Here is a 251,995-nt window from a genome sequence, read left to right on the forward strand (position 1 = left end):
TTTTTATCAACATATTTTCCTGCTCAGGCGCATTCATAGAAACAGAGACCGCTAATAACTGCTTTGGGTATGAGCAATATTGTACAGCGCTACGGAATTTGATGGTGCTATATAAATAATAATAATAATATTGCAATAACAGGGGGAGAACAAGAGGAATTCCTACAGAGCAGCGAGGCGCAATATTCCCAATACCATCTCATTCTCCCTGCGGCCAGCACAAGGCGGCAGCAGCTGGCTCCTTCTGATGATGTCAGAAGGGGCGTGACTTTGACTGCTCCCAGACTCCCCAGCGGAGCGCCCTCTTCCTGACATCACCATAACATTGTCTCTGCCCCCTCCCCCCCTTCTACAGCCGCTGTTCCCCCCCCCCATCTACAGCCCCTGTCCCCACAAAATATTCTGAGGGGAGCCACAGAAAGGGGCTGGGGAAAGAAAGAGACACACAAAGGGGCTAGGGGGAAGAAAGAGATACACAAAGGGGCTAGGGGGAAATAAAGCGACACACATAAGGGGTTGAGGGAAGTAATATACGCACAAGGGGTGTAAGACACTCTGAAGGGGCATACAAAATACACAGCTGAAGATACATTTTGTAGGGGGTGGCGGCAAAATACATTGTTGCCTGTGTAGCCAAAAATCCTTGGTTCTGGTCCTAGTCCTCCTTTGCTTGGCCGTCCTGCCAGTGGCGGATCCAGAGCCTGATCTCGGGAGGGGCACTTGTAGATTATTTAAATAAATAATCCAGACACAATAACCACTACAGCTCAGTGTAGTGGTTATTGTGCCAATAATGCCAAGACCCCCTCCCAGAGTAAGTAGTCAAACTGTTTAAGAACTGTTTGACAACTTACCTGAGGTCCTCTGGGAAATGGGGCTGTAGTAGGGCAGAGGAGCAGTGGTATGTGTGCGTGGTGCAATGTGTGAGGGGTGCAGTGTGTGTGTGTGTGTGAGGGGGACAGTGTATTAGCAGTGTGTGTGTGTGAAGGTTGCAGTGTGTAAGTGAGGGCCGCAGTATATGTCAGGGGTGCAGTGTGTGTGTGGGTCAGTATGTGTGTGACACAGTTACAGTGTATGTGTGGGGCAATGTATGTGTGTGGGGGCAATGTGTGTGTATGGCGGGCAGTGTATGTGTATATGGGGGCAATGTGTTTATGGGGGGCAGGTGCAATGTGTGTGTGTATGGGGGGCAGGGGCAATGTGTGTATATATGGGGGGCAGGGGCAATGTGTGTGTGTATATGGGGGGCAGGGGCAATGTGTGTGTGTATATGGGGGGCAGGGGCAATGTGTGTGTGTATGGGGGGCAGGGGCAATGTGTGTGTGTATGGGGGGCAGGGGCAATGTGTGTGTGTATGGGGGGCAGGGGCAATGTGTGTGTGTATGGGGGGCAGGGGCAATGTGTGTATATATGGGGGGCAGGGGCAATGTGTGTGTGTATATATGGGGGGCAGGGGCAATGTGTGTGTGTATATATGGGGGGCAGGGGCAATGTGTGTGTGTATGGGGGGCAGGGGCAATGTGTGTGTGTATGGGGGGCAGGGGCAATGTGTGTGTGTATGGTGGGCAGGGGCAATGTGTGTGTGTATGGGGGGCAGGGGCAATGTGTGTGTGTGTATGGGGGGCAGGGGCAATGTGTGTGTGTATGGGGGGCAGGGGCAATGTGTGTATATATGGGGGGCAGGGGCAATGTGTGTGTGTATGGGGGGCAGCGGCAATGTGTGTGTGTTTGGGGGGCAGCGGCAATGTGTGTGTGTATGGGGGGCAGCGGCAATGTGTGTGTGTATGGGGGCAGCGGCAATGTGTGTGTGTATGGGGGCAGCGGCAATGTGTGTGTGTATGGGGGCAGCGGCAATGTGTGTGTGTATGGGGGCAGCGGCAATATGTGTGTGTATGGGGGCAGCGGCAATGTGTGTGTGTATGGGGGGCAGGGGCAATGTGTGTGTATGGGGGCAGGGGCAATGTATGTGTATATGGGGGGCAGGGGCAATGTGTGTGTGTGTATATGGGGGACAGGGGCAATGTGTGTGTGTATGGGGGGCAGGGGCAATGTGTGTGTGTATGGGGGGCAGGGGCAATGTGTGTGTGTATGTGGGGGCAGGGGCAATGTGTGTGTGTATGGGGGGCAGGGGCAATGTGTGTGTGTATGGGGGGCAGGGGCAATGTGTGTGTGTATGGGGGGCAGGGGCAATGTGTGTGTGTATGGGGGAAGCGGCAATGTGTGTGTGTATGGGGGGCAGCGGCAAGGTGTGTGTATGAGGGGCAGGGGCAATGTGTGTGTATGGGGGGCAGGGGCAATGTGTGTGTATGGGGGGCAGGGGCAATGTGTGTGTGTGTGTATGTATGGGGGCAGGGGCATTGTGTGTGTGTGTGTATGTATGGGGGCAGGGGCATTGTGTGTGTGTGTGTGTGTATGGGGGCAGGGGCAATATGTGTGTGTGTGTATGGGGGGCAGGGGCAATGTGTGTGTGTATGGGGGGCAGGGGCAATGTGTGTGTGTATGGGGGGCAGGGGCAATGTGTGTGTGTATGGGAGGCAGGGGCAATGTGTGTGTGTATGGGGGGCAGGGGCAATGTGTGTGTGTATGGGGGCAGGGGCAATGTGTGTGTGTATGGGGGCAGGGGCAATGTGTGTGTATGGGGGGCAGGGGCAATGTGTGTGTATGGGGGGCAGGGGCAATGTGTGTGTGTATGGGGGGCAGCGGCAATGTGTGTGTGTATGGGGGAAGCGGCAATGTGTGTGTGTATGGGGGGCAGGGGCAATGTGTGTGTATGAGGGGCAGGGGCAATGTGTGTGTATGGGGGGCAGGGGCAATGTGTGTGTATGGGGGGCAGGGGCAATGTGTGTGTATGGGGGGCAGGGGCAATGTGTGTGTATGGGGGGCAGGGGCAATGTGTGTGTATGGGGGGCAGGGGCAATGTGTGTGTATGGGGGGCAGGGGCAATGTGTGTGTATGGGGGGCAGGGGCAATGTGTGTGTATGGGGGGCAGGGGCAATGTGTGTGTGTGTATGGGGGCATGGGCAATGTGTGTGTGTGTATGGGGGGCAGGGGCAATGTGTGTGTGTGTATGGGGGGCAGGGGCAATGTGTGTGTGTGTATGGGGGGCAGGGGCAATGTGTGTGTGTGTATGGGGGGCAGGGGCAATGTGTGTGTGTGTATGGGGGGCAGGGGCAATGTGTGTGTGTGTATGGGGGGCAGGGGCAATGTGTGTGTGTGTATGGGGGGCAGGGGCAATGTGTGTGTGTGTATGGGGGGCAGGGGCAATGTGTGTGTGTGTATGGGGGCAGGGGCAATGTGTGTGTGTGTATGGGGGGCAGGGGCAATGTGTGTGTGTGTATGGGGGGCAGGGGCAATGTGTGTGTGTATGGGGGCAGAGGCAATGTGTGTGTGTATGGGGGGCAGGGGCAATGTGTGTGTGTATGGGGGCAGAGGCAATGTGTGTGTGTATGGGGGGCAGGGGCAATGTGTGTGAGTATGGGGGGCAGGGGCAATGTGTGTGAGTATGGGGGCAGGGGCAGGGCCAGATTAAGAGCCCAGTGGGCCTGGTGCTGACAATTATGATGGGCCTAATTACAGAATCTTATTGACCAAAAACAGTAAAACACTCCCAAGCGTCATGTATCTGATGGAGATGGTGCTGGAGAGAAAGAAAACAGCAGCTATAAGAAAACACATACCTTAGGCTAATCTCTCACTAATTTATGTTTTCATCTTTCAAATAAATCCATAACCCCTAACAGCAGTGTCCAGTCAAGCAGGAAGTCAATGGGCACGGTAAAAGGGTGTGCCACTGACACAAATCATGTAACCTGCCAAAAGGGGCGAACATGCCCAAAAAGAGGACATGTCTGCCCAAAGAATTAGAAGGCCAGCCTGGCATGAATGCATGTCAGGCTGCCTGCCAATCATTCAGCTGGCCAATTAAGGGCATACTATGCAGACAGCACCCTGAGCTTGGCTTAAATGCGTCTAATGATGCGCTCGCTCAACGCTTTCTAAGGACTGTCCCCTAGCACTCGCTGGTCCACTTGTCTCCTTACCTTCTTACTAGCAGGCAGAAGCTCCTGGTATATAGTCTGGGACAGAGAAAAGCTGTATGTAGTGAGTGTAGAAGAAAGGGAACATGCCACAGTGTTAGAGAGACCAAAGTCAGCATTACCTTAAAGGATCACTATAGGGTCAGGAACAAAAACATGAACTCATGACCCTATAGTGTTAACACCACCATCTAGCCCCCCCTGGGCCCCTCATGCCTCCATAAATATAGCAAAATCTTACTGTATTCAAGCCTGAAGCTGTAACTCTGCATGCAGTTAGACTCAGAAAAACAAGCAGTCTGCTGACATCATTAGAAGTGGTGGCCTGATCCAATCACAGTGCTTCCCCATAGGATTGGCTGAGACTGACAAGGAGGCAGATCAGGGGCAGAGCCAGCAGGATTCAAACGCAGCCCTGGCCAATCAGCATCTCCTCATAGAGATGAACTGAATCAATGTATCTCTATGAGGAAGGTTCAGTGTCTGCATGCAAAGGGAGGAGACCCTGAATGTTTGGATGCATTTTAGGCAGCCATGACCCAGGAAGGATCTCTAACAGCCATCTAAGGAGTGGCCAGTGAAGTTATCACTAGGCTGTAATGTAAACACTGCATTTTCTCTGAAAAGACAATGTTTACAGCAAAAGCCTGCAGGTAATGATTCTACTCACCAGAACCAATTCAATAAGCTGTAGTTGTTCTGGTGAATATAGTGTCCCTTTAACTATATTCATTGTCAGCCAGTCCACACAAGTTTTGTTCCCATACATCCCTCTTAAGTTTCCATACTTAAGTAAGAGTATGTGAAAAGTAGTTAGGGTTGCAACCTTTCTTGGCAAAACACACCGGCCTTGCTAATTTGCATAATTAAATATGTATGGGTGACATCCAATGATGTAAATCACAAGGAGTGACATAAGAGAAAATGCTGTAAAATCACCAAAAAAACTACTTAGTTTGATTCTGCTGTATAGATGGATTCCTGTGTCCCCATGTGTCTGTGTCATAATGTCTCCCAATGTCCCTTAGTGTCTCAGTGTCTGTCATAATGTCTCCCAATGTCCCTTAGTGTCTCAGTGTCTGTGTCATAATGTCTCCCAATGTCCCTTAGTGTCTCAGTGTCTGCCATAATGTCTCCCAGTGTCCCTTAGTGTCTCAGTGTCTGTGTCATAATGTCTCCCAATGTCCCTTAGTGTCTCAGTGTCTGTCATAATGTCTCCCAATGTCCCTTAGTGTCTCAGTGTCTGTGTCATAATGTCTCCCAATGTCCCTTAGTGTCTCAGTGTCTGTGTCATAATGTCTCCCAATGTCCCTTAGTGTCTCAGTGTCTGTGTCATAATGTCTCCCAATGTCCCTTAGTGTCTCAGTGTCTGTCATAATGTCTCCCAATGTCCCTTAGTGTCTCAGTGTCTGTGTCATAATGTCTCCCAATGTCCCTTAGTGTCTCAGTGTCTGCCATAATGTCTCCCAATGTCCCTTAGTGTCTCAGTGTCTGCCATAATGTCTCCCAATGTCCCTTAGTGTCTCAGTGTCTGCCATAATGTCTCCCAATGTCCCTTAGTGTCTCAGTGTCTGTGTCATAATGTCTCCCAATGTCCCTTAGTGTCTCAGTGTCTGCCATAATGTCTCCCAATGTCCCTTAGTGTCTCAGTGTCTGCCATAATGTCTCCCAATGTCCCTTAGTGTCTCAGTGTCTGTCATAATGTCTCCCAATGTCCCTTAGTGTCTCAGTGTCTGTCATAATGTCTCCCAATGTCCCTTAGTGTCTCAGTGTCTGTGTCATAATGTCTCCCAATGTCCCTTAGTGTCTCAGTGTCTGCCATAATGTCTCCCAATGTCCCTTAGTGTCTCAGTGTCTGTCATAATGTCTCCCAATGTCCCTTAGTGTCTCAGTGTATGTCTCCTTGCAGCCTTGCCCCCATCCCTTACTTCCCTGAGCTGTAGGCTGTCTCTGCAGGGTGGGAGTTGCTGTCTGGACTCTCTGTAGCTGCACCCCTGCAGATCAGTGAGTATAGATAGGAAGGGAGGGATATGCTGGAACTTCCTATCCCTGCCTGTCTCCATACACAGCGACCCCTACTGGCCAGTGCTGGTATTGCATAGTATTCTCTTGTTTATACTGAGAAAAATACCAGCATTTGTATTGCCAGTATCACTGCAATATTGGCACCAGCCAGGCAGCTTCAAATACTGGCTGTGCCAATAGAATAAACGCCAGGTGGAATCCCTAAGAGTAGTGTGTGGGGGAAATTTTTTTTTTTTATTTTTTTTTTTAAATCAATGGGCCTATTCCATGGGCCTGGGCCTGGAGCTGCAGATCAGCCCCTATGTTAATCCGGCCCTGGGCAGGGGCATTGTGTGTGTGTGTGTATGTATGGGGGCAGGGGCATTGTGTGTGTGTGTGTGTATGGGGGCAGGGGCAATATGTGTGTGTGTGTGTGTGTGTGTGTATGGGGGGCAGGGGCAATGTGTGTGTGTATGGGGGTAGGGGCATTGTGTGTGTGTGTCTGTGTATAGGGGCAGGGGCAATATGTGTGTGTATGGGGGCAGGGGCAATATGTGTGTGTGTATGGGGGTAGGGGCATTGTGTGTGTGTGTCTGTGTATAGGGGCAGGGGCAATATGTGTGTGTATGGGGGCAGGGGCAATATGTGTGTGTGTATGGGGGGCAGAGGCAATGTGTGTGTGTATGGGGGGCAGAGGCAATGTGTGTGTGTATGGGGGGCAGAGGCAATGTGTGTGTGTATGGGGGCAGGGGCAATGTGTGTGTGTGTGTGTGTGTGTGTATGGGGGGCAGGGGCAATGTGTGTGTGTATGGGGGTAGGGGCATTGTGTGTGTGTGTGTGTGTGTATAGGGGCAGGGGCAATATGTGTGTGTATGGGGGCAGGGGCAATATGTGTGTGTGTATGGGGGGCAGAGGCAATGTGTGTGTGTATGGGGGGCAGAGGCAATGTGTGTGTGTATGGGGGGCAGAGGCAATGTGTGTGTGTATGGGGGGCAGAGGCAATGTGTGTGTGTATGGGGGGCAGGGGCAATGTGTGTGTGTATGGGGGGCAGGGGCAATATGTGTGTGTATGGGGGGCAGGGGCAATATGTGTGTGTGTATGGGGGGGCAGGGGCAATGTGTGTGTATGATAAGAAGGATAGGCGGGGGCTTTTTTTTTTTTAAATCTGTGTGTTTTTTTTACATTTAATTAAAATAAATATATAATTTATGTCCCCCCTCCCTTCTTACCTTTACTGGGAGGAAGGGGGACATCTTTCTTTCCCTGGTGGTCCCAGTGGGGATTCATTGGTGGTCCTAGTGGTAGGAGTGAACTCTAGCCCATGCTCCAGGGCTAGAGTTCACTCTCGCGAGATTTGGAGCGTTGCCGTGGTAACCGCGGCAACGCACCAAATCTCGCGAGAGGAGGACCTGGAGGAGCTGCTGGTAACAGCTCCCGAGTCCTCTCTCCCTCCCCTGCCGGTCGGCTGTCAGCAATGTGCCTGCGGACCGGGGAGGGAGATCACTGATCTCTAATCTCCCTTCCCGGTCTGCAGGCACAATGCAGGGCTGGCACTTGGACAATGTCAGCCCTGCATTAGCCGGCAGTGGAGAATCTCGGGGGGGAAATTGCCCCGTTGCCCCCCCCCCCCCCCCCCCCCCCGGATCCGCCACTGCGTCCTGCATGATTGGCAGGAACCTTCCAATTCTTTGGGCAATCCAGTTGGGTGCTGGTGATATGACATATGAACTCCCTCTTTTTACCTCGCCCACTGATATCCTTCTTCACAGGACCGATGATGAGGGGTATGGAATTAGTTGAAAGATCCTGTGAATTTCCCTCCAGCACCACCTCCGCCAGATACATAACGCTTGGGAGGGTATGACTGTTCTAGTGTTTTCTGTCGATAAGATTCTGTAGTTAGGTCCATTAACAGACATCCCAAGTCTCCTGGTAGTGCCGGGAAACTCCCGCATGCGGAGTACGGCTCCCTGACACCTGCAAATCATACACAATATATTTTGGAAATCACCAACACAATATGATGGGTGTGTGATTTCCATAATATTGTGTATGATTTGCACCCACTAACACCCACATACTACGCATTAAACAGGGGCCCGGTCAGGTGCTGGCCCTTTAAGAGCTGACCTGGCCACTGTGATAGCATGCAGGGAAGAAGTGACAGCTACTTCCTCCCTGCTTCACAGAGAGCTGCCTGCCCTGGAGGACTGGAGGGAGGAGGCAGCATGGAGGAGGACAGGAGAGGCTGGAGTGAGCTGCTGCTACATGCTCACTCCCATCAGCCTCAGCCAGAACTCCAAGCAAGCCACCCTCCTGGACACAAAGGTACACTAACAGGAGGGTGGGTGAGTACCAGTGTGTATCTGAGTGTATGTGCCAGTGTGTGTAGCTGAGTAACAGTGTGTGTGTGTGTGTGTGTGTGTGTCAGTGTGTATCTGAGTGTCAGTGTCTGTATATCTGAGTGTCAGTGTCTGTATCTGAGGTTGAGCACATGAGGAGAGGGGGGCATTTTTGCATGTTGGGATGTCTACATTATAATTGTCAGCACCAGGCCCAATGGGCTCTTAGTCCGGCCCTTACTGGAACACAAGCTATGTGGGTATTTATCACACTGGGCCATCTTGGTCTAAATTCTGCAAATTCACCACAGCCCGTGGGATGTCCACCTCCCTTCCAAACACCTTAATAAAGACAAACACGTTAAAGGTGACACAGAAAAGAATGTAGGAATCCAGTAAGGAAATACAGACGAGCGAGCAGACAACAGCAGGTGCCTTGTATCGGTATCATAACAACCCTGGAAGGTCACACCAGGACAACTTCTGTACGACAGACAGATCATAGGAAGACTAAACGGCTCGACTGCAGGATCGGATCAAATTACAATAAACTATTTATTTAATAAGCGCTATTTTTAGAACACGTTCTCCCAGTGTGTAAGGAGTGAACGATCAGAATAATTCCATCAAACAGGCTGAAATATAAAATGCTTCTATCAGTAATGATGGATTTTGCAAAACTCCTCTTTGCAGCCTCATAACTCATCTTTTTTAACCTCTTAAGGACCAAACTTCTGGAATAAAAGGGAATCATGACATGTCACACATGTCATGTGTCCTAAAGGGGTAAAAGGGATCCTATAGTGCCAGGAAAACAAGCCCGTTTCCTGGCACTATAGGCTCTCTGAGTTCCTTCCTTCCTCGGCACTGCAGGGGTTAAAACCCCTTCAGCCACTTACCTTAATCCAGCACCAGGCTCCCTCGGCACTGGTGACCTCTCCTCACCCGCCGAAGTCAGCTCCCGAGTGGAGCCGAAGGCGCGGTCAGAGGCGTGCGCGTATTCAAAGCCGCCCATAGGAAACCATTACTCAATGCTTTCCTATGGGGATCTTATTTGACGCTTGACTCCGTGAGGACGTCCAGCGTCAAATAAGTGAGATTTACTCAGTGTAAATCGTGGAAGCGCCTCTAGTGGCTGTCAGGGAGATAACCACTAGAGGCTGGATTAACCCTGCAGTGGAAACAAAGCAGTTTCTCTGAAAGGGTTAAAACCTGGGGGACATGGCATTGAGTTGAAGTGGTCTGGGTGCCTATAGTGGTCCTTTAAACGGTATTTAATTATTTAATAAACACTGACATTTCTCTCACTCCCTCTCATGCAACTGGGGAGCTGCAGTGAACGTGCTGCTCGGGAAGTGTGTGTTATAGGACGTGTGGGGAGCTGCAGTGAGTGTGCTGCTCAGGTAGTGTGTGTTATAGGAGGTGTGGGGAGCTGCAGTGAGTGTTCTGCTCAGGTAGTGTGTGTTATAGGAGGTGTGGGAAGCTGCAGTGAGTGCTGCTCAGGTAGTGTGGGTAATAGGAGGTGCAGGGAGCTGCAGTGAGCGTGCTGCTCAGGTAGTGTGTGTTATAGGAGGTATGGGGAGCTGCAGTGAGCGTGCTGCTCAGGTAGTGCGTGTGATAGGAGGTGTGGGGAGCTGCAGTGAGTGTGCTGCTCAGGTAGTGTGTGTTATAGGAGGTGTGGGGAGCTGCAGTGAGTGTGCTGCTCAGGTAGTGTGTGTTATAGGAGGTGTGGGAAGCTGCAGTGAGTGTGCTGCTCAGGTAGTGTGGGTTATAGGAGGTGTGGGGAGCTGCAGTGAGTGTGCTGCTCAGGTAGTGTGGGTTATAGGAGGTGTGGGGAGCTGCAGTGAGTGTGCTGCTCAGGTAGTGTGAGTTATAGGAGGTGTGGGGAGCTGCAGTGAGTGTGCTGCTCAGGTAGTGTGTGTTATAGGAGGTGTGGGGGGCTGCAGTGAGAGTGCTGCTCAGGTAGTGTGGGTTATAGGAGGTGTGGGGAGCTGCAGTGAGTGTGCTGCTCGGGTAGTGTGGGTTATAGGAGGTGTGGGGAGCTGCAGTGAGTGTGCCGTTTAGGTAGTGTGGGTTAAAAGAGGTGTGGGGAGCTGCAGTGAGTGTGCCGTTTAGGTAGTGTGGGTTATAAGAGGTGTGGGGAGCTGCAGTGAGTGTGCTGCTCAGGAAGTGTGTGTTATAGGAGGTGTGGGAAGCTGCAGTGAGTGTGCTGCTCAGGTAGTGTGGGTTATAGGAGATGTGGGGGGCTGCAGTGAGTGTGCTGCTCAGGTAGTGTGTGTTATAGGAGGTGTGGGGAGCTGCAGTGAGTGTGCCGTTTAGGTAGTGTGGGTTATAAGAGGTGTGGGGAGCTGCAGTGAGTATGCCGTTTAGGTAGTGTGGGTTATAAGAGGTGTGGGGAGCTGCAGTGAACGTGCCGTTTAGGTAGTGTGGGTTATAAGAGGTGTGGGGAGCTGCAGTGAGTGTGCCGTTTAGGTAGTGTGGGTTATAAGAGGTGTGGGGAGCTGCAGTGAGTGTGCTGCTCAGGTAGTGTGTGTTATAGGAGGTGTGGGAAGCTGCAGTTAGTGTGCTGCTCAGGTAGTGTGGGTTATAGGAGATGTGGGGGGCTGCAGTGAGTGTGCTGCTCAGGTAGTGTGTTCTAGTGTACTGCCTGTAATATTATATGTGTATTTGTGTGTTAAGTTTATCCTGGGTGATTTGTATGCAGCATTCATCTGATTGTTCGGTAGAATCACTCCATTCAGTATATTGAGTGAAACTACCGAACAACCAGACCACCCAGGAATGAGTGTGCCTCCAATTACCGTTTGCAACAATGTTGCAAACGGGTAATTGGCAATCAGTGCAGTGTGGTCTGTGTCCTCTGGGTGGCCGCCATTCGGGAGCCGAACACGTGGCGGTGGCCATCTTAAACTACCGAACAGCGGTGTTTTGCCGTCGAGTGTCTGGAACTGAAATCGGACACTCGACTAGGCAAACACCGCTGAGACCTCCAGACTTCCAGGATTTCGTGGGGAAACTACCGAACGGCCCGCCGTTCGGTAGAAAGAAACTCACGAACTAGGGGATTCATGCGAATCCCCCTTAGTCTCTATAACACCAGTAATTCGTCTGTTTCATTCCCTTTTCTGTGACCGACCGCAGGGCCAAAATGCATGGAACTGTTTTCGGATACTTTACCCATGCGGTCGGTCAAATCTTTGGAACCCCATATCTCCCGAACTGTTCATCCGAATGACTTGAATTTTGGATATGTTTCCCCCCTGGATAAGGGCTATCCAGCAATGCTGGATTTAAAGGTGTACCCCCTGTTTTTGGGGTACATCCAGAACTTGGCTGGAAAAGTGTACCGGATAATTGGGTTTAATGTTATCTGAGGGGAGGGGATGTGTGGGTTGAACCATGTATGTGATTGGTCATTTTGTGCCTCCCCCTGGGTGTGGCCTGTAAGTGTACAAGTGTAATAAAAGCCAGGCTGGATGAGCCAGTCTAGAGTTCCTGTTTTACCCTCAAAGTGAAGTGTCGTCTCATTATTGGGGGAAGGATTGATTGCATGCTGTTCCAGTTGACTGCTAGGAGTGTAAGCCTATTCGTATGGTTCCTATTCCATGGTCTACAGCATTCAGAGGCTTGAGAAGATTCATATGCTGAATCGGTTCGGTGATTGTGGTGTCTGCCAGAGTGCTTGGAGTCCTCAGGAAGCGCTAGGAGCATCCATTAACGGAGGTACCAAGTCGGGGTGCCAGGTGATCCGTTACAGGCGAGTTTGACATGTTAAGGCAGAGTAGACCCCTGCTCTCCCCACATTGCAGGTGCCTACTCTGCTCTATTTACCCGGCCGGGAGGAGAGGTTACTGGCGGCAGCGATGGAGCTCTGTCTGTTCTTCCTGCTGCCTCACGCTCGCCCTCTGTAGTGATGCCGGAATATGACGTCATTCCGGCCCGGCATCACTAAACTACGCGCGTGAGGGGGCAGTGAGGAGCAGGAAGGGAGACCCCCAGGGAGAGGCCCCACTCCAGCTCCCAAAGGTAGGAGGCAGTTAATAAAATGATTTGTGAGTGGGTGCAAGAATGTGTGTGTGTATAGAGGGGGGCTGGGATTTAGTATAGAGGGGGGACTGGGAATTAGTATATAGTGGGGGACTGGGAATTAGTATAGAGGGGGGGCTGGGATTTAGTATAGAGGGGGGGCTGGGATTTAGTATGGGGGGCTGGGGTTTAGTATGGGGGGGCTGGGATTTAGTATAGGGGGGCTGGGGTTTAGTAGAGGGGGGACTGGGAATTAGTATAGAGAGGGGACAGGGATTTAGTATAGAGGGGGGGTACTGGGATTTAGTATAGATGGGGGTACTGGGATTTAGTATAGAGGGGGGGACTGGGATTTAGTATAGAGGGGGGTACTGGGATTTAGTGTAGAGGGGGGGCTGGGATTTAGTATAGAGGGGGGACTGGGATTTAGTATAGAGGGGGGGCTGGGATTTAGCATAGGGGACAGGGATTTAGTATAGAGGGGGGTCTGGGATTTCGTATAGGGGGGACTGGGATTTAGTATAGAGGGGGGCTGGGATTTAGTATAGCGGGGGGGGACTGGGATTTAGTATAGAGGGGGGGCTGGGATTTAGTATAGAGGGGGGACTGGGATTTAGTATATAGTAGGGGACTGGGAATTAGTATAGAGGGGGGGGGCTGGGATTTAGTATAGGGGGGACTGGGATTTAGTATAGAGGGGGGTACTGGGATTTAGTATAGAGGGGGGGCTCCAATTTAGTATAGAGGGGGGGGCTGGGATTTAGTATAGAGGGGGGACTGGGATTTAGTATAGAGGGGGGACTGGGATTTAGTATAGAGGGGGGACTGGGATTTAGAATAGAGGGGGACTGGGAATTAGTATATAGTGGGGGACTGGGATTTAGTATAGAGGGGGGACTGGGATTTAGTATATAGTGGGGGACTGGGAATTAGTATAGAGGGAGTGGACTGGGATTTAGTATAGAGGGGGGACTGGGAATTAGTATATAGTGGGGGACTGGGAATTAGTATAGAGGGGGGACTGGGAATTAGTATAGAGGGGGACTGGGATTTAGTATAGAGGGGGGGCTGGGATTTAGTATAGAGGGGGGCTGGGATTTAGTATAGAGGGGGGGCAGGGATTTAGTATAGAGGGGGGGCAGGGATTTAGTATAGAGGGGGGGCTGGGAATTAGTATAGAGGGGGGGCTGGGATTTAGTATAGAGGGGGGGCTGGGATTTAGTATGGGGGGCTGGGATTTAGTATGGGGGGGCTGGGATTTAGTATAGGGGGGACTGGGAATTAGTATAGAGAGGGGACAGGGATTTAGTATAGAGGGGGTACTGGGATTTAGTATAGAGGGGGTACTGGGATTTAGTATAGAGGGGGGACTGGGATTTAGTATAGAGGGGGGTACTGGGATTTAGTGTAGAGGGGGGGCTGGGATTTAGTATAGAGGGGGGACTGGGATTTAGTATAGAGGGGGGCTGGGATTTAGTATAGGGGGACAGGGATTTAGTATAGAGGGGGGCTGGGATTTAGTATAGAGGGGGGCTGGGATTTAGTATAGCGGGGGGGACTGGGATTTAGTATAGAGGTGGGGCTGGGATTTAGTATAGAGGGGGGACTGGGATTTAGTATGGGGGGACTGGGATTTAGTATAGAGGGGGGCTGGGATGTAGTATAGAGGGGGGGACTGGGATTTAGTATAGAGGGGGGGCTGGGATTTAGTATAGAGGGGGGACTGGGATTTCGTATAGAGGGGGGATTGGGATTTCGTATAGAGGGGGAGGGACTGGGATTTAGTATAGAGGGGGGGACTGGGATTTAGTATAGAGGGGGGGACTGGGATTTATTATATAGTGGGGGACTGGGATTTAGTATAGAGGGGGGGCTGGGATTTAGTATAGAGGGGGGACTGGGGTTTAGTATAGAGGGGGGACTGGGAATTAGTATAGAGGGGGGGACTGGGATTTAGTATAGAGGGGGGACTGGGATTTAGTATAGAGGGGGACTGGGATTTAGTATAGATGGGGAGGACTGGGATTTAGTATGGGGGGGACTGGGATTTAGTATAGATGGGGGGACTGGGATTTAGTATAGATGGGGGGACTGGGATTTAGTATAGATGGGGGGACTGGGATTTCGTATAGAGGAGGGACTGGGGTTTAGTAGAGTGGGGTGCTGGGGTTTAGTAGAGGGTGATGCTGTTTTTTTATACTGTACTTTTTAAAATAAACCTACGTTTTTATGAAAATTTAAGTTTTGGGGTTTTTTTTGCGGCCCACATAAACTTAAACCTTGTTTATTTGGCCCGTGCGAGCCTTTGAGTTTGCCATGCTTGCTCTACACAAAGCAAGAGCATGTAAAGACTTAAAAAAAACAACTAATATGTATATATATTTTTTAATGTTTTATTTGTTTTTTTATTCCAGGAGCATAGGCCTGGAGCTTCAGCTTCATTATCCCCTATGTTAATCCGGACTTATCCACAGTAGTTACAGTGCAAGTGTCACGATACCTTACCTGTCATCCTCGGACCCACGCAGTACAGCATCCTCCTTCACTGAGCGGCACGGCACCTCTGACGCCGGCCGCTCACTCAGAGCGGAATTTCTAACTTCGGCGCATGCGCGCCACTGCCGTCGGCTGGAAGCCGACAGGATCATGACGCAACCACGCACCCGGACCTTTTGGGGGCGTGGTTTTAAAGCAAAACACACCACACTATAAAAGGGCTGTCTTGACTGCAGTAAGACGCCCTAGTGTGGTTCTTGCTGGTTCCCATAGTGCTCTTTATGTTTATTGATATTCTCTCCTGGTATTTGACTTCTGGCTACTCTATTTGACTATTCTACTCTCTGGTTCCCTGTACTTTGGCTTGTTAATCGTTATTCCGTCTTCTGTTATCCCTTGACCTCTGGCTATCCCATTTGACTACTCTAACGTGAGCCCGGCCATTCTAAGGTCCGGTATACGTTCTATAGTTAGGTTGCACTCTGCGTGAAGGGGTCACTGTCGTGACATTACACTAGGGCCATGGACCCTGCAGGTGTTAACCCTCTTGGGCTTGGTGCGGACAATAGGTTTGAGGAGCTGGACCATCGTATGGACCAGATCGCCCTCGCCGTACAGACCTTAATTAACCGCACTGCTTATCTCCAGCCGGAGGAGCAGACTCCTAGTCTGAGACCCCAAGAACATCCCATGGAAGTGCTACCTACAGGCACTTCCAATCAGGCTACAGCACCTCTCAGGTATGGGGGTGATCCTAACGGATGTAGGGGGTTCCTAAATCAGATAAGCATATATTTTGAACTCCATCCTAGAGCTTACCCTACCGATAGAGCTAAGATTGGGTATATTATAACCCTGTTAGTAGATAAGGCTTTAACCTGGGCTAATCCCTTGTGGGAGAATGACAACCCCATAGTCTTTAATTACACTAACTTTGTTGCAGCTTTCAGGAGAACTTTTGATACCCCAGGCAGAAAGACTAACGCTGCCAAATCCTTATTGCGTTTAAGACAAAATACCCGTTCTCTAGTAGATTATGCCTTGGAATTCCGTACTTTAGCTGCAGAAGTCAGATGGAACGAACAAGCATTCGTAGATGTGTTCCTGAATGGAGTATCTGATAGAATCCTAGATGAAGTGGCCACAAGAGATTTACCAGATACTCTAGAGGAGCTAATAACATATTTAGCTCATATTGATGAACGTCTTAGGTACAGGCAGAACACCAGAGAGAGACCTAGGAGAGTACCGGAACGTCTTGCTCTAACCTATCCCTCGTCCGAAACCCCTCCAGAACCCATGCAATTAGGGGCTACAAGATTGTCTGAGACAGAGAGACAATACCGTAGGAGGGAAGGTTTATGTTTGTATTGTGGCAGGAAGGGACATACACGAGTGAATTGTCCTAACCGGCCGGAAAACTCTCGCACCTAAGTCCACAAGGGGGACAGGCCTTGGGTGTTATGTGTATGTCCTCCTTCAATGATAAAAAAGATCTCCGGCTTCTTCTACCTATTACTTTAGAATGGGAGGGAAAGAAAATATCCACCCTTGCTTTAATTGATTCTGGGGCTGCTGAGAATTTTGTAGATTTCTCATTCGGGCAGAAAAATACCCTTCCATTCCAAAAAAGATCGGCACCCTTGGCCGTTGAGGCCATAGATGGTAGACCCTTATCGATACCTCTTATTACCCAGGAGACCATTCCTCTAGTATTATCTACAGGTCTTCTTCATAGGGAGGTTATCATTCTGCAACAGATAACATCTCCTATTTTTCCTGTAATACTTGGGTTTCCTTGGTTAGTCCAGCATAATCCGTCGATTGACTGGGAAAAGAAGGAGATCATTAAGTGGGGAGATTCTTGTCACAGTAAATGCATTACTCCGATTAAACCAGTAGGCTTAATCAATATACCTACTATGGAACCATTGACTACCCAAATACCCAACCAATATATTGACCTTAAAGATGTCTTTGAACCTAAAGAGGCAGAAAAATTACCTCCCCATCGTCCCTATGATTGTCCTATTGAATTGTTGCCTGGTACTATGCCTCCAAGAGGTACGGTTTATCCCCTGTCGATGGCCGAGAATAAAGTATTAGAGGAGTACATTGCCGAGAATTTAAAGAAAGGGTTTATCACTAAATCCTCATCGCCCGCGGGTGCGGGGTTTTTCTTTGTATCTAAGAAAGAAGGGGATTTAAGACCCTGTATTGATTACAGAGGGTTGAATAAGATTACTATCCGTAATGCTTATCCTATTCCCTTAGTGACTGAATTATTTGACAGGTTAAAAGGAGCTACTGTCTTTTCTAAACTAGATTTGCGGGGAGCATATAATTTAATCAGAATAAAAGAAGGGCATAAATGGAAGACTGCTTTTAATACTCGTTATGGTCATTATGAGTATCGAGTTATGCCCTTCGGCTTATGCAACGCCCCAGCAGTCTTTCAGGACTTCATCAATGATGTGTTGCGAGACTTTTTACAAATGTTTGTAATCGTATATTTGGATGATATCCTGATTTATTCTAAAAACATGAACGAACACTATGAACATGTCAGATTGGTTCTTTCAAGGTTATTAGAGAATGGTCTCTATTGTAAATTGGAGAAATGTTTGTTCCACAAGGAAGAAGTGCATTTCCTGGGATATATCATTTCTAGTACGGGTTTCCAAATGGAGCCGAAAAAGTTAGAAGCCATTCAGCAATGGCCCTTACCAGTTGGACTCAAAGCAATCCAACGCTTCCTGGGGTTTGCCAATTACTATAGAAAATTCATAAAAGGATTCTCTTCAATAACAGCCCCTATTACTGCTATGACTAAGAAGGGAAGAAATCACAGGGAATGGTGTACTGAAGCTAAAAGAGCTTTTGATTTATTGAAAGAAGCCTTTTCCTCAGCACCAGTATTAAGACACCCTGATCCTTCTCGTCCTTTCATACTGGAGGTAGATGCATCCGAGTCAGGGATAGGAGCAATACTATCTCAAAGACCTTCGGATGATCAACCATTGCATCCTTGTGGGTTTTTTTCAAAAAAATTAACGGAAACTGAGAAGAGATACGATATAGGGGAGAGAGAGTTGTTGGCAATTATTTCTGCCCTTAAAGAATGGCGATACTTGCTTGAAGGGTCATCCATCCCTGTTACCATTTTTACAGATCATAAAAACCTCTCTTACTTCAGTGAAGCCAAGAAAATGTCTGACAGACAAGTACGTTGGTCTTTATACCTCAATCGTTTCAATTATGTTGTTACATACAGGCCAGGGTCAAAAAATACTAAGGCGGATGCTCTATCCCGCCAATATGAACCTGTTACTTCCTCCAATGAAGTTATGTCCTCTTTAATCCCTCATAATCGTATTGTAGCAACTGTCTTTGCAAAAGTCTCATCGGGATTAATAGAGGAGATCTCTACATTCCAAGATCGTACTACCTTGACTGTTCCTCAAGGAAAACTATATGTGCCATTAACCTATCGGAATAAAGTATTATCCCTCATGCATGACTCCAAAATGGCAGGGCATCAAGGGATACATAAAACCACATCATTGCTGGCGGAACGGTTCTGGTGGCCTTCCTACAAAAAGGATGTGCGTGAGTTTGTCCTTGCTTGTAATATTTGTTCCACTACAAAATCGCCTAAGGGTCGTCCTATAGGACTCCTCATGCCCTTACCTATTCCAGAGACTCCATGGTCGAGTATTGCTATGGATTTCGTAGTAGACCTACCCCCTTCTAAGAACTACACTGTCGTATTAACGATAATTGACAGATTCTCCAAGATGTCTCATTTGATTCCTCTTTATAAATTACCTACATCATCTGAACTGGCGTATATATTTATAAAAGAAGTGGTCCGTTTACATGGGGTACCCCATGATATTGTCTCTGATAGAGGGCCTCAATTTATTTCTCGTTTCTGGAGATCATTTTGTGGACAGTTAGGTATCAACCTTAACCTTTCCTCTTCTTATCATCCCCAATCTAATGGGGTTACAGAAAGGATGAACCAATGCCTGGAACAATACATCCGTTGTTTCACTTCGGTTCATCAAGATGACTGGGCGGACCTGTTACCATGGGCAGAATTTGCTCACAATCATCATATACATGAATCCACTTTACACAGCCCGTTTTTTATTAATTATGGGTTTAATCCTACAACTTTACCGAGTTCCATTCATTCTACCGGAGTGCCGAGTGTAGATGACACCGTTAAGAACATGAGGGAGACTTGGTTAGGGGTTAAACAAATATTGACTCAAAGGGCTAGTGTGTACAAAGCCAATGCGGATAGGCATCGGAAACCCGCTCCCACGTTCATGATCGGGGATAAAGTGTGGTTAAGTACCCGTAACATTAGACTTAAGGTCCCATCTATGAAATTCGCTCCCAGATTCATTGGTCCATTTCAGGTTCTCAAGCGTATCAACCCTGTTTGTTACAGTCTTCGTTTGCCCTCTAATATGAAAATACCGAATTCGTTCCATGTCTCACTTCTCAAACCATTAATTTGTAATCGGTTTACTCGTAATACCCCTCCTCCTCTTCCTGAAGTTGTGGAGGGACAAAACGAATATGAGGTGAGGTCTATTTTGGATTCTCGTTTTTCTAGGGGTAAACTTCAATACCTTTTAGACTGGAAGGGTTATGGACCTGAGGATCGTTCGTGGGTGGACGCTTCTGATGTACACGCCCCCCGCCTGATTCGTTTATTTGAAAGGAGGCGTTCTAACCGCCCTGGGGGCGGTCCTTGTGGGGGGGGGTAATGTCACGATACCTTACCTGTCATCCTCGGACCCACGCAGTACAGCATCCTCCTTCACTGAGCGGCACGGCACCTCTGACGCCGGCCGCTCACTCAGAGCGGAATTTCTAACTTCGGCGCATGCGCGCCACTGCCGTCGGCTGGAAGCCGACAGGATCATGACGCAACCACGCACCCGGACCTTTTGGGGGCGTGGTTTTAAAGCAAAACACACCACACTATAAAAGGGCTGTCTTGACTGCAGTAAGACGCCCTAGTGTGGTTCTTGCTGGTTCCCATAGTGCTCTTTATGTTTATTGATATTCTCTCCTGGTATTTGACTTCTGGCTACTCTATTTGACTATTCTACTCTCTGGTTCCCTGTACTTTGGCTTGTTAATCGTTATTCCGTCTTCTGTTATCCCTTGACCTCTGGCTATCCCATTTGACTACTCTAACGTGAGCCCGGCCATTCTAAGGTCCGGTATACGTTCTATAGTTAGGTTGCACTCTGCGTGAAGGGGTCACTGTCGTGACAGCAAGAGGTTTCAGAAGCAAAGTGCTAAGTAAGGAAAAATCATTATGTAAACCGGCAAAACCAACAGAATCTCACAACATTTAGCAAACTACCCAATATTCATCCTTTTTTTGCCTTTGGTTACATTTGGCCATTTGAGCCTTAACCCCTTAAGGACACATGACATGTGTGACATGTCATGATTCCCTTTTATTCCAGAAGTTTGGTCCTTAAGGGGTTAAAGTGCTCACTCCCCCGATCCCAGCCAAATGGCTTGTTGCCCGTATAAATGTTATTTTAGAGCTGGTTAGTAATAGGAAGCAGTTGGGGAAAGGATTAAGCGATAACATGGTTAATAAACACCTGCCCCCTACATAGGGTGAAGGTAACGGAATGAAGCAATTTGCGGTTCCTTGAAGCTATAATCTTAATACAGTTCTAATGATTTACTTATTGAGATGTAGAATGTTTTAAGGCTTGGGATTTATATTTTCTTTCCTTTTAGCAGCTTTTAATTTGCAAACTTGTGGATGACCTGCACCTGGAACACCGAGCGTCATTCATTGATATCAATAGATGGTAAAGGAGGCTGAGAATCAAACCCCAGGAAGAATTCTCATCCTCTCACTCGATAACATGAGAAAACGAGCCGGAAACAATAAAAGCCCCATCTCTTCTTTTTATGGGTTTTAGAATACGCTGAGGATAATAAAGTCGCTCCTCTTTTCGCCGTCCCTGAGTTTATATTTCCTTACTGCTGCCAAAACCTCTGCCAGCGTCCCCTTAGGGGAGGATTCCCCCAGCTTCTGTTACATGGTCCAAGGTAGACTTTAAGTTAGCAGTCTATCCCCTCAGGTGCAGTCTCCCCCTCCCCAATCTCAGCTTTGAAGATGTCCCTTCAAAGGGCCAAAGAGGAGTCTGTGGAATGTAACAGAATTTCCTGCTCCTGTGTTTCTGTTTCAGACCGTCCTCATAACTAAGGCAGCACTTAGAGGAGTCAATAGCTGTGTTTGCTGACACTTACCTGTGAAGTTTACTAGTTTGCCAGCCATCGCAGAACTCAGGGTGTCACTTTCCAAATAACCAGCAGTAAAAAGCTGAAACGCTACCAGGCTGTGAGCACCATCGTTCGAGTCATGGTCACTGCCATTCCATGTGTCTGTCCCCAAATCTCTTGTATCACGCCGCGGAGTGCACTGCGCAACAGCTCATGTAAACTGTGTGCAAACTGCAATGTTTACTATCTACACTTCAAAAAACAACAACAAATCGATACAGCCAATATAATAGCGCTCAGTAAAAATTTAAAGTACTAATTGTTTGGCGCTCAGCACGAGCCGTAGTAATCAATCAGTGAGTTTGATCATGTTACAATACATTCTCAGTTTTTTGCTAATTTTTATTTTATTTCATATTTCCGCAGCATCAGAGCGATTATTGGGGAATCCTCATACTTTTCATTTTATTTTCACCTACAGCTGATTAGCTCGATTCCCACACTGACCGCGTCGATGCTCAATTATTAAGTGAACGTCCGGGCCGGCCTGCGCTCCTCCCACTGTCTTCTTTGATTTGCCATGACTGGGACGCGTCCTCAAACAGGAGAAATCTTGTCAGTGGCTTTATGGGCAGTGTGCGGGCGGCAGAATGGACGCCGTGTCTTCCTATACTCCCTCGCCAGCGCTTGAAGCCCTGGCTTATGAGGTTCCATAGCAACCAGAGCATGCGCTGTGGTTGCTATCTGTGGAGAGCAGAGTGACAGTCAATGCCACTGACAGCTGGGAGAAATTATTGTTTAAAATAGTTTTTTCTCCTAATCTATACATTTGCTATCAAAACAGCTAACACAATGCATAGATAGAATCGTATGCCAATCTAATAAGCATACGTTGTGTGGGACTTGCAAAGACTTCTCATAGAGCTGTATTGGGAAGTCTGTTATTGGACAGTCACAGAAAGTCTGGGAGGGGCTAGAAGGGGAGGGCTTGCATTGGCAGCAGACAAGATAACTACAAGTTTTGTAAGCTGTTTTTAGATATAACTCTATTGAATAAATGCATAATTAAATGCATACACGTTTTTTTATTTATTTTGTATTTTTGCAGCGCAGGAGTTTTCAAGCAGTGCTTGAAGTGCCCCAATGGCAATTGTACAAGCTGATCAGCAGATGTACAGTAGGACACATTAGAAAAAATGCACAATTTTGTAAATAATATGACGTTAGGATAAGATGCTAAAACATAACTCAGAATAATGGCTTAGATTCAGGATTTCAATACCATTATAATATCGTAAGGAGTGGGGCCCCCAAGCAGTGTATAAATCATGTATGAACTGGGGTCTAGGTAGGCTTTGTGAGTGAGGAGGTACAGAACTAGTTTGTGGATTAATTAGCTCTGCCTGAGACATGGGTGGTATCAGGGACATGTTCGGGTTGGCATCCGAGCGTCGCTTAGTCCAGATTTCCCTTCGGATGTGGCTCGCTCAGCCCACACCTGTAATATCTAGGCCCAGTCCACAAAGGCTTTAAGGGGGGGATCTGCGCCTCCATCAGTGTTGTAGCTTGCGGTGACACACCAGCCGCAGGCGTAGTCATGAATCTTTTACGAATATCCACCGGATTTGCCAACCTTCACCGGGTGGGAGCCGCATCGTTTCAGATGTTGTGCCCCGAAGTGTGGGCTGCGTTTAGATACACGCACCTTCTTGCTTTCCTGCCTAAGGGGGGGACATCGGAACGAAGCGCTGACCAGCGATCATGCTGTAGGTGCGCTGAATGAAGTGCCCAACATCCAGGGGTTGTTACTATTACCCAATTTAATGGTACTCATTTTATCTACCTCGGAAGGATAAAGGGCTGAATCAACCCTGCCGGGATTTGAACCTGAGACCCAAGGGTTGAACAGATTCTACGGATGATGCATTAGCCCACTGAGCTTATATATAAATATATATATATATTCTATTTTTATTTACCAACATGTTTTTTTATTTTACACATGCAGTTCAGGATGCCCCCCTTCAGGCAGCACTATGGACGCCTATTGTGGCCATGTGACCGCTTTTTCACAGCAAGCACATGGCCCGCGGGGTCCTAATTTGCAGAGGGGGGACTGTCTAGGCTGTTAGGCAGCCCCCCCAGACCCGAAGCAACACTGATCGCCGGCACGGGAAAGGCGGCGATCGGGTAAGTATTAAAGAAAACCGCGGACGTACTAGGTAGGTCCGAGGTCCTTAAGGACCGTTTTTGTCGGAGGTACCTAGTACGTCTGCGGTTGGGGAGGGGTTAAAGGGACACTATAGGCACCGTTCATCTCATTGACGTGGTCTGGTTGCAGTGTCCCTGTCCCCCTTAGTGTTGCTAGATATTGTAAGATATTTTGAGAAACTGCAATACTGTAATTACATTTCAGGACTAAGGCTGTTTCTAGTGGCTGCCAATCAACTTTGTATTGCTTACACTATAGAATCTCTTTAAACAAAGTATCTGACTGCGGTAATGTAGATCTGCCATCCAGTTAGGCGAGGGCAAGGAGTGGAAGGTATTAGTTATATAATCGCTTAGATCTTAATTAGTGACTGAGATCCTACACTTGATGTCTTGACAAATGCAATCCAAACACCAACTGCACACAATAACTGAAGAACAATGAAACTACAGATGTAAAAAATGATAACGTCAAAAATAATCAATAACAAATGTTTCCATTTGTCTATAAATCAATAGTCCAATATCTGTGCCTTCGAGGGCACCTATCTGTCATGAATTAAATCCTCTAAATAACCTATGTTTTTCAAGCTGCCTATTTGAGGTGAAAGCAAATAGTAGATGGAGATGATATTTGACATTCGAGTTTGACAGGCACATGTTATATGGGCTATACAGCACACTTCAGATTTGTCTTGAATCTCCCTTTTCATTTTGTACTAAATGGAAATTCCACTAATTCCCACCTGTATTTCTTCTCGTCTGTATGACTGGCTGTGTATCTGTATTTGTGTGTGTGTATGTGTCACTGAGTGTGCAGTTGTATATGTTTGTGTGACTGTGAGTGTGTGTATATGTTTGTGTGACTGTGAGTGTGTGTATATATGTTTGTGTGACTGTGAGTGTGTGTATATGTTTGTGTGACTGTGTCTGTATCTGTGTATTAGTGAGTGTCTTCAGGCATGACTGTGTGTGTCACTATGTCTGTCATTGTGTGAGTGGCTGGTTATGGGAGTGAGTGAATAAATGGCCAGTTTGTTTATTAGTGAAGCAATTTGGTCCATTGCTTGAAAATAAAATCTGAAGGGTACTGGTTCCTTGGGGTGGGAGTAGCATGCTCAGTGTGTGTGTGTGTGTGTGTGTATATATATAATTATATTATAAATGTAAGTGGCAAGTAAATTTCAGGCATGGCTAGTAGCCTATGACTTGACATTTTTGCACCCTGCCTACATGTATCTGTGAATGTATCTGCATGTGTGACTGAATATGTATCTGTGTAATTGTGTATGCACTGGGTATTGCTGTCTCTTTGTGAACACAATTAATTTACTTGGTTGTTATAGCGACATTGCCAGTTAAAAGTTACTGTTTCAGAAGCAATGTTTGAAAGGAGTGCGCTGTAACCAGCCTGTCAGCAGTAAACCTGTATAACACGCTTCATAACACGCTTTATAACACGCTTCATAACACGCTTTATAACACGCTTTATAACACGCTTTATAACACGCTTCATAACACGCTTTATAACACGCTTTATAACACGCTTCATAACACGCTTTATAACACGCTTTATAACACGCTTCATAACACGCTTTATAACACGCTTTATAACACGCTTCATAACACGCTTTATAACACGCTTCATAACACGCTTTATAACACGCTTTATAACACGCTTCATAACACGCTTTATAACACGCTTTATAACACGCTTTATAACACGCTTCATAACACGCTTTATAACACGCTTCATAACACGCTTCATAACACGCTTCATAACACGCTTTATAACACGCTTCATAACACGCTTTATAAAACGCTTCATAACACGCTTTATAACACGCTTCATAACACGCTTTATAACACGCTTCATAACACGCTTTATAACACGCTTCATAACACGCTTTATAACACGCTTTATAACACGCTTCATAACACGCTTTATAACACGCTTCATAACACGCTTTATAACACGCTTTATAACACGCTTCATAACACGCTTTATAACACGCTTTATAACACGCTTTATAACACGCTTCATAACACACTTCATAACACGCTTCATAACACGCTTTATAACACGCTTCATAACACGCTTCATAACACGCTTCATAACACGCTTTATAACACGCTTCATAACACGCTTTACAACACGCTTCATAACACGCTTTATAACGCTTTATAACACGCTTCATAACACGCTTTATAAAACGCTTCATAACACGCTTTATAACACGCTTCATAACACGCTTTATAACATGCTTCATAACACGCTTTATAACACGCTTCATAACACGCTTTATAACACGCTTTATAACACGCTTCATAACACGCTTTATAACACGCTTCATAACACGCTTTATAACACGCTTTATAACACGCTTCATAACACGCTTTCTAACACGCTTTATAACACGCTTCATAACACGCTTCATAACACGCTTCATAACACGCTTTATAACACGCTTCATAACACGCTTCATAACACGCTTTATAACACGCTTCATAACACGCTTTACAACACGCTTCATAACACGCTTTATAACGCTTTATAACACGCTTCATAACACGCTTTATAACACGCTTCATAACACGCTTTATAACGCTTTATAACACGCTTCATAACACGCTTTATAACATGCTTCATAACACGCTTTATAACACGCTTCATAACACGCTTTATAACACGCTTCATAACACGCTTTATAACATGCTTTATAACACGCTTTATAACACGCTTCATAACACGCTTCATAACACGCTTTATAACACGCTTCATAACACGCTTCATAACACGCTTTATAACACGCTTTACAACACGCTTCATAACACGCTTTATAACACGCTTTATAACACGCTTCATAACACGCTTTACAACACGCTTTACAACACGCTTCATAACACGCTTCATAACACGCTTTATAACACGCTTTACAACACGCTTCATAACACGCTTCATAACACGCTTTATAACACGCTTTATAACACGCTTTATAACACGCTTTATAACACGCTTCATAACACGCTTTATAACACGCTTCATAACACGCTTTATAACACGCTTTATAACAAGCTTTATAACACGCTTTATAACACGCTTTATAACACGCTTTATAACACGCTTCATAACACGCTTCATAACACGCTTTATAACACGCTTTATAACACGCTTTATAACACGCTTTATAACACGCTTCATAACACGCTTTATAACACGCTTCATAACACGCTTTATAACACGCTTTATAACACGCTTTATAACACGCTTCATAACACGCTTTATAACACGCTTTATAACACGCTTTATAACATGCTGGCTTTTTTTTTCATAATCATAAAATCTAACATTGCCCTCTCGCTCTCTTTCTTTTTTTCTTTTTTGTCTTTCGGAGTTGAGTGATGGGTTTATTTATTCTTTTGAGTAGATATTATTACATATTGCGTCGCCTAGTGATGTTCTATCCTGCAGTGCCTGAAGCTCAGGTTTAAAGGCCTCCACCCCATAGAACAAAGCTTATAATCTGCACGCTGGAATGTAATGGGAACAGGAGAGGTATCCTGCCCCCAGAACTCACAGCCAGCCATCTCATTGCAAGCTTAGATGACATTAGACAGATCTTGGCAGAGAGTACTATTTTATAAAATCATAACCCCTACATATAACAGTAATAATACTACAAGCTGAATAATACAATGAGTTATAATAATACAATAAGCTGTAATAATATTATAAACTATAATAATACAATACGCTTTAATGATACAATGAACTGTAATAATACAATGAGTTATCATAATACAATAAGCTGTAATAAGACAATGAACTGTAATAATACAATGAGTTATAATAATGCAATATACTATAATAATACAGCAAACTGTAATAATACAATGAGTTATAATAATGCAATGAGCTGTAATAATAAAACAAGCAGTAATATTACAATAAGCTTAATGCAGTTTCATTCATTAAACAGGAATTAAATTACTCCTTGTGCTCTCAGCTTTGCAGTAGCTCCCTTCAAGGTTTTCATGTTAATAAATAGCTTTCTGGAAGTGTGATATTACACGCGGTGTGTACGTGGGATGAGGTATCGGAGTCTGAGAATGGAGTAATACCGTATTATGTCAATCACTGCAGTTATAATCCAGTGCAGACTGTCAGAAAGCTCCATGGACTGCACTCTGTGTGAGCAGTGTACCTTGAGGGCAGGGTTTATGTGACGAATGGGGGGCCGGTGTTATCAGGCCAAGAACTCAGAGCTTTCTGGAGAATTGTAGTGTTGACTAAGCATTGTGAGAGTAGCAGTCCGATTCGCTTTTTGTAGCAGAGATTGCTTCTCCTTCTGTTAGTTTGGGGACAGACCCAGTTCTCACTGTCAGGATCCGGTTTATCTGAGGAGCTGGCGGTAATTCTATAACAGAACAGCTGAGACATGAATAATGTACTAGGACATACAATAGTCTTTATTTTCTCCCATCCTAATTGGCATCCATCGCATTCGCACACTGGGAACATCTGTGTGGCAGCCGTCACATACACACAGCCATGTTCCTGAGCTCATCACATGACGGTGAAAAGTGATCTGTGTCATCATGTCACCTAATCGGCAGTCCCCCCATTAATCAGGGCTCCCAATACACACCGGGCTATTACATAGAATGTGTGTGAGCCGCCGACTCTACGGCAGATATATTGTATCTCCTAAATCCATCCTAGCAGCTGGCCTGGCTCAACAGGAATCATTATTTTATTTACAGGGTTATTCATTATAGTGAGAATTCCAAGTAAAATGTCTGTTATTTCATTATGGGACATTCTTAATAAATGTTATTAATAAAAAAACGAGTCTAAATATTTTGTGGTCACGCATGAAACCACTTTGTTTTGGAAAAATCGATCAGGGAATTATAAATTTTATGCTAAAATAGCTTTTGAAAAATTTGCCAGCTCATCTCTTGTTGCAGCTTGTCTATTTTTGCCTAAACTGGCATCAGACGTGTTACCCATTAGCCCCATAACTGCCCACTGCCCGTCGTATTTAGTTAACCTATCTTACAGAAGTTACTGCTTGTACCTTGAGAGAGAGGGTAAGAGGGAAGGGACAAGGAATAAAGATTGATTGCAAGCTCTTCAGGACGGGTGGGTACTCCCCAAATAACAGTCATTACTTATTTATATGCCACAAAACTAAGAAATTAAACTACACCCTGTTCCAAATTATTATGCAAATTATATTTTTCTCATTTACCTAAATAATTGATGTAAATAACAGTCAGCATAATTCTCATGTTATCAACTATTAAGAGTACAATTCAAATTTTATTGAACAAACCTCCTAATGATAACAGTATTTTTTTATTTTTTTTTTAATTCTTTATTTTTGATGTGCAGTCGGTTACAGGGTATAGACGTACGCCACAACAGCGTGTTTCAAGAGTTACATTAGTTAGGCTGCGGCATGAAAATTCGCACATTTTTGTATATTTTTATCAAGCTTGGGTAAACACGATACTATGCACATTTTTATTATGTCAGAAAAGACTGTCGATTAGGAGTCGTTGTATAAACATGTTGCTTTCAGGTAGAGTGGGTCAGTGGCTTCAATCAGTCACCCCAGGCCAGTAGTAGCAGGAGCCCCTGCGTGTATATAAAATCAGGCATTCTGGCAGTTTGCTGTGACATGTGTCTGTACAGTGCCTCATGTAGATTTTTAATGTCACCTGTGCCCCCCAGTCTGTGTGTATTTGCGTGGACATATCTGCTACTTGAATGTATGGTAGTGGTTGTCAGTGGTGTGAGGGATTAGAGCAATAAAAATAACAATAATAACAGCCCCCAAACGTCCAGTGACACCTGCACAATGAGGAACTCACGAGCACTGTAGTTGATAAGGTATATCTAGTTTCTCTGAGCGTCTCTGAACCGGCCCAAAGCAGTTGGTGTCAGAATGTATAGCTTCACGGCCCCGGCTGGACCTGAGAGAGTCCTGCTCTGTTGTCGTAGTAGTCGGGAGTGAGGTATCAGGCATCAGGATGTGTTTTGTCCGTTTGTTCCTCCAGGTAGCCGTCCTGCTGTGGTAGGCTTGTCGCTTGAGGTCATCCGTCGGTTGGTGTTCGCCATATTGTAATGGCTGTATAATATTTGCAAGGGTCTGCCGTGGGCTGTTCTGTTGCAGGCTGTATGGTGGGCGAGCACTGGGTCGGTCCGCTACTGAGGGTGTCTCGCTGGGTAGAAGGTGCGGTCGCTCTGGGCAGGAATAGTCATTGTTTGACGTTCTGTCCCCTCACTCGCCTCTTAGAGCCGCCTGTGTCTCGTGCTGGTGGCTGGAGTGGTTGTGAAGATTGCCACGGGCTTTGTAGCTTCCCCATGTGGCGGGACTGGACACCAGGAGCCGTCTTGCTGCCAATAGACACTAGGAGGGGGGTATTCTCTGTGCCGTTCACGCACATGGCGCCCGCCATTTTGGATGCAGGGGCTCCCCGTCCTTGTTAGAAGAGTCACGTCTGCAGGGTGAGGACCGGGATCACCCCCCCGGTCCATGGGGGGGGGAACGGAGCCGGATCCGCGCCGGTCTGAATCCCCAGCCAGGATCTATGGTGCAGGATAGTGAGGCAGCGGCCGTCTGCCCCGCTCACCGCGAGAGAAGGCCCAGGTTCGGGCAACGAAATTGTCTCCCCCAGGGGACTGAAGCTCAATGAGCCAGCCTCTCCCCGGGTCCAACAGTCCACTGGTTCTGGGCATCCGTGCTGTCGGTCCGATTTCGGCTGGAAATGCTCGTTTTTGTCGGGTTTTCAGCAGCGTTTTGCTGGAGCCGCTCTGATCTGCGGCCGTCCAGCTTGGCGGTCCGGCCCCGCCCCCCAACAGTATTTTTTTTTGTAATGCACTGTTCCAAATTATTACGCACAGTAAGTTTCAAAACACTTTATAGGTTGTAAAGAACTGAAAATTGTCATTTGTTGTGTTTGCAGCATATTTACTGAAATCAAAAGCTATTTCAATCAAACTTAAAACAACATTTTAACTTTTTAAACATTTTAACAGGTCACGTTACATTTTAACATAGGACCCCTTATTTGATAGCAGCTTCACAAGTCTTGCATCCATTGAACTTGGGAGTTTTCGGACAGTTTCTGCTTGAATTTGTTTGCAAGATGTCAGAATAGCCTCCCAGAGCTGCTGTTTGGATGTAAACTGCCTCCCACCCTCATAGAGCTTTTGCTTGAGGATGCTCCAAAGCTTCTCAATAGGATTGAGGTCAGGGGAAGATGGAGGCCACACCATGACTTTCTCTCCTTTTATCCCCATAGCAGCCATTGATGCAGAGGTATTCTTTGCAGCATGAAGATGATTTTATTACGGAAAGCATAGTTCTTCCTTCTGTACCAGGGAAGAAAGTGGTCAGTCAGAAACTCCACATACTTTGCAGAGGTCATCTTTAAATGATTCCGGCCAAAAAACATGACTCCACCACCGCCTTGCTGACGTCGCAGCCTTGTTGGAACAGGGTGGCCGTCCACCAACCATCCACTACTCCATCTATCTGGACCATCCAGGGTTGCACGGCACTCATCAGTGAACAGGACTGTTTGAAAATTAGTCTTCATGTATTTTTCTGCCCAATGCAGCCGTTTCTGCTTGTGAGCATTGGTTAGTGGTGGCCGAATAGAAGATTTATGCACAGTTGCTGGAGGACTCTACACCTTGATGTCCGTGGGACTCCAAAGGCACCAGCAGCTTCAAATATCTGTTTGCTGCTATGTAATGGTATTTTAGCAGCTGCTCTCTTGATCCGATGCATGGATCTGGCAGAAATCTTCCTCAATGTGCCTTTATCTGCACGAACCCGTCTGTGCTCTGAATCAGCCACAAATCTCTTAAAAGTGCGATGATCACGCTTAAGTTTTCGTGAAATATCTAATGTTTTCATACCTCATCCAAGGCATTAAACTATTTCACTCTTTTCGGCAGCAGAGAGATCCTTTTTCTTCCCCATATTGCATGAAAATGGTGCTCTGCTTAATAATGTGGAACACCCTCCTTAGTAGTTTTTCCTTAAATTGGGCTCACCTGGCAATCTAATTATCACAGGTGTCCGAGATTGTTTTCAGTGATCAAAAGAGCCCTGAGACACAATGCCATCCATGAGTTAAACTGAAAAACAAAATATTTAATCTTTGTGACACTTAACCCTTTAAGACCAGAGGGCGTAGTATTACGCCCTATTTTAAGCGGCTCTAAACGCAGCCGGGCGTAATAGTACACCCTCCGTTTTTTTGTTACTTACTTTTTTGTTACTTACTCCCACGCCAGCGATCGCGGTTGGGGGGACTCCCAGGGAGCCCCCCGCGGCACGTCCTTCCTCCTGGGGGCCCCCCCGGCCATGTGAGAGTGAAGTCCTTGCGAGGACCTCACAATCACATGGCCGGGTAAGCTGGCTCAGGCATTGCCAGCAGGAGGACTGCCTATAATGACAGGTAGTCCCCCTGCTGGCTGGAAATAAAATAAATTAAAATAAGTGTAAAAAATGTTTATATACTTAGATCATATATATATACTATATATATATATATATATATATATATATCATCTAGGTATATATATACACATATACATACACTGTCTAGGTGTATTTTACTATTAATATATATATAATTATATATATGTATATATATATATTAATATCAAATTACACGTAGACTGATGATGATTAAATATATATATATAATTATTGTTATATATATATTTATATATAATATATAAAAAATAAATATGTAAATACGTTAAAAAATTAAATTAAAAAAATAAGTAAAAATAAATCATTAAAAAATATATAGATGTGTGTTATTTCGTTCTAACTGTATTGTGGTATTAATATATATATATTTATATCAAAATACACGTAGAACAAAATAATATATATATATCTATATACATAAATATATACGTATATATCACTATATATATACCTATATATATATATAAATAAACTGATCCTGATGAAAGCCACAATAGATGGCTGAAACGTCGATGACTTATATCATGTTTTAAAAATTTTGGAATAAAGAAGATATTTCATTATACAGACCGTGAGTGCAAGCCTTCCTTTTGTATAGTCATATATATATATATATATATATATATATATATATATATATATATATATATATATTAATTCTACACATATATTTATGTAATAATTTTACATAATTAGGTATCTTAATTAATTACAATTAGCGGGACCTGCCTGACAACCCATGCCGAAAGTATAGGGAATTTAATTTGCTAGCACTATATTTAACCCTATAACTTTCCAAGACCCCATAAAACCTGTACATGGGGGGTACTGTTCTACTCGGGAGACTTTGCCGAACACAAATATTAGTATTTAAAAACAGTAAAATGTATTACAACGATGATATCGCCAGTAAAAGTGATGTTTTTTGCATTTTTCACGCACAAACAGCACTTACACGGATGATATTATTGCTGTGATACTTTTTACTGTTTTGAAACACAAATATTTGTGTTCAGCAAAGTCTCCAGAGTACAACAGTAACCCTCATGTACAGGTTTTATGGTGTTTTCAAAAGTTACAGCGTCAAATATAAGGCTTGTGTTTCATTTTTTTCACATTAAAATTCGCCAGGTTGGTTATGTTGCCTTTGAGACCCTATGGTAGCCCAAGAATGAAAATTACCCCTATGATGGCATACCATTTGCAATAGTAGGCAACCCAAGGTATTGCAAATGGGGTATGTCCAGTCTTTTTTAGTAGCCACTTAGTCACAAACACTGGCCAAAATTGGCGTTTTTTGCATTTTTCACACACTAACAAATACTAACGCTAACTTTGGCCAGTGTTTGTGACCAAATGGCTACTAAAAAAGACTGGACATACCCCATTTGCAATACCTTGTGTTGTCTACTATTGCAAATGGTATGCCATTAGGGGTTTAAATTTTATTCCTGGGCGGGGGCGGAGCCTGGACTGCAAGCAGGCAAGACGTGCACCGCAAGTGCTCCTGCTGGCACTGCCAAACAGCCGGTGATATCCTGGGCTGGCAACCTGGTGACCTCGACCAAAGGCGATCCCCAAGCTGGGGGCACCTAACCCTGCCAATGGCTACCCGAATTGAAGCCCTGAAGCAATGAAAACCGCATCGGCAGGCTGAGGCCTACCAGACTCAGACTGGGGGAGGGACGGCCACTCTCCTCCAGACGAACAAAGCTAAAACAAGCACGACTCCACCCCCCACCCCCCCCAGACCAGCGGGGGATATCCCGGTCCCCCCTGGAGAGCAGTTAGCTACACCTGTAGCCCACAAAGCAGATCATATACACATGCAAACCCCCACAATGGCGGACACAGCCCGCGCGACAACAAGTGGCTCGGCTGCAACAGAGGAGAAACCTAACGACGCCTATACGTACACAATGAGGCGGCTGGATCAGATTTTCCAGGCTTTCTGGCTTAAATTGCAAGCACGCCTGCAAGCCACCACTATCCAAAGCTCAATGCCACGAAAGGGAGGCAGGAAAACGAGTCACCCCAGCGTGGCAAAGCCTCCTCCGAGCACTACATGTAACACACCGCTCCGGAGACCTCACACCCGCTCACCCAGGCGGCGAGCAACACGAGGCAAGCCCTCCAAGCATCACCCACGCGGGCGGAGAACCGCGCACCGACTGAAACAAATCAGCATCACCTCCACCACCCCAAAGATTGGGAAAGACTTGGTCCCTCGCAGAATCCAAGTCTGTGGTTCAAGGATGCCAGCCTCCCTGCAAACCTGGGGCCGAGGAGACAACGCGCTTCCAAGCGCCACCAACTCCAGTGATCCAGCTACCCTGCCACCTGATGGAATCGGCTAAGCTGGCTTGCGGGACTATCACCGGGCTGGACTTTTCCGCCTAATCACATGAGCGGCTGCTCTTGCCTCGACGCCATGCACCAAATCTTTTTTTTTTAAATTCTTTATTTATAACAAAATCAGATACCACAACAAGATATGCAACATGATGCAAATATTAACAGTATCACAGTCAAAAGACAACATTAGTCAAGAGCGATCAGTTTACATATCCGTACACCCAACCAAAAAACTTCGTAGCTAGGATATGCTTGTTGACTATGAGAAACCTGTTACTGCGGCATCCCACCCATTTTGAATTAAGTAATACAAAGACTCCTGACTGACTATAAAACACACGATAGTATGTCGCGTTACTAAACATCAGTGACCAATAAAATGCATTAAAATTTTTAGCTAAACTAAGTCAGCGAACTCAAACATAGTGTACAGGTTTGCCATTTGTGGAAGACCAGTTTACTGGCGAGCCATCTATAATCGCCCCCAACCCACCCTAACCAAGAAGGATCTAGTTGGCTAGGTAGTTACTGATCAGCCGTCAGTCAGATGGAAATAAAAGAGAGTTTTAATAAGATAGAAAGAGAAAAATTTAACTGGAAAATAAGTAGTATGAGAGGAGAAGAAAAGAAAAGAGAAGAAGAGAAAAGAGAAGAAGAGAAAAGAGAAGAAGAGAAAGGGAGGGGGTATGACAGTGATGGTCCGAAAATGTCGAGTATGCCGACAAGCGCAAGCGAGGGCCTCCATGCCCCCGGGGAAAAAACGTAGCCCGTGATCTTCTCCATGGGATCCCAAGGGTCCCTCTATTGAAGAAAGATGAGAGTGTGCTATCAATCTCAATGTCTGTAGAGGCGCGTCAGGGTACGCGGGGGATGAGCCCGTCCCCCCCACCCCTAATCGCCCACCCCGCTATCTATCCATGGGCCCCAAACCTTATCCAATTTCTTCATAGTACCCCGAACCCGAGCAGTCAACTCGTCCATGATGTATGTGTCCTTAATCTTTTGTATCACCACATCGATAGGGGGAGTTTCCCCCTGTAGCCATACTTGAGCCAGGGCCCTCCTGGCAGCCAAGGTCATCTTATGTAGTAAGTTTTGTTCCGATCTGGACCAGTTCTCCATGGACCTGGATAGAAGGAACACCCAAGGGTCTGGCTTGACTACCCTACCGAAGACATTCCCCAGTAATTCCGCGACCCGTTTCCAGAATTTTCGTGTTTCTGGACAGACCCACCACATGTGTATATAACAAAGAGAACGTTACCTGCGCTCTGGCCTAAATCCCCATGTGCGTTTAAACAAAATGGAGGCTCTTTAGTTGTATTGAATACAACTAAAGAGCCTCCATTTTGTTTAAACGCACATGGGGATTTAGGCCAGAGCGCAGGTAACGTTCTCTTTGTTTTTACTATGTATTTTAAGCTGTTGGATACTAAGCTACTGCTGCTGTAAGCGCGGTGCTTTATCTTTGTGTTTTGTACATGTGTATATAAGTTCCTTTCTGGCCGCAACCTCTCCAGCATAAATCTGTAGACATTTTGTTCATTCTACAAAGCTTTGCCGGTGTAGTGTACCACCTGAACATAGTCTTGTAGGCTTGTTCCTGAAATGTGACACAAATAGAGGAAGTCGCAGCGGCCTCCCAGATCTCCTGCCATTCAACGCCTTCTAATTCCTCATTCAAGTCCATTTCCCATTGGGTCGTGTAGTGAAGTTCCCCCCATTCTGATGTGGTCGTACTTAAGTGTGCGTACATATTGGTGATGAGGCCTTTTGGAAATCGCTCTTGGATGCACATTCTTTCAAAAAACGTAAGTGGGGTTAAGGCGCTTGTTTTAATCTGTGGGTTTTGGGCAAAGTCCCTTAGCTGTAGGTAACGAAAAAAGTCAGAGGGGCGTAGAGCAGCTCTGGACTGCAATTCCTCGAATGATATAAGGGAGCCACCCTCATACAGATGATATAGTCGTTGTACCCCCGTGCTCTCTATGCCCCTAAAGTTTCTAGCTTCCAATCCCGGGGTAAAGGCTCTATTCCTCAAGTAAGGGGCTAACTGGGACAGAAGGGGAGATAAACCATATTTGGTTGATGTTGCGTCCCAGATTTTCAAGGAATTTGCAATGGCTGGGCATTCGATGCGTATGGATGGTCTGTGTTCCCTAGGGACCCACATGAAGAATTGAGGGACTTCAGGTCCCATGAGGGTAGCCTCCAGGTCCACCCACCGCCTCTCGTCCGGAGGAGAATGCCAAAGTGCTATTTGAGTTAGCTGAGACGCTAAATAATAGAAACAAAGGTTTGGTAGACCCAAGCCGCCCCTCGTCTTTGCCCTGTAAAGAACGTTGCGTGAAACTCTGTTTCCTATTTTGCCAGATAAATTTTCCTATGGCCTGCTGGAGGGCCCCCAGATCAGACTTGATCAGCCTGACCGGGAAAGCCTGAAACAGGAACAAAATCCTGGGGAGAATGTTCATTTTCACCGAGTGGATCCTACCTATCCAAGAGATCGCTTTATCTATCCATTTCTCCATGTCGTCTATCAAGGTTTGGATCATGGGAACATAATTTTGCTGAAATAGGTGGGCAGGATCCGCCGTCAATCGAGCCCCCAAGTACTTTATATGGTCATTTGCTATGTGAATCCTATAGGTGTTACCTATGTGAGCTATTTCCGTGTCAATCATGCTTATGGGGAGTGCGCTTGATTTAGTTAGGTTCACTTTATATCCGGCCAGTTCACTGTAGGCCTCCAACACTTTCGCCAGTGCCTCCATAGATTTTATCGGATCTGTCAGGGTCAGCAGAATGTCATCAGCAAACCCTGACACCTCATATCGCTGATGCCGGATCACAATCCCTTGTATGTCTGGGCTATTTCTAATGGTTTGTAAGAGGGGTTCCAAAGAGAGGGCGAACAACAGCGGCGACAGCAGGCAGCCCTGCCTGGTCCCATTCCCCAAACTGAAAGGCTCCACCTTTGCTCCCGAAATCCGGATACATAAAGGGAATTTAAATACATAAAGGGAATCAACACAGTAAAGGAGGAGACTATATTTAAAAGAAGAAAAACTACCACAACAAGACGACATAGTCTAAAATTAGAGGGACAAAGGTTTAAAAATAATATCAGGAAGTATTACTTTACTGAGAGGGTAGTGGATGCATGGAATAGCCTTCCAGCTGAAGTGGTAGAGGTTAACACAGTAAAGGAGTTTAAGCATGCGTGGGGTAGGCATAAGGCTATCCTAACTATAAGATAATGCCAGGGACTAATGAAAGTATTTAGAAAACTGGGCAGACTAGATGGGCCGAATGGTTCTTATCTGCCGTCACATTCTATGTTTCTATGTTTCTAACGTCCGTATACATTGCTTTAATCGTGGTTATAAAGGGGTCTGGGATACCAAAATGTCGGAGGGTCTCTGTCAGGATCGGGACAGGGATCCAACACGCAGAGTACAAACAGTAGCCAGATACGTATACCGGACCTTAGAATGGCCGGACTAACGTAAGTAGTACAGTATAGAATGGTCAAAGACAAGCCGAGGTCGAGGGTAACAGAAGACAGGTAAGCGAGAGACAAGCCGAATCAAGGGTAACAGAGATAAGCAGAGTAAGGTAAACAAGCCGGGTCAAAACCAAAAGGGATAATAGAATACACAAGCACTGAGTGACTAGAACAAGCTAGAACCACGACAGGGCAATGAGCTAATGAAAGAAGCTCTGTTAAATACCCTGTTCAGAGCAGTAACCACGCCTCCAAGGCGTCCTGATTGGTCCTGCAGCCATTGACTGACAGGTTGTTCCGGGGGAGTGTCCTGATGACTACTTCCTGCCTAGATGCTGTAAAAGGCAGTCACTCCCTCGCGGCCGGCCTAGCATGACCGGATAGACCGCGGGGAAGGGAGCCATCAGACCGTCTGGATGGAGGAACAGCTAAGTCTCTACCTCTTTCGGAGGTAGAGACCACAGGTACCCTGACAGTCTCGAATAGATAAGGCCACTTTACCCTATCAAAAGCTTTCTCTGCGTCGAGTGACAAGATTAAAGTCGGGATCCCCCTAGTTGCTTGACGCCATATGAGGTCGATGTTGCGTCTAGTATTTTCAAATAATTGCCTGCCTGGCACGAAGCCTACTTGGTCAGGATGTATCAGTCGTGTTAACAAGGGGTTCAGTCTGCGAGCTAGGATTTTAGCTAAGATTTTGGAATCATGGTTTATTAAAGAGATCGGGCGAAAGTTGTCCGGGGTCGAGTCGTCCCTGCCGGGTTTCGGTAACAGCACAATGTCCGCTAATGACATGTCCCTATCTGGCATTCCCCCCTCCATAAGATCATTAAACCACTTTTCCAAATGGGGTATGAGTTCCTTGCGAGCCATGCACCAAATCTTGAGTCTTATATACTTTATATTTTGATTTTCATTTTTGCTGACCCTCTTCATGCTAACCTATGATGCTGCAATGTAACGTGCTACTAACAATGCGACCAGGGGCACACTTACTCTACAGCATGCCTATCTACAGTCTAGCTTAAGTTATACCAACATGCAGAGCTAGATGATATACCAATATGCATGGAAAGATGATTTGCTGATATACTATCCTGATACGCTGCACTAGTCCCTCCTGTAACATATGAGTACATATACTAAGAATAGCCGGGAATTAAGCTAAACTACTGTACCCTTAGTATGCTTAGCTTGGGCAAAGCCATTCAACCACTGCATGTCAGATAGTAGCAGGAATGAGACCTACCCTCTCTGCATCAAACGTTGCTTACCCTCACACGACAGCCAACCTGTTATTCACTACACATACAGAGTTCAGCCTCCACACGGAGATTCATTAGTTCAGATAGTTTAAGCGATATACACAATATAAAAAATGGGAAAGTTTTCTGCATGCCATGTTTATGTTTTACTCATAAAAACCACGCTTGTGAAAGCTATTGTGGCTACACAAGCACTGCTGTAATCTTATGCACAAATTTTTTTTAAAAAAATTTTTATTCCTGGGCTACTATACAGTTCCAAAGGCAACGTAACCAATCTGGCGAATTTCAATTTCAAATGTAACGTGCTATATTTGACCCTGTAACTTCCCAAAACACCATATAACCTGTACATAGCGGGTACTGTTTTACACGTGAGACTTTGCTGAATACAAATATGTGTATTTTATGCAGTAAAAGCAAACAGTATTATGACATTGACAGTTAAAATGTCATGTAGAACTAAAAAAATAACAACAATCTTATTTTCTCCCATTTTTTTCATATTAAATTATGTTTCATAGCTAAATATTTGATATTAAATGAAAGCCCTGTTTCCCCTGAATAAAATGATATATAATAAGGGGGGGTGCATTTAATATGAAAGAAGTGAATTACGGTTGGACAGACATATAGCGCAAATGCCAGGTTTTGTTTACGTTTTGTTTTGTTCACAACTTGTACATTTGGCTCAGTCCTTAAGGGGTTAAATAGAGATTGCAGAATAATTTGGAACAGGGTGTAAATAAAAAATGTTAGTGATGAAAAATCAAAGCATATTTTGTGCACTAAACTGGCTGTTATCAGAAGATTTCTGTGTTATCAGAAGATATGAATTCATTGAACCTAGATATTGGTCCATCCTGATCAGCCCAACTCAGAGGACAGCTAGCATGGAGGCAGGGAAGCAATTAGCCCCCCGGGTCGGGCCACTATAATACAGAGGATTATAAAATTCTTAGCTATTATTGTAGTCTACTTCTTGCAGTGTTAGCATAAAACATTTAATATAAAATAAAAAAGGACTAGCCTACCTCTAGGCTAACCTAAGTACTGAGTACACCTGTTAGCGCTATATAAATAAAATATACATACACTGTATACCTACTGCACTTACTGTACCTCCCTCTACTATAATGTAACCTGTAAAGTGCTGAGTACACCTGTTACCGCTATATAAATAAAATATACATAAACTGTATACCTCCTGCACTTACTGTACCTCCCTCTACTGTAATGTAACCTGTAAAGTGCTGAGTACACCTGTTAGCGTTATATAAATAAAATATACATACACTGTATACCTACTGCACTTACTGTACCTCCCTCTACTATAATGTAACCTGTAAAGTGCTGAGTACACCTGTTAGCGCTATATAAATATAATATACATACACTGTATACCTACTGCACTTACTGTACCTCCCTCTACTGTAATGTAACCTGTAAAGTGCTGAGTACACCTGTTAGCGCTATATAAATAAAATATACATACACTGTATACCTACTGCACTTACTGTACCTCCCTCTACTATAATGTAACCTGTAAAGTGCTGAGTACACCTGTTAGCGCTATATAAATATAATATACATACACTGTATACCTACTGCACTTACTGTACCTCCCTCTACTGTAATGTAACCTGTAAAGTGCTGAGTACACCTGTTAGTGCTATATAAATATAATATACATACACTGTATACCTACTGCACTTACTGTACCTCCCTCTACTGTAATGTAACCTGTAAAGTGCTGAGTACACCTGTTAGCGCTATATAAATATAATATACATACACTGTATACCTACTGCACTTACTGTACCTCCCTCTACTGTAATGTAATCTGTAAAGAGCTGAGTACACCTGTTAGCGCTATATAAATAAATTATACATACACTGTATACCTACTGCACTTACTGTACCTCCCTCTACTGTAATGTAACCTGTAAAGTGCTGAGTACACCTGTTAGTGCTATATAAATAAAATATACATACACTGTATACCTACTGCACTTACTGTACCTCCCTCTACTGTAATGTAACCTGTAAAGTGCTGAGTACACCTGTTAGCACTATATAAATATAATATACATACACTGTATACCTACTGCACTTACTGTACCTCCCTCTACTGTAATGTAACCTGTAAAGTGCTGAGTACACCTGTGAGCGCTGTATAAATAAATATACATACACTGTATACCTACTGCACTTACTGTACCTCCCTCTACTGTAATGTAACCTGTAAAGAGCTGAGTACACCTGTTAGTGCTATATAAATAAATTATACATACACTGTATACCTACTGCACTTACTGTACCTCCCTCTACTGTAATGTAACCTGTAAAGTGCTGAGTACACCTGTTAGTGCTATATAAATATAATATACATACACTGTATACCTACTGCACTTACTGTACCTCCCTCTACTGTAATGTAACCTGTAAAGTGCTGAGTACACCTGTTAGCACTATATAAATATAATATACATACACTGTATACCTACTGCACTTACTGTACCTCCCTCTACTGTAATGTAACCTGTAAAGTGCTGAGTACACCTGTGAGCGCTGTATAAATAAATATACATACACTGTATACCTACTGCACTTACTGTACCTCCCTCTACTATAATGTAACCTGTAAAGTGCTGAGTACACCTGTTAGCGCTATATAAATATAATATACATACACTGTATACCTACTGCACTTACTGTACCTCCCTCTACTGTAATGTAACCTGTAAAGTGCTGAGTACACCTGTTAGTGCTATATAAATATAATATACATACACTGTATACCTACTGCACTTACTGTACCTCCCTCTACTGTAATGTAACCTGTAAAGTGCTGAGTACACCTGTTAGCGCTATATAAATATAATATACATACACTGTATACCTACTGCACTTACTGTACCTCCCTCTACTGTAATGTAATCTGTAAAGAGCTGAGTACACCTGTTAGCGCTATATAAATAAATTATACATACACTGTATACCTACTGCACTTACTGTACCTCCCTCTACTGTAATGTAACCTGTAAAGTGCTGAGTACACCTGTTAGTGCTATATAAATAAAATATACATACACTGTATACCTACTGCACTTACTGTACCTCCCTCTACTGTAATGTAACCTGTAAAGTGCTGAGTACACCTGTTAGCACTATATAAATATAATATACATACACTGTATACCTACTGCACTTACTGTACCTCCCTCTACTGTAATGTAACCTGTAAAGTGCTGAGTACACCTGTGAGCGCTGTATAAATAAATATACATACACTGTATACCTACTGCACTTACTGTACCTCCCTCTACTGTAATGTAACCTGTAAAGAGCTGAGTACACCTGTTAGTGCTATATAAATAAATTATACATACACTGTATACCTACTGCACTTACTGTACCTCCCTCTACTGTAATGTAACCTGTAAAGTGCTGAGTACACCTGTTAGTGCTATATAAATAAAATATACATACACTGTATACCTACTGCACTTACTGTACCTCCCTCTACTGTAATGTAACCTGTAAAGTGCTGAGTACACCTGTTAGTGCTATATAAATATAATAAACATACACTGCATACCTACTGCACTTACTGTACCTCTCTCTACTGTAATGTAACCTGTAAAGTGCTGAGTACACCTGTTAGCGCTATATAAATAAAATATACATACACTGTATACCTACTGCACTTACTGTACCTCCCTCTACTGTAATGTAACCTGTAAAGTGCTGAGTACACCTGTTAGCGCTATATAAATATAATATACATACACTGTATACCTACTGCACTTACTGTACCTCCCTCTACTGTAATGTAACCTGTAAAGTGCTATGTACACCTGTTAGCGCTATATAAATAAAATATACATACACTGTATACCTACTGCACTTACTGTACCTCCCTCTACTGTAATGTAACCTGTAAAGTGCTGAGTACACCTGTTAGCGCTATATAAATAAAATATACATACACTGTATACCTACTGCACTTACTGTACCTCCCTCTACTGTAATGTAACCTGTAAAGTGCTGAGTACACCTGTTAGTGCTATATAAATAAAATATACATACACTGTATACCTACTGCACTTACTGTACCTCCCTCTACTGTAATGTAACCTGTAAAGTGCTGAGTACACCTGTTAGCGCTATATAAATAGAATATACATACACTGTATACCTACTGCACTTACTGTACCTCCCTCTACTGTAATGTAACCTGTAAAGTGCTGAGTACACCTGTTAGTGCTATATAAATATAATAAACATACACTGCATACCTACTGCACTTACTGTACCTCTCTCTACTGTAATGTAACCTGTAAAGTGCTGAGTACACCTGTTAGCGCTATATAAATAAAATATACATACACTGTATACCTACTGCACTTACTGTACCTCCCTCTACTGTAATGTAACCTGTAAAGTGCTGAGTACACCTGTTAGCGCTATATAAATATAATATACATACACTGTATACCTACTGCACTTACTGTACCTCCCTCTACTGTAATGTAACCTGTAAAGTGCTATGTACACCTGTTAGCGCTATATAAATAAAATATACATACACTGTATACCTACTGCACTTACTGTACCTCCCTCTACTGTAATGTAACCTGTAAAGTGCTGAGTACACCTGTTAGCGCTATATAAATAAAATATACATACACTGTATACCTACTGCACTTACTGTACCTCCCTCTACTGTAATGTAACCTGTAAAGTGCTGAGTACACCTGTTAGTGCTATATAAATAAAATATACATACACTGTATACCTACTGCACTTACTGTACCTCCCTCTACTGTAATGTAACCTGTAAAGTGCTGAGTACACCTGTTAGCGCTATATAAATAGAATATACATACACTGTATACCTACTGCACTTACTGTACCTCCCTCTACTGTAATGTAACCTGTAAAGTGCTGAGTACACCTGTTAGTGCTATATAAATAAAATATACATACACTGTATACCTACTGCACTTACTGTACCTCCCTCTACTGTAATGTAACCTGTAAAGTGCTGAGTACACCTGTTAGCGCTATATAAATATAATATACATACACTGTATACCTACTGCACTTACTGTACCTCCCGCTACTGTAATGTAACCTGTAAAGTGCTGAGTACACCTGTTAGCGATATATAAATAAAATATACATACACTGCATACCTACTGTGCTTACTGTACCTCCCTCTACTGTAATGTAACCTGTAAAGTGCTGAGTACACCTGTTAGTGCTATATAAATAAAATATACATACATTGTATACCTACTGCACTTACTGTACCTCCCTCTACTGTAATATAACCTGTAAAGTGCTGAGTACACCTGTTAGCGCTATATAAATATAATATACATACACTGCATACCTACTGTGCTTACTGTACCTCCCTCTACTGTAATGTAACCTGTAAAGTGCTGAGTACACCTGTTAGCGCTATATAAATAAAATATACATACACTGTATACCTACTGCACTTACTGTACCTCCCTCTACTGTAATGTAACCTGTAAAGTGCTGAGTACACCTGTTAGTGCTATATAAATAAATATACATACACTGTATACCTACTGCACTTACTGTACCTCTCTCTACTGTAATGTAACCTGTAAAGTGCTATGTACACCTGTTAGCGCTATATAAATAAAATATACATACACTGTATACCTACTGCACTTACTGTACCTCCCTCTACTGTAATGTAACCTGTAAAGTGCTGAGTACACCTGTTAGTGCTATATAAATAAATATACATACACTGTATACCTACTGCACTTACTGTACCTCTCTCTACTGTAATGTAACCTGTAAAGTGCTATGTACACCTGTTAGCGCTATATAAATAAAATATACATACACTGTATACCTACTGCACTTACTGTACCTCCCTCTACTGTAATGTAACCTGTAAAGTGCTATGTACACCTGTTAGCGCTATATAAATAAAATATACATACACTGTATACCTACTGCACTTACTGTACCTCCCTCTACTGTAATGTAACCTGTAAAGTGCTGAGTACACCTGTTAGCGCTATATAAATAAAATATACATACACTGTATACCTACTGCACTTACTGTACCTCCCTCTACTGTAATGTAACCTGTAAAGTGCTGAGTACACCTGTTAGTGCTATATAAATAAAATATACATACACTGTATACCTACTGCACTTACTGTACCTCCCTCTACTGTAATGTAACCTGTAAAGTGCTGAGTACACCTGTTAGCGCTATATAAATAGAATATACATACACTGTATACCTACTGCACTTACTGTACCTCCCTCTATTGTAATGTAACCTGTAAAGTGCTGAGTACACCTGTTAGCGCTATATAAATAAAATATACATACACTGCATACCTACTGTGCTTACTGTACCTCCCTCTACTGTAATGTAACCTGTAAAGTGCTGAGTACACCTGTTAGTGCTATATAAATAAAATATACATACATTGTATACCTACTGCACTTACTGTACCTCCCTCTACTGTAATATAACCTGTAAAGTGCTGAGTACACCTGTTAGTGCTATATAAATAAAATATATATACACTGTATACCTACTGCACTTACTGTACCTCCCTCTACTGTAATGTAATCTGTAAAGTGCTGAGTACACCTGTTAGCGCTATATAAATATAATAAACATACACTGCATACCTACTGCACTTACTGTACCTCTCTCTACTGTAATGTAACCTGTAAAGTGCTGAGTACACCTGTTAGCGCTATATAAATAGAATATACATACACTGTATACCTACTGCACTTACTGTACCTCCCTCTACTGTAATGTAACCTGTAAAGTGCTGAGTACACCTGTTAGCGCTATATAAATAAAATATACATACACTGTATACCTACTGCACTTACTGTACCTCCCTCTACTGTAATGTAACCTGTAAAGTGCTGAGTACACCTGTTAGCGTTATATAAATAAAATATACATACACTGTATACCTACTGCACTTACTGTACCTCCCTCTACTGTAATGTAACCTGTAAAGTGCTGAGTACACCTGTTAGTGCTATATAAATAAAATATACATACACTGTATACCTACTGCACTTACTGTACCTCCCTCTACTGTAATGTAACCTGTAAAGTGCTGAGTACACCTGTTAGCGCTATATAAATATAATATACATACACTGTATACCTACTGCACTTACTGTACCTCCCGCTACTGTAATGTAACCTGTAAAGTGCTGAGTACACCTGTTAGCGATATATAAATAAAATATACAAACACTGCATACCTACTGTGCTTACTGTACCTCCCTCTACTGTAATGTAACCTGTAAAGTGCTGAGTACACCTGTTAGTGCTATATAAATAAAATATACATACATTGTATACCTACTGCACTTACTGTACCTCCCTCTACTGTAATATAACCTGTAAAGTGCTGAGTACACCTGTTAGCGCTATATAAATATAATATACATACACTGCATACCTACTGTGCTTACTGTACCTCCCTCTACTGTAATGTAACCTGTAAAGTGCTGAGTACACCTGTTAGCGCTATATAAATAAAATATACATACACTGTATACCTACTGCACTTACTGTACCTCCCTCTACTGTAATGTAACCTGTAAAGTGCTGAGTACACCTGTTAGTGCTATATAAATAAATATACATACACTGTATACCTACTGCACTTACTGTACCTCTCTCTACTGTAATGTAACCTGTAAAGTGCTATGTACACCTGTTAGCGCTATATAAATAAAATATACATACACTGTATACCTACTGCACTTACTGTACCTCCCTCTACTGTAATGTAACCTGTAAAGTGCTGAGTACACCTGTTAGTGCTATATAAATAAATATACATACACTGTATACCTACTGCACTTACTGTACCTCTCTCTACTGTAATGTAACCTGTAAAGTGCTATGTACACCTGTTAGCGCTATATAAATAAAATATACATACACTGTATACCTACTGCACTTACTGTACCTCCCTCTACTGTAATGTAACCTGTAAAGTGCTATGTACACCTGTTAGCGCTATATAAATAAAATATACATACACTGTATACCTACTGCACTTACTGTACCTCCCTCTACTGTAATGTAACCTGTAAAGTGCTGAGTACACCTGTTAGCGCTATATAAATAAAATATACATACACTGTATACCTACTGCACTTACTGTACCTCCCTCTACTGTAATGTAACCTGTAAAGTGCTGAGTACACCTGTTAGTGCTATATAAATAAAATATACATACACTGTATACCTACTGCACTTACTGTACCTCCCTCTACTGTAATGTAACCTGTAAAGTGCTGAGTACACCTGTTAGCGCTATATAAATAGAATATACATACACTGTATACCTACTGCACTTACTGTACCTCCCTCTATTGTAATGTAACCTGTAAAGTGCTGAGTACACCTGTTAGCGCTATATAAATAAAATATACATACACTGCATACCTACTGTGCTTACTGTACCTCCCTCTACTGTAATGTAACCTGTAAAGTGCTGAGTACACCTGTTAGTGCTATATAAATAAAATATACATACATTGTATACCTACTGCACTTACTGTACCTCCCTCTACTGTAATATAACCTGTAAAGTGCTGAGTACACCTGTTAGTGCTATATAAATAAAATATATATACACTGTATACCTACTGCACTTACTGTACCTCCCTCTACTGTAATGTAATCTGTAAAGTGCTGAGTACACCTGTTAGCGCTATATAAATATAATAAACATACACTGCATACCTACTGCACTTACTGTACCTCTCTCTACTGTAATGTAACCTGTAAAGTGCTGAGTACACCTGTTAGCGCTATATAAATAGAATATACATACACTGTATACCTACTGCACTTACTGTACCTCCCTCTACTGTAATGTAACCTGTAAAGTGCTGAGTACACCTGTTAGCGCTATATAAATAAAATATACATACACTGTATACCTACTGCACTTACTGTACCTCCCTCTACTGTAATGTAACCTGTAAAGTGCTGAGTACACCTGTTAGCGCTATATAAATAAAATATACATACACTGTATACCTACTGCACTTACTGTACCTCCCTCTACTGTAATGTAACCTGTAAAGTGCTGAGTACACCTGTTAGCGCTATATAAATAAAATATACATACACTGTATACCTACTGCACTTACTGTACCTCCCTCTACTGTAATGTAACCTGTAAAGTGCTGGGTACACCTATTAGTGCTATATAAATAAAATATACATATACAGTATACCTACTGTAATGTAACCTGTAAAGTTCTATAGCAGACTGTTCCTCATTCACACAAAGCAATAATATGTTTTGAAACACGATCATTAACTCTTTATTTGCCATTTTGTTAAATTACCCGGTGAGATCTCTTGCCAATCATACAGAGTATATTGCACTTTTCTTACCCCGTGTTTATAAAAGGCCAGAAAGGGATTTAAAAAGAAAAACCGTGAGATAAGAATTATTCTCTATATAATGAACTATGAGCCGAGAAGGGATATTTCTAATGGTAAATAGTGAATCGGAGAATTAGCAGGTTCAGCTTTTCCGGCTAGATTTACGCCCTGATTAATTCTCCATAGAATTCTCCTTTCTCAATCTAGAACAATCTACAGAAACATGAAGTGCTAGGAAGTTCTCTCGCCTGAAATTTGAGGAGTTAAAGGTTTGTTTAGACGAATCGTTTCTTGAAGTAGTTTGGCGACGAGGAGAGAAAAGCCAAATGAGAATTTTTATTAACCGTCTCCACGCTGTGTTTAAACTAACCTTGGCGCTATTGACAATACTTCACATTACTGTAAATACCGATGGCAGCTACTCAAAGCCTCTCCGGGCAGCTGTGTGCTCAGCTGGAGAAAGACGGCCGTCCTAAAATATTACTGTTAATGGAAGGGGATTTGAAGGGGCGTCCCAGGTGCTTGTTTTACGATCATGCGAAATGCAGACAATCAAGGAAAACGCATTCATGGATGGTTCACATGTCGCTAAATGTGTAAACTTTATGTAGAGTTTCAGCTTGTTTGAGCAGCCATGACTCTCACTGTGGTTTGTTCCTGTATGTCCAAACAGTAACTTGTTTATCCAACCATTGGACTGTGTAGCGGAATATGCTGGCGTTGTAGAAATAGTAATTATAATATTAATACATTTGTTTTAAGATTAAACCTGTTACATTCAATGAGAAGTCATTGTAAAATAGTGTATCCGCAATGTACAAAATGTGATTATGAAACCCACCCACTGCGTCAAGGTATCGCCGTTTCTGAGGATCGTAACCCCTAGATCATAAAACTTGAACTCCTCGTTTTTTTAGGAAGAGAGAATAAAATATATTTATTGTTGGAATTTATTTAAACTAGACATATGGTTTTAACCCCTTAAGGACCAAACTTCTGGAATAAAAAGGAATCATGACATGTCACACATGTCATGTGTCCTTAAGGGGTTAAGCAGCTTCTGCCTGCACATCTTTCGATTTCCCATGAGCCATCACTCGAAACGGCAAAAGTCTTCATGTAAGATGAGCATACCTTGGGTATTTCTGTACACACAAAAAAAGATCTTTAGAAAATCTATCTGTCCATCTGTCGGTCAGTCCAGCCATGTATCTATGACCATAGCTGGATTACCAATTAGGTGACCATCTGATGGGAGCCTGGAGCTCTGACTCCCTACAGGCACATCTTGAGACTCTAGGGCAGGGGTTCCCAACAAAGTCCTCAAGTACCCCCTACCAGGCCAGGATTTTGGGATTGCCCTGTTGTGCTTAAGGTCGTTAGACACAACAGGGTAATCCCTAAACCCTGGACTGTTAGGGGGTACTTGAGGACTTTTTTGGGAACCCCTGCCCTAGGGAAATCAAAAAATCTCTCTGCACGGCCCCGTGCCTCCTCACTTCACCGAGGGAGCGTTGCTGCGCTCAGTCAATGACGCAGAATGCTGGCCCTCTGTGTTATCGCCATGGAAACGCAAGGGCGCTATTAACGTGGTCTGTGAATGATATTGATACAGACCTTTCAAAGCGCACACATTTGTAAATGTGTTTGATGGGGAATTCGAGATTCAGATTACAATGTGCCGCTCACCCCGTGGTAGAAAGAGGGTTAAAGTTTCCACAAACATGGATCATAGTATTGTAAGACTTATTCATTTGGCGTATTTAGTGTTGGCAGCGTTGCGCTCCCAAAGGAGTTTTATAGGAATAAGGGTCATTTCTAGAGGCTAATTCCAGAGCCCAATTCAGGACATTGTTCTGTTACTTCACACAAGCAAAATCCCAACACACATTGACTGTGCAACAGTATCTATCAATCCTTCCCAGCATTGTGCTGGCTCTGCAGTATACCCATGCTTAAATAAACAGTATATCACAGGGGACCGAGCAGCTAACTCAAGGTGACATTTCTCAGCCAAGCAAGAGACCTATCTGTTTAAAAGGGTAGTCATTCTTTATAATTACTTGGGTGAGGGTTCCTTAAAGGGAAACTTCCCAGGATTTTAAAAGAAACACTATGTTGGGATTACATTTCTAAAGCCCTGGTGTCTTGTATGATTAGGTGTCTCCCCCCCCCCCCCCCCCTCCTCACCCTTCTCCTTCAGCTGACAGGATGACAGACCAATCCAGTGCTCACCATGATGCACCTACGTTTCTGCCATAGAGGATCATTGAATTATTCTATGGCCAACCGTGATGGCTCTACGTGCGTGATGTTACGGTTTGAGAACCTGGAAGTTCTCACACCCAGAGCGCTTGGAGACGTGCTTCTAAGCCCTCTTAATAGTCAACTAGAGGGCATTGGGGGGTAGGTGAGGGGAACGGGACTGAAGGTACTATGACAAATGTTTACTTATCCCTATATTTAACAAATATGTCATCATGAGGTGTGAAAAATATAATTAAATGTAGAAATTCGCACTTCTTTATCCTGTAACTGTAAGCCTCCATCTTAGCTCCCTGTCAGTCATTGTTATAATCTCCTTCCATAACACCTGGCAGTCAGCATAGAGAAAACTACCTCCATCTTAACCCCCTGACACTCAGTATAGAGAAAGCAGCCAAACATTAGTCAACCTGGTCCCTACCGCCCACTAGTGGGCGGTTTGAAAATTTCAAGTGGGCGGTGGTGGGTTCTGCAGAAGACGCCCAGTTATCCTCGATGGCCGTAGCCCAAAATGTTACCATCAACAAAGATGCAAAAGTGGGCTGTGGGTATTAAAAGGTTGATACCCCTGGGCTAGACTTTGTCTGAACTGGATTGGGATGGATTTTCTAAATCTTTAAAGGACCACTCTAGTGCCAGGAAAACATACTCGTTTTCCTGGCACTAGAGTGCCCTGAGGGTGCCCCCACCCTCAGGGACCCCCTCCCGCCCGGCTCTGGAAAGGGGAAAGGGGTAAAAACTTACCTTTTTCCAGCGCTGGGCGGAGAGATCTCCTCCTGCTCTCCTCCTCCGATCCTCCTCTTCTCCTCCCCGTCGGCTGAATGCGCACGCGCGGCAAGAGCTGCGCGCGCATTCAGCCGGTCACATAGGAAAGCATTCATAATGCTTTCCTATGGACGCTTGCGTGCTCTCACTGTGATTTTCACAGTGAGAATCACGCAAGCGCCTCTAGCGGCTGTCAATGAGACAGCCACTAGAGGACATAGGGGGAAGGCTTAACCCATTCATAAACATAGCAGTTTCTCTGAAACTGCTATGTTTATGAAAAAATGGGTTAACCCTAGAAGGACCTGGCACCCAGACCACCTCATTAAGCTGAAGTGGTCTGGGTGCCTAGAGTGGTCCTTTAACAAAAAACGTGAAAGAAAACTGAACATCTCATTGAAAAAGTTTAACCCTAGTTATAAATTAATTTAAACGTTTTGTTTTTCCCACTGGAGTAAACGGAGGAGAATTGTCAGTTCTCCTTTAACTAAGCCTTGGTCCTTCACTATATTGGTTCTATATATTTTAACGTATGAATATACACAGCAACGATCTTTTTATTCTGTTTGTATCTATCTCCTGGTCTTCACAGACCCCCTGCTCAGGGGAGAGCGCGATGCACCATCTATGAAAATAATACATAATTGAGAGATCTGTTGTGTTGATAACATTGTGCACATTTTGTATACAAAAAAAACGTCGCTACAAACAGTCGCTGGGAGCAGTGCAGGCTGGGTAATAGAGGACAAGCTTTTGTTGCAATTAATCTGTTGGAGTTGTAAGATCTAACGATAAGTGTGGGATACAAAAAACCTGTCCAGTGTTTGTCATGATTTCTGTTTCAGGAACGTTTTTGAGCAGATCAGCCTTTATAATATGTATTTCTATTCTATATCTATATGGTTAACATTGCCACCATCTTCCCAAGATGCTCCAAGTGAGCATACACACACAAGTGTTCTTGAAAGTCTAACATTGCTGCCCTGCATCTTAATGTGCATCCCATCACTATGTGCACAGTTTCATGGACTATCACAAATTTGCATCATATGCCAGGTGGTGCCTTGACAGCCGTAAATCAGAATGAAAGCACCAAATAAATATCACACGCCCCATTGTGAATATTTATTGTATATGCGGCTGTTGAGCTGTGCAAAGATATAATGTGATGGTCCCTCTCTGGAAACGATTTACTAACAGTATTTTTCCTACATTTATGTATATTTTGTTATTTATATTTTTAAAGACAGTTACACTCCCCGATCGGCATTGCAGCTTCCAAATGTGTGAATTTTGAGAAACGCTGGAGACATTCTGGAGCCTGGAAAGATCATTGGCGACAGATGGACTGTTCTGAGACATCACACCTGGGGTGTAATGGAGCTCTGGGGGTAACAGAGCTCCTGTCTGCTCACTGCTAAATAATGCATGGACGCATGTACTGGGTCTGGAAGGATTCCAGAACTTTGTAACACTATGAGAACCAAACAGCGGATAGTGATGGCAATTAACGGGTTAATCCGGTGTCTCTCTATAGATTGATCATTATCGTTAGATTTATTCTGTTTAGTGATATTTAAGGATTTGGACAAAGCATTGAAAATCCCATGCATCGTGTTTTTCTGTCATGTGATGCGACATTTTATATTCAATGTATATTAATGATTTAACGGTGCACACCACGATGACGTTCAGATTTGGTTTATTTCTCACAAACACGTGCTAAATGTAGGGAATATTGCTGAGGACGAGATAAATCTCAATGTATCTTTCCTGGTAAGATATTGTATGAATACATGTTAACATTTCGGGGTATATCGATGGTTCCCCGTTAATACCCCAGTTACTGCAGCCGGGTCTCTATATGTTGAGTTCAGAGTAACATAGTATCTCTGCTTAATACGTCTTTATGGTAATTGTATTCTGCCCCAGAGCCTCACGGGTTAAACACAGACACCTGGCCGGCTACGTTACATTAAACGGTAATCAGACATGCCAGAGCCTAATCTGCCATTTCCTTGTTGACTTCAAGAATAAAAACAAATGTAGAAAGACTGACAGCTATTTCATGAAGCTGCCATCCAACCACGTGCCTTCTGGGAACTTGGCCATGCTCTTCTTAAAGAGATAGAACCCAATTATACAAATATTGACATGGTACAATGAGCTGCATTAATAAATTAGCTGTGATGACAGAAGGATATGTGATGATATAAGAAGCTGCAATGGTGCAAAAAGCTGCAATAGAACAATGAGCTGTAATAATACAATAAGCTCCAATGGAAAAATGTGCCATACTGATACAATTAGTTGCAATAGTACAATGAGCTGTAATAACACAATGAGTTGTCGTGCTGCAATAAGCTGTAATGATACAATGAGCTGTAATAGTACAATGAGCTGTAATAATACAATGAGTTGTCGTGATGCAATAAGCTGTAATAATACAATAAGCTGTAATGATACAATGAGCTGTAATAATACAATGAGTTGTCGTGATGCAATAAGCTGTAATAATACAATAAGCTGTAATGATACAACGAGCTGTAATAATACAATAAGCTCCAATGGAAAAATGTGCCATACTGATACAATTAGTTGCAATAGTACAATGAGCTGTAATAACACAATGAGTTGTCGTGCTGCAATAAGCTGTAATGATACAATGAGCTGTAATGATACAATGAGCTGTAATGATACAATAAGCTGTAATGATACAGTGAGCTGTAATGATACAATAAGCTGTAATGATACAATAAGCTGTAATGATACAGTGAGTTGTAATGACACAATAAGAGAAGGCTGGTACACACTGCACTGTGGTTTAACCCCTTGAGTATAACTAAATATAGAATTTTCTAAGTTCGATTTACAGAGGGGCTTTCTATCTCCACCAATATGCTCTGGATTCCTGGTGGGAGAGCGGTTTTTAATTCATTTCTAGTTATTCTCACATCTTGCTGTTACTGTTACATGGATGATGAATTGGTTTTATCTCCATTTTATTCCCAGATCCAGCCGCACCGCCATGCCGTATTTACATACAATGCATTCTATGAATAATATACAGTGAGTTTATTTCTCATTAATAGTGAATGCCGAGGTTATCTGTATTTATACATTTCCCTTTCTCCAGCTCAGATTACTGCGCCGTTTGACAAGTAACAGATTTATGGGAATCTCATACTTTAATATCACATTATTTTAGTGTTATGTATTTACATTGTGCATTTCTGGGCGTTCTGGGAAACGTTATACTGTTAGAAGATATTCTGTCCAAAATTAACAACCACTAGATAATTGTGGATCTGACATCGAGACAGGACACAGTTTATTAAAGGTGAAATGCTAAGAAATGAAGGTTTATTTTTTTACATTTCCACATCTTATATAAAGGCTATTTCTGCTTTGTTTATTGCGAGCTGGTATTTAGAGTTGGTTCTCTTGGTTTTGTTAAGAAAGTCCAGCATGTTGCCATAGTAACTGGGCACAAAACCAAGCCAGCTTCACTAAGAGTGTGTACGGCGCAACAGGTGGAGTTAGAAACAACAGAACGTTTTGAGATCACAATATTATCACACAATGGATTAAAGTGCATCAGGGTGCCACCGGGTACAGCTTTAGAGTGAATCATGACATGGTCAATTTTCTATGTCAAACCTCTTATTAAAATGGTGATATCACTAACATTTTAAATCACTAAATTAGTTTTAAAATAATTTTCCTATGGGCTTTTCACTGTATTTATCCAGTCAAGCTGCGGCAAGTTTATCTGTTACTGACCCATGGACATATCGCTCAGTACGAAGGCGGCCATCTTGGAATAAAATCACAATTATCAAACCAGTGAAAAGTTAAATAATCTGCAGAGAGAATGAGATTTCGAGAGACAATCAGAATTTGTGATTTGCAGAACGTCCCGCTGTACAACCCAGTAAATGGTTCTGTGCCCAACAAGTCACACGCTACTGGAGATCCAAACCCAGATTAACAGATGCTAACACAATGTATAGGGAGTGTTTACAGATAACGGAATTGCTCCTATGCTGTAAATACAAACAGTGAAATATATTCAATACTAATTGACGTTATCGGTGACGTTCTGCATCTCACTGTATTAAATAGCGGTGATCTTTCATTTTTTATAAAATGAATGGAATTGTTTCATGTTTTTGCAGTGGTTTTTCACCGTTAACGTATCACACAGATAATTGTGGATTATGGCTTGAAACATCACTTGTGAAGGGCCTGTCTAGTATTTCAAGGGTTGATTACTTTAACAAGCCTGGTAGCAGTTATTAGAATTAGATCTCAGGAATGCAGATAAAAGCAGGTGCCATTGTTTAGCTTATTATTAAAAACATATTCTTAAAAATTGCTACTTAATAGCGCAGGGATTGAAATCATCTTAATGCAGGTCGGGACTTGTTACCTGGGGTTATCTATCCGGTACCTGGAATAGTTGTAGTCCATCGTCATACGGATTAATTACAGAGTTTGACAAATGAACTCTCAGCGTCAATCAATAATTACACTGATGGGTGTCAGAAGGTGACTGTGAAATATAATGTTCAACAACATGTCCTAAAATCCGACAGTGAGGGGTAATAGAATCCCATCACTCAGTTAGAGGTGAAGGATATTTGACTTTTTATTCTCAATAAACAATAATTATTATTTTAATTTAGTGTAGATAGGATTAGCTGTATTAGTCTAGTGGAAAAAATACCAGATGCAATGATACCTTTTATTTATCGGCCTAGCAATAATTATCATTCTGATAGGGTTTAACACTTTAATATTTTAATTTACAAATTGCCAACGTCTTCCATTGTACAAAAGAGATTACGATAGAAAAGAGTAGGTATGAAATCCTGGAATTACTTTTATTTATTCGTACTTGGAATGTAAATGGACTCAGTACTAGGGATGGCTAAACAGTCCATTACAAATAAAATCGTTTTTGTAAAACGAGTTCACTGAATTTTTGTGAGATTTGTTTTTTCATTTATTTATTTTTTGCAACCGAAACCTCCCACAAACACGTCATAAAGTCACCTTTTACAGCCATGAAAGTAAATGAGAACATATGTACTCCCCATCATTCTTATCGTACTTTATTCATATAGCACCAACACATTCCACAGCGCAGCCCACGGGTACAATTACTACAAGTATAACGACAAAGCTGCAATACATCTAAGGCATTAATGCAAGATGAGTTTAGGGTCCTCTTCCTGTGATGAGAGACAGGAGGAGGGGACACTGAAAATACTATGAGAATTCTATGAATACTATGAGAATTCCCACTACAAGGGAACAAGAGCCGCAATCCGCCAATATCAGGGTTACTCTATGCACCATAACCACAACAGTGTGTGATGCGTGGAGTCCCCTGCCGCTGGCCCATAGTAAGCTGTCAAACTGAAATGAATAATTTGACACTTTCCTGGCAGGGTCGGGTGCCCGCGGTACTTCCGGTCTCAGCTGGTGGTGTTATCATAAGAGTCCTGGACATTATTCAATCACTGAGAGCATCACCTTACCAAGAGATACACTATCGACACCACGTCTCTACAATGGCCTCTCAATATATGGTACAGGAATTTGGTTGTCAACAGGCTCTCGGAAACCGAATGATACCTTACCTTACTGACCTAAAATAATAAAACATACAGGAGAAATACTGGCTCTCAGCTCATTGCTGAAATGTTGGGATCATTACTGAGTAGCCCATAAAAGGCCCACTATTGGCCGAGATGTTTGTGGTTATCTCTCCGTTTTACACTAACATTCCTCATCCCATGAGTGGCTCTCTGGAATTAGCCCAAGTGTTTTGACATGATCTCCCCGTAGTTCATGTATATCCTTATATCTGATCATTTTTCTTATTTTGCTGTGTTTACAGATCGTGCAGAACAGCAGGAACCAGTTATAGTTCTGATAACTTTATGGCCTGAGGAGAGTTTCGAGAATCCTGGAACACAACACAGACACTGTATTATAAAGTAACCGCGATCAGAACGCAGAACTGGAGGTCATAAAGGAGTGTGTGGGGTGTGCCCAGGTACATCTCTTAATGGGAGGATGATTTACCCCCATTTATATCCCTATCAGCACTTTAACATCCGTTTGGTCTGGTTCAATATATAGAATATGCAGCATGACACACTATAAATCTCACTAGATACTGCAGATTCTCAGAGTTCTGGGGCGAAGGCGCAGATTCTCAGAATTCTGGGGGAAGGCGCAGATTCTCTGAGTTCTGGGGCAAAGGCGCAGATTCTCAGAATTCTGGGGGAAGGTGCAGATTCTCAGAATTCTGGGGGAAGGTGCAGATTCTCTGAGTTCTGGGGGAAGGCGCAGATTCTCTGAGTTCTGGGGCGAAGGCGCAGATTCTCAGAGTTCTGGGGCAAAGGCGCAGATTCTCAGAATTCTAGGGGAAGGCGCAGATTCTCTGAGTTCTGGGGCAAAGGCGCAGATTCTCAGAATTCTGGGGGAAGGTGCAGATTCTCTGAGTTCTGGGGGAAGGCGCAGATTCTCTGAGTTCTGGGGGAAGGCGCAGATTTTCAGAGTTCTGGGGCGAAGGCGCAGATTCTCAGAGTTCTGGGGCAAAGGCGCAGATTCTCAGAATTCTGGGGGAAGGCGCAGATTCTCTGAGTTCTGGGGCAAAGGCGCAGATTCTCAGAATTCTGGAGCGATGGTTGAGATTGTTAGAGTTTGAGGTCTAAGGTGCAGATTTCCAAGGTGTATAGTCAACATATCGACTATTCACTGTATGCAGGTAAATAAATAAATAAAAAAGATTTTTTTTTTTAAGTAACTGTAAATGAAGGAAGGGTTAAATGGAAGTAATGTAAAAGAAAAGTAAATAGTGGTGGTTATGACGCAGTTTACCAATTAATATCTGCACAATGCATGCTACAATGTGTCATTTCATGTGGAGCCCCTACTTTACTCTGTACACATATATTTCTAAACATACATCACCCCTTCTCTGTTCTATATACAAAACGTAAAGATAACATACAATGTGTGATACACAAAGCCAGCGCTGTTTATTTTCAAGGCTGCCTGAAGGTTATTTATTTCCCAAAGACAGACAGAACATCCAGAGAGATGGGTAGAACACGCAGATTGACCAAATCTAGATCATTAGGCACGAAAAACAAATATTAAGACAACATAAATATTCCACACGCTCTGATCAACGCGTCTGTGATATTCCACGATAGAAGGGAAATACTGCGTCTCAGAGGGACGCCATGACACATTAACCCCTTTAAAGAAAAAAGATGCCACCACTGGGACGCCATGACACATTAACCCCTTTAAAGAGAAAAGACGCCACCACTGGGACGCCATGACACATTAACCCCTTTAAAGAGAAAAGACGCCACCACTGGGACGCCATGACACATTAACCCCTTTAAAGAGAAAAGACGCCACCACTGGGACGCCATGACACATTAACCCCTTTAAAGAGAAAAGACGCCACCACTGGGACGCCATGACACATTAACCCCTTTAAAGAGAAAAAACGCCACCACTGGGACGCCATGACACATTAACTCCTTTAAAGAGAAAAGACGGCACCACTGGGACGCCATGACACATTAACCCCTTTAAAAAGAAAGACGGCACCACTGGGACACCATGACACATTAACCCCTTTAAAGAGGAAGATGCCACCACTGGGACACCATGACACATTAACCCCGTTAAAGAGGAAGACCACCACTGGGACGCCATGACACATTAACCCCTTTAAAGAGAAAAGACGCCACCACTGGGACGCCATGACACATTAACCCCTTTAAAGAGAAAAGACGCCACCACTGGGACGCCATGACACATTAACCCCTTTATAGAGAAAAGACGCCACCACTGGGACGCCATGACACATTAACCCCTTTAAAGAGAAAAAACGCCACCACTGGGACGCCATGACACATTAACTCCTTTAAAGAGAAAAGACGGCACCACTGGGACGCCATGACACATTAACCCCTTTAAAAAGAAAGACGGCACCACTGGGACGCCATGACACATTAACCCCTTTAAAGAGAAAAGACGACACCACTGGGACACCATGACACATTAACCCCTTTAAAGAGGAAGATGCCACCACTGGGACACCATGACACATTAACCCCGTTAAAGAGGAAGACCACCACTGGGACGCCATGACACATTAACCCCTTTAAAGAGAAAAGACGACACCACTGGGACGCCATGACACATTAAACCCTTTAAAGAGAAAAGACGACACCACTGGGACACCATGACACATTAACCCCTTTAAAGAGGAAGATGCCACCACTGGGACACCATGACACATTAACCCCTTTAAAGAGGAAGACCACCACTGAGACGCCATGACACATTAACCCCTTTAAAGAAAAAAGATGCCACCACTGGGACGCCATGACACATTAACCCCTTTATAGAGAAAAGACGCCACCACTGGGACACCATGACACATTAACCCCTTTAAAGAGGAAGATGCCACCACTGGGACGCAATGACACATTAACCCCTTTAAAGAGAAAAGACGCCACCACTGGGACGCAATGACACATTAACCCCTTTATAGAGAAAAGACGCCACCACTGGGACGCAATGACACATTAACCCCTTTAAAGAGAAAAGACGCCACCACTGGGACACCATGACACATTAACCCCTTTAAAGAGGAAGATGCCACCACTGGGACACCATGACACATTAACCCCTTTAAAGAGGAAGACCACCACTGGGACACCATGACACATTAACCCCTTTAAAGAGAAAAGACGCCACCACTGGGACACCATCACACATTAACCCCTTTAAAGAGGAAGACCACCACTGGGACACCATGACACATTAACCCCTTTAAAGAGGAAGACCACCACTGGGACGCCATGACACATTAACCCCTTTAAAGAGAAAAGACGGCACCACTGGGACGCCATGACACATTAACCCCTTTAAAGAGAAAAGATGCCACCACTGGGACGCCATGACACATTAACCCCTTTAAAGAGGAAGACCACCACTGGGACACCATGACACATTAACCCCTTTAAAGAGAAAAGACGCCACCACTGGGACACCATGACACATTAACCCCTTTAAAAAGAAAGACGGCACCACTGGGACACCATGACACATTAACCCCTTTAAAGAGAAAAGACGCCACCACTGGGACACCATGACACATTAACCCCTTTAAAGAGAAAGACGGCACCACTGGGACACCATGACACATTAACCCCTTTAAAGAGGAAGACCACCACGCTCTTTATATAGCAAACACAGACAGACAGAGAAATCCCAAACTAGGGGTGAAATGCATTAGTGTGAATTATTACATCTATTTAAAATGGGACATGTGGCTAAGAATTAACCAATCTTAGATCTTGGGATCTTCAGAATGATACTTGGGGCTCAGGCCTGGTCAGATGCCTCTAACACAATGAGTCATCAACCAATAATGACTGAGTTTTTGTGTTAGCAATAATTTACGAATCAGGAAATGTACAGGTTTAAACTAAAATAGTAGAATTAAGAAAATCTACCAGCTCAGTTTTCTTTCCCAGGATTGACCATTTTGGCCTAAAATACAAAATTCTTTGATCAGTTCCAAACATTTCCAACTTTAAGGAAATTGCTCTACAACATCACCATAAACATATCGGAACAGTTTTGCTGTGATTAAAAAAACACCACTGTGAAGATTTTCTGTGATAAAATAACTGAGTGTGGAAGGAAATTACCTCCTAAAACACTCAATGAAACAATAAAAATGTTTTGCAGACATTTTTCCAACGACTCCTTGAGTTGGAAAAGCTTCGAACAACAATGGCTCAAAACATTGACAGTAGATCGACACAAACCAAGAAACATCTCAAGGTATGGGAAGGAAAATGTCAAGTGTCGAGACTTCCTGTTACCAGCAGTGTCCAGGCAAAGCTAAAAACAAATTATAAACATGAGATGCATTTGATTGGACCTCAGGGAAGGAGAGACGTCAGATGGGTCAAGGAAATGAAGCAAGGTAGGCCACGCCGGGCGCAGAATTCAAGGTAAGTTTTAATATATCTCAAAGATTTTTTAAATAAAATAAGGGGGATGAACAAGATCAGCAGAGCCCAACAAGACAAAAAAAACTCAATCAATTTCACGAGGAAGGTTATAGAGACCCTTGAAGGACATTTTATTTTTGGAGTAAGGCCTGCCACACCTTCCACCATTGTAAGGATTGTAGGACATATAACCAGTCATTAAAACCAAATAGTTCCTCTCTGCAACCATATTCCAGGGGCTGGGTAAACAGAGGCTGCAATTAGGACCAGAGATTATACATTAATAATACATATACAGCATCATAACGATGACATTTAATTGTGCTAAACGTGGACAAGACGTATCTTTTAAAGGCTGACAGAAGGGCACCTCAGAGAATGTCTCTGTATTGTTGGAATTCTGTCATTGGTGATCTATATATTTTAGAAAGCCGTTGATTTATCTCCTCTTTAAACAGATTCATGGTGTCTGTTTCAGATACAATGTCTAACAGTCCATCCGTCTGCAATGGACAGACTCGGAGAACGTCAGAATGATTTGTCCAGTTGTTTGTGGGATTTCTCTGAAAGTTTACGAGCAGACTACCAGAGAAGGTCCGCAGAGCCCCACGCTGGGACATAAATTTACTGCATGTTATAAGGACTCCTAATCCTTCAGTCTATGACTGGTCCATCGTGACTCACAAGAATATAATACAAAAATAAGATTATTTGCTAAAAACAAAAAAGAAGCCAATTTTAACCAAAAAAAAAAAAAAACCTTATAAAATCGCTGTAACTCCCTCTTTAAAATTAATGTTTTATTAAAACCAGCCTATTGCTCTGAAAAAGGGAATATTGTAGATTGTGTGCAGCGTTTTGAAAATGGCTTCAATTCACTTAGAATGAGAGTGTTTGACCCCAAGTAATAGCTCCCAGCTGTATGTCCAATAATTAGTAGCTTAACCCAGGGTTTCAAGGGCCACGAATCTCCATGACCTTTTAGGCAACTCCCCATCCTTAGACTAGATGATCTGGGCCCTAAATTCTACGGCTGCACCGGAGAGTCTATAGCTTCCAACTGGTCAGATTTGGGGTCCCACTCTCATCACTTTGCCCATTTTTGAGGGATCCACAATTCATTATTAAGTAACTGCAGAAAGTTCCCTGGCTGCAATTCATTGTTTTGTAAATATACCCGCAGAATATTCTGTTTTTCCTTGTTTACATATTCACGTTGGTGCCTTAGGAAAGACCTTTAACACATTCATAGCCATCTGGGGATCATTTGAGTTTAATAACCTCTGTAGCCATTCATTGAGTGTTTTGGAAAAACATTGGCCAATCAAGTGAAAAGTACAAATTGTTTTGCAAGTAAAGTAAAATTGTATTTTCTCCATAATAAAGTGTTCAACTTCTCACTGACCTGTGGGTGAAATCTCTTTTCGTTCACTCTTAATTTTGCATTATTACCTGACTGCATTATATTCCTGAAAAGGAATCGGAAAAAAATCTAAATATTAAAATTCAAACTATTAAATCAATTAAAAAGTTTACCAAAAAATATTAATTTTAAAAGTGTATCCAAAAATATGATTTAATTTAAAAAGCTTCACACCCCAATTTAGTCAGAGAATAAAACTTATATAAAACAATTTGTACAAGTTTCCCTTTCCTGTTTGCCTTTTTGCCTGCACTGGTTGGCAAATCAGTTGCCCTGTACCAGTTGATAGCTTGCCTGCACCATTTATTTGTGTAGTACAGTTTTATTGGGGGGGAGGGGAAGGGGGACTTGGTTAATTTTTGATGTTAAGTACAGTTTGGGGGACTTGGGTAATTATAGGTGTGTAGTACAGTTTGGGGGGGCTTGGCCAGTTATAGGTGGGTAGTACAGTTTGGGGGGGCTTGGTTAATTATAGGTGGGTAGTATAGTTTGGGGGGGTTGGTTAATTATAGGTGTTGTACAGTTGAGGGGGCTTGGTTAATTATATGTGTGTAGTACAGTTTGGGGGGGCTTGGTTAATTCTAAGTGTGTAGTACAGTTTGGGGTGCTTGGCCAGTTATAGGTGGGTCGTATAGTTGGTGGGGGGGGGGGGGGATGGGGGGCTTGGCCAGTTATTGATGGGTAGTACAGTTTGGGGGACTGACTGTGCAGGTGGGGGCACCTGCAATATAAATAAAGTCTGGTTTTATCCATCGACTATATTCCATCCCAGACGCTTTGCTTTGATTGGCCAGAACTGATCCCTGGGGGTTAATTTCTACCGATCTGTAGTCTCATGTTCCATCTTCCCTCCAATGTTCACAATCACTGATGTTCACTATTTATCTTTGTATAACGTACCGGGTTGTTCACTAAAGTCCAAAGTCCCCTGGTTCAGGTGGCCAAAAACAAAACGGTGGCATTCTAAAGTATCCGGCCTGTAATATCCAAAGACTGGGCTCAGATTTATCAATATCTGACATTTGCAAAGCAAATACACGTGGACGGCTGATATCCAGAACCGGACAAATCGTGGAAATTTGTAACCGAATTAGATTCAACAGAACTGGTCACTATCTGCAAATCCACTTCAAACTAATTGGTCCAATTCACTTTAGCCAAATGTGAAGGCAGATAACGGCCAATTATAATTCTGATTAATACATTGCAAAATCCATCATTAGTGTCAATTAGATGACTAGCAGAGTTATCCCTACATTCTGATATTTTAACCCGATGTCTGCTGTACCTGTGCTGAATAAACAAGCGAAACAAAAAAACAACAAAAAACTAATTTCGGTGGAATTTGCCTTTAATAAACATAACATTTCTGTTGCAATTCAGTTATTTTAATTGATTACGGATGACGATTCAGTCCCTGCCCCATGCAACGCAGAAATCATATCTACCAAAACCAACGTGGCAGTGAAGAGGTTAACGCTGAGTTCTGGTTAGGACCTGCACCTATCTGGGGGAATTTGTCTGTTTTTTTACTGTTTAGGAGTCTGGGAATTTGCTGCACCTCCCTAATGAGCTAAATAAAGTCTGGGAGGTATACCATACACACCATTAAATCTCCAGCGTCCTCTACATACAACATATTTCTTCGTTACAGATATTTGCTGCTCTCCCCACCCCTTGTTTTGTGCGTTTTATTGAATTTCCTGTCTTTGAGAAATATTACCTTTTTTCTCTATGGGAGCAAGATGCCAGTCTCGCTGTTGGCATCATGGTGCAGGGCAGTTAAATGCTGATCACCTTCCTGCAAGTCTTAACAACGGTCCCTTTAAATGGTTACAGGTTTACATATGGCGTTATTTTAAAGCAGAATTGCCACACATGCACGCTCAGCATTTTATCCCAGAGGTGCTGCATGCGCGGTTTGTACAGCACTGCAGTTTTTTTGGGGGGGGGGGGTTGCATATTTTGATGCATTATCCACATAACACATTATAAAATAGAATGCGTCTGCTCCACGCTGGTGTGTCCCTTTAATAAAGGATCGTGACGCTGCCATTCTTACTCCTTTCATGTCCACCCTCCACCATATGATTGCTACATACAGGGCAGTATTTGCCATAAGCTGAATGTGAGCATGATGCGATATGTCCAGGAAATGATGGCACCCCAACCTTACTGTAATAATGTCCAAACGGGCACGTTCTTGGACACTGAGGGGAATCGATTTATTAGAATATCGGAGGATGTGGTCACATAGAAATGGTAACTTATTAATGTGGACTCTAAATCAGCTTGATACTTGGTTACAGGATATATAATTATATCTTCTTAATATCAGCTGCTCTAAACTGCTGACTGCAATGGGGACCATTAACCCCTTAAGGACACATGACGTGTGACATGTCATGATTCCCTTTTATTCTAGAAGTTTGGTCCTTAAGGGGTTAAAGGACCACTATAGTGCCAGGAAAAAATACTTGTTTTCCTGGCTCTATAGGGTCCTTGGGTTCCCTTCACCCTCTGGGCCCCCCTTCCACCGGGCTCTAGGGTGAGGAAGGGGTTAATCCATTACCTTTTTCCAGCGCTGGGCTCCCTTGGCGCTGGGCTCTCTCCTCCTCCTTTCCCGTCATCGGCTTAATGCGCATGGGCGGCATGAGCCGCGCGCGCATTCAACCAGTCCATAGGAAAGCATTCTCAATGCTTTCCTATGGACGCTGGCATCTTATAAGTGCGGAAGCGCCTCTAGCGGCTGTCAGTGAGATAGCCACTAGAGGCTGGATTAACCCTAATGTAAACATAGCAGTTTGTCTGAAACTGTTTACAGCAGAAAGGGTTAATCCTAGCTGGACCTGGCACCCAGACCGCTTCATTAAGCTGAAGTGGTCTGGGTGCCTATAGTGGTCCTTTAATGATAGCACCAACATATTCTGCAGCGCAGTCCAATGGGATGAGAGAGCGTGGGCCAGTGATGTGGAGGCCGGGTAAAGCTCAGACACACCTTACTCAGCAGGTCTCATCGATCGTCTGTCTCTTAGCACTAATCAGTCTAAATGCACTAATTGGACTGAGACACCCAGCAAGCAGTCACTGGCAGACTGCTCACTGCGGCTTTAACTCCATCTTGACTGTCGTTTCTAATACTCAGAACACTTTAACCCCTTTTTCTGCCATGTGACAGCAGCCACACCCCAGCCTTTGTGGGCCCCCAGAATACATGCCAGTGGTGCAACTGGTTCGCTAGTCAGAAGGGCTCGGCCTGCCTTCTACCCAGCCGCACTGGTAGCTCCGCGTGGGGAGACGTACCCCCTAGCTGTGCTCTAATGCAGGAACTGGATGTATTATTATATATCAACTTCCAGAATTATTTACTAAACTGGGAACTGTCAGAGTGAATTCTAAACGGAAGACCTAAATACCTGGATTGGAAAAGTCACCTTAACGTATTCATTCTAATGCAGGAATTCAACGAAATTCCAAGTATAAGTTCAAAATAATCAAAACGGTGTTTCCAGTTCAGCTATTTTGGCCTCAAATGTTTAATTACTTTGAATTCCCAACAAGTTACACATTCGTAAATAACTCTTAAAAGGCATCACAGTGAGGGGCAGACACGACAAGAACATTGCACATTTACTGCTCTGAAAAACCCGATAAGAAGATTCCTAGCAGAGAGTACGTCGATAGCATATTATATTCAGAGTTAGATCATAGAAGGGAACAGTTTTCCTATCCTCCTTGTTAATCCTTATATTCAACAAATCTATGTTTGCGTAGTCCGAGAAATAAAATTAAAGGCTGTGTTTACATTATTCTGGAGCTGAGCGCCTCCATTTTGTCTTTCTGCTGATCATTATTATACGCTCCACTCTCCACCAGGCAGTAAGCACAAAGAGAACATAGAGAGAACCGGACAAAGAGAAACAATGTTGCCATTCCTCCCCCTCATTTGCATTGTGTGCCCTGGATGTGCCAGGACTGAGCTGGATTGTGACGTCAATTGGTAAATCTTTAATATAGATTTAAATGGACACTACTGTCACCAAAACTTTAGCTTAAAAGACAAGTGAGCATTGTAAGAAACTAAGTTAACTTAAATTAGGTTTTAAGTGTTAATTTCCAGAAATTACATAACTGCGGTAATCCGTTAACAGCTGAGAACGCTTTGCTCACTTTCAACATTTTAATTGTGTTTTATACTGAGATATCCTCAGGTTTCTGCGTATTTATTTTCTTCCACTACCATGATATGATATGATACATATGTAAGAGATATGGTCAGATACAGACAACGTTTCTCCCTCTATTCGACTGGTTGCACATTTCCGAATTCTGGAAAAAACACACACATTTCACATATTTTCCAAGTTCTACAGCGGGATCTTGTGGTTTTTGATCATTTTACTTTGCTGTCTTATAAACACTTCCTGCAACACGTAGTAAGTTTTAATGGTGGTTGGTTGGTGGCTTTTCTCCTCTACTTCACATGTTGGGAATTAGAGTAGAAGTCCATCTTTCTTCACTAATATTAAGATCCAGTCTGGAATGCCGGAGTCCATTAAGATGACACATCAAGACAGAGCCTTTACGGAGAATTATAAAGGAAAGGGCAGGTGTATAAGAAGATGAGAGGGCAAGATATAATGTGGGAAGTCGAGGTGGACAAGACATCGGTGAAGTGATGAGAGACGAGAGAGGATGATAGAGAGCAACATCTGTGGCAAACAGCTGTGCTCCAAATTCCTCGGTTAATATGTGCCTGTCCGTCCAACATTCCGCCCTCGATCCAATCAACGCGATAATCTGTCATTCCGTTATAACAATCTATTTTTAATATAGATAGAGACAGTCAATGCGTGCTTCTCTTCTCCAAGGCGAACTCAAAATACCTTGGTCAAATTATACGCCAGAATAGCAACATTTGGAAACTTATTTTACTCCTAAAACATTACTACTAACATTTACTCCTCGCTGATTAATTTAGAGTAAAGGTAAAAATTAATATAAATAACGGCACTACCTCAAACACCAAACATTATCTGTTTAATTATGTTTTTACCTTACAGCGTGTAAAACCAATATAAACTTAACTGAGAAATCTCATTCAAGAAAGAAATGTAAAACATGATTTACATGATTTGTGACAATTCTTTTTTCTATTTTGCTGCAGTTGACAGCCAGGGATATACGTCTTTAATTAATCTGTCTTCTAATTATGACTAGTCACATTTTTCTCAAGAAAACGTTGGGGGCTGTGGCCAGTCAAGAGAACAAAGAAACAAAGTGGTGGAGGTGAAAGCAGATCGCAGTAGCCGGTGAGGACCTGGATCGATTGAAATATGAAGGTAACGTTATGCATTCTTCAGATCTGCAGCTATGATGAATCTAGTCCTCCATCACTGGAGGGAAGACTAATTGTATGGTGTCCATTTTGAAATAGGGAACCCTAAAGAAAAATGCTAGATTTGGAGTCCAGGATAAGCTTGAATATACAATGATTTATCAGACTCACAAGCCAGTTTGAGTAGAACTCCAGACTCTATTCGGGAACGGGAACCAGAGAAATAACTTTGTTCCTTTCTAATTTGGCCACAGTCCAGGAAAGCCTGAGCATTGAGAGTAGCAGGATCTGAACCCATAAAGGATGGTGCTGAAACCACAGCTAGTAACCTGAAGAGACCTCATTGTAGACCCAAGGGTCCAAGAAGGCCTGTGTCAAGTTGTCAGTGAAGGACTGCAGAAGTCCACCAGCCAGCAACGTGGGCTTTAAGGAGATAACACTTTGAAGAGGTCTGCTTTGCTTTCTCCAGAAATAAAGGACCTTCTTGTGGGACCCTTGCTGTGGTAGAGGAATGAGAGAACCTCAGTCAGGTTCAGGGAAATCACAAGGATTATGGATCTACCCATGGGGTGAAGTGAGGATTTCCTACACAAAACCCATGGTCAATAGGAGGATGGACACTCTTTGATCCAAGCGATGCTATGCTGTGTGCTCAGTTGTTTGGTGTTTATTCCCTGAACACTGGGCATTTATTTTACGATAAATAAATTCTTAAATCAATGCAATTACAAACGCAAAATTGAACTGAAACTCCCACTCCACCTGGGCAGCAGCAATGGTTACAGTATTCATCAGCCAAAATACATAAAACGTAACCTGCGCACTGTCCTAAATGATAGGATGTTTTTAAAGTGTAAGCTCACCTGTCCAGACAAAACTTGTTAGGTGAGCTCTACACTGATAATTCATATTACTGAATTCTATCTAATGAGACAGAGAGGTGTATTTTTCTAAACTACTACATACTTATTAACCCTTAATAGGGAACACATGGGGTGGGCAGCAGCATTGGAACATGGCTGTGTGATACAAATACAAACATACAAAATTAAGTCTTACGCTCAAACTCCCACTACTCCTGAGTGCCAGCAATGGCTACCGTATTCACCTAGGCGACAGAAAAACATGGTATTTCTGTTGCATCAATGTGTTTACGAATACCCGTGATATGAATATTTTTTCATGGCCTCTTTTCCACCTACTATTGTGACAATCCACCTTGGGTCTAGAATTGGAGTGCTTGTGTGGAGGCAAGAGAGGCATGGCAAGCCTTTAGATCTAGAAAATCCAGCAATGGGGCCGTGCATCTCTTCTCAGATTGTGGACAACAACCAAACAAGATGGGAACAGAGGCGGCTCTAGACTTTATGAGGCCTTAGGCGAAACGCAAACATGAGGCCCCACTAACAAAAAAGTGTCACATATACAGCTGGGGGTGATGGTAATGTGAGAGGGAGCGGGGGGTGATGGTAATGTGAGAGGGAGCGGGGGGTGATGGTAATGTGAGAGGGAGCGGGGGGTGATGGTAATGTGAGAGGGAGCGGGGGGTAATGTGAGAGTGAGGGGGGTAAATGTGAGAGTGAGGGGGGTAATGTGAGAGTGAGAGGGGGTAATGTGAGAGTGAGGGGGTTAAATGTGAGAGTGAGGGGGGTAATGTGAGAGTGAGGGGGTAATGTGAGAGTGAGGGGGTAATGTGAGAGTGAGAGGGGGTAATGTGAGAGTGAGAGGGGGGTAATGTGAGAGTGGGGTAATGTGAGAGTGGGGGGCTAATGTGAGAGTGGGGGGGCTAATGTGAGAGTGCGGGGGCTAATGTGAGAGTGCGGGGGCTAATGTGAGAGTGGGGGGGTAATGTGAGAGTGGGGGGTAATGTGAGAGTGGGGGGTAATGTGATAGTGGGGGGGCTAATGTGAGAGTGAGAGGGGGTAATGTGAGAGTGAGAGGGGGTGATGTGAGAAGGAGGGGGTGATGTGAGAAGGAGGGGGTGATGGTGAGTGGGGGAGGCTGAGGGTGGTGACGGAGGGCTATGCTGAGGGTGGTGGGGGGTAATGCTGAGGGTGGTGAGGGGTGATGCTGAGGGTGAGGCTGAGGGGGGTAATGCTGAGGGGTGTGGGGAGGTGATGTTGAGGGTGGTGGGGGGAGTGATGCTGAGGGTGGTGAAGCTGAGGGTGGTGAGGGGTGATGCTGAGGGTTGTGGGAGGTGAGGCTGAGGGTGGTGGGGGGTTATGGGGGATGGTGAGGCTGAGGGTGGTGGGGGGTGAGGCTGAGGGTGAAGGGGTAATTGTGAGGGTGGTGGGGTGAGGCTGAGGGTAGGGAGGGGTGATGATGAGGGTGGTGGGGGTGAAGCTGAGGGTGGTGGGGGGTGATGGTGACGGTGGTGGTGGGTGTAGCTGAGGGTGGTGGGGGTGAGGCTGAGGGTGGTGGGGGGTGATGGTGGGGAGGGGTGATGGTGGTGAGGGGTGATGGTGGTGAGGGTGAAGCTGGTGATGGTGGGTGATGGTGGTAGGGGGTGAGGCTGAGGGTGGTGGGGGGGTGATGATGACGGTGGTGGGGGGGTGAAGCTGACGGTGGTGGGGGGTGTAGCTGAGGGTGGTGGGGGTGAGGCTGAGGGTGGTGATGGTGGGGAGGGGTGAGGGTGGTGGGGGGTGATGGTGGTGGGTGGCGAGGCTGAGGGTGGTGATGGTGGTGGGGGGTGAGGCTGAGGGGGGTGATGGTGACGGTGGTGGGGGGTGATGGTGACGGTGGTGGGGGGTGTAGCTGAGGGTGGTGGGGGTGAGGCTGAGGGTGGTGAGGGGTGATGGTGGTGGGGGTGATGGTGGTGAAGCTGAGGGTGGTGGGGGGTGAGGCTGAGGGTGGTGATGGTGGCTGAGGGTGGTGGGGGTGATGGTGACGGTGGTGGGGGGTGAATCTGATGGTGGGTGTAGCTGAGGGTGGTGGGGGTGATGGTGGGGAGGGGTGATGGTGAGGGTGGTGGGGGGTGATGGTGGGGAGGGGTGATGGTGGTGGGGGGGTTTATGGTGGTGAGGCTGAGTGTGGTGATGGTGAGGAGGGGTGATGGTGGTGGGGGTGAGGCTGAGGTGATGGTGGTGAGGCTGAGGGTGGTGGGGGTGATGGTGGTGAAGCTGAGGGTGGTGGGGGGTGATGGTGGTGGTGGGGGGTGAGGCTGAGGGTGGTGGGGGTGATGGTGGTGAAGCTGAGGGTGGTGGGGGGTGATGGTGGTCGGGGGTGATCCTCAGTGTGGTGGGGAGGGAGGGAGAGCCTACCTTTCCCTGGTGGTCCAGTGGGCTCCCTGGTGGTCCGGTGGCCACTGCTCCCGGGCTGCAGCTCCGCAGAGCTGCAGACCGTGTAATCTTGCGAGATTTCAGAGCGTTGCCCTGGTAACCCGCGGCAACGCTCTGATTGGCCAATTCTCGCGAGTCACATGGTCTGCAGCTCTGCACACTGCGGAGCTGTAGACCAGCGTTCTTTGGTGGCCGGCCTGGCAGCCAGGACGGGCCTCGCACCCGGCGGCATACCGGGCAAGCCGCCGGGCTCCCTCCTGGTGTCAGGTCCTCGGTCACTGACCGAGGACCTGACACACTCTGCCAACAGGCGGTTTAGGCGGCCGCGAGGCCCCAGCCAGCGCGAGGCCTTGGGCGGCCGCCTAATTAGAGAGCCGCCTCTGGATGGGAAAGTAGCAGAACTGGAGGTGAGAGTGGAGTGTGGTCCTTTAGGAGAGAGCAAGAGATAGGTTTGTGAAATAGACGTTACTTTGGGTGGCCATATGCTTTCCTGAAGAGATGGTTTTGAAGGGCTTCTATGTCTGAGCATGAGTGGCTTAGACTTCCTTTTAAAGAGATCTTGTCCACCTTATTGTCACAAACTTACCCATAAACGGCGCCTGTGCTGCTACTCTCCTCGGGCCGCGCGGCATGAATAGAATGCTTACCTTCGATCCCGCAAACAGCTCCCTCTGCTGGTTTGCAGGACGAACTGCAGCTCCTATTAGTAATTAAAAATTAAGCATTGACGTCAAGGGACCATGTTATCTAGGCTACCCAATGCGGTTTGCTCCTAGAGATTCCCTTGTGATTGTCTGTGTTTGACCATGGCTTCGTATTTGACTCGTGATTTCTGGTTTCTTGACCCGGCTTTGTGTTGACGGAGTATTCCTGTCCTTGATTTATTTTGACCCTGATTCTTGTTATACATTACGTTAAGTCCTGCCATTCTAAGGCTCGTTAATACGTCTTTCGGATCCACCTTTTGTGGGTTTCCTCTTTTCTGCTTGTTGAGGTACGACTCCCATGACACTTATTAACTTAGGGTTCCTGGATGAATGTGGAGTCCTTCTCTAGAGGACCCACCAATTTACCTGCTACTCAAAGTTGACTGCTGAACTTCGGTGAGGAGAGGTGTTGCAGATAGTTTTGGTGTCCTTCAAAGTTCAAATTGAGCTCTCTGAACATAAATCTACAATGCCTCATAACTTTCTGAATTTTTTATTCTTGCCTGTTTACCTACTGTATGAACCTGTGCCACTTGGATTTCAACCTTTAGACAATCTTGATTATGCCTTTGCCAGTCCCCTGTACTTTGGTTCTTTAGACTTGCCTTGTGCCTTACAGTGCTTCCTTGTGACTAACTACAACTTGGGCTCCAGACGTTATACCCAAACACCGGGACTCCCAGAGAACGGTTAAATCTGAGAAATACACATTTAAAGGAAAAGCACAGAAAAGTAAACGCATGCCTCTCCAAATGTCAAACCATTATATAAAAAGTCTCTGGCCTTTCAGAGTTTGCAAAACAAACCTTAGTTGCACTAAAGGGTTAAATGATCAAATACGCTTTTATAGTATCTTCCACGAGTCAGGGGACAGTAGCATCCGTGAGACTGAAACATTAAACCAAAACACATCTGCTGTTAGTTCCACCACCGCGGCTCCCTGGAGGATTTCAGCGCAGTTAGTTCCCCAGGAAAACTAATCTTAGTTTGTTAGCCGGCCCTGACTGTAAACGATTTACTTTCCAGGGCCTGGAGCCCCCACTAGGGACGCTGTCTTGGCAGCTGAACCTGGAAGATGCTTTGCCTCTCTCTTTCGCCTTCGATTGTTCCTGACAACGCAATTTATTATAATGTTATGACATCACAAGCTCGCACTACTACTGAAAGAATTTGCACGCAGGCAAATTCTGGCTACACCGAAAAAATAAACTGACGTTGTCACATGAATGACCCCGGAGTGTTCGCTACACTTCACTTAAATTCATTCTGCAACTGTTCAAAGTTTTTATTTTTATCAGTAAAGCGTTTTTGATGTATTTTAAAGTTGATGGGGTACAGAATAGGGGGGATTACACTGGAAAATAAAGAAGGAAAAGGTAAAACAGAGTGAGTGAAACATTCATCATTAGAAAAAGGAGAGCGATAACTTAGGAGATGCTAACATGGCGGCTGAGAATGGGGTTCATATGAAGAGATTGTGCAGAGTTGGGTAGATTGTAGGTCGTTACGACTAAACTTTCCTCATGGAGGACATCAGATGCCAATGGCGACCGTATTCCCATTTGTTTTGTTCTCTGCGAAGATGCAAGGTGCCCACTCACGATCTGTTATCTTTGCGTAATATGTGGAATGTTCCACCCATATATGTCATTTACGACCCCTCGCGCCTTTTAAAGACTATTCCCAGCAGGTACAGTTGGTGGCATGCATCAGCACGTTATCTTTGGGAAGCACTGCAATTATTGTAGTACACAATCTATTTAAACCTTGTGCTCTCATTAAACTGTCTTTTCACGGTTAGCACCATGTCTTCTCTGATCCTGACCTTAGCAAGTGCCATGTCTTGTCTGACCTCAGCTAGTACCACGTCTTCTCTGGCGTCCTGACCTCAGCTAGTACCACGTCTTCTCTGGCGTCCTGACTTCAGCTAGTACCACGTCTCCTCTGGCATCCTGACCTCAGCTAGTATGTCCTCTCTGGAGTCCTGACTTGAGCTAGTACCACGTCTTCTCTGGCGTCCTGACCTCAGCTAGTACCACGTCTTTTCTGGCGTCCTGACCTCAGCTAGTACCACGTCTTCTCTGGCATCCTGACCTCAGCTAGTACCACATCTCCTCTGGCATCCTGACCTCAGCTAGTATGTCTTCTCTGGAGTCCTGACTTGAGCTAGTACCACGTCTTCTATGGCGTCCTTACTTGAGCTAGTACCAAGTCTTGTCCAACACCTTCAGCTTGCACCATGTCTTCACAAGCATTGACTTTGGCTCGTCAATCCACATTAATGAAATAGCCAAAGCCGAAGGAGCCGTAATATGCCCTAATACCGGTCTACCTGTAACTCTCCATGTAGCTTATGACATCACATGTTCGATTGAATTATACCTGTGAGGTTGGAACTGTGAGTGTAAAGTGTGGCATTTATTGGAGACAATAATAAATGGTTTGAGGACTATGCCGGTGACGAGTTTAATATCCCAGGAGCTACTTGTGGCATTTAGGAGTAAGTCTTCAGGACAGAATCCTATGGTTTATTCCCTAAACATGGATTATAAAGCATTGAACTGTATGGGATAAGTTACCATTTATTGTGTGTAGATTCAGGTGATTTGTTCTATATTTATTGCTCTGCATTGATCAAGAGGCCTCTTTCCTACAATTATTTACAAACCCACTGAAATGTGTTTACGTTGTGCGTGAATGATACGTTTATTGCCAGCGTTCATCTACTTGGAACGTCAACACAGTTAACTCTTACCTTGCTATACTGAGCTCTCAAAGCGTTAAAGCACAAAACTACGAGTAATCAATCTCTTCTGTACAAATGTCTCTTAGAAACAGAACACATGGTTTGTGCAGAAAGACTAATGAACAGGAACAATGGTTACAATTATAAAAACGAGTCCAAAGAACCTCCTTCACTCTTGTCTTGTTCATTTTTGAATATCCTCTTTCTATAATTGCAAAGCGGCGCACAATATTTTAGCGCTGTATAAATTCTGGTAATAATAATACAGATGATATCTCACTGCATCGAAGGGAAGAACGAGCAGAGAAATTTTATATAAAGTAAAAGAACACGATTTATGGTTTCATAGAATTTTCTATTTTTTTTAATATGCAGTAAGCGTAGTAGTCTCAAATTGTGCCTGTGTCACGTCGCTTTATAAAACCAATGCTATTAACAGATTTTAAACTTTAGCTTCCGTAGGCAGACTGGCTGTAATGAAGCGTCACTCATAAACCAATCAGGTCCCTTTTTTATGGGTTCTATTTTATGGTGTCCCAGCAAAGAAAACACTTGAAACGGAAGGGACAACCGGACAAAATTGTGATTGTACCCCAGTCTGGTGGGTAGGTGTTTACTTTGCTGCCAGTCAGCATATAGAAGTAAGATGTATCCCTGAACACATGGTGGACTGGGAACGGAGCTGGCTGGGAAAAAATGTCTGGGTGTGAAACAAAAGATCAGGGATTTAGAATTCTACAAGGCAGAACATTAAGATGTCCACACACATCTCTTTCTATGCACATGATGTAACTATAAACTAATGTCACAGCTCCCCCTGCTGGCTGGCAGCAGTAAGAATACAATTCCAGATCAGCAGCGGAGTGAAGAAACTGGTTATGATGCGGTTATTTGTTTTACCAGAAAACAAGCGAAAACTGTTAAAAGTGTTAAAGGAACAAAGTGTATCCCTAACGCTATAGTGTCCGTCAGCCATATATAGTATGTGAGAAAAAGTAGATGGGAGTAAGTGAAACCACTCACCAACAGGTGGGTGGTCCACGCTCCATTAAAGAGAACCTCCAAAGAGTTAAAATCTCATAACAGAGATTGGAGATCTCATATCGGCATCGATCGATAGTTACCGCTTATTCTCCCTACCGCTGGAGTACAGGTCTGGATAGGGATATCACCTCTATATAGCAGTCAACAAGACGTAAATTAGCTTGAAACACTTGTATCTTTCAGCCTATACAGATACCAAGTGTGTTTCTCTACATTAGTTACAAAGTGTGTCATTCGTCTACTCTGTACCACATATAGTCTCCTTATTTCTCAGACCGATTTTTTGTGCTCATTAACCCTAGAGGTACCTACTTGATTACTGATCTAATTTAGGATCTATACTCTTTGTATGTAGGCTCCTCGTCTGTATGAGTTTAACACTTGAGACTTACGTCCCCAGTATTTTAAATCTATATCACTACGGCTGATTTAATTTATTTACATCACTTTGTTTTTTTCACTTTTGCTTTAAATTCAATTTCCTATTCGGCTAAATATATTAATAAAGGCTAAGACCACCCTGTTATGAGATTTTAACTCGTTGTAGGTTCTCTTTAATGGAGCGTGGACCACCCACCTGTTGGTGAGTGGTTTCACTTACTCCATCTACTTTTTCTTTCTTTTGTATCCGGGGTTTAAAGCCTTGCGTACCTCTGTAACCTTTACTGAGGGTATCAGTGTTCACTAGCTCAACACTGTAACCTCTTTCTTTTTCTCTGTATTTGTATGTGTGTCTGTCAAAGAGTATGTGTATTTGTCAGTGCGAGTGTGTGCTTGCCTGTCAGAGTGTGTGTGTGTATCTGTGTGTCAAGGTTTGAGTATGGGTCACTGTGTGTATATGTGCCAGTGTGTATCAGTGTGTTTGTATGTGTGTGTCACTGTGTGTGTGTATTTGTGAGTCAAGATGTGTGTATCTGTGTGCCACTATGTGCATCTGTGTGTCAGATAGATATACATATACACAGTGACACAGAGATACACACACTGGTGCATTCCAACACACACCTTGACACACAGATACATACACACACAGAGATACACACTGTGTGTCAAGGTGTGTGTATCTGTGTGCCACTATCTGCCAGTGTGTGTGTGTGTGTGTGTGTATCTGTGTGTTAGATTCATACACACTGGCACATACAAACACAGATAAACACACCTTGATACACAGATATATACATACACACACAGCGATACACACTGCGTGTCAAGGTGTGTTTATCTCTGTGCCACTATGTGGGGGTCCACGATGTTCATACATTATGTCAAAGGGTTCCACGGGAAAAAATAATTGGGAACCCCTGATATAGAGGATTGTGGCTCTTTGCACGGCAACGGTACACATAAGATTAAAGGAAACACAGCATTCTTAATATAACTACAGACTCTGTTTGATTAACCCCTTAAGGACACATGACGTGTGACATGTCGTGATTCCCTTTTATTCCAGAAGTTTGGTCCTTAAGGGGTTAAAGATCTCCCCACATGTCGTGATTCTCTCACACAAGGGAAGCTTTCAGAGGACTTTCCACAAGTTGGGGACGGCCTATCCCTGCAAAAATCAGCTAATTGTAGCAACATGTCAAGTACCAAGTCTAGGGAAGAGACATGCTGAAAACAGAAATAATAGATTTTATTAATGTCCCCACGTAGTGAGTCTATTGGAAGATTGTCATGTCCTCCATCTGATTTAGACTGTAAGCTCATTAGCCAAGCCCTGCTGTTGAACACAATGTTCAATGTCCATCAGTTGGTTCGTAAGTCGTCAAATCATTTGCAGAGTACGGTGTCCGTTTCCTCCGCGCAATAAAATATTAAATTTGTCCTCATAATTTAGAAAACGTTCTTCTTACACCAGGAAAATACCCTGTTAACATGTCGTTAAAATTGATTTTTTTTGGTTATACTTTATTTTTGTAATACGTTAATTTCAATTTACTATATCCTCCTTAAGCCGTACAAACTGCAGTGCTTCTCTTTTCCACTATAATAAATCTGGGTTTAATAATGCAGGATGACATGACTACGGTTTCTGGGAGTTGTAGTACAAGTTGTTTTACAGTAGAAAGTTAAATACAAGTCCCAGAAGTCAATGCATTGCCCATAAAGCACTGCACAGTATGTTACGTGGGCAGCATATTTTACATAGAAACAAAACTCAAGTCGTGGTGTGATTTTAGAAATGTTATGATCAATGATGTACTGCAGAAGGACTGGTGGTTGGAGACACTGGGCTGCTGCCACAATACAATTCTCACCGAAAGAATGCATTCGGCCAATATCAATTCGGATCCACCTTTTGCGCAATCCTTGAATATATTCTCACACTGATAATGTCAGCGTGATGGCTACTTACCTTTATAAATAATACAGTCAGAGGTAGATCGATCCAATGGTACTTAGAGAGAGCACACTGACTGCAAGCTGTAACCGTACAGGACACAGTCTGTTGCGTACGCAGGTCTCGGATGTGGCTTATACATGGGTATCTGAAGGACAGAACTTAAAGAACCACAGGCACAAACATCGTACATAAAAAACACCTTTTAAACATCACATTTATATACAAAGGAGTGGTACAATACAAGGCCTCGGTGGCATAGTTAAGGCAACAATCTTTTTATTTCCCACCCTCCCCTCCCCCCCCCCCCCCCCAAAAAAAAAGTTTTATAATTGTGCTTCTCACACCAAAGAGGGAATAAAAAACAAAAACAAAAATAAACGACATCCCAAACCACGTGCTGCAAACCAGAACATAAAAGATTCATGAGATGGGTTTATAGTAAGCAAACATGGCAAACTACAACTCCCATCATCCTCTATAAGCAGAGGGATATCTGTGCAAGGCTTCTTGTTAGAAAAATGTATCATAGAAACTTTACCTTTTAACCCCTTAAGGACACATGACATGTGTGACATGTCATGATTCCCTTTTATTCCAGAAGTTTGGTCCTTAAGGGGTTAAATAAAAAAAAAATTGAAAACTAATTCAAGAACAGAGACTAATATTCTCTGCTGCATATTAGTAAAGGGTGATTAGATGGGGAGACCGAGACGAATTCTCTGCTGGCATATCAGTAAAGGATGAGGAGAGGGGGAGACAGACTAAAATTCTCTGCTGGCATATCAGTAAAGGATGAGGAGAGGGGGAGACAGAGACTAAAATTCTCTGCTGGCATATCAGTAAAGGATGAGGAGAGGGGGAGACAGAGACTAAAATTCTCTGCTGGCATATCAGTAAAGGATGAGGAGAGGGGGAGACAGACTAAAATTCTCTGCTGGCATATCAGTAAAGGATGAGGAGAGGGGGAGACAGAGACTAAAATTCTCTGCTGGCATATCAGTAAAGGATGAGGAGAGGGGGAGACAGAGACTAAAATTCTCTGCTGGCATATCAGTAAAGGATGAGGAGAGGGGGAGACAGACTAAAATTCTCTGCTGGCATATCAGAAAATGGGGAGTGGCTGGGGAGACAGATTAATTTACTCTGCTGGCATATGGGTAGACAGAGACTAATATGCTCTGCTGGCATATCAGTAAATGGGGAGGTGTGAATTAAGGATGTGCAAATCGCAGCTTTTACCCAGGAACAAGGCATCCATGAAAATTTTTTATAACATTTATAATATAAAAGCAATCTTTTTAAGAGTAGTAGGAAAAGATACAGCAATGTGACACAATTACAGTTAATTCCCAGAATCTCCCATTCCCAGCTTTATTCTTGCTCTTTTCCAAATGAAGACAAAGATTAATATGGGTCCAAGATGTGCTATAATGAGTGCTGACCCACTTGTTTGTAGTTACTGTGGAGGTGGATCCCTAGATTGTGTAAGGTGCGTTGCCGTTAACATAATGCTCAGCTCTGTTCTAGGGAGCCTGGCTTACAAAGGGTCATTCACTAAAGAGGAATTCAAAGTGAATTTTAAACATTAGGCTACAGGAGCTGAAATGGAAGAATAGCTGACAGAATAACTTTTACATTTAAGGTTGAAATAGCCAAACTGGAAAAGTCACTTTGAATTTTCAGTTTAGTGAATAGCCCTGCAGATGAATAAGACATTCCATTCTACAGAGGCAGACTCACACGAAATTAATTGGAGAAACCGCTCTATAGAACCGGCTAATGCTAAATGAGTAGGACATTCCATTCTATAGAGCCAGCTAACGCTAAATGAGTCGGACATTCCATTCTATAGAGCCCAGCTAACACTAAATGGGTAGAACATTCCATTCTATAGAGCCCAGCTAACACTAAATGAGTAGGGTATTCCATTCTGTACAGCTTAGCTGACACTAAATGAGTAGGACATTTCCTTCTATAGAGCCAGACTGACACTAAGTGAGTAGGGTATTCCATTCTATAGAGCCAGACTGACACTAAATGAGTAGGGTATTTCATTCTATAGAGCCCGGCTGACACTAAATGAGTAGGGCATTTCATTCTATAGAGCCAGACTGACACTAAATGAGTAGGGTATTCCATTCTATAGAGCCAGACTGACACTAAATGAGTAGGGTATTCCATTCTATAGAGCCAGACTGACACTAAATGAGTAGGGTATTTCATTCTATAGAGCCAGACTGACACTAAGTGAGTAGGACATTCCATTCTATAGAGCCAGACACACTAAATGAGTAGGGTATTTCATTCTATAGAGCCCGGCTGACACTAAATGAGTAGGGCATTTCATTCTATAGAGCCAGACTGACACTAAATGAGTAGGGTATTTCATTCTATAGAGCCAGACTGACGCTAAGTGAGTGGGGTATTTCATTCTATAGAGCCAGACTGACACTAAATGAGTAGGGTATTTCATTCTATAGAGCCAGACTGACACTAAGTGAGTAGGACATTCCATTCTATAGAGCCAGACACACTAAATGAGTAGGGTATTTCATTCTATAGAGCCAGACTGACGCTAAGTGAGTGGGGTATTTCATTCTATAGAGCCAGACTGACACTAAATTAGTAGGACATTTCCTTCTATAGAGCCAGACTGACACTAAGTGAGTAGGGTATTTCATTCTATAGAGCCCGGCTGACACTAAATGAGATGGGTATTTCATTCTATAGAGCCAGACTGACACTAAATGAGTAGGGTATTCCATTCTATAGAGCCAGACTGACACTAAATGAGTGGGGTATTTCATTCTATAGAGCCAGACTGACACTAAATGAGTAGGGTATTTCATTCTATAGAGCCAGACTGACACTAAATGAGTGGGGTATTTCATTCTATAGAGCCAGACTGACACTAAGTGAGTAGGACATTCCATTCTATAGAGCCAGACTGACACTAAATGAGTAGGGTATTCCATTCTATAGAGCCAGACACACTAAATGAGTAGGGTATTTCATTCTATAGAGCCAGACTGACACTAAGTGAGTAGGACATTCCATTCTATAGAGCCAGACTGACACTAAATGAGTAGGACATTCCATTCTATAGAGCCAGACTGACACTAAATGAGTAGGGTATTTCATTCTATAGAGCCAGACTGACACTAAGTGAGTAGGACATTCCATTCTATAGAGCCAGACTGACACTAAATGAGTAGGGTATTCCATTCTATAGAGCCAGACTGACACTAAATGAGTAGGGTATTCCATTCTATAGAGCCAGACACACTAAATGAGTAGGGTATTCCATTCTATAGAGCCAGACTGACACTAAATGAGTAGGGTATTCCATTCTATAGAGCCAGACTGACACTAAGTGAGTAGGGTATTTCATTCTATAGAGCCAGACTGACGCTAAATGAGTAGGGTATTTCATTCTATAGAGCCAGACTGACACTAAGTGAGTGGGGTATTTCATTCTATAGAGCCAGACTGACACTAAGTGAGTGGGGTATTTCATTCTATAGAGCCAGACTGACGCTAAATGAGTAGGGTATTTCATTCTATAGAGCCAGACTGACACTAAGTGAGTAGGACATTCCATTCTATAGAGCCAGACACACTAAATGAGTAGGGTATTTCATTCTATAGAGCCCGGCTGACACTAAATGAGTAGGGCATTTCATTCTATAGAGCCAGACTGACACTAAATGAGTAGGGTATTTCATTCTATAGAGCCAGACTGACACTAAATGAGTAGGGTATTTCATTCTATAGAGCCAGACACACTAAATGAGTAGGGTATTTCATTCTATAGAGCCAGACTGACGCTAAGTGAGTGGGGTATTTCATTCTATAGAGAGGCCAGCTGGTAAAGACGAAGATAAGGTGTGCTTGGAAACTTGGTCATTGTATATTCAGTTGTGGTGAGAGGCAGAAATAAATTAATGAAATAACTATTTAACATCAAACAACCGGAAGAAATCTGAAGTCACCATCGTAAGGGGTCTATGGTCATTAAGACTAAATCAGGGCTTATTCGAATATATTGCTGCCACCATTTATTTCTCTAGATATGCACATTTGACTTAGTGTATGTGTATACATGTTACCAAAGTATTCACATAGCATGGCCTTTGATCCAGTGTTAATGAAGTGCAAAGAAAAAAAAACAAAAAAACACATTTGGGGTTTGCAGTCGTGGTACCTCACTTTGTCTAACCATGCATTCTATTAAAGCAAATAGATTTTTGGTAAGGCTCAGAATCTAAAATTAAAGTTCACGTAAAAAAACCCCAAAAATAATAATCTCAAAAGTCCATATCCCCACTCCCTAAATGAAGAGTCTCAATATCAATAGAAGTCTTCTGTTCCATTCCACAGATATAAATATTCCCTTTCTGATCCATTTTGGCTGCCGACAGACACTGTAACAAGTAGGACTGTAAGAATGCCAGTCTTCGTTTTTGTAACATGGTAGTATTAGGATAAACTGTGCACAAGGCAGCCTCAATAAAGGGCTGGTGTTATCCACACCCAGATACAACTCTTGTGATCCTCAGCCAGCATTGTCTCAGTGTCCAGCACTGCCCAACCAAGGAAGTAAATCACATTTTGGAGGCTCTAAGAATTGAAGTGCAAGTAACGCATAGAAAATGGTCGCCATTTCTTGATCATTTCCTATTTCTCAGTAAAAAAACACAAATCCAGTAAAAATATTGTACAGTGCTCAGCCACAACGTTAATCTTAAAAACAAAATGAAGATAAAAATGCTATAAATTGTTTAAGGATGGCAGCACAAAGCTCCACATTCTGCTAAGGCAAGCCAAAGTGCGCAGCCCAAACGTCCTCAGCAGCAAACCATAAATTCCTCACCCCGTCACCAGTACTTCTGGAAGAAAACAGGTGAGCATCTCTCCTAACCAAACAGGACAAAGATTGGATTAAAAAAAAAAACCTGTGGCATAGCCTTCGATATAAACATTGTGAATATGTAACAACTTAATTCTCTTTCACGTTCCGTCATGTTCTTTGTACAAAGTGCAGAAAAGAAGGTCTCTTCTTTGTTAAGGCAAACCCCCCAAAATATGTCCGCTGACCGACAGAACAATCAGAACTCCTGGTCAAGGTTTATTCGTTGTCCGGTCTGTTCTGTTCTGTTGGGCAATCCCCATTAAAGGCGTGCAGAAAGATTCGGGCCTATTGACCATCTACAGGATGATATATTCCTGTTGTTGCAAGTGGCTACCACGACTACTCCTTTTCAATAGGAACAGTGTAAGTGGCAGCTCTTTTTTCGTGGCTAGCGGTTTAAAAGAAGAGTCACTTATTTGCCCCTTGAGGTTCTCCACAATCCAACTGAAATGGTAACTGTCACTTGGCCTCCGATGGTTTATATTCGGTTTCCCCAGAAGACACCTGTGATATCCGACGAGTTGAACCCCAGAGCTTACGCTTGAACTGACCAGTCTTCACCTAGGAAAGCAGACACAAAGTGCACAATTATTTTTTGGTATTGCTGTGCAGATACATTATAAGCTGAAAACATGTTCCAAAATGCTATACAGATAGAATTATTCCAGAACACGGTGAAGGATTTACTGAACCACTTATGCCATAAACTGATGACAGACTCATGTTTTATGGTATAAGGAAAAAAATGATTAAAAATTGTTTTCTTATTTGGTGGATTGTAGGGTACACTCCGGTGTGAGCTGCCATGCTAGAATACATTTGTAAAAGGTCTTTAAGATAGTTCCTCTACAGGAATACAAACCTCTAGAGGTTGTCCAGCTCCCACCACAATAAGCTTCCCATCTTCTAACCCCACCAGGATATGGCTGCTCTCCTTGGTCACGGACACACAATGCACAGGGACTTTCATGGGCAACGGCGAGACAGCAAGAGTCAAACTGGTGAAAGAATGAAAAGCTCGTTAATGCAAACTTTAAAGGAAGAATGAAAAAAAACTGCAGATTCTTTGCTCCCTAAAACTAAATAAGTTAAATCGTTCTACTAATTTCTGTCCATAAAACAATGGACATGACTTTTATGAAATGGTGTAATACATTGTATACAGCAGCTTATTCAGATCATGACATTAATTACAAAATGAAGGCGCTTTGCTTGAGTAAAATCCTTAATATCCATAAATCCCTCCCAGATAAATGTAAATACGCTATGACAGATGTGTCCTACCTCCGAAGATCCCGGATCTGGAGAGAACACTGCATTGTACCAAGAACCACAAAATTCTCCGTCACGCACATTGCCGTCACCTGCTCATCCAGGGGAACGGAGGATAAGTGTTTGCCGTTTACAGAGTATAAATGTAGAGCAAATTTATCCTAAAAAGAGAAGACGTCTCATTAGTTAAATCATCCTACTTATCACAATTTATGTGCATTGGGCAAAGTTCTAAAAGTGAAGCAATCGCCACAGAAGCCAAAGGAATGTGTTTGCTGGGTTTCCACTGGTGTTCATGCTAACGGGTCCTGTTTAACAACAGTTTTTGGTTGGTTGTTTTTTGCAGCACTGCAACTGAAATAAAAGGAGTGCAGGAGACGCACTCTGAACTCCAAGATAGTTCCAAACATTGTGACAAAGTCTAGAAGCTTTTAACAAAATCATTTCTCACTGACCTTGAGAGAGGTCCGTCCTTCGATTATGCTATGAAATATGATTTGTCCTTCCAAGCCCACTACAAGGTGAGACACAGTCAGCGGCAGCGAGCTTTCACAGGGGGGCTTAATACATCTCATAAACTGCCCCCGCCGAATGGTGTGCACAATGATCGTACCGTCCTGCAGAGACAACAGATTGGCGCCATGGTAACAAAACAAAATCAGAGTGTCCTTGGCCAGACAACGCGACAAACACAGCATTAGGACTGGACTCTTCTGGGAAGAGATGATAGGAAGGAAACGTGGAGTATAGACAGAAAGAATTCCCTCCTCCGTTAGATGCTCACCCAGTCTCCACTCCTTCAAAAAAATCGATAAAAACCCACTTCTTCATAAAAGCGTATCAATTAAACTGTTAATAGCTCCCGACTGATTCCTCTCTTGCAACTGTCATTAGTCTAATACTATCCTTACCCAGGGCTGCCATCAGAAATTTTAGGGCCCCTGACACAGCTCAAGATCTGGGCCCCCGGGGCCAGCCCCGAGTCCGCCCACAAGGTGGAAGTGTGTGTATAGTGGATGTAGAATGTGTGTCATGGATGCAGTGTGTATAGTGGATGTAGAATGTGTGTAGTGGATGCGGTATGTGTGTCATGGATGCAGTGTGTATAGTGGATGCAGATTGTACGTTTTGTGTAATGTATGCAATGTTTGTATGCATGCATTAGATGCAGAGTGTGTGTGTAGTGAATGTAGGTATGTATAGTAAATTCAGAGTGTGTGTTTTTGTAGTGGATGTAGTGTGTATAGTGAATGTAGTGTGTATAGAGCATGTAGTATGTTTGTAGTAAATGTAGTGTGTTTGTAGTGAGAGCAACGTGTGTATAGTGAATGCAGTGTGTGTGTGTGTTTGTGTGTAGTGCAAAGTGTGTTTAGTGAATGTAGTGTGTGTGTGTGTGTAGTGCAGAGCGTGTTTAGTAAATGTAGTGTGTAGTGAGTGAAACGCGTGTATAGTAAATGTAGTGTGTGTGTGTAGTGCAGAGTGTGTTTAGTGAATGTAGTGTTTGTAGTGAGTGCAGAGAGTGTATAGTGAATGGAGTGTGAGTGTGTAGTGCAGAGTGTGTTTAGTGAATGTAGTGTGTGTGTAGTGCAAAGTGTGTTTAGTGAATGTAGTGTGTGTAGTGCAGTTTGTTTAGTGAATATAGTGTTAGTATGTGTAGTGCAGAGTGTGTTTAGTGAATGTATTGTGTGTGTGTGTAGTGCAGAGTGTTTAGTGAATGTAGTGTGTGTAGTGCAGTGTTTAGTGAATGTAGTGTGTGTAGTGCAACGTGTGTATAGTGAATGCAGTGTGTGTGTGTGTAGAGCAAAGTGTGTTTAGTGAATGTAGTGTGTGTGTAGTGCAAAGTGTGTTCAGTGAATGTAGTGTGTGTGTAGTGCAGAGTGTGTTCAGTGAATGTAGTGTTTGTAGTGAGTGCATAGACTGTATAGTGAAAGTAGTGTGAGTAGGTGTAGTGTGTATAGAGCATGTAGTATGTTTTAGTGAATGTAGTGTGTTTGTAGTGAGTGCAAAGTGTGTTTGTAGTGAGAGCAACGTGTGTATAGTGAATGCAGAGCGTGTTTAGTAAATGTAGTGTGTAGTGAGTGAAACGTGTGTATAGTAAATGTAGTGTGTGCGTGTAGTGCAGAGTGTTTAGTGAATGTAGTGTGTGTGTGTGTGTAGTGCAGAGCGTGTTTAGTGAATGTAGTGTGTAGTGAGTGAAACGTGTGTATAGTAAATGTAGTGTGTGTGTAGTGCAGAGTGTGTTTCGTGAATGCAGTGTTTGTAGTGAGTGCAGAGAGTGTATAGTGAATGTAGTGTGAGTGTGTAGTGCAGTGTGTGTTTAGTGCAAAGTGTGTATAGTGAATAAAGTGTGTGTAGAGCAAAGTGTGTTTAGTGAATGTAGTGTGTGTAGTGCAGTGTGTGTTTAGTGAATGTAGTGTGTGTAGTGCATGTAGTGAGTGCAGAGTGTGTTTAGTGAATATAGTGTTAGTATGTGTAGTGCAGAGTGTGTTTAGTGAATGTAGTGTGTGTGTGTAGTGCAGAGCGTGTTTAGTAAATGTAGTGTGTAGTGAGTGAAACGTGTGTATAGTACATGTAGTGTGTGTGTAGTGCAGAGTGTGTTTAGTGAATGTAGTGTGTGTTTAGTGCAAAGTGTGTATAGTGAATAAAGTGTGTGTAGAGCAAAGTGTGTTTAGTGAATGTAGTGTGTGTAGTGCAGTGTGTGTTTAGTGAATGTAGTGTATGTAGTGAGTGCAGAGTGTGTTTAGTGAATATAGTGTTAGTATGTGTAGTGCAGAGTGTGTTTAGTGAATGTAGTGTGTGTGTGTAGTGCAGAGCGTGTTTAGTAAATGTAGTGTGTAGTGAGTGAAACGTGTGTATAGTAAATGTAGTGTGTGTGTAGTGCAGAGTGTGTTTCGTGAATGTAGTGTTTGTAGTGAGTGCAGAGAGTGTATAGTGAATGTAGTGAGTGTGTAGTGCAGAGTGTGTTTAGTGAATGTAGTGTGTGTTTAGTGCAAAGTGTGTATAGTGAATGAAGTGTGTGTAGAGCAAAGTGTGTTTAGTGAATGTAGTGTGTGTAGTGCAGAGTGTGTTTAGTGAATGTAGTGTATGTAGTGAGTGCAGAGTGTGTCTAGTGAATATAGTGTTAGTATGTGTAGTGCAGAGTGTGTTTAGTGAATGTAGTGTGTGTAGTGCAGTGTTTAGTGAATGTAGTGTGTGTAGTGCAGTGTTTAGTGAATGTAGTGTGTGTAGTGCAGTGTAACGTTTAGTGAATGTAGTGTGTGTGTAGTGCAACGTGTGTATAGTGAATGCAGTGTGTGTGTGTGTAGAGCAAAGTGTGTTTAGTGAATGTAGTGTGTGTGTAGTGCAGAGTGTGTTTAGTGAATGTAGTGTTTGTAGTGAGTGCAGAGACTGTATAGTGAATGTAGTGTGAGTATGTGTAGTGTAGTATGTTTTTAGTGAATGTAGTGTGTTTGTAGTGAGTGCAAAGTGTGTTTAGTAAATGTAGTGTGTTTGTAGTGAGAGCAACGTGTGTATAGTGAATGCAGCGTGTGTGTGTGTGTGTGTGTAGTGCAGAGCGTGTTTAGTAAATGTAGTGTGTAGTGAGTGAAACGTGTGTATAGTAAATGTAGTGTGAGTGTGTAGTGCAGAGTGTGTTTCGTGAATGTAGTGTTTGTAGTGAGTGCAGAGAGTGTATAGTGAATGTAGTGTGAGTGTGTAGTGCAGAGTGTGTTTAGTGAATGTAGTGTGTGTAGTGCAAAGTGTGTATAGTGAATGACGTGTGTGTAGAGCAAAGTGTGTTTAGTGAACGAAGTGTGTGTAGAGCAAAGTGTGTTTAGTGAATGTAGTGTGTGTAGTGCAGAGTGTGTTTAGTGAATGTAGTGTATGTAGTGAGTGCAGAGTGTGTTTAGTGAATGTAGTGTGTGTGTGTAGTGCAGAGTGTGTTTAGTGAATGTAGTGTGTGTAGTGCAGTGTTTAGTGAATGTAGTGTGTGTAGTGCAGTGTTTAGTGAATGTAGTGTGTGTGTAGTGCAGAGTGTTTAGTGAACGTAGTGTGTGTGTAGTGCAGTGTTTAGTGAATGTAGTGTGTGTAGTGCAGTGTTTAGTGAATGTAGTGTGTGTGTAGTGCAACGTGTGTATAGTGAATGCAGTGTGTGTGTGTAGAGCAAAGTGTGTTTAGTGAATGTAGTGTGTGTGTAGTGCAAAGTATGTTTAGTGAATGTAGTGTGTGTGTGTAGTGCAGAGTGTGTTTAGTGAATGTAGTGTGAGTATGTGTAGTGCAGAGTGTGTTTAGTGAATGTAGTGTGTGTGTGTAGTGCAAAATGTGTATAGTGAATGTAGTGTGTGTGTGTAGAGCAAAGTGTGTTTAGTGAATGTAGTGTGTGTGTGTGTAGTGCAGAGTGTGTTTAGTAAATGTAGTGTTTGTAGTGAGTACAGAGTTTGTTTAGTGAATGTAGTGCGTGTGTAGTGCAGAGTGTGTTTAGTGAATATAGTGTGTGTGTAGTGCAGAGTGTGTTTAGTGAATGTAGTGTGTGTGTGTGTAGTGCAGAGTGTGTTTAGTGAATGTAGTGTGTGTGTGTGTGTAGTGCAGAGTGTGTTTAGTGAATGTAGTGTGTGTGTAGTGCAGAGTGTGTTTAGTGAATGTAGTGTGTGTTTAGTGAAAATAGTGTGTGTGTAGCGCAGAGTGTGTTTAGTGAATGTAGTGTGTGTGTAGTGCAGAGTGTGTTTAGTGAATGTAGTGTGTGTGTGTAGTGCAGAGTGTGTTGAGTGAATGTAGTGTGTGTGTGTGTGTGTAGTGCAGAGTGTGTTTAGTGAATGTAGTGTGTGTGTAGTGCAGAGTGTGTTTGGTGAATGTAGTGTGTGTGTAGTGTGTGTGTAGTGCAGAGTGTGTTTAGTGAATGTAGTGTGTGTGTAGTGCAGAGTGTGTTTAGTGAATGTAGTGTGTGTGTAGTGCACAGTGTGTTTAGTGAATGTAGTGTGTGTGTAGTGCAGAGTGTGTTTAGTGAATGTAGTGTGTGTGTAGTGCAGAGTGTGTTTAGTGAATGTAGTGTGTGTGTAGTGCAGAGTGTGTTTAGTGAATGTAGTGTGTGTGTAGTGCAGATTGTGTTGAGTGAATGCAGTGTGTGTAGTGCAGAGTGTGTTTAGTGAATGTAGTGTGTGTGTAGTGCAGAGTGTGTTGAGTGAATGTAGTGTGTGTGTGTGTGTAGTGCAGAGTGTGTTTAGTGAATGTAGTGTGTGTGTAGTGCAGAGTGTGTCGAGTGAATGCAGTGTGTGTGTGTAGTGCAGAGTGTGTTTAGTGAATGTAGTGTGTGTGTAGTGCAGAGTGTGTCGAGTGAATGCAGTGTGTGTGTGTAGTGCAGAGTGTGTTTAGTGAATGTAGTGTGTGTGTAGTGCAGAGTGTGTTGAGTGAATGCAGTGTGTGTGTGTAGTGCAGAGTGTGTTTAGTGAATGTAGTGTGTGTGTAGTGCAGAGTGTGTTTAGTGAATGTAGTGTGTGTGTAGTGCAGAGTGTGTTGAGTGAATGCAGTGTGTGTGTAGTGCAGAGTGTGTATTTGTAAGGATTCAGTGTGTGTGTAAAATAGGGGGGAGGGGAGTATTATTTTATTTATTTATTTGTGTATATTTCAATTTTATCCCCCCCTCCCTGGTTCTTACTGTGCCAGGGAGGGGGGAGATCGCATTCCCTGGTGGTCCGGTGGCATGGTGGAGGGAGCCAGCCGCGGTACATTGAAGAGGGGGCCCAGCAGCACACATTGTCTTCCTTTCCAGCTCCTCTCTGACTAACTCTCGCGAGACAGGTCTGCGTGCTGTGCGGAGCGTTGCCATAGTAACCCGTGGCAACGCTCTGGCGGCTGCAGGGCGCAGGAAAGTTAGACAGAGAGCAGCTGGAAAGGAGGACAGAGTGTGCTGCTGGGCCCCCTCTTCATCGTACAGGTAGCAGGGGGATCTCTAACTATATATATATATATATATACCCATAATGAATGTGGGGCTCGGCCCCCCAGGACCGCCGGGCCCATGACAACCGTTATGGTTGTCATGCCCTGATGGCGGCCCTGTCTTACCTTTTGTGTCACTTTACCCCACTCCCTCTAGCATGTAAACTCACTGAGCAGGGCCTCAACCCCTCTGTCCCTGTGTGTCTAACTTCTCTGGTTACAACTACATGTCTGTTCGTCCACCTATTGTAAAGCGCTGAAGAATTTGATGGCGCTATATAAATACCATAATAATAAAGTAATAATAATAATAAAAGAATGGCTAGCTGCAAGTTCAAAGAGGAATTGTCACATCCAGAGAAGTGTCAGTTCCTGGTTCCTTCAGCCCAGTAAGAGCTACTTCAGCATTTACTGAGGTGAACAGAGCAGCCAAGAGGAGTAGAAGACTTGCTTATCTCAGTCACACTTTGATATTGCGGCGGCTTTCCTGCCCCAAGATGCCTGGGGCACACACGTGTACTCCAGCATCTCACAGAAAAATTGTGCACGTTCGTGCCAGGAATTCTCTCTAACACTGCCGAACACGCATGTGGCACTGCGAACGTTAACTAAGCTGGCATGTTAGTTAAAACATGAAGAAAGAAAAAACACTTTTTAAAACCTTTAGCACAACCAATAGCTGACCTTTAGTTTTCTATTTGGTTGTGTTAAAAGTGAGGAAATGAAAGTTACATTATTACTGCCCCATAAAGAGTATATTGGCACCCAAAGCTTACCTTGGAACCAGAAACTGCCATGTCCAACTCTGTGCTTATAGCCACACTAGTAACCTCATCATCGTGGCCGTAAAGGACCTGCACTGGTTTTTGTGATAAATTCCAAGAAAGTCCTCCCTGCAGTAATGTCAGAATAAGTTCCATTATAAGAGTAATCAGGACAACAGGCATTTCAGAGGGCAATTTTCCAGAGAAGACCCCAGCACAGAGCCGTAAAGCAGAGAGAAGACCCCAGCACAGAGCCGTAAAGCAGAGAGAAGACCCCGACACAGAGCCGTAAAGCAGAGAGAAGACCCCAGCACAGAGCCGTAAAGCAGAGAGAAGACCCCAGCACAGAGCCGTAAAGCAGAGAGAAGACCCCGACACAGTGCCGTAAAGCAGAGCGAAGACCCCGACACAGAGCCGTAAAGCAGAGAGAAGACCCCAGCACAGAGCCGTAAAGCAGAGAGAAGACCCCGACACAGAGCCGTAAAGCAGAGAGAAGACCCCAGCACAGAGCCGTAAAGCAGAGAGAAGACCCCAGCACAAAGCCGTAAAGCAGAGAGAAGACCCCAGCACAGAGCCGTAAAGCAGAGAGAAGACCCCAGCACAGAGCCGTAAAGCAGAGAGAAGACCCCAGCACAGAGCCGTAAAGCAGAGAGAAGACCCCAGCACAGAGCCGTAAAGCAGAGAGAAGACCCCAGCACAGAGCCGTAAAGCAGAGAGAAGACCCCAGCACAGAGCCGTAAAGCAGAGAGAAGACCCCAGCACAGAGCCGTAAAGCAGAGAGAAGACCCCAGCACAGAGCCGTAAAGCAGAGAGAAGACCCCAGCACAGAGCCGTAAAGCAGAGAGAAGACCCCAGCACAGAGCCGTAAAGCAGAGAGAAGACCCCAGCACAGAGCCGTAAAGCAGAGAGAAGACCCCAGCACAGAGCCGTAAAGCAGAGAGAAGACCCCGACACAGAGCCGTAAAGCAGAGAGAAGACCCCAGCACAGAGCCGTAAAGCAGAGAGAAGACCCCAGCACAGAGCCGTAAAGCAGAGAGAAGACCCCAGCACAGAGCCGTAAAGCAGAGAGAAGACCCCGACACAGAGCCGTAAAGCAGAGAGAAGACCCCGACACAGAGCCGTAAAGCAGAGAGAAGACCCCAGCACAGAGCCGTAAAGCAGAGAGAAGACCCCAGCACAGAGCCGTAAAGCAGAGAGAAGACCCCGACACAGAGCCGAAAAGCAGAGAGAAGACCCCGACACAGAGCCGTAAAGCAGAGAGAAGACCCCAGCACAGAGCCGTAAAGCAGAGAGAAGACCCCGACACAGAGCCGTAAAGCAGAGAGAAGACCCCGACACAGAGCCGTAAAGCAGAGAGAAGACCCCGACACAGAGCCGTAAAGCAGAGAGAAGACCCCGACACAGAGCCGTAAAGCAGAGAGAAGACCCCGACACAGAGCCGTAAAGCAGAGAGAAGACCCCAGCACAGAGCCGTAAAGCAGAGAGAAGACCCCAGCACAGAGCCGTAAAGCAGAGAGAAGACCCCAGCACAGAGCCGTAAAGCAGAGAGAAGACCCCAGCACAGAGCCGTAAAGCAGAGAGAAGACCCCAGCACAGAGCCGTAAAGCAGAGAGAAGACCCCAGCACAGAGCCGTAAAGCAGAGAGAAGACCCCGACACAGAGCCGTAAAGCAGAGAGAAGACCCCAGCACAGAGCCGTAAAGCAGAGAGAAGACCCCAGCACAGAGCCGTAAAGCAGAGAGAAGACCCCAGCACAGAGCCGTAAAGCAGAGAGAAGACCCCAGCACAGAGCCGTAAAGCAGAGAGAAGACCCCAGCACAGAGCCGTAAAGCAGAGAGAAGACCCCAGCACAGAGCCGTAAAGCAGAGAGAAGACCCCAGCACAGAGCCGTAAAGCAGAGAGAAGACCCCAGCACAGAGCCGTAAAGCAGAGAGAAGACCCCAGCACAGAGCCGTAAAGCAGAGAGAAGACCCCGACACAGAGCCGTAAAGCAGAGAGAAGACCCCGACACAGAGCCGTAAAGCAGAGAGAAGACCCCAGCACAGAGCCGTAAAGCAGAGAGAAGACCCCAGCACAGAGCCGTAAAGCAGAGAGAAGACCCTGTCACAGAGCCGTAAAGCAGAGAGAAGACCCTGTCACAGAGCCGTAAAACAGAGAGAAGACCCCAGCACAGAGCCGTAAAGCAGAGAGAAGACCCCAGCACAGAGCCGTAAAGCAGAGAGAAGACCCCAGCACAGAGCCGTAAAGCAGAGAGAAGACCCCGACACAGAGCCGTAAAGCAGAGAGAAGACCCCGACACAGAGCCGTAAAGCAGAGAGAAGACCCCGACACAGAGCCGTAAAGCAGAGAGAAGACCCCAGCACAGAGCCGTAAAGCAGAGAGAAGACCCCGACACAGAGAGAAGATGCCAACACAGAGTCATAACCCAAGAGCCATAACTCAGGGAGAAGGTCCTGACATAGAGCCGTAAACCAAGAGCCATAACTCAGGGAGAAGATCCTGACATAGAGCCGTGAACCAAGAGCCGTAACTCAGGGAGAAGGTCCTGACATAGAGCCGTAACTCAGGGAGAAGGTCCTGACAGAGCCGTAACTCAGGGAGAAGGTCCTGACAGAGCCGTAACTCAGGGAGAAGGTCCTGACAGAGCCGTAACTCAGGGAGAAGGTCCTGACAGAGCCGTAACTCAGGGAGAAGGTCCTGACATAGAGCCGTAAACCAAGAGCCGTAACTCAGGGAGAAGACCCCGACACAGAGCCGTAACTCAGGGAGAAGACCCCGACATAGAGCCGTACTGGTTGAAGCTATGCTACAAGACACACAGTTTCTTACTTGTTGCAGAACTTGCCAAACGATACAGGTGGTATCGCGGGATCCAGATATGAGGTATATGCCGCAAACGTCCAACGCCAAACATGTCACCACATCTAAACAGAAGAGAGTGGGCTGATCAGGGGAAAGACCACTGTAACATAGAAAGAAATGGCTGCCCTCTCATGTATACAGATTATGGCATCAATGTCAGCTGTAAGATCCCTAAGGGACATTAAGTTCTGAAACAGTGATTGTATATGAATCCAGAGATCTACTTAATTTGCATGTTCTAACATAATCTAATGGAATATAATATTATAAATATCCCTAATACCAATGAATTATTACCAATGTGCCGGGTGATGTGACCTATGACCTTTCCTTTGCTGAGACTAGTCACCCGAAGGCTGTTGTCCCAATGCCCACCACTGAACAGTAACTTCGCATCATGAGACACCACCAGGGTCTTCGAGGAGAGCTCTGTGCCCAGGGCGAAAGGTCCCGACACAAGGCGCTGGGTCCTGAAAGTGGAAATCATCACATTACTGAGTTAATAAGAGCAGAGATCCCATCACATTACTGAGTTAATAAGAGCAGAGATCCCATCACAGGGATCATTTTATCAGAGCAGAGATCCCATCACAGGGATCATTTTATCAGAGCAGAGATCCCATCACAGGCCACCCAGTTTGGTCTGCTGCTGGTTTCCTGTGACATTTTAATCAGTGACATGTGACACACTTACTTGGCGTTGGAGAATGTGGGATCTTTGGTGAAGCTGAAGTAGTTGGAAATGTTCTTATCATAGGACAGCCAGCCATGAGTACCTAGGAGGCCATTTGCACTTACGGTGACCTGTGGAGAAAGAATGTCTCTTAGCAAATGAAGATATTTAGAGTAGCAATGCCCAACCAAGTCCTCAAGACACCAACCATTCAGGATTTGCCAGTATCCCCACTGGAACAGAACCTGAAAATGTCTAAACCCTGAACTGGTACCACGAGGACTGGGAACCTCTGCGATAGAAGATACCATTACAGACTGAATACAGTGCGTACCCACTATGATTAGACGCGCCTCTCCCTCCCCCACCTCCCCCCACCCCCACCCCCACTCACCAATAGGTCTGGAGAGCCCTGGGTTATAAAGGAATGGGCTTGGTTTTTCGGGACCACACAGAGAACTAGAGGAACCCCTTCCATCATTCCCTGTGTGACCAAAACAGGTGTTATTTACAGTCTGGTTAATTATCAGCTGGTCATGGTGTACAGAGCAGTCATTAAACAAAGGGAATGGTGCGCACTGCGCGTCTCACCTCCGCAAAGAATGATTTCAGCTGCGAGAGATTCTCAAACACGTTAGGAGAGTAAGTGTCCAGCCGGGACAGCCTCCTCGCAGCATGATCAGCCGTCAGTCGAGGTGGATGGGCTTCCTTCACATGGAAAGAGTAAATAACTTTGTCACACTGACAGTGTAACAGGACACGTACGTGTATTATACGTGTAACAGAACAGGTACGTGTAATATATGTATAACAGAACACGTACGTCTGATATCTGTATAACAAAACACGTACGTCTGATATCTGTATAACAAAACACGTACGTCTGATATATGTATAACAGAACACGTACGTCTGATATATGTATAACAGAACACGTACGTCTGATATCTGTATAACAAAACACGTACGTCTGATATATGTATAACAGAACACGTACGTCTGATATATGTATAACAGAACACATACGTCTGATATATGTATAACAGAACACGTACGTCTGATATATGTATAACAGAACACGTACGTCTGATATATGTATAACAGAACACGTACGTCTGATATCTGTATAACAGAACACGTACGTCTGATATCTGTATAACAGAACACGTACGTCTGATATATGTATAACAGAACACGTACGTCTGATATCTGTATAACAAAACACGTACGTCTGATATATGTATAACAGAACACGTACGTCTGATATATGTATAACAGAACACGTACGTCTGATATATGTATAACAAAACACGTACGTCTGATATATGTATAACAGAACACGTACGTCTGATATATGTATAACAGAACACGTACGTCTGATATATGTATAACAGAACACGTACGTCTGATATATGTATAACAGAACAGACACGTGTAATATATAACAGGACACATACGTGACCATCTCACCCTAGATCACATGGTACATTGGGGTACACAGCCTGATTCGTGGGATGCAAACAAAAGCAGATATCCCATGTTTTAATACTTAGAGTTCATAAGATCAAACCAAGAGGAAATCCCTGCCTGAATAAAGGTGAGATGAAGCAGTATATGCATGTGCTGGGCTGAGAGGTACACCAGGAGAATGACCACCATTGCTAATTCTATGTTTTATTAGTGAATATGTTGATTTGGCCAGCCATTCACATGCTCTGACTGTACAGGGATCTAATGGAGCTCGGCTGGGACAGCAAGACATCTCTTGAGGGGCGCGCGCTGCCGAAATTGCAGGACATGGGTTTATCTCAAACTACAGGTGATGTAACGAGGAAACCGCAAAAACTCGACTAAAGGCAGGGCTTTCCCCATACTATATACCATAACAACTTATAGTGTGACAAACCGTATAAAAAGCAGGGACAGCGAATCTTGTGAGAAACATGCTTACTATTAAATGCTGTGCTTTTTGTTTAATATTTTATATATATATTAATATTATTGATAGAATTTATTAATAGAATGTTTTAATATATTTGCAAAGTATTAGATTTCTTTCTTGCGTTAATCACTTGGTGTGATGCCCACATTTTGTGAAAATAAATAAATGACCTGCATTGAAAACAACAACATACTGTCAGCCTTTGGATATTAACCCCAAGTGCCAAATAGATGCACCGTGTGTTTATATTATGTTTAACACTCAAAGGGGCTAATAGTGAACTGCCCTACAATGATCCAAACAGAAACTACAAAACATGTCAATTCTCAATTCACCATTAGGGGGCGGACAAGCATAACCAGTGTTTATTTTCTTTTATAAAAATGTCTATAGGGATAAAAAACAGCAACATGTTTAGCCAGGACAGATTTATTCAGATACTCTCTGGTTTCAGATATTCTCCTGGGGATGTTATTATGGGGTTCAATAAATTGTGAACATTAGAAAGTAATTTCTACGGTGTTTCTTTGCCAGACAGAGCGAATGGTGTATTACGGGGATTATTGACATGGTTATATAACTAGTGAATATTTTGAAAGGGCTCGCACCAGTTACAGAGACCGGGTAACTCACTAAAAAGTGTGAGTTGTTGTAAATTAAAGGTGCATTCTAAATATTAGGCACAATGACAAACGCAAAACACAGCTGACTTGATGCCTTATTTGGCGATGTGAATTCTGGAAATTTGATCAAGCACTCGCTAGAGTCCCATACCTTGAGAAGCTGGCACGGAGTCTGCCCAAAATTACTGATTATTCCCTCCAGAGCCTTCCTCTCTGTATCATCTGCGATGGCGTCTAGATCGACCACACCTAGAAACAGCCACAGAGCTGGCGATTAGGCTCAATGACAAACTATGAGACCATATCACAGGCGATTACACGTATTTCCCTCCATTATCCAATGCACATGGAAACATTTCCTATCAGGGGTTTTAACAGAACAAATTTCATACAAAGTTCTGATAAACTCTTTCCTGCCACATGAGGTTCAGGAATCACATGTGGCTCAAAAACATATATTGTAAGAAAGTTTCCCATTCGTCCGACATAGGGGTCCACATGTGACCCCGTTTTACAGGGAACCTCAATCACATACCTTCATAGGTGCAGTAATAAAACACATTGAGAGCTTCCACAGCAGCGTCTCCCCTCTGCTTACACCCAAATATTAGATCTATCCACTCATGGAGGTGGGCCGACACATACTCCGATTCCTACACAAAAACACAGAGAGGAATATTAAAGAGACAGGTGGAAGGGAGCCCTAACTTACACTGTTGGTAAGGTTAGTAATAGTGTTTTTCAAATCCCAGGGCGGGTTCTTCAGAAACTGAGCAGAATACTTATTTTTGTGTATTTGTATTCACTTTTGTATTACACAGCCATGTTACCAAGCTGCCGCCCATGTGCTTCGTATTAGATATTGCGGAAGGAGGCAAGGTGAATTGTTAGTGTAGGCCCCACCTAAGAGGTTTCCCTTGATGTGGTAGGTGGGCTTACACCTAATGGCCACTGGAGTACAACAAAAAAAGCTCAATTTATTTAACTATACATAGGGAGTTTGGATACTGCGGGAAACTCTTTTCTTTGGCCCTAAGCTGGCGAGTCCCCCCCCCCCCCCCCCATTAATAGGGAAACAAGTAATCACAGAATCCTCAAAATTAGAAGACTAGTGACTACGAATCCCCAGAAATAGAGGAATTGTGACCACAGACCCGTAGGGACAGAGGACAAACAACCATGGAACCCCTACCAGAGCCTTCCTGTGTTTGTAGATAAAATCTTCTCTTGATGAGGCCCATCTTGGCAAAACCACATTATCTACCTTCCCGTTGGACAACTGGAGACAACCAAAATCAAAACCTGAAAATAAGGGTGAAATCACAAAGTGTTCGTTCATATAACAAAGACACATTAAACAGATTCTATGGACATTGATTCATTAAAACATCTTCTACTGTCCAGGGAGATCCCACCCACCTTCTGTAGTATACACACGAATATCTGACATTGAAAATAGTCAAATGACGCAAACTGCTAAAATGGGAACTAGATGAGACATTTTCGCTATCCCTGTTTTAGTCTGTAATGCTTCTGGAAGAGATCTGTGCGCAGATGGATTGATATAAAAGGAGGATTATGGCATAACACATTTACACTAGTTCTGTACCGTTTGCATTCTCCAAGAATTCTGGGAAATAAAAGAATTCTGGAATTAACTCTTTTACGTCCACAGGGTTCTCCATACGGGCCTGCCATGCTGCTGGTATTGAGTGGAACTGCCGATCTGAGCAGTCGAATCTGGAGAAGACAAAGTTAATAAAACATTGTTTTACAAGTCATGCAACGCTCCTATAGATTGTGTTATTGAAATGTTTATTGGTGAGCATTATTTGTTATTTGCAAAGGAACCTCAAATATATATATATATTTTTTTAATTACCCAATTAAACAAGGTAATTAAACTCACATTAACCGCAGCACCTCTGCTACCGTAGTGGGTTTCAGTGATAATACCAGATAAATCTATGTCACAGCTGTGAGATAGTTATAATGGGTGTAAATGGTGGGGGGGCTGGGGTGCCCCTCCTGGCATTTTATTGCCCATTATCTGTACCCCTCGATCCTCACCTGCCGCTCTGCAGCTGAATGTGCAGAGTAGTGAAAGGTTCCACGCGGATCATGTAGTGCATGACGCCAGCAGCGTTTGAATAGTGAGTCCCGTAATGAAACTTGTCCACAGTCCCAGTCGGATCCTCGAAGCTCTCATACCTGGGGGACGGGGAGAACACTGTTATTCAAATAAAATAATTGTATTATATGGAAGGTCTGTATGCAGAATCCATCTATTACAGGGTATTAAAGGCTACTTGTGAAAGTGACTCTAAATTTGCAGGTTCCATTAGGTTAATACCTCGTTATCTCGTAGATGAAACTTACTTTTCCTTGACTTCCCGTGCATGTCTCTCGTTTACCACGCCGATGGGCTTGGATAGATCCCGGAAAACCTCAGGGTTGTTTAAATCAAGGGTTTCAGAAACGTAGTCCCGTAAAATCCATGGAAACTACATGATCAAATGCAAATCCACAAAGTATATTAAACAATAACAAAGCTGTGATATCACCGACAGCTCTATACTCTCTCCTGACAGGTATGTGGGCGCATATTAAATATTGACCACCATCAGGTGTTTCTATTAGCTTGTAGCGTGTTTTAGAAGTATAAAGCCAGCTGCTATGAACAGGTTGGAGCGGCAGCACTTTAAACAAGACTGGACACATTCGTAGTCACATTCCGGATATCTGAAATTCAATCTGGAAGTACATTTGTATTGGATCCGGCATGTTATCTCTAAGCAGCTTTTTGGGGATACTAAAAACACTAGGCCTGATAATGGTCATTTTTAACATGGATCAAACAAAGTTTGATTTCCAGTCCACGTACCTTAATTGTCGCGTTAAAGATAAAAATGATTTATGCAGCTAAACCTTGTGTGAATAGAGAGTTTTCATGTGCTCACCACTGGATATTGGGAGAGGTCATTGTACGTTCGGCCAGCAATAGTGTTGAGCTGCATGAGGTATTCAAAGTTGGAAATTTCCCTAAAAATCCATTTCTGAAAGAAGAGAATTGTCAGTTGCTGGAGATTAAACAAACCCCTCACACGCTTTCCACACGGAACGTCCTAGAAAAGGGTGGGGAATGGGGATTGTGTGAGATGGCTTAATATTTAAAAAAGGCAAATGGACACCAACTAAACAACCGAGGGAGACGTTCAAGGAAGGGTTATGTACTAAATAGAGAATTCAAAGTGAATTTCAAATCATAAGGCTAGAGAAGTCGAACTGAAATCTTAGCCGACTTTATCCCATTTCACCCATTTTGATCTTAAGTTTAAAAATCACTTTGAACTCTCACTTTGTAATTAACCCTGTAGATATAGACATACAATTCCTATAATGCTTGGCCAGGCATTAAGTTACTGAGGATGCATGCACTGTTTATATAAATCCACAGATAGTTAGACTTGCTGTTAGCTATGGGTAATATCAAACCGAAGAGTGCGAGGTCCGAACACAGCAAGGTCTCCCGGAGAGTGCAGGGTCCGAACACAGCAAGGTCTCCCGGAGAGTGCAGGGTCCGAACACAGCAAGGTCTCCTGGAGAGTGCAGGGTCCGAACACAGCAAGGTCTCCCGGAGAGTGCAGGGTCCGAACACAGCAAGGTCTCCCGGAGAGTGCAGGGTCCGAACACAGCAAGGTCTCCCGGAGAGTGCAGGGTCCGAACACAGCAAGGTCTCCCGGAGAGTGCGGGGTCCGAACACAGCAAGGTCTCCCGGAGAGTGCGGGGTCTGAACACCGCAAGGTCTCCCGGAGAGTGCGGGGTCTGAACACCGCAAGCTCTCCCGGAGAGTGCAGGGTCCAAACACCGCAAGCTCTTTCGCAGAGTGCAGGGTACAAACACAGCAAGCTCTCCCGGAGAGTGCAGGGTCCAAACACAGCAAGCTCTCCCGGAGAGTGCAGGGTCCAAACACAGCAAGGTCTGCCGGAGAGTGCAGGGTCCAAACACAGCAAGGTCTGCCGGAGAGTGCAGGGTCCAAACACGGCAAGGTCTCCCAGAGAGTGCAGGGTCCGAACACGGCAAGGTCTCCCAGAGAGTGCAGGGTCAGAACACGGCAAGGTCTCCCAGAGAGTGCAGGGTCAGAACACGGCACGGTCTCCCAGAGAGTGCGGGGTCCGAACACGGCAAGGTCTCCCAGAGAGTGCGGGGTCCGAACACGGCAAGGTCTCCCAGAGAGTGCTGGGTCCGAACACGGCAAGGTCTCCCAGAGAGTGCGGGGTCCAAACATAGCAAGGTCTCCCGGAGAGTGCCGGGTTCGAACACAGCAAGGTCTCCCGGAGAGTGCAGGGTCCGAACACGGCAAGGTCTCCCGGAGAGTGCAGGGTCCGAACACGGCAAGGTCTCCCAGAGAGTGCAGGGTCCGAACACGGCAAGGTCTCCCAGAGAGTGCAGGGTCCGAACACGGCAAGGTCTCCCAGAGAGTGCAGGGTCCGAACACGGCAAGTTCTCCCAGAGAGTGCAGGGTCCGAACACGGCAAGGTCTCCCAGAGAGTGCAGGGTCCGAACACGGCAAGGTCTCCCAGAGAGTGCAGGGTCCGAACACGGCAAGGTCTCCCAGAGAGTGCAGGGTCCGAACACGGCAAGGTCTCCCAGAGAGTGCAGGGTCAGAACACAGCAAGGTCTCCCAGAGAGTGCGGGGTCCGAACACAGCAAGGTCTCCCAGAGAGTGCAGGGTTCGAACACAGCAAAGTCTCCCAGAGAGTGCAGGGTCCGAACACAGCAAGGTCTCCCAGAGAGTGCAGGGTTCGAACACAGCAAGGTCTCCCGGAGAGCGCTGGGTCCGAACACAGCAAGGTCTTCCGGAGAGTTCACAAACTACAAAGTCCCATACAAGTCTAACTAAAGGCAGAGAGCAGAAGGTAAAACATGATTTGTCTACTGACCTGAGTAAACCCCGAGACTTGCAGGAGCTCCTGAGGGGACCGGCTCCCGTGCACAAACTGGTTGGGTCCATGGAGACCGAGGATTTGAGAATACACTTTATTACGGACCTGTTGTGGAAAAAGAAACTAAGTGTAACAGGAAACACAGTTTCGGCTGTTTAGTCACACTATAAACAGCCGAACTTGGCAAACTGTAAGAGTCTCGACCCCTCTTCATAATAACCAGATCGACACGTGGATGATGGACGATGGAGTGCTTTAGGGGTTTGGGGTGTTTCTTTAATAGAACTTTTATTGGTTTTCTTTTTTTCTAATGGTGTGGAAGTGGGATCCCTGCATGCATTTACCTTTTTCTTGAAATTGACAAAGTAATTGGACTGATCAATGAAGAAAAATTCCAACGCCGACCTGCGGAGGTTATATCGCCGCAAATGGACTTCCCGCAGATGAGACAGCGGCCGTTTAAAGTCATAGCCGATTCCTACGAATAGATGGGATATGCTTTTCATTCTAGATCACAGATAGTGTGAGATTCAACCCTTCACGTGTCAATGTGTACAATATACCATCACTGTTATCTGGGGACCCACCAACATGCACATAAAGTACTGGGGTGTAAGAGTATCAAACTTGTCTTGTGACAGCATAAAGCACTGAAAAACTGCTGTTAAAAGGTACAAGAAAATCTCAAATGGTAATTAAAATAATTGTTACCCGGAGTTCAGAGTCAAATCTGTAGGTGAATTGCCACTTATCAAGAATTGACACCATTAAATAAAACATTGGAAATCACCATTAACTTATGTTAGCCTTTTTTCACAAAATACATGGTTTTCTTTAACCCCTTAAGGACCAAACTTCTGGAATAAAAGGGTATCATGACATGCCACACATGTCATGTGTCCTTAAGGGGTTAAAATTATATAATTTTTTTAGCAAATAACATCACATTCCAGTTCAGACAAGGCACAGTCAGGGCACACAATGCAAATGACCCAGAGGCTGCGTTAGGCTGGGTATTAGATGGACATGTAATAAGAGAGAGGATTGAAGAGATGCTTCTATTAATCGCATAATGTAAAAATAGCCCACGACTAACAGGATTTAATGTCATTCTACAGAGAGTAACCCTTTATCTATACATTGCGCAGCCAAACTGAAAGCAAATGTATTTAGATGCATGCGTCATTAACATTCATTAGCGTGATCACTTCGAGATCTAGAAAGTAACGTAGCAGAATTAAACACCCCCGATGTGCACCTGCCTGCTTCCAAAAAAAGCCTTTCCTCCCACTCGTGGGCATGTAATCTGCATCACGCACGCTTTGTTCATTCAGTAACACCATGTTCAACTTTAATATGTTATATATATATATATATTGTTAATCTGCTGATCTTTAAATAATGACTTAAAGGGATATTATAGTCACCAGAACAACAACAGCTTAATGTGTAGTATACAGCTTAATGTATTCATTCTGGTGAGTATAGTCAGTCCCTGCAGTTATTTTCATATAAACACTGCCTTTTCAGAGATAATTTAGTGTTTACATTACATCCTAGGGATACCTCCAGTGGCAGTCACTCAGACAACCATTTGAGGTGCTTCCTGGGTCAGTGCTGCACAATGTGCAGCACTGACATTCAGCATCTCCACGCTCTGCATGGAGACACTCAACTTTCTCCATAGAGATACATTGATTAAATGCATCTCTATGAGGAGATGCTGATTGGCCAGAGCAGCGATTGGCTCTGCGCCACCTTTTTGACTGAGATAATCATAATTGACAATTCAATACTTTCCTATGGTAAAGCATTGGATTGGGGGAGGTTGTCAATTCTGATAATTTCACCAAAGAAAGCGGGTTGGGCCAGCAACGGCGATCAGCACGCACTGGAATAAAGGTGAGTTTTCTACTTATTCAAGGGGGGGGCAAGCCACCGACGCGTTTGTATTCCTGAACCTGTAGTGCTCCTTTAAGTAAGGAAAAAAAATTAACTGTGACCATTCAACTACAATTACCTTTATGTTCAGCCACTACAGGTGATGCTTGATATTAAGAGATTAGGTTACTAATGCGGTACTGGTGGAAGATTCTCAATATATTTTTGTTGGTGTGAATGTTCAACCTTGTGCTCCGTCTAACGGAAGGCTGGGGGTGGGAATCCGCACGTGACGTGGCTCTTTTCTCATCTTACAGTGGATTCTGTTAAGACTCCTCATTACCTTCATCCGTTTGATCCTTCTCGCTGGTCAGGTCATAGAAGTAGACGTGCTGTGTAGTGACCTCCAGCCGACCAGGGATCACGGCCACATTGGTGATGAGCTCACAGTCCTCGGAGAATACCAACTTCTCCCTCTGGTTCTGCTCCTTCAAGTCAACACTGTAAGGAATGACAAGGGATACTAGGTGAATCAACAAAACTAAAGGCAAGCTGGGCAATGTGTGCATGGCTTCTGGAAGTTACAGTACAGTAATTCTGGGGCACAGTGCTAAAAATGGAGTAATCACCATGGAAACCAATAGAATGTTTCATGGTTAGAGCATTGATCCAGAACGCCCTGAAATATCATTTTATTCTGTTGGCATCGTACTCTCATTCGGGCTCCATATTCAGCCTAACATCCAACATAATTTGAGGATGGACGCTCAGCATTGCTCTTTGCACGAATCTAAGGAGTGCAGAGCTACGGACCCTTCCAAGTTCAGTCCAGGAGAACACGTGAAAGGAAGGCATCACAAATATAGCAATCTGACTCATTTCCAAATCATTAGTGGACCCCGAAATGTTTGGAGCAGAAGTGATCTTTATCGAATCTCGTAAAGGTAACGTACGTAAAGACTTTCTCAGAATTAGGTGTAAAGTTGAGACACGCATTAGCAGTTTAGTAAATAATAGAGAATCACTGATATTACACAATGAAACAGCTACCCTGTGTTATCCTCTGGAGCCACTAAACTTCGAGTTTGCACAGTTCAAAACTCACAATTAGCACTAAGATGGCAATTTATTATATTTTTACATTCTGTGTGAATTGAGAAAACCTGCTTATAAAATCTTCCCTACAGTTTCCTAATAAGTCAGAGCAGCGAGGTCTAACTGATAAACCAGATGTCAGACGAGCATGGCAAGACCCAAAACCATCTTAATTTTAAAATCAGTTCCAAATGGCTAAAACCCTTACTGGTCCAAGTTCTCCAGGAACATTAAATCTTCGTCTCCTAGCTGGTCATCTTCCAGTTCATTCACCTTGGCTTCTTTTGCCACAGCAAGAGGGAAAGAGTCGGCAAGACTCTGAGTTTGGTTAATACCTGGAAGAAAGACATCTAGAATGAGGACACATCGTAATAAATCTGCAACCAACGAAAGCAGTCTTACGAAGAACTAAATATTCAAATGAAAGCATCAACGCAGCAGTGTCTCCAACTCAACCCAAACATCTCCAGCAGCACAGAAACCTATTGCAAAAGTAAGGGCTGCCACGTCACACATTGGAATAGTATAACGCCCCTTCCTAAACCTCAACCTCACCAAGATTGTCCCGGAGAGCACTGGCTTCAGCATGGAGATCGAAGGCATAATTAGGAACAAGCTTTAGCCGCATTCTGGAGTAAGTCTCTGCGCTGGACAGTTTCCACTTCACCTCTGCAGGATTCCTGGTGGTAAGGACACAATAGTGAGTATACTCAATGTACATCACTGACCAAGACAGACTATAGCACGGTGTGATGGGGTTAATATAAAGCATACTCCCTCCCCATGTACTTACCGGTCTGCCCAGGCTCCACGCGGACAGGACAGCAGCCACTGCAGAGACCTCCACTGCCTGAGGACTGCATTATGATGGCTACTGATCTGCTTTAAAACACTGTTGTACCGCAGATTCTCATTCCGAATCCTCTTCAGCACAGGCTCCACAACCAGTTCCTGCAAGAGATGGATTACAAACCCTGACCTTATTGTTTATAATTATATTAAAGTGGGACAATTAACATGCGGAGCCAGGAGAATGCTGGGAAATCTATACACAGAGCGAAATGCGGAACTTAAACATTCCTGGCTCTAGGCTTTACACTCGATGGCAAACCAAAAAAAACTAAACTATCTTTTATTGCTTGGTGCTCAGTGTAAATTTACTAAACAAGTTGCTAGCACTTCGCCGCTCTTTATTGCAACATAAACCCGTCACAAAGTCTATGTTCCAGTCCCAAAGGAACCTTCATGGGATGACCGTTTTTTCTTTAATAATCTTAATGAAAGGAGAGGCAACGTTGTGACGGCTTTATGTTGAAATAACTTGTATATGTAAGCATCTCTATGGAAGGAAATTTATTAATATTTCACATTCTTAGCCGTTTCCAGAAATCAGAAAGATTTCCCCCCCCCCCAAAAAAAAAACTATTATCAGAGGAGTCATTCAGCGCAGAGGGCGTGCCCCAATCATTTCAAACCTACCTGAAACTTGATGCGGCTCTCGCCTTTCTCCGTCTCTCTCCGCAGCGAGCTGCTCATTAAGGCATCGTAGCAGGAATTCCAGAACGATGACATCTGATTGTGACTCTTACCAAATATTTCCTTTTCAAATAACTCCATAGTGGGCACAACCTAGAGGCAAATCGGAGAGTATGAGGGGAGGTAGTACTGCAGGTTCTACGCAATCAGCACAAAGTGCTTTATTTATTACAAACTCACAGGACAGTCACAACGTACAGAGTCTTCCCAGGAGATATATACGGTATATATATATATATATGTAAATTACAAAAGTTATTCATTTTTAAACTGCCTTTAGCAGGACTGGCTTTGTATTACTGCATTACTGCATTGCAGTACAAATAATTCAGGCCTTTAGGAGTGGCATTTGACGAATGAAGGTCTCAGCAATGATAGAGTTGGTGTCAAATATTAAAATGTACCAAAAGAAAATACAATACAACATAAAGTTTCTTCCTTACAGCAAGCCCTCAGTCCCTAACCTGATTATCTATGAACGATCTCCACTCATGGGTATTGCAAAACTTCTGGAAGTCCTCATAGAAGGTGGGACTGCCGTTGGTGGGTGGGAGAGAAGGCAAGTGCCGCTGTAACTCCAGAGATTCGAAGCAGTGGTCCATCAAAGTGCGCATAATGGGTACGAGCCAGGAGAATGTCTCCGTCTTGGCAAAGAGAGAGCTCATCAGAGGAGCCTCCAGCTTGCCAAGCAGGAAGCATGCCTCCTCCTTCTTCAGGGTAGTAACTGTCTGCAGGAGGCTGTGGAGCTTCACGTAAGCTGAAGAATGCATCTGGAGAGGGACAAACAGACAAAACATAAATCCATCCTCATGAAATGCAAACTATGTTCCATGGACCTTTCCCAACATGTGACCCTATGCAGGTTTCCTGGTCATTAATACCCAAAGGACTGGATTCACGGTCAGGGCAAGGTGATTGAGGGTGATTGGGCAGATTTATGGGATGTCAAGGATTGGATTCTTCAGAAATCCATAAGGATGCTTTTAATTTTTTTACTCACATGTCTGTCCTCTAGCTTGATAAATCCCATGATGATCCGTAAGCCTATTTGTGCCATTTCCTTCAGGTCGGATGTACCATTGACCAAATTATACCATACGTTCAGCTTGTCCAATAAGTTACTGACACCTTCAAAAATCTGCAAGAGACAATATCTAATGTTATTGGACGGTAAATAGTACAAATGGCAGAAAACACAGAGGTTGCTTTAAGTAGTTAAAGGGACACTATAGTCACCTGAACAACTTTAGCTTAATTAAGCAGTTTTGGTGTATAGAACATGCCCCTGCAGCCTCACTGCTCAATCCTCTGCCATTTAGGAGTTAAATCCCTTTGTTTATGAACCCTAGTCACACCTCCCCCCTGCATGTGACTTGCACAGCCTTCCATAAACACTTCCTGTAAATAGAGCCCTATTTAGGCTTTCTTTATTGCAAGTTCTGTTTAATTAAGATTTTCTTATCCCCTGCTATGTTAATAGCTTGCTAGACCCTGCAATAGCCTCCTGTATGTGATTAAAGTTCAATTTAGAGATTGAGATACAATTATTTAAGGTAAATTACATCTGTTTGAAAGTGAAACCAGTTTTTTTTTTTCATGCAGGCTCTGTCAATCATAGCCAGGGGAGGTGTGGCTAGGGCTGCATAAACAGAAACAAAGTGATTTAACTCCTAAATGACAGTGAATTGAGCAGTGAAATTGCAGGGGAATGATCTATACACTAAAACTGCTTTATTTAGCTAAAGTAATTTAGGGGACTATAGTGTTCCTTTAAGGGACGCTGAAATAGACTTTATGAAAAAAGTTATCAACCAATTATTGTATTGATTCTTGTAAGTGATAAGTCTACTAAATATTTAAGAATACTTTTGCTTACTTAATGTTTGTTAAATCTTGTGTTTCCCATTTTATATTAAGTGGTTATGTTGTTTTTAACAGCTGTTTTAACTCTGCAGGGCTTCACTTAGTGCCTTAGATGGTAAATCGTGTTTGTTCCCACCTCCCCTCTCCCTGGGGCAGATCACCTTCCAAAGTGGTAAAAAATAAAATTAGAAGATTTCTAATGCCAACCAGGTCTGTGGGATGGACACAATGTCAAACCTCGGTAAAAACACACCCTCTGAGCATTTCACCAATCAGATCACCCTCTCACCTTCTCGCTCCATAAGACCTCGTTCCGGTCTCCTTCAGAGAACAGGAAATCTTGCAGGAGCCGGAGTAGTTTCAGAACGTGCTGAGTGAGGCTGGGCAGACCGGAGGATGTGGATTCCTTAATATCTGTAAACGCAGATTCCAACATCATCTCCAGGAGGCTAAAAAAACACCAAAACATAAATAAAATAAACAAATTTAGAGCAGAAATGGGAAAAACTTTAAAATAATTTTATAGAAATTCACAAAAGAACCAGAAATATTACTTTAAATACAAACATACTGATAAAAAGTCACCATAGTAAAATAAATAATCTGCAATTGTAATGTGCTACTAAAGGGTTAATAATGTTACTGGGGCTTTCAGACCGCCATGATTGTGTGTTCCACATGAGTGATGGTGTGGAATTGTGCATAAAAAGTGTTGTCTAACATGTAATATTCACATGTTGTAAGAGTGAAAACCTAATCCTCGCTCTTCCTTTTCGATCCTTGCCATTATTGACTAAGTTTCAGTCTGCTTCCTGTTGCAGATAGCACTCTTCATGCACAGCCCCACAGCACGAGGATTCACTTTTCCCTGCATAAACACGGTGATCTAGTCTTAATGGCTAATGTGCAATGAAATTAGGTCACAGAGCACCTTACATCCTTACCTCCTTTTGATTTCATCGGGAGGTCTCACAAGTTCACAAGCTGAGCCAAGCTTGGTCAACACAGAGAAAACCTGACCTCGTTCCTTCCATGCCCCATCATCCTGTCCTTCAACCCCTCTCCAGGTCACTGAAAAGATGATGTTAGTGAGCAGATTACACAGCTCCTCCTCCGGTGTTTGCTGGCATGAGATGAAAAGAAAGCACAGCCATTAGATGGAGGACACTGTGGGCACTGGAATGGGTTATGGTATTGACATGCATACAGCTCAGTCTTACCAGAGGGTTGCTGGTGTTGGATATAGTGTCGCTAGGCAAGGTTTCTTGGTAGCTATTTTCATCCAAAACATTGGACAGACTGGAACTCTTCCGGACTCTCATGCCTGGAAAGGGTTTGAAGGTCTCCAGAGGTGAAGGTGTACCTGGCTGGCTGATTGGAGTCTGATTACCACTTTCCATCGTAGCTGCAGAGCTGGAACTACCTAGATCCAAGCGAAGGTCAAATGGGGACACAGAGAAGGGAGACAGTGGTTGATATACCCCATCACCACAGCTCGCCTCCTCAGAACCAGGAATATCAATAATATTTGAGGAAGAGTGGCTAGCTTGATCTGAGGAGTCAAAGGACTTAAAATTATAGGCTAATAATGACTTCTCTTTGGCAGTTGGAGACATTGAGTGGTCAGAGAAGCCTTCAGAGAAGTCTTGGTCAGAAGCCTCAAAGCTTGTGGGAAATACAGGGTCTACATCAGGATTTTCCAATGTTCCGCGGTGTCCATATAAAGCTTCCCTGTAAGGTCCAGAGTCCTCTTCTTTACTGCTTCCCATGCTCTTTAGTCGCATTATGTTACTGCTATAAACAGGACTGCTTAGACTCCTCGGCCTAGACTCATAGGACTCTTTAATATAGAGTTTAGTTAATATGTCCTGCCAGCCAGTTTGCTTTGCCAGGTGTCTTACAATGTCTTGTTGTGAGTAGATCAAGTGAAAAAGCTAAAGAAGGAAGATGAAGAAAGATTAACACTATTTTAGGATCGCCATCTCAAATGTGGATCCAATTCTTTATCAGAAATACCAGGTATTAATGAGACATACCTTGAATACCACAAATGAAATATGCACAGAAATACACTGTCTTAAATGGCTTGAACATGCACCCATGAGACAGATAATGGAGTTTCAATAAATTAATATTGTATGTGTGACTGGTCATCAAGCTGGTAATTAATCAATTAATACAGGAGTCCTGCGCATCCAGTATAGGTATGCACACTCAGGTGCTACCACAAGTTATTTGAGGACAAAGTTAAAGCAGCAAATGTTTCGAGCAGCAGCCCTTTCTCAATGCTAAGGATGAATGGTATAAAGATGGCACAGTTAAAAAAGGTCGGAGAAATACGAGACAGGGTAATACCTCTACTCGAGGTAGGGCTAATCACCGAGCCCAACCCCACCACCAGTACCTCCACAGCATTTCCACACCTCTGTACAGGTTACCAACCAATCAATTGATGGTTATAATATAAATATACTCCCCACCCCCGCACCCACCACGGAAACAATTACCTCCTGTATTACACTTTAGACACGAAATCCGGTGGTACTTCCACTCACACAACCCGTAGGCAGGTTTTCTACTTTAAAAAATCTAAAACCCTCATTTCACATGCATACTTAAGCACCAAGCACTGCAGCTCTTCCCTTCGCTTCCCCTTCCCTAAAATCAAATGCACTCGAAGATAAGCAGTTATTGTGGTAATAATCTTGACTGTGTTATACCCTCCTATTTGATGACAACAAATGTGTTATGAGAAAAAGAATAAAAAAATAAAATAAATAAAAAAGGTCAGTTAGCACCCATCCACATACCTACACCAATAGCATGCAGTCTACCTGCAACAGTGATGTCTTTCTATCTTTATTGACCAGATCACGTTCTTCCCAAAATGTCACCTTGTGGGCCAGATAGATCTATCTCCACATTGCTTCGGTATGAATTAGAGGGGCCCCTCAGCATCATGACCCCTCACAGGCTAGATCTCCCCCTCCTCACCATGGATAACCAGCCCCAGGCACCCTCATGGACCAGGTCACTCTCCCTGCACCATGCTCCTGCATGGACTAGATCACATTCTCCATACAAAGCTCCCTCATGGACTAGATCACACACTCTGCACCATGCTCCATCACGGACCAGCCATACCATGCTCCCTCATGGACTAGATCACTCTCTCCATACCCTACTCCCTCATAGACTAGATCACGATCTTCACACCATGCTCCCTCATGGACTAGATTACTCTCTCAATGACATGCTTCCTAATGAACAAGATCATGCTCTCCATACCATACTCTCTCATGGACTAGTTAATTTCTCCTCACAATGCTTTCTCATGGACTAGATTACTTTCTCCAGACCATGCTCCATGGACTAGATCACTCCCTCCACGCCATGCTCCCTCATGGATTAGATCACTCTCTCCATATCATGCTCCCTCATTGACTAGATAACTCTCTCCATCCCATGCTCCCTCATTGACTAGATCACTCTCTCAATACCATGCATGCTCTCTCAGTGACTAGACCACACTCTCTATGACATGCTCTTTCGTGGACTAGTTTACGCTCTCCATGCCATGCTCCTTCATGGACCAGATCACTCTCTCCATACCATGCTACCTCATGGACTAAATGACTCTCCATACCATGCTACCTCATGGACTAGATGACTCTCTCCATACCATGCTCCTTCATAGACTAGATCACAATCTTCACACCATGCTACCTCATGGACTAGTTCATCTCTCCTCACCATGCTCTCTTATGGAAACGATTACATTCTCCATACCATGCTCCATGGACTAGATCATTCCCCTCCATGCCATGCTCCCTCATGAACTAGATGACTCAATCCGTACCATGCTACCTCAAAGGCTAGTTCACACTCTCCTCACCTTGCTCTCATGGACTAGATCACTCTCTCCATACTCTAGATGCCTCTCTCCATGCCCTGCTCCCTCTTTGACTCAATTTTTCTTTCCATGAAAGAACCAAATCCCTCCCAAAAAAAGATAGCAAAGATGTTGTAAGGACAACAGTTAAAGTTTTCAGAAATTCTGAATTCCCATCACTCTATGAAGCGTTGGAAAATCTGCAGCACTACACATAAACCTGGAACCTTGGTCTAGTTGTGCTGTTCTCCTGTATGTAAATATACCTGGAACCTTCATCTAGTTATGATGGTCTCCTGTCTATGAATATACTGGGAACCTTGGTCTAGTTATGATGGTCTCCTGTCTGTGAATATACCTGGAACCTTGGTCTAGTTATGTCTGTGACTATACTGGAACCTTTGTCTAGTTATGATGGTCTCCTGTCTGTGAATATACTGGAACCTTGGTCTAGTTATGATGGTCTCCTGTCTGTGAATATACTGGAACCTTGGTCTAGTTATGATGGTCTCCTGTCTGTGACTATACTGGAACCTTGGTCTAGTCATGATGGTTTCCTGTATGTGAATGTACCTGGAACGTTCATCTAGTTATGATGGTCTCCTGTATGTGAATGTACCTGGAACGTTCATCTAGTTATGATGGTTTCCTGTATTTGAATGTACCTGGAACGTTCATCTAGTTATGAAGGTCTCCTGTATGTGAATGTACCTGGTACCTTGGTCTAGTTATTATGGTCTCCTGTATTTGAATATACCTGGAACCTTAGTCTAGTTATGATGGCCTCCTGTCTGTGACTATACTGGAACCTTGGTCTAGTTATGATGGTCTCCGGTCTGTGAATAAACCTGGAACGTTCATCTAGTTATGATGGTCTCCTGTCTGTGAATATCCCTGGAACCTTGGTCTAGTTATGATGGTCTCCTGTCTGTGAATATACTGGAACCTTGGTCTAGTTATGATGGTCTCCTGTCTGTGAATATACTGGAACCTTGGTCTAGTTATGATGGTTTCCTGTCTGTGAATGTACCTGGAACGTTCATCTAGTTATGATGGTCTCCTGTATGTGAATGTACCTGGAACGTTCATCTAGTTATGATGGTCTCCTGTATGTGAATGTACCTGGAACCTTTGTCTAGTTATGATGGCCTCCTGTCTGTGACTATACTGGAACCTTGGTCTAGTTATGATGGTCTCCGGTCTGTGAATATACTGGAACCTTGGTGTAGTTATGATGGTCTCCTGTCTGTGAATATACCTGGAACCTTTGTCTAGTTATGACGGCCTCCTGTCTGTGACTATACTGGAACCTTGGTCTAGTTATGATGGTCTCCGGTCTGTGAATATACTGGAACCTTGGTGTAGTTATGATGGTCTCCTGTCTGTGAATATACCTGGAACCTTGGTGTAGTTATGATGGTCTCCTGTCTGTGAATATACCTGGAACCTTGGTCTAGTTATGATGGTTTCCAGTCTGTGAACATGGAACCTTGGTCTAGTTATGATGGTCTCCTGTCTGTGAATATACCTGGAACCTTGGTCTAGTTATGATGGTTTCCAGTCTGTGAACATGGAACCTTGGTCTAGTTATGATGGTCTCCTGTCTGTGAATATACTTGTTTATATCAAAGTATCCGATGAAACACTGAAGGCAGGCCCTTTAATCTATCTTACCAGAAAATGACAGTATAAAGTAGACTGTCTGTACATTGCATTTCTTATTATTACCTTTCTGCAGACATCCAGCTTCACTGGTAGATCCGCCCTGTGTGACAGATGGACAACAGCAAGAAGGTCTTTGTAATTGGGGGACAGATCTGATAAGAAGAAAAAGATAAAATGTAAAACCAAACAAAATCACCCCCCCACCCCCCAAGGCCATACATAGACAGTGTTGCTGTGCCAGCCTGAATAATAGTTACACTAATATAATATTATACAATCATCTCCATTCTCTACCCAAGTTACAGTTATTTTACGGACAAGCCATAATCAGAGTAATATTACTGAAAACGAAATGTTTACTCATATAGCACATCATTAATAGCTTAAATGTTCAAACTATTGCTGCAAAGCACCACCTATTCACCTAGTGGTAAGGGGTATTCTTCTCTGAATTCGTTCTTACCCAGGGATATGTGTATAGTATACACAAAATGTCCACACGTATTCCTGCTCTCCCTAAAAGCATTCAAAAAATGTATTTGGATTCCTCCCACTATCCAGATATGAACATTTAAGAGCATGCGCGCCCTTTTCAAAGAACGGCAAACAATGTTAAACAGAGCTGTCTGTTAATGAAATATCTCCAGTAAGAGTGACACTGAATCTCCATAATCTGACGGATTTACAGTTCAATCTACACATTTATTAAGAGTCATGGCAAGCCATACAGAGTTACAGACAATGTACCTGATCCAAGGACTTGCTCAGACAAACAGCGAATCAGCAACATGGTGACCGGCACCTCATTCAGGAACGTGATCAGTCCCTGGTAACCAATGTCCTTCAGCTTCAGCCGATGTTTGAACCGATCACTGACCTTCTCATACTTCACTAACTTATACAGGATCTAAAAAGATCAAACAGCCAGATCAATGGAGAATTCAATGTGTTTACACTCAACATATCCAAAGTAGAACTAGGTAAACATAATACAATTTGTGATACAGACGGATGGACTAGCAAAAGATAATCAGGGATGTGTGTGCTACATTGTATGAGAGTAATGATAGATAGCCAGCGTTACATCCGTTACAGTACACCAAGCCCAAGTCCACTTCCCTGCCCTAACATATGCCGTCTAGTGCAATCTGTGAGAATGTGCAGCCCGTTCCAACAGGTCTGTGACCCGACCAGGCAGCTCTCCAATCCCCAAACCCAGTACTACAGGCTGGAAGCAGTGCACCAATACTAAAGGGGGGGAACTACACGCACAAGATAATTGGCTGAGAGAGGCGACTGTCACCTTCAAGGATAGAGAGAGATAGAATAAATAATTTAAATCACTTTATATAAAAGTACACAATTCTGCCTGGTTCTGCCCTTAAAGCAAAGCCCTCATCTGAATACCTACAGATTAACTCCTACACTACCCTAACACACTACACATTAACTCCTACACTACCCTAACACACTACACATTAACTCCTACACTACCCTAACACACTACACATTAACTCCTACACTACCCTAACACACTACACATTAACTCCTACACTACCCTAACACACTACACATTAACTCCTACACTACCCTAACACACTACACATTAACTCCTACACTACCCTAACACACTACATTACACAATCACTAAACAAGGGTTAAAGGGACACTACAGCTTATTGAATTTGTTCTGGTGAGTAGAATCAGTCCCTTCAGGCTTTTTGCTGTAAACACAGTCTTTTCAGATAAAATGCAGTGTTTACATTACAGCCTAGTGAACTTCACTGGCCACTCCTCAGATGCCTACTACGGGTGCTTCAACTGCCATTCAGTGTCTCCACTCTCTGCATGGAGACACTGAACTTTCTTCAAAGAGATGCATTGATTCAATTCATCTCTATGAGGAGATGCTAATTGGCCAGGGCTGTGTTTGGGCTTGTGCTGGCTCTTCCCCTGATCTGCCTCTTTAACAATTTCAGATAATTCAATGCTTTCCTGTGATTAGATTTGAACAACACTTCTAATGATGTCAGCCTAGCAGGCAGTTCAGGGGCAGAGCTAGCAGCAGACTGGTATATCACTATAATAAGGGGCAAGGGGGTCAGATGGTGTTTTTAACACTATAGGGTCAGCAATACAGGTTTGTGTTCATGACCCTATAGTGTATCTTTAAAGACAAGAAGGGCTGCCAATCACTGGGCCTGATCAGAAATATACCTACTTTGAACACTTTCTCTCTAATTTGATCGGAGTATTTCTTCTGAACCAGCAGTGAGAAGAAGATTTCCACGTTCCCCTGCTCCATGAGTGTGGGGTAGAGCAGCTCGTGGTTGGGGTGGCTCTTCAATAGGCCGTGGAGCACCTCAAGTATACCACATACCTGGAATAGCAAGAGATCAGGAGTTACAGTTAGCGGCTAGAGGAAAACCTGCACTGGTGCTTGAATAAAGGCCCCGAGATGCAGCAAGTCATGTGTTTCTATGTATTTAAACACCCAGTTATTACGCCTTCCTCCCAGCATTCACCTGACCGACCTGTAACAGATCCTGAGAAATGGCTCCTACTGGTTACATAACCAGGGGGTAGTTATTTACATGTTGTAGAATTCTAGATGGCTTCGGGAACAGATTGCTAAATGTAGAATAATAATTAAAAACTGCTGATCATCTGAACTGAATGTGAAGAGGTACTCCCTAAATGCCTTTAGAAAACACTAAATACATGGAGGGAAAAAACAACCTTAGAATATGGGAATATGGGAAAAAGTGGTGTTTGGGGTGGCAGTATTTGGGTTAGTTTTTATGAAATATATTGAATTAAAGAAATACAAGCGTAGACAGCAACATGCTGAACAATCTATCGTCATTAGAAAGACATGGAAAACATTCTGTGACTTCGCAGCTCAGTACCTGTTCCTCGTCATTCACAGATCCCACGTAGCTCAGCACGCTGTGCAGGTCCTCGGCACACAGGTTTTTGGAAAGGAAATCCTTAATGATATTAAACAGCATCATCTGGATGGTTTTCATGTTGTCTGCAGTGATCTGCTCTTCTTTTAGTGCCCTGGGGAAGTAGATTGTCAGCTCATAAGCAGAGAATATACTACTTACAAATGTCCGTGTTGAATTTTCACGTTAGAGATTAACCTAATGCTCACGTAACGTGCGCAAGGAGCTAAACATGGGATTTTACTAAACAGTCAACAGAAAGCAAAACTAAAAAAAATTCAAGCTAAAACAACCAAGCTAAGACTACAGGTTTCCAAATTAACTATTTTTGGCAAAATTTATCTCATTTAGTTTTTAATTTCCAACTAATCAAATTTAGCACCAACAGGATTGTTTAACAACAGTTTCATCCTATTACAGACCCTGAAGGAGATAAAATGGTACCAAAGTGGGACGGAAAATACCAAATACAAGATTCCATTTAAGGGGAGTCTATGAGACAGGTATTTGTTCGTGGTAGTCTCGCCAGGGGATCGTAGTCAGTGTTTTAGTGTATGGTATGTCTGCCTAGGGTAAGTCGGTAGCACTCTCACTGCTGGCAGGAGTATAGCTATATTACAGGAGAACCGCACAGCTAGGTCCAGGCAATGCGAGATCTGTTCGGATTAATGGGGACACCCATGTCATGAATAAAACTGCACTTTATTCTGGCTAAGCAATGCCAGCGCTGAGATCTCTGCCCGGGACAATTACTCATGGTGTAAGGATTATTGTGCAAGGTAAGTCTGCAATGCCAAGGGTGGGATCTCTGCACACAAAGTGCAGATTTTAATACAAATTGGCACTTTCATATACTAACCTAGTTACACCCCTCTGGCTGTCAATCAAACAACCGGTTCAGTAACTTCCTGATTTGTTTAGATAAGTGTAACTAAACCCAAGAGGCAATAATTGCCCAGGGCACCTGCCTTGCAAAGACTTCTCATTGAGCTGCATTGGGAAGTCTGTGATTGGACAGATAGCAGGACACGTTCAGAGGTCTTGTGGAATCCATGCCTCGATGCATAAGAGCTGTTTTTGCAGCACAAGGGGGACCTACACAATATTTGGCCTGTGGTTTTAATTCTGTGGTTAGTCAGTGTGGAGTTGTCTATTCACTAAAGTCTGAATTGTACAGAATTAAAATCCAGTAAGCAGCTCAGACTGAAATTAGTCTAGCAGTGACTAAGCGGCCCATCTGAACAATGCGGACTTTAGAAACTAACCCAGGGAGATTTATTTCTTTAATGTCAATCCTAGTGATTTCAAGCACTGAATGCTAGGAGATCCTTCTGTGGTACTGTTGGTAGACTGAGGTATAACGAAAGCAGTGAGACCATAGAATCCTAACGTACACACGTTATACAGAGCCGCTTGTTCCTACAGCTGTTCACGGTGCATTGTATCTTCAGGAAGACACATGCTCACTTACTTGCACAGAATTCTTACCCACAATGCCTCCTGATGGAGTCCAAGATGTACTGCACGCCATATTTCTTCCGAATCCTCTGCTTGTAATCTTTCATGATGGATAATAAGTACTGAATATGACCTGTGAGGTGGAATTGTAGATTAACCAACTGTTTGCCAGAAAGCCATAACAATGCGAGCAGAGACAAACAATATCACTGACTCCATACAAGACGACGTTAACCAAACACAGTAACCATTGCTCTGTAACACACAGTATGAGAAGTATCTCATTTCCTCTCTGGCACATAGATGGTTAAATATTTATTGAAGGAAAGACTCAGCAGGTGTTTTGTAGGTCTCTTGCGATAACTTTTATTGTAATGTCTGGATTTTTAGAAAACAGTATTGTTTATGGTACGTTCAGGCTAGAATTACCACCACTGCAGTACAGATATGTCTGGGGTTGGGCTAGTTGGTGAGCTAGAGATGGTTATGAAGAGCAGGTTATTACAAACCTTGTAATATGTTAAATCGTTGCGTATAGAGTTCGTGGGGTGCGCTGCCCATATTGTTAGACCTGGGCTCAGCATTTCCACTCATCTACGAGTGTGAAATGGACCGTGTAGGCTTGCAGTGGCGGGCTTTCGCTTGGCTAGTGTTGTAGGACTTGAAATGTTGAGCGTTGCAGTTAGAAAGTACCATGGTAAGTATATATATGGCTTCCACGACGGCACATACCAATTCTGACTGCGAAGTCACTGCTGCTCCAGATACGGAAGTCAAAGAGCAGGTGCTGGTAGAAGTGATGGAGAAGGAGGCTGTGACCTTCTGAAGATATTTGGTCCATTAACATCTGAGAGGCCATCAGCACGTTCATATCCAGAGTGAGCGGAGACACCTTGGGGAGAAACAGACCCAGTTATAGCATTGGCAGAATTTAGTCTTCCTCTCTGTTGGCTCTCAGAATCAGAACCAGTATCACAGGCACATGGATCTCAGCCAAGGGGATCCTCTTACCAGGGAAAACACCTCCAGCATCACAACGAGCCATTAGTCCACATTCCCACCGCATAGGGAAACACAGGACTACACGCTCACTGCCTAAAATGCATCACAACATTCAGTGTCGCCTCCCTCTGCATGCAGACACTGAACTTTCCTCATAGAGATTCATTGATTCAATTAATCTATATGAGGAGATGCTGATTGGCCAGGGCTGTGTTTGAATTGTGCCAACTCTGCCCCTGATCTGCCTCTTTGTCAGTCTCAGCCAATCCTATGGGGAAGCATTGTGATGGGATCAGGCCACCACTTCTGATTATTTCAGCAGGCAGTGGGCAGGTCTAAAGGAAACAGGGACAAAGCATGCAGCTCCAGACTTGAATACAAGTCAGATTTAATTATATTTAGGGAGGCAAGAGGGGGCAAGATGGTGGTTTTAACTCTATTGTGTCAGGAATACATGTTTGTGTTCCTGACCCTATAGTGTCCTTTAAAAAAATAAAATAAATTTAAAGCATAAAATACACCAGTGTTCAAAGTTTTCCTTGCAGCCTAATCCTTCTTGCCTGATGTTGATCCCCCTGGCCGGGACCGAGGGGAGAACAGACTGAGGGGCGGACAGAGGCAGTTGAGATGCCATGCTGCCATTGGCTGTCTTGAGCCAGTGTCAGACACCAATTATGACCAGAATTGACATTACAAAGCCTTGAGTTCTGGGCTGGAGTAACAACAAATCACTGTGGTCATGGTGCTTGGAGTAAATGTCAAGTTACGGAGAGAAAATCAATGAGAAGAAGGCTATTTACCAGGCTCACTTTTTGGAGGAGGGATCCGATGATGGCCGGGCCATAACACTGCAGAAGGCTCTCCTGATTGACTGGATGATTGTGAATAAAGTTTTTAACCATGAGAAGGAAAGCTGCCACGCCATTCCGCTCCAATCTGCTCTCTTCAAAGAGAAAGACAGGGAATGATCAGGACAATCGTCACACACCAAAAACAAACCAATCGTCACACACCAACAACAAACCAACCGTCACACACCAAAAACAAACCAATCGTCACACACCAAAAACAAACCAATCGTTACACACCACAAACAAACCAATCGTTACACACCACAAACAAACCAATCGTTACACACCACAAACAAACCAACCGTTACACACCACAAACAAACCAATCGTTACACACCACAAACAAACCAACCGTTACACACCACAAACAAACCAATCGTTACACACCACAAACAAACCAATCGTTACACACCACAAACAAACCAATCGTTACACACCACAAACAAACCAATCGTTACACACCACAAACAAACCAATCGTTACACACCACAAACAAACCAATCGTTACACACCACAAACAAACCAATCGTTACACACCACAAACAAACCAATCGTTACACACCACAAACAAACCAATCGTTACACACCACAAACAAACCAATCGTTACACACCACAAACAAACCAATCGTTACACACCACAAACAAACCAATCGTTACACACCACAAACAAACCAATCGTTACACACCACAAACAAACCAATCGTTACACACCACAAACAAACCAATCGTTACACACCACAAACAAACCAATCGTTACACACCACAAACAAACCAATCGTTCCCTGTTGTATGAAGTGGATTTCAATGGATAAATCCATGAGAGTGATCATTTTCCCAATTGCTCAAGAGCAGTTAATCTGGAATACAAAGTACCCCCCCCCCCCCCCCCCGCAGGCACCCTGATTGTCTGTTTTGTAGTTTGGCTACAGTTTAATGCTGGATCAAATAAAATCACAGCTTACCACAACAATGCCGAGATTTGTGAACTATCAATACACAGTGCGACTTTCCATCTGGGCTGTGATATGGTGCAGCTTAGTAATAAATGGGGTGCACGATATTTCCCCCTGATTTCTGCTGTGAAGTTCTGTTTCCCAGGGGCATTGGATTTCTAAAGTATATCTTTAATGATAATGATTATCTTTAGGATAATTCTTCTTTGGATAAGTGTTATATAGGGTACACAGCTCAGTCAGTAAATTCATCTTAGAATAAAATGCACCATTATTTTCCGGGGAAAATGTTCCCATGTCCTTTGTGACAGGGAGTCAATTACCTGAAGATTTCCCAAGAGGCATTTGCATTCCCTGCGCATTCCGCGAGGACGTCAGCTCAGGACCAACTAAGTCATGTGTCTCCTGGGTGCCCGGAGCTTCCTTGGTCTGCTGTGCCACCTGGTGTAGCAGAGGGAGCAGTGTACCCATCCCTCCGACACAGTTAACAACGTCCTGGGGCAGAGAGAGAGATGTGTCAGTTGGGCTCTCGAGAGAGAGAGAGAGTGGGGGATGGCAGCAAAAAGGAAGGAAAAGACGGCAAGATCAAGAGATGCTAAAGTAGAGGATGTATGACAGCAGCATCAGGATGGAAAAGTGATGAGACAAGAGGTGGAATACATCACATGGAGAACCTCAAACCAGATACCTTCACGTCCCAAGTAATGACACGGTGGCCAGTCAGTCGACCATCAAACGAGTGACTCGGGGAAAGGTCCAGACAGATGTTATTTTGAGATGCCTGTGAACAAAGCGAATGAAAAGTTATTTATGAATAAAGTATAGAAAATAGAAGAAAAATATATGTACAAACACATTTACCCTGGACCTGGGGTTTACACACATAACTATGGCGTGCCAGTTTTTTGGGAATGCACACCTGGAACATTTATTGGGATGCACACATGCATGTTATAGTTAAGGGCACACACGTGCCATGGATTTTGGGGTACACGCGTACCTGGGGAGTGTAGAAGAGGAGAAGTTTGCTGTTAAGGTCGTTCAACTCGCCGTCCAGTTTGAATGGAGACACTAAGTTCGGGCCTGAAGGAAGGAGGTGAAATTTAGTAAATGCCAGCTGGGCCCATATGCAAATACAGACACTAAATCCATGTCTTCAGCCGACTTCGAACTATGAATTGCAGGAATTACACTAGCAGTTTCTCTATACTAGGAGATGGCTCCTTCACTCAATGCTAGACCGAATCCGGCCTAGTTACGGCTAGACCGAATCCGGCCTAGTTACGGCTAGACCGAATCCGGCCTAGTTACGGCTAGACCGAATCCGACCTAGTTACGGCTAGACCGAATCCGGCCTAGTTACGGCTAGACCGAATCCGGCCTAGTTACGGCTAGACCGAATCCGGCCTAGTTACGGCTAGACCGAATCCGGCCTAGTTACGGCTAGACCGAATCCGGCCTAGTTACGGCTAGACCGAATCCGGCCTAGTTACGGCTAGACCGAATCCGGCCTAGTTACGGCTAGACCGAATCCGGCCTAGTTACGGCTAGACCGAATCCGGCCTAGTTACGGCTAGACCGAATCCGGCCTAGTTACGGCTAGACCGAATATTGCCTAGTTACGGCTAGACTGAATCCTGCCTAGTTACGGCTAGACCGAATCCTGCCTAGTTACGGCTAGACCGAATCCTGCCTAGTTACGGCTAGACCGAATCCTGCCTAGTTACGGCTAGACCGAATCCTGCCTAGTTACGGCTAGACCGAATCCTGCCTAGTTACGGCTAGACCGAATCCGGCCTAGTTACGGCTGGAAAGATGGAACTTTTTCAGTGTCAATTATTATTCCTAGAAACAGGGTGACTATGAACGTTATGGTCTGACAGGATGACAAACCTGTCCAAAACATGAAATTATTGGAGAATTACCAGCAGTGTAAAGCGCCTTCACTTGTGCAGGTTGCAGAGCGTCGTGAAAGATGGCCACTGTGCCAAGATGACCTTCCAATGATGTGGGAGTCCCCCACTCTGTGTCCTGAGTCCCTGCCACTATGGTAGACACCAGCCCCTCCCGAGGGCCGGGCCCTGCTATCATCCCCCAGCTGGGCCGGCTGGCCGTTGCAGGGAAGGACTGAGAGCGGCTGAGCGCAGTGTGCGAAGCGAAGGTGAGATCCGGAGTATGAGATGGAGAGGTGAAAACCGTGGTGGTTGTTCGGTGCCCGGCAGATCCGATGCAGCATGAAGTAAAGGACTGTGAATGAGTAACAGACGCAGAGTGGGAATGGGCTGATACAGACTATGTCGCATGAATTTACAAATTGCCCTCAAACAACCTCCAGCTACAATTTTATTACAAAAATGTTTGTAAGTGAACTAAATGGTTTGTAAATAAAACAGCAGCTGAGGAAACCACTATGGTAAATGGTCTAAAATACAGATTAAAGAGGACCTTTAACTGAACCCAATGTTATATCGCTCGCCATGTTAATAAACATTTACAGCACGGGTATAAAGGTACAGTCCATGCTGGAATTAACCCCTTTGTTTTTTTTATACATTATGAAAATGCAGTTCTAAAGGCTGAGCTATCAACAAATCCAGCTTCTATTATTTTAATTAATGCTATCTCAAGAATGAAGCCAGAGAGACAGATAATGGCTGTGTATTACAAGCACCCCCAGTAAAGTGTCCATACAGCGAGCCGTCCATTGTCTCACACTCACCTCATTCAGAGACGGGAAGCGAAGCTGTGCCACTTTCCTTAGTTCACCATCGGTATAAATATTCACCATATTCTGCCCAAATGGTCGTCTCCCTGCCACATGCACAATGTCCACACTGTGCTGGAAAAAAACAGAAGAAAAAACAGATGGTAGGATTGGCGCCCCGGCGCACGCTGGCCTTGCTGGCTGAAACCTACACTGCTGGTTCCTGTCTTGCACCACATATAGCAGCCTGAAAGGATGCCGCACTGGATAGAACAGTAAATGTCACAATTTTTATTTCTCTCAAGAAATGGATATTTTTTTTTACATCATTGCGGTCAGCGTGTAAGGTCCAGTAGTACATCGCAACTTCTAGGTAGAAATCAATGCATTTAATTACGCAGATAACAATTAACCCACAATCCAGCACTGAGAAAGGGTTAAACCGTGTCTTGTGGACTTTACTCAACAAAATGCACCCACTTGCACGCTGTCTGGGTATCAGAACCAACACACCTCCATTAAACACATTGAGAGACTATGAGTTCAGGATTTAGGTGCTGCCTCCTGCTGGCCACGTTAAAGGGGGACAGTTTGTGCTGTTTGTGACTGGTTATTTATCAGAATGGTGGGCAGAGACTCACCCACATGGCATCGTTAAAGTGTAATTCCGGCAGAGCCACCGTCATGTATTCTTTCTTGGTGCAAACTGCAACCACGAGCATCCCATCCATTGTGAAGAAAGCTTCAAACCCCGTGCCGCTAGCTGCAAAGAAACTAAACACAGAGAACAGGTGCAATCTGTCAAACATTTACTCAGATACGAACAAGGAACGCACTAAGGGAATTCTATGGATTAGAGCAAAATAGTCAAGTGAATTATTTATTGTACTGAACGTGTTGCCATATCCTGAGTCATCAATACATCCTTGCACAAAAACATACTATCTGTAATTGGGAAAGCAGCCTGGGACAGTCAGTTTAAATGTAGTAGAAGAGGACACTGGTTCTTCCTGAGCACTTGAGTCTGATCCTACTTCTTCTACAAAGGGACACGTGTTGCCACAGAGGGGGACATGCGCTGCCACTCGCCACCAGAGAGGAAGACACTTGCAGTCACAGAGGCGGAAACACACTGCAACTCGCAGCCCCCGAGGGTGACAGGACTGATACTCACCACCACAGAGGAAGACACTAGCTGTCACAGAGGCGGACACACGCTGCAATTCGCGGCCACTCGCCACCACAGACTAGGACATGCACCACTTTAAAGAGACAGTCACTACTACTTCCAACCACACAGGAGAACAGCCCCTATCACCCCCAGCCACACAGGGGAACAATTACAACCACTCCAAGCCACACATGGGATCAATCACGATCACTCCAAGCCACACAAAGGAACAATCACTACCATCTAGACATACAGGAGGTCATAGTCTTACATTTCTAGGAGACATGTTTCCACACTCACACTCACTGCCAAAAAGCGACAATCTGACCATACAAAGTGTCCCACGCCATTACCTGTATAGCTGCTTGCGCTTCCTTCCACTCAGTAACTCATCCTTCACGTTTTCATTCAGACAGACCCAGGCGTGAAAGGCAAAGCCAGCCCCCGGCCACTTCTGCATGGTGGGCACCATGATCCCAGACATGCTGGGTGTCAGGTCAAAATACTGCAGGGCTCGCTCCGGCCCATCCTTCCTGGCCATGGCAGAAAGTGCTCGGATGACCTTGGCTGCATATGGATGACAGCAATTGCCATCAGTCCTCAGGAGCCGAATAAGTTGTTTGAGCTCGGTGGGTCGGCTGGAGAGGCGGCCCAGCACTTGAAGGAGGCTGATGAGATTCTCCGCACACTTTTCATCCAACGTGGTCTCATGCTGGAGCGCTGCCAGAATGTGGCTCGCCATCCCGGCTTGCACGCATGTCATACGGTTCCTCAGGGAGGAGTCACAGGTAACTTTCAGCCAATCAGACACCAGTATTTGTAGATCTCGTGGAACAAGCTCAGGGATCCACTGGACCAGAATTAGAAGGGGCTGTTCATTCTGGATGGCAAGCTCTGTACTGAAGTCGTGAACACTTTCTACAGCCTGAAAGAGATGTTTAACATTCACATTAGAAAGATACAGAGCTGTGCTAATGAGGTCCACATGTTCAATAAACCATACAGCTGGAAAGCTAGCAGCTTCCCAGACTATCAGCCGAACAAGGCTTTACCCACAGGTGGGGTGGGAGAGGTCTCTAACCTACAAAATGGAGGAACTATTCTTGCGTGCGCTGACGAGTGTCTAGTTCACAGTTATTATTAAATTAGGGAGTGCCAGAGGTTAGCAATATAGACCATTGCCGTTATTTCCATATTACTGCCACTTTAAGAATTATGCGAAATATTGTAATTTTTTCAGAACTCTCACAGTCTACAAACAACAAGAGAAAATGAATAAAGTTGTGTCACCATGTTCAGCAGTTCTTGGAGAAGTCTCTTCGTAGGCTGGCATCGGCTCTTCAGGACTTCGAAAAGATGAGGGTAACCGATTCGTTCTTTGAACACTTCCTGCGCAGAAGAAGAAATAAATCGTGTTATAACGTCCAAGACCGTGCGAAGCACAGATTGTCTGCGGGAATCTTCCTACCCAGCAATCTCTCAATGAGAAAGACCAAGACGGAGCTAGCAGGCACAGAATAAACAACGATTAGCCAGTCACACAAATAGCACATGGGCCCGTCTGATAAAAGACAGTTTATTCCCTCCTGCTTTGTGACAATCTCTCTACCTGCATGAAACACAGGAACCTCTTAGCAGGAGCGCTAACAGAATGTGGGGCAGGGTTCTAACAGCGGATGAGTCCCCCTCTCCTCCCATTCCATGTCACGCTCATTGCTTTCTGTTAGTGATACTTCTATAAATACGCAGTTATAACCAAAATGTCAAAGCCTTTACGTTAGGATGCTTTCCAATACATTTATCGCAAAGGAACAAGGAGGACACACCTATTGCTTGCTGTTTAACAGTATTAACAGTAGCCATTACATACAAACCCAAAGCCTGTGACTCACCTTGGCAGATGGCGAGTTTCTCATGATGGAAGTCAGAACACCGATGGCGTTTACTGTAATGGAATCCGAGTCGCTGTCAAGGACCTGTATAGTGCACAGAAAATCAGTCAGCTGTGGTTCATCATCTTACAGAAGGAGTTTATGAATTTCAATCATCACCAAGCTCCCCTAATTACAAGACCATGCCAGCACGATCCAGCTACCGCCATCACATCACATAGCAACTCACCACCAGCACCACTAACACCAATAATTATCCATTACAGAATTAAAGGAACACTAACACAGAGCCCCACACCATGTCAAATTCAGGGAACCACATTATACAGCAGAAATTGTGTACGGATTTACTTTTCATTTTAGTTACCTGGCTGAGTGATGGGTCCAGGGTAAAAATGTAGGGAACCTGCACAAGTATCTTATCTTTTACAAATACTCAGAAACATAAGTGAAGCTTTGCTCTTTTTATTGACTTTATATTTTGTAACTTCTAGTGTAATTTAAGTCACCAGACAACAAATGTCAAAATAACATTAAAATAAAGTTTGAAAGCTGCACAGATTCTATGGGAATACACCAATGATTAGATTATTCCGACTCAACTGAGATGATGCGCACAGTGAGATAGGAGTCCAAGGGATCAGCTCACAGTCAGTCAAGGACTCCTATAAAGAGCTGTGTGGGCCCTGTACGGACTGTGGAAATGGGCTCGGTGGGCCCTGTACGGACTGTGGAAATGGGCTCGGTGGGCCCTGTACGGACTCTGGAAATGGGCTCGGTGGGCCCTGTACAGACTGTGGAAATGGGCTCGGTGGGCCCTGTACAGACTGTGAATATGGGCTCGGTGGGCCCTGTACAGACTGTGAATATGGGCTCGGTGGGCCCTGTACAGACTGTGAATATGGGCTCGGTGGGCCCTGTACAGACTGTGAATATGGGCTCGGTGGGCCCTGTACGGACTGTGGAATTGGGCTCGGTGGGCCCTGTACGGACTGTGGAATTGGGCTCGGTGGGCCCTGTACAGACTGTGGAAATGGGCTCGGTGGGCCCTGTACAGACTGTGGAAATGGGCTCGGTGGGCCCTGTACAGACTGTGAATATGGGCTCGGTGGGCCCTGTACAGACTGTGAATATGGGCTCGGTGGGCCCTGTACAGACTGTGAATATGGGCTCGGTGGGCCCTGTACGGACTGTGGAATTGGGCTCGGTGGGCCCTGTACGGACTGTGGAATTGGGCTCGGTGGGCCCTGTACAGACTGTGGAAATGGGCTCGGTGGGCCCTGTACAGACTGTGGAAATGGGCTCGGTGGGCCCTGTACAGACTGTGGAAATGGGCTCGGTGGGCCCTGTACAGACTGTGGAAATGGGCTCGGTGGGCCCTGTACAGACTGTGGAAATGGGCTCGGTGGGCCCTGTACAGACTGTGGAAATGGGCTCGGTGGGCCCTGTACAGACTGTGGAAATGGGCTCGGTGGGCCCTGTACAGACTGTGGAAATGGGCTCGGTGGTCCCTGTACGGACTGTGGAAATGGGCTCGGTGGGCTCTGAGATTTTACTGTGTAAATAGTTTTTGACAAATTTGTTGTGTTTCTCTTTCTATTGCACCAAGGTTAAGAGATGTGCCACCACAAAAAGATTGTACAGGCAACAAGCACCGTATCCATCAGAATACGCCATGCCAAGCCATTTATGTAGGCAAAGTTCTACCTCTCAGTCACCTCTGAGACCTCTAATATGTATCGCGGTTACACAGATCTAAAATCTGAGCAAAGACAGGTGAATCACATCAGCATCAAGAAATAAAGAATAGCCAAAACGCAGACTGCATAAAACAAAAAAACTGTTTATCAAAGCTCAGAGCAACCATATCCATTAAACACCATCAGGACGCTAGAGGATCACAAAGAGATCAGAGATGGTATTAGGGCTAATATGGTTAGCGATATGAACCTGCAGCAAGTCACTCCTGTCAGACTGCGCGCAGGTTTATTTTCATGTTTGTGTACGTTGTGAAGGGTCTTCTCTGCTTAATATAAAACACGTTATTTTGTAAACCGGTTACTTTTCTTGGACACGCAGTCTGCACAGCGGGATCAGCTGGGCTACAGAACTAATTTCAGTATTAACTTATTCAAGATTTTTAAGAACAAGACGAGATACGTACAGATATTTTTATTAGTGACATAAGGCTGTCCTAGACTTAAGATCAGGCCAGGGACTAATTAAAAGTATTTTAAAATATTAGGCATACTAGATGCGCCGAATGGTTCTCATCTGCCGTAACATTCTATGTTTCTATGTGATGCTGTACAATGGGTAGAAAAATGAAAAGAAGTAAAAAAAAACAGGGACTGAGGAAGGCCCTTCTCTGAAGAGCTTACAATCTAAATATTGATAACGTTTAACTTAAACCAAATAAAAACGGGTTTCAAGGTCCAACACACAAAGAGGATCATGCACTAAATGAGAATTTATGGGGAATTTCAAATTTAAGATCATAATAGCCAAAATGGAAACATTTTCTAAATCAGCTATGCTTTAAATTCACCTTGAATACTCCCTTCAGTAAGTAAGCGTGTAAGTCTCCCAGCACAATAGATCTGTCCTGATTGTACAATTACTAAAAAGGCCACGCTGGAATACTGACGGCAAGAGCCGTGTACATCTGCCCCCTCTCCTAATTAGCCCCCAGAGGACAGGAGTTTTGTGGTTCCATGTGTTCTCCCTTTCATCCTAGAGGTTTGATGGTAGGGCAGACTGTGCTCCTCTGAGAATTGCCCCGGCGGGGCTCCCGAGACGTTTTAACAAACAGGTACGTCAAGAGGTTTTCGCAGAATAAAGCCTAGGACAGGCTGAAACAATGATCTGCACATCTCCTATGCAGACATTTTGAAAGGGATCCTATTGTGCCAGGACTATAGGCTCCTGGAGAGCCCGCTTCCCCCCCCCACCCTCGGGATCCCCCTTCAGCCGCTTACCTGAATCCAGTGCGGATATCCCTCGGCGCGTGAGGACGTCCAGTGTCAGATAACAGACCAATTGTCAGTTTGGATACAGGAAGCCCTCTAGTGGCTGTCTGTTAGACCCCCACAGAGGGCAGACTTAGAGCTGCAATTTAAACATTAGTTTCTCTGGAACCGCAATGTTTTACAGCACCCAGACCACTTCAATGAGCTGAAGTGGTCTGGGTGCCTACAGTGTCCCTTTAATAAACACTTCCTGAAAAGGAATTGTGTTATTCTAGGTTCCTTTATTGCACATTCTGTTTAATCACTGCTTAATTCTGTTATTTAGGAGTTAAATCACTTTTGTTTCTGTTTATGCTGCCCCCACCACGCCTCCCCTGGCTGTGACGGACAGACTGCATGGGAAAAAAATGGTTTCATTTTCAATCAGATGTTAACTTACTTTAAAAGTTTATCTCCTGCTCCTTAAATTGAACTTTAATGACACACAGGAGGCTCCTGTAGGGTCTAGAAAGCTATTAACAGAGTAGGAGATAAGAAATTCTAAATTAAACAGAATCTGTAATAAAGGAAGTGTAAACATTAGATCTATCTTTACAGGAAGCGTTTAGGAAGACTAAGTCACATGCAGGGAGGTGTGGCTCGGGCTGTATAAACAAAGTGATTAAATGCCTAAATGGCAGAAAATTGAGTAAGACTGCAGGGGCGTGATCTATACACCAAAACAGCTTCATTAAGCTAAAATTGTTTTGGTAATTCTATTGTCACTTTAAGGGCTAACAATCTGTGAATGTCCAGGACAGGGGGCAGTAATTACAAACCCCTAAATTAATGTGGAGGGAGCACAAGGCCAGCCACAGTTTAGTGCTTTACAGATGTGATGGGCAATCTCTTCGTAATAAAATTGACAGATATCTGAATAGATCCAAAGCCACCACAAAAAGGAGAGACCCAGGAACTCACAGCAAGAACTCCAGCGCATTGCAAGCACAAAACCCAAAACAATGGTGTCAGTAGAGGTATAACGGCAAGAGGGCATTGTTAGCCTTTAAATTACAGCTTTTAGCTTTTTTTTATTGCCAGCAATGGAAGCTCTTAACGCAATCAATCCCCAGCCCCTTCCTACCATTCCCAGTCACTGCAGCCATAGCATCTAGCACTGTATCGGCCACTAATCTGCATTCTCAGCCATTATAGGATTTCATACAATCACCACAGCTTCCCTGCACTGGATTCAAAAACATCCACTCCTGACCCTACTCTCATTGCCCTCCTCCTCTCCCTGCACTGCACCTGCTCACCCTCCTCCTCCTCCTCCTCTCCCTGCACTGCTCCAGCTCACCCTCCTCCTCCTCTCCCTGCACTGCTCCAGCTCACCCTCCTCCTCCTCTCCCTGCACTGCTCCAGCTCACCCTCCTCGTTCTCTCTCTGCACTGTACTTGCTCACAATCACTCTCCTACGCTCCCTGCACTACACCTGCCCCCCCCCCCACTCGTCCTCTCCCTGCACTGCTCCAGCTCACCCTCCTCCTCCTCCTCTCCCTGCACTGCACCTGTTCCCGTTCCCGTTCACTCTCCTCTCACATTATTTTATTGACTACTAAACAGTGAATTGTTTTAACATGATAAGTTGCAAAACCTAGGCCTGAATTATTATTTTTGCTTAAGGGGACACTACAGTCACCTGAACAACTTCAGCTTAATGAGGTTGTTCAGGTGAGAACTATAGCTCCCTGCAGCCTCTCATGTAAACACTGTATTTTCTGAGAAAATACAGTGTTTACATTGAAAGCTAGGAACACCTCCAGTTGCATTCACTCAGAGTGAACCAGAGGGACTTCTGGGTTGATGGAGGCATAATATGCCGCCATCCACTCAGATCTGCTGTCAGCAGAGCACAGGGCAGCAGTGCGCACAGCATCCTGTGATTCAGTATCTCCTCCCTCTGCATGCAGACACTGAACTTTCCTCATAGAGATTCATCGATTCAATTCATCTCTATGAGGAGATGCTGATTGGCCAGGGCTGCGTTTGAATCATGCTGGCTCTGCCCCTGATCTGCCTCTTTGTCAGTCTCAGCCAATATTATGGGGAAGCACTGTGATTGGATCAGGCACCCCCTTCTGATGATGTCAGCAGACAGCTTGTTTTTCTGAGTCTAACAACATGCAGAGTTACAGCGTCTGGCTTGAATACAGTAAGATTTTGCTATATTTATGGAGGCATGAGGGGCCCAGGGGGGCTAGATGGTGGTGTTAACACTATAGGGTCAGGAATACATGTTTGTGTTCCTGACCCTATAGTGATCTTTTAATTCTGTTTGACAATTCATGGCTTGGTAGATCAGTATTTATTTTTTCACAGATCACAGTATGAGACCAGTCTTTAAATAAGCTCATGTTGTCCACAGCTACAATGGAATATTTTACTGAATTAGGAAACGATCAAGAGCCCAGGGAGTAACAGTAAAGTGATTTTAGTCAGTGAGCTCAACCATCTGAATTAGAAAAATAAAAAAATACATTCAAAACAAAACACGTCTACTGATGCTGGTCAAGTGATTACCACAGAAAACCAGTCCAGTCACTTAGTAACGATGGCAGGGCTGATAGGCAGAGCATGTTCTGCCTGAGGGCAGGATCTGATCCGCCGCACTTTGGTAGAAACCGTAAATTCTAAAAAAAGACGTCTGAGCAAACAGACTGTTTAAAATATTTCTGTGGCCAAGTCACTGCTTGAGCACTAAAATATACTGCAACTACAAGAGAAGCAAAAATTGGAAAAACACAAAACAAGCCTAGAGGACGGACAGCTAACCTTTAGCACACCAGGTGTCTGTGGACTTCATCCCCCTCGTAAAGCCCCCTAATTTTGCATTTCGTGGTTTAAAGTCCGTCTCAATACCCTATCTGAACCAAGCTATACTTAGCAAGCACAGTCGCTGAGCTGCATTTTGGTGGCATATTCCCGTTTTATATAGCTGCACACGGACTTGGCTCCCTAAAATCCACATATTAACCCTTTACAGACCGGTTACCTCGCTGACACCACTTATTTTGTTAAAGCGCAAGCAGAACAAGTTATTAAAAGCAAAGAAAAAGAGCAGCAGGTGGATGGAGAGATCAAGCACGCAATGCGCTATGGTATACCTTCCCGATATCGATCTCGGTGAGCAACTGAGTGGTGAGATCACTTCCACTCTCCACACTCCTGTGACTAGCGCTCAGGTAAAGCTGTGGGGTTACAGAGGTTAATTAAGGCACAAGGTATGCAAGACACAGGGGTTTATTCAGGGAATCGGGGTGAACGGATTAGGAAAGGGAGCAGATTTATTGTGGATATTTTATCTTAAATGCAGCAATTTCCTCGTCAGTTCACCACAATATGCAATTTATTGAATAAACCCCACAAGGTTAATAACACAGAGGCAATGGACGGTGCGTCAAACAACCAGAAACACTTTGGATGGTGAAAAATAATGCGTTCTTTAAATCTTTATTTATACTCGTATAAAACTTATCAAACAAATGTCATATTTCCACTTTTTGAATACTTAGGATGCCATTGCAAACAAGACAAGAAATACCAATTATACACACCGAACTGTGCAGGAAAATTTATCATCCAAGATTACAGATAAATAAAAAATAAATAAAGATTTGTTCTTTTTATATATACACATTTTGATGAAGTTTTTGGCCACACCTGTCACGGTGATGAATTCTTACAATTTGGCTATATTCGTTATCACTTTTAATGCCCATGGCAACACACCAACATTCCTATTTCAATGCAAACTCCCCAATATGACACTTCTAATTAGCGCTAGACAAGTGACGGCTAACTGGCTCTGCAGAAGGTTTCAAACTACATTTCCCAAGATGCCCACCCACACTGAGAGGTTGACAGAGCTTCATGGGAAAGAAGTTCAGGAACCTCTGCCGTACCAGAGCACCTACTGAAGTGAAACGTTGTGGGTTTTAAAGCATTACCTTGACAGGACACAGACTGAAAGGCATTTAGGAGCAGCGTCACGGAGATCACTTATGACCTTTACAGACTGAAGAAGAAATGAACCGGAGTCATTTTTCTGGCAGTCTGAATAAAATAAAGTACAGAAAGTGAGGTGTCCATAGTGTACCTGAGGGTAAATAAGGATTTAATCCAGGAAATGGGTGCAAAGTAATTCTTCCTACGTATGTCTGGGATAGAATGGGTTAAGGCGGATACGACAGATTAGATCGGGGCGTCATATCCCCACTGTGAGGGCACCCCAACCTAATATTACCTGCAACATGTAACATGTGGAGGGATTCACCACACAAACAGCACTGATCGTCTAGGGGAGTAAGCTCTAATTATTGGGTCTAAAGAGAAAGCCCCCAAAACTCCAGAAAACTTCATCACATTTTATCCATAACTAAGCGTGAAGGATTTAGCCTGGTCTGGCAGAAAAACAGATAGCTGGTAAATAAGACATTTTTTATGGAACTTTCTGCACCAACTAAGCATAAAACCCCCCCCCCCAAAAAAAAACATATTGCTGAGTGCAGGGAAAGGTTAAAGGTCAGCCAATGAGCCTCCGATACGAAGGAAGACCCATCTCAGAGCTGGGGGGGGCTAAACGTACCTTACTGTTCTGAATTAGTCGGATGATGTGTTCAAAGCAGTTATTACTCAGAAATATTGCTTGTAAGACGGGTCTATCAGCACAGTTTAACATTTCTGGAATTGCCCCTAAAAGAGAGCGGCAACGGATCGGTCAAATATTGTATCATCATCCGGGTCCATCCACCAATTAGGCACCAGGCCAGGTACATAGTTCATCACCCATCAGCTTATTATTGCTTCCCCTACACAGCACCAAGTATACAGTGCAGCATCTCCATCAGCTTATTATTGTACCTCCCTCTACTGTACTGTAACCTGTAAAGTGCTGAGTACACATGTTAGCGCTATATAAATATAATAAACATACACTGCATACCTACTGCACTTACTGTACCTCCCTCTACTGTAATGTAACCTGTAAAGTGCTGAGTAAACCTGTTAGTGCTATATAAATATAATATACATACACTGTATACCTACTGCACTTACTGTACCTCCCTCTACTGTAATGTAACCTGTAAAGAGCTGAGTACACCTGTTAGCGCTATATAAATATAATATACATACACTGTATACCTACTGCACTTACTGTACCTCCCTCTACTGTAATGTAACCTGTAAAGAGCTGAGTACACCTGTTAGCGCTATATAAATATAATATACATACACTGTATACCTACTGCCCTTACTGTACCTCCCTCTACTGTAATGTGAGCGGTAAAGTACTAAGTACACTGTTATGTAAGAGACTTACTGAGCATGCTGATCCGCAAGGTGAGCAATCCTTCATCCCAGTGTGAGTCCGACGAGCTCTCTGTTGAAGACAATGGGCGGTCTGAGTTAAGAACCTTGAAGTAGCTGTCCAGGATGGGCCGGATCTCCACCTGTCTCTGGTTCGGACTGCTCCCATGCAGAATATGGATCATGGATATGAGGCACGCCAAGGATAGCTGTAATATTCGTACATTCCTCCCATCCCTGCGTGCGCACCAAGTCCGCAAGACCAGCATGAGGACCTCCACCGACGTGGGGGTGATGAGAAGGAGAGCATTTTCCTGTGATAAAAACACAAAATAAACATTGAAAGAAAATAATAAAGCAAGTTGAGAAAATACCTTTTATTGAACAATGCATTGCTGACCGAGACGGACCAACAGCCCTGTATTAGTGAGACAGAACATGAATCTATCGTTCTGAACGTTGATTTATTGGACATCACAAACATTATAGGAGGAAGGAAAAGAAAATCATGAGAATCAGACAGTCCGGCCATGTCAGATCATAGAGAGATATAAACAGAGAGAGGTAGGAATTCCCTCAATAATAATATATATCTTATAATAAAACTACCAATCTCTGCTGGGAATTCCTAAAGACGAGCTATTAGGAATACTGCTCACAAAGAACAGAGCCAGAATTAGTCCCAGTAAACCCAACGGATGCTTACAATAAACTTTCAGTTCTGCAGTTCTCCATTGGATAGTGAACTAGCGGGTACCCTTAGAAACACCCAGCAATTCTCTTTAAATAACACTGCAGGATCTGAGAGAGATGTAGAGATATTTAATCCAGCTGATAAGAGACTGGTGAATTACCTTCTGATGTTTATGGATTGCAGAGTGGCTCTGTGTAACAGGTTAATATATAAAGGAACGTGCATGTTTGGGCAGATGGAGATGGTGTACAGCCATGTATGAATACATGTGGTCTCGTCATTGGAAAGCCACAGACTGGAAGAGTACAGACTGTAATATAAATAACAGACTGATCCCACACTAAGCCACTTTCCAAAGGATTCCAAACGCCAGCCAATCCTGCTCACCTTCGAGGCGCTGATAACCGCTCCGCACAGGTGGACGAGTCGCAGCTGGACCAGCTCAGGGAGATGATCTCCATCATGGAAAATGTCTATGGGAGAGGAGAGGTTTACATCGATCAAAGCACAGGGCCCGACAGCCCCAACCGGGGGCCACACGTTTATCACCAAGCAGATACAGTGAAAAAGATTGACATACAGTAGGTTGGTGTACTACCACTAACAAAACCCAGAAATAATCAGGCACCAAATATCTTTACACTCTACTTGTGTTAATTTAGTTGAATATTTACATGACAGATATATTCGGGTCAGTAACGTTTGTATATTTATTTATTAATATACACTGTATGCAGCATACAATCTGTTGAAGCAAATCTTTCAAATGATTTATCTGCAGTCATCATAAAATTTTTGGTAGATAAATCATTTGGAAGTTGTTTCTAACGGATTGTGATCATTTGAAAAATGTATCCAAAATATTAAAATCGAGGCCCTGGTTACTCAATCCCTCATTTTTCAAGTCAATTATGAGCCCATCACAATGCTGAGCTTAATGTTTGTATTTATTATCGCCATTTATATACCGCCAACAGATTCGGTGGCGCTTTACAATATTATGAGTGGGGGGATTTAACTATAAATAGGATGACAATAAACGTCAATACTCTGTGCCGGGTAATACGGAGTACGAATAGTAGGATGATCGAGCTGGGAACTCCCATCACATAAATACACTGCATTCTATTATTATAACATAGGGAATGCTGATATTCTGGGTTTTAGCAACGATGGGACATGTGGTAATTTTACAGCCATAGCTGCAAACTTTAGACTAACAAGGTGGTTTAGTAAAGTGACAATTCAGAGTCAGAAATCAAAGTGAATTTCAAGTTTAAGACCTAAGTTGCCGAACTGGAAAAATTCTCCCAGTCAGCTGTGCTTCCAGTTTGGCAACTTTGGCCTTAAACTTGAAATTCCCTTTGATTTCTGACAATTCTCACGTTAGTAAATAACCCTGTAAGTAGCCACGCTATTTCCCAGTTCTGCACGTTCTTGCTTACATTTTGCAAATTGCTTTTCATACCACGAGATCGTAAATAAACCGCTCGTTTTATAATACAGGTCTAGCTTAGAGACTGTCATTAATCAATATTAATGTGTGCTGCAGCACACAAACAGAACCAAGAGGTTAATGAGGACTGTGCTCAAAAGAGCTTACACTCTAAATATTAGGACGACTTTGTTAAATAGGTGGAACCCATTCTACCTTGAAGAAAGGCGCAGAAGTCCGGAGGTAAAGCAGCCGGTGCAAATTTATATTTGCTTTTCTCTTTTGCGCTGACAATTTCACTAAAAAAGAAGAGAATGAAAAATATAACAGATTTCCATGGCTTTAGGAGACTGGCTGTCCGAGTAACAGAAAGCAGTATTAAAGACGTCTCCGCTGCCAGAGGTTAGTTATTTCAGTCGTTAATTATGAAGAGGAAGACAAGAGAGGAATTTCTCAGTTTAAACAATATGAAGCTGGATCACAAGCAGAAAGGTCAGTATTAGTGCAAAGCGTGTGGAATTACTGATAGGGGATAAGTAAATATATAGAGAGAGAGAGACCGCTGCCAATGGGAGAAAGTAAAAGAGGGCATTTTATCGCATCTTGCTGCATTTTAGCTCAGAAGTGAAACTAATATCTCATGCCTTTACCTTGGTACAAGAGCACTCCCTCCCTGGTGTTTATTGGATCACCATAAACCACCGTTTTGTTACAGTTGTGGTGGTGAGACTCCTATCAGTCATTCTACCTGTGTTACCAACGGGACGGATTAAGCGTTTTGTTCTTTCGTTCATTTTGTTTCGGAATTATGTGAAAAAGCAAACCTAGGTGGGAGCTTCTATTTATGGGGACACGCTACGTTAATTCAATATTTCTGGGGATCTATGCTGAATATTATGGGCAAAGGGTCCCCTGGGCACACAGGGGAAATAAAATTAGAACTTGCGGTAAAATGATCTGTGATTCGTGTACAGTGCGTTATCATAATGTGTGATGTAAAGCTAGCTGGGTGTACCAGAGACAGCTGTTAGCCATGTGGCTAAATGTCTCCTTGTTTGGCCAAGATGGTGTAGAGATGCATTGTGGGTACAATAGATCAGGTGGGCCCAGCAGAGAATTCAGACATTTCCAGAACAAGCCAGACATTGCAGTCTCTATATCAATGGGCAGAATTTGGGTATATTAATAATAAACAATAATTATTGTCTCCTAAATGGCGCTCTCATTTGTTCTAAATTTTAAACTGTTTGCTTGTTCACTGTTCCACACGCTTTCTCAGCAAAACCCCAAATATTCTAAAATAAATCCGAAACAGCAATACAGAACATGTATTGGGGTGTTTCCAAATGACAGCTGCAGAGACACGAGCCGAGCTAAATTACTGCAGCCTGACTGCAAGGCCATAATCTAACCACTGGCAGCAGTTTGGGCAGAGAGTCTCGGGCTAGTGAAGCTGGAGATTTCTCCTTCCAACCAGCCACCTGTCCTCCGAGCAGCACAGCCGATGAACCATCGGAGAGTAAGTACCAGTGCACACCGGTGGGGGGATTCCAGAGAGACGATTATTAAATCCTCTGCTGTCAATCCAAGTATTTAATGATCCTCCATTACTCACCCCCCTAGCTGTCTCCTCCATGTCTGATACGGGTCAAAGAGACATTCACACAGGTTCAAGGCGTAGATTGCAACTTTCTGGATCAGTGACTGCAAATCCCGAGAATCCTCCGGAGCAGGATGTTTTAACTGGAAGCAGAAATACAATCATTGTAACGAAAAATAGCTCAGTCGCTTCTACCATGGCTAAAAGAAAGTCAAAAAGCCAAAAGGCCGCTCTGGAAGGTTCGGACAAGATGAAGGGTTCCATGAGAATACAGGCCAATGGATACATTGTATTGTGTGGGAGAAAGATTTGGGAGGTATTCGGAAAGGTGTTAATATTTACCCACATAACTCAACGCTCACCTTCACAGCAGACGTAGTTAGGAGAAGGAGAACCTCACTAACAAAGAAAGGGGTTCCTTCTTTCTCTACGTTCTCCAAATTCCTGCAAACAAAACAAAAAAACAGCGACAATGTGTAAATATCAGCAAATCAACAGATTTTGCCTTTAATATACGATACAATATATAATATAGGAACCATCACAGTCAGCTGATGTTAAACTGGCTCGCAGCAAGGCCCAAACACGGTAAATACTGGCTGAAATCCTTTGGCTGTTTAAGTTGTCTGTGTGTATAAAACACAGAATGTTATGGAGAATAAAGATGACTTGGTTTTTTTCTAACTTATCTCATTCATCAAAAGTCGAGCAGTATTTTCCATGGCTTTGCTATCACAACAGAATGAGTCAGACTACATACAAACATTCTACAAAATAAAAGGTTTTTATTTTTCACACATTCTGCCTCGGCATTTTCCTCAAACTTCTTCAAATAATGTCTCCTCTCACAAGCAGAGAGGTAGAATCCCCCATCTCGTAAAACATTATCCAACCTCCCTCAGCTGGGTGGCTTCAGCTCCTCAAAGTTAGATCCAGTATCTCCACCCATGAGGAATACTTAAGGCTCTTCATATAACAAAGCCGTCCAATCAGCTTCTTCCCTACAGGTCTTTTGGCTCCTCCCACAGTGCACACTACTCACATGGTATAGATATGACCTGCTACACTCGTCATTAAGCGTAACTAAAACCAAGTCACATAACTACACTCCAAACATGCAGCACACACCGTAAGGCCCTGTCAACTGGGGGAAGCGGGCGGCTGAGCACTACAACATAGTTTTTAAAGACAGTAAAATTTCAGGACATCATTTGCAACAGTATCAAATAAAAGGGGAATTCCGCCATCTGGTTTTCAAATCAACATGGGCCTTTCCTAAGGGAATCCCCCATAACCGATAATCAATGATTGCAAATGTAAGACTTGGGAGCAACATTATGTCATCCTACGAAGCTGGCACCTTGCATGGCTAATAGTTGGCACAGCTAGTACTGGGTAAGGCTGCGAACTGGCATGACTAGTACTCAGCAAATCATGTACTGGCATTGTCAATGCCCAGAAAATCATGTACTGGCTACTGCTGGGACCTGGCATGACTGGTACCCAGCCAATCATGTAGTGGCTACTGCTGGGACCTGGCATGACTGGTACCCAGCAAATCATGTACTGGCTACTGCTGGGACCTGGCATGGCTAGTAACCAGCCAATCATGTACTGGCTACTGATGGAACCAGGCATGTCTGGTACCCAGCCAATCATGTACTGGCTACTGCTGGGACCTGGCATGGCTAGCAATCAGCCAATCATGTACTGGCTACTGCTGGGACCTGGCATGGCTAGTAACCAGCCAATCATGTACTGGCTACTGCTGGGACCTGGCATGACTGGTACCCAGCCAATCATGTACTGGCTACTGCTGGGACTTGGCATGGCTAGTAACCAGCCAATCATGTACTGGCTACTGCTGGGACCTGGCATGGCTAGTAACCAGCCAATCATGTACTGGCTACTGCTGGGACCTGGCATGGCTAGTAACCAGCCAATCATGTACTGGCTACTGCTGGGACCTGGCATGGCTAGTAACCAGCCAATCATGTAGTGGCTACCGCTGGGACCTGGCATGACTGGTACCCAGCAAATCATGTACTGGCTACTGCTGGGACCTGGCATGACTGGTACCCAGCAAATCATGTACTGGCTACTGCTGGGACCTGGCATGACTGGTACCTAGCAAATCATGTACTGGCTACTGCTGGGACCTGGCATGTCTGGTACCCAGCCAATCATGTATTGGGTAATGCTGGGATCTGGCATGGCTAGTAACCAGCCAATCATGTACTGGCTACTGCTGGGACCTGGCATGACCGGTACCCAGCAAATCCTGTACTGGTTACTGCTGGGACCTGGCATGACTGGTACCCAGCCAATCATGTACTGGCTACTGCTGGGACCTGGCATGACTGGTACCCAGCAAATCATGTACTGGCTACTGCTGGGACCTGGCATGACTGGTACCTAGCAAATCATGTACTGGCTACTGCTGGGACCTGGCATGACTGGTACCCAGCAAATCATGTACTGGCTACTGCTGGGACCTGGCATGGCTAGTAACCAGCCAATCATGTAGTGGCTACTGCTGGAACCAGGCATGGCTAGTAACCAGCCAATCATGTATTGGGTAATGCTGGGATCTGGCATGGCTGGCACCCAGCAAATCATGTACTGGCTACTGCTGGAACCTGGCATGGCTTGTACCCAGCCAATCATGTACTGGCTACTGCTGGGACCTGGCATGGCTTGTACCCAGCCAATCATGTACTGGCTACTGCTGGGACCTGGCATGGCTAGTAACCAGCCAATCATGTACTGGCTACTGCTGGGACCTGGCATGGCTAGTAACCAGCCAATCATGTACTGGCTACTGCTGGGACCTGGCATGACTGGTACCCAGCAAATCATGTACTGGCTACTGCTGGGACCTGGCATGGCTAGTAACCAGCCAATCATGTAGTGGCTACTGCTGGAACCAGGCATGGCTAGTAACCAGCCAATCATGTATTGGGTAATGCTGGGATCTGGCATGGCTGGCACCCAGCAAATCATGTACTGGCTACTGCTGGGACCTGGCATGGCTTGTACCCAGCCAATCATGTACTGGCTACTGCTGGGACCTGGCATGGCTAGTAACCAGCCAATCATGTACTGGCTACTGCTGGGACCTGGCATGGCTAGTAACCAGCCAATCATGTACTGGCTACTGCTGGGACCTGGCATGACTGGTACCCAGCAAATCATGTACTGGCTACTGCTGGGACCTGGCATGGCTAGTAACCAGCCAATCATGTAGTGGCTACTGCTGGAACCAGGCATGGCTAGTAACCAGCCAATCATGTACTGGCTACTGCTGGGACCTGGCATGGCTAGTAACCAGCCAATCATGTACTGGCTACTGCTGGGACCTGGCATGGCTAGTAACCAGCCAATCATGTAGTGGCTACTGCTGGGACCTGGCATGACTGGTACCCAGCCAATCATGTACTGGCTACTGCTGGGACCTGGCATGGCTAGTAACCAGCCAATCATGTACTGGCTACTGCTGGGACCTGGCATGACTGGTACCTAGCAAATCATGTACTGGCTACTGCTGGGACATGGCATGACTGGTACCCAGCCAATCATGTACTGGCTACTGCTGGAACCTGGCATGGCTGGTACCCAGCCAATCATGTACTGGCTACTGCTGGGACCTGGCATGACTGGTACCCAGCAAATCATGTACTGGCTACTGCTGGGATCTGGCATGGCTGGCACCCAGCAAATCATGTACTGGCTACTGCTGGAACCTGGCATGGCTAGTAACCAGCCAATCATGTAGTGGCTACTGCTGGGACCTGGCATGGCTGGTACCAAGCCAATCATGTACTGGCTACTGCTGGAACCAGGCATGACTGGTACCCAGCCAATCATGTACTGGCTACTGCTGGGACTTGGCATGGCTAGTAACCAGCCAATCATGTACTGGCTACTGCTGGGACCTGGCATGGCTAGTAACCAGCCAATCATGTACTGGCTACTGCTGGGACCTGGCATGGCTAGTAACCAGCCAATCATGTACTGGCTACTGCTGGGACCTGGCATGGCTAGTAACCAGCCAATCATGTAGTGGCTACCGCTGGGACCTGGCATGACTGGTACCCAGCAAATCATGTACTGGCTACTGCTGGGACCTGGCATGACTGGTACCCAGCAAATCATGTACTGGCTACTGCTGGGACCTGGCATGACTGGTACCTAGCAAATCATGTACTGGCTACTGCTGGGACCTGGCATGTCTGGTACCCAGCCAATCATGTATTGGGTAATGCTGGGATCTGGCATGGCTAGTAACCAGCCAATCATGTACTGGCTACTGCTGGGACCTGGCATGACCGGTACCCAGCAAATCCTGTACTGGTTACTGCTGGGACCTGGCATGACTGGTACCCAGCCAATCATGTACTGGCTACTGCTGGGACCTGGCATGACTGGTACCCAGCAAATCATGTACTGGCTACTGCTGGGACCTGGCATGACTGGTACCTAGCAAATCATGTACTGGCTACTGCTGGGACCTGGCATGACTGGTACCCAGCAAATCATGTACTGGCTACTGCTGGGACCTGGCATGGCTAGTAACCAGCCAATCATGTAGTGGCTACTGCTGGAACCAGGCATGGCTAGTAACCAGCCAATCATGTATTGGGTAATGCTGGGATCTGGCATGGCTGGCACCCAGCAAATCATGTACTGGCTACTGCTGGAACCTGGCATGGCTTGTACCCAGCCAATCATGTACTGGCTACTGCTGGGACCTGGCATGGCTTGTACCCAGCCAATCATGTACTGGCTACTGCTGGGACCTGGCATGGCTAGTAACCAGCCAATCATGTACTGGCTACTGCTGGGACCTGGCATGGCTAGTAACCAGCCAATCATGTACTGGCTACTGCTGGGACCTGGCATGACTGGTACCCAGCAAATCATGTACTGGCTACTGCTGGGACCTGGCATGGCTAGTAACCAGCCAATCATGTAGTGGCTACTGCTGGAACCAGGCATGGCTAGTAACCAGCCAATCATGTATTGGGTAATGCTGGGATCTGGCATGGCTGGCACCCAGCAAATCATGTACTGGCTACTGCTGGGACCTGGCATGGCTTGTACCCAGCCAATCATGTACTGGCTACTGCTGGGACCTGGCATGGCTAGTAACCAGCCAATCATGTACTGGCTACTGCTGGGACCTGGCATGGCTAGTAACCAGCCAATCATGTACTGGCTACTGCTGGGACCTGGCATGACTGGTACCCAGCAAATCATGTACTGGCTACTGCTGGGACCTGGCATGGCTAGTAACCAGCCAATCATGTAGTGGCTACTGCTGGAACCAGGCATGGCTAGTAACCAGCCAATCATGTACTGGCTACTGCTGGGACCTGGCATGGCTAGTAACCAGCCAATCATGTACTGGCTACTGCTGGGACCTGGCATGGCTAGTAACCAGCCAATCATGTAGTGGCTACTGCTGGGACCTGGCATGACTGGTACCCAGCCAATCATGTACTGGCTACTGCTGGGACCTGGCATGGCTAGTAACCAGCCAATCATGTACTGGCTACTGCTGGGACCTGGCATGACTGGTACCTAGCAAATCATGTACTGGCTACTGCTGGGACATGGCATGACTGGTACCCAGCCAATCATGTACTGGCTACTGCTGGAACCTGGCATGGCTGGTACCCAGCCAATCATGTACTGGCTACTGCTGGGACCTGGCATGACTGGTACCCAGCAAATCATGTACTGGCTACTGCTGGGATCTGGCATGGCTGGCACCCAGCAAATCATGTACTGGCTACTGCTGGAACCTGGCATGGCTAGTAACCAGCCAATCATGTAGTGGCTACTGCTGGGACCTGGCATGGCTGGTACCAAGCCAATCATGTACTGGCTACTGCTGGAACCAGGCATGGCTAGTAACCAGCCAATCATGTATTGGGTAATGCTGGGATCTGGCATGGCTGGCACCCAGCAAATCATGTACTGGCTACTGCTGGGACATGGCAGGACTAGTACCCAGCAAATCATGTACTGGGTATTGGTAGGACCTGGCATGGCTGGCACTGTCATTACACGGCACAGCTGGCACTGGGTATTGGTGGGACCTGGCATGGCTGGCACTGGGTATTGGTGGGACCTGGCATGGCTGGCACTGGGTATTGGTAGTTCCTGGCATGGCTGGCACTGGGTATTGGTAGGACCTGGCATGGCTGGCACTGGGTATTGGTAGGACCTGGCATGGCTGGCACTGGGTATTGGTAGGACCTGGCATGGCTGGCACTGGGTATTGGTAGTTCCTGGCATGGCTGGCACTGGGTATTGGTAGGACCTGGCATGGCTGGCACTGGGTATTGGTAGTTCCTGGCATGGCTGGCACTGGGTATTGGTAGTTCCTGGCATGGCTGGCACTGGGTATTGGTAGTTCCTGGCATGGCTGGCACTGCCATTACAAGGCACAGCTGGCACTAGGTATAACTAATTCAGTGCTGAAGACAGGAAAGTATTAAACGGAAAGGAAAAAAGAGAGCGGTTTTAAGGTTATCCATTATTTAATGGGTTTCATTTTAAAGGGTCAGTAATACAGAGATGAGAGGCTTTTATACAAAAAACAGGAACGAGAAATTAAATTCTCTGTAAAAGTGATGTAAATTGCTTAAAGCAGCAAGGGGATGGAAGACAGAATACATTGATTGTAAAAATATTCCGATTCAATGAATCAATCACAACTAGATTGCCAGACAGCTCGAACGATCAGGAAGTAATCTGCACTCGAAGTTTCAGTTTGTACAAAACAAAGCCATTCTACGTCTGTCCCCTTATAATTGCACTGTTCATCCCCCTCTCCACCCCTAGTGTCTATTATCTAAAAATAAAACACATGGGTTCTTTCCGCCTGTGGTTAATGAAACTCATTTCTCTCTTTATTTAGGGGACACACACCATGGGTCCCTTTAAGGAGACAAGTCAAGACATGGGGGGTTTTACATGAATTATTTTTGTTAATGTTTCAGTGGTTTAAAAAAAAAAAAAAAATCACAATTTACAAATGCAGTTAATGCCGTTAATGTAACATATCTGCCACATTCCCCTGACCTCGAGATCACAGCTTGTTCAGTGGAAATCCTTTTGTATTTTTATTTTTTTGAATCCAGAAGCCGTGACATGTTAAGCTTTCCGGTGTCCCCTATCTGCCCACCATATTAAACCCCAGGGCATTTTAAGTGAAATTACAGAAAAACAAAACAGGATGACGGGTCACCTGAACCCACCTATGAAGTTCATTCATTCTGCAGAAATCAAGACAACAAAACAAAAGAGAAAGTATCGCTGCACTTAATGGAGCGCAGATCAAATAGTAATATGACCAGTGACGGAATGATACAATTACTGGATAATAATAAAAGTCTCAGTATGGACTGTAGGGGACCACGAGTAACCCGGCCGGTTACCTCCGCTAATTCCTTCCCTCAGCCACTCTGGAACCCTTAAACCAAGCAGGCATCCCTTTCCCCCTGTAACCGGACGACACACAGTTCTGGAAGTACAACTCTACTGAGGTTTATTGAAACACACACGACTTTTACGTCAGGTCTCCTACATGGGGTTTTCAATACAAGATAACAGGGATTTCAATCCCAAGATCCTCTACATAAAAATATACGATATTATGAGACACTCCAAAAATACAATTTTCAAAATGGGCCAATTTGAATGTGAAAGGGGGCAGACGGTTTACAACATGGATTAATCCTTTGATTAATCAAAGGCTCTGCAACGTGTGAAATTCTTCACTTGAGATGCCTGGATGTCTAGTTCCAATGTAAACTAACTGCCTTCAGCCATATGGCCTGTACCTCCTAATTGAGGAGTTAATTTCTCTGAAATGTTAATGATCATTAGCCTTCCAGAATTACATTGTAGGATAGCATTCCATATCCCAGTATGCTCTGCATTATATAGTATCACACTGTACTGTATTATAACAAAGAAACAAAGTATATACACTAAGAAAATACACGTATACTGTGATAGCTCCAGGTGAACTTCACAACCACCTGTGGAAATGTATAGCATCGTTTGTTTGTGAGTGCATTTCTAATCTCACTTTAAACACTATTTATATTTACTTTTTTACGCTATGAAAGTTTTTTCAATTTTCACACAGATTCCATTCAAGGATATTTGACCTATACCAGGTTGTCCCTTTGTATTCTATCTAATATACGTATTCTGGGTGGTTTCCACTTTTATCTATGTACTGTATTATAGCATTCACGATCACTCTATATCACACTGTATTATAACATACTGTATCACTCTGTATTACAGCACTCTATCACACTATATATCACTGCATTATAGCACACTGTATCACACTGTATTATAGCATTCTATATGACACGGTATTATAGCACTCTATCACTATATATCACACTGTATTATAGCATTCTATCACTATATATCACACTGTATTATACCACACTGTATTATAGCATACTGTATCACACTGTATTAGCGCACACTGTATTATAGCATTCTATATAACACTGTATTAGCGCACACTGTATTATAGCATTCTATATAACACTGTATTATAACACTATCACTATATATCACACTGTATCACAATATTATAGCACTCTGTATTATAGCATAGTGTATCACACTATTATAGCACTCTGTATCACTATATATCACACAGTATTATAGCATAGTGTATCACACTATTATAGCACTCTGTATCACTATATATCACACAGTATTATAGCATAGTGTATCACACTATTATAGCACTCTGTATCACTACATATCACACAGTATTATAGCATAGTGTATCACACTATTATAGCACTCTGTATCACTATATATCACACACTATTATAGCATACTGTATCACACTGTATTATACTGTATTATAGCATACTGTATCACACTGTATTATAGCACTCTGTATCACTATATATCACACAGTATTATAGCATAGTGTATCACACTATTATAGCACTCTGTATCACTATATATCACACTGTATTATAGCATAGTGTATCACACTATTATAGCACTCCGTATCACTATATATCACACTGTATTATAGCATAGTGTATCACACTATTATAGCACTCTGTATCACTATATATCACACTGTATTATAGCAGAGTTCCAGTATCATATCCCAAAAAGACACCAACACTTCCCCACAGATTAATAACAACGCCTCATTCTATTACATTCAGAATGGGACAAGCACAATCTTCTTATCAGCCCAAACATGATTTGCGAACAAGGGGGGCACATATGGGCATGGCACTCCGTGACGGCATTCTGCACACAATGTGCCCAGTATGGCATAATGTATAGGGCACAGAATAATTAGAAAGAAGTCACAAACACCACTTCGGAGCAGGCGGCTACGCATGTGACTGCTCATAGGGGGCGTATTTCTCATCTTTAAGCTTTATGTAGACAGACAATGTAACATTGCCAGGGAACTAAATGCAAATTATCCTCAATTCATCTCAGGCAAATTTATCACAAAAACAGTACTCCCAAAATGACAACATCCTATGCCATGGCAGTCTCCATTACCAGGGCCTGCACACAGGGCCACACCTCTAGGATGCAGCAAGCGACCAATAGCGAGCTGCCATCGAGAGCAAGAACCAACAGCGAATAGACAGTGAGGGAACAGGGACAGCCAGGGTGCAGTAACAAGGGTCTGCATGCGCTGCCTACACAAAGTGTCAGCTCCCTGGACAATGAATAATGTACTCATAATATATGCTTAATAGGAATACTTGTTAACAAGAGTAGAGAACATCTGGCAGTTTTCCCCCAGCATGTCCTCCACTAGCTGCAAGTGAAAATTAACAGAAGCTCCCAAGACAGCGCCATAGAAAGGCATCTCACAGCAAAGGATCATGGGATAGGAGACGCAGAGAGGTTCGACATTTAGACCAGATTTCTTCCAGGAAACAATTACTGCAAAATGACGAGTTCTCAGGCCAGAGCTTTGCTCATTGGTCTCTTACAGGCCGGGCTGCCACAACCGGGACAACCTGTAATCTAAAACATCTCTCTCCAAAAAAAGAAATCCTGAAATACTTCTTGTGTAATCTTTTCAAATGGGGGGGCCACTAACACAATGCTTGGGGGCTTATTACTAAATCACCCCACCTTCCCCTAAGTGCCAGGCGTTCAGCTGCCATAGCTAGGGATGGTTTCCTTGGAAACAAAGGGCCTTTTTCGCTGAGGCGCTGAGGATTTGAATAACAAACGAGCCAAGATCTTGAGCTGCGACAATCTGGGCCTGGAAAGACGAGAGATTCGCACACACCCACCCCACAATCCACTACACACACCCACCCCACAATCCACTACACCTAATCCCCCTACATACACACACCCACCCCTCTAACCCTCCCTACATACACAACTCCCGACACTTCACATCACCCCCCCTACATACACAACTCCCCACACACTACACCTCACTCCCCAAACACACCGACACTACACCTCACCCCCCTACATACACAACTCCCCACACCTCTCCCCCTAAATACACAACTCCCCACACCGACACTACACAACTCCCCACACCGACACTACACAACTCCCCACACCGACACTACACCTCAACCACCTACATACACAACTCCCCACACCTCACACACACCGACACTACACCTCACCCCCCTACATACACAACTCCCCACACCTCACACACACCGACACTACACCTCACCCCCCTACATACACAACTCCCCACACCTCCCACCCACTCACACACCATAGATGACCGGGCTGGGTATGTTAACTGCCACGTGTAATATATAAAGCACTAAAGATAGCATTGAACACATGGGGGGGAGGTGAATAGCCAAATGAAAAAATTGCAGACCAAACAAAATTGCAGACCAGAATAGCCAAATTAAAAAATCGCGGAGAATGTGCCCACTTTAACTATTTTTGCCTACAATTTGCTATTCCTTTATCAATTTTAAATAACATCTAATTTTTTCAAAATTGTTCTTCATGGGAAAAAATATATATAAATATACGGTAATATATATATATATATATATATATAATTGTATGTCGACGCCAATGCTATGGTGTTGTAAAGCCTATTAAATAAAATGTACCCGTATGGCATGTGTATGTGGGAGATTATTTCACAAAGTCACTCTCCTACCCTAGGAGATCGCTACCTAGGGACCCCAATGAGGCAAAATCCCCCAGCTCAGGATGTGGTAACGACTATACGAAAAGGGAGATTAATAAAGAGTTATTGAAATAAAACAGCAGGAGTATGTCCACATAAAGGGTTAACTCTATGGACACTAACAGCAAGAGGAAATGTGGGTCTTTAAGGGGGTAAAGAGGTTAAGTCTCGGAGAAAAAAAAAAAAAGGATTACAAAACACAAAGGGTTATCAACCTTGAGGGGTACATGCTACTAAAAGGCATTGTTAGCAGAACTGAAAGGGTTAATTCTGTGCTTGCTTTACAGATGGCCTTTCTGACTGACAGTGTAGCCAAGCTAAACTTTGCAGAGCTCCATCAGGGAGCCACAGCTAGAGCTACCAGTCGTGAAGCACAGGAGTCAGGCAATACCTCCGGTGCCCACTAACATTGCAGTGTGTGACGCTTTGCCCCCTGGTGACAAAGATACTAGTCTTTTGCCAGGTGGGTAGTGAAAGAGGATAGTTATCCATATGTACCTAAAGATGGAGAGGGCTCCCCCACTATAGAGAGAGTAGCCGACTCATCACCCTCATCCATTTGCTCTGCAGAGACTAGAAATCTCAGTACAGGTGGTGAACGCTTTCCCGGTCCTCTGAATTGGTTTCCAAAATCTCACTGCGGAACCCTATCTGTACCCCTCATGTACTGTATTCATAGCGTGCCTGTTCAATAAATCACTTCACGAATAGTGTCCAGAGTGTGGATATGAGGTTGTGAGAGCTATTTATCACGTCATCCCGTGGCTGGCTGATAGTTGTGAGAGCTATTTATCACGTCATCCCGTGGCTGGCTGATAGTTGTGAGAGCTATTTAGCACGTCATCCAGTGTCTGGCTGATAGTTGAGAGAGCTATTTAGCACGTCACCCAGTGGCTGGCTGATAGTTGAGAGAGCTATTTAGCACGTCATCCAGTGGCTGGCTGATAGTTGTGAGAGCTATTTAGCACGTCACCCAGTGGCTGGCTGATAGTTGTGAGAGCTATTTAGCACGTCACCCAGTGGCTGGCTGATAGTTGAGAGAGCTATTTAGCACGTCATCCAGTGGCTGGCTGATAGTTGTGAGAGCTATTTAGCACGTCATCCAGTGGCTGGCTGATAGTTGTGAGAGCTATTTATCATGTCATCCAGTGGCTGGCTGATAGTTGTGAGTGCTATTTACCACGTCATCCAGTGGCTGGCTGATAGTTGTGAGAGCTATTTATCACGTCATCCAGTGACTGGCTGGTGAGACATATTGAACAAACTCAGGCTGCGAGGCTAGTAGGGAACACAGAAGCTCACACTGGAGGTATGTGACCATTACATTGAGCAGTATATATCTACTTCCTGTTCGTAACCAGTCACTGTCCTGTTAATCTACTTCCTAATAACCAGTCACTGTCCGGTTAATCTACTTCCTATTAATAACCAGTCACTGTCCTGTTAATCTACTTCCTGTTAGTAACCAGTCACTGTCCTGTTAGTCTACTTCCTGTTAGTAACCAGTCACTGTCCTGTTAGTCTACTTCCTATTAATAACCAGTCACTGTCCTGTTAATCTACTTCCTGTTAGTAACCAGTCACTGTCCTGTTAGTCTACTTCTTGTTAGTAACCAGTCACTGTCCGGTTAATCGACTTCCTGTTAGTAACCAGTCACTGTCCTGTTAATCTACTTCCTGTTAGTAACCAGTCACTGTCCTGTTAATCTACTTCCTATTAATAACCAGTCAGTGTCCTGTTAATCGACTTCCTGTTAGTAACCAGTCACTGTCCGGTTAATCTACTTCCTGTTAGTAACCAGTCACTGTCCGGTTAATCTACTTCCTGTTAGTAACCAGTCAGTGTCCTGTTAATAACCAGTCACTGTCCTGTTAATCTACTTCCTGTTAGTAACCAGTCACTGTCCGGTTAATCTACTTCCTGTTAGTAACCAGTCACTGTCCGGTTAATCTACTTCCTGTTAGTAACCAGTCAGTGTCCTGTTAATAACCAGTCACTGTCCTGTTAATCTACTTCCTGTTAGTAACCAGTCACTGTCCGGTTAATCTACTTCCTGTTATTAACCAGTCACTGTCCTGTTAATCTACTTCCTGTTAGTAACCAGTCACTGTCCTGTTAATAACCAGTCACTGTCCTGTTAATCTACTTCCTGTTAGTAACCAGTCACTGTCCGGTTAATCTACTTCCTGTTAGTAACCAGTCACTGTCCTGTTAATAACCAGTCACTGTCCTGTTAATCTACTTCCTGTTAGTAACCAGTCACTGTCCGGTTAATCTACTTCCTGTTAGTAACCAGTCACTGTCCGGTTAATCTACTTCCTGTTAGTAACCAGTCAGTGTCCTGTTAATCTACTTCCTGTTAGTAACCAGTCAGTGTCCTGTTAATAACCAGTCACTGTCCTGTTAATCTACTTCCTGTTAGTAACCAGTCACTGTCCGGTTAATCTACTTCCTGTTAGTAACCAGTCACTGTCCGGTTAATCTACTTCCTGTTAGTAACCAGTCAGTGTCCTGTTAATCTACTTCCTGTTAGTAACCAGTCAGTGTCCGGTTAATCTACTTCCTGTTAGTAACCAGTCACTGTCCGGTTAATCTACTTCCTGTTAGTAACCAGTCAGTGTCCTGTTACTAACCAGTCACTGTCCGGTTAATCTACTTCCTATTAATAACCAGTCACTGTCCTGTTAATCTACTTCCTGTTAGTAACCAGTCACTGTCCGGTTAATCTACTTCCTGTTAGTAACCAGTCACTGTCCGGTTAATCTACTTCCTGTTAGTAACCAGTCACTGTCCTGTTAATCTACTTCCTGTTAGTAACCAGTCACTGTCCGGTTAATCTACTTCCTGTTAGTAACCAGTCAGTGTCCTGTTAATAACCAGTCACTGTCCTGTTAATCTACTTCCTGTTAGTAACCAGTCAGTGTCCTGTTAATAACCAGTCACTGTCCTGTTAATCTACTTCCTGTTAGTAACCAGTCAGTGTCCTGTTAATAACCAGTCACTGTCCTGTTAATCTACTTCCTGTTAGTAACCAGTCACTGTCCGGTTAATCTACTTCCTGTTAATAACCAGTCACTGTCCGGTTAATCTACTTCCTGTTAGTAACCAGTCAGTGTCCTGTTAATCTACTTCCTGTTAATAACCAGTCACTGTCCTGTTAATCTACTTCCTGTTAGTAACCAGTCACTGTCCGGTTAATCTACTTCCTGTTAGTAACCAGTCACTGTCCGGTTAATCTACTTCCTGTTAGTAACCAGTCAGTGTCCTGTTAATCTACTTCCTGTTAGTAACCAGTCACTGTCCTGTTAATAACCAGTCACTGTCCTGTTAATCTACTTCCTGTTAGTAACCAGTCACTGTCCTGTTAGTAACCAGTCACTGTCCTGTTAATAACCAGTCACTGTCCTGTTAATAACCAGTCACTGTCCTGTTAATAACCAGTCACTGTCCTGTTAGTAACCAGTCACTGTCCTGTTAATCTACTTCCTGTTAGTAACCAGTCACTGTCCTGTTAGTAACCAGTCACTGTCCTGTTAATCTACTTCCTGTTAGTAACCAGTCACTGTCCTGTTAATAACCAGTCACTGTCCTGTTAATAACCAGTCACTGTCCTGTTAATCTACTTCCTGTTAGTAACCAGTCACTGTCCTGTTCATTTTCTGGATATTCTATTTGTTAAACATTTTCACGGCTTCCTGCTGCAGTGATATTAAGATTCCCTAATCGCGGCACATTGTTTTTTTAGGGGTGTAACCCGTATATAATGGGTGCTACTTCCTTACCTGCTGATGATGATGAAGAATTTGAGCAGGAGGAGCGCCTGGTGCAAGCTGCCGTCTCCGCTATTCCCACCAGCAATATCCGCCGTGCAATGACCCAGCTGCTGGCTTAGTACGCGGAGAACATCCCGCGGCAGCACGGGGATCTCAGATTCCTCTGGCCTGGAGAGGATGGAGAGAGCTAGGATCAGTTACAGATATTGAGTATAAACAGATCAATATTTCATCAGAAACGGTCTATACAGAGATAAATCATCAATAATCCACTAAAACAGTTTATTGGTGATTGATCCCCATGAAGGCTATCTACTGCTTGTTGATAATCACCAGTATTGGCAAGGACCAGGACGGTGGTTGGACTTTCTCAGCCAGTCCTATTCCTCCCACTCCTTTTAAAACGCTGATAAGCTGTCAGATGCACTTCCATTAAAGGATTACTTCAAGCGCCATGAGTGATTTGAAGTGGTCATGGTGTCTGTATGTGCAGTGATATGGCGCATATACAGAGTTTAATCCCTTGGCTGCCAGTGGTGTATCTCCACCTCCGGCAGCATCAGTGGGGCATCATTAGCCTATTAGCCAGGCTGGCTAATGATGCCCCTTGATGAATTTAAGGTACCTGCACTCCAGGGTCGAGATGTTTTAACTGCCCGGAGCTGATCCACAGATAACATACTACACATACTACATTTACAATGATAGCAGATACTTGGTTCTAGGATAAAAATAAAACTTCGCTTTTAAGTTAGCTTCGCTTCTGAATTTTATTTTTATCCTAAAAACAAGTCCCTGGAGTGTTATCATTCTAAATGTAGTATATGTTTATTTATTTTTAACTATGATGGTGGAAGGGCGGGTGGGGGAGGGGTACAAGGGTTACTGAAGTGCTTATGGTGCCAAAAACCTCCGTTATCAGCAGCAAATTCTCAGCCAAGGAATACAGTCTACAATTGGTATGAACTGGTCTACAAGGAATACGGTTTACCATTGGTATGAACTTGTCTATGTAACGGAATGCAATGTATCAGCATATGATATCCGTTGGTACATCTAGGAAATCCACAGTCAGAGTAGAAAGCAATGCAATATTCCCAATCCTCCCAATAACCGGACGAAACACAGTCTGGGAGTCAACTAACTCGGTTTATTCACAGGCAGCATATTTATACAGTTCCCCATGCAAGGGGTTTCCATACAGTAATTCCAGGGGATTTCTCCCAACATGCACTGTGACTTTCCCAACAGGCATTGCTGCACGAGAAGGATACTCCCACTAAAATGGACGATTAAATGGATTATCCCCTCGTGCAGCAAAACCGACAATTGACATTAAAATCTATAATTCACACAATATTCGGTACTTCGGAAACAAAACGGTAGAACGTTCGGTAGATAGCTGGGGTCGGAGCGCCCACTTTGTGAGAATAGCGCTCTGATCCCAGCTGAATTGACCGAACGCCACACATAATACAGTTAAACATTAAAGTGGGTTTAAAAGTACCGAATAAGTACGGGACACATAATGTACCGAACGCGGAACTCCCGAACGCTCTAGAAGTCCAGCGGTGTTCGGACCATTGAGTAGCCGTTTCCAGTTCCAGGCTCTCGACGACCGAACACCGCTGCAGAGACAAAGGATCCAAGATGGCCGACCGCCGCATGGTCGGTAGTGGATCGACGGCCACCTCGGAGAGCCCTTAATTACCGATTGCAACAATGTTGCAATCGGTGAATGGGTACCACACGACTTGGGAATGTGTGGTCGACCTGGGGAGCCCGTACTCGTACGGCGAACGGCCAGGATAGCCGTGTTTCGTCGTATGAATGCTTGGCGTGCTGGCAGCATACGGCTGCCAGCATGCGAACGGCCACAATACGGTACATACACAGGTTAAAATACACAGTACATATTCAGCCTACGGACAACCTTGAATAACTACAGTCCAGAAGTGGCTAGTTTTGCCACAATGCTCCCCCAGAACCAAGCCGGCATACACAGTCTGATCCCAACGGATCGGCTTGGGGATGTCCGGGAGAGTACTCACAGATCACTTCTCGAGTTCAGTCTGTCTGGATAACCCGTCAGCGTTACCGTTTTGTTTTCCTGGCCGGTAATGGATAGTAAAGTCAAAGGGCTGCAGCGCCAAGCTCCAGCGCAGCAGCCTGGCATTGTCTCCAGATACACGGTTTAGCCACACTAACGGGTTGTGATCTGTGAGTAAGGAAAAAGGTTGTCCGTACAAATAGGGCTGTAACTTTTTAAGGGCCCACACCACGGCCAGGCATTCTTTCTCGATGGCGGCGTAGCTCACTTCACGGGGCAGCAACTTGCGGCTTAAGTAGGCTACGGGGTGTTCTCCGCCATCGGCTCCCACTTGGCTCAGTACTGCCCCCAATCCAAACATTGAAGCGTCTGTGTGAACAAGAAATCTTTTAGTTGGATCAGGAGCAGTTAACACATGAGCATTGGTGAGAGCAGTCTTGTTGGAATGCCTGCTCACACTCTGGGGCCCAGACAACCAGTCGGGGAAGGTTCTTTTTCGTCAGGTCGGTTAGGGGTTTGGCGAGGGTGCTATAGTCAGGGACAAATTTTCTGTAATAGCCGGCTGTCCCTAAGAATGCCAGCACCTGGGTCTTAGTCCTGGGGGTAGGCCACTTGGCTACGGCCTCAATCTTTGCTGGCTCGGGTCTCTGCTGCCCACACCCTACACGGTGGCCTAGATACTGTACCTCGGCCATACCTATGTGGCACTTGCTAGGTTTTAGGGTTAACCCAGCCTCCCAAATGCGATCTAGGATCGCCCCTATGTGGTGTATGTGGTCTTCCCAGGTCTGACTAAAAATGGCTATATCATCTAGATAGGCACAGGCATACTCCTGAAAACCATCCAGTAGCCGATCTACCATCCAAGAAAGGTAGCCGGAGCGTTTTTCATTCCGAAAGACATGACCTTGAACTGGTACAGGCCAAACGGAGTGACAAACGCCGACTTGGGGATGGCATCATCGGCTAGGGGAATTTGCCAGTATCCCTTACACAGGTCAATGGTAGTGAGATACTGGCCCCGTGCCATCTTGTCTAACAGCTCGTCTATCCGGGGCATCGGGTAGGCGTCAGACACCGTCTTGTCATTTAGCCTCCGGTAGTCAACACAGAATCGGGTGGTGCCATCCTTTTTGGGTACCAGGACTACCGGCGATGCCCAGGGGCTATCGGAGGGTTCGATAACCCCTAGCTGCAACATTTCGTCTAGCTCGGCTTTCATATGGGTACGGACGGATTCTGGAACCCGATATGGAGCCTGGCGCATAGGGAGCTGCCCCGGGGTCTCCACTCGGTGGGTGGCTAGCGGAGTGTATCCAGGTAAATTGGAGAAGGTAGTCCCCTTGGCGACAATCAGCGCCTGTACCTGGGCACGTTCCTGGGAGCTTAGCCGCTCCCCCAGCTGAACTCCCCGGGAGGGCTCTATCTGCTCCTCGGGTTCTAGTAGGTCGGGTAAGGGTAAATTTTCCTAATCCTCTAAGGAGGAGGCACAGATTGCCGTCACATCCTCTATCCTCTCATGGTAGGGCTTGAGCATGTTTACGTGAAGCATGCGTCTCTTCCCTACCCCTGAGCAGGGGCCGATCACATAGGTAGTGTCGCATCGCTGCTCCACTACCTGGTATGGGCCTTGCCAGATGGCCTGCAGCTTATCTGTGCGGACGGGTTTTAAGATCAAAACCTTCTGTCCCACCTGAAAGCTGCGGTCCCTGGCTCCTCTATCGTACCAGCGTCGCTGGCGTTGCTGGGCCGCCTGGAGGTTGGTGTGTACAGCCTGAGTCAGCGCCTCCAGACGGTCCCGGAACTCCAGGACGTATGATACGATAGGGGTTTCATTAGCGGTACTCTCTCCCTCCCAGTGTTCCCTAATCAAGTTCAAGGGTCCTCGCACCCTCCTCCCAAACAGTAGCTCAAACGGGGAGAAGCCTGTCGACTCCTGGGGGACCTCTCTATAGGCAAAGAGTAGGTGAGGCAGAAACCTCTCCCAGTCCTTGTGGGTTTCCCCGAACGTCCGAAGCATCTGCTTCAGCGTCCCGTTGAACCGCTCACATAGTCCATTGGACTGGGGATGGTAGGCGGAATTAACGATTGGCTTAATGCCACACACCTTCCACATATGTTGAGTAACTTCGGCCGTAAATTGGGTACCTCGGTCCGAGATTATCTCTTGGGGAAAACCTACCCGGGAAAATACCTTCATTAATGCTTCGGCTACGGTCTCAGCGTGAATATTAGAGAGGGCCACGGCTTCGGGGTATCTGGTGGCGTAGTCCACTACCGTTAGGATATACCTTTTGCCAGAGGGGCTGGGTTTTGGCAGGGGACCTACGATATCCACTGCTACTCGGCTGAAGGGTTCGGCTATGATGGGCAGGGGGCATAGTCTGGCTTTGTGGCGATCCCCTCGTTTACCTACCCGCTGGCAGACGTCGCAGGAGGTGCAATATTGGCGCACGTCCTGAGAGATCCCGGGCCAGAAGAAGGCATGGGTCAAACGGTATCGGGTACGGGTCATCCCTAAGTGTCCTGACAAGGGGATGTCATGAGAAATTCGCAGCAGCTCCTGTCTATACTTCTGGGGTACCACTAGTTGTTTATTAGTTAAGGTGACAGACCCCCCCACATCTTTGGCCGTGACACGGTATAACAGCTCTCTCTCCCAGATGAACCGCTCCCCCTCTAACCCTGCTTGGTCGGTTTGTGCCCGGTCCCTATATACTTGGAGAGTGGGATCGGTCTGGACTTCGGTCGCAAAGGTAGTCGGGGTATCCCAGGACATGGGGGTCAGTTGGGGAACATGGTCTCTTACCTGAGCCTCAGAGTGCGTTGGTGTAGCCGTGGTGCGAGCCTGTTGCCGGGTGGTTACGGGCAGGGCCTCCTGGTACGGAGTCTGGGGAATAAAAGCGGAAGTCATTTGGCCCAAGTCATTCCCCAGTACAACATCGGCAGGTAAATTCTGCATCAGCCCTACTTCTACGGTCCCCTCTCCCACACCCCAATCCAAATGAACTTTGGCAGTAGGTAGCCGGTATACTGCTCCCCCGGCCACCCGTACTGCCACGGAGCCGCCAGTGTGTGTTGCGCCTGGTACCAAATGTGGTGCAACCAAAGTTAAAGTGGCTCCCGAATCCCGGAGCCCTTGCACCTCCTTTCCCTCCAGGGTCACTAGCTGCCGATGGTGCTGTCGGTTGTCGGTGGCTCGGACTGACATTACTTCGTGCAGCACCCCCAGAGGCTCCTCAATTTGAGCGCTCAGCACGTCTTGGGTGGCGGGTGCTACCTGATAATGGTGCGCAGCAGCCCTGGGTGCCAAATTTTGTCGCACCTGATTCCAAGCTTGCCGGCTCCGGTTTTGGGTGCACTCTCGAGAAATGTGCCCCCACTGCTTGCAGGTGTGACACTGAATGTTAGCCCTGCCGTTGTATCGGGAGGGGGCTGGTGGAGTATTCAGTGCCGGCCTGTGTAGGGGTGCGGTGGGGCCGGTAGGGGTAAAATTATTAGGTGGTCCTGTAATCCGAGGGAGAGCCTTATTTTGGGCCCCGTGATGTCTCCTGGCATCAAAATGTTGATCCGCCAATTTAGCGGCTTCGGGTAGGGTGAGGGGTTTCCGGTCTCTCACCCATTCTTGTGCTTCTGGGGACAAACCATTAAAAAATTGTTCCAGCAGCATTAACTGCCTCAACTCCTCCATGTTAGTGGCGTTGCTGGCCTGTATCCAGCCTAGCGATGCTTGGTCCAGCTTGTGCGCCCATTCTGCATGAGAATCTTTCTCAGGCTTGCGCAAGCCCCGGAATTTCCGCCGGTATGCCTCTGGGGTAATAGCATACCTCTCCAAGATTGCCCTCTTTACTTTAGGGTAATCCTTACTGTCCTCTCAGGGTACAGCACGGTAGGCCTCCGCTGCCCTACCCGATAATTTGCCTGCCAGCAGCGGCACCCATACGGCGGGCTCCAAATCGTGCAGATCGCACAGCCGCTCAAAGTCCTGCAAATACCCATCGATTTCGTCCTTTTCTTCACAAAACGCTTTAAAGGCGTGATGTGGGACTTTGGGCTTTACCTGTCCGTAGGTGGAGGCAGTAACAGGCGGGGTTGCTGGTGTGCTGGTCGCCATCAGATAATCCTGTACATCTGATACCATTACGGTCAGTATTTCCAGCGGTACTGGTTGCGGTAAAAACTCCAACCTGGTTCGCAGCTCTTTTTGGAATGGGGTCTCTTCCTTGGCTGGTGGGGGTGTAGCGCTGCGGGCTCGGTCTCCCTCCATCAGTTCAGCGATCAGCACAGCCTTAGACTTGTTGCTGGCTATCTTACCCCTGGCTTCCAGTAGCTCTTTTAAAGTTTGTCGCTTTAGTATGGTATAATCAATCTCCATACGAATTGCCCTTGCTTTCCTTGTTCGGTCGTTCCAGTTTCCACGAACGCTGCTTTTTCGGCTGTAAGGTTCGGATCCCGTCGCTTGCCACCAATTGTAACGGAATGCAATGTATCAGCATACGATATCCGTTGGTACATCTAGGAAATCCACAGTCAGAGTAGAAAGCAATGCAATATTCCCAATCCTCCCAATAACCGGACGAAACACAGTTTGGGAGTCAACTAACTCGGTTTATTCACAGGCAGCATATTTATACAGTTCCCCATGCAAGGGGTTTCCATACAGTAATTCCAGGGGATTTCTCCCAACATGCACTGTGACTTTCCCAACAGGCATTGCTGCACGAGAAGGATACTCCCACTAAAATGGACGATTAAATGGATTATCCCCTCGTGCAGCAAAACCGACAATTGACATTAAAATCTATAATTCACACAATATTCGATACTTCGGAATAACCGAACGTTCGGTAGATAGCTGGGGTCGGAGCGCCCACTTTGTGAGAATAGCGCTCTGATCCCAGCTGAATTGACCGAACGCCACACATAATACAGTTAAACATTAAAGTGGGTTTAAAAGTACCGAATAAGTACGGGACACATAATGTACCGAACGCGGAACTCCCGAACGCTCTAGAAGTCCAGCGGTGTTCGGACCATTGAGTAGCCGTTTCCAGTTCCAGGCTCCTGACGACCGAACACCGCTGCAGAGACAAAGGATCCAAGATGGCCGACCGCCGCATGGTCGGTAGTGGATCGACGGCCACCTCGGAGAGCCCTTAATTACCGATTGCAACAATGTTGCAATCGGTGAATGGGTACCACACGACTTGGGAATGTGTGGTCGACCTGGGGAGCCCGTACTCGTACGGCGAACGGCCAGGATAGCCGTGTTTCGTCGTATGAATGCTTGGCGTGCTGGCAGCATACGGCTGCCAGCATGCGAACGGCCACAATACGGTACATACACAGGTTAAAATACACAGTACATATTCAGCCTACGGACAACCTTGAATAACTACAGTCCAGAAGTGGCTAGTTTTGCCACAGTCTACAAGGAATACGGTCTGCAATTGGTATGAACTGGTCTACATGGAATACGGTCTGCAATTGGTATGAACTGGTCTACATGGAATACGGTCTACAATTGGTATGAACTGGTCTACAAGGAATACGGTCTACAATTGGTATGAACTGGTCTACAAGGAATACGGTCTGCAATTGGTATGAACTGGTCTACAAGGAATACGGTCTGCAATTGGTATGAACTGGTCTACAAGGAATACGGTCTGCAATTGGTATGAACTGGTCTACATGGAATACGGTCTACAATTGGTATGAACTGGTCTACAAGGAATATGGTCTGCAATTGGTATCAACTGGTCTACAAGGAATACGGTCTACAATTGGTATGAACTGGTCTACAAGGAATACGGTTTACCATTGGTATGAACTGGTCTCCAAGGAATACGGTTTTCAATTGGTATGAACTGGTCTACAAGGAATACGGTTTTCAATTGGTATGAACTGGTCTACAAGGAATACGGTCTACAATTGGTATGAACTGGTCTACAAGGAATACGGTCTACAATTGGTATGAACTGGTCTACAAGGAATACGGTCTACAATTGGTATGAACTGGTCTACAAGGAATACGGTTTACAATTGGTATGAACTGGTCTACAAGGAATACGGTTTACCATTGGTATGAACTGGTCTACAAGGAATACGGTTAATATTGGTATGAACTGGTCTACAAGGAATACGGTCTACAATTGGTATCAACTGGTCTACAAGGAATACGGTCTACAATTGGTATGAACTGGTCTACATGGAATACGGTCTCCAATTGGTATGAACTGGTCTACAAGGAATACGGTTTACCACTGGTATGAACTGGTCTACAAGGAATACGGTCTACAATTGGTATCAACTGGTCTACAAGGAATACGGTCTACAATTGGTATGAACTGGTCTACATGGAATACGGTCTACAATTGGTATGAACTGGTCTACATGGAATACGGTCTCCAATTGGTATGAACTGGTCTACAAGGAATACGGTTTACCATTGGTATGAACTGGTCTACAAGGAATACGGTCTACAATTGGTATGAACTGGTCTAGAAGGAATACGGTCTGCAATTGGTATGAACTGGTCTACAAGGAATACGGTTTACCATTGGTATGAACTGGTCTACAAGGAATACGGTCTGCAATTGGTATGAACTGGTCTACAAGGAATACGGTTTATTATTGGTATGAACTGGTCTACAAGGAATACGGTCTGCAATTGGTATGAACTGGTCTACAAGGAATACGGTCTACAATTGGTATCAACTGGTCTACAAGGAATATGGTCTGCAATTGGTATCAACTGGTCTACAAGGATTACGGTCTACAATTGGTATGAACTTGTCTACAAGGAATACGGTCTGCAATTGGTATGAACTGGTCTACAAGGAATACGGTTTTCAATTGGTATGAACTGGTCTACAAGGAATACGGTCTACAATTGGTATAAACTGGTCTACAAGGAATACGGTCTACAATTGGTATGAACTGGTCTACAAGGAATACGGTTTACCATTGGTATGAACTGGTCTACAAGGAATACGGTCTTCAATTGGTATGAACTGGTCTACAAGGAATACGGTTTACCATTGGTATGAACTGGTCTCCAAGGAATACGGTTTTCAATTGGTATGAACTGGTCTACAAGGAATACGGTCTACAATTGGTATGAACTGGTCTACAAGGAATACGGTCTACAATTGGTATGAACTGGTCTACAAGGAATACGGTCTACTATTGGTATGAACTGGTCTACAAGGAATACGGTTTACAATTGGTATGAACTGGTCTACAAGGAATACGGTTTACCATTGGTATGAACTGGTCTACAAGGAATACGGTTTATTATTGGTATGAACTGGTCTACAAGGAATACGGTCTACAATTGGTATGAACTGGTCTACAAGGAATACGGTCTACAATTGGTATGAACTGGTCTATAAGGAATACGGTCTACAATTGGTATGAACTGGTCTACAAGGAATACGGTCTACAATTGGTATGAACTGGTCTACAAGGAATACGGTCTGCAATTGGTATGAACTGGTCTACAAGGAATACAGTCTGCAAGTGGTATGAACTGGTCTACAAGGAATACAGTCTGCAAGTGGTATGAACTGGTCTACAAGGAATACGGTCTACAATTGGTATGAACTGGTCTACAAGGAATACGGTCTACAATTGGTATGAACTGGTCTACAAGGAATACGGTCTACAATTGGTTGGAACTGGTCTACACGGAATACGGTCTACAATTGGTTGGAACTGAGTGTGAACTTCTGCCTCATCTGGACCGGATCACTTGATGCAGTAAAGAAAGGGCCAAATGATTTTTAAACGGTTTCATACATTACGGTCTGATGGGAACATGTGACTCCTGGCACCATAACAACTACACCATGATGCAGTGGTTATGGTGTTTAGGTTATCCATTAAAGCTAGGAAGTGCGCATATCACAGGAGCTTTAATTAATAAAATTACGAGAGACTTGGACCAGGAACCTCTATGCACCAGAAGCAATGCAAGCAATACACATGGTTTTGTTTCTTAGAGAGTTCCCTTTAAATACCTGCTTGAACACAGGTTAACGGTTAGTTGTCTGAATACAGGTTACAGTGTGGCTTTAAACAATATACGAACCTTCTCGGTTCTAATGTGTGAACGGTGATAATCTTCTCAAAGCTGGTCACAAACGCTTCCAACCACTGCTGTAAGTAATGGAGATCTTTCTGCAAGAAAACACAGGCCAGGTGTCAGACAAAGCATTCGGCAGGCGAGAATGAGGACATCTTCATTTTATTTAAACCAGTCTCCTAGAATGCACTCATATTCTCCTAGAACGCACTCATATTTTACACACAGCGCCGCAAAGCTCATTGTCAAATTAAATGTATCAGATCCCCACAGCTGAACTACCTGCCGACAATCTACCCTGGCGATACGGACCAGACTGATGGTGATACGGACCAGACTGGGGGGGGGGTGAGAAGACGTTAAAAAAAAAAAAAATTCTTTACGGATGATTTATCCTACAGGTACGACGACAAAGCTTTCAATAAAGTCTCACTCAGGTGACCTGCATTGATGTGGATTATGATAGGAGTACCCACATGTAAGTGATATAGCGAGGTCACCTCCAACGGCCCTTTAGCATTTATCGAAATTCTCAACAGTCGCCAGGAAAGGATTATGGGTGCCAAACAGAACTTTTAGTAAATGTCCCTAGTAACGTATTGTAACATTTATACACAAAACAAAAATAAGAGGAGTGGACTTTGCTTAGCTCATGCCTTTTTAACGGACTATATAAATTACTATTAGGACAGAAATACGAGTAGCAAGATCTTAAAGACATGTTGCGAATGTTCAGTTGCCTCGTGGTGGCTATTAACCCTTACACAGCTGGAGAAGACAAATTAGAACATTGCTGTGAGTGATATCTGGTGGAACACCGTGTAAATCTGCTCCAGACTGTGTGCGCAGGCAGCTGGTAAGACCCAGACCAGCCTCGTGCAGTCACTGATCTCCCAGGTAGGAGGGGTGAGCACCGCACCTGTCCTGTCTGGCGAGAGCATTTCGTTTTACTCAGCGTTATCTGCTGGCCCCCTATACTTTCATAGTTTTCCAAAGTGCATTCCTGCCATCGATGGTAACCTGTTAAGCTCACATTAAGTATAATAGGAAATGTAGCCCACGTACCCCTGCAGTGCTAGAGTTAGCCATTACCGCTCCAGGCAGTCAGTGCTTACTCCACATCACCCTCAGCCGAGGCCTTGCTGACTTCAGACCACAAAGCGTACATTTATGGAGAGTTGGTGGAATCCCGAACTCCTCTGCTGATAAAACACTGAGCTCTGCAGGGTCCTGTAGGGGGGGGGGGGGGGTTATTATGAGGGAATGCATGTAAACCCCACAGATATTTGTAAGCTACACCCCTCTCCAAAATCACCCGTCTAAGGACACCGCTCATTCCTCCCTAACAAACATTTATATCACCGTGATAACAGTAGAGACGTGTCAGGGGTCCCCAAGCTGTCCCCATTTTTTTGCAGTTTCATTAACTGCTATGAATGAGCCCCGACTACATTAAATTTAACAGGGGTTCCAGCTAGAGTCAGGTTTGTTCTCTGACCCTAGAACCAGCTGCAAACCCAGGATATTGCCCAAGTGCTATTTCTCAGCTCAGTGCAGATTACAGCATGTCTTCCCGATGCATATTGCTCAAAACCGGTGTTTTCTCAAGCGATGTCCTGGAACAAGTCCCTGCATGGCCGACTGCGATGGCGTAAACAGGGATTTCAAAACACATCACCTGCAGCCAATGAAATACTCCCAGTATGGGCAGCAACCCCAACACAGAAAACAAGGAAATGGCTCAAAAAGCAAAACCTGTTTCTTCAGCAGAATAGACAGAATTAAAAACAAAATCCCCTTAGAGGGTGGCAGACACATGGAACTGCCTCCCAGCAACAGTTGTAATAAAAAATAACCATTTTGTGGTTTTATCCTCTTTACACTAACCGTAAACCTCAGGGGGAATTTCGAAGTCACAGATAAAATAAATCGGACAACCAGGTTAAAGACCTAGAGAGCCAAACTGGCACAGGAAGGTAAATATACGGAACCACAAAATCACAAAAAAAAAAACACATTGTAGCAAAGTGAAAACCACATCACCAATATGATGCTACAACAGCAAGCCCACAAGTCAGTTCTTTTGGCTCAAATTCTGTATGTTTACAATTCAATTTTTAGTGAATAAACCCCACCATATGTCCACTAAAAATGTAAATAAAACAAGTAGCACAATAATATGATCATCTACTATGCAACATACCTAAAAAAGTATACACACACACGCGCACGGTTATTCGAGAATTCGATGGCAAGTCACTGTTTCACATTAAAGCCCAAAATAGCAGCTTTGCTTTTTTGGCCTGAAATGTAAAAATTCCTGAAAATTCGATTTAGTGAAGATTGCTGAAATAAATAAAAATAATATTAATGCAATGGTCTTAATATACAGGGACAAAACAAACACCATAACCACAACGTAGATCTGCAGGCGCAGCCTATCACAGACATTTTAGATTTGGAGGAATTTCTATCAGAAGTGGAATTTTTCATTATCTCAACCAAAACTGGTTTAACAAAAACCAGAAGGAATGCACCCAAAGAATCCATGCACCATAACAACAACGAGTTACTAAAGGTATCACGCGCCACAGTGATACAATGAGCAGTTACTATATATCGAATCTGTAGTAAAATAATGAACAGCAATCATTTAATAAGCTGTAGTGGTTATGGTCCCCATGGTATCCCTTTAATATGGCATCCCACAGGTGGACCCAAAGCACCAGCATTTTAGGGGTTAAATGAGGTTGTAGCAACAATGTGAAAATGAATTCTGTATATGGTTGGATGATAAATATCAACAGCAAGACATGAATCAGACCCATCTCCTTATCTCAAGACACTATGTACACTATAAAAAAATTATTAATAAATTCTAAACGGTTTTAAAAGGCAGATCGGAAATAAGATATGTGTGAATAATATTCAGAATATCTCAGAAAGGGATTAACTCATTGAGAACCATGGTAGGTGAGAAACACAATGAAGGCTGATTTAGGTGAAGGGGTTAAACAGATATTTCTGATACAGGGGGGAGCCAGCAGGAGCACAGTTTCAATATTTGTACATTCTCTGTTCACAACACTCTGGGGGACCACACTTGACTGGTAAAAAGTGAAACACCTCCTGCACGGCGCTCCGATGCTCACCATGGGAATCCGCTCCCTCCCCCCCCCCCCCCCCCAGACTATCCACCCCCCCCCCCTCGGTTAATTCATACTAGAGATGATGAGGGACAACAGACTAAGTCCACTCATCAGCAGCATCGGGAGGACTTACTCATTGAGCATCCAGCCAACGAGCAGTGTTTGATGTTACAGAGGTGGATACCCCACGCTCAGAGCACAGGTCTGGACTACGTGGCTCGTCCCTCCGGGCTGGATACTACATGGTTTAACCGATTATACTTAGACACCTCTATAGCGTGCACCTTTAATATGTTCTTTCTTTTTGTCGTTCTCCTTTTATGATTATTGTCGTTTCTCATTGTACTATTTCTATGTACAATGTATATAATGTATAACAGTGACACCAATTAGCTAACACTAACGAATCTGAGAAACTATACCTAAACCGCGGACGCGGTATGTTCCAGAGCCAATTGTACCCATACCATTGTCAACAAAGGAACTTGTAATGTAACTGATGATGTGTTATACGCAGAAATACCAATGTCACTATAAAAATAAAGAATTTGAAAAAAAAAAAAAAACACTCTGGGGGCCTGGCACTGCAATGGTACAACGAAAACACCCTCTAAATACCAAATAACCAGGAAACCGTGGGAGAGGGGGTTCATTCAGGACCTGGTGGGTCATCGCACATTTGGAATTGTTTAAAGGAAAGGGACATAAATCAGAAGTAGTTATGATATAACTTTGTTACGTCTTATTAAAGGGATTGACAGCTACAAAGTTAGCGCATCTAACAGTACTCCATCCTGGCAAAAGACACTCACATTGAGCACTGAACAGAAGGGGAGATTGGGAGGTAATTACATTGTTGGGGTCTTCGGGTCTCTAAAGGGGATTCATTCTGGGCAGAGACATTTCCTGCTTTATATCCTATTCGATACCATGTAACAAGCATTCCCACAGACAGCGAGCCTGTCTACATACCAAGCGGGCACAGCAGGAGCGCACCCTTACTGGCTCAACGGAGATCACGAAGTTTGTTTTATACAAGTTAAACTCTTCAGGTGTTTATGGGAGGCTTGGCTTCTTCTCTCTTGCTTATCCGTAATCGGGTTTCATTAGCCGGCCTGGTATACAAGTCCTGGGCTGGATAATATCAATTCTGTGCAAAACTGGCGTCTCAACTAGACAGACATTGGCAGCACACCATCCCTAACCTCTCCAGCGAGGGGAAGAGAGGGCAGCCAAGGAGGATCAGCCTGAGCGGACTTGGAACTGACGCGGGAACAGATGTTTTAGCCTTTTTGGGGGGGGAGGTGGTGGCAGGCTAGGAAGGGTTGCTCCAACCAAAACAAATGTTTTCTTAAAACACTGATTTCTGGTTGGAGTAACCGTTTAACCCTTTCATTTTTTTCCTCCCTCCTTCCTAACTCAACGGGCGACTATCTAAGGGCCAATCAAAAATGTATTTCCTCTGATCAGCTGCCCTACAACAGGCTCATCAATACCCAATTAACAATCCCCCATCGAGGAGAACAGGACTACAAAGATCTATAGTTATGTTCATCTCTGAAAGCACACTTATAGAAAATACAGAACTTAACATACCAGCAAAACAAGCTACGTCTCAATCCACCACCTAACAAATAACAGCCAGACTTTGGGAGAATCTAAAACTGTAATCAATCCTCCATCTGAATCCCAGCACAGGAATGAATATATTTTACATCCTGCTTGCTCAACAGCGAAAAAATATAAACAGACCGTGTGCGCAAAGCAAACCCAAAAATCTCTACAGCCAGCTTGCCAGAAATCGGATACATTTTTTAGAAAACATGTGAAACTTGAATTGTACATTAATCTGCGGAATGATTGGCCCTCCACTCGTTTATAGAGCTTTTTAAAACAATCCACATATAATTGTATGTATGTTTATTATACGTTATGATTTGATATGTTATGTGTATCTGCAAGGTTATAGAAGAAATACAAAAAATACCAAGAAAAGATGGAATATTTTTACCAATTAGCTCACTGATTACAAATATTAGATTCCTGTATAAAAAAAATAAAATTAAAAAAAAACAGGAACGTTACACATTTGTAAATCTTGTTCCGTTTACCATCAGTGCAGAGAGCCTTGCATCATGTCAGTTTATCCACTGTGACCCCACACAGCACCAAGGCTACAGCGAGCCTCATTCAAATTCTTAAACCACAATTCGTTTCACTTTGTTTTCACTGGAGGGGCCACGATTTAGTCTGAGGCTGGAGCAGAGGGCACTTACAGTGGCATTAAATGTCTAGCGGTGTGGCATGGGCCTGGGAGTGCGGTGCCCTCGGAACGTCCTGGGTGCTTACAGGAACACTCCGTCAGATATTATGGGGTTCACGTTTCACTGACAAGCGTGATATTTAGGATAACCCACTCTGAATTCCAGGTAGATAAAAAGATTACCAACCCCTAAACCTGGACAAGTCCCAATTACAGGGTTAGAGGTTAGTGAAAAATATACAAACAAAAGATTATTCCAAATAACTGGAAAACAAGACTGACAAAATGTGCTCATCATAAACCGCCCCTAGCAAACATACAGCACTACTCAACGAGCCCAATTTATAGCAGTTCTAGACGCCAACAATGCTTTTTCTGTAGACTGGAAAAGCGACTTGGGTGTTTTCTTTCTGTACCAGGTGTGCCAACCTTAGACTATTCCTGGCCTGGGAGAACTCAAGTGTAAAGACAGCCAACCTCGTAGCAAAGGATGGCCAAGATTGATGGCAGTTGCAGTTTATCATTGGTTTAAGAGCAGAACATGTCGCCTACCTCTACCATACAAAATCAGGAGGCAGGCTAAAAATCATTTTGGCATACAGGCCAGGTTTAAGGAACTGTAAATGATACCTGACTGAGCTACAAAGAAAAAGTTCCCACGTGTAAAGTGGGGAAAAAAAGAATACAAAAATATAAAAAAAAAAAAAAAAAAACTACGGTACATATTTCATGTGGCCTGAGCAGTTATCAGTTTATATTCTAAAAACAAACTGTAATGTTTAAACTGAAGATCTGTGTAGAAATGTAATCGTTATGGATCTCAGCCAAGAGAGTAGATCTAATCTTGATACAACAAACGTTTGTTTTGTGTAATAAAAGAACAGATAATAAAAACAAGTAAAGCAGTTTACCTCTCCCAGAGCCAGGTGCAATGCTATGGTCCATTCCATGGGTTTCATTGCTGGAGAATGATGGACAAGGGAAGTAGTCAAACCATAGACACACCGGGCTGGTGGGACCGTACGTGACGCAGGACCTTGTGAACACACACACAAAGCACAAGTAGGTGACAGAGATGTCTTGAGAAAGCAAGACTGAAGATTTAAAAAAAAAAAAAAGCCATAAGCTATAGCAAAAGGAAATGCCAAGTCACAGCAGACGAGAGCGACACTTCCTCTGTTATCTGTGCAAGAAAACCACGACACTGACTGGGTGCATAACAAACAGACAATCTCTACCAAGGAACATGAGTGCGGCCAGGTACACAACCAACAGCGCGGCCAGGTACACAACCAACAGCGCGGCCAGGTACTCAACCAACAGCGCGGCCAGGTACTCAACCAACAGCGCGGCCAGGTACTCAACCAACAGCGCGGCCAGGTACTCAACCAACAGCGCGGCCAGGTACTCAACCAACAGCGCGGCCGGGTACACAACCAACAGCGCGGCCGGGTACACAACCAACAGCGCGGCCGGGTACACAACCAACAGCGCGGCCGGGTACACAACCAACAGCGCGGCCGGGTACACAACCAACAGCGCGGCCGGGTACACAACCAACAGCGCGGCCGGGTACACAACCAACAGCGCGGCCGGGTACACAACCAACAGCGCGGCCAGGTACACAACCAACAGCGCGGCCAGGTACACAACCAACAGCGCGGCCAGGTACACAACCAACAGCGCGGCCAGGTACACAACCAACAGCGCGGCCAGGTACACAACCAACAGCGCGGCCAGGTACACAACCAACAGCGCGGCCAGGTACACAACCAACAGCGCGGCCAGGTACACAACCAACAGCGCGGCCAGGTACACAACCAACAGCGCGGCCAGGTACACAACCAACAGCGCGGCCAGGTACACAACCAACAGCGCGGCCAGGTACACAACCAACAGCGCGGCCAGGTACACAACCAACAGCGCGGCCAGGTACACAACCAACAGCGCGGCCAGGTACACAACCAACAGCGCGGCCAGGTACACAACCAACAGCGCGGCCAGGTACACAACCAACAGCGCGGCCAGGTACACAACCAACAGCGCGGCCAGGTACACAACCAACAGCGCGGCCAGGTACACAACCAACAGCGCGGCCAGGTACACAACCAACAGCGCGGCCAGGTACACAACCAACAGCGCGGCCAGGTACACAACCAACAGCGCAGCCAGGTACACAACCAACAGCGCGGCCAGGTACACAACCAACAGCGCGGCCAGGTACACAACCAACAGCGCGGCCAGGTACACAACCAACAGCGCGGCCAGGTACACAACCAACAGCGCGGCCAGGTACACAACTAACAGCGCGGCCAGGTACACAACTAACAGCGCGGCCAGGTACACAACTAACAGCGCGGCCAGGTACACAACCAACAGTGCGGCCAGGTACACAACCCCCCTGATCGTGAGTGTTGCCAGGTACACAACAGACCATCTACACCCCTCAAAGTGAATATGGCCAGGTACACAACATACAATCTGTACCCCTGAACGGGAGTGTACACAACAACATACAATCTGCTCCCCTGTACATGAGTAAGACCGGGTGCACAACAACATACAATCTGCTCCCCTGAACAGGAGTGTGGCCAGATACACAACATACAATCTGCTCTTCTGAATGTAAGACACAGACACAAAACCTCATGGATTAAGGAATTGGATATCAACCTGTTTCTGAATAACTCAAGGTAAGGTTTGAAAATGCCAATATGTCATAGCTAAATCAATGTTTGAAACATTATTGCTTCCAATGGAATCAATAACGGCTAACAGTGATATAGAAAGGGTAGTAGGTACCTGGAACAGTCTTCCAGAGGAGGCATTACGGGCTAAGGGAGATATAGGAAGGGTAGCAGTTGATTTCATATTGGGCACAATGGACTGGCCAACAGACACTTCTCAAAAATGTAAGAAAATGACATCAGAAAATAGGTTTTTGCAATATCAATAGATGGAAGCTGTTGCCTATAATAAATATAACTAATTGTTAATAGTAAATAAAATATTCATTCAGATCTGATTCTGAGCCCAATGACACGTTGAGCAGACTGCGCACTTTGCACCAATTTACTGAGCTGAATCACCAATGGAAACCTATGCTTATTCAATTCAATGCATTGGCTAGAGTGAATCCTGACATTAATATATAATGCAGGATTTCTCAGGAATTTGAAGAATAACTGAAATTTCCCACAAATAGGAAATTAAAAATAGTTATATTAACTGACCGAGATGAAAAAAAAGTTTCTAAAAACAAAAACAAAAACAGGAGGAAATGGAAAGATATGACAATACCCTGAGAATAAAACGAATTAAAAAGTGCTCGGTGATAGCAATCTGATGAACAAGCAGGGTACGCATAGGGTGTTGTGGTTTTAGTGTGCTGATGCGGTGCAGTTCGTCAGCACAGCCCCTATCTGCGACAGAGTTCACACGTCAGCCATTGTAACCAGCGGGACACAGAGATACAATGCTTACAAGGAGGAGAGAGAGCGCCCCCTCTTTGTTAAACAACACCCTGCAGTCTAAGGTGTGATTAAGAAATAAGGGCCAGGCTGTGATCAGTAGTCACAGTTACAAAGCACTGTATATCTTGTTCTAGTAGGGTTAGAATTGCGTAAACAAGCAGGAAATCTGATAAACATGGGAAGTAAACTGCAATAAACGAAATTATACAAAAATATACAAAATAATAGTTACATGAATTACCTGCTGCTTAGAACGCCAAAATAAAACATCACTGACTTCCAGTCGCACATGGCCTACGCAAAAATACACAAATACAAACCAAAATCATGCAATTCGGGCATTTATACCAAATCTGCTCAGATAGAAACGATGCAACTTGGTTAGACTGGGGATTTATTCGGATTATCTAATTCTGACATAAAAGTTCATCTTATCACAAACTTTTTGTTTTAACCACTTCGCAAAAAACAGATATCACAAAAATCGCATAAAACACCCCAAAATAGTTTATAGACCAGCTACAAGAAGGAAAAAAAAACACTTTAAAAGCCATAATTTGCGTCAGATTTATATCAATATATATATTTATATACATACGCTGAAAAAAATAGGGATTGCTTTGTCTTATATTCCCTACGCCTGACGAAACTTGGCAAAAGGCGGACCTACTGACCCCCCCAGCTGTCACTACTGATGGCTGTGGGGAACGATGTATAATCTATGGACACTTCCACTGTGTTGTGGGATGTTCCATAGATCTCACGCATGTGCAAGAGCACAACACAGACATGGCCTCCCAGCAGGTGAGGCCGACAGGGACTTACTGGGTGAAGATGGTGGTAGCGTCGCGGTACAGCTTCAGGTAAATAAGAATCACCTTGCCCTGCGCCCACACGCTGCAAACTGAGTAGCCAACACCGGGGTTCTGTACAAAATATATAAAGATCCCAAATGCTGACGGAGTCACTTTAAATCTAATTTTAGAAATATCAATTTTAAAAAAACGAAATAAAGCTAGATCAGCCACGACACTCAAAACTATCTCCGAAACATCCACTTTTAACGGTTCCATCTTCCTTTATAAACAGTGGAACGCAGCGCGTGTTTACATCCATTCCTGGAACGGCTCATCCATTTCTATTAAAATATAGTTAAACACAAAAAAAGCAGACGCAGGAAGAATTCAAATATTTAACTAAAAAAACATCAACACTGCCTTATTTTTAATCACCAAAAACAGACCTTTGAACCCGGGCACCAAACCAATGCTTAAACACTAGAACCATGCAGCATGTTATATTCTAGCTATAATTGGGGTCCCAGTCACACTTCATAGAAATGATACAATGTAATGTAACTTCACCAGTGCCTATTAGTAGATATTCCCACAAAGCAGATGGCGGTAGCCCACCGTGCCCGCGGGCTCCTCAATACTGCCCTCAGGATTATGGGGGTGCAGCGATGCATGCAGACATACAGCAACAATCTTCAACTAATAACGATATTTCGTGTGCACAATAGACCGATCAATGTATAGATCGAATCCTATACTCTCCTCTTTTTACTTGCTTAGTTTAGTCTCTTTACTATCGCACCTTATAATCGAGATATACAGTGTGAGGCTGGGGTCTCTGGTATTTCATCCGTTTTTACTCGCGTACACCCTAAAATAACACAATTTCTTACTTCTTAATACACCAGAGCAATCTCACTGGGTGTTGAAACAGTAATACAACAAAATAAACAAATTAAAATATATGTATTCTATTAAAACATGCCCACAATATTCTCAGGAAAGAAGAAATCGGTATTCATATAATTCACTGCTTAGTAAATTAGTCCTTAATTCGGAGCACTAACGGACTCATTACTGTTAAGTCAATCGGTCCCTTATTCAGGGGATTCATCCAGTGCGGAGCTGGTGAAATCTCAATGAAGAGATTCAGTGTACTGTCCTGTACGATGTACTCACTACACACAACCTTCTTTAACCCCTTAAGGACCAAACTTCTGGAATAAAAGGGAATCATGACATGTCACACATGTCATGTGTCCTTAAGGCGGTTAAACGGATTTAAAATCCAGCACACACTGGGGCAAAAGATAGCGTATTTGCCATTTGCAGCGTTTACCAGATTTCCCCTTTGAGTTGGTAGTTGGACAGAGCGTATCAGGGAGTATTTGTGAGTTAAATAACTTGACAATGTCCAAAAATTCCACGGGAATTTGATATGGCCTGAGTTTTACCAAGTCAGCAATTTACCCCAACTGTGACCAGCAAACATGACCTCAGAGAGCTGGTTTCTGCCTGCCCCTCTATTGCACGTATACCGTCATACTACACAGAGTGTCAGCTCTGTGTCTCACTCAGCTCAAACTGGCTGTGAGAACTCCACATATCGAGCACCCCACGCCAGATTCCCATTTTGATCAAGTTGACGTGAGGTTCTAGATCTGAATAAGTCACGGCCTATTCCAGATTGTATGAACGCCTTCAAATTACTATATTTATCTGAAAACAAAATCTAATATGTACAAAATGTTCGCCTTCATTGTGTCCCTTACCCGTCCTGTGCCAGGATTTTACTTTAAAACATTCACAGGGATTCTCACTGCAGGGAGGATAGTCAGGAACTAAGCGTGAATATAAAATGTAATACAAAAATGGCCAGAACTGAAATATTATCCATGTCAGCTAGTTGGGCCTGGAATACATACTCTGGCCACCATAACAACTTCATTAAAATAAAGTTGTTATGGTGCCAGGAGGCCCCCAGCCCATCCTTACCTTTAGGGATTACCCCAAAGTTGGCTCTCCTGCACCGTTCCTGACTGCCCTCGCCCACATTCACTTTCAGAAAATTAGCTAGAGGAAGCCACAGAGTGCCACAGGGCAGGGGTGCTGCTGACTCTTATTCAGTTAGCAGCTCCCCATTAATAAATATGGATTGAGAATGGTGGTAGTCCATGGTTTCGCTACCTGATTTTCTAAAGGCGGATGTGCACAGGGGCAGAGAAGATTGGAGCTGGACAGCCAAGTTTGGGGTTTCACAGTTTATGAACAGTTTAACCCGTAATGGTAAGGAAGTGCCAGGGAGCTCATGTCATTTAGCTGAAGTTGTTATGGTGCCCTGACTTCTTTTAAATTTGAAATTCACTTTGAATTCCCTACAATTCTTACTTTAGTAAACCCCCTGGTCTCCTTTATAGCCCAATGATTCCTCACTCTCATGGAGGTTTTAATCCAATCCACCCCCCTTGGAGGAGAGAGGCAGAGGAAGGTCATGTTCTGCATCTTGGGCGCTTTTCAAGTTTATTCCCAAACCAGATAAGATAACCAACAACCTGGTACAAAAACGCCCTCCTCCAGCCTGGAGAATAGTTAGCACCCAGTGTGCAGCCAGCGCTGGATAGGAAGAGGTTAAACGTAGCGTTGTGATTATCAGCTACATTCCAAGGCTGCCACATGCACTCAATCTCTGCTATTGTTTGCTCTACCAACAGTAAGATTTAAAGTTATGGGAGAGATCCAGCCAAGCCCAGAGAAATCTAAGAATACCGACCTGAATTAAAGCGAAGTTACAGGATGGAAATGACCCTGATTTAAAATTATATAAAGAATACTAAAAATACCCCAGAATGTTTTTTGTTTAACCCTTTAACCCCTTAAGGACACATGACATGTGTGACATGCCATGATTCCCTTTTATTCCAGAAGTTTGGTCCTTAAGGGGTTAAGGACCAAACTTCTGGAATAAAAGGGAATCATGGCATGTCACACATGTCATGTGTCCTTAAGGGGTTAAGTGCAGTTTAGCCCTACTGGTGGCTCCACACTTCATACGTGGTGAGTGGAACTCCTGAATAAGGTAACAGGAGCCATACCGTGGCTGCCGTTGGTCTGTTGACAGCCTAACCTAGGGCAGTATCTGCACATGTACTCCCTCATTCAAGGTGTTGGCTCTCTGTGTGAGCCAGAGGGGTGAGTTAGGGATTTATATGGTCTTGCAGAGTACTAAGAGCCCCACACAGATAAATCTCACAGAACAATTTCTACAACATTGCCAGAGCGTTAAAGGACCAACCTAGGCCCCAAAAAGAGGAGTTTGGATGTCCTGGGCGCCAGCTTACCTTATAAGGTAAAACCGTTTTCAACCAGTTTAACCCCAAAGTCCACTTATTGGCACCTGTCCGCTCATCCCTGGCATTAAGGCGGAAGCTGTTCACTTGGCGGTGGGTGATGGGCTCAGAGCGTCAGCTTACGTTCTCAGCCTATCACTGACACCGCACTGAGTGACATGCTATAAAAAATTACAGACCATTAAATTGTTTTTTTTAGAATATGTAAGGGGAAAAATGTGCTAAGTTAATAGATTGCCATGGTCCTAAAGGGGTTAATCTATATGTCATGTTTTCAAAAACATTCAGTTTCCTGGTTCTAATCTTGTTTTGTATCACAACCAGAACAATATCACCGCGGTATCGTGCAACATGTCATTTCCTCTGTAACATCACAGTAAGCGAGCGACGGATGCTGTATGAAACGTAAAACATCGGCAGAAAGACGGCAGTACAATACCTTAAAGGCACACTCCCGGCAGGACTTCACCTGGTTTAACACAGACAGGAGGTACATTATATCAATTATACAGTAAAACCATCAGTTACATTGTGAGCTCTCTCTATCAATAAAAAATTAAACAAATTAAGTCAAAGATCAGATCAGGATATTTTCTTATGCCCCTATCACAGGGCATTAGACCGTTCATTACAATATTTTACCAAAACAAAATAAAAATGAAAGTTAAAACCTGTTAAAGGCACTCCTAATTCTGTTGGAGGGAGACCACTATCCTCTATACTGATATTGCTCTATATATCGAAACGCAGCCTGATAAAGCGGTGTTTTGGGATCTTCTCACCTGGATCTCTCAAAGGGTTAATGCCTAGGGTTTTGAGGGGAGAACACTGGTCTGTCACTGTGATATCTGGGTTAAAACAGGAGGATTCTCATCACGTAGATTAAATAGCATGGAAGAATGGTACCTACTGTTTAGTTTGGCGTGCTCCAAGACTATCAGCATCAATAATATTAAAATAGGGGGAAAAGGGAAGTGGTATTTGAATGTTAGTTATGAATAAGGAACCTCGTAAACCAGGTGTCAGAAAACAAAAAACATTTAACTATTTACATTGCCAAAACAGGACGGACTTTCGTCATCTACAACGTATCATTTGTAACTGAAAGTACCGGTATATGCGATGAATACCTCAACTGTGAAAGTTCATAAAAATAATAAAAACCAAAACTTATTGCATTTATTTCCCATCAATATGGACGCCTTCTACGGGGCCGTTCCTAACGTGTGGTCCTCTGGCTTCTCCTATGAAGATGTCTTGAGGTACACAGAGGGCCACAGGTCAAGGGAAGACGCCAACACAACGCTGCTCCGTAAACAAACCCCGGACTGCTGACGACATAAAAAAATAGAGTTCTGCTGCCGTAACGTGTCAGCCAGATGCCGTGTCCTCATTACGGTCTGCACAAACACCATCCCCTTGGAGTTTAATTAAACAGGGACATTTTATTGCAGCCATTACCCACATGGACAGGAAATTAAAAAGAACCAGTCTCCAGAACAGCGCAAGACAATATTCACATGGAGACTCCAAATTAACGTCACAAAGAGGGGTCAACATTAAACCCTTTTCACCCTCGTTCTAGCAATCTGCTCCTCAATCTTTGGACTGATCTCTAATTCAGGACACACAGAGTTTTGTTCCCCAGTCTGGTTACCTCTCCCCACAGCAGTGTACAAATACCCTGAATGCCACTTTATGCGATTACATAGAAACAGAAAGGCCCAGTATAAAGGCTTGGAAATAACATAATGGGTTAATTCACTATAAACACATTGTAGTGAATTGGTTATTAGCAAACAATTTGCCATCAGAGGGGGAGATCTGGATCAACTTATATAAATGCCTATAAAGGGTAGTGAGTGAGGGTAAGAGCAGTGGTGGATGGGAATCGTCAGGAGGAGCACAGCACACACATATAGAATATTTATATTAAATGTTCACAAATCAAAAAAATGTTCTCCCACTATACGTTCCCAGCCACCACACAACCTTCCCAGGCATGGAGAAAGGTATGGGGCCTCCTGGGGCCCAATCATTTAGCAGGCAATCCCTGACTCTCCCGAGAAAAGAAGCGTTTCCATGTACACCTGGCTTCCTCATTCCCCGAGCGATCTCTCTCTTTCCGGCTGGATTTAGCATTTTAAAGACCAAAACATGTTCCTCAAATAAGACAAACCAGTTTATATGTAAAAACACATCATAAAACAGATCAGTTAATCATTAAACTGATTAATTAATAATTACAGATTCCGTAACGTAATACTGGACGTAATGGTTTAAAACTGGTTGGTGGGAGCCTGACAATGATACTGGCTGGACGTGTTCCTTAGTAGCTCCTGCCACACTGGGCTTATATTAAGCAATTAAACCTACAATACCGGCCATCGGAGGTTCCCAGCCACAGGAGGATTGATATAGCCTGTTGGTGCTCCTTCTGGGATCCAGACTGGTGCTGTGGACCGGGCAGAAGCCTTGTTTAACTTTGCGGTCTATCGAGCCTGCCGTGTCAGAGGCGTGAAGAAGCCACCATTATCCCGACGCTAAGCGAGCACCTTGAGGTGCACTATTTGGTGGGGGTTATCCCGGTCCCCACTGGGGCATACAGAATTAAAGGTGGAAATCTCGACGAGTGCTTTGAGACCCACGAGGTGTGCCCAAGATGGCCGCCGTGTAAGAGCTGCAGCCCAGCCGATAAGACCTCTGGAGCCAGGAGTGGAGGGAGTCTTTTGAAGCCCGCTTTAACGCAATATGCCAGGAGTTCTGGCGCCAACTCAGCGACCGAACTGGGTACTCACCCCTTCTGCCACTCCGCAACGACCTGAAGTTGACTGCAACACCTTTTCCTCTTCTGGGCTGGGGGCGCACCCGGAGCAAAGTCTGGACAGCTGTCCATACACCCATGGGGGTCCCAAGTATTGGGGACCCTGTGGGCACAAGATCCCGCCACCAGGGGATGGGGGAATGATGGAAATGAGGCTCCAGCCCCCCCTTTAAGGCCTGGAGCTGCAGAATCTGCACAACCCTGAATTAGAGGGGAATGAGGCCAGTCCTGGCAAGGAACTGACTCAACCCGTATGGTCTACCAGTGGCATCAGATGAAGTCTCTTGCAAGCCTCCTGCCACACAGGACACTGCCCACCTGCTATTATTGCAGCAAAATGTGATAGCGCCCTACGTGCTTCGCTTCTCAAACCCTCTATTTCATGTGTTTTCCTAATTTTTTTTATTTCATGATTTAATCATAAACCCAGTGGCTTTCTATCTACACTCATAGTCTGTCAGTTTACTCAGCAGTGTTCATTTTTCTCTCTTCTCCTACCTACTGGCGACTTACTTAGCACGTTTTACATATAAAATAGTGCTGGATTCTTACATTTTCTGATCTGATCTAAATGCTGATGTTCTATTGTTCATTCTCTGAAAATGTCTCTGCACACTGGTTTGTTGTACTGTGCAAAAATAAAGAATGTAAAAAAAATAAAAACCAACAAACAGGTGGGTTGGACGGCGCACTGGGCTGGCCAGTTCATACTGCACTCTGCTCGACCTGTCATTTAATGATTTGTGACAAAAACAGCAGCATTGGGGTAAGAGACAGTTTATTGTAAACGCTTGGTAAGCAGGCTGGGTACAATGGAAGCCCTGGGGCAAAAAAACAACCGTACCCCCACATATATAGATTGTAAGTGTGTTTTCTATGTGTATATATATATATATATATATATATATATATATGTATTATATACATATACATAGAAAACACACTTACAATCTATATATGTGAGCAAAGTCAGAAATGTGGGGGTACATACGTGGGGGTACACACACATAACTGATAGAAGAATGGGCTGCACTCACGGTCTTCTGATACAAAAATTCTTTATTTCATCTAATGAAAAATCAACGTTTCGCTCAGGAAGGTCCCTGTGTGGACCGAAACGTCGATTTTTCATTAGATGAAATAAATAATTCTTGTATCAGAAGACTGTGAGTGCAGCCCATTCTTCTATCAGTTATGTGAATTTCAACATCCCCATAGGACTTGCACCCGGCAAGTAAATTTTACATTCTACTATGAGTATTCAGCATGAGTGCAAGGAATCTAATTATTTTTGTGTATATATATATATATATATATATATATATATATATATATATATATATATATATATATATATATATATATATATATATATATATATAAATAAAATTTATCAGTACAGTTGCTGTGTACTGTTAATTTAAAGGGAGACTCCACTGCCCCCCAAAAAATTAACAAAATTAATAAAAACAGTAGTAGATATACCCCGTATGAAAACATGCAGACATTTAATTATGCTAACCCCGCCCAGACTTTCTGTGGCTGTCCAATCACAGACTTCCCAGTGCAGCTCAATTAGAAGTCTTTGAAAGGCAGGTGCTCTGGGCAATTGCTGCCTCTTCAGTTCAGCTTCACTAAGCTAACCAAACCAGGAAGTAACAGAACTGGTTGTCTGATTGACAGCCATGGGGGTGTGACGAGGTTAATTTATAAAAATGCCAATTTCAAATGAAAACGGCACTTTTTGTAAAATGGAATAAGAGTACACGCTCTTCACATATAAAGCACTACATTTAGCAAGCTAAACTGCTTTAGGTGTGTGAAGTGTTCCTTTAACAAGTTGCTGATTGTCATGATTTTTTTTGTTTGTTTAAGTTTGCCGTATGTGTGTTTTGTTTTTACTGCTTGCTCGACAATACAGAGATTTGGGCCAATAAAAACAGTTTGACAACTATATATCAGACTCAACCCTGGCATTACCGATTTTAAAAAATAAATAAAATAACGCTTTGGATTTCTTCAAATAATTTCTTTAGGGCTCACCACATCTATGAACTGAATATTTGCTGGTTTGCGGAAAACAAAATGCAGTCACAGTTTATGAAAAGCTCTAACTATAATGTTTTAAGAGTCAGAGGAGATGGTAGCTTATATAAAAAAAAAAATACATTTAAAAAAAAAAAAAAATAGATGAGAAAAAAATCTGTACATAAAGATATTCCAAAACAAGAAAGAAAAAGAAAACTATGCACACTCCCATCCAACTAATGATAAATGCATGACCCCCTCCTTGTTAATCATGAAGACCTGTATGTTTTCACGAATGGATAGCAGGCAAGGCGTGAATGGGCGACTAGCTCAGCTTCCAAAACACAACGTTATATGAGAAGCTCGCTGAATAATTGACAAAATCGTAGCAGCTCCTGGTCTTTGTGGCGGCTCATTTTACAGGTAAGGGAGGGAGCCGCCTTTGGGCAGTCAACCCAGGATGCGAAAAAAAAGAAGACAATATCTGCGGCTTCTTCCCAGACAATGCTCACTCCTTGCTGACAATTCTGTGCATAACGCCCAATTTTGATTTCACAGTACACGTTATACGACCCACGCCCGTCAGCTGACACCAGCTCTAAAAAGAATCATTAAACCACAACCAAGTATAAAGCTCTGCGCAAGATGAGAGAACACTCAGCACTAGCAAAAAATGACGCCAATTTACAGAACGCTCAATTCTTAGAATGGTTAATGAGTCAACATATTGAATTGGACTTTCATTTAATTCATCCATTATGAATCCAAGCAAACTCAGGCCTCTGTAAAAAAAAAAAAAGGTTAAATATCCCCAGTATATAATTGTGCATCATGAAGCTGACGTTATATGAAGATATGTCTCTTACAAAAGAGGAAAAATTAAAATATTCACTAAACTACGAGTTTAACGGAAATCTAAGATTGCAAAACACTGACCAGAAAAGATATAGATTTTCCCCACTGACAGATTCCATGTTTATTAAAAGGTATGCCGATATATTGGTTTTAGTAAACAGTTTAGTTTAAATAAAACATTCCGCTAAATCTCCTTTCCAAGCCAAAAATCTAACAGCGACTGCGAAACAAAGGCACAGAAACAGCAATTACTGAATACACAGACTGCCCAATTTTCTAAATACTCTCATTAGTCTCTGGCCTTATCGTAAGTCTAGAATAACCTTATGCCTATCCCACGCATGCTCAGGGGCCCCGCAACCTATTGGGCAAAGAGATTTTTTATTTTTTTTATTTTGCCTTTCCACTTTTCTCTGATCTCCCCAGCTGGAGCATGGCTGTGCCACCGGGCCCATGGTTTCACAGGCCCTCGGTCCATGACCGATTTGCCGAGTTGTCAGTCGGCCCCTGTCTCACTATACAACCAAGTATTCCAATAGTATTTCCTGCTGCTCTATTACATTGTCTGCCTACCTTTAACCCCTTAAGGACCAAACTTCTGGAATAAAAGGGAATCATGACATGTCACACACGTCATGTGTCCTTAAGGGGTTAAGTCCTCAGAAATAATCACCCCTAAATCCCTTTCCTCAGATGTCGAGGTTAGGACTCTATCAAATATTCTGTACTCTGCCCTTGGGTTTTTACGTCCAAGATGCATTATCTTGCACTTATCCACATTAAATGTCAGTTGCCACAACTCTGACCATTTTTCTAGTTTACCTAAATCATTTTCCATTTGGCTTATCCCTCCTGGAACATCAACCCTGTTACATATCTTAGAATCATCAGCAAAAAGACACACCTTACCATCAAGACCTTCTGCAATATCACTAATAAAAATATTAAAGAGAATGGGTCCAAGTACAGATCCCTGAGGTACCCCACTGGTGACAAGCCCAAGCTTCGAATATACTCCATTGACTACAACCCTCTGTTGCCTGTCACTCAGCCACTGCCTTACCCATTCAACAATATTGGAATCCAAACTTAAAGATTGCAGTTTATTGATAAGCCTCCTAGAGGTCCCTTTCCTTAATTTTCAGCTGTAAATATTGACAAAAATACTCATTAAGGCAGCTAGTCAGCTAGACCTTTATCCTTGTCTACATACCTTCCTTCTTTTGTTTTTAATCTAACTAATCCTTGTTTTACTTTCCTTTTCTCATTTATGTATCTAAAAATGTTGTCTCCCCCTTTTTTTACTGACTGTGCTATTTTCTGTGTGTGCACTTAGCCTCTTTCTGCCTAATCTTATAGATCGGTCTATTATACTGACTAAATGCAAACTTTGTTTTTTCCTATTTTGGCCACTTCTGCAGAGTACCACAGTGGTTTCATCATTTTTCTGCTTTTACTGACAAGCCTAATGGAACTTATCCACTAGACCAGACACCATGACCACTTCAAGTTATCGAAGTGTTCGTGGTGTAATACAAGAAAAATAGTATTTTAAAACAAACTTTCCCACCAATGAAAAAGAGTGTGAACACACACACACACACACACACACTGACAACCACACTGTACAGAGCTGCGACAGGAAGCAGACAGCACGTACATTTTACTATTTTAGGTGTTTTACCAAAGCAAGTAAAGTCACAGCATTGACATATATAGGGAAAGCTATTAAAATACATCACGATACACAGAACGCCGGCCATGTAGTGTTAACAACGTGTTAAAATGAAACTGGAACACTGTCTTCCTCATTCCCCCAAATCAAACTCTAAGTTTTACTGAGGCGGCATGTGGAGCAGTGGAACAAAAAGGCACTTACCTCCACAGCAACGCATTACTTGGGCCAGATATATGTGCGAATGCACCACGAGGTTAAAATTAATTTACATGGTGTGCCTTGGCTGTGCCAGGATAGACGCACAAAGTACACGATCACAGATAAAAACTGCTCTGATTTATCTTTTTCAAAATTACATAAAAACTGTATGTTGAGTGATAAACTAAGCAAAACCTTTACTGGTTTCGTGTTATGCGACAATAAAAAATAAGTGCTTAGGATGCAGTAATCAGATATACATGTTAATTCACGGAAAAGTGAATTGTCAGGAATTCAGTCCGATCACTGGGATAATGCACAGTTTAGGCTTAGACCTGACTAGTGGATAAGCTGATGTTTTATTACCTAGCTGGATATTGATAGGTATGTGTGTGTGTGGATATACATACACATTATATATACACACACACACACCTTTTTCTGTCTCTCTCAGTCCTGTTTTTATATACCGGTGTCCCCTTAGGACTATTCCCCACTTTCAATGTTAACTCTCTCATTTAGGACCTCTCCGTCCACTCTCGCATATACAGCTTATCGTGGGTTATTCCCCAATTTCAGGGGAGAGTAACATAGGGCATCCTTTGATACTGATCCACTAGCCCCGCATTACCCTGGGACTCTTGGATCAGCATCTTTCTTCTTTCAACTCTGTCCAAGTGAGCGGTTTTGCACATATATCGGTAATTCACAATTTAGTGAATTATATCATGGCACGAATCAGGGTGTAGGTGTGTTTGCACGCAGGTCACGGATGTATACACTACACAGACCTACAAACAGAGTGATGTTTTCTGACTCGATGAGAAAAAAATGCTGCTTCACTGCAGTGAAACAAATCCAGTTTTTCCTGATTTTAAATGTTTGAACAGCGGACAATCAGAAGTAAATGTCTTGTGCCCAATGCCGGTCTTATTGGAAGTGATGGGGGCGTCAGGATGATGTCTTCACGGCGCACATTGATGCATTCTCACCGTCACATACTGCCACACCTTCAACGGCTAAGGCTGAGTACGTCAATAAACCAGGAGTCACAATAACAGTCACATAAAAACTTAAAAAGAGACCTTGTCCGGATGAACAGAGCTCCGTTTTATAGCATAGCTAAGTTTCTTTACGTGCTGTGTGAGTAAGCGATTACCAAAGGCAAGATAACACTGAATAATTACACACACATATAAATGCATATTAGCAAAAACGAGAGCACTCATTAGATTTTTTATTTAAAAAAATAAATAAAAATTTTAAAAAATCAACCCAAATACTTAGTTGATCTGTTCGCTTAATGAAAGATGCTTTCTTTCAGATCTCCATGTATCGGGAGACGCATGTTCTTGTGATGATCTAGAAGCGCCACAAAGTGAAATCTTGCACATTGTCAAGAAACACTATGACCCAGCAAGCAGTGTTGAAGTTAAATACAGGTTAAAACTCTTGCAAAATATACGTATTACTGGGCCTTAGAGTGGCCAGACTTAACGTAAATATAGAAGGGTCAGAGCCGAGGCAAGCCAAGGTCAGGGATACAGAATTAGATAAGTACGAGAAGACAGGCCAATAAGTCAAGGATACCAGAAAGAATAGTCAATAACAATCCGAGGTCAGAATGGCCAAATATAAACAGTTTACCAGTTAATGAAACCCACAACAAGACACAGAAGAAAATCTAACATGGGTTTAAATAGCCCTAGGATGTCAGGGTTTGGTCAGAATCGCCCATGTGGCGCCAAAATGTACTAGCGAGACGATCAAACACTTAAGTGTCAATAACGCCAGCAGCTAGCATGACTGCACAAATGGCACGCGGTCATGTGATCGCGTCTATCTGGCTCTGTGACAGTCTTGAAGTCTCTCTCTACAGAGGGCCACCATAACGAAATAACAGCTTTATTTTAGGAGCATCCAGGGGGAGTTATCTAGACTACTCATTTATGCACAAAGTTGGATCATTCTTTTATACAGAACATTGTAACACTCCACTTTACACCTCTCTCTTGACTGCTGTCTAGATGCCTGTACCACCCACCCGGTGCCCCCCTTTCCCAATGACACACAGAGACCGTATAAAGTTGGGTAAGGGCATCGGCCACAGCTTTATTAATTTTCCATGCCAGCAACATAAATACTGTCAGCTGTTGGGGTGATTGCCCAACAGACAGGTCTATCCCCACAAACCATGAGTCCATGAGCAGCCTGCCTCCGCCATCAGCTCCCAACAGGCTGCGACTCCCCAAGCCTCCTCGGCAACTCCATCACTTCTGCCTGCGCTGGCCAGGACTCCCGCATGCTGTGACAAAACAAGAAAAGACAACCAACAACAAGCACCAGAAACAAAACCCACATTCCTTCAATAACCAAATGTCCTAAGGGCGGGAGGGCGGGAAAGTCAGGATCCCTGCACTTCCAAGAGCTGACTGGTAAGTCCCCTCCCCTCACTGTCCTTATAACTGTCTTCCATCTTAGCAACTATGTATCCATATATCCCCCTCCCATCTGATCTTCCTTTAAGACTCCTTATCCTAGCCGCAGTCATGTCCCCCCTTCCTTGTCAGTCCAGGGAGGTGTCTTGACTGCTGTCTAGATGCCTGTACCACCCACCCGGTGCCCCCCTTTCCCAATGACACACAGAGACCGTATAAAGTTGGGTAAGGGCATCGGCCACAGCTTTATTAATTTTCCATGCCAGCAACATAAATACTGTCAGCTGTTGGGGTGATTGCCCAACAGACAGGTCTATCCCCACAAACCATGAGTCCATGAGCAGCCTGCCTCCGCCATCAGCTCCCAACAGGCTGCGACTCCCCAAGCCTCCTCGGCAACTCCATCACTTCTGCCTGCGCTGGCCAGGACTCCCGCCACCGCGATGACGACTTCCCCTCACGCCTCCTGCCGTCATCGCGCCCCCCGCCGACAGCGCAGCCTCAATCCCACTCTGCAAACCCGTGTTCAGGATGTCCAAACCTATCTCATTTAAGTGGACCCCATCCCTCCTCATTAAGTTCTGGTTCTCCCCTTCCAGCTCCACGTGTCGAACGACCACCCCACCTAGCCGCCGGACAAATTTCCCCACTGCAATGTTCAGCTTGCGCCGGCTCTTCTCCAAACCGCGCGAGTGCGGCAGCGCGCGCCAGCACGGCCTGGAAACCACCTCCGACCAAACCAAGGTCATGTCCGGAAACAGCGCCATGCACCTCGCCAAGTCGTGCCGAATCGCGTGGAGAAGGTCCACAGTCCTGGAAACCCCCAAGTCGTTCCCGCCCGCATGGACCACCACCACCACCGGCCCTGACACAAACTTACGGAGCTCCACGAACTCAGGATATACTTGCTGCCATCGGAGGCCCCTAATGCCCTTCCACCTGACTCGGGCCAAGTCCACTGAGAACCCCAAATTTCGTCCATAGGCCCGGTCTTCAGCTCGCCTAGCTGCCCAGTACACGTAGGAATGCCCTAGTATCCACACGTACCGGGGCCGCCCACCTACAACGAGAAGAGGGTTACAGCATATGAGGTCGGACATAAGACTTAAAACGCCCCGACTCCCATCTTCCAATGCGTTTAATGCCCGCAGCCGAGTAACCCAAAACACTTGCCTGGGTAGCCGCCCCAATCCGAAAGGAATGGGCCGAAAACCCTTGACTTTCCATACCACCCGCGGCCAATGCTCTCTTCAGCATTGCCGAGAACTGATAGCGTGTTAGGGGAGACCCATCCGCGTGAGCCAACAAAGGGCCTCCCCGCTCCGGGCGCACCTCCAGAAAATCGTGAAAAGCCCCGACAGGACAGACGACATCCCTCGTGGCCCCTAAACGAACCCAGGCACCCCGGGCCGCCTGGTCCGTCTTAGAGCGCCGCACAAAAATGTCAACGGAGGAAGTAGACCACCGCACATCCGACAATGCCAAAGGCGAGGCCTTCCCCTTGCTCGGGGCTACCAACTCGCCGATGCGAAAGGCTCCAAAAAAGCAGACCGAGAAGGCTACGCGAAACAACTTCGATACATAATCCGAGCCACAGACCCGCGGCAAGACTAAAAGAATCCGCCGCAACATTTCCACCGAAATCGGACGACGACGATCCGGGCGACGCCGCAGTCGCCACCCCTTCACCACTCTCTGGATCCCAAATTCCTTAGTAACATCCCGCCAGCCCATAAATCGAAACAAGAAAGACAGGGCAGCCAGCGCCTTCTCCGCTACTGCGCAAGACCTACCTCTCCTGACCAAGTCATCCAGCAACACAAGAGTCGCCTCCGTACGTCCCATTTCCGTGGATACATCCCCGTCCCGTGCTGCCGACAGCCACTGTTTCCACACTGCCCGGTATGCCTTCCAGGAAGCCTCCGCCAAGGAGTCCGATACCAAGCCCATCAGGCCTCGAAATCGAGCTTCCATAAGGAGTCCGGACACTGCAGACCGGTCCGCCGCGCCTCCGGCGCTGCCTCGCGAAACCGTTCCCACTGCAAGCGAGACAATGCATCAGCCACCACATTTTGCACACCCGGGACATGTTGCGCCCGCACCCAAACATTAAACTGAAGACTAAGGAGCACGAGGTGACGGAGAAGAGCCAACACTGGTGGGGATGAGGAGGACGATCGGGCAATCACATGGACCACACTCATGTTGTCCGTGTGAAAGACTACCGTGTGATTTCTCAGCTCCTCACCCCACAGTTCCAGGGCGACCACTATCGGAAACAGTTCCAAAAAGGTCAAATTCCTTCGAAATGGGGAAGACTGCCATTCCTCCGGCCACTCCCCCGCGCACCACTGACCCCGAAAATACGCTCCAAAACCAACTGACCCCGAGGCATCGGTAAACAGATCCAAGGCAGCATTGGTGGTGGCCTCCCTCAACCAGCAAGAGTGCCCGTTGTAACGTCTGAGGAAGGAGCTCCACACTGCCAGATCCGCCCGAAGGCGCCTCGTGATCCGAATGTAATGGAAAGGTTCCTTCACCCCCACCGTGGACAAGGACAATCTACGACAAAATGCCCGACCCATCGGTAACACCCGACATGCAAAAACCAAGTGCCCCAACAGGCCCTGCATCTGACGCAACTGAACCTTCTTGGAACCTTTGACTAAGTCCACCAACCGCAGCAACCCCTCCAACTTCTCTTCCAGGAGCCGGAAAACCATTCTCTCGGTATCGATTTCGATACCCAAGAATGAAAGGACCAACACCGGGCCAACCGTTTTCTGTTCGGACACAGGAACCCCGAACTCAGCCGCCACCCGCCGGAATGCCTGAAGCAACGCTGTACAATCCTGGGAACCCGACGGACCAACAAACAAAAAATCATCCAGGTAATGTGTCAACGAACACAAACCCGCAACTCTGGACGTGACCCACTCCAAAAAAGAAGAAAACAGTTCGAAATGATAACAAGAGATAGCGCAGCCCATGGGCATACACATATCATAATAGAAGCAACCGTTAGCGAAACACCCCAACAAGTGAAAGCAATCCGGACGAACCGGCAACAAACGAAAGGCCGATTCAATGTCCGATTTTGCTAATAACGCCCCACGACCGGCCCGCCGCAGGAGGAGCAATGCCGAGTCGAAGGACGCATAACGTACCCTGCACGCATCCCTGTCAATGTCATCATTGACCGACGACCCCGAAGGGTACGAGAGATGGTGAATCAATCGAAAAACTCCCGGATCCTTTTTGGGTACCAGACCCAGCGGAGACACCCTCAGGTTGTGGAATGGGGGGGAATCAAAGGGGCCGGCCATGCGGCCCCGTTGAATCTCCGCCTCCAACTTTTCTTGTAACAAAACCTCTTTTCCCCGCGTGGACCGAAGATTGTCCGCGAACTGGCCCTCGTCCGACAGCACAAAGGGAATCCAGAAACCCGTTGTGAAACCGTCGAACAAGAGGCTAGCAACGTCCCTCTTAGGATACTGGACGAGCCATGGACGCATCTTTTCCACGCTCACTGGAGTCCTCTCTGCGAGGAACGTCGTCCCTACCAGAGCCCTTGGAGGCAGATGGTCTGCCCTTCTTGAAACAACGGAGAGCCGGGTGGGCTCCCCCACAGTGGGCACACTCGTGCCGGAATCTGCAGGAGCTAAACCACTTACAGTGGCTCTCGTTGAAGAGCCAACAGACTCCCTTCCTCTGACCTGCCGACGTACCCGTGGGGACGCCGGCCGCCCCCGAAAAGGGAGAGGGTCTACACGGGGTCATAAGTAGCAGCCACAGGCTGCCGTCCTGCACCCCAAAACCCATACCCGGACACGCCGCCATCTTCTGGCGGAATTGCTGGTCGTATTTGAACCAGCATTGCCCTCCATAAACCTTGTAGGCGCCCCAAATTAAGTCCAAATAACCAAATAAAGAGGGGGCCCTCTCAGGGAAACGGCGCACTAGTACGCTGGCAAAGATATTAAATCCTTGCAGCCAATTACCGAACGTACGCGGGATAGCCTTACCCTTTTCTCCCTCCAATTGTTCGCCACGTCGCGGTCTGTCCACGGACTCCTTGTCTGGCGGAACGAGAGAAAGGAGATCCACATACTCACCATGAATAATCTTCTCCTGCACCTCCGCTGGCACATGTAAACCTAGGGGAGCCAGTTCACACCCTGGGAGAAAGGAACCAACCCCAACCCCATGACCCCTCAAACTATCCGCACTACCGGGACCCTGAGCCCCTAGACCAGTACCCCTGGCTTGCCCCTCCACTAACATCCTCAGCAGGCGCAACACCTCGCTATCCTGACCTGAACCCCCTGCAGCACCCCAGGCGCCTGCGCATGCTGACTCACCAAATGAGGGGAGGCGCAGGGGCCGTCCTCCATCACCTTCTCGCTCCTCCTCAGACTCCTCCTCCTCACCGGACTCCCCCTGGAGCCTCCCAGCTCCCAGAGGGGCTGCAGCCGACACGGCCTCCCGACCGCCGGCATCCTGGCAGTACTGCAACCTTGGGGCTGCCGCCTGATCCGCGGCACCCCATGAACCGGCCGGTCCTGGGGACTCCCATCTCCTTGGGGCTGCTGTCCGGCTCACAGCACCCCTATTGCCGCCTTCTTCCGCCGGCGCTTGTGGTCTCCGGGCGCCCGGCGTCCTATTTCCGGCGCGGGCACCCACTTCCGGGTTTTGCCCGTCGCCGGCTGCTGTCGTCATATCCGGCGCGCCGGCCGTGCGCGACCGGCGTCGTGACGTCACTTCCGGCCGCGCCGGAAGAGAAGGTGGAGGGCTCCTGGATCTTCCCGCCGAATCGCCATCTTGGAAATGGCTGCCGGACGCAGCCGCAGCTCTCACCTGGGACCGGATCGCTCGGGGGGACGACACCAGGCTCGGCTCCACATTCCCAGCCACTCCAGCTCGCCGGCTTCTTCGGCCTTCACGACCTCCTCTCACCGGGCTGGGAGACAGTCGCGACGGCGGCCTTGAACGCCTGGCCCGCCGCCCACCTTCCACAGGTCGAGCCTCTTCACCGGGGACGCCATCCATGCCGGCCAACACCTCTGCTAACGAGCCTGCACCATGAGCAGCCCGATAAGCCTGCAACAGGGCCACCAACGATTCCTGGGAAACGTCCATCACTCTCAAAATTCAGGAACAGGTAAGTATAAAACTTTTTAAGAATAATGTCTATAATATTTTTTTTTTTTTTTTTTTTTTAAGGGGTCAGCAAAGAAAGACAGATGCAAATCTGAAAATCTGAAAGTCAGGATCCCTGCACTTCCAAGAGCTGACTGGTAAGTCCCCTCCCCTCACTGTCCTTATAACTGTCTTCCATCTTAGCAACTATGTATCCATATATCCCCCTCCCATCTGATCTTCCTTTAAGACTCCTTATCCTAGCCGCAGTCATGTCCCCCCTTCCTTGTCAGTCCAGGGAGGTGTCTTTCTATTACCGCTGATTGTATCGGGCGCCATAACATGCGCTACGAAACTCACAAATACCCAATGCACTTATATACTAGATGGAGCGCCTGGTTTGATGTTGATGTGGCCCTAGAGAGTGTATACTGCGTCTGTGTGGCACGCAGACAGCAGTAAGCAGGCAAAGAGTTGTGTATGCGAGATTGACAGACTTCCTTTAGTCTAACTCTCTGCCAGACCCGCTTCAGTCTGGTTTCCGTGCTAAGCACTCTGTGGAAACGGCACTGACCAAAGTATCCAATGATCTACTTGCTGCAAAATCTCGTGGTCACTACTCTATCCTAATTCTCCTTGACCTGTCGGCTTTTGACACCATTGATCATCAACAGCTTCTTCTCATCCTCCGCAATATCGATCTATTATTATTATTATTATTGCCATTTATATAGCGCCAACAGATTCCGTAGAGCTTTACAATATTATGAGAGGGGATTTAACTATAAATAGGACAATTACAAATAAACTTACAGGAACAATAGGTTGAAGAGGACCCTGCTCAATCGAACTTACATTCTATAGGAGGTGGGGTGTAAAACACATTAGGACAGGTCTACAAGATATTGCTCTCCTGGTGCTCCTCCTACCTCTCCCAGCTCTCTTTCAGTGTTTTTTTCTCTGGCTCGGCTTCTTCTCCCCAACTCCTCTCTGTTGGTGTCCCCAAAGGTTGTGTCCTTGGTCCCCTACTGTTCTCCATCTATACTGCCTCCCTTGGTAAACTCATTAGCTCCTTTGGCTTCCAATATCATTTCTATGCAGATGACACTCAAATCTGTCCTCTCCTGATACCCTGTCCCTCTTGACTAGTATCTCTGACTGCCTCTTTGCTATTTCTAACTGGATGGCTGCCCACTTCCTTAAACTAAACTTGACCAAAACAGAAATTCTGGTCTTTCCTCCCTCCAGTGTTGCTACTCCTGTGTCTGTCTCCCTCCAAGTCAACGGTGCTACTATCAGCTCCACCACACGGGCTCGCTGCCTAGGTGTTCTCTTTGACTCCGACCTCTCCCTCACGCCTCATGTTCACTCTATCGCCAAATCTTGCCGCTTCCATCTCAAAAACATTGCGCTCATCCGACCCTACTTAACGCCAGATGCGACTAAGGTGCTGGTCCATTCCATTGTCCTTTCTCGCTTTGACTACTGTAATTGGATTCTCAGTGGTCTTACGTGCTCCCAACTTGCGCTATTATAGTCCATAATGAATGCAGCAGCGAGGCTCATCTTCCTGTCCGCCCCCGCACCTCCCACGCCTCACCCTTCTGTCAGTCCCTACATTGGCTTCCTGTAAGATATAGGGCTCAATTTAAACTTCTGGTTCTTGCTTTCAAATCTCTACATAATGCTGCTCCCACCTATCTATCCTCCCTTATACACAATTATGTCCTGTCTACGCCCTCACGCTCTGCTGAAGACTATCTTCTGTCCGTACTCCCACCTCTGATGCTCGCCTTCAAGACTTCTCGAGGGTTGCACCGTTCCCGTGGAACTCACTTCCCTCCTCTGTTAGAGGCTCACCCAGTCTCCACTCCTTCAAAAAATCATAAAAAACCCACTTCTTCATAAAAGCATATCAATTAAACTGTTAATAGCTCCCGACTGATTCCTCTCTTGCAACTGTCATTAGTCTGATACTATCCTTACCTTTTGTGTCACTTTACACCACTCCCTCTAGCATGTAAGCTCATTGAGCAGGGCCCTCAGCCCCTCTGTTCCTGTGTGTCCAACTTGTCTGGTTACAACTACATGTCTGTTCGTCCACCCATTGTAAAGCGCTGTGGAATTTGTTGGCGCTATATAATTAACAACACAATAATAATAATAATAATAATAATAATAATTCAGGGAAGGCGTGGGTTAATGTCTGGGTAATCACAGGTAGAGCTTCCATTCCCATCTGTTTTGTCTTCTAATTGTCAAATTGAAACGCTCGCAGTAAAGTGCCGAGTCAGCAAATATGAATGAATTAGCGGTTGCCGGGTAACCTCAGTCCCAGGATAGTGGAAAAATGGCACATTAAAGTGGACGCTTATGGCCTGTTGACCATTAGTCTGTGCCAGGTTACTATTCAATTAGCAGCTATACCTGGCACTTCAAGGTGGCCGCATCATGTCCCAAAAGGCTGACATTAACCCCTTCACTACCAACCTCATTAGATACAGATGCATCACACCTCTGGTGTGCATAATAAGTCTTCTCAAAGTTTCATACAATACACTCCATTGTACAGGGCTACGGAATCTGATGGCGCTATATAAATAATAAAATAAAATTATACATTTTGGCCACAAATACACAGAGCTGGGCCATCCCGATGCAGTTTAGAGATATTAATCTATCCCAAATTTTGGTAATAATTTGCTTCGCAAACAAGGTGGTTTTAAAGGGCTTTAAAATGTGCAGCTCCATATGTTCACCAATAAGAATTTACAAAGGAGGGGGCGGGGCCTGACCGCAATGGAGGATAGACGTGTTTTGGACGAGCTCCTCCACACTCTTCCTAAAAACGGCCTTTTCACAGCCCTATTGCCCTAGACAGGGGCAGCATCAAGCGAGGTTTAGGCTGCCTGACCCACCTGAGATGTGGCGAGGTAGTCGGCGGCTCTCTGAACAACTGCAAGCCCCGTCGAGGCAGCAACGGCCTACTACAGGCCGGATGGAGACAGCGGCCAAAATGCTGAACCGGCGCTGCAAGCGAAGTCACCCCTCTATGCGGGTGCCCCGTTACCCCCCCCCCCTAGGACCGGCGGGGGTGATCCCGGTCCATTATCGAAGGACACTCCAAACCGGGCAGGTCAGCGAGCTGAAACCGCAAACTTGCGACAGGTCGACCGAGGCCTAGCCAAAATGGCGACGGCCACATGGCCCCCGAGCCCCGACGCCGACGATATCCTCACCCGGCCGGATCAGCACTTTCAAGATTTCTGGACGAAACTCGAACATTTAATGCACCAAGAGACCCCACCACAGCCCTGTACTCACCCACACAGTGGCCTGCGACAGTCCGCAACTACGGAGGCTCCCACAGGGCGGCAAACCAAGGGGCGCACCTCCCCAAAGCGTAGAAAAGCGAGACCACAACCACGGAGGCGCTTAACCTGCCGACCCCACCGGGAAACCGCGAGAAAGCATCCACGAGGACAAAGGACACCCAGGAGACAGAACACCTTAGCAGCGACGGGCCCCCATGCAAAACCCAGGCCCTCAAGACTGAACAGAACGCATCAGCAACCACCAACTGCATGGTATCAGGCGCAGGACAAGCAGCTGGAAGCCCAGCATGAACTTTCCCCACATGGCAGCCCACAGCCCAGCAGGGGTATAGGATGAATGGCCGCCTGTCTACGCTGACACCCAAGGCTGACTCCCAGGACAGACCACCCCATCATTACCAATGATATATGGCTGAGTTGCATATTCTTTTTAGTCCTATCCACAGAAGCTTACCTGCTTCTGCTAGTTCAAATGTGTGCTTTTGTGCTATAGTGAGATTATGTAGAGAGAGGGGAGCACTGTGAATCTGCAGTACCTATCAGCCACGCAGTGATTTCATGTGTATGCTCTAGCGGTCATTTCCTAGTTTGCCTATATATTCATAAGCCTTAAAAATGTTCCTAGCTTGTTATATCTTTTTTTTAAAAACTAGTAACTAACTGTTTCACGCTTTAGACACCCGTATAATGCTTGTTTAACTGTCTAGAAACTATGCTGACTCTACGAAATATAGTGCTGTTAGCTGGTGCCACTCAAATGCCTACAGTGGCTACACAAGCCTGTTTAAAACTCGCAGACACAATCTTGTACTTTATCTAAACTTAAAACTACTCAGCATCACTCTAACGTTTACACAAAAATATGCCGGCAATCTTTCTGTAAAAAATGTGCTGTACCATCATGCCACTCATTGCAATGCTATGAATATGCCTGCAGTTGCTGTTGTGGCCCTGCACGCTTGTCTGTAACTTATATGCACATGCAAAAATAAAGAATTAAAAAAAAAAAAAGAATTTACAAAGATCTGTAATTTAACCATTTCTGCAATAAAACACACAGAATATAATCAAAGTTTGTTTAGATTACAATGGCAACAAAGCCTTTCAACCTATCAGTGCCCTCTGCTGGTGTCACATGACTATGACAAAATGAATAATTAAAATTATTTATACACACACAAATTATATATATAATTTGCTGAACTGATCCTGATGAAAGCCACAGACGATGGCTGAAACGTTGATGACTACTAAGATGTTTTAATAAGTTTGGAATAAAGAAGAAACATTTTATCCTTATAAAAGTCTGTGAGTGCAAGCCTTATTTTCATTATTTTTTATACATATACACACACACACACACACACACACATACATACATACATACATACACACACGAAAAGCAAAAAAAAACATTTTTTAAATAAGCAGATGTGATGGGTAAAGTATGTGTGTGTAAGTTCGGATAATGTGCAGAATTCTATTATCCCTCCGTCATATTCCCAGTGTCGTCCAATCCAGAAACGGCCACTCCTTGCTATGATTTAAACAAAGAATCTTTGTCAGACAGTTACAGCTGATACAGTATTACTACAAGCAGGTAAACGTTGCCATGACAACCTCAGCGCAAAAAGTGAAGCGACTGGCTCCCACTTTTAGAACGTTTCCCCAGAATTGTTCTTCAAAACTACTCCAATTGCCAGAGTGAGTGCACAAGAGAGTGCGAGAGAGAGACTGCCGAGCTCTTTCCGTGTGACATCTCTCCCAGATCCAGCGCAGTGGGAGCGCGCACTGTGTATTGGAGAACGTCACAATATAGGAAGATTCCATTGCACTGAAAGAGTTTGTAACAATTAAGACACATGAAAACATGACATTAGTTTGACCCACCTTACACACTTTAGATATTTGTTAAACATATGAAAATAATTTGACAAAATGCCGAGGGGCTCCACATACAGGCCCCTAGCACCACAACTAACTACAGTGGTTATGGTGCTTGGCATGCCCCTTTAAACAAAACATGACTTTTTGAATTTATCCTACATTTATATGCAACTAGAACAGTTTATACCTCGTTTTCTTTAATCTGACCTAATTTTGTTTCTTAAAACTCTTTGGGATCACGTAATGCGTGCCAAGAAGTCCTCACGCTCCAACACGCCAAGCTGTTTATACCAAGATCACAGCCTTGAAAGCAGTCATATGACCGCGTCGTACCCTGGCTACAAGCAGCCAAGCAACAAGGGTTACGTGGTCAAGAAATTAATGGGAAGCCAGGCACCGTACTAAAAGGGATATTAAAATATTAAAGGGACACTCAAAGCTGGAGTTAATGCTCAATTTTAATGAATTATATAGTTCATGCAAAAAAAAAAAAAAAAACTCACATATTAACTTCCTGTTTTCGCAGGAAATCCCTGTGGTTTACAGCTTCCCACAACGAGCGCCACATAGACCAGGAAGTAGCTATCAGTTGTCAGCCAATCCTAGCGCTCCCATTGTTTTCAATAGAAGGTCCGAGCATATCCCATAATCTCCTGCTCACGAAACGCATGCAGTCCAGCTCTCCCATTCAGATCATAGGAATTAAATTAATACTCCCACCCGCATACTAGAAGTTATGAAGAAACCTGTTACAAGAAATGGGGATTTTGTACACCGGGCGTACGCCACACAAGTACTTGGGGACCAGGGAAAGTGTCGTCCTGTGGCGGCTGGAGTGAAGGAGTTTATAGCGGTGATTTAAAATAATACATAAATATGTGCAGATACTAACTACATGCAACCACACAGCCACAAAAGATCTACATACAGTATGACCTGCAAATGGAACACGCAGCCGTGCTCGGGGTGTCCCTTTAAAAAAACAACCTGCTCGTCAACAGAGGAAAAAATAAATAACATAAAATACTGGAATAATGAATAGAAAGCAGGCAATCAGTGTGGCACAAATCACAGCTGTGATGAATGCAGACACAGACGGGCCATTGTGAGAAGCCTCGCGGCGATGTACGGAGGTGTGACAGGCCCCGGGCCTGCGCAGTGAGTAAAGGTAGATACCAGGACAGGTTAGCGCCTGCCTGACAGGTGACTGGATCGGCCTCAACTTCACAGGGAGAGACAATGGCTGCCCTACCCGCTAATGCAAACATGGCAGGGATTATTCCTAAAAATAGCACTCTCAACTTTAACAGAGCGAAACAATGTTTTAAAAACACACTTCTAATCTGCAGAAATCGCCATGTATTTTTAAACGTACTGAGGTTAATCCACTAAACAATGAACTGAAAGGTAAATTGGAGATGGTTTCCAAACGTATTTACATTTATTATTTTTTCCATCTTATCTACAGTCCCAGCTTGGCTCTGTGAGCGCAGTTTTGGCGTCAGCAGGCGGCGATCCATTCCTTATCACTCTTACAACGAGTTTTACAAGGAGATCCTATCCAGGACTCCAGGCCAAAACCGAGATACCCAACAGCTGCAGAGCTACAAATCTCACAACGCTGTGCCGGCCTTAAACCTCCGGGAGATTTCTGTATTGTTTAGCCTCCCCGATCCTACAACGATTTCACACAAAATACACACAATTAGTGTATATACACCGTAAGTATAGTGTAGGAAACCTGCGAGCAGAACCCAGTGTGGGCGAAAGCAGGTACAGCGCCATAGTTTACAGAGGTCAGTAAGAATTTCAAAGTAAACATCTGTTTCACAAAATAAAAAGTTTGTTTTAACCCTTAAATTACTTTAAAAGCAGGCCAATTAAAGCGTTATTTGTCACCCTGCCAGCAACACTTTGTACTTGATGATGGGGACAGTCAGTAAAATCGATGTTGGGATTGATACACGCGTTTTCTGGAGGTTTATTTTCTAAGTGTTTTTGGAAATTGATTTCCAGTTCAGTGATACAAGAATCTAGAGTCAGAGTGATGAAAACAAACACTGGCCCTAGGGCAAACCGGGTAATGACCGCATAACTCTCATTCTCTATCTCCAGAACCTTCCCATCCCTTCATACCTGGCATGTACCTACACGACGCATTACACCTGGATGCAAAGGAATTCTCCAGGAGATTTCACATTCCACCTGTGCACATTACTGGGTGTGGAGTAATTCAGGCCCCGCCGAAACTACACCTGGGAAACTGCGATCCCAAGGAGGCAAACCCAAAAACATCTGGGGCAACTGCGACCCCGAGGAGGCCAACAAAAAAGCATATTGGGCAACTACGACCCCGAGGAGGCAAACCTAAAAAATAATATCTGAGGCAACCGCAACCCAGAAGAGGCAAACCAACCAAAAAACATCCGGGCAACTGGGACCCCCAAGCAGGCAAACCAAAAAACAGCCGGGCAACTGGGACCCCCAAGCAGGCAAACCAAAAAACAGCCGGGCAACTGTGACCCCCAAGCAGGCAAACCAAAAAACATCCGGGCAACTGGGACCCCAAGGAGGCTAACCAAACATCTAGGACAACTGTTAGGAGGCAAACCAAACATCAGGGGCAATTGCAACCGCAAAGAAGCCAACCAAACATCAGTGACAACTGTAACCATGAGGAGGCAAACTGCACAGCACCTGGACAACTGTGACCCCGAAGAAGCAAACCAAACAATATCTGGGCAGTTACTTGCCATGTCACAAATCATGCCACTGTGAAGCCACGCAGATTTCTAAAATAGTGCACATCTTCAGCACTTCAGCAGAAGGTTGTGGATTAGCGTTCCTATAAATCCCTGCGTATCTACTACAAACATCACAGACGTTTGGGGAGACAGCAGGAAAGAAAGAGTTCCATGATATTGTGTCTTGTATCTGTATTAAATACCAATAAAAGGAAATGATGTCAAAATATTTTTATTAATATACGCTTACCTCCCCGGAAACAAAATGAATGCGATGATGGACATTATTTTACTGAGGGCGCTGGAGGAAGGTTATAGCAGGAAGTGGGTTCACCTAGCACTCTCAGCCAACCCTTGCCATCCAGAAACGGCAAAGCTAATGTGGCAATTTACTTCTGCTTTACCCGAGCCACTGCCGAGGGGACAGACTGTAGGTGTCAAGTTATTACAAGGAGCGGTAGTAAACACGCTGTAATGCTTATAGCCCTAAATCCAGTTAATCCTGATTCCTTATAACAGGACACAGAAATATACACACACACACAGACAGGTAGTGGCCAGTTAACGCAACTTTCAAAGTCTCTGGCAAAACTTAAAATAGAGAAAAAAAGTTACAACTCAACAATACCACATTTTGCAATTCAACTCGCTATTAAGTCCATCGACCAATGTGTTCATTATATTAAACAAAAAAAAAACTTAATGATCTGTTAACCTTTTGAGTGCAGGAACGGTGAATAATTGGCATGGGACATTAAACAAACATTCTCTTTAAAACGTGTGGAGCGGAACTGAGGGGAAACAGATATGACCATTTGCACTCTGGAAAAATGAGTGTTTGGCGTCCTGTAAATTAAAGGAAAGGAAGAATTGAAAAATTAACCCCTTAAAGATCAATGAGAGGCAAATGACCGAGGAGTTAATAATTCCCCCATTTTTACAGGGTTTACCAAAGTTACGATAAACAGCCGTGTCTGGTCGTGCAGACAGGAAGCCATCAAGGAAATACGACTTATCAAAGGATACGCAGAGCCCAAAACCAGTACATTAAACATTCTGCGTCACGTTCTGCATTTATACATTTATTGCCCATAATCAGCATAAATAACTATGTAAAAATCCCGGAAAAACAACCAATTCAGTTATTTCACATATTAATTGCATTCCACACGCAACACATGAAGGAGAAAGATTTTAAACTAATATCAGATATATTAAAGAGCCACGAGAAAAGTGGAATAATTACCATGGAAACCAATGGTGTCCATGCTGACCACGTTTTTCCTCTTAGCAACACTTTTATATATTGGTTTTACTTTTTTTATTTTTTTATTTTTTTTAATATAAAGTGTTTTCATCCAACTCTATGCAGCATTGATATGCGGTGAGTACTGTATAACCACGCCCACTGCGCCTATCATCACCAACTAAAAGTGAAGTTAATTTCTGGTTTAGCAGACTTGTGGTAACGGTGCCCCGTTCATTAACCGCTTCACGTCCAATAAAAACGTATACATTCCCCACCCTTTGTGTGCAGATTTTCTAACCGTTTTCATTAACTGCCAAATAATCACTTTTTTTCCTAGCCCCATTATTTTGGAGTTTTTAAACAACAAATAAAATTGATTTTAAAACCTTATTGCAAAATTTAAACTAAAATAGCAGATTTCTAAAAATCCTAACATACAGTAAGAGTTTGAATATTTTATCCCACATTTGCCATTTGGTTTTATATTCACTACAATTAGTGTTTTTTATGAATAAACCTATTATTGTTGTATCAACGGTCGTTAAACCAGATTTAATAAAACTGCTGTTATGTTATGTCCATAGATAGCGACAGACATTACTTTTCACCCCACAAGGAAATGGATTGCCGAGTTCAGCTTTTTGCAAAATACCTGGTGGTGAAACAGTTAAAAGAAGAAGATTTTTTTTTTATTTAATATTTTTTTTTTTTTTTTAATTACGTGATTTAATGAGGGGAAGTAGTTACAAATGATTTAACATAAATCCACTCAAATTATGCCATTTACATAGTTCTGATCCTAAATACTTTGATGTGGGATTAAAACTCCCAATAAAATGGAATGCAGAGAAATTCTAATCTTAGATAAGAGCTTGGAGTATAAATAGATCAGAGCATCAGCATAGAAGCATGTTGTTGTTATAATAATAATTCTCAGCATTAATAAAAAATAAAACCCAACATACGATTTCACATAATACTTTCAACTTGACAGCTCAAACCAAACACGTGTATTGTATGCAGTAAGTTTAACCATTTCACAGCTAGGTTGCGCTTGGTGAAAGGTTCTTTAATTAATGGATTTAATTTATTTATTGCATGTTGGTTACAGCTGGGGAAGAGGGGGGGATCCCCCAAACTATGCAGCACAGTGAGGGCCAGCACTGCAGGGGTTAAAGCATAGCTCCAGTAACAGGCAAAACAAACAGCAGATGTAACAAGCAAACAAAACAGAACAAAGAGATTCTCCCTCCTACCTCCATCAGTAGGAGATCCACCACACAGGGGCAGGCTGTTAGGACCATGGGGGCACCTGAGCCCACCTGCTGCAGCACCCCTAGGGGGTGAGGGTAATTAGGGGGGTTACAGGTGGGCAGAGGGCAGGTATCAGCTGGTTTCCCAGTAATATCCATATGGATCCTGACTATTAATCCCCTGGGGGAGAGCTGAGATCACTGAGCTGCATGGTGACACCTGTCAGCCTGGTGAGGGGGTGGTGACAGTGGGTGGGGGTCTCATATAAAAATATACTTTGTATCAAAGTGAGCACTTCCTGGTAATGCGCACTTCGTGCACTGATACTGGGAGGGCAGTTTATTATTACCCCTAGCTGACACTAACCCCCATCCCACCCAGGGTATCACAGCTGGGGGGCAGTTATATTACCAGGGCAGATCAGATCCCCCCCTCTCCTCCTTCTGTATAGTTATATATTCCAAGTGGGAGCACAGCTGGGGGTGTGAATGGCACACACAGAGTGAACCCCATTATATTGAAGCCAGCCCCCCCCCCCCCCCCGTCCCAGAGAGGGGGTGCCCCCAGCTCAGTCCTGTGTTTGGGCACAGCCCCCCTGCACACACAGACACTCCCCCACCTGGGAGCTGGGTGTAGTGCAGACAGGTGCTCACATGCAGAGTGTACCCCTTTATACTGAAGCCAGCCCCCCCAGTCCCAGGGAAGGGGTGTCCCCAGCTCACTGCTGTGTTTGGGCACAGCCCCCCTGCACACACAGACACTCCCCCACCTGGGAGCTGGGTGTTGTGCAGATAGGTGCTCACATGCAGAGTGTACCCCTTGATATTGAAGCCAGCCCCCCCAGTCCCAGGGAGGGGGTGCCCCCAGCTCAGTGCTGTGTTTGGGCACAGCCCCCCTGCACACACAGACACTCCCCCACCTGGGAGCTGGGTGTAGTGCAGATAGGTGCTCACATGCAGAGTGTACCCCTTGATATTGAAGCCAGCCCCCCCAGTCCGAGGCAGGGGGTGCCCCCAGCTCAGTGCTGTGTTTGGGCACAGCCCCCCTGCACACACAGACACTCCCCCACCTGGGAGCTGGGTGTAGTGCAGACAGGTTCTCACATGCAGAGTGTACCCCCTGGGGCACTGACACATACCTTGGTGAAGTACAGCATCCACAGCTCATACAGCCTCTCCTTGGATGCCATGCTGCCCCTACCAGGGCAATTCCTGCTCCCTGCCCCTCCAGGGGTGGGTGCCAAGTGGGTGTCAGGGTGTCTGCCCCAGGCTGGGGTTAGCTGCCATTGCCCCCCATGGCTGCAGGCAGAGTGTGAGTGGTGGAAGGGAGCTGAGCTGTGCAGGAGGTGAGTGTGAGCTGCTGTCCCAGGGGAGGCTCAATGCTCTGAGCTCAGACACAGCAAGGTGTAAGGTCCACTCCCCCTCCCTGTGCCTTGTCTGGAGTCAGCGCGCCCCCGCGGGTTCAGGCGGCTGGCGGTACTGCAGGCACAGCCTCTGCATGCTTCTAGCCACAATTTAACTATAACTACTTTCTCTTTGTTATTGATGGATGGCCCTCACACCAGGGTTTATTGTGTTCTCTGCTTATTTTTAAAGCATTCGCTGAGTAACATTTTACGCCAGCCCTGCTGTGACTTACTGTAAAGCAGCAGCAGTGGCAGGTAAGTATTTAGCATGTGACAATGACCGCATCCGCCCCTTTCTTGCACCAGATACTACCAAGGAGCTTGTCCATGCCCTAGTAATTTCCCGCATGGATTATTGTAACCCTCTCCTGATTGGTCTTCCCAAAAGCCGTACTGCACCCCTACAGTCCGTAATGAACGCTGCCGCTAGACTGATTTTCCTCTCTAGTCGTTTCTCTCACACCTCACCCCTCTGCCAGTCCTTACATTGGCTTCCTGTATGCTATAGGAGTCAATTCAAGGTACTAACTCACACCTATAAAGCACTGAACAACTCTAGCCCCTCTTATATCTCCTCACAGATCCATAGGTATGTCCCTTCTCAGTCTCTCCGCTCTGCCCGTGACCACCTCCTGTCCGTTGTCCGCACCCGTACGGCAAACTCGCGCTTGCAGGACTTCTCGCGGGCGGCTCCCTTCCTATGGAATAGCCTGCCTACCGCCATCAGACTCTCCCCTAGTCTTGCATCTTTTAAGAAGTGCCTTAAAACCCATCTCTTTAGGAAAGCTTATGGCCTCCAAGACTAACCCCTACCTCACATACCTGTCTCTTGCCCTCTCCTAAAGGGCAGCCCACCTTATTTGATTACAAATTCCTGTACTAATGTGTTTTACACCCCACCTCCTATAGAATGTAAGCTCGATTGAGCAGGGTCCTCTTCAACCTATTGTTCCTGTAAGTTTATTTGTAATTGTCCTATTTATAGTTAAATCCCCTCTCATAATATTGTAAAGCGCTACGGAATCTGTTGGCGCTATATAAATGGCAATAATAATAATAATAATAATAATACACCTGTTATTACATAATAGATAGAGATATTTACTAAACTGCGAACCGCTCTGAAATATGGAAATATTTAGCCGAATAAAGCCAGTCTGCAATAATCCATAAAATTGGAGAATTTATTTCTAAATCAGTAATTTTGGTCTAAATCGTCTTAATTGGCTATCAGCCTGGGTTTTTCTAACGCACCCCATTCTGAATGCAATTAAAGCTGCATACTGTGCAGACAGACGGCGTAGCTGAAACGTTACGTGTTATGTAAGGAAACGTCAAATAATCACTAATAATAGAACTGATCGGAGTGAGCCTGGGAGCTTCCAACAAAAAACGGAGCTTCACACGGTTTTATTTATCAAACAACTTTATAACTGACTCACATAACTTGAAGGCAAATACCTGGCATTTAACTTCCACGAAAAACGCGCAGCGCGGTCTTTAAATAGCCCGTATACATCGATAATAACATTTAGACATTGGTAAATTAGAATTTATTTAAACAACGGAGAACAGTTGTTGGCAGCGCGAGCCATGTTGGTCAGTTCATGACCGGTGTATAGTCGCCATATGGGCAGTCGGATTCCAGGACAACCGTCCCACATACCTTACCCAATCACTCACTGACACGCAGGTATATGGGAAAATTTGTCCACAGCTTTTTTTAAAACAATCCTGAATAATAACAATTTATTAATTTCCATATTAATAACCATAACAATAATAATTTAACAATAAACATGGGTCATTGCCCCCCATACTCCGCCCTCGCATCCGAATCCTTCTGTTGATATAAAAGGCAATGACCCCCATATAAATAACACATATATATATATAACATACATACCAACATATTCCAACATACCAACTTAAAGTGCCAAACATAAATTAACCATGGCAGGGGTATACCCGGATACCCCTGCCCCACCAGATTCTGAGCCACCGACAGGACTCGGAACCTACCAACCACCAATGACCACAGTTTTACGTCTCCATGACGTTCATCCTAGGGAGCCTATTTCTTCTCCTTCAGCTCCCTATCCCGCTGCTGTGAAAAAACGGGATAACCCAACTCCGATACAAAATTCAGGTAGGGTGGGCGGGACAAACTCGGCAAGGTAGTAATTAAAAGTGAAAGATTTAAAATGGCTGCCTATTTAACCCCTTAAGGACCAAAGTTCTGGAATAAAAGGGAATCATGATATGTCACACACGTCATGTGTCCTTAAGGGGTTAAATAGCCAATCCTACTTAGCCATAACTCCATCCCTTCCTTACTTCCTCCTAACCCCTGTCAAGGCCTTTTTCCGCCTAGCTGCGCATTGGCTACATGGGGCTACAAACCGTGAGGAAGTGACTTTCCGATAGATATTTCAAAGCAGGACTGTCACCTCCTGTAAACAAAGTATTTCATAAAAATAAAATCTTTATAAAATACTCAGATTGACGGTGTTGGAATTTCACTGAAATCCTCACCCAGTCAGGGGAAATACAAAGACAAATTAGGGACTACTTGGTCTCAGTATTTTTCCTTCACTTGACACTTCGTGACATTGGGCAGAGCTGACGCCTTCAAGACGTGTCAATCCACCAGCCGTCACCAGTAACAGCTGCAGGGAATTGGCTCTATCTATCTATCTGTCTGTCTATCTATCTATCTATCTGTCTATCTGTCTATCTATCTCTCCATCTCTCTATCTATCTCTCTCTCTATCTCTCTATCTATCTCTCTCTCTATCTATCTATCTGTCTGTTTATCTATCTCTCTATCTCTCTATCTATCTCTCTCTCTATCTATCTATCTGTCTGTTTATCTATCTATCTATCTCTCTATCTCTCTATCTATCTATCTGTCTATCTATCTCTCTCTCTATCTATCTATCTATCTCTCTATCTATCTGTCTGTCTATATATCTATCTATCTATCTGTCTATCTATCTGTTTATCTATCTATCTCTCTCTCTATCTCTCTATCTATCTATCAATCAATCTTTCATCTGTGTATCTATCTGTCTATCTATCTATTATGCATTATCTATCTCTCTATCTATCCTTCTATCAGTCTATCTATATCTCTATCTATCCTTCTATCTATCTATCTCTATCTATCTATCTATATATCTATCTGTGTATCTATCTATCTATCTATCTATCCTTCTAGCTATCTCTCTATCTCTCTCTCTATCTATCTATCTACCTATATCTCTCTATCTCTCTATCTATCTATGTATCTATCTATCTATATATCTATCTATCTGTGTATCTATCTATCTATCCTTCTATCTATCTATCTATCTACAGGGAGTGCAGAATTATTAGGCAAATGAGTATTTTGACCACATCATCCTCTTTATGCATGTTGTCTTACTCCAAGCTGTATAGGCTCGAAAGCCTACTACCAATTAAGCATATTAGGTGATGTGCATCTCTGTAATGAGAAGGGGTGTGGTCTAATGACATCAACACCCTATATCAGGTGTGCATAATTATTAGGAAACTTCCTTTCCTTTGGCAAAATGGGTCAAAAGAAGGACTTGACAGGCTCAGAAAAGTCAAAAATAGTGAGATATCTTGCAGAGGGATGCAGCACTCTTAAAATTGCAAAGCTTCTGAAGCGTGATCATCGAACAATCAAGCGTTTCATTCAAAATAGTCAACAGGGTCGCAAGAAGCGCGTGGAGAAACCAAGGCGCAAAATAACTGCCCATGAACTGAGAAAAGTCAAGATGCCACTTGCCACCAGTTTGGCCATATTTCAGAGCTGCAACATCACTGGAGTGCCCAAAAGCACAAGGTGTGCAATACTCAGAGACATGGCCAAGGTAAGAAAGGCTGAAAGACGACCACCACTGAACAAGACACACAAGCTGAAACGTCAAGACTGGGCCAAGAAATATCTCAAGACTGATTTTTCTAAGCTTTTATGGACTGATGAAATGAGAGTGAGTCTTTATGGGCCAGATGGATGGGCCCGTGGCTGGATTGGTAAAGGGCAGAGAGCTCCAGTCCGACTCAGACGCCAGCAAGGTGGAGGTGGAGTACTGGTTTGGGCTGGTATCATCAAAGATGAGCTTGTGGGGCCTTTTCGGGTTGAGGATGGAGTCAAGCTCAACTCCCAGTCCTACTGCCAGTTTCTGGAAGACACCTTCTTCAAGCAGTGGTACAGGAAGAAGTCTGCATCCTTCAAGAAAAACATGATTTTCATGCAGGACAATGCTCCATCACACGCGTCCAAGTACTCCACAGCGTGGCTGGCAAGAAAGGGTATAAAAGAAGAAAATCTAATGACATGGCCTCCTTGTTCACCTGATCTGAACCCCATTGAGAACCTGTGGTCCATCATCAAATGTGAGATTTACAAGGAGGGAAAACAGTACACCTCTCTGAACAGTGTCTGTGAGGCTGTGGTTGCTGCTGCACGCAATGTTGATGGTGAACAGATCAAAACACTGACAGAATCCATGGATGGCAGGCTTTTGAGTGTCCTTGCAAAGAAAGGTGGCTATATTGGTCACTGATTTGTTTTTGTTTTGTTTTTGAATGTCAGAAATGTATATTTGTGAATGTTGAGATGTTATATTGGTTTCACTGGTAAAAATAAATAATTGAAATGGGTATATATTTGTTTTTTGTTAAGTTGCCTAATAATTATGCACAGTAATAGTCACCTGCACACACAGATATCCCCCTAAAATAGCTATAACTAAAAACAAACTAAAAACTACTTCCAAAAATATTCAGCTTTGATATTAATGAGTTTTTTGGGTTCATTGAGAACATGGTTGTTGTTCAATAATAAAATTAATCCTCAAAAATACAACTTGCCTAATAATTCTGCACTCCCTGTATATATCTATCTGTGTATCTATCTATCTATCTGTGTATCTATCTATCTATCTCTCTATCGCAATCTATCTGTCTATCTATCTCTCTCTCTCTCTCTATCTCTCTATCTCTCTCTCTCTCTATCTATCTATCTCTCTATCTATCTCTCTATCTATCTCTCTATATCTATCTATCTCTCTCTATATCTATCTATCTATCTCTCTCTCTATCTATCTATCTATCTATCTATCTTTCTTCTATATTCCTTATTTGTAATAACTTATTCTTTTTAGAATGCTGGGCCCATATTGTATTTTTAACAATCATGAAAATGACATAGTACTAATTCTCACCTGTGAACAGAGAGATTTTACTAAAATTGTTTAATGTTTAAAGGCATCGGATGTTTCCGCCATTGCAAGTTACAAATTATATTGAGTGATAACTGACAAAAAAGATGTGTCCAGGACTGGAAGTGGATTATTCAACACGTTTTCTTTTCATGATCTTTAGGTGACTGGATAAACCGTATCTAGTCCCTGGCTGTGCTCTGTCGTCTAAGGTTGTCGTCACTGTTTAACGGGGTTTTTCTGGTTCCGATCACATGGTTTATACAATTTCCCATTGATTTCATTGGGTGAGCGTTGATGTGTTTACACACACTGGTGCTATTCGCCATTCGTCTCTGTGTCAATCATGAAATATTCCCTCTGTGACATACACGTATGAGACTCTTCATAAACGGCTGCTTAGTAAAATGAGGAAAATGAAAATACATTTAAAAACAAATACTTGGTCCTGAAATTAATTGTTAAAAAGCTTTATGTGTGAAATTGGCATTTTTATAAATTAACCTTGCTGTCAATCAGACAGCAGGTCCTGTTACTTCCTGGTTGTTAAGCTCAGTGGCAGCAATTGTCCAGCGCTCCTGCCTTGCACAGACTTCTCATTGAACTGCATTGGGAAGTCTGTGATTGGACAGCCACAGAAAGTCAGGGCGGGGTTAGAGGGGGAGGGCTTGCAAAGGCTGCAGACAGATCTTCAGCTTCTTCAAGCAGTTTTTATTTTATTTTGATTCTTTATTTTTGTTGGTATACGTATAAACCACTTTACATCTCGCGCATAAAGGAACAATAAGTATAAGATACATTTAAAAAAAAACAGTGTTTAGCATGTATAACAGCACAGGTACTATTTCCACCCATTTCTGTTATTAAGTCAAGCTAATCCCCCTCATGTCTAATCAAAGGTTGTGCAAGCAGTTTCTATATATAAAATGTATAATTAAATACATGCTTGGTGGGGTATATCCACTAAATAGTGTTTTTTAGTTTATATATTTTGTATTTGGTCAGTGGAGTGTCCCTTTAATTGATTTAGCTGGCATTGAAGGACACACTGGAAATGTTCTTTATACTCCCACCATACTCCAGCTGCCTTTATCAGGCTCAGACTGATGGGATTTTGAATACACAGCAGATGGAATAGATTGACTGCCTGGTCACCGGATTATACTGATTCTCTGCGTGGCACCGATGCTGCAATCAGCGCGAGCTGCCAGCGGGTGCATTTCTCCAAATTACTGTAAAAAGATGTTATTGTACTACGCTGGCCGCAGGATTTGTCTAAGTCATCTCTAGTTGAGAGATTAGGACTGATCCATTGTCCAACCTTTGTTTAGTGTGAGAGTTTATATGTAGCAGGGTATTATATCCAAATCTGACCATGGCTATCTATTTTAATATGTGCCTTGTAATCGGGACGTGGCAGACGGGTGTACTGAATATTGGTCCGTCACATTCCCTATCTACTTATTATGGACCAGGAGTCACCACTGACAATAAAATAGGGACACAGTTAGATCTGTATTAATGAGTCCAGGTTGGCGGACATGTTCATGAGATGTACCAAATGTGAGGCGATGGACTGTCCAGCTCTGTCTTGTTGGACGTTGTCTGGTCTGTCTCCATGGATTCCATTTTAAAAAAATAAATAAATGTTTAGGCACTCCAAGGTCCAAGAAAGGTAAGTTTAATCAAACCAGATAACAAACAGACACGTTTCAACCTTTAAAGGGACACTATAGTCACCTGAACAACTTTAGCTTAATGAAGCAGTTTTGGTGTATAGAACATGCCCCTGCAGCCTCACTGCTCAATCCTCTGCCATTTTGGAGTTAAATCCCTTTGTTTATGAACCCTAGTCACACCTCCCTGCATGTGACTTGCACAGCCTTCCATAAACACTTCCTGTAAAGAGAGCCCTATTTAGGCTTTCTTTATTGCAAGTTCTGTTGAATTAAGATTTTCTTATCCCCTGCTATGTTAATAGCTTGCTAGACCCTGCAAGAGCCTCCTGTATGTGATTAAAGTTCAATTTAGAGATTGAGATACAATTATTTAAGGTAAATTACATCTGTTTGAAAGTGAAACCAGTTTTTTTTCCATGCAGGTTCTGTCAATCATAGCCAGGGGAGGTGTGGCTAGGGCTGCATAAACAGAAACAAAGTGATTTAACTCCTAAATGACAGTGAATTGAGCAGTGAAATTGCAGGGGAATGATCTATACACTAAAACTGCTTTATTTAGCTAAAGTAATTTAGGTGACTGTAGTGTTCCTTTAAGGTCTTTCTCAAGCTTGATTTGTATTTTACATATGGTATCTGGGACCTAGTGCTGGGCCCTGGTTTGGTTGCACCCTGGCCCAGAGTTATGGGATTGAGTGCAGTTCCTAATCTACTTCAGAAAAGGTTCTGTGGATCCCATTGTCTGATCTTATAAAATGTAAATCTAAGCTCGGTGGGATCCGATACCGCGATATGAAGGAGTACTAAATGTGTAGAAAGAGGAGTGGAACCATCACTAACATCTTCATCCGAGGTTGGGCCAATGGATGTGTGTGGCTGCTGAGACTTTGATAATAGCTGACACACTCGCAACATACAAAGGGATCACACTGGATGGACAGACACAAGAGTGTATATGTGTCTATCAGTGAGTGTGTGTGTGTATATGTGTTTGTCAGTGTGTGTCTGTCTGCCAGTGTGTGTGTGTCTAACTCATTTGGTGTGTCTGATTCTTATTTGGTGTGTTTCTGTCAGTGAGTGTGTGTGTGTGTGTGTGTTTGTGTGTCTGTCAGTGAGTGTATGTGTGTCTGTTGGTAAATTTGTGTGTCCGTCAGTGAGTGTGTGTGTGTGTGTTTGTGTGTCTGTCAGTGAGTGTATGTGTGTCTGTTGGTAAATTTGTGTGTCCGTCAGTGAGTGTGTGTGTGTTTGTGTGTCTGTCAGTGAGTGTATGTGTGTCTGTTGGTAAATTTGTGTGTCCGTCAGTGAGTGTGTGTGTGTGTTTCAGTGAAAGTGTGTGCCAATGACTGTGTATCTGTCAGTATATGCATCAGTGAGGGCGTGTGGCTGTCAGGAAAATAGCATGTTGATTTTAAGATAAATTTAGATGGGGGGGGGGGGGGGGTGCCCGAGTTTTGTCATGCGTAGGGCAGCACAAAACTAAAATACACCACTGGCCTCCATACCGAAACGTTTACAGGTCTTGTAGCATAGCAGGATGTTGGTGGGAGAAGGATAAATAGGGTGGGCCAGTGACATGATAACATCATTGCCCAAAAGGGAAGGCTTGTCTGTATGGCTAAACTTACACATAATTAACACTAATCTTACACAATTATTGTTTTAAAGCAGTTCTGTCACTTTCACATTTTTCCTAAAGGTTAAATGTAGCCTGTGAGGGAATGACGTCCTTGAAATGTCACAGCAGTCAGAAGATGTGTCATGTAAGTTCCAATACTTGGCAAGGTGCAGAGCTACAAACCAGCCACGACTGATGGGAACAAGAAGGACCTTATAACGCAACGCACAGCGGTATCACATGTCTGTCACTGGAGGGGCCTGTGAAATCTTGTGTTGTGTAGTCATGCATGCGCGAGAGTACAGCAGTGTGTAACTCCTAGCAGATAAAGACACCGCTAGCTGAACACAGACCTGAGGATAATCATGGCAGCATGGGAGTCCAAATGAGTAAATATACCTTTCCACTCCCACCCTGTGTGCCCTAATAAAAGTAGGAATGTTACATTATGGGTTCCTTCTCAAAAAAACAGAAATTACTCTAAGCATCAAAACTACATAGCCTTGCTGAAGTGGTTATGGTGCAAGTTTGTGGTAGAATCCCTGCCAAGATATACAGGAGTTATTGCCTGGGTGTAACTCCACCTCCAGCTCCTGTCAATCAGCCAGCTAAACACTGACCCCAGCCATGGGTAAACTGATAGTGGTACAAGTTCACTCAGAATAGTTTCACTTATCACAATAACCACTGCTGCTTCTTCCTGGTGTATGCCCCACTAAACTGGGCACTGAGTCAAAATTCTATTTTTTTGCATTTTATATATATATAGTCCAGGTATTGTGTTTACAGATTGATTAAGACTTCACCTTCTTGTTTAATTTGCTGAGAATTCCATGGATCAGTTGGGTGACGGGATTGGTGTTTTTATTAGCGGGCCCCTCTCACTGCCATGGGCCCTAAGCCTTTAGCTACATTATGTCACTCTAACCAAACTTGGCATCCCTTGTCACCTCCTGACAGTTACTAATGCCCACATTAACCAATCTATAATAGTGCCAGTAACCGTACATTATTTAGGGGTTTATACACTAACCTCGGAATTGTGGCAAATTAAAATCTAAACTTGCAAATTGTCCAACACGGCTCTACTCACAGCTTGGCCGTTTTAGGCCAGATTCTGCCATTCAGATTTCAATGTACTATAGTTTGGGATTTTATTATTTGATGTTTGAAGTAACAGGAAGTTGGGGAGGATCTTAGAAAGGCCTGATCCATCTGTGTCACACGGAAATCAATGTATCAGTTCCATTGGGCACTGAGGGAGTTAAAGTGACGCACTGGGTTTACTGGCTGGGTTTTTGCTCTTTAATGGAAGGTGTGTCTGGGAAAGGCTTTCTATTTCGCTCCATATAGTAGAAAAATCTGAAACTTGATCCATGTAGTGTATGTGCATGTGTGTTCGCTCAGGGCAGGGCAGGTAAACACACCTGAAAGGGAGGTCGGTCACAGGCAGAGCGGACACAGTGACAGTAGAAATCTGGCTTTAATTTGCCAATAGCTGGGCTGATACATTGCTCTTGCAAATGTATAGATCAACGGATGATTTGAGATTGTCATTATCCCATACTAGAGGTACTGCTCACTGCTAGCTACCCTTCCCAAAAGACAATTTTTTTAATATCCTTTGATCTACATCGGCTCGCTGTTTGAATAGCAAATGTATACATACAAATATTAGCCGATAAGGGACACGCCACTGCCCAAATTAAAAATAAATTAAATTTCTATTTAGTCGATATATTCTCAAATGAAAAAAATGCATGCATTTAATTAGACATTTTCTCATTGGGGGTATATAAAAAAAAACAATTGCTAAACCTGCTGATCCCTTGTCTGCAGCCTTTGTAAGCCCTCTCCTTCTAACCAGACTTTCTGTGTCTGTCCAATCACAGACTTCCCAATGCAGCTCAATGAGAAGTCTTTGCAAGGCAGCTGCTCTGGACAATTGCTGCCTCTTGAGCTTATCTCCACTGAGCTAAACAAACCAGGAAGTAACAGTATCGGTTGCCTGATTGACAGCCAGGGGGGTGTGACAAGGTTAATTAATGTGGCAATTTCTATTGAAATCTGCACTTTTTGCAAAATGAAAAAAATAAATCTCTTGAGCACACTAAATTGCTTTATGGGTCTTGAGTGTTCTTTAGGATAGGCCTCTGTCATGTCATCTGCCATAATAGGCTCTGTAATAATATCCCTGCACTTTATTAGACCTGTGTCATGACTGTGACTCAATGGGATTAATATTTATCATTGTCTGCTTGAGACTCAGCACTGATCTACAATGTCAAGTAGCAGGTGCAGAAGCAAAGTAAATATTATCACCATGTAGCAGCCTGGATACCAAATCACAGCCCTATTATCATCAATATGGTACTGAGGAGAACACAATGTATTCTAGATCATTTCTCCAGTCTGACACATCACACAAACAAGCTGACCGGCTGAAAATTCATGGATTTATTCACAAAATAGGAATTGTTGGGAACTGAGAAGGACAGTGCTAATTTTAAGGCCAGTTTCAGGACAAATTAGGCGAGCTGAAAAAATAATGTAATTGGATCATTATCCGTCTCGCCTACTTCAGCCTAGCATTTGTGGTTCCTGTCACATTTCTCCACAGTTTCCCAATTTAGCGAATAAACCCCTAAGTGTATCCTGGGTGCAAATTGCATGACTTCATTAATTTGTTCCTGATTCTAATGCAAACTAGAAAATTTCACAGAAGATGTCTCGTTTTTTATTCGTTTGTTGAATTATTTTGGACACCATTTCTATGAGTAGAAGATCAGATGATAACACGGGACCGGTTATATCTGGGGGTCTGGGCGCAGTGGTTTAACCAGACATGTTTCTATTTTATTGTTTGGGGGTTTAGCCCCATGTGTACAGTGATGCTTAGTATGTTGTAGTAAGGTCCTGCAGACAAAGTGGGTTCTATTTGACTTTTTGTTCTGATTTAGGGGGGTTACTTTGTATTTTGTGGAATTAGAGAAATAACCGATACTTAACTAGGGGAGTGGTTGTGATGAAGGGGTTGGTGATACCTTTAAACGTAGAATTAGATAAATCCCTGTTACTTTGTTTGGGAGGGGGTATAACTCTGGGATTGGTCCATTATAGGCAGTGAGCCTCCATCCCACATCCCAGGGGTTGGAGGAAAGAGTAGTTACAGTATTAACCTCTCCGTCCATTGCAAACTCTCCACATTCTGACCTTTATGTAAATATTAAGGTAATGGTGAGAGAGACTGATTGGGGGAGTTTGGACCTTGTCTGTGGAATATACTTTGATACATGATTGTTATATGCACCATATGTCTATATACTATGTACAATATGGGATAATTAGTTTATACCCCATATTCACCCAGTGAGTGCAGATGGGCCTTTCATTAATTTAATATTTACAATTCAATGCTTAACCGATAACAAAAAACTTTAATTACTGTTCTAAAGCATCCTGAATTATTCTACATATTGGAAAACTCTTTATTCAATTCCAACTAAGTGGATTCAAATTGCCACGATACGTATATTTCCTACAACAGTGTGACATTATCCTTTGCCCTCCCCCCCAATAATGGATCTGCCATGACATCATTACACAGTGCAGTTTGAAAAGTAATTCTGGCCAAATTTATAAATGGAGATCAGTCACCATGGAAACCAACTTACTGTTCCTGCTGACTGGTCCACATTAAAAACCTTTCTCTTAGATTTCTCATTAAACAGGACACACACTATCCCTAGCGCCCATCACTACCATCCATAGAGATAAGAGGGTCCCTCCATTCTGCACAGAATCCCCCCCTCCCCACCCCCCCCCACCCATATTATTCTGATTCTTTTCAGTCTCAGTCTGCGCTACAGACATGGTGCGCTACAGACATGGTGCGCTACAGCCATGGTGCGCTACAGACATGGTGCGCTACAGCCATGGTGGCGTCCTACTCACAGCACTTTCCTCCATAGGATTCATGGCGTGGTCTCTGTTCCGCTGCCTTCATACATCAACCCACTCTGAGAATCCTGCTGCCAGCTCAGCCAGAAATTGGGAGCTGTGGGGGTCACTGGGGGGCCTTCTTCACATACCCTCCATTTTGGCCATCAATAGGATATTATCACAGCCATGTCCTGAAGCTCTTGTAGACTGAGATCCCAGCATAAAACAGACTAAAATATTACACATCCCCTGATGGCAGGTGTCTGTGATTCACCCACAGGGCGGCTGCACTGCCTTCCCTCACAGTACAATTATAGGCTTTAGGTTTGTAATTCTACAAATCCAGGACTTGCAGTAAATGTAACGTGTAACCCTTTATAGCTAGTGCTGCTAATCCCTGCTACCCTCCAGGGTGCCTGGGAGGGGGTGAATGCGGCCGCCGTTAGCCTTTATAGGGCTATCAACCTTACCAGGAACAAGGCCCACTTTAAGGAGAGAAATATATATAACGCCCGCCATTATTATACATTCATCAATAGATAAATAGAAATGTCACATTTGCCTTATTAGAGAGATAGTCATCCTCCTAGTCAAACCGACTTATTAGTTTTAACTAACTCCCCAATGGGAATCCAATTCCTCAAAACATATCACAGCCGTAAAATCAATGTGTTTGTGGGACACTTCACGGTGACATGGTATGGAGGCTGAAACCACTGCGTTAGAGAACCAGAGGGGCGAGTGACTGGTGTCGTTAGCCTTCAGCATTCCAGGGGAGCGAGTGAATGGTGCAGTTATCTTTCAGCGGGGGGCGAGAGAAGACTGCTGTTAGCCTTCAGCGTACCAGAGGGGTGAGTGAGTGCTGCCTTACCAGAGGGGCGAGAGAGAGCTGCTGTTAGCCTCCAGTGTACCAGAGGGGCGAGTGAGTGCTGCCATACCAGAGGGGCGAGAGAGGGCTGCCGTAAGCCTTTAGCGTACCAGAGGGGCGAGTGAGTGCTGCCGTACCAAAGGGGCGAGAGAGGGCTGCCGTAAGCCTTCAGCGTACCAGAGGGGCTGCCGTACCAGAGATGGTTGGAGTATACCAACATGCAGCTGAATTGGAAGATTATTGCTACAGAACTTAAAGTAACAACTCCATGCCAATCTGGGGTTATAGAACCATTACGCTGAGACCCTGTACCCTAGTTCTTGGTCAAATTGATAAAACTTTTTGACCAAACCGTGACCTCCAGAGCAGCTCCTGTTCTCTGGGAATGGTTAAAACGGAAGAGATTCAGCCATACTTAGAGCCATTTATTGTGTGTGAGTTGTTGGGAAGAGGATCTGAGGCGTTTCTGGAGTGTCTTGCATCCCCGGTTCTGGTCATTCTGCTTGTAAACAGTTTACACCAAAGCTAGGACATGGTACCTGCCGCCTAATGTATGTAGTGGTTATGGTGCCTAGACTGCTCATTACACTCTGTATCTGAGGCAGAACTGACCAGAAAATTGAAAATTTTAGGCCAAAATAGACAAACTGGGAAATCTCCAGCTCAGCATACAATTTTCAATTCTTTGTTCAATTTGGTCTAAAACCTTGGCCGGTGTCAGTAAGACACAAAGGGCCCTGGGCAGCATATCGGATTAGCCCCGTCTTGCACATTGACAGAGTTCTTTAACTCCGAATTGTAATGAGCTGAAAGAGAAATGTAAAAACGGAGGATAATCGAGCAGATCTGATTAAATCTCGCCTTTCGCCACAGCTGGGATACTTAGCCGCAGTTTTCTCCTTCAGATATTAAATTGTTAAAATGAATTCTTTAGTAATTGTAGTTGAAGATGAACTGGCACCTCCTCACTTTTAACACAACCAAATAGCTAACTAAAAGTTACATTTCATTTGAAACCCCTGTCCTTGTTTATATTTTAACTAGTGTGCTTTGCCGGCCAAGTTTCTGCGTGGGTTACACATTATATATTTTTTATGAACTGTTCTGTAGCCAGTACTCCTCCATGGTACTGATTCAGCCAGCCCGGCCCTGCACATGAAGTAGTTGGACAGCATGGACATAAACAAAACAAGCTGCGGGGGGGGCGTGGTTTGCAGCCGGCCGAGCTGGACGTGTTCGGCTAGAGCTCCGCTGTAACCACGGTGCCAATCGCTAACATTTGCACGGACAGACTTTAAACATATATATTCCGGTAAGGGAGCTAAGATGGACAAGAAGGCCCCAAGGAGGCAGACCAAGAAGGGGACCGACTCGGCTACTACAGTCTCCGAGTTATTTGCGGCCTCCCGAGCTATGCGCCTGAGCTCACAAGATGGCGGCCGGGACGGCCAAAATACGCCGCGATCACCTTCGAGCCCAGGCGGCAACGTGGCAATGGGGGGAGCAGAACCCGAGGCCAGCCAGATACTTGCTAAACTGGCTGAAGTGCGGACTTACCTGGCTGCCGAAATGGTCCGCAACACCGCTGAGGTCAAAGCGGAAATTCAGGCCTTGGGTGCTCGGACGACGACGCTGGAACACAGGATGGAATCCACTGTGATCGCCCACAACGAAGCAGCTGCCCAAATCAATAGCCTGAAAACCCAGCTTCATGCGGCTACATCGGCGATTGAGGATTTAGGTAACAGATCGCGGCGCAATAACGTTCGCCTTCGCGGCCTACCTGAACAAGATGGAGAGGGCTCCCTCGCCGACACTGTGTTGGCTATATTCCGCCCGCTTCTCCCTGATATACCGGACCACCTATGGCATATCGAAAGGGCACACCGAGCTCTCCGGGCCAGGAGAGCCGATGACAGACGGCCTCGGGATGTAATTGTGAAATTTCTCTCTTTCCAAACTAAAGAGGCCGTAATGAGGTGTGGAAGGGGCCGCCCGATAACGCACAACGGGGTGGAGGTAGCCTTGTTCCAAGATCTCACCCCTGCTACCTTACAGCGTCGGCGGGAATGGCGCCCACTTACCGAAATATTGCAGAAACACTCCATTAGGTACGCCTGGGGCCATCCCTTCCGCTTACTGGCTTTCAAAGACGGCCGCACTAGAGTTCTCGCTCCTGATGGCGACCCGACTGCCTTCTTAACAGGCTTGGGGATCGATATCCCTCTTGGCTTTACGGTTCCGGTGGCAGCGACGGAGGTCCTTGCACCTCTTCCACGCGACTGGCTTTCGGCGGGCGAATGAGGAGGTCGGAGTCCTGGCGGCGGCGGGAGCCCTGCTGTACGTGTCCCAGAGTGGTGAGCGGATCCGGGAGGGTTCTTGCAAGTTGGGAGGGTGGCCCCTTTTTTGATAATGTTTTTGTAATGTTTTGCTACCCCCCCCCCTTTTTTTTCCTTTTTTAAACTTTTTTTTTCTTATTTTGGGGGGGGTTCCCATGGTCCGACCGTTGTCCCCTCTGCGGGTGGGTTCTGTTTCTGGGGTGGGCTAGGGCTGTGAGGTTTCCCATCATCTCCCCACCCCACTAACTAACTAACTCACGAAAACGCTTTCCCCCGGCCCTCTCGCTCTCTTGACATGCAGTAGTGGGCTGCGAATGCTTAATTTTTTGGACTCGAGCCGGCCCGTTTTTACCCCCCTTGCGGACTCAGCAGGACTCATAGCGGCAAACTGTTCCCCTTATTTATTCATTCATTGTTCATTACTCATTACTCATTGTTCATTGTTTCCCTGATACCTACATGTTCCATTGTTCCAACCCGGGCGAGGGGGCGGCGGGTGGCGGGTGACGTGCCCGGTTGATTGCTGGGGCCCTTACTAGCCCCTGCCCTATGTTAAAGTGTGTCTATTCCCCGTTATGGTTGCTGCCACTGGGAATGCTAGCGTTTAAGATGGGGGATGTGTTTTGGCGGCCCATTTGTTGCCTAGGTCGCATCTATGCCTCACGGTACTCATGGGAAGCAATCTATGCGTTTTACTCGTCTGGGTGGGCGGGTGGGTACAACACAACACTTCTCACTCGCCCTCTTAATCCGGCCCGCTGACTATATACTGAGGGTCACCAATGGGTACTGTTGCCACTGGGTCTGGAGCTCTATCCTGGGCCTGGGCCGCCTGAATATATCCATTTCCCACGTGCAGTATTATTATTTTCGGTTATTTTTAGCTGCACTTGAGCGTATCCGCTCCCCTGCCTGTTTAAGGGGGATTATGTTTCGAAGTATACATATTCGCCCCGCGGGGCGCCCCCAGATAAGACCTCCAGTTACTAATTAGGGAGAGGGGTCGATTCAACGGAGATATGCCTAATACCCATACTCTCTCACTCTCTCCCCCCCCCCCCTAGGGATGACAATGGGTGATGCTGGGGTTTGTTCTGGGGTGGAGGAGCTCCGCTCCCCCTGGATTGTTTAAATAAAGTGTTTGTCCACAATATATTAATTTGGGCACCTTATGGTGCCTACTACAGTTGGTCTATGATTGGGCTACTCTGGGGCATTTTTTGTGCTCTGGGGTCACCTCAGTATACACCCCAAGTTGTCCTGGCAATGGGTAAGCCCAGGCGAAAGTTCTCTCGCTTGTTCTTCTTTCTTATACCTTCTCCTTTCTATGCTTCTACGCTTTCTTCCCTCTCCCTCCCCCCCTTCCCTCTCGCCCTCCCTTACGCCCTCAAGGGGGACGCAGGTACCCGTACATGCTACATGCCACGCGGACACAGTGGGCGAGACCCATACTGCCGCTCTATGTTTTTGATAACCTCATCGCAATATACGCAGGGACCCCTGGGGGACCCGGCACGTAAAATACGCATTACCCTTTCCCTATCGCGATGCCGTTGAAATTAATCTCTTTGAATGTCAAGGGCCTCAATGCTCCGAACAAGCGTCGCCTTATGTTCAGAGATCTTAAGCGGTTAAACACGGACATTGCATTCCTGCAGGAGACACATATTCCAGCGTCGGCGAAATTCGCCCTAAAAGATCATGTGTTCCGGACAGTCCACGAGGCCAGGGCTCTGAACAAACGTAGTGGTGTAGCGGTACTTATACACCACAGGTGCCCTTTTAAAGTGGGGAAAGTTGAGGCGGACCCAAAAGGCCGCTTTGTACTGGTGTCAGGAACTTTATACTCCCATACGACTCACTTTCTGAATATCTACGCCCCTAATGACCCCTCTACTGAATTCTGGGATGCTATGGCCCAGTTGGTACAGGATCTACCACACGGAATGGTGATTGTGGGTGGCGACCTTAACGCCGCCCCGTGCCCGGCCGCAGACCGGAGCCGGGGCTGCGGCCTCCCGCGATCACACGGAAGAGGGAGACAAGATAAGATTCTCCAGTCCTTTATCCTCCGGACGGGCCTCTTAGACATCTGGAGGGCACATCATCCTGCAGACCGCGACTTCACTTTCTATTCAACACCCCACGACACCTATTCTAGGATCGATATGTTTTTAGTGAACTCTCACTCGGCGTCAAAGGTTACGGGCGCCACGATCGGCTCTATCACCTGGTCCGACCACGCCGAGGTCACACTGACCTTGGACAACTTATGCGTAGCGTCCCCATGGTCCTGGAAGTTAAATACTTCTTTGCTACAAGATCTGGCAGTGGTGGACGTAGTTCGGAAGGAAATGTCAGAATATTTTACTAGGGAAACAGAGTCAGGCCTCCGCCCGGCCACGGTGTGGGCCGCCCACAAGGCGGTTATCCGCGGTATCTTGATTCGCGAAGCCACACTGAAGAAAAAGCGCAAATCGCAACTAATATCATCTCTCTTAGAAGCGTTGGGACGGGCCGAGGAAAAACACAAGGCTGCCCCGTCGCCTACTACACTAACGGGCGTACAAGACCTGCGGGCTTCGGTCCGCGAGGCACTCTTGGACGACACGGCCAGGGCTATAATGTGGTCCAAGAGGACCTATTATGAAAAATCTAACAAGATGGACACACTGCTAGCCAGAACTCTTCGCCCGAGACAGGGCCACTCGCATATAACGAGTATTAAAAACAGTTCGGGTGGGAACTGTACAGATCCCACCGACATAGCTCAGGTCTTTACAAGCTACTTTTCCAATCTCTACAACCATTCGAACGACGACGAGGCGACACGTCAACGTGACACCAAGGAAACTAAGCAATTCTTGTCTCGATTGACTCTTCCACGATTAGGGAGGGAGGACTCCGCGATCCTCGGCACGCGGATCACGGCCGAAGAAATTGACGCGGCAATAACCGCTCTGAAGGGTAACAAAGCTCCGGGCCCGGATGGCTTTGAAGGTAGCTACTATAAAATCTTTCGTGACGAACTTACACCCCACTTAGAGACCTTATTTAATGACCTTATGGAGGGCGGCACTCCGGACAGGGACATGTCTCTGGCCGACATGGTGTTGCTACCCAAGCCTGGCAAAGATGACTCAGTTCCGGAGAACTTTCGCCCAATCTCATTAATCAATCACGACTCAAAAATCCTGGCTAAGATCCTGGCTACCCGATTGAACCCTTTCCTCACAAAGCTAATCCATCCAGACCAGGTGGGATTTATTCCTAGTAGGCAATTATTCGAAAATACTAGACGTAACATTGACCTCATTTGGAGACAGGTAGATAAAGAGATCCCAACGCTGCTCTTGTCGCTAGACGCGGAAAAGGCCTTTGACAGAGTCAAATGGCCTTACCTATTTGAAGTCCTTCGGCACTTTGGCCTTCCGGCCACCTACCTGACTGCAATTGGGGCAATGTATACCGACGTGCAGGCGCGGGTTCGGATAGCAGGGTCAAAAACTATACCATTTAGTTTAAGCAATGGAACGAGGCAGGGCTGCCCGTTGTCCCCACTGCTGTTCGCTCTGTCGTTGGAGCCCCTTTTGCAAACAATACGTGACACTCAGGAAATTAAAGGAATTCAGATCGGAGGCCAGCGATACGTGGTCTCCGGCTTTGCGGACGACGTCTTGCTGACCTTGACTGAACCAGGGGCTTCGATGGCGGCTCTGATGGAGGTGTTGGACTCCTATGGCAGGCTTGCCGGCTATAAGGTGAATCTCACCAAATCAAGCGCTCTCCCGATCCATATGCGCGACTCTGACGTGGAACACCTAAGGGAGACATATAAGATTCCTATAGCCAGAGACAATATCAAGTACCTAGGGGTTCGGCTGACAGCGGACCCGACCCACCTACACCAACAGAATTATACACCCTTAATCCGCACCTTAATAGCGGATATGGACAGGTGGCAGGATAAACCGATCTCTTGGATAGGTAGGATCCACACGGTGAAGATGAACGTGCTCCCACGGATCCTTTTCCTATTTCAAGCTCTGCCGCTCAAACTGACTAGGTCCGACCTGGGCTCGCTCCAGCAAGCCATAGGGAAGTTTGTTTGGCAAAACAAGAAACACAGAGTATCTCGAAATATTCTATACAGGGCAAGATCTAGAGGCGGACTAGGCCTACCGAACCTATACTACTATTACTTGGCAGCCCAGCTTACGCAAATAGCGTTATGGCACTCTCCTCCGAACGAAAGGAGGTGGGTGGATCTGGAATCATCCCTCATGGGACCCGACATCCCCCAATTCTTTATGTGGGTCCCCAAGGCCAACAGACCACTCCCACGCATCCACTGCCCGGCCATTGCGAACTCTATAAAACTCTGGGATGCTACATCGCTTAAATACGGGTTCTCCACGCAGTCCTCCCCGTTAACTCCTTACCTACGAAATACGGCCTTTAGCCCAGGGCTGACGGCTGGGGACTTTAGGGGCATAGAAAGCACGGGACTCAAACGTCTATGTCATCTATACGAAGATGGCTCGATAATTCAGTTTGAGGAACTAAAGACTAGGGCGACTTTACGCCCCTCTGACTTCTTCCGGTATCTGCAGCTTAGAGACTTCGCTCAAACACCAGCGATCCGGGCTATAGCATTAACACCGCCTACATACTTCGAGAACATGTGCCTGAAGGAGCAATTCCCGAAAGGCCTTATCACTGCCTTATACGCTCACTTAAGTACCTCCACATCGGAGTGGGGAGCACTCACCTACGTAGCACAGTGGGAGGCCGATCTGGGCGAAGAGCTTGAAGGGGTGGACTGGCAGGATATCTGGGAGGCCGCTGCGGCTTCGTCGGTATGTGTCTCCATGCAGGAACAAGCCTACAAGACTATGTTTAGGTGGTACACCACTCCGGTTAAACTTCATAGGATGCGTAGAACCCCCACAGACTTATGCTGGAAAGGTTGTGGCAATAAAGGAACCTACATGCATATGTGGTGGGAATGCCCGATGATTCAGCAATTCTGGAAACAGATAGCAGAGGTACTGAAGACTATTTTCGATAGAGAAATCACCCTGGACCCTTGGGTCTTCCTTCTGGCCAGGCCTATGGAAGGCTGGTCCAGAACGGAACAGCTACTAATTCATAAAATTAATTTGGCAGCTAGACGAGCCCTAGCACAACTGTGGCTACAAAATACTACCCCCCCACTAAACATGGTCCTACACAAGATTAAAGATACATTCCTAATGGACAAACTGACGGCCAAGGTCAGAGGCACACATGCGAAGTTTGAGAGGGTTTGGGCTCCATGGATAGATAGCGGGGTGGGCGGTTGAGAGGGCGGGAGTGGGTTTATCCCCCACCGCCCCACCCCCCCCGACGGGTCTGCACCGGTAGATACTCCTGACTTTTCTCTCCTGTACGGAAGTATGGGGACCCGACCCGGAAATTAGCAAGCTATAAGATACCCCACCAATGTCACTCGCCTTTCCGCCATCAAAATTGGGTCCATCCAATGCCCCCGGGTACTGATACTTAAATGTCCAAAAGAGCTGACGGGTCCCGGCACCCCCTTTTCCCTTCCCCTCCCCCCCTAAAACCCTTTCCTGATCCCCCTTACCACCCCCCCCCCTTCCTCTTTCTATCTTTCTGTCGCTACATTTCCACTATTGACTCCATATGGTCCCTATATCCCCCACTATCTGACGGCACAATCCTCACACTACCTCCACGGAGCTATTACTGCCGGAGCTTAAAATGGTTAAACCGCACCTTTACTGAGGCTGCCTTTCCCTTGAGGTGGGAGTGGGGAAACATACTTCAATACCACAAAGCTCAACAGATGCCGTCATCACGTCCTCCTGGTTACTTCGTATCAGGCGTTTGGACCAACCGAGTCTATTTCTTTTCTCTTTTCTCGTTTTACAATTAAAAATTTTTTAAGGTGGAGCACCTTGAACCTGGGTGGCACGTCGGGGCGGAAACACAATCTGACTTACCTAACGCAATAGGTTATGCTATGTTAATAATATACTCGTTTGCAAACTATATGTCTTTATGCCCGCCTTATCGTGCTCCTAATGGTCTCTATTGAAATTGTTACTGATGTATGTTATGTTGTAACCTTATAATAAATAAAGAATTTAAAAAAAAAAAAAAAAAAACAAGCTGCGAACCCTGCGGCAATCAAGGGGCTACCGTAATTACTGCCCAGGCCGTTCTAAGTATAAATCCATAGTGCTGGATCGTAAAATCTCGCTGTCGGAGGGAGAGAACGATACGGTGAGCTGGTACCCTCTCTCTGACCTTGAAAGTTTATTAGTTATTCTGTTCCCTGGCAGAAGACGTGAATCCCAGTGCCAGCTCTGATATGCCATGCATGGCATTATCTCAGGGGCCCGCAAATCGTCCTCAGAGAGTCTCGCACAGCACAGAGCCCCCGGGCACCCAATCCATCCTCTGCAAAATTCTGCCTAAAAGGGAACATTTTTGGCATATTTCTTTTTGCTCAAAAGCATTAAAGATTTAGTTTTTTTTTGCCGGTTTCACGAACAAGCAAGAGGATCGACAGAAAAGCAGTGAATTTGTGTACCCAGCAGCACGCTGTCTATTTCTCTTTCCTTATATAATAGATTGCAAGCTCTGTGGACCACACTGTTTTAGTCGTTCAAGTGCATTAGAACTTTTTTTACTAAAGTGAATTTAAAGAAAAATTCAAACAAGTTTTTTTTTCCAAGTGAATTGAAATCCAAAAGGCAAAATTATGGCTAAAAGCTATATTGAGTTTGAGTTGTTTTTTAAAATCACATGTTTGCCTAATGCTTTGCCAATCAGATTTCGACTCATTACAGTTTGTAATTAATGTCAATCTGGTGTGATTAACCCTACTGGGAGTGTCAGGAAGTCACCTAATGCACTGTACTGGGTAGGGTGACAAATAGGACATCTGATATCAAATTCCAAACCATTCTTCATACAAAGACACATTACTATGAGTTTTATTATACAGGGAGATAAGGTACTAGAGAGGGACTGTCCTCCCTGAATAGGCAAACTTGGCAGGTATGGTCCGACTCCTAGACGGGGTATTGCCAGTTGGGGAGTAGTTGTTGATAAGGGTGGTTACTGGTTCAGATGGGAGCTCAGCTCTGCTCTCAAGGTTACAGTGAGATCACTAGTTTAACCTCCCATTGTGTTTTGCTTTAAAAGCCGTTCATTTTCTCAGTGTGAGCTGTCTGATGTTCTCCACAAAACACTAGATTCAATCCGCCTTCAATCCCTCTACATAGACTGTGCAATTTCATTTAAAGGGAAACTCTATATACCAGAAACAAATTATTGTAAATCTTACTATTTCACAGATAATTGTGTTACAGATTATCGTAAACATTATGTTTGTGCTGTGTATTCTAAAGATTGTTATTTTTTTGTACAGCACTTTGTATTGTTACAGCTTATAGTAGCGCTTATTATATTATTACAGGTTACTGTATCACTATATCTTTGTAATTTTTACAGCTTATTGTATCATAACATCTCGTTGTATCATTACAGCTCATTGTATCATTACAGCTCATTGTATTATTACAGCTCATTGTATCATTACAGCTCATTGTATTATTACAGCTCATTGTATCATTACAGCTCATTGTATTATTACAGCTCATTGTATCATTACAGCTCATTGTATTATTACAGGTTACTGTATTACTATATCTTATTGTAATTTTTGCATCTTATTGTATCATTACATCTCGTTGTATTATTACATCTCGTTGTATTATTACAGGTTATTGTATCATTACATCTCGTTGTATTATTACAGGTTATTATATCATTACAGCTCATTGTTTCATTATAGTTTGTGTCATTACAGTTTATTATAGTTTATTGCAGTGGTTATGGTTATGGGTAAGGTCCCTTTCAGATTTCAAACAGTTTGAGGAAAAACATGCTATTTAGGGCACCCAGAGCCGGCCCCTCTGCTGAAGGCATCATTACGATAACGCTCACTTCCTCATTGCTTGTACAATTATTTGAACACCATGGATACTATGATCTATGCATGTAAAGTGTCAGCAGGGGTAACTGGGGTTGGTTACAGAGAACAATTCTATAGCAATGTATGGCGCAATGACCCGGAGCATTCTATTGGCTTCCATGGTAACTGTGCCACTGTTTGCACTTTCTCCCTGTATTTCTGCCGCAGTGCACATGGATATTTCCAGAAACAACCGGCGGAGGAATTGTGCCAAGGTAACCGCAGATGCCAAAGATTACTTCGAATTTGTCACATAGGGGAGCATTTGGGAAATCGTGATCACAATATGGTAATTTTTTTAAATAAACTCAAAAAAGCATATGGGGTATACTAAAACGTAACATTTTTAAAAAGCCAATTTCAATAAGATTAGGGCAGCTCTACAACATATCGACTGGCATAAACTCATTAGTGATAAAAACATTGAGGATAAATGGAAACTATTCAAACAAATATTAGAAAGGTACATTTCACAGTATGTATCATTGGGTAATAAATACAAAAGAAACAAATTAAAACCAATGTGGCTTAGTAGAGAAGTAAAACAAGAGATTAAAAATAAGAAAAGGGCATTTAAAGCATTTAAATCGGACAAATCAGAGGCATCCTATATAAGATATAAGGAAGCCAATAATACTTGCAAAAAGGCAATTAAAGTGACTAAACTAGAAAATGAGAAATTGATAGCCAAAGAATGCAAAACCAACCCCAAAAATGTTTTTTCAAGTACATCAATTCAAAAACAACAAAAAATGAAAGTTTAGGTACACTGAAACCAGAGATGGGTCTGTTCGCTAACGAAGACCAGGAAAAAGCAGACATTTTAAATACCGTATATACTCGAGTATAAGCCGACCCGAATGTAAGCCGAGGCCCCTAATTTTACCCCAAAAAACTGGGAAAACTTATTGACTCGAGTATAAGACTAGGGTGGGAAATGCAGCAGCTACTGGTAAATTTCTAAATAAAATTAGATCCCAAAAAATTATATTAATTGAATATTCATTTACAGTGTGTGTATATAATGAATGCAGTGTGTGTGTGTGTGTGTGTGTGTGTGTGTGTGAATGCAGTGTGTGCATATGAATGCAGTGTGTGTATGAGTGCAGTGTGTGTGTATGAGTGCAGTGTGTGCATGAGTGCAGTGTGTGTGTATGAGTACAGTGTGTGAGTGCAGTGTGTGTGTATGAGTGCAGTGTGTGTGTATGAGTGCAGTGTGTGTATGAGTGCAGTGTGTGAGTGCAGTGTGTGTGTATGAGTGCAGTGTGTGTATGAGTGCAGTGTGTGTATGAATGCAGTGTGAGTGTGTGTGATGCAGTGTGTGTTTGTTTATGTGTTGCAGAGCCTTGGTGGGGGGCTGGGCATTTTTATTTTTTTTATTTTAATTATTATTTTAATTTTTTTGTTATATTATTATTAATTTTTTTATTTTATTATTATTTTTAATATTATTTTATTTTATTATTATTATTATTTTTTTTTTCGTCCCCCCTCCCTGCTTGATTCATGTCAGGGAGGGGGACTCTCACTCCCTGGTGGTCCAGTGGCATAAGCAGTTCAGTGGAGGGGGGCTGGCAGAGAGTGCTTACCTCTCCTGCAGCTCCTGTCAGCTCCCTTCTCCTCCGCGCCGGACCAGTCAGCTCCCTCTGCAAGTCCCAGTGTAAGTCTTGCGGCCGCGCTATGACCCCGCGGCTCTCGCGAGACTTACACTGGGAGCTGACAGGGGAGCTGACCAGACCGGCGCGGAGGAGAAGGGAGCTGACAGGAGCTGCAGGAGAGGTAAGTAACAGCTTCCTGCCAGCCCCCCTCCTACACAGCCCCTTGTCTGTATTATGGCAATGTAAATTGCCAAAATACAGACATTGACTCGAGTATAAGTCGAGTTGGGTTTTTTCAGCACAAAAAATGTGCTGAAAAACTCGACTTATACTCGAATATATACGTAACTATTTTTCTTCAGTATATATTAATGAGGATCCTATGGCAAGAGATAAGCAAATAATAGCTACAACAAACTTGCAGATAACTTGTGATTGGATAACTTAAGACAAGAAAATTAATGTAAATAAAGCTCCGGGGCTGGGGAAATATTTAAAGGTTATTAAGGGATAATATTCAGGAATTCATTGGGAAGAACTTTGTTATTAGCAATAATCAGCATGGTTTTATGAAACATAGGTCATGCCAAACTAACCTGATTTAATTCTACAAAGAAGTAAGTAGAAGTATAGATCAGGGTGTTGCAGTGGATGTGATCTACTTGGATTTTGCCAAGGCATTTGATACGGTTCCTCACAATAGGTTAGTCTTCAAACTAAAAGAAATTGGTCTAGATGATTATTCTTGTTCTTGGGTAGAACATTGGCTTAAGGATCCCCCAGAGGAAGGCTTCACAGCCGAAACATTGGGGTTTCATTTCTCCTGCTCTTGGTCAGTATACCTTTTTTAATGGGTTTTTGCATTTAGCACTTTACTTACATTGTGGGTTTGGTACTATATACTGGTTTAGCACTATACTATGCACTTTCTCTCTGCTATAATGATGTCTTGTTGTATTTCCTATGCAGGAATAAATACTCTTTTTATGTGCAAAACCGTGGTGTGCCTTGGGATCATTTCTTATTTTATTACATGTATATATCTGGTATAGGAACAGATTCTCTTCCTTTAAGAGCACCCTGTACCTTATAAACCACACACTTATTACCCATTTTTCAGTAGAGCCTTCCTGTAATTTTATGTTTGTTTAAGGATAGAGTACAACGAGTTGTCATTAATGGTAAATTTTCCGGCTGGACAAAAGTGGTAAGTGGTGTCCCTCAGGGTACGGTTTTGGGACCGCTTCTATTTAACATATTTATAAATGATCTTGAAATAGGCATTGAAAGCCATGTATCGGTGTTTGCAGATGACACAAAACTCTGTAAAGTAAAATGTGAGCAGGATATTGCCTTGCTGCAGAGGGATTTGGATAGATTTGGGGGACTGGGCACTAAAATGGCAAATGAAATTTAACGTAGAAAAATGCAAAGTTATGCACTTCGGGGTCAAGAATGCACAACAACTTACACCGTTACACCAGTGGGGGGGAACTTAAAAAGTAGATTTTTTTTATTAATAGAGGTGATGCTGAAATGTAAATAAAATACACAATTAGCTGTAAGTGCAAACAAAAAAATAAACAGTTTCAAACGGTTGGATTATAAATTGATCGTTTCGATATTCTGCTGTCGAAATAATGTGCGATTTTTCACTGGAATATATTAAATCAATTCAATGAATGCAGTCAGGTAGCTGGGTAAGGTCTACTCTAACACAACATTTTTAACAAAAACAAAGAGTAATGAACTGCATTAATAATATAATAAATCTATTCATAAACAGGGCTATATATAGGACACGAGGTCACACATTTAGGCTGGAAGAAAGGAGATTTCATCTAAGGCAAAGAAAAGGTTTTTTTACAGTAAGAGCAATAAGGATATGGAATTCTCTGCCTGAAGAGGTGGTTTTATTAGAGTCACTACAGGTGTTTAAACTGCAATTGGATAAATACTTGCAAAAACATAACATACAGGGATACAATTTCTAATTAGTGGGGTAATAGCTGCTCGATCCAAGGAGACATCTGACTGCTATTTTGGGGTCAAGAAGGAATTTTTTTTCCTAGTTTGTTGCAAAATTGGAAGCGCTTCAGACTAGTTTTTTTTGCCTTCTTTTGGATCAACAGCAACAACATATGTGAGGAAGGCTGAACTTGATGGACGCAAGTCTCTTTTCAGCTATGTAACATATGTATATTTTGAAAGAAATCTCAGTGTGTAATCAATTAACATTGTAGGAATAAAATAATAATAAGTTGCATTGTGTAGTTTTTTTATATGAACGGTCGGACACATACACACATGTAAAACGTTGTGCAATCTGCAGAGCCTACAAAGGGTTAAAACTGTCATTGTTTTCAGTGAGCGAACGGAATGGGTGTGTGAGAGAACGAGTGTGCAAATATCAGCATAGCAGGTAGGAGGTGAGTCACACCAAGTCATTGAATGTGTACAATAAACTGTGTGCACAATCAGACACTGAGACGTGGGAGCGAGTGTACATTGATGTCATATGACACACATCACAAGTCATTGAAATGTCACCTACATACATAGATGTAGCAATACTTAGCAGACCAACCCCAACACGCCTTTTAAAAATAAATGATTTCTATAAACTGCATCACGTACAGCTGTGTTACAGAACCGGTCCTCACCAGGGCCAGATTGCCACCGGGCAGACTGCGTCCTTACTACTACGGCGCTTGTTCTGATTATAAATTAAATTTTTTTCTTGTTAAGACATACCCGGTATTTTGATATACTTTTTCTTTGTGCTGTGTGGAACTTGTATTTGTTTTTATTTAAAAGGGAGAGATTTCGATGGAATCGTTTTGGGAGAATTCCACTTTAAATCCCAGACAATTCCCTCTATAGTATATAACTCTGTGTGCACGCTCAGTAGACATTTTGGCGTGATGTAGCTAGCACGGAAGGAGCGCATTGGCGCCGTGCATTCGATTTGTATGACTGCTTACTTTATGTTCTATGTTCTTTATTTACAAAGAAAGCCAACTTGCTACCTTGCATCATGGGAGTGTTAACACATCAATATGCTCTAAATGGATTAAGGCGGCTGGTTAATAATCACAAGAGAAAATGTATTAACAATGACATCATGGAACCACGCCAGCTCCATGTGCGTACCAATGTCAGGGACCCGCAATACTCAGACCCAGACATCATGGGAGAAAAAAATACATGGCAAAAAAATGGCTAAACTCAGGATAATAGGTGTGAGATCATGTGAGTGTAAGATGAATATAGGATTACGTGAAAAGGTAGATGGATAAGAGATAAGTAGTATGTATTATGGGGCAACAACCAGGGAAGTGTGGATGAAAATCCCCTCTCCGCGGTAATATACGGGAATACACCGAGTGGGAGCTATGCTGAGACACTACAGGGACCAAAGGGAAGGTCCATGCAGCCCTAAATCTCTGGTATATTTAGTGTACAGATCACTAAGGAACTCTGAGCTATATAGTATTCTGACAAGGTATAGTAATCTGACGGAACACCGGCTCATTATATGGTTCTCACAAACCAGGGGGCACTGGCATTCTTCAGTAGACCAAAAAGAGAGGCTCCATCAGGCTAGGTTTTGGGGGGAACCTAAAAAGTAGATTTTTTTTATTAATAGAGGTGATGCTGAAATGTAAATAAAATACAAAAGTAGCTGTAAGTGCGCACAAAAAATAAACTGTTTCAAACTGTTGGATTATAAATTGATCATTTCGATATTCTGCTATCGGAATAATGTGCGATTTTTCACTGGAATACATTAAATCAATTTAATGAATGCAGTCAGGTAGCTGGGTAAGGTCTACTCTAACACAACATTTGTAACAAAAACAATAAGTAATAAACTGCATTAACCCCTTAATGACCAAACTTCTGGAATAAAAGGGAATCATGACATGTCACACATGTCATGTGTCCTTAAGGGGTTAATAATATAAAACATCCTTCCTATTGAGTATGACATTTATAAATTCTAGGTTTATAATAAAGGGAAATATTAATGGGGGGATTCTAGAAAGTCTATTAGTAGAATGTCTGCCCTAATCTAGAAGGTTATAACTGATTTTGATATTTCTTTTTCAGCCTTTGAGCTGGAGAAATGCAGACTTTCTACGAAATGTCATGTTCAGTCTGATGAATTAAGCTGTTCATAATATTAATAGAATGTACCTTTTCAGCATGTGGGCCTATTCATATCTATTCAGGGTACTAAGTGTACAAAACAAACCGATTTGCAGACAAAGAGTGAAATATACAAAGCCTGAGCTCGTGTCAGGGAGGGCTTAGGGTAAAGGAACACGAACCTTGATTGCTAATAATTTAGTGTCGCCCGTCCCACACCCACCGTACATGTCTTTTTCCAGTCCCGAGACTCCCTCGGCTCTGCTGAGCTCTCCACCTCCCACGGCATAATGGAAGACGCATGGCCTCCTCCGCGATGCTTCAATCCAATGCGTCTCATAAAGGAATCAGGACCTGATGCGCATGCACGTATTCAAACTTCCCAATAGGAACGCATTCTGTTCTGTGTCTCGTGACCGAGTTTTACGCAGTCAGTGTAACGGAAGCGGCTCCAGTGCCTGTCAGTGTTAGAAAGTGTAAAACTGACATATAGTGATTGTTTTATTTCCAATGTTTTGTATTTTATTATTATAATTCTTTATTTTCGTGCTTTGATGTACAAACAAATCTGTAATGCCACAACAGCAGTGAACACACCGAAATATACAACATAAACATTCAGCGTCGAGGCATGGGGGGAGAAAACAACATATTTTATAGTAAAATAGTCATGCTCATACCAAAACCGTCAGTGGACAGAAGCCCTGGGCATTCAGAGAACATGCTATACAGACTGACTGACTGCTTGGCTGGTCGTGGCTGAAATAAAACATAAGACAGGTCTCAGTGCTAACTTAAAAACACAGACGAACGGAACCAGATATTACCATGCACTGAACAAGTATAGTGAGGAGAAAGTAAATAAAAATGACATGCTTAATACTAACTAGGGAAAAGTGAATAACCCCTAGGAGGCCTCCCCTGGCGCTCTGTTACTTTCCCCTTCTTGTCTGTAACTAATGGCAATGCAATCTTTCCTCTGCACTCTACTACTTTCCCCTGGTTCTAAGTGGTATCTTGCTCTAATGGCAATGCAATCTTTCCTCTGCACTCTATTACTTTCCCCTGGTTCTATGTGGCTCCTCTCTGCACTCTATTACTTTCCCCTGGTTCTATGTGGCTCCACTCTGCACTCTATTACTTTACCCTGGTTATATGTGGCTCCTCTCTGCACTCTATTACTTTCCCCTGGTTCTATGTGGTTCCTCTCTGCACTCTATTACTTTCCCCTGGGTCTATGTGGTTCCTCTCTGCACTCTATTACTTTCCCCTGGTTCTATGTGGCTCCTCTCGGCACTCTATTACTTTCCCCTGGTTCTATGTGGCTCCTCTCGGCACTCTATTACTTCCCCCTGGTTCTATGTGGTTCCTCTCTGCACTCTATTACTTTCCCCTGGTTCTATGTGGCTTCTCTCTGCATTCTATTACTTTCCCCTGGTTCTATGTGGTTCCTCTCTGCACTCTATTACTTTCCCCTGGTTCTATGTGGTTCCTCTCTACACTCTATTACTTTCCCCTGGTTCTATGCGGCTTCTCTCTGCATTCTATTACTTTCCCCTGGTTCTATGTGGTTCCTCTCTGCACTCTATTACTTTCCCCTGGTTCTATGTGGCTCCTCTCGGCACTCTATTACTTCCCCTGGTTCTATGTGGCTCCTCTCGGCATTCTATTACTTTCCCCTGGTTCTATGTGGTTCCTCTCTGCACTCTATTTCGTTCCCCTGGTTCTATGTGGTTCCTCTCTGCACTCTATTACTTTCCCCTGGTTCTAAGTGGTATCTTGCTCTAATGGCAATGCAATCTTTCCTCTGCACTCTATTACTTTCCCCTGGTTCTATGTGGCTCCTCTCTGCACTCTATTACTTTCCCCTGGTTCTATGTGGCTCCACTCTGCACTCTATTACTTTACCCTGGTTATATGTGGCTCCTCTCTGCACTCTATTACTTTCCCCTGGTTCTATGTGGTTCCTCTCTGCACTCTATTACTTCCCCCTGGTTCTATGTGGTTCCTCTCTGCACTCTATTACTTTCCCCTGGTTCTATGTGGCTCCTCTCGGCACTCTATTACTTTCCCCTGGTTCTATGTGGCTCCTCTCGGCACTCTATTACTTCCCCCTGGTTCTATGTGGTTCCTCTCTTCACTCTATTACTTTCCCCTGGTTCTATGTGGCTTCTCTCTGCATTCTATTACTTTCCCCTGGTTCTATGTGGTTCCTCTCTGCACTCTATTACTTTCCCCTGGTTCTATGTGGTTCCTCTCTACACTCTATTACTTTCCCCTGGTTCTATGCGGCTTCTCTCTGCATTCTATTACTTTCCCCTGGTTCTATGTGGTTCCTCTCTGCACTCTATTACTTTCCCCTGGTTCTATGTGGCTCCTCTCGGCACTCTATTACTTTCCCCTGGTTCTATGTGGCTCCTCTCGGCATTCTATTACTTTCCCCTGGTTCTATGTGGTTCCTCTCTGCACTCTATTTCGTTCCCCTGGTTCTATGTGGTTCCTCTCTGCACTCTATTACTTTCCCCTGGTTCTAAGTGGTATCTTGCTCTAATGGCAATGCAATCTTTCCTCTGCACTCTATTACTTTCCCCTGGTTCTATGTGGCTCCTCTCTGCACTCTATTACTTTCCCCTGGTTCTATGTGGCTCCACTCTGCACTCTATTACTTTACCCTGGTTATATGTGGCTCCTCTCTGCACTCTATTACTTTCCCCTGGTTCTATGTGGTTCCTCTCTGCACTCTATTACTTTCCCCTGGTTCTATGTGGTTCCTCTCTGCACTCTATTACTTTCCCCTGGTTCTATGTGGCTCCTCTCTGCACTCTATTACTTTCCCCTGGTTCTATGTGGCTCCTCTCGGCACTCTATTACTTCCCCCTGGTTCTGTGGTTCCTCTCTGCACTCTATTACTTTCCCCTGGTTATATGTGGCTTCTCTCTGCATTCTATTACTTTCCCCTGGTTCTATGTGGTTCCTCTCTGCACTCTATTACTTTCCCCTGGTTCTATGTGGTTCCTCTCTGCACTCTATTACTTTCCCCTGGTTCTATGCGGCTTCTCTCTGCATTCTATTACTTTCCCCTGGTTCTATGTGGTTCCTCTCTGAACTCTATTACTTTCCCTTGGTTCTATGTGGTTCCTCTCTGCACTCTATTACTTTCCCCTGGTTCTATGTGGCTCCTCTCGGCATTCTATTACTTTCCCCTGGTTCTATGTGGTTCCTCTTGTGGTGGAATCTCGGTAAAAATAAATTTAGTAGGCCGAGATTACCACGTGGCATGTGTACGTGCATATGCTGACGTATCGATCAGTTGGATGCACGAGGCAAGATACGATCAGTAGTGTACGGAGCATGTGCAAGAATACAGGATATAGTATTCCCCTCCTCCATTGTGCTGGACAAGCCATGCGGTCAAACAGGAAGTTAATTCTTATTTGTGTTGATTGGTTAAGAGAATGTGCGGGTGGAGCTTAATATGGGAGGAGTTATATGCCTATATAAGGAGCCTGCACTATTGTCCGGGGCTCAGACTTTGCTGTATTTTGGTGACATTAGTCCCTCTGAGTCCCGATCGGTGATCCAATAAAGAATCTCTTCCTTCCTGAAGAAACCTGTGTCCATCTCTCTGTGCTTGGCTTCCGTCAGTTTCTCCGGTATCATTTGGTGCATTGGCCGGGAAGCTCATCGTTCAACGGTAGCTGAGAGGCAGAGGCGTGAGACGGTCTATCTTTGCCCACGTTCTCTACGGCTGCACCCCTGAACTTCTGCGTGGACCTCCCTTCGTCTCGGCGCCACTGGTCTGTTGTCCAGGAGATCATCGGCCTCTACGTGAGAAGTGCTGGGGTGTCCCCGTCGATGAGTGTGAACTCAGGTTCAGGAACGAGGAGGTAAGACAACTGCTGTTTTAGACGGCAGGACCCACTAGGGGTATACCGATTGTGCGGTAGGCCCAAAGGGGTTTTGAATCTGTGTATCTGCCCCCTCTGTCGGAGGGAAGGAGCGAAGGCGCACCGCTCGATCGAACGCTCTTTAGTCAGACCGTTTGATTTGGTTAGTCAGGCGGGGCGCTCTGGTGTAAAATAAGCCCTAGCCGGACACCGGTGTCTTGTCTAGACTAGCGTTCTAGGGTGTATATTTTGTTCGCTAGGTCGGAGGGACCGGGAGACTAAGCGGCGTCTGTGTAAATCCGGTTCGCTAGTTCTCATCCTATCTGGGCTAAGTGGGAAGGCGTGTAAATTTGGAACCCACTAGACTTTTGATAGTACGACTAAGAGGCGTCTGTGTAAATTCGGTCCTCTAGCTCGTTGTATAGTGCGACTAAGAGGCGTCTGTGTAAATTCGGTTCTCTAGCTCGCTATATATGTGGTGATTGGGCAGTGTGGCTAACCAAAACGTATGTAGATTGTTTTTAGGTAGTCCATTCAAGGTACTGGCCAATAGTTTAGTTGGGAATTGTAAATGTGTTAACGATTGTTTTAGTAAAGTGTATATCTTGTTAGATAGCGCGAGCTCAGCCGTCTAGCGAGAGTGTTAATAGTGTGTTGCTGTATTATAGTGCACGGTACCATAACCCTGTATATTTACTGACATTGTATAATAAGTACTAATCATTGTCGTCCATTGCATGTTTAACACCATAACCACTAATAATTGTATTGTGACCTTAACTTGTGCTTTGACCTATGCTAACCGTACTGTAACCGCTATTTGTAAAAGACGATGTTACTGGGGTGTGTTATAGACGGGTAATTCGTATATAGAGAATTATAGCGTGGGTGACTGTATAGTTACGCCAAAGGGCATAATATTGATTATATAGTGACTGGTGTAACAGCTGTGTGTGTATGGGAATTCCCTGAGTGTTTATTGTTATTGTGTACGTTTCACTTGGTAACCGTACCACGTGGTGCTGTTGCCAGAGGAAACGGGTGTGACTGTTGAATAGTACGCGTGCATAGTATTCGTTGTCGACGACGTTCCATTGTTAAGTATGGGTGCGTCGCAGTCAACGATTCCGGATCCCTTAGGTTGTATGGTGAAGAATTTTAAAAAGGGATTCAAAACTTGTGATTTTGGGGTTAAGATGTCTCCTGTGCGTTTAGTTACTTTGTGCACTAGGGAGTGGCCTACTTTGGTTGCGGCATGGCCGCCACGTGGCAGTTTGGATTTAACTCTGGTACAGCGCTTACACGTGGCTGTATCAGGTAGGCCTGAACTTTACGGCCAGTTTCCTTATATTGACTGTTGGAGACAGGCCGTAAATGACTCGCCAAAATGGCTCCAGACATGCCACGAGGAGCAGTGTCGCCTCATGGTAGCTAGGACTTGTTCGTCCACTAGGATCGGTGTTAGGCCCATTTTGGACACGCCCCCTGAGTCCGAGATCCCTTTGCCGCCCCCTTACTTTCCGTTAAGAAGAAGTGACGCAAACGCAGGAAGCCCTGCACCCCTCCCCTCATTACCCTCATCCACTTCCGCTTCCTCCTCCAGTACAGGATCCACCCCCCCTCGTACTAAATCTCCCCTTCCGGAACCAGAACCCACCCCCATTAAAAACGAATATCCTGATTTGGCGCCACTTCAGACTTCCGGTCAAGCTTCATCTAGCTCGGCTCGAAGTGTTTTATTTACGACCTTTTCACAAAACCAACCTCCCACATCCCCATACCCTATCTCTCCCCGACCGGAACCCATGACTGACGCCTCTCTACGTAGCCCCATCCAAACCCGACAGTTGACTGGTGCCCAACAATTAAAGCACTATCAGATGCCTCTTCGTCTGAATCCCGGGTCAGCTTATATCGATGCCGCAGGTCAAATGGCACACGCTGACCCAGTCTTCGTATATGTCCCATTTACCACTACCGACCTTTTAAACTGGAAGACCCATAATTCCTCGTATACTGAGAAACCACAAGCCATGACTGATCTGTTCACCTCAATAGTACAGACGCATAATCCGACATGGGCTGATTGCCAGCAGTTACTAATGACTTTATTTAACAATGAGGAAAGGACAAGAATAAATCAAGCAGCCATTAAAGCATTAGAAGATAGAGCCCGTGCTTTGAACCAAGCTAATCCAGCAGCATGGGCCGCAACACATTATCCCAATACTGATCCCGATTGGAACGTAAATGGTGCTGATATGGTTCAACTCAGAGCCTATAGAGACGCTATAATTGCTGGCATGAAAGCAGGAGGAAAGAAAGCCATTAACATGTCGAAGACAGTTGAGGTGATCCAGAAAAGCGATGAAGCGCCCAGTGTCTTTTATGACCGATTATTGGAGGCGTACCGCTTGTACACCCCCTTTAATCCGGAAGACGCAGATAATTCCCGAATGGTTAACTCCGCCTTTGTCAGCCAAGCATACGGAGATATTAAGCGCAAGCTACAAAAGTTAGAAGGGTTTGCAGGTATGTCCATCACCCAACTAATGGAGGTAGCTAATAAGGTTTATATGAACAGGGATACAGAAAGTAAGAAAGAGGAAGAGCGCAAGATGCGTAAAAAGGCTGATATGCTAGCGGTAGCGATCGCAGGCGTAGATAGACGGGGCCCGGATAGAGGCGATAGTAAGTGGAATGAGGAACCTCTAAGTAGGAATCAGTGCGCTTACTGTAGGGAAGAAGGGCATTGGAGAAATGAGTGTCCGCGAAGAGAACAGTCTGAGAGAGACAGACCTAGGTCAGGTTACGGAAACTTTAGAGGCAGAGCGAGAGGTAGAGGAGGCCCCGGAGGGAGTAATGGTTATAGAGGGAGTAATGGGAACAGAGGAAGTGTTAGGGAAGACAGGTATATTCCAGCAGCGCAAAGGTCCCGCGATAGAGAAGGTAGGGACTTTGTAGGATTGGCTGACACGGTCATGGAGGACTATTGATACCGACCGGGCTCCATCCCCCTTGGTCGAGCGGAGCCTATGGTCGATGTATCAATAGGGGGAAAAAGGAGTGCGTTCATGATCGACACTGGTGCTGAACATTCAGTGGTGACTAATCTAGTTGCTCCTCCATCTGGAAGGACTATTACTGTGATAGGAGCAACTGGAAGAAGTGCTGAAAGACCGGTTCTTAAAAGTCGACTCTGTACATTGGGAGGCCACGTAGTAAAACACCAATTCCTTTATATGCCTGAATGTCCAGTCCAATTGCTGGGACGTGATATGCTATCAAAATTACAAGCGCAGATTACGTTCCTACCAAATGGAACAACATCTTTAAAGTTTAATGGACCTTCAGGTATTATGACTTTATCCGTACCAAAGGAAGAAGAGTGGCGACTTTATACAGTGTTGACTAGCCAAAACCCTAGGAGTGATGAGACATTGTTTAACATACCAGGAGTTTGGGCAGAGAACAACCCACCAGGACTGGCCCGCAATATTCCACCTATAAAAATTGAACTGAAACTTGGGGTTTATCCAGTAAGCCTAAGACAATACCACATCCCACAGAAGGCTAAGAAGAACATCCAATCCTATCTGGATAAATTCATACGGTATGGTATCCTAAAATTCTGTACTTCCCCCTGGAACACCCCATTGTTGCCTGTTCAAAAGCCCGGTACAGATGAGTATCGACCTGTGCAGGACTTAAGAGCAGTCAATGATGCGGTTGTTAGTATACATCTAGTTGTACCCAATCCATATAACCTGCTTGCTTTAATTCCGGGCGGGGCTACTTACTTCACAGTCTTAGATCTCAAAGATGCCTTCTTTTGCCTTCGAATTGCCACAGAAAGTCAATGTATTTTCGCTTTCCAATGGGAGAACGCTGTAACGGGCTCAAAACGCCAAATGACTTGGACAAGACTACCCCAAGGGTTTAAAAATTCACCTACCCTATTTGGTTCAGCTCTAAGTCAAGATCTACTGGATTTCGAGTCCATCCCAGGAGAGTGTGTATTGTTACAGTATGTAGATGACTTGTTGATAGCAGCAGTTACAAAAGAAAAATGTCAGCAAGCAACGCACGATCTACTACACATTCTCTGGAAGGCAGGATACAAGGTGTCTAGAAAGAAGGCTCAGTTGTGTTTGCCAACTGTCAAGTATCTGGGATTCCATATCTCTGAAGGTCAAAGGATTATGGGGCCAGAGAGAAAAGAAGCTGTCTGCCAAATACCAATACCCAAGAATAGAAGACAAGTGCGAGAATTCTTGGGGGCAGCAGGCTTCTGTAGGATATGGATTCCCAGCTATGCGATACTGGCAAAACCTCTGTACGCAGCCATCAAAGGTACAGAGCATGACCCCTTCTTATGGACCCAAGAACAGCAAACGGCATTTGAAGATGTGAAGAAGGCTTTGATGAGTGCCCCAGCATTAGGTCTACCTGATCACACACGACCATTCTACTTATATGTACACGAGCAAAGAAGAATGGCTGTGGGAGTATTGACACAGTACTTGGGATCATGGCAAAGACCTGTTGCCTACATGTCTAAGCAACTGGATGCAGTGGCCAGCGGACTTCCACCTTGTCTAAGAGCCGTAGCTGCAGCCGCCTTGCTAGTAGCTGAAGCCGATAAACTCACTCTGGGTCAAGAACTTTATGTACGAGTCCCACATGCAGTACAGACGTTGTTGGATTACAAAGGAAATCATTGGTTTAGTAATAGCCGTATGACCAAGTATCAAGCAATGTTGTGTGAAAACCCAAGAGTGCATTTAGAGACTGTAAACACCTTAAATCCAGCTACTCTTTTGCCGCAACCTACTGAAAGTCAACATGATTGTTTGGAAGTAATGGATGAAGTATTCTCAAGTAGACCAGATCTTCGTGATTTTCCCATCCAGAACCCCGATGTTCAATATTATACTGACGGCAGTAGTTATGTGAAAGAAGGGATCCGCTATGCAGGATATGCAGTGACAACAATAGACAAGGTGATAGAAGCTCGGCCACTGGCAAAAGGAACATCAGCACAAAAGGCAGAATTAATAGCACTAACACGAGCGTTACAATTGGCTGAAGGTTTAAGAGTAAATATCTATACGGACTCTAAGTATGCGTTTTTAACCACTCATGCCCACGGAGCTTTGTATAAAGAAAGAGGACTACTGAATTCAGAAGGCAAAGAAATCAAATACGCAGCTGAAATCCTACAACTATTGGAAGCAGTGTGGGAGCCGAAAGAAGTCGGTATCATACATTGTCGAGCGCATCTGAGAGGAGATGGTGATGTAACCAAGGGAAATCGGATGGCAGATAGTGCAGCTAAGCGTGCTGCTGAATCAGGAAGACAGGAGTATGTGGGGCATATAGCTGCTCTTATACCAACTCCACTGTCTCAATGGACTCCAGTTTATACAACTCAAGAAGAGGAGTGGTTAAAGACTGAACCGGGAAAGTATTTGGAGAACAAGTGGTATCAGCTAGAAGATGGAAGAATAGTTATACCAGCATCACTAGCAGTAGAAATTGTCCAGAACTATCATAACGGGACACATTCTGGGAGAGACAGTACAGAAGAATCTCTCAGGAAACATTTCTACATACCAAGATTGTCCAACTTGACTCAGGCCATTGTACGTAGATGTGTAACGTGTGCTAAAAATAATGCAAGACAAGGACCAGTAAAGCCACCAGGAGTCCAGTTTATGGGGGGACTCCCCATGTCCGATCTACAAATAGACTTTACAGTGATGCCTAAATCGGGTGGACATCGTTACCTGTTAGTAATTGTGTGCACCTATTCAGGCTGGGTAGAAGCATGTCCTACTCGTACAGAGAAAGCAGGAGAAGTTGTGAGATTCCTGTTACGAGAAATAATACCCCGATATGGACTACCCTGTTCTATAGGATCGGACAATGGTCCAGCTTTTGTTCACCAGTGCCTACAACAACTGACTCATATGCTTGGTATAAAGTGGAGGCTTCATACTGCATATAGACCCCAGAGTTCTGGTAAGGTAGAGAGAATGAATAGAACTATTAAGAACCAGTTGGCTAAAATGTGTCAGGAAACCCAACTTAAGTGGAACGTTCTCTTACCTATAGCTCTATTGCGAATCCGCAGTACCCCTACCAGAAGGATGGGCCTCTCTCCTTTTGAAATTATGTATGGACGACCACCTCCCGTACTTGGTAACTTAAGGGGGGATTTGAGTCAGTTGGGAGAAGGAATTACCCGGCAGCAGGTTGTAGAGTTGGGTAAGACTATGGAGGAGGTACAGAAATGGGTACAAGATAGATTACCTGTGAATATTTATCCCCCTGTTCATAGCTATCATCCAGGAGATCAAGTGTGGATTAAAGAGTGGAATAATGTACCGTTAGGGCCCAAGTGGAGAGGTCCTTATGTTGTTCTTTTGTCTACCCCTACAGCGATAAAAGTAGCCGAAGTGACTCCGTGGATACATCACTCCAGGGTTAAGCCAGCAGCAGTCGATTCTTGGCAAGTTACAGCAGATCCAGAGAATCCCTGCAAGATCCGGTTGAAACGCACTACTCAGTCGGAGTAACGAGGAATTATTGTGGATTACAAATTTTATTGTTACAGGTGTGAGTGAGAAGGCCATAATAAAGCCTGTCCTCTTACCAACACATAGTGTATAAGCCAGGAAAGTCTCGAAGGGACACCTGTGAAGACGAGCAGAACTCCATTCCCTGCAGCCCTCACATCCTGGAAGTTGAGGTTCCATCGCACGGACGAAGACTGAGGATGACGGCGAAAGATGTGCTCTTGATTGTGTTTATTTACATGTGTTTTTATATTCAGGAAGGTAGAGGTACCGACACTCCTAGCTGTGAGGTATGCATTAAGACTACGAGAACAGGTAACCATATTTCCCAAACCCTAATTTGGCATTCACAGTACGAGTGTAAAGGAGAGGTATCTGTCAGGGTACCTGAGGCCTCTACCTCTAAGGGAGGTAGAGACTTGGTGGTTTATCCGTCCAGGCGAGCTGTTTCCTCCGTTCCTCGCGGTTCATCCAGTCACTTAAACACCGGCCGCGAGGAATCCACGTCCTTTTCTAGCAGGACGCTCAATACGTGACGTCATGACGCTATCACGAGCGACCTGTCACTCAAGTGTCCGATATCCAATCGGTACTTGTCAGAGGCGTGATTACCATCCAGAGCCAGGGTATTTAAGCTTACTTCTCACTTCAGCTCATTGCCCTGTCGTGGTTCTAGCTTGTCTAGTCACTCAGTGCTCTGGTATTCTAGTTTGCTCTATTGGTTTTGACTCGGCTCGTTGTACTTCCCTGCTTCTCTGTTATCCCTTGACCCGGCTTGTCTCTCGCTTATCTGTCTTCTCGTTCCCTCGACCTCGGCTTGTCTCTGACTATTCTTTATTACTCTCGGTACGTTAGTCCGGCCATTCTAAGGCCCGGTATACGTACCTTTCCACTCTTTGTACTCTGCGTGTTGGATCCCTGTCCCGATCCTGACATTACGACAGGGCCAATGGATCCTGCAGGTACAAACAGTCAGCTTGGTTCTTCGGATCCCAGGTTTGACGCCATGGAGCATAGGATGGATCAGATGGCTTTGGCACTACAGGCACTTTTGTCTCGTGCTAGTAATCCACCTGAGGAGACACGTACTCCTTCTATTTCTCCTGCAGTCTCAGGTCTGGAGGTAGCCACTGTAGGTGCTTCTTCCCGTATTACCCCACCAGTACGTTATGGCGGGTCACCGGAGAAGTGTCGTGGCTTTCTAAACCAGATTAGCATCCATTTCGAATTACAACCCCGCTCTTATCCTACAGATAGAGCGAAGGTTGGATTTATTATTACTCTACTCATTGAAAAAGCTTTGAGATGGGCCAATCCTTTATGGGAGAATGATAATCCACTAGTCTATAATTATAATGCCTTTGTAGCTGCGTTTAGAAGAACTTTTGACCCTCCTGGTAGAAAGGTCAATGCAGCTAGATTACTGTTGCGCCTTAGACAGGACAATCGAACACTTGTGGATTATTCACTAGAGTTCAGGTCCTTGGCGGCAGAAATTAAGTGGAACGAACAGGCTTATATAGATGTGTTTCTGAATGGGTTATCAGATGTAATTCTTGACGAGGTTGCTACTAGAGAACTCCCTGAAAATTTGGAGGATTTAATTTCTTTTATATCTCGTATTGATGAACGCTTAAGAGAGAGGCAGAACACTCGAGATAGGACCCGTAGACCCTCCTTTAAACTAGCGCCTACCTTTCAAATTTCTGAGTTCGAGGACTCACGTATTCCTGAACCTATGCAGATAGGCAGTACTCATCTCACAGAGAGGGAGAAACAGTACAGGAGAAGGGAGGGTTTATGTATGTATTGTGGAGTCAGGGGTCATTTACGCCTAAATTGTCCCAATCGTTCGGGAAACGCTCGCACCTAAGTTCCTCTAGAGGACAGGCCTTGGGTGTTTCTACTTTGTCCTCTATTCACAACTACAAAGAGCTCAGGCTTCTGTTACCCGTTTCTTTAAAGTGGGAGAAGGGAGTAGTTAAGACTATGGCACTAATCGATTCTGGAGCTGCTGAGAGCTTTATAGATCAGGGTTTTGCTGCCAAGCATGCTATTCCATCCCAGTTAAAAGAGACACCACTGGCCGTTGAGGCCATCGATGGTAGACCGTTACTTGAGCCTGTTATTTTCCATGAGACCATACCGATTAACTTAACTGTTGGCATCCTACATAGAGAAGACATATCCTTACTGCTCATTTCTTCTCCGTCTATTCCCATAGTTCTGGGGTACTCCTGGTTGAGGAGACATAACCCTATTATTAATTGGGAGTCAGGGGAGATAGTTTCGTGGGGAGAGAATTGTCAAGAGAAATGCTTGCGGAAAGTCTCACCTCTCGGCTTAACCAATACATCGGCTAACTCTGACAATCCTACAGAGACACAAATTCCGTCTCAGTATCTAGATTTAAAGGCTGTATTTGACAAAAAGAAAGCCGATACCTTACCCCCACACAGGTCCTTTGATTGCAAAATTAACCTACTCCCTGGTACCATGCCGCCCAGAGGTCATGTATACCCGTTATCTACGAAAGAGAACTCAGTTCTAGAGGAGTATATTCACGAAAATTTAGACAAGGGATTCATTAGAAGGTCCTCCTCCCCTGCCGGGGCTGGATTTTTTTTTGTTAAAAAGAAGGATGGTTCTTTGAGACCTTGTATTGATTATCGAGGCCTAAATAAGATAACCATTAAAAATGCCTACCCGATCCCCTTGATTACCGAACTCTTCGATCGTTTGAAGGGCTCTACAATTTTCACCAAGTTAGACCTCAGAGGGGCATATAACTTGGTGAGAATCCAGCAGGGACATGAGTGGATGACGGCATTCAATACTCGATATGGTCACTATGAATATACTGTTATGCCTTTTTGGTTATGCAATGCACCAGCTGTATTCCAGGATCTGATAAATGAGGTTCTTAGGGAATTTCAGCAAGATTGCGTCATTGTATACCTAGATGATATACTCATTCATTCTAGTGACATTGAGATTCATCACAAGCAAGTCAGGAGGGTTTTGCACAAGCTCCTCCAGCATGGCTTGTACTGCAAGTTGGAGAAATGTAGCTTTGATCAAACCCAGGTAACCTTTCTCGGCTATGTGATCTCTGGGGAGGGATTTAAGATGGATCCGGATAAGCTCCAATCCATCCTAGAGTGGCCTTTACCCAAAGGTCTTAAAGCCGTACAGAGATTTATTGGTTTTTCTAATTATTATAGGCGCTTTATTAAGGGCTATTCTTCCATTATCGCACCTATCACTAACATGACCAAACAGGGGGCTGATACTAAGAATTGGACTACTGAAGCTCTCCTGGCGTTCAAAACTCTCAAGGAGCTTTTCGCTTCCGCTCCAATTTTAGTTCACCCCGACACTTCTCTGCCTTTTTTACTTGAGGTAGACGCATCAGAGACTGGTTTAGGTGCTGTCCTATCTCAAAGGTTGGGTATTGATAAACCATTACATCCATGTGGATTTTTCTCTAAAAAATTGACCGGTACTGAGAGCAGGTATGACATTGGTGACAGAGAATTACTAGCGGTTATCAAGGCTTTGAAAGAGTGGAGACATTTATTGGAAGGTACTTTACATCCTGTTACCATTCTGACAGACCACAAAAACTTGTCTTATATCGGAGAGGCCAAGCGTCTGTCCTCCAGGCAGGCTCGTTGGTCGTTGTTTCTTACCCATTTCAATTACGTTCTGACTTACAGACCTGGGTCAAAGAATTCTAAAGCCGATGCGCTATCTCGCCAATATGAACCCTCTGCCTCAGTTGAACCACTGTTGTCCTCCATTGTACCCAAATGCAATATTATTGCTAATACCAGTCTCAAAATTCATTCTCCGCTACTTGACCAGATCTTGAAGTCACAACATCTAGCTCCCGGAAACACTCCTGAGGGAAGAAACTTTGTTCCTCCTGAACTTCAACTGGAGCTCTTACAATGCTTTCACGAAAGTAAAATAGCTGGTCATCCTGGTATTCGCAAGACATACTCTCTGATATCCAAGGATTTCTGGTGGCCTTCACTTCGAAAAGATATTGAGGAGTTCGTCGCAGCTTGTGAGACTTGTGCCAAGACTAAACTACCTCATGCATCTCCATGTGGCCTGTTACACCCCTTGGACATTCCTGAGAAACCTTGGTCCTGTTTGTCCATAGACTTTATCGTTGATTTGCCTGCTTCCAAGAGACAGACTGTTATTCTCACGGTGGTGGATAGATTTACTAAGATGGCCCATTTCGTGCCATTACCTAAACTTCCGACTTCTCCTGAATTGGCGGAGATTTTTGCGAGAGAGGTTTTTCGCCTACATGGGATTCCTTCGGAGATTGTTTCTGATAGAGGTTCTCAATTTGTCTCACGTTTCTGGAGATCCTTTTGTTCTCAAATGGGTATCAAATTGAACTTCTCCTCTGCCTATCACCCTCAGTCTAACGGAGCTGCTGAACGTACTAATCAAAAGATCGAACAGTATCTGCGTTGCTTTGTTTCCGAACACCAGGACGATTGGGTCGGTCTGATTCCTTGGGCAGAGTTCGCACACAATAACCTTGTTTGCGATTCAACTCGCTCTAGCCCTTTCTTCATGAACTATGGCTTTCATCCTTCGATTTTTCCTTCGGTTTCCTCTTCTCAGGGGATACCGTCGGTTGATGATCATGTCGCCAACCTGAAGAAATTATGGGATCAGACTCGGCAAATTCTATTACATAGTTCCTCGCTGTTCAAGAAACACGCTGACAAGCATAGAAGAGCGGCTCCTGTTTTTGTTCCTGGGGATAGGGTATGGTTGAGTACTAAGAATATTCGCCTAAAAGTTCCATCTATGAAATTTGCTCCTCGCTACATAGGCCCTTACAGGGTTCTCACTCGTATCAATCCGGTTGCGTATCGCCTTGCTCTGCCACCTGCCTTACGCATTCCTAACTCCTTTCATGTCTCCTTGTTGAAACCTCTTATTTGCAACAAATTCTCCTCTAAGGTCTCCTCACCTCGTCCTGTTCAGGTGGAGGGTCGGGAGGAGTACGAGGTCAGCTCCATCATTGACTCCAGAATTTCAAGGGGAAAATTGCAATATCTGGTCAACTGGAGGGGATATGGTCCTGAGGAGAGGAGTTGGGTACCTCAGGAGGACGTTCATGCTTCTCGCCTTCGCAGAGCATTTCACCTCCGCTTCCCATCTCGCCCCGGTTCATTCCGCCCGGTGGGCGTATCTGAGAGGGGGGGTACTGTCAGGGTACCTGAGGCCTCTACCTCTAAGGGAGGTAGAGACTTGGTGGTTTATCCGTCCAGGCGAGCTGTTTCCTCCGTTCCTCGCGGTTCATCCAGTCACTTAAACACCGGCCGCGAGGAATCCACGTCCTTTTCTAGCAGGACGCTCAATACGTGACGTCATGACGCTATCACGAGCGACCTGTCACTCAAGTGTCCGATATCCAATCGGTACTTGTCAGAGGCGTGATTACCATCCAGAGCCAGGGTATTTAAGCTTACTTCTCACTTCAGCTCATTGCCCTGTCGTGGTTCTAGCTTGTCTAGTCACTCAGTGCTCTGGTATTCTAGTTTGCTCTATTGGTTTTGACTCGGCTCGTTGTACTTCCCTGCTTCTCTGTTATCCCTTGACCCGGCTTGTCTCTCGCTTATCTGTCTTCTCGTTCCCTCGACCTCGGCTTGTCTCTGACTATTCTTTATTACTCTCGGTACGTTAGTCCGGCCATTCTAAGGCCCGGTATACGTACCTTTCCACTCTTTGTACTCTGCGTGTTGGATCCCTGTCCCGATCCTGACAGTATCAAAATGTAGATACCTAAATATAGACTATAGTGTATGCCATTTAGGAGTAGGAGAACCTAGGTGCTTCAGTCCAGAGTATCAACCTCGTACAATTTGGTTGACTCTCAGGAATGGAGATCCTCAGGGGACCCTAATTAACAAGACGGTGTTAGAATCCGTACATTCTTCGGGTGTTCTGCTATTTGATGCGTGTAAAGCGATATCGAGTGGTAGAAAGCCGTGGAATGTATGTGGGGATCTTAGATGGGAGAGGACGTATGGGTCTAACGATAAATACATTTGTCCCAGTAGCAAAAATAAATATGTGAGTCCTAGATGCCCAAATAAAGACTATAACTTTTGTCCATATTGGTCTTGTGTGGGGTGGGCGACTTGGGGACAGACAGTAGACAAAGACATGATAGTGACTAAGTTGCCGACTAGCCCATATTGTAAGTCTATGGAATGCAACCCAGTCCATATACTTATTAATAACCCCGACAAGTTCTTAGATAAGTATGGAAATTTATTTGGGTTTCAAATATACGGGACGGGTTTAGATCCTGGGACATTATTGTTTATAGGAATAGAGACTGATACGGTATCCTCCCAGACTCATCAAGTATACCATTCCTTTTATGAAGAGATGAGTATAGATAATAAGATCCCCCATAATGCTAAGAACCTGTTCATTGACCTAGCTGAGAGTATTGCCGGTAGTCTTAATGTTACCAACTGCTATGTGTGTGGAGGTACTAACATGGGAGACCAATGGCCTTGGGAAGCAAAGGAGGTAATGTCCGGTTCTGAGGCAGTTGACCAATTAATATCTACACAAGCCGATTATCATATGAGTGTTAGAGGTAAATCTGAGTGGAGATTAAAGACCTCCATCATAGGTTATGTTTGCATAGCAAGGAAAGGAATAATGTATAATACTTCTGTAGGAGAATTAACTTGTCTAGGGCAAAAAGCTTATGATGATGATACTAAAAATACAACTTGGTGGTCGGCTTCAAATGTCTCAGAACCATCTAACCCGTTTGCTAGATATGCCAGTTTAAAGGATGTGTGGTTTGATTTATCCATCACATCTACCTGGAGAGCCCCAGCAAATTTGTACTGGATCTGTGGTAAGAAGGCCTATTCGGAGCTGCCACAGGACTGGGAAGGGGCATGTGTGTTGGGTATGCTCAAACCATCCTTCTTCTTGTTACCTATTGAAACAGGTGAGACTTTAGGTGTTAAAGTGTATGATGTGAATCATAGGAAGAAAAGGGGACCCATAGAGATAGGTACCTGGGAAGATAATGAATGGCCTCCCCAGCGTATCATAGACTATTATGGGCCAGCCACGTGGGCTGAGGATGGTACCTTTGGTTATAGAACCCCTATTTATATGCTCAACCGTATTATAAGATTACAGGCGGTGGTTGAGATTATCACAAATGAAACATCACAAGCGCTCAATCTTCTAGCGAAGCATAACACCAGGATGAGGACAGCAGTCTACCAAAATAGATTAGCCTTGGATTACCTTTTGGCAGTAGAGGGAGGTGTATGTGGGAAGTTTAACCTAAGCAATTGCTGTCTTCAAATAGACGACGAAGGGCAAGCAATAGCTGAGCTTACTAGCCATATGGTTAAACTAGCGCATGTGCCTACTCAGGTATGGAAAGGGTACAATCCAAGTAGTTGGTTTGGTAGCTGGTATGAGTGGTTTGGAGGGCTTAAGGC

General features: G+C 44.4%; 1 protein-coding gene across 7 annotated transcripts; it reads right to left on the reverse strand.

Moving 5' to 3' along the window:
* Nucleotides 1-82,259: 82,259 nt before the first annotated feature.
* Nucleotides 82,260-217,048, reverse strand: NBEAL2 (neurobeachin like 2). Of its 7 annotated transcripts, XM_063452840.1 has the most exons (56): nucleotides 204,471-204,514; nucleotides 204,264-204,436; nucleotides 164,477-164,565; nucleotides 154,344-154,502; nucleotides 139,699-139,780; nucleotides 139,352-139,479; nucleotides 137,953-138,035; nucleotides 136,689-136,774; nucleotides 135,621-135,921; nucleotides 134,886-134,992; nucleotides 133,405-133,488; nucleotides 127,290-127,373; nucleotides 126,688-126,786; nucleotides 125,751-126,322; nucleotides 124,868-125,000; nucleotides 124,242-124,361; nucleotides 123,448-123,769; nucleotides 122,523-122,605; nucleotides 122,211-122,303; nucleotides 121,846-122,017; nucleotides 120,518-120,660; nucleotides 119,448-119,607; nucleotides 118,746-118,848; nucleotides 117,219-117,372; nucleotides 116,531-116,689; nucleotides 115,057-115,216; nucleotides 114,373-114,461; nucleotides 109,973-110,686; nucleotides 109,697-109,875; nucleotides 109,042-109,201; nucleotides 107,890-108,027; nucleotides 107,354-107,659; nucleotides 106,833-106,982; nucleotides 106,147-106,304; nucleotides 105,909-106,033; nucleotides 105,562-105,688; nucleotides 104,602-104,759; nucleotides 102,722-102,855; nucleotides 102,375-102,482; nucleotides 100,392-100,487; nucleotides 99,811-99,935; nucleotides 99,502-99,642; nucleotides 99,041-99,171; nucleotides 98,624-98,733; nucleotides 97,967-98,084; nucleotides 97,583-97,680; nucleotides 95,458-95,574; nucleotides 95,261-95,350; nucleotides 94,888-94,997; nucleotides 94,491-94,663; nucleotides 94,161-94,255; nucleotides 91,345-91,461; nucleotides 85,111-85,272; nucleotides 84,668-84,816; nucleotides 84,246-84,381; nucleotides 82,260-83,944 (listed from the first exon to the last, which is right to left on the reverse strand). In XM_063452840.1, the coding sequence occupies exons 2-56, from the start codon at nucleotides 204,312-204,314 to the stop codon at nucleotides 83,843-83,845; spliced, it is 8,343 nt and encodes a 2,780-aa protein (XP_063308910.1). In that variant the 5' UTR covers nucleotides 204,315-204,436; nucleotides 204,471-204,514; the 3' UTR covers nucleotides 82,260-83,842. The 7 variants fall into 7 exon arrangements, with proteins under 7 accessions (XP_063308910.1, XP_063308909.1, XP_063308906.1 ...); XM_063452839.1 differs by lacking the exons at nucleotides 204,264-204,436; nucleotides 204,471-204,514 and adding an exon at nucleotides 217,010-217,048; XM_063452836.1 differs by lacking the exons at nucleotides 204,264-204,436; nucleotides 204,471-204,514 and adding an exon at nucleotides 203,128-203,488 and having other exon boundaries at nucleotides 120,527-120,660.
* Nucleotides 217,049-251,995: the final 34,947 nt, after the last annotated feature.

This window comes from Pelobates fuscus, chromosome 4 (assembly GCF_036172605.1).
Source record: "Pelobates fuscus isolate aPelFus1 chromosome 4, aPelFus1.pri, whole genome shotgun sequence".
Lineage (NCBI taxonomy): Eukaryota > Metazoa > Chordata > Amphibia > Anura > Pelobatidae > Pelobates > Pelobates fuscus.

Excerpts from the sequence above, each read along its gene's own strand:
- NBEAL2 (XM_063452835.1), bottom strand. The coding sequence starts at position 203,283 with ATGGATATTACTGGGAAACCAGCTGATACCTGCCCTCTGCCCACCTGT. Across the intron at positions 154,503-164,476 it reads CACACATTAGAACCGAGAAG|GCCAGAGGAATCTGAGATCC; the intron begins GTTCGTATATTG and ends CATCCTCTCCAG. Across the intron at positions 99,172-99,501 it reads ATTCAGCTGCAGAGCGGCAG|ATTCGACTGCTCAGATCGGC; the intron begins GTGAGGATCGAG and ends TGTCTTCTCCAG.